The sequence below is a fragment of the Triplophysa dalaica genome, chromosome 11 (assembly GCF_015846415.1).
Source record: "Triplophysa dalaica isolate WHDGS20190420 chromosome 11, ASM1584641v1, whole genome shotgun sequence".
NCBI lineage: Eukaryota > Metazoa > Chordata > Actinopteri > Cypriniformes > Nemacheilidae > Triplophysa > Triplophysa dalaica.
This window is the reverse complement of record NC_079552.1, coordinates 1,226,239-1,501,508: the sequence shown is the minus strand read 5'-3', so window position 1 is coordinate 1,501,508 and position 275,270 is coordinate 1,226,239. Positions and strand designations below refer to the sequence as shown.

At 38.3% G+C, this 275,270-nt stretch overlaps 12 protein-coding genes and 2 long non-coding RNA genes across 25 annotated transcripts; 7 read left to right on the top strand and 7 right to left on the bottom strand.

Moving 5' to 3' along the window:
- Nucleotides 1-988: 988 nt before the first annotated feature.
- On the top strand, nt 989-32,559 carry LOC130431165 (uncharacterized). Its single transcript, XR_008908150.1, has 2 exons — nt 989-1,642; nt 30,567-32,559. It is a non-coding gene; the product is annotated as an uncharacterized LOC130431165 (long non-coding RNA).
- A 19,044-nt stretch (nt 32,560-51,603) lies between these two features.
- On the bottom strand, nt 51,604-69,939 carry bcl2l11 (BCL2 like 11). 3 transcript variants are annotated; one of them, XM_056760250.1, is made up of 4 exons: nt 69,067-69,939; nt 67,215-67,492; nt 64,321-64,454; nt 51,604-55,676 (listed from the first exon to the last, which is right to left on the bottom strand). In XM_056760250.1, exons 1-4 carry the CDS (start codon nt 69,081-69,083, stop codon nt 55,554-55,556), a joined length of 552 nt encoding a protein of 183 aa, XP_056616228.1. In that variant the 5' UTR covers nt 69,084-69,939; the 3' UTR covers nt 51,604-55,553. The 3 variants fall into 3 exon arrangements, with proteins under 3 accessions (XP_056616228.1, XP_056616230.1, XP_056616229.1); XM_056760252.1 differs by having other exon boundaries at nt 51,604-54,862; XM_056760251.1 differs by having other exon boundaries at nt 64,321-64,451.
- lhcgr (luteinizing hormone/choriogonadotropin receptor) lies at nt 55,683-117,011 on the top strand. 2 transcript variants are annotated; one of them, XM_056760246.1, is made up of 11 exons: nt 55,683-56,328; nt 108,718-108,789; nt 109,330-109,418; nt 109,579-109,653; nt 111,141-111,215; nt 111,494-111,571; nt 112,553-112,621; nt 112,706-112,780; nt 112,852-113,037; nt 113,343-113,411; nt 115,009-117,011. In XM_056760246.1, the coding sequence occupies exons 1-11, from the start codon at nt 56,083-56,085 to the stop codon at nt 116,219-116,221; spliced, it is 2,247 nt and encodes a 748-aa protein (XP_056616224.1). In that variant the 5' UTR covers nt 55,683-56,082; the 3' UTR covers nt 116,222-117,011. The 2 variants fall into 2 exon arrangements, with proteins under 2 accessions (XP_056616224.1, XP_056616225.1); XM_056760247.1 differs by lacking the exon at nt 55,683-56,328 and adding an exon at nt 103,100-103,758 and having other exon boundaries at nt 109,344-109,418.
- acoxl (acyl-CoA oxidase-like) lies at nt 70,048-102,420 on the bottom strand. Of its 2 annotated transcripts, none has more exons than XM_056760248.1 (19): nt 102,214-102,420; nt 101,911-102,007; nt 101,381-101,467; nt 101,079-101,165; nt 100,560-100,658; nt 100,265-100,379; nt 98,783-98,869; nt 98,624-98,696; nt 98,412-98,544; nt 97,676-97,710; nt 94,499-94,615; nt 92,959-93,112; nt 90,762-90,851; nt 86,704-86,813; nt 86,191-86,302; nt 85,648-85,738; nt 82,334-82,404; nt 79,004-79,105; nt 70,048-71,059 (listed from the first exon to the last, which is right to left on the bottom strand). In XM_056760248.1, the coding sequence occupies exons 1-19, from the start codon at nt 102,351-102,353 to the stop codon at nt 70,883-70,885; spliced, it is 1,977 nt and encodes a 658-aa protein (XP_056616226.1). In that variant the 5' UTR covers nt 102,354-102,420; the 3' UTR covers nt 70,048-70,882. The 2 variants fall into 2 exon arrangements, with proteins under 2 accessions (XP_056616226.1, XP_056616227.1); XM_056760249.1 differs by having other exon boundaries at nt 85,648-85,735; nt 102,214-102,418.
- Nucleotides 117,012-117,573: 562 nt separating the features above from the next.
- mertka (c-mer proto-oncogene tyrosine kinase a) lies at nt 117,574-142,283 on the top strand. Its single transcript, XM_056761149.1, has 19 exons — nt 117,574-117,848; nt 119,804-120,128; nt 121,317-121,417; nt 121,503-121,673; nt 127,713-127,799; nt 127,931-128,046; nt 128,207-128,384; nt 128,964-129,109; nt 134,152-134,287; nt 135,685-135,826; nt 138,097-138,185; nt 138,282-138,377; nt 138,456-138,536; nt 138,753-138,845; nt 139,548-139,666; nt 139,785-139,894; nt 140,773-140,932; nt 141,115-141,251; nt 141,346-142,283. Exons 1-19 carry the CDS (start codon nt 117,758-117,760, stop codon nt 141,791-141,793), a joined length of 2,826 nt encoding a protein of 941 aa, XP_056617127.1. The 5' UTR covers nt 117,574-117,757; the 3' UTR covers nt 141,794-142,283.
- A 359-nt stretch (nt 142,284-142,642) lies between these two features.
- Nucleotides 142,643-151,331, top strand: tmem87b (transmembrane protein 87B). Of its 2 annotated transcripts, none has more exons than XM_056761369.1 (20): nt 142,643-142,801; nt 143,659-143,719; nt 143,797-143,888; nt 143,974-144,108; nt 144,204-144,260; nt 144,347-144,400; nt 144,486-144,579; nt 144,685-144,746; nt 145,770-145,953; nt 146,046-146,145; nt 146,226-146,319; nt 146,932-147,007; nt 147,686-147,790; nt 147,870-147,928; nt 148,010-148,113; nt 148,204-148,277; nt 148,376-148,446; nt 148,524-148,576; nt 148,682-148,712; nt 149,788-151,331. In XM_056761369.1, exons 1-20 carry the CDS (start codon nt 142,661-142,663, stop codon nt 149,827-149,829), a joined length of 1,689 nt encoding a protein of 562 aa, XP_056617347.1. In that variant the 5' UTR covers nt 142,643-142,660; the 3' UTR covers nt 149,830-151,331. The 2 variants fall into 2 exon arrangements, with proteins under 2 accessions (XP_056617347.1, XP_056617346.1); XM_056761368.1 differs by having other exon boundaries at nt 148,007-148,113.
- A 2,727-nt stretch (nt 151,332-154,058) lies between these two features.
- On the bottom strand, nt 154,059-169,433 carry LOC130431912 (fibulin-7). The gene is made up of 8 exons (XM_056761132.1): nt 169,137-169,433; nt 167,876-168,038; nt 165,563-165,739; nt 160,506-160,631; nt 159,055-159,192; nt 158,753-158,890; nt 157,842-157,980; nt 154,059-156,024 (listed from the first exon to the last, which is right to left on the bottom strand). The coding sequence occupies exons 1-8, from the start codon at nt 169,254-169,256 to the stop codon at nt 155,649-155,651; spliced, it is 1,377 nt and encodes a 458-aa protein (XP_056617110.1). The 5' UTR covers nt 169,257-169,433; the 3' UTR covers nt 154,059-155,648.
- Nucleotides 169,434-169,898: 465 nt separating this feature from the next.
- zmp:0000001138 (uncharacterized protein LOC100002901 homolog) lies at nt 169,899-173,799 on the bottom strand. Its single transcript, XM_056761014.1, has 6 exons — nt 173,663-173,799; nt 172,755-172,819; nt 171,505-171,620; nt 170,607-170,882; nt 170,241-170,516; nt 169,899-170,144 (listed from the first exon to the last, which is right to left on the bottom strand). The coding sequence occupies exons 3-6, from the start codon at nt 171,575-171,577 to the stop codon at nt 170,029-170,031; spliced, it is 741 nt and encodes a 246-aa protein (XP_056616992.1). The 5' UTR covers nt 171,578-171,620; nt 172,755-172,819; nt 173,663-173,799; the 3' UTR covers nt 169,899-170,028.
- Nucleotides 171,604-173,605, top strand: zmp:0000001006 (uncharacterized protein LOC100002840 homolog). The gene is made up of 4 exons (XM_056761013.1): nt 171,604-171,837; nt 172,138-172,407; nt 172,597-172,869; nt 172,947-173,605. Exons 1-4 carry the CDS (start codon nt 171,786-171,788, stop codon nt 173,168-173,170), a joined length of 819 nt encoding a protein of 272 aa, XP_056616991.1. The 5' UTR covers nt 171,604-171,785; the 3' UTR covers nt 173,171-173,605.
- A 327-nt stretch (nt 173,800-174,126) lies between the features above and the next one.
- On the top strand, nt 174,127-182,981 carry LOC130431812 (zinc finger CCCH domain-containing protein 6). The gene is given in 13 exon segments (XM_056761012.1): nt 174,127-174,261; nt 176,338-176,548; nt 176,921-177,043; nt 177,124-177,361; nt 177,501-177,634; nt 177,708-177,836; nt 177,950-178,064; nt 178,177-178,286; nt 178,770-178,987; nt 179,992-180,431; nt 180,522-180,692; nt 180,778-181,970; nt 181,973-182,981. Coding segments are annotated over 13 exon segments (3,423 nt in total). The 5' UTR covers nt 174,127-174,175; the 3' UTR covers nt 182,228-182,981.
- A 15,356-nt stretch (nt 182,982-198,337) lies between these two features.
- Nucleotides 198,338-211,563, top strand: egln1a (egl-9 family hypoxia-inducible factor 1a). Its single transcript, XM_056761315.1, has 5 exons — nt 198,338-199,189; nt 208,769-208,888; nt 210,424-210,560; nt 210,656-210,723; nt 210,878-211,563. The coding sequence occupies exons 1-5, from the start codon at nt 198,587-198,589 to the stop codon at nt 210,931-210,933; spliced, it is 984 nt and encodes a 327-aa protein (XP_056617293.1). The 5' UTR covers nt 198,338-198,586; the 3' UTR covers nt 210,934-211,563.
- A 1,765-nt stretch (nt 211,564-213,328) lies between these two features.
- On the bottom strand, nt 213,329-219,859 carry LOC130431180 (tripartite motif-containing protein 16-like). Of its 4 annotated transcripts, none has more exons than XM_056760044.1 (7): nt 219,835-219,859; nt 216,108-216,987; nt 215,547-215,642; nt 215,237-215,470; nt 214,924-215,077; nt 214,175-214,234; nt 213,329-214,036 (listed from the first exon to the last, which is right to left on the bottom strand). In XM_056760044.1, exons 2-7 carry the CDS (start codon nt 216,669-216,671, stop codon nt 213,501-213,503), a joined length of 1,644 nt encoding a protein of 547 aa, XP_056616022.1. In that variant the 5' UTR covers nt 216,672-216,987; nt 219,835-219,859; the 3' UTR covers nt 213,329-213,500. The 4 variants fall into 4 exon arrangements, with proteins under 4 accessions (XP_056616022.1, XP_056616024.1, XP_056616023.1 ...); XM_056760046.1 differs by lacking the exon at nt 219,835-219,859 and adding an exon at nt 218,855-218,881; XM_056760045.1 differs by lacking the exon at nt 219,835-219,859 and adding an exon at nt 218,811-218,873.
- A 1,744-nt stretch (nt 219,860-221,603) lies between these two features.
- Nucleotides 221,604-225,266, bottom strand: LOC130431720 (tripartite motif-containing protein 16-like protein). Its single transcript, XM_056760883.1, has 6 exons — nt 224,254-225,266; nt 224,079-224,174; nt 223,196-223,429; nt 222,880-223,036; nt 222,728-222,784; nt 221,604-222,425 (listed from the first exon to the last, which is right to left on the bottom strand). The coding sequence occupies exons 1-6, from the start codon at nt 224,734-224,736 to the stop codon at nt 221,875-221,877; spliced, it is 1,578 nt and encodes a 525-aa protein (XP_056616861.1). The 5' UTR covers nt 224,737-225,266; the 3' UTR covers nt 221,604-221,874.
- Nucleotides 225,267-244,664: 19,398 nt separating this feature from the next.
- LOC130431161 (uncharacterized) lies at nt 244,665-251,538 on the bottom strand. 4 transcript variants are annotated; one of them, XR_008908148.1, is made up of 5 exons: nt 251,274-251,538; nt 248,495-248,562; nt 247,373-248,237; nt 247,154-247,218; nt 244,665-246,894 (listed from the first exon to the last, which is right to left on the bottom strand). It is a non-coding gene; the product is annotated as an uncharacterized LOC130431161 (long non-coding RNA). The 4 variants fall into 4 exon arrangements; XR_008908146.1 differs by having other exon boundaries at nt 247,154-248,237; XR_008908147.1 differs by having other exon boundaries at nt 244,665-247,218.
- Nucleotides 251,539-275,270: the final 23,732 nt, after the last annotated feature.

Sequence of the window (275,270 nt, the reverse complement as noted above, 5' to 3'; positions counted from 1 at the left end):
AGATCAAGTCATTGTAGATGATCAGACCGGTCACTATTTCTTATAAAGAGCATTTAAGTCCAGCTGCATGCCCGAATGTGTATCCCACAAATCTCAAAATGTTTTGAATTGAGTTGTCAATGTTTCACCCATCTGGGGCCCGTTTCAGAAAGCAGGGTAAGTGCAAACCCAGAGTAAGTCAAACCCAGAAAACGGAATACTCTGGGTTTTTGGTTTCAGAACTCGAGGTATGTCAATCCCGTAAGTCAAGCCCATTTCAGAAACCGAGGTATTTTAACCAGAGTAACATACTCCATGAACCTAACCTGGTCCGGAGCAGGTTTTATTCCGCAAATCCAGAGTTTGTTACAACCTCCACCACTTTTCGAAGCATGTTCCGTGTTGAAACTGCATAAGCCATTTGCTTATTGATTCGTGTTCCTTATCGCGCTCAATTTAGTCACACAGACCTTAAAATGACATGTCCGTTAATTCAGGAACCCGTAGATGAGGAAGCTGCATTAATTCGCAGAGAGTTACATTTATGTCGACAGAGAATTGTGAAGCACGGTTTGTACGTTTTATCTTAACTTTAAAGTCCAGTTTAAGTAGTATACTTAACATTTCCCAATCAGGCATCCTACTAGCAAGAGTATTTTATTTCTTTCAACTTTCCTGAATGAATGATGTTATTGTATTTCATATTCAGCTGCTGCCAAGATCTTTTTATTGCAGAAGGATTGCACCTACATGAGAGACAGAGAGTTAAATATAATTCCCATTTTCACAGTTTCAACAAAATATAAAAGTGATTTACATATAAACTTGCGCATTAACACGTGAAGCACTTTTCTCCCTCGCCAACTCTCTTTCTTCTGCTGCTGCGGCTGTGTTGCTCTTTTATATGAATATGTGTCATATTCACCGTATACTTGTAACAGTTCATCTAATTCGATTGGCGAGAAATGAACAGAGCGCTTTTTGTCACGTGGCGTTGCCATGGTGAATCGTGCTATCTTCACTCAATTGATGATGGCTTTTCATAGCCACGGTGCACGCGCGTGACCTATAGGGTGAACTTACTCAAATAAGATGAAAACTCAGAGTAGCGATTTTCTGAGTAAATCAACTCAGAGTTCAGATTTAAACTCGGTGTTGGTTGAACTTCCTTATTGAAACGGGCCCTGGTGTTGACTTAACCACTGCTGGTGTGCATTTCCTCTTGTTTATATTTGAAAAGTCTTTGAAAGTTTAATGCCGGGACACTTAACCCCGAAACTGCGCACTGTCCGGCGCACATCACCATGCGCTCATTGACTTCAAATGCGCCATGGAGTTTTCAAAGCGATGATTGGAGTCGGGAAACAGAAGTCACTGTTGTCAAGGCGTTGACTGCGACCGTTCATTCACAATCTACAGAGAGCATTTGAATCGTGTGTCGGATGAAGTGGGCGTCACCAAGAGAGCTCAAGAGAAAGTCTGTCTGCGGACCTGCGATTCCACATGAATGAGTCAAGTGAAGAACGTGCGTGATTTCAGACGAGGGAAAACGATAAAGAAGGGTGCTTTTTGAATATTCACAGAGGAACTTGCCCGTGCGCATTTGCGCAGACTCTCCAAAGTCCCTTGGTAACTTGCGCACAAGCGCAGCTCGAGTCTCTGGGTAAGTCAGACTAAAACTCCACTTGAAATGCACTGTTGTCAACATGAAGCATTTATTTTTTTAAAATGTCATAAATAGCTTGCTTGGGCATCATTTTGCATTCTATTTAATGTCTGAAACTCTTACTGTTAGGCGCACACATCTGCTCTCGTACAGAAATGAGTCAGAATTTGAACGGACACCTGAAGCACGAGACCTCAGCATTAGATCTGTACTCTGCGGATTTACTCTCTGCATATTACGCGAAATAACACACTGTCATTCACTGAAAAGCAAAGAAACGCGTTAGATGAGTTCTTACGGGTCATTTTTAGTCGTATTGGGCGCTCGGTGAAGATAAGAGGAAGCCTGCGGTGGAAGCATGAGATAGTGCTTCTCACTTCCTGTTCCTCTTCAGAAAAAGACACTTAATTGGAATATATGTGTGCGCGCGGGTGCGTCGAGATCTGCATATGGCAACGCACGAGCGTACTGCGTGATATGCGCCGTGTGGAGCAAAGCAGACGAAATAATATAAACTCTTCAGATCAAAGCGCATTCTTGTTCCCTGTTTAAAAATAAAGTGCATTTGCCATCCGAGCATTCGCGTTTGACCCGTTATGAGAGGCCCGTCCTGCGGTTACTGGCGTCTGTGTAGAGTCACGTAGTAAGTAGGTGTGTTCGACAACTGCGCGCGGCGCTGCAATGCGCAGACACCATCGGATTGTGACGTCGAAGACCATCGATCTCGCGATGTTTTGATTGCAGACGCAGATCCCGTCAGCGCGGCGCCTCGCGAAGTCGAAACGTGACGCAAAACGCGTCCTGCGTGAACGCCCACTTGGTTTTTACGAACTGGATATCAACTATGTTTCTAACTGTAAAGTTTTTTTTCGTTTTCATGCACGTGAACAGTTAAAAGCTACATAAGTGTATGACTATAGAGGGGATTTTATGCACTTTATTTTACAGTATGTGTGCACTTTTAAGTGTACTTAGGCTGCACAATCTGTCAGCCACACGGGCTTGGTAGGCTGTTGGTCTGAGAAGTACACACCGGTGTAAAACAGGACTGTAAAATAAAGTCCTAGCTGTTGATTTCTATTGTTTTAAACGCACATGACCCCAAATATCAAAGTGTACTACAGTATAGACTACAGTTGATCAATTCACTGTAGTTAACAGTGTGACTACCAGGAAAGACAGAGTTTGAATGACAAATAATGAGTGGATTACTATTAAACACTACCATGTTGGTAGTTTTAGGATGTATTTTTGGAAACATGATCTATTTAGACAACCATGTTAGTTTAGGCAAGTTAAAATTCAGGAACGTGGAATATACAGCATGAATGTGCCTCCATTTCCACGTAGGCCACAGAGTTGACTCTGTGTTTTTGTTATTGTGCTTATTGTCTGAAGTAAAGAAAACCCAGTTATTCATGGAGACGAAACGCACCATGTTCACATTTGTCATTTTACACTGCCCCGACCTCCACTTTTAGTTAGGCAACTTTGGTTTCCAGTAAAACCTGTTACTGGTGGCCGTAGAGAGACGGAAGTGGTGAGATTGAAACTTACATTCATAAAAAGTCTGTGTCTACTCTATTGTTCTGCTTTAGATGGGTTTGAAATGACTGTATCGGAGACATTTTGCAGTATTCTGGTGGTTACATGGATTCACATAACGCCTAGTAATTCAAACTTTGATGAGATTCATCTTTAGCTCCATGTTTGACTGTGTGAGAGCGAAACCACAAAATCACTAGGCATGATTTGTCTTTATGATCTGTAAGACTCGGAAAGATAAGAAAATACTATAAAACAATACTTAGCAATGTATAAATAAGAGAAACCTATATGGTGATTAAAATACCAGCCGTGTGCTGTGAACTTGGCCACGTGTTACTCTTAGCCTAGTGTGCCATCTAGTGGACATTTTAAAAACACTGATTCATACTTTATCTGAGGGGGGAATGAATAAATTTACACCATTTACTGTCAAAATCGCAGGACGCTTACATTATTTCAAAACAAAATCAGTGGAGTTAAACCACTATCTTTTTGACAGATTCGCCAAATCTGAGTAACTTGATCAAAAAATGTAATTAAAAAAACACAGTATCCTACGTACATTAGAAAATGGATTAGAAATTGGAGTTCTATATTAAATGCAACAATGCATTTTTCTGCATTATTTTTTTATTTTTCATCTAATCTTGTTAGTTCCGTTTCTAGACGTTTTTATACATACATCTAGCTGTTTTGTTAAAAATGGTGTTTTAAATGAATACCCAAACAACAATGGGTATATATTTATATATTTTGTCTAGTGATTTACATCAGTGTTGAGAGAATAAGTCCTACAGAATCTATCTGGTAATTCTTCTTTGATCCACAAGGTGGCAGCATTTGCAACATTTCTGATGTACGGCACTCAGGATGATAGTGACCTTTAACCCGCCTGACCTGCGAGTCAAATTGCGTCATTAGAAACGAGTGGTTCCGTTCTCAAAAGGGTTCATTCTTTAGTTCATAATTCACTTCTTGATCACAGTGTTCGCAGTGAGGGTTCATTTCATGAATTTTTAAACTGCCTGTGATGTGTATTTATATTGTATTTATATTGAGGAATACGCATCAGCTACCCTTAAGTGTTTATTGTTATTGTAGAAACATAAAAAAATACAGAATTCCTTTAAATAAGCGCCTAACAAAGGTATCGTACAGAATTATTGTGTTAATGTGAGACTTAAATGACAAGTAATAAATGAGCTAAACTTGTATGTTTGTTCGTTGAAAATAAATGTCTGCGACGTGTCAAGCAAGTGCGCCGCCATATTGGACCGGGCAGGACTGCTAGAAACACAAAGGTAAACGGCCAGCTGCGTTATTTTCTTGGGTAAACAGTGAAAGTTTTTCGTTTTTTCTATCAATTTCAGTGGTCTAGCGTCTACGTTTAGTACTAAAACTTTCGTCTAGTTATTTGTATTCTCAATAGTTCCCATCCTATTCATTTTTATTAAGAATAGTAGGCTAAACACGATGCAAATTAGTTTAAGGTTAACAGTTGTGGAGACACATATTTAAAGTATGTGAAATGTTTGTTTTGATTCATTATATCTCTTCTTGTGTGTTGTCTTCTTAACCTTTGAAGTATACAGTAGACATTATTGTGCTGGCTACATTGTTGTTGCTGAATATCATTTTTATTTAAAGTGACAGTTCACCCAAAAATGAGAATTCGGTCATCATTTACTCATCCTCTTTTTAAACCTGTATGACTTTCTTTCTTCTGCAGAACAAAACAGAAGATATTTTGAAGGACGTCAATAACCAAACAGGGCTGTCACCCATCGACTTCTATTGTATGGACACAAAACGAATGCAAGTGAATGGCTGCCATCGCTGTTCGGTCGACAACATTTTTCAAAATATCTTCTTTTGTGTTCTGTGGAAGAAAGAAACTCATACAGGTTTGACATGACAAGAGGTTCCCAGATGTTATAGTGTTTTTATACCTTATCGTATTAAAGATTAAAGTAGCCTATACAAGTATTTACTACACTGTAAAACTTTAGCATACTGTAGTGTAGATTTAAAGCACACTACAATTTCTGTAGTTATTACTTTATAGTAAATACTAAAGTAAACTAAATTTTTTAACCTACGTTTAAATTAATCTTTATTATTTCTCGTTAAAATATATTAAGCACATGGTCTTAGCAACCTGTCTGCCAAGAACCTTTTACGATCAAACTTTTACTATTTTCTTAACAGGCCAGAGTACAAACTCCAGGAATCATCATCTTGGCGTGTCAAACAATAGCCACAAGCCTTTCTTTCAGTCTATAGAAATGCGCAGGATTAAACGCACCGGTCGTGTGAGCTTTCTCAAATGATTATTGAACGTCTTTAAGGCTCTTTTGTGTTTGACAGACTGCTCTCAGGCGTTGATGGGATGCCGTGTCCCCAGGGAGCGTGTAACAGGAGAATATTGATCAGGTGTTTTGTGAGGGTGACGGATCACATCCAGTGAGAATGCGAGCGGAGAGAGTTCTCACAGAGACGCAGCTGCACGCGGAACACGGGGGCGTGGCTTTCAATAAAAATTGAAGTTAGTTTACCAAGCATTTTTCTGCATGCAAATGATTTGCGTGCTGGAGGCAGGTGACGTTGTCTCGGGCCGAGCAGATAGACGAGGAGGAACAGTAAAATTCACTCTCACCTCTTCACCCTGTTTTGTGATGCAAATGGTGTTGGGTTCCTGCTGCTCTCTATATTCACCACAGAACGTTCCAGTTTCATTTTTCTAACTTTTAAAACCATTTAGCAGCTAAGATGTGAGATGTCGGTTTTTGGGTGTTTAAGCGCAGGTGTGACGTCTGAAGTGTGAAATGCTAAACACTTTCTGGAAAGATGCCGTCCTCCTGTAGTATGTGTTTCGTGAAGGGGAAGTGTGTCATTTGTTATTCTAGTGCCTCAGAAACGACTCACTTTTATCGACTCGATTTATCGGCTCATCTTCTTTTCATTGAGCTGTGTCTGTTAACCACTAGAGGGCCTCGACAAAAACGTTCAGAGGGCCTCAAGGTGACTTAAAGGAGTAGTTCACTTTCACAATAAATGTTTATGATAATTTACTCAACCTCATGTCATCCAAGATGTTTATGTTTTTGTTTCTTTAGTGGAAAAGAAATGAAGGTTTTTGATGAAAACATTCCAGGATTTTACTGCATTTAGTGGACTTCAATTGGCTGGAAATAGTGTGCCGTGTATTCACCATCGTGTCATTCGAACCCTGTATATTAACTCTTTGTTCAGTGGAACACAAAAGAAGGTATTTTGAGAAATGTCTTGGTGGTTTTGTGTTCATACAATGTAAGTCAATGGGGTCAATGTTGTTCGCGTTCTTCAAGATATCTTTACTTGTATTCTGCAGAAGAAGGGTTTGAAATGACATGAAGACATTTTCTCTTTAATGATCTGCCCTTCAGAACACTGACAGGTTGTTAAATCTAGTTTGTATTCTTATGGCATGATGGAGTGATGCACATGTGTTCTGTAAAAGTTCACATATGACCCTAAATGACTTTGGCGTGTCACTGGGTGATGATGTAAAACTGAAACAGAGATGATCTACTCATCGAGGGGGCGAAGTATCCACATCATAATGAGTCATACAGTATTCGCTATTGCAAAGCTCAAAATGTGCATGTTCATATATAGCAGACCTTAATCCGGACTAGTTTTCTTTTCTCTGACATTGTTAACTTCAGCTGCAGATTTCACTTCAGAAGAAATGTTTTTACTTGTGTCGGTTTGGTTTATAAAGTAACTTTGTATTGAATTAGGCCGAAATACTGTGTATCCAGTGCCAAATCAGAAGTACTGTAGAAGTTGCATATTCCATCACACAAAAATACTTGGGTGCTTTTCTAACATTTGTTGTGATGCATAAAATATATTTGCAATACCTGCATTACAAAGAACTGTGGTATATTAGGCAAAACGTTGCTGTAATTTCGGTTTGCCAGTAGCTTACTGTTTATAATTTAGTTTTAAGCATAAACTTACCTAGTTCATATATTTTCTTTCATAAAACAAGACTAAATATCTTAAGTCATTTTTCTTGTTATGTAAATGAATCATAATTTAAAACGTTTTAAATATTTTTATTAGAAAACAAGAAAAAAATGTGTAGGAAGAATATCATTTTTTGCAGTGTTGCTGTGCTAATGCCAGTGTCTTCTTGCTCATTTTGAATCTCACAAAAGTGTTTTAATTTTGATTCATTAACCAGTAATAATAGTTGTAATACTGCATTTTACCATAGTAAAAAGGATCATATATACCCTACAGTATTTTTTGATGTTAGTAGACATATGTAGGTTATCTTCAGGGCTCAAATGGTTAAATATGAGTTTAGAATAGATTAGTACTCGTCTGTGCAAAAGTCGCTGGAGCGATACTGCATTGTTTTGCCGGTTGCCAGGAAGCTGCTAAACGGTTGCTAAGGTGTAGCTAGTATGTTTCCACTTTAGACAGTGGCACAGGTGATGTGAAAGATTGTTCTGGGGGGACACAGCAGCACATCCCTTTGAAAAGCAACATAATTTCTAGTCATTGGTTTGTGTTTGGCTAATGTCTAATAATATAGCTATTTATACTATAGTAATTTATGCAACGGTTTCCAAAACCATACATGTAAAAGCTAATTTAAAAAATTGAATATCGGAACAATGGGGTTAAGGAGCCGTGTTAAAAGTTTAAACTTTGAGTATAAGTGAAGACGCTTTTGATTGATGATTTCATGATGTCCCTCAAGGTTATTTTGGTTTACTAAAATTAAAACTTTTAAAACGTTCCTGCATCGAACTCAAATAAAATATTGACCTAATTTTTGGGGGGAAATACTTAAAATGTTGCATCAAAAATAAACTGAATTGAGTTTAAAGAAGTAAAATTATAACTATAAACTAAAATACAAATAAATTAATCTTATTTTGCAACATTAAAAATCAACAAACGAATTATATATATATAATGACAAAATCATATACCCAGATTGCAAAAACTTTAACTATAATTAACACAAATACAAAAAATCTCAAAATAAAAGCTAATTTAAAATATTAACATAACTAAAATCAAAAGTGTACTTGACTTTAAAATGGAACTAGATCATAAAAACCCTTCAAAAGTGATTTGTGCAGGCATTTTTTTGAAGGATGACATGCTTTAATTATACTAATGCTATAGTATACAATACTAAAATGTATGACACTGAAGTTTGCTGTAGAGAATGCTAAAGTATACTGTAGGATGTCTTCATGGGGATCATTCGTGTTCAGCATGTTTTCTGGGGTATTTTAGATAGGGAAACCTTATTTTTCAAATGCAATGAGATAGTTTGTACTTATCGGTTTAGCTGCTAATCGGTCAGTTTCAACTGCTTTGACTTATCTAAGAAAGGTTAAAGGACAACATTGTGTAGAACACTCAACATGGCATTGAAGTAGAGACCCTCACCATCCAACAGACCCACAACCTTAAAATAAGCCCTAACAATTTCTTTATGTAAAATTGAAGCATCTGTGACACAAATTGGTTTCATTTCGTTTTTATCTCTCCCACACACACACATTCTGGGCTATCTCTCTGGGGTCAGCGTGCGTCCCCCTCTCCCCCCCCCGTGCAGCTCTATGGGAACTTGACCAGTCATCTGAGCAGCCATGAGAGGCATGCGGGGGAGAGGAAATTGTGGTTTGGTGACTCAGCGTCATGAAATGTTCCGTACCGTTGGCCTTTGGTTCTCCTCGGCTCTTTGAGTCATCTGCATCCCTGTGAGCCTGTGAGACGGGTGTGTTTGTGAGGGGGAGGAAAGTTTTGCTTTCCTTTCTTTCTGCTGTTCTGGTATTGTTCAGTGCTGAGCGTGCGGCTGTCAGGAGAGCCGGTGAATGGTAAGTCAATATCTGATCAATATTTACGGCGTGCCGGTGGGCTTTGAATGGGAGAAGCAGATGACGTACAGCTGCGCGTGTGGTGCAGAAGAATGTTGGGTCAGGTGATGGGCTCTGCGTGACATCACTTTTAGTGTGTTCTGCATCTTGTTTGATCTCTTACCTGATACGTTGTGTCTGAAAGATTGACGAACGATTATGACTTTTAACCAGGAGGATATCTACCCAAATGGATACTTCAGATGGATAAATATTTTTGAATTCAGACATCAAAATACTTTCGTGTACTAAAATACTTTTTGCTGATATGAACACATATGTTCTAGTATTTGCTTTCAATACGGGCCAAATCAGACCGACACTTCTAGTTGTGTCATCGAAACAATGATTTCATTACGGTAGTTTATGGTCAAGAATTACAGTGTGTTTATGATATTCGCTTCTGGTTAACGTCACAACTTCTAATCTGATTTTGCTTCAATCATTTATCGACAGCATTTTATTTTTCGGCGCCCTGTTCTGATTGAAGTCATTGCGCTGCAAATAAAATGACATTTTAGTTCAACAGCATTTTCCTTTTCCGACTCATCCCTTAGAAAAATGAACCATGGTTTTACTATAGTAAAAAAATATGTTATATGTTTGAAACCACAAATGTACCATCGCCTCACCACAGTAGCTGAATTTGAACAATTGTACAAATGATAATCGGCCCAAAATCTGGGATGCTGTGGAGTATTATTAATACTTCACTTCATTTTATAAGTGTGAACTTGGTGGTGTAAAACAGTGTACGTGTATCATCCTGCTAGCTTTGATGAGTCAGTGTTGTACATCCTGGAGTTAATTGTCTCCGGGATGAAAAAGGAAATCAATGTGACCTCCTGTTTTTCCCAGAGACCCTTCAGATTTTTCCCAATCCAGCGTGGGAATAAACAGCCCCTTCTGCTCTATGTTTAGCTTGACTGTAGGCAGGAGCGCATGCTCACGCTGGCCACATACCAGTTCACACGCTGTCTGTTCTAAACCATCCACAGGATTAGAGTCAATGCATCACAAAGTGTGCCAGATGTGCTCATGCGGAGTATTCGTCTCAGCTGGATTTTAAAGGGACAGTTCACCCAAAAATTCTCTCATCATTTACACACCCTCATGTCATCTCATGATTTATTTTAGAAAATATTTGGAAGAATGTAAGTTTTCAGTTCTGTGACATAATCAACTGCTGTAGGTGGAAAAATGAAATGGTAGTCAAAGGTGCCCCAGAACTGTCTGTTCCCCAAATTCTTCAAATTATCTCATTTTGTGATCAACAGAACCAACTTTGGTAGTGTATGATGTTCGAGAACTGAAAACGGAACATTTCTCCAAATATCTTTCTTTATGTCCGTCAGAATAAAAGTAATTTATACAGATTTGAAAATCATGACCTCATTTTAATTGTTGGGTAAACTATACTTTAACAGTATGCGTTCTTTCATCCTTTTTGGTATTGTTACCCAACCTTGTGCAATGCAGAATATTTTTATTTTATTTCTATTTTTGTCATTCGCATTCAAAGGAATGGAAGTGCCAATGCCTTCACACCAATGTATGAACATTAAAGAAAAGCAAAATCCTTTAGCTGGGAGCTAACGCTAACATGCAAACTGTTTGTTTGACAACCTGCTGTATATAAAAACCCCTGTTGAAAAACCAGCATATACTATGTTGGGTATGTTTTGGACCAGCACATCACCCGCTAAGGACCAGCTTAAACCAGCACAGACCAGCAAACCAGCATCAAAACGAACCAAACCAGCATATGTTGTTTTTTTCAACAGGGACAGTATTAATTATATCCAAATAATTCCCTTATAATAATTAACCATGGTTTTACTTCTGTAACCCTAGTTTAACCGTAGTGTTTGAAGTAAAACCACAATTGTGACCCTGGACAACAAAATCTGTCTTATGGGTCTTTTTTTATTTAGATTTTACATCATCTGAAGGCTGAATATGCAAGATATCTATCGATGTATGGGTTGTAAGGATACAATAATATCTGACGGAGATACAACTGTTTAAAACTCTGGAATCTGAGGGAGCGGAAGAATCAAAATAACGAGAAAATTGCCTTTAAAGTTGTTAATCAGAGGCACTGTAGAAAGCCATCGACTCTTTTAAAAAAAGAAAGTTTTCATATATTTAAAGTACGAAATTTACAAAATATCTTCATTGACCATGTTCTTTACTTAATATCCAAATGATTTTTGACTGTAAATCTTCCAGTTAAAATGAGCTTCACTGAAGATGTCTAAGAACGTTTGCATCACAAAGAGAGTCCAGAACTGTCCGTCACTCGCACACAAAGAGTCGTGAGCAGTGTTGGGTAAGTTACTCTAAAGAAGTATTAAATTACTAATGACATATTCAATAGTGTAATGAGATTAGTGTACAAATGACTCTCTCCAAAAAAGTATTTAATTACTAATTACTTTCTATATCTTATCAACCTAGATTAGTTAATTTAACCAAGCATAGACACCAAACGGCCCATTTAATTCATTCAAATAAATTGTATAAAACACTAGTCTTATTAACTGACCAAAGTATTACAAATGTGAGGATTATACATTAAAGCACAGATTTAAAAGTCAGACTTAAAATTTTAATTGCAATTCCACTATTGACACACATGTATTACACAAAGTATTAAGTTGAATTACATCAAAAGTAATTGTAATTAAACTACAGAAAAAATGAGGATAATCCCTCACTTTACTTTTTCAAGGGAAAAGTACAGTAACTAATTACTTAGTAGCTAGTTCCACCCAAAACTAGTCGTGTTGCAGACATGCAAGAAGGTTTTGTTTTCATATCAGCGTGCAGCATGGTAAAATAAGCCCTTTATGAAGGCATGTACCACACACTAGTGAACCATTTACAGTAAGTGCAGAACGTCAGATGTGATGGCGTAAACCGCCGGCTCCAGGGACCATGATGCAGCGAGGCATTGCGTGGGGGTGTGTGGGCTGCTATGACAGATATGACTCAGCAATCTTACCCAGCAAAAAAAAAAAGAAACTAGAAAAATGTAATTAGTCGTTTAATCTTGATCTAGAGCGCGGTAACTTTCTCAAAGCCTGACAGTGTTAAACAATAGAGTTTCAACTGTGTAGTGAGAAGGAGCTTTTGTTGAGTGCATTTTTTGTTTTTCTGACCGAACGGCCGAGGGGTAAGATATATATTTTGATGTATGCATTGACATGTATGCAGGGTTGTCTTCAAATCTTTATGAGATGATGTAGGAATGTTGTTGTTTCTCAGTGGTGGTGGAGGTGTTAATGCAGGTGTACTTTCTGAAATTAATGCTTAATGTTTGTCATGAAAACAGATACGCGCCATTTTTCGTTCTCTGCGGCGCATCTTGCATTTTCGGAAAGTAGTGCTGTATGTGTGACTTGAACTTATTTTCTTTTATGTTGTCATGTTTGCTGATGTAAATACTGAAGAAGAAATGATAGATAAAGATGACTTTAGTATAAATGTTAGGGTGTAAGTGTATTTATGTTTTCACTTGAGATAAAGGACCACGTAATTTTTTTCATCAACCTCACATTCTAGATGTTGCACACGTCATTTGGTGACCATAATTGAGTAACTTTTGATATTATAGAATGACGATTTCTCTTCAATATCACACAAAATAAGGACTCAATTATTCAAATTAAATGTAAGATTATCTCTAAATGTCCCAGTGAAATTAAAATTTGCAATGCCTATTTGTTCATGAAATATTTCAGTGTTTATTGTTAGTAGTTTATCAATGTGGGTCATTCTAGTTTTAAAAATCGTGTCCTTTCATAATCTTTAATTACATTTTTAAAATACAGCTCCGCCCTGTAATGATTATCCATCTCAAATGACATATGTAAGACGGCTTGGGCGGAGCATCTGTCAACTCCTCCCCTTCAAACTCATTTCAAAATGCAAGATCTGTTTTTAAACAACCAATCAAATCACAGAGAAAGACGAAAGTCACACCCACTATTTTTCTTATTCGAAATTCCATTTCATTCGAAAATGTGTCAAAATACGGAAGTAAAAACGATCGCAACTTCTAATTCACGGGGACTTTAACACACTGTACAGCATCAGTCTTTAAGGGATAGTTCATCCAACAATGAAAATTCTGTCATCATTTACTCGCCCTCAAGTTCTGACGAACACAAATAAAGATATTTGGATGAATGTTAGCAACTGATATTTCTGGGACATCATTGTCTATTTTTTTGTTCCGTTTAGATATTTTGAGGAATGTAAGAAAGCAAACAGTTCTGGGGCACCTTTGACTTCCATTTTGATTTGTCTACTATGGGCGTCAATGGGGTCCATGAAATGTTAGCTGCTACATTCTTCCAAATTTCTTTCTTGTGTTCACCAGAACTTGACACAATTTTCGTGTTTGGGTGGATTATCCTTTAAAAATATATATTTGATAGACACTGTTGACATTTATTTTCTTATGTAATCATTTTTTCTTACACATAATGTCATTGTCAGAATCTGCTGAGGTTTTATTATAAGGTGACGTTTTAAACTTTTTTTTATATAGTTTTCGAGTTGTTTTGATTTCTGGTAAAGGTGACGTTGAGCTGGCGTTAATGTCACAGGAAAAGGACGAGTATCAGTTGTTTGAGTAGAATCAGGTGTCAAATGACTCTCAAATTGCCTATTTGATCATCCGAGCTTGGTTTCGCTTCGATTTACCGTCATACCCAACTAACCGAATTACGAATCGTGCAGTGTTTGTGAAATGGTTTAGTCATTTTAACAGGTGTCTCTTTTTAGTAGTAAGATTCAGCACATTTTTTTCAAGGGCCGCGTGATGTCAGATGCTCAGTAGAGATGTGCACGGTCCTCTGACTTTACTGCTTTTAGTCAGCTCGGCACATTTACAAGATTGCAGATTATAAATGCATATCACTCTATCATCTTATAGGTTTGCGGCTTATTAGCTTTCACTAGAAAAAGACTACAGAGAAACGAACAAAACCATGTTGTTTATTCTCATCATGGTTAAAGAGAAGTTCATCCAAAAAATGAAAGTCATTTACTTGCCAAAACTCTGTATGATTTAGTTTCTTTTATTAAACACAAATGGAGTTGTTTAGGACAGAACCTTGAACATGTTTTGTTTCCTAATGAAGTGTGAATGCTCACAAACTAGGATTTTTAGGCCTCATCTTCAAATTCAAAACTATTTCACAATGTGGAAAATTCATATAAATTCCTACATGTGAATCTTACAACAATAAACTTATGATTGATAGAAATAAAGCAATATTAATTTAATATTATTATATTAACTATTAATATTAATTATGGTTTTAGTTCGTTTTTAGTTTGGTTTAGTGATTTGACCTTCATTTGGTGTCCTAAGTATGCCATTTATATAGCACTTTATACATTTATATATTTTTTTCAAAGCAGCTTCACGGTAATAAACAGAAGATGTGATACAATTAGAAAATTATAAAAAATAATTTAACAGCGTCCTTATTTGCCTGATCAATTAAGTTTTGTGTCCAATACAGTGTCAGTGCAGTCAAATCTGTAATATTATAAATTATTAAGTGTCTGTTGAATGTCACATGGAAAGCAGACAGATTGTGTGGATAACTTTTGTCATTTTTGTAGATTTGCATCCCCTCCAGCTCTGATGTTCTGCAATATTTGTTCTATCGTGGAAGAAATTAAGTTATACAGGGTTGGCATTAGATTGAATAAATGATGACAGAATGTGAAAAATCCCTTAAAATAATCATGATGAGAAACAGACCTTTCTCAAAAGATTACAAAGAGCGTTTAGACATTTAGTCTTTTTTCTTTGCATTATTTATTGCATATTATATATTAACCCATGCTCCTGTTTGTCACGATGATATTTGTATTTGCATGTGTTTATATGTGAGGAATCGATCAGTGATTAGTAAGTGATATCCTGTCGTTTGACTGAGGTTGTCATGGCAATATTAGGTCGGTCGTAAACTGTGAGTCTGGCAGATGTGCTCTAAAAGTGCTTAAATTATTTTGTAGTATTTGTTATTATTGTACATTACAGAGATGAATGTCTATCTCGACTCACTCGGGGGGGGGGGCTGTCTTGCTCAGAGTGAAATGTGCTTCTTTGATTGGCCGATCGGTTTGACTCAAACAGTGACCACCACACACACTTACCAAAGTCTTAAAATCAGACGTGACTAAAACATGAAAGTAATGACAGATGCTGCTCACTCAGAATACAAGACTTTTTATGAGAACAAATGAACCGTCACATTTACTCTTCAAATCAGTGTTCTCTTGAACTAATTCATTTATGTTGACATTCTAATAAACTAAAGATGTTTAGGGGTATTTAGCTGGGTAAATATAGAGAATAATGTATATATGTGTGTGGAGGCAGAGAAATGGATGAACAGAGGAGATGATGAAAGACGAATTTGAATGGAATATTAATTTAGAATTAGTTTGTACAATTCTGTTTACTTTCATGAAAGGCAGATTGGCTTAGTTTTGATAACACAAGTCTGTAAAGGCAGTAGTAATACCACTTTGCCGACAGGGGGCGGCAAACGCACGCTGAAGCAGCTGCTCTGTTTTAAAGTTCGCTCTCCGCATTGACACAGATGAGTCATTTCTCGTCATTTTGAAACAAAGAAAACTCTCTTAATATTATAGTTTCATTTGCAAAAGTCCAACCTTAACCACTTCAAAAAATCTCTGAAATTGCGATGTGATAATGGTCATAAACACACGGAGCTGTGCGGTGAATAAACGCAATGTTTCCATAACTCATGACTTTCATTGTAAATTACTCATAAAAGCCGAATAGTGCGATGCTTTCTGTGGGATTTCAATGAGGTCGATGAGAATTAAGAAGTAATTTGGCAATGATAAGGGCTGTTGCTTCATAAGAACTACAATAAATTGTACTGTAAGTTAAGCTTCTCATCTCATTTTAGAAATGAAGGATATTTGCATCTCATTGGCTTTTAATATTTTGTAATAAAATTAGGCCTGTGTTTTATATGCAATCCACTTCAAATTATTGGGCTATTTTTAAATACGAACACCATGCAATTGTTTGGCATAGATTTAGGCAACTTGTGTGAATAAATAACACAACAATTGTGGTGTATTTTCACGAGTTGTTATTTGAACTTTTTTACAGCCAAATATCATAAATAAAATTAGAATAAATTCTAATATAGAGATTCATTTTTTATTTAAAGAAGTTTTTAAACAAAATGACAGATCTTTAGTTGCTTTGTAAAAAGATGTGAAAATATGCCTTTTTTACATTTAGCACTTTAGTTCCTGATCTGACATAATGTTATATAATATAATTAAAGACTTATACTGTATATGATTTATTTTCATGATCAGTGTTTGTTTTCTCATTCAAATCCTCTTAAATTCACCTCCATGTCTGTAATGTGTCTGCCACAGACTGGAGACCTTAATAAAAGATTCAATGTTTGATGCAAAATAAATACTGTTTAAAAATAAAGACGGACAATTTTATACGTTTGTGAAAATGTTAAATACGTGATGATTCATAAATATGATTTATTAACAGACAGATTTGTCTGCGTCAGGTGCTGAATAAATCATATTTACTTCTGAAAATGTTCCTAAAGTAGTGTAAAGAGATAACAAATACAGATTATAAATTCTGTCATTTGAGAAAGTTATAAATGGTCTAAACATTTGTGCATGAGCCTAACTTATAAAAACAAACATTTTAAAAGCACCGGCTGATGTTATTTTATGACATTTTTAACTTTCACACACATTGGGCATCGGAAACGGTTTCAAGATCCTTAATCATTTCACCATAAACACGCATGCATGCACACACACACACACACACACACACACACACACACACACACACACACACACACGTGTAAAACAGTTACCAAATCAGATCAAATACAGTCACATCAGAAATGAGTGTACTTGCATTTCCATCATAATATGTATGTTGATGTAATGGACTGCATTTTGCAATCTGCTATTTTGTCTTAAAAAATCTGATTTGATGTACATGTGAAATCAGAAGTAATATTAAATGAGATAAATGGACCTTTCTTTGTTCACGCACGTGTGCCGTGTTCTGTTTTCATGTTTGTCATCACACCCGAGGAAGTGTGTTCTTTTTTCTCATTTGATCTTCGCTCATTATTTACTTGAAATCATGGGATTGTGAAAGGTTTCTGTTTTCAAGTGCATGTTGTGCGTGTAGGCTGTAGCCTTTGAAAAGGGAATTCTAGTTCACACACTGTGGGTAGACAAAGATAATATTGTGTAATGTGCCATTGCAGACATCAAGGGCGTAGTGTCCCGTTCAAGAAGGGCTGTATAAATATTTCAATATGTGAGCGAGATTTAGAAAACACCATAGTTTGATAAGAGATGAGTATCAGATTGACTATTTCAGTTTTACTCAGTGGAAACGGAGGCCGGGTTTGTAAGTCTGTCTGCTTCTCATTCTGTCCGTCTGTCTTATGGAAGATTTGAAGACACTGTCTGGTGCATGTGTTGTGTGTGGTGTTTTCACATTTGTATCTATAGCTGGTGAGTTGTTTGCGTTTCTGAATTTCACTCAATTTAGGGATGCTGAGAGGAAAGTTGAGTTTGGAAAGGCGTGTGTTGAGATTTGTGTGTGTTGAGTGTTTATGTTAGGGCGTGTGGACACACATGATTTGTGTGCGTGTTGAGTTTAAAGGAAGCACTTTTACAGACGTTCTCTTTGCTCTGATTTATTTCCAAAACATGGATTTGACTCATTCTGGTTTGTAGTCTGTAAAGCTAGGTATATAAGTAAAGTTGAATATTGTATTGTATAAGACATGACTGCGTATTTGAACCAAGTACCAAATAATGTTCTTTGATTGTCTTCATTTTGTCATGAACACTCTCTTAAAAATAAAGGTGCTTCGAAATGTTCTTCGATGCCATGGAAGACATCTTGTCTAAAAGGTTCCATAAAGAACCTTTCACATCCGAAGAATCTTTCTGTCTCACAAAAGGTTCTTTGTGGTGAATAAAGGTTCTCCAGATTATACAAAAGTAAGAAAGAGATGGTTCTTTGTGGAAGCAAAAATGGTTCTTCTGTGGCATCGTTGTCAAGAACCTTTAAAGCACTTTTATTAAGAAGAGGGCAGGCCAACAATATTCATGCTTATTGACATAGAAAGATTGGTTTTGTTTTTTAAACGACCAACACAAATTGTATACCAATCCGTGTTTGTCCGCACTCAAACAATTGGGAGTAAACCCGTATTTAATATTGTCTGGGTCGTATTTATTTTTGCCTCACATGGTTTTGTTCACGGTTTCTGGGAATGAGGGCATGTCATGCAACTTTTCCATGTTGTCATGTCTTTGATGTCTACGTCGAAAGATACGGGAAGTAATTTCTCTACCTTTATTAAAGTTGATTTATTTCGTGATCTTACGATTACATGATCAGTTGCGTTTTATTATTGGCATTCGACCTTGGTTTTCATCTCTTTGAGGAGAGACACCTGACGCACTGCTGTACAGGTTAGAATGAGTCACCAGCAAGACGTCATGGCCTTTCTTTCTTTAAACCAGTTCATCTCATGCACACATTGTCCTTTATTCACGTTTTTATGTACCGCTGCAATGTTTGTAGTGATATAGACACTTAAAGGGACAGTTCAACCAAAAATGAAAATTAAGTAATCATTTACTCGCCTTCGAGCTGTACCAAATCTGTATAAATGTCTTTGTTCTGATAAACACAGAGAGAGTTTTTGCCCCCCGTTGACTCCCATAGTAGGAAAAAACACAATGAGTGCCCCAAGAACGGTATGCTGTCCTACATTCCAAATGTCTTATTTGTCTTAATATGTGGTATTTTTCCTACTGTGGGAGTCAACTTAATATGTTTGGTTATTAACATTCGTCCAAATATCTCTCTCTGTGTTCATCAAAATCAAGAAATGTATACAGATCTGAAACAACTCGAAGTTGAGTAAATGATGACAGAATCCCTTTTAAAGAAAAGAATGTAGATCAAATTTAAAACACGTGACACAGAAAGAAAAGATACAAATCTCCTAGTATTTACTTGATTATCATTTTCTATCCTATACTGTTGACCTTTCCAAACCTGCCATCCATCATATAAGGAAACCCGCTCTATCATGTACGTGCGTTTCAATATGGCTTGCCAGCTTTGTGAAATGGATGCCATTGATTCAGGCCTTCCAGCCTTATACCAGACAGACGTGACCGTCTCCACCTTCTACAAAATCCAAATTGCCATGGGCTCCCAAAAGTTTGAATGTGACAGCAAGAGAAAACAAAGATGACACAGCAGCAGATAAGAGCCGATTTCAGCGTCCGTAAGGTGAGACGCTGTAAAAGGACCATTGTCAAATCGCACACGGCCGAGACAAAGAGAAACTGGAGCGGACTTCCACATTAGTTATTTGAAAGCAGCCTGATGGGACAATTGTTCTGCTTAGACCGAGGAAAATGAGCAAGGCCACTGATTTAATACAGCGTCAGTGAAATACGTAATGTTTCTCTGAGCAGTCTGTGAAAGTCACACCGACTGCTGATGTCTTGATCGTGTGAACTGTACACGTTTATTTCGCTGTCTACAATAAACAGTAAACCAACTGAAGTCATTTTTGTGATTTACTGTAAATATTCCATCAAAATATGTCTTGATATCATGCTTGAGATATATAGATTTGGAGCCTGGTTATCACAGGCAGGGTCACAGACTGTATATTCAAAAATGACGTCTGTTACATCCTGTTCATTGAATGTATTGCTTATAGCATTTTATTTTAAAATTCAGTTTTATCTCTCAGTGACACATCCGTTTCATTTTTTTTCTAAACACTTTTCCTTTTCTGTTCGACAAAAAAGTGTATTTGAAAACTGTCCCCTGATGAAAAACAAACTATAGAAACCCAACAGAAACCATTACAGAAATTCCAATGGTTTCCATTAAAGTACTATTATGAACCATTAGTTTTTTCATTAAAACCATTACAAAATAGTTTTTTGAAGTGTGTTTTGGTTAATATTACAATAGGACTTAACATCCCACCAATAGAAATCATCACATACCAGTAGAACCATAGCATTTTCCATTACAGGCAGTACAAATCTTCCTATAACCATTATAACATCTTTAATAGTTTCCCTGCTAAAAAAAAACCAAAAGAAACCATTAAAGCAGTTGTACTGGTTTTGATGGTTCCAAAGGGATTTGTATTGGTTTTAATGAAAGATGTGATGGTTCTACTGGTATGTGATGAATTCTATTGGTGGGATGTTAAATCCATACTGGAATAATTCCAAAAACACACTACAAAAAAGAATTCGTAGCTATTGGGTTGTAATGGTATTCTAATGGAAAAATGGTGTTCGATATCATGCTGTGAACTCAATATAGTGCATCTCATCGTGAGTTGTGTAGTTACACGCGTTCATTGTTGTGTCGGCATCTGTTTGTGTGTTTCTGTTTGCTGTTGATGGTCTCTTAATTCCCTCACTGTAAACTGTTGGGAAGTACGACCTGTTTCACCCACGACCTTTAACCTATGATTCGTTTCCTCCGAAGAGCAGCTGCAGTAGTCTTGCCGTCGCGCTGCGCAGGAATATTGCCGTCGTATTTTGCGCAGAACCGCCCGTTCTTCGTGTTTGCACAAAGCTGCAGTGCCATTTTATTGATTCACACGATATTAACACGTGCCTTCTGGAATCGACTAGAAGAGAAGAAATCACGGGCTGTTGTAATGCACGTACACTCTGTTCTGAAATCGACTCAAGAGTGAGGAAGTAGAGAGAGAGAGAGAGAGAGAGAGAGAGAGAGATGGAGAGAGGGAGAGAGAGAGAAAGCGAGTTGGGCTGCGTGGGTTGGTTTTGAATGCACAGATGGCACCAAGCAAAAGCATAGGATGTTTAAATGTCAGCCTAAAATACCATATCCTCCACAAAATATTGTGTGCCGGCCTAAATAAATCGTGACATTTTCTTTTCTCTCTCTATCTCTCTCTCTCTTTTTTGGATGAAAACCACAAGCCTTTTCAGTTTTGTTTTTCAGGCGTAATTTGGTTTATCGTTAAGTTTATCATCTTCGTGTTAAGACAAACATTCCAGGAACCTCCACCGAACGTTCGCAGCATTCTTCAGAAAGCCCGTCCCCAGTCCCGGCTTTGTGTTGGGTTCTGTAACACGCGTCCAACGTTACGTCACGGCTATCAGTTTAGAGGCCATTCTTCTGTTTCATTCCTTTTATTGTTCGTGGTTTCAATGTTGTGCGAGTATTGTTATACAAATAACATTACATTGCAAACACATTTCTGCTTATATCACATTTCATTTTATTTGTGAACTTTAGGTTTTGGTTCTTGAACACTCGTCAGACATTTGTATGATTTTAAGCTTGCAATGCTTTTAATTCAAAATGTGCTTATTTTGTATGTTCCCTATTTCAATTTGAGTCGAGTTATCTAAATTGCACACAGTGTTGTGTAACTATTAGATTGTGATTATAACTGAATTCATGAGATTTAGATAGAACTTACCAATGACCCAGAATTAGTGGTGTTGACAACAGAAAGGCATATTTAATGTGTAATATTTTTACAATACAATTATTATCTTTGGATAAATCATAATGCAGTTTGTTTATATTGTTTTGGGACTATTTTATTTATTTCTGGAGACTATGATTTTTGCAAAGAGTCTGTTGATAAAGCTATAAATGTGACGGCCATCTCTGATGCAAAAACAGGTCACAGCCTCGAAAACAGTTTGTTTGGAGATTAAGTCGTGTGTGTGTGTGTGTGTGTGTGTGTATATGAATATCACAGCATTTATACCGTCTGACATGTTTGTCATCAATTCATCCGACATCATCTACAAACTTCAAAAATCACCCTGGAGGTTTTGTTTATGCGAGTGTGTCGTGTTGAGTGTGTGATCTGTGCGTGTGTATTGTTTAATGTGTGTGTGTGTGTGTGTGTTTACTCCCACCTGTGGTTGTGTGTGCTTTTTGCTCAGACAGTAGGAGGTCTGCAGACGTTTTAACGGCTCATATATGCTCCCACGAAAAAGCAAAAAAGCAGAAAAAATACCCAGCTGCACAAGATGGACACTTGGGTGCTTTCTTGCATTTCCTTGAATTTGTATGTTCGTGTTAATGCACTTTTTTATCGGTGTCACAGTTGAGACTCTGTGTTTTGCTAAAGGACATGTGCAGATGTGAAGACATCAAAAGTTTCCATGTTTACACAATCACCATTCTTTCACCTGATGACCTTTATACAGTTAAATAAATTGTTATGAAACACAGAAAACATTATTTTTTGCTATTTGAAGCACACATGATTATATCATGGAAATGATGCGTCGCCAAGTTCGTTCGAGGGGTTATGATGCAGGTATTTCAGTCGACCTTTCAGACGGGTCAGACGTGAGTAATATTCAAGAATAATTCTGGATTTATTTCAGAAGTGCAGTGGGCACACGAGATGTGTCGAGGGCTCGACTCTGTTGACTGTGAAAGTTTCAGTATTAATTGTCAGCGTGTGTAGGTGTAACTTGTTATCAGAAGTCGAAAAACACACCGTTTGTTTTTACTCAAACTATACTTATTAGAATTGTCATCGTTTGCCTTTCATTTCAAGCGTTCGCCGCGACGCGTTTTTTAACCGGTGTTTTAGTAAAAACTGTAGCTGTTTTGTCACATGTGGATGTAAACATGTGTCTCAAAAGAATAGCATCCAAGCGCTTGTGTGTGCATGAGATGTTTTTGTGCTGAATTAAAGCATTAAATTGTTTGATTCATTCCATGATAAAAAAAACTAAAGATTGGAAAGATTGAAAAGAATGGCCAAGATTGTGTTTATCTAAATGAGGAAGATTTGCCCACACATTTACATTTGCATGCACAGCAGTTAAATGTGATTTTCTGACAGCAGTCGGTCACATTCTGTTAGTCTGTTATATTTTTGTAATCATATTTTTTCTTTGTGCGATGGAGGACAGGAAAGACAGGGAGCCCACGGCTGTCTGTTCTTAACCACGGAGGCTCATTGAACACATCTCTGCTCTCTTCCACGTCTCAAATGACTAATTCTTATCGAGTCAGAAATGCGACGTAAAGCGTGCGTTCGAGTCATCTTTACACCGTTGTCAGGTGTTTGTTTGAAATGTGTAATTTGACATTATGTGGAAATTGAGAACCGGTTGAAAGATTCGAGGATTGAAGGTTTTGGATGGTTTGGTTTGTCTTGCACATTTTAAACACACTGATATCCAGTTCAATTGTTTCTCAATTATTATTTCATCGGCTGTTGTTTAAAAATAATCTGAAGATGGTTTTTAGTAAGGTGTGGCATGTAACATTTAAACAACTAAACTTTAGACATTCTCTGGACATTTGCAAGCTTGCTTGCATTCACATCGAAGTGATTGTTTTAGAATTAATGCGCAGACACATATTTGACATATTTGTCTTGTAGTTGTTTTTATATAAATAAATCTTCTAGTCATTTTGAAACTGATGGTTTGGGTGATATTATAAAGGCAGGGGAATTTGCCTGTTGAACATGTTCTTTTCACTACCCACTCAAGTTTCGAAGGAAAAATCTTTAACCTTTTCAGCGACAACAAATGCCTGTCAGAAAACAGTGAGACATCGAACTGTTTTTGAGGCCATGTATCATTTGCGATATTCATTTGTGTTATGACTCAGTTTTCAGTCTGAAACCCTGAAATAATTATTTGGTGAAAAATCACTTCATGTAAGAACTGTGAGACGAGTCAATTCAATGCTCACAATTCCGACCTGGATCGAGGAAAAAGATTTGAAAGGATTGAGTTTGGATTTGTGGTGTAGATTTGGAAGTCCTTTGTCTGTTTATTTGCTTGTTTGTAAGTCGCTGTGTGATTTAATTGAGCACTTTTGATGTTTTTGTTTTTGAGGATATTATTTATTTTTTGTTGCTGTGGTGCAGCTGAATCAATACAACACATCAGTTCTTTGTGATCTGGTTTATCTCGTGCTGTATGCATTACTGAAAGAAGTATATTTAATTTGGAATAACTTGCAAAATGTTTTTCTTGTCTGACCTTTAATGTAAGAAATCAATTTTATTCTACTAACAGTGACACAGAGTTCCTTTTTCACTTCATGTGTGTTATAAATAAGTTTGATTTTCTCATTTCACAGCTAAATATTTCTCAGGCTCTGGTGGGCCGTGACCTTTCCGTGGCTGTAAGGTCACCACCGTTTTCAGAGTGAAATGACTGGCAAAGTGAATAAATGACATTCGTGCATTGTGTGTTTTGATGGTGAAGTGGCTGTAAACAACACGCAGATATTAGTCTGTCACTTCCTGTTCAAAGTTTTGTTTACCATTGGAAGGTGCTATTTTTAACCCCGACACCATCGGCCCTTCAAGTGCTTTCTTGCGTCCTATTTCTCTCCCTGTTCATATATTTGTTCCTTTGAATTAAACAAGTCATTTCACAATCTGACTGATAAGCTTTGATCTCAGTTTTGACACACACCGGCTGACATGAAATGTCACAGGTTCCCCGCTAACTCTAAAGCTGTCTACATAATAATTATGTTGTATTGGCCCGTACGCTGCGACGAAAGACAATAGTTTGGCTGAATTTGGCTCTGCGAAACCGCGCAAGAACTCTCTCTGTTTGTCTGACTAACTCCTGTACTGTTTTGTGGTGACTTAATTCAAATATTTTAAGTTTAGTGTAAACTGACAAACGTCCTTCATGAGAAACGCGCGTCATAACCTCCAGGCGTCTGAATTATCCAAATGAGTAAGTGCAGATTGTGATCGATATCTCACTGGAACCTTTGCACATGAAGAAATTGATCGCCCACTAGCCACCTACAGGACTGGCACTTCTGTTAAAACAGCTGTTTGAACAAATGGAGCAGTCACCTTGTGCCACCTTTTGCTCAACTGATGCTGATTAATTAAAAGAACATTTTTCATAAAAAATCATAATTTCTTATCCTTATAGTTTCCTTTTTATTCAAACTTAAAATGTACAAGCACATTATTAAAGTGATGCAAACATTTGTTTTATATGCGTTCTGTTGCAACCTACATGGAAAAATGCAGTTATATATTTACTTTAGTGTTTTTAAAGCTTACCATAGTACATGCACCACATTATTTACTACAGCCTATTAATTCACTAAAGTTAATATTACTGATAACTATAGTATACATAAAAATGTAGTTATATACGACAGTATATACTTCCACAGGGTATTGTAAATACTGAAGTATACTACAGTATTTTTATGTGGTCAGATGCTGATCAGTTCACTGTGTTCATACAGAATACACTAGTATGCATTAATAAAGTGTGGTAATCGCTGTAAGAATACTATGATATATCAAAACTTACTATAGTAAATGTATTTTTAAAGTATGTTACAGTGTCACTAGTTAGAATACTGTTGTATACATTAATATGTAGTAATGAACTACAGTAAAATCTACTACAGTTTACTGTAGTAAACACTCAAACGTACACTACAGTATTTTTCAGGTGGTTGGATGCTGATCAATTCTATTTTGTCAATACTCAGCAGTATGCATTAACAAAGTGTGGTAATCACTATAATTTACTACAGTATACTAGGATTTACCATATCTTACTGTAGTAAATATTGCCGTTTGCTAAAGTGTTTACCACTGTTGATCAGTTCACTAGTTAGAATACGGAAATAAACATTAAACCAAATGTGGTGATGTACTATAGTATAATTTACTACAGTTCACTATAGTATACAGCAGTATTTTCTTCATCACTATGTTCCAGCTGTGCTAAAATACACCATATTACCAAAAGTGGAACAAAACAGGTTACTTTACAGCCTTGAATTTCATTAAAGTGGTTTACACCACAGTAAAGTGCAGTATTAACACGATGCAAACGCGTCCCACAACAAACCCATCAGGATAGGAGAGAACTCCTCACGCCTCTCTTTCTTCATGAAATATTCACCAGTGTCGGCCTGTCACTGGCCGGAGAGGTTTGTTAATTGATAAGAGAGATGAATGTCACAGTTATTCTTTAAAGATCTTTAAAGTGTGTCAGACTGTAAGCGGAGACGTTTGAAGAAGCACTCAGTGAGTCTCTTTTTGTCACGTACATTGACTCGCCCTTTCAATCATGAATCATTAACTCTGTCTGCGTGGAGGATCCTGAGATGACCTGATGTATACGTGTTGTGTAGGAGAGACGGCGCGCTGCAAAGCCCTTTGCTTCTGAAAGCACAAGTCTTCTTTATTTGCTCATTTACCAATCAACAGTGACAGTGACGTGTCTTTATTATTTGGATTTTTCGTGTAGCAAATGTGAAGACTCTTTCATCATTTATTCATGTCTTTCCAAACCTGTATGACTTTCTCTCTTCTGCAGAACACAAAAGGAGATATTTTGAAGAATGGCGGTTACCAAACAACATCGAACCCCATTGACTTCCTCCTTATGAACACAAAACCACTGAGACATTTCTCGAAATATCTTCTTTTGTGTTCCACAAAAGAAAGCATCACATACAGGTTTTGAACCACTTGAGGGTGAATGAATGATGACAGGATGTTTAACGTCCTCTGAAATTTGCTTGATATAATGTCTGTGGTAAGGCACTATACGTGCTGTGTTGCCCTATTTATAATTTATAGTTGTCTCTATTATTTTGATGTGAATGTTATGTTAAATGAACTAAAAATAGAAAAGGCATATTTTGACTAAAGTGCACTCTCAAATTTGTATTGTGATATTAATTCAATAAGCACATTTAAGCATCATAATAGATTTTTGAATGTTTAGTCCATTGCGCCATGAGAAATTAAATTTATATTTTATACGAATAATACTTTTCAAATCATTCCAACAGGTCTGACTGTTGTGCTTTTGTTTTACGCCAACCGTCAGTTAAACGGTAAATGATATAAAACTCTTTTATATAAGTTTTGTTTCCACCCACATAAAAAAACACTATTGTAAGGTTGGATCTTGTTACTTAGTTGAAGTCTATTTTGCGATTAAAACTTGTTCCCGGCTGCATGGAGTTTTTTGACTGCAGATCCTATAGGCCTAGTTAATACTATAGTATACTACACTATTTTTATGGACTAGTTAATACTATTGTATAGTAAAAAATGGACAACACATTAAAAAAAAAAATGTGTAAACTAAAAATTGTTTGGCCTTTATTAAATCCATTTGTATATAACAGTAATGTTCTTTGTTCTTAAGGAGTCTATTTATTTGATGATCTGCATTTGTGTTTTATAGAGATGATAACAGACGTTTTATAACAGATATACTACAGTATATAACTTACTTATACAGGCTGCTGCTGTAAATAGTTTCTAACTGCTGATCAATTCATTATTGTTAATACTACAGAATACAGTATTATTAGAGATGTAACAATATCAAAATCTTTCTGTACTATTACACCTCGGTGTGTTGTCCATGATACGGTATTTAATGGAATATTTCAAATGGTGACTTGGAAACGTCCTCTTTTCTTTATTCTCTCATCATAACTGTTGCTTAGAGGTTGAGATGAGTCAAGTTACCTAAAAATACCTTTTATTAAATAAAATAATTGGATCAAATGGACCTTGACAAAGGTAAAATCTATAATTTTTTCTAACATTCTCTATGTAAGGCACGGAAAACAATTTTGCTTTTGCGATAACACGATATTGAAAATATTGTTACATTCCTAAGTGTAACAATATTTAATGAAGAAAGAAAATGTATGTATTATATAAACAATCGTTTTTGAAGTTCTGAATATTGTGTTTTTTGTTTTCGGTCTGGTTTGACGTGTACATTGTCTTTATGTGGGCTCACAAACTTGTGTGTTTGTGTAGTGTTAGGTTTCACATCAGACCCCTGAGAGCCTCTCTCTCTCTCTCTCTCTTTCGCTCTCTCTTATCTCTTCAGTCACGAGCATCGCCGCCCCTCCAGCCCTGTCAAAGACACTCGACATAAATCCAACAACACACTCGCACACTCGTCTTATTCGTCACTCATTCTACAAAAATCTATTATTGAATTAAAGTCTGTATCTAATGGTTATGAATCTGCATAATATCTAGTTTGTATTGATTTTTTATAGATATTGTTATTTTCCAAGTTTTGCGGTACGATACCATTAACATATCATAAGATATTGTACCTTATGAAATATCACAATAACAAGTAGTATTGTGGTGCTGTGTCATGTTCATAATTATAATCTACAAAATACACCAAAATTCCTTAATACAAAGATCTAAACAATACGTTGTATTTAGTAAACTGTGTAATACTGCACACCTTCAATATTTGCAGTATTAACTGTAATAATTTGATACGTTGTAGCAAATACTGTAGTATACTCTTATATTTACTGTGGTAAGATTTAAAAACATGTGTGTCTAGTAGTTCTACGTAACTACTAAATACATTTTTTTTTAACATTGGAACAAATTCAATGAATGTGCCGAAATTACATTTATAGCATAAATTGAAGGTTTGGTTGAGGTTTACTTTAAAGGCCTTTTTTTGTGTCAGTGAATCAATCAACCATCTCGTTCAAAACCGCTGATTCGTTCAAGAAAGAACATGTGTCTTGATGATTGACTCACTGAATCATTATCTCAAGCGAATCGTTTAAAACACTGATTCATATAGGACAGAAACACAGCAAAAAGACAGATGCGTGTTCAATTGAACGTTAATGCGCATGTGCAGCATTAGTATCGCAGTGGTGTGACTAATGCTGCGCATGCGCTTAAAAAAAAACGAGCGGCATTGTGGGAATTTTTAAGCTTTAGCATCGCGATGCTACCGTATCATCGGTACACCGTACAACTCTAGATTGCGGTTCTGCCTTAAAGTTTTTCTATACATGTCCTTATGTTTAGAGAAAAGTAAATTAAAGAAATGCAACGAAAACATTTTTGACAATTCAGTATGAAATGTTTAAAATCAATATCTAGATCAATTGGTTTTGGAAAACATAAATTAGAAATGTTGTAATCAAGTCGATATATAGCAAGTTTCAGGTCTGAGCACAGTTTGAGACAGTTGAGATAATCTTCTGTCAAACGAGTGTTTTTCAAAGTAGAATAATCTGATAATGTAATCTCATTGCTGTCTAAGAGACACAAAACGATCTGTTTTTCTTTTTCAGATGGCTTACATTTGAATGTTTAATTATTTGCACAGCATGTACTGTCGATGTCCTCAACTCTTTTCCTGTGAAATCTGTCATGGAGGATGTGGGCTGATACACGTTTCTCAACCATTAGACTATAAAGCGTTCTGGTATCAATGAGGGGGGATTGACAGAAGACCCTGTGGTTTAGGTTGAGAGGTAGACAACTGACATGTAGCCATGCAGAATGCAAATTTAGGAATGTGTGGGTATATATGTATTTGTTTTCACATCATTTTCTAGCACAGGTCGCACCGCTGATTTTCATTTGAATGGCGCTGAACACCGCAACACTCCGTTTGTTTTCGCCTTATTGCAAAATGTCTGATGTGATTTTTGAATAACGGTTTAATGCAAATGTGATCAGACTGCGTTTGTGATCTATTTGTAAGAAAAAAGAGAGACAACTTTAACATCTCGGTTCTTCTGGAAAGCAGTGAGATAAAATGGAAATCAAACATTTTAATGTTGACTTTGGTTTTCGGTTTCTCAGATAAAGACTGAGATGAAATAATAAAGTCTTTGATAAAAATGAGTGGTCGCAATACTAACTTATTTATTTCGATATCATTGAGAATTTTGGGAGGTACACATACCGGCAACTAAACTTCTGAACAACTTTTTTTTCACCTCATCGCTTGAAAACACAATGAATGTTTTGTTCATTGAATTTTATTCTATTTTATTTGATGTAAATTGTTTGTCGGTGTTTCTGTCCATGCTATCATGAAGCACTATGTTTAGGCATATCGTGTAGCTTCAACTGAGCATGCACACATCTAAATCGATCTCAATGCATTTGTAAAATCCTCAGTCAAGTTATTAAACCTTCAAAGCAAACAAGAGCGAATCTAAAACAAGAAAACTTTCGTCGGCTGTGGTGTAATGAAGTCGGGCCGTCTCGTTCTGGAAACAAAGAGATTTGTCTCTGGCTGTATAGATGAGGGTGGAGGGCGTGAAAAGGAAAAGACAAGAGAAGCAGAAGAGCGGGCTGTTGAGGGCACGGCCTCGAGCTCTGAAACCTCAGACCTGCTATTAGTTACGAGTGCGCAGAGCGCTGCGTAACGCATACAGGTGCCACGGGCCCCGGGTCTCTCTCCTCTTAATACCTGCCGTTCTGAAAGCCTCTTGAGCCCCATTAACTAAAGTTTGTGTCCCTTGTGTGCAGGTCACCCTGGAGAAGACCGTAAACGATGACTCCCGTTCCTGCAACTGTGACATCTGACATGGAGAGTGATGCGCGCGTGATGTCCGTGAGCTGAAAGTTTTTATGCTGCCTTCAAATCCTCATGAGAAGTGACAAAATTATATTGTGGGTGGAAAAATATGGACAAGGACTTTTGAGAAGTAGTGAAAGATGTGTTGTTGTGAAGTGTTTAAATGCTTTGTATCGAAAGTTGACTTTGTATCGAAAGTAGACTTGAACGAGCTGATGGAGACTCACCTGTCATGTAGGGCTGGATGTACACGTTCAATTTGATATCTCGATTTTTTTTTAAATTAAAACTTTTGAAAATGAATTATATATGTGTAGAGTTTGTTTACAAAATGAGATAACTCTGTTCAAACATCATTTTTATTTAGTCATTATGGCTTAAATCAAAACAATCCAACTCTTGTTTATTAAACTCTTGATATTCATTGGAATGCACAATAAAAAACAGGATTTTTGAAAACTCTTAAAAGCAGAGTTATCTCTTTTTGGGAAAAAATCATCATGTGACGCAGTTTGTGAAAACAAGGACACTAGTTTTGAGATTAAGAGGATCAATTTGTGATTTCAAGCATTCATTTCTCAATGTTTTTTCCATTTTTAAACAAGACCTTACTCGGTCAAAAGGCTGATAAACATATATAGATTATAGATGGTTTCATTGGAGGCACGTGCTTGGTTGAAGTGAAAGGAATACTTCACCCAAAAATAAAAATCTATAGATAAAAATCTAACTATAGTTTAATATTAATTTATATCAATGCTTTGTTTTATAATAATTATATTGCATGAACTCTTTGTTGAATTTAATCGTATATTAATTTGATTAAATAAACAATTTGTTGAATTGGACTAGACTGTCTAGACATGTTTTTATCTTGCTAGCTAATGTCATTTACCTTGCAGAAATAAGCAACAAATATTCTTTGCGGGTGTGTATACCAGAAGTTAAGTTTGGGCCACTGAAGCGAACATGCGCAGTAACATTTGTTCACGTTGTTTCTTTGAAACCGTCTTTATTTTCTCCAAATGTTCTTTACAGGATGATTTTATGTAGGAAACAGTAGATCACAAACAAAAAATGACTTGAGCTGGGTTTTCCTAGGCAGGGTCATAAATATCTCAATGTTAAAACATTTAGTGACAAAACAAAGGACGATGCAAAAGCCTCTTAGTGGATCTGACTTTTCTACCTTTCTTCTTAAATGATTGTTTTCATCAGGCTCTTGTGTTTATATCAAACTTTAGTTCACTTTAATGGCAAAGAGGACATATTCTTTCCTATTACATTGAAATCACTTAATCTAAACACAAGGAGTCTAATAAAAACACTCAAAAAACACTTTTGCATCTGCAGTCTTCAAATGTTCATATGTGATCATGTTATTTTGTTGTAATTGTAAATAAGTGAAATTGCTTTTTTGTGTTTTTTTTGGCCACTTTATCTTAATTTTAAACAGTATTCAGTTTTATATTTTCCGCACAATTCTTAATAATATTTAATATTCACTAGATATCACCCAGCCCTTCTGTTGGAGCACTTTTCATGCAGCGTGATTGTGTCTATAGTTGCCACATTGCTATTGTAAAAATGCAACAGTTTCCTATTATTACTATGAATGCTTTTCATTGTTTATTGAATATTCATTTATGAATTCAATGATTCACTTGAAGCTGTGCATTGCCATTGATTTTACTGTGGTAAAGTAGATATCGGGTGCTTTTTGTTTTAGTGCCAAAGAAAACCACCTGACACCCCCAATGGAAACGCACAGCGCCAATGTGGTGCTCAAATAGTCATTACTGAAGTCACATCATCGTTTGATTGTAATTTTGTTTATTGTCTAAATATCTTTGGGTTTGTAAAGGCAAACAGCAGGCCAGCTGTACCTGAGCATCACTATTGCTGAATGCTTATCATTGGCAATAAATGTTTCCCTGAAAAACATCATCCGTTTGACATTTGTCTGTTTCTGTGGTCAGACTTGTGACTGTTTGTTTTAACGGCGTGTTTACGTTGATCTGCCTGTCGTGAACAGAGTGTTTCATCTGTGGTTAACATGTTAGTACTTCATTCCCAGTGTGTGTGTGTGTGTGTGTGTGTGGGGACACGTGAGGTTTTTAAATGTCACTCACAAACGACATGAGATGTGTTGACATCGAACATTTAGATAGCATCATGTATCAAATTAGATGGAGTGTACTTCCATTTCTTGGTGTCTGCATGTACATCAAATCTTTATGATAAAGGCTTTCGTTTATAGTAATTTTGTTTTGTTCTTTATTATTTATAAATCTAATTCAAGTATTATTTATCTATGCAGAATGCATTGAATTTATTAAAAAATAATTGTGCAATGAATCTTAAATAATTGTTGGCACATTATATAACAATCACTGAAATCCCCGTAAGTGTAAGTGCAAAATGTTTCAGGTTCATTTTTTAATTAATTTACATGTTCGTTCATATGTTATGTATAAGTTAAGTATGTACATTTATTTCTTAAGCAGACACATTGATCCAAAGTAATAATCTCATTGCACGTCTCTCCTGTAAATGCGAGTGTTGAGTTTGGAGAATGCAGATTTGCAGAGATGTTGCATTCACATATTCCATTAATAACACTCACGGGCGTGGGTTAAACTGAGCGGTTGAATCGTGCGTTTCACATGTCTGTTTAAAGTCAGAAACTGAGTGTTGGGTCATTTAAGTTCACCTGAATATTTGTGATGACAAGTAACGATTTCAAAGTGAGTCACTGTTGGTTAAATAAGTCAACTTGCGTAAGATTGAGTTACTTTCATTGTGTCTTTATCAATGGTTTTTGAAGAAAAATATAATTATATTCATCTGTGCAGGTGTAGAAAAAAAGCTAATGTAGATGATCTCTTTCTTAATAGTTTTTAAATCCGTGAAGTGCCGGAAGTCTTGTTCAGTTCAGTTTTCATGCATTTTTTATGAATATATAAAAACTATAATGGGAATGATGTTTAGTTTAAAACCTAAAACTTTCTCTCTTGCAAAGATTTTAAGGTGTCATAAATTATAATAATGTTTTCCCCAAGTTTTTTTGTGATTTGTGAGGAATTTAATTAAAAAAGCAAATAAGACTTAGCCTATTGAAAATTATAACATTACTTTTTTGGTTGCTTCATGTTGTCATAATGTCTCAGTATCCTACAATATAGCTGATGTTGACATTTCAAATAAATGTCAAAGCACTGATGTTGTTAAATGATAAGAAGTTCGTTGGTCGGCCAGAACAGATGTGCAGAAAGCTGAGGGGTTTAGCTCGGGTCACTTTAAGGGTCATTTCAGGTCAAAGGTTTGGGTCGGTGCCAGGATCATGACCTACTTACTTGATTGGAGTCACATGATGCTGTGGATACGTGACTGTTTATCTAAAGCTAAGAGTGCTTCAGGTGCCACTCAACATCAGCAAACACACAACTCATCCGTCAATAACATGTCATTTAAAGTGTTATGATAATAATTTGACACAAATGAGGCCTTCATGTTTAATTCTTCTTCATCAGCAAATGATTTTAAAAGATAAATCCTTCTAATAAAAAATAGGCCCCTAAATATACATTAGTTGCCTTAAGTGAGGTTCAGAAGGCATTTTTGCATAACATCTGCATAGTATTTGCATTTGCATAATATATTGCATTATCTATGCCCCTCAGGCATTCCGTTAAACCATCAAAATATGAGGTGTATGGCACAAAATGGAGAACAACTAAACTTGGTTATGGTATTTATTTGACAACATTTTAAACCACAGCAAATTGGGGATTATGGGTTTTATGTTACCTTTTACTTTATACTATTTTAATAAATTTATAATCTGTTATTCTAAAAAAAGCATGCAATATGTTTGCCAAAACTTAGCTAAACTTGGATTTACACTCCAAACAACACTACACAACAACCACACAGTATTATAATACAAATGCACAACTAAAATAATATGTTTAATCAAATATTTGTGTATATTCTTTTTTCAGCGTGCATGTGCTTTTATCCAAAGCGATTTGTAATTGAAGCAATCCTTTTCACATCATGTGAGTTGGTATGTGATTCGAACCCACAACCTTTGCATTTGTCACGCTCGGCTTTATCAGTAAGGTACAGAAATGAGTCTGAGAGGATTTTGTAGATTGCTATCAGCGCTGTCTTCAGCATGATATTGATGCGTTTCACACAAATAAGTCATGTTTAAAACGCACAAACAGTGTGGTAGTGGATACGAGGGAGAGATGATGATTATTTGAGTCGTACGAGGAAATGAGTGAATGTGTAAGACACAAACATCCTGTGGGCAGCCCTGCGTCTGCACTTTATTTCTGCCGGTGTTTTGTTGAGACGCTCTTAATATCCTCACGTCCAGGTGCACGACGGATTTTAACATCGAGTGGCAGAAATCACACAGCTGTGACATTATTCCTGAAGGCCGAGTCTTTTCTAGGATGCCAATTCTTTACTGTTAGGTCAAAGATGAATGACACACAGCTAAAAAAATACACCGTTTATTGTTGTCTTTTCTACTGGCTAACATTTATAGTGCTTTTATTTAACTCAGGTGCATGTGAAATTTGTTATGAAACTTGAATAAAATGATGAAATGAGGAAGCTGCTCTTGTTTTAGACGCGTGGGTAAAAGGGATCTCTCAGTGGGCAAAATTTGCAACGTATGAGAAAATTCCAACGAACCCCCTGAAAAAGACTGTCATGTGTTAACAAAAGCTATATTTAAGATGATGAATCTTTTCTCTATGACGCTGTTAACAGGAAGTTGACGTTTACATCAGTTACAGTGCTGTATTTTAAAAAAGTTTAAAAATGATATAACCTAAAATTAGTTGAGAAATAATAAGTTATGCTTCTACCAAAAATCACAGACGAGATCTCTTTATTTGTTTTTGTTTTTATTTCCCCTGAATCAGTTTAAGAAGACACACATAATACTAAGTTGATACTTACTGTAACTCATAAACAACGGAGAACTTTATCAAATCTCCTGAGCTTTAAAAACAGCAACATATGAGCCAGAACATTTTCCCCTGGATAGCCTGAATCCGTGTTTGAAATTAAACAACGGTTTTAAATATTTCTGTTTTTATAGTGGAATCTGATGATCCAATAAAATCGTTTATTTGTTATGGATAAGGGCTGTCAAATGATTCATCACGATTAATCGAATCCATAATAGTTTGTGTTTACATAATATATGTCTGTATACCGTGCATATTAATTTTGTACTTATAAACACAAAAACATACATGCATGTATACATATTAAGAAAATATTTAGATGTATATATTTATATTTAAAAACAAATTTCACAGTACACAGACATATATTATGTAAATGCAAACTTTGGTAACACTTTCCTTGAAGCGTGTATGTATAATGCATTATAAAGAGTTATTAAAGGGCCAAATGCATTATAATTCATCATAATGTGTGTTGTAATGCATTCTATGTAGTTGTACAGAATTATAACCTATTTAAAATGTGTATTGTAACTATGAATTGCTGTCAGTGTGATAATGTATTAACTGTAATAAAAATTATTTATAAGCCATTACAATGCATTAAAAGGTGCATCACAATGCTTTAAAACTGCTTTTATAATGCATTATACATACATGCTTCAAGGAAAGTGTTACCCAAACTTTTATTATGGATGCGATTAATCTTTATTAATCATCTACCAGCCTTAAATGGCTTTATAAAAAGAAGGAAAACAAATCTTTAAGCTCCTGTTGAGTTTTGTCCTGTTGACCACGGCCACACCCTAATGTGACTCAGCTCAAAATACGGGAAGTTGACACATTATATGAGGTTTGCTTGCTAACTCTTCCTCTTTTTTTAAACACGCTACAGTAAATCTTTTCAGAAACACCTCTGCTTAAATATTCTCATCCCACAAACGCAAGTCAAGCAAACACAATGTCAGTGAGATGACCTTCATTTTCTTCCTCCTCTCCAGAGACGAGAGGTCCAGAAGAAGAGAAGACGAGACTCATGACAGGGCTTGACAGAGATGTGAGAGCCACAGCGCCCGTGATACAGATATGATGGATATCTGTTTACAGACACAAAGGATTGAGGTGACTCAGGGCAGTCCGGGACGGATCTTTCTCCCTTTTGACAGGCGCTGTAAGTCACCCAATGGCGCCTGTAGCTGTCGGAACAACCAGCGGCCGTGTTTAAACGCCTTTCTGTCTTCCCAGAGGAAGATTTTAGTGCTCAGAAGTTGAGCTTTCATTGCTCAGGAGCTCTCCGTTGTGTTTCGTTTCATCCGTTTAGTGTCAGAAAACAGAAACAAATGAGAGTGTATTTGTTGAAACGTGTGAAGAGTCTGGAGGTGTTGAAATGAATGTAGATTGATGATATTGAGATCTTCAATAATATTGAGTTTCAATTGCAGATTTGACAAATCTGAGCTCAGTTTCACACGTTGTTGACATCTCTCCTCAAAATCTAATGACATTTGTGAGAAATATGAAGAGAGACTTAATGGAGTAGTTCACTTTCAAAATAAATGTTGATGATCATTTACTCACCCTCATGTCATCAAAGATATCTATGTATTTGTTTCTTTAGTGGAAGAGAAATGAACGTTTTTGATGAAAACATTCCAGGATTTTTCTCCATATAGTGGACTTCAATGGACTCAAACGGTTGAAAGTCAAAATGACAGTTTCTGTGCAGCTTCAAAGGACTTTAAACCCCACCAGACCATGAATAAAGGTCTTATCTAGTGAAAACATCGCTCATTAAGAAAAAAGTATATGCTTTATAAACACAAATGCTCACCTTGCTCTGTTCTGCGATGTGTGTTCATGACTTCACAAAATTCGTAATTACATAAATTCATCACAAAAACTAAACATTCGCAATGATTTTTGTTTCTTATGTTTTTACATGCCACTGAAAGTGATTAAATACACACAGACAAACAATACACACACACAAATATTTGTAAATATTTGAAAATGGCCAAAGTTGTTCAGATTTCGAATTTTTATAAAAAATGTCTTAAATTAGAAATTCTTTCACAGTTGTTATGAACACTTTAAATTATACAATCTGATTTTACAGGAATTCGTACAAAAACGTACGATCACTAAAAAAGCAACGGTGAAGCCCCGCCCCTAAACCTCACACCACTGATGCAGATCGTACGAATGAATTCGAATTATTCAACCATCGTAAATAGTTAAATTTTGGGGTGAGTGAAGAAAACATAATGTCCTGAAAATAAATTTCTGATATAAAAATATATAATCGACAAATATTGTTTTATAAAAAACATTTTCTGACACTCGTCCTATAGTATCACTCCTATTCCCATGTGAAGTAGAACACAAACAGAGGGGTATTTTTGTGCTATCTGTCGGTTTAAAACTTCATTCACGTGTCAGGTTTGATGTTGTGGCTCAGGTGGACTGTGTGTTTGTGTTTCTTAATCCTCCACTTAAATGGTCTGTTACGGATTGTACCTGACAAAGGGATATTAGCATTGGCACATACGGTTATAATCACCCAGAACACAATGACATCTCTTTACGAGTCTGAGGTGCGCTCATTATCTCCAGACGGCAGTCTGTCTTTTGTTTATTGGTGTGTAGTTATGACACTGACTGAGACGTTTGTGTGTCTGGGTCCTGCTGAGCTGTATGTGTGTTTGTGCGCCCTCGCAGGGACCAGCCCTGACACGTCCATCTCCGGCACCCTCGTATACCCCGCTGTTCTTTGTCCGGCAGTGTGTAAACAAAAATTGTGAATCAGATGCTGAGATCAGACCGAACGGCGTCAAATGAGTGCAGGAGCATAACCCTGCTGATATTAGGGATTGTTTAACTTCTTACCAAGTGTTATCCTTTGTCCAAACGTTTGATTTCGGGGGGGCTTTTAATATAAACATCAAGACTTAATATAGAGTACTGCAATATAAAACAATGCATTTAGAAGATTAAACCATTTTAAACGTTTATCAAGTCATTCTGGACTTTAGCTTTTCATCAGACTCCAGACTGAAGTAAACTGAACACTATTGGCTGTTTGAAAGGGGGAGGAGTCATTCATTATGTCCTGTTCCTGTTCGTTCCAGTGGGAATTACACATCAAACAAAGATTTTCTTTTCAAGTTACTTCAGCCGGTCTTTCATTTTTTCTATAGGTGACGGATGGGATTTAATGGAGAGCACATGTAGAGATTTGTAATCTCATGTTTTTTCTAAAGATTTTCAACTGCGCTGTTGTAAATATGTTTTTTTCTTCAATAAAACAGTTTTTAATAGTTTTAATCTCAAACATCCACATTTTCCAAGACCAAATCATCTACGCATTGAATCTATAGTCTTTCCCTCTGGATTGTTTTCAGGACACAGATAAATGTATAACACCAGTATTGGTAAACTCCATTTGGTCTCTGGAATTAGAAATCAATCCTTCATTTTTTCGGTCCTTTTCAAACATCTAGGCACTTATATTGTGTGTTTACAGACCTGGTAAACACCCTTAAATCCAGAGGAGAGTCCCTAACATTCAGCATATGACTTTCATCTGACTGCCTGATTCTCAGTAAAGTTCCTTGACCAGTGACGGTGTTGATCCGCGATCATGTAAACTGAGGTCAAACTCCTCTGGCATTAGATGTGATCTTGTGGATGTTTTGTAAAGCTTCGTTCAGGCTCAGAACGTGAGGCCGCTGTGAGACGTGAGGACTCGGGGAAGCCTGAGAGTCACAAGTGAGCGGCTGGTCGTGGATGAAGAGGTTTGTGATGCAGGTTATTCTGTTGTTTTGATGGTGGTTTAGACAGACAGTGTGTGATGTCTGTTTTTTTCCTGGACTGGTTTTGATGCAGGTTTGTGGGTCTTATCAGACACTTTGACTCGTTCTTGAGAAGCAAATGGTCAGCGGAGCTGAAAAACAACCACAATAGTATCAGGGATTTAGTTCTGATGAAGCTGAATGACAGATTTATTTACACTCTTTTTGATGGTATCTATCTGATGATAGAAAATGATTCTCTTTTTTGTTGCATTGTTGAACGTGACTTTGTGATTTCCGGAAAATATAAATCAGGTCAGCTTTTCAATTTATTAATTAATTGATTTAATCCTGCTGGATTTTTGTAAGGGTTTATAAAATATATATATATATATATTTACAGTATATACATCGTAAAATCGGCAGTGTTAAAAGAGGTCAAATGAACTCTCACAGTGTATATATAATCTACACTTGGATAGTGTGTATTATATTATACAAACATTTGACCTTTTGTTAACACTCGCAATATATTATCATTTTCTATATGAATACAGTTTTATATATCAAAAATAATCTATCAAAAGTTTAGAGTTATTCAACCATCATCTATTCTGAGCTCTGAGTTTTCCTCCAACAATTTTGTATCAATCTTTTTGTAATGAAAAACATTTAAATGCTGGCACGGTTATATTTTACTTCACTAATTCCAAACATTCAAACATCCGCCATCGCCAAATGTTTTAAAAATCATTCAGTACAGTGACTCTTAACATATATTTTTTTAAAACTTGGCACAGCTGGTCTGAAGAAAGCTCTATGTTTTTTAAAAGAGAAGAGAAATGTCAGAGTGTTGAAACATGGCGGCTCCTCTGAAATCAGACTGTTAACAGAATGTGATGACTCATGCCCGAGGCTTCATACTGTACCAACGGCCCAACAACAATTATCTACTAAAATCACTCTCCTCGTATTATTAAGACTAAATTGTAGCTCTTTACATAAAGAATATTAATCTCATGGCCTGTTTAAGATGAAAGAGAAAACACATCTATCATACATATGGATGTGTTTATTATTCAGTGGCCTCAAAACAGATCCAGACACTTTATAATGTATGAATGTCATTACATTAGACTACAACTTATTCAACTTTAAAGACACTTTTAAAGCAAAACAAATGGAATATTGTGAAATAAAACAGAAGAGACTGTTAGATATATGTTTTTTCAGTATAATGCCTGTTTACTCCTATTGGCTGATCTATCAACATGTGACCTTCATCTATAGTAATAATCATTATTGCTTTAAAAGTTCTCGTATAGGGTATAGAGAAGATGTTTATATCAGTTTTATTCCTAATAAGTGAAAAGTTCAATTTTAGACATATCGAATTTTTTAAATTTTGTGTGGGTATAGATGACAGATAAATATGTAGATGTGTCCTTGTGGTGTGACGGCAAACATTGAGAAAAATACGTAAGAGAGATTTATATTCATTGTTATTTTATATAATACATATTAATAATATAAAATATGTTTTGTTTTGTACATTTTTGCTATGTCACACAAGGAGATGGTATATAAAAAATAGTTAAAAAAGTTAGAGAAAGTTAGTTTTAAATAGTTCTATTTTATTACATTGAACCCTGTATCATGTATTTTATCGAATTGTGAGCTTTGTGTATCATTACACCCCTTATACTGTTGATTTTGTGTATTTTAAATTCTATGCTTTGATATTCAGTACAACAATATTTCTAACTCATTTTAAGTGTGACTTAAAGGAAGAAGTCAGTAAAAAGGAATAAGGTTAGTGTTTAAGTGGATGTGGGTCAGTGGGGTTACAGGGTTCTCTCTCTCTCTCTCACTCTCTCTGAGTAAGTGGCATGTGATATACTCGACAGAGCAGCTTCATCTCTCTCAGTTGTATAGTTTCACCTGCACTTTACTTTATACCTGCTGAAAATAACTCTGCCCAGCTCTCCGGGCCACACCTCATGACTCACACCCGCGTGAGACAGATACACACACACACAGGGTCACGCTCGACACTTCTTTCCCACTTCAAACACAGTTTGCATTATTTAAAACTGTGATGTAGAAAAGTAAAGCATGCAGCAATAAACACTAACAAGACACTGAAACTATTATAACACTGCAGAGAAATATTTTGGATTTCATTTATTTATTTATTTTCTTAAAATATTTATTTTCCACATTCATCTATTGCCTTCAACGTTATAAGCATTGCTAACTTTATATCATTGCAAAAGTTATAAAATAGTATAAAACAGAAATATACTACATTGAAAAGAAATAAGGGATAATAACCAACAAAACAATGTTCATGTAACCTTCATGTATAGTAATTTAATGATACATATTTAGAAATAGTTCTAACTTTCATCAATTTGAGGTATTTCTATGCAGAAAAACTGTTCTTTAAAACAAAAGGCGATGGCTTTGAGGAGAGTCTAGTTAAATGAGGGAGAAACTTCCGCGCTATAATAAACTGTATGTCACCCTCCTGTAAATGTTGTTGTGTCTGAACCGCCCTCGAGCGCACTATTCATGTTTATACTTCCTGAGGGGGAATTCTTCAGTGAAAAGGCCTGTGAGATGAGTAACTCCCCCTGGAAAGTACACAGATCTTCTGGGGGGGAACGCGGGTGTGGCAGGAATCTCGGCTTGGAAGTATCCATACCGGGGAAGAGGAGCGGGTTTTGGGTGTTTACCGAGGAGGTTACAGCTGGAAATTTGGGAAATATATTTGCACAAGAAAATCTGCATATGGCACATGTGGATGCCTTTGGACGGCTACCTGAACTTTTAAGAGGTTTCACAGTCAGTGTTTGGTCAGCACATACTGCTAAGAAACGCCCAAAATGATGTCATTTACTCATCATGTGATTCCAATCCTGCATGTTTACATTTCTGCTGTGGAACACACAAGTCTTTAATGTGCAATAAAACAATGTATGGGATTGACTACATAAATGTCTACTATTTCTATTTCATTCTTTAAACATTTTCTTGGCTTCTGTTTGAATGTTTAAAATTAATGAAGAGAAATACAATTTTTGGAAACATTTATATTTTTTCATTACAAAAGATCAATGTTTTGTATTCCTGCTGCTCAACTTCGACCAAACCAATATTACATTTTAGACATTTGGCAGATGCTTTTATCCAAAGCGACTTACATTGCTTTATCCTATACATTTTACATAGGTATTTGCAATCCCCTGGGATCGGACCCACAACCTTGTGTTGTTAACACAATGCTCTTACCACTGAGCTACAGAAAGCTGTTATTTATGTGCTCAGTGTAGGTATCAACCAAAGCATCTGACAACAAAACAAAGTCAGGTGTGTTCCTCACAAGACCGAATATGTTGCGCTAGAACTATTTCTATCTTGCTTTTGTGTTGCATAAAAGAAAGAACGTCATAGGAGTTTAAAAGGAAATGACAGTGAGCACATTGGACCAAACTATTGTTTTTATTATTTGGATATTGCAAGACAGCTCTTTAGAGGGATGCTTCACCAAAAAATGAAAATTCTGTCATCATTGACTGACCTTCGAGTTCAAATGTGCATAAATGTCTTTGTTCTGATGACCACAGATAAAGATATTTAGAAGAATGAGTGTACCCAAACGGATATTGCCCCCCATTGACTCCCATAGTAGGGAAAGTTCTGTCGAACATAAAAGAAGACATTTTGAAGAATGTTGGACAACAATCAGTTCTGGGACACTCAATGTATTTTTTCCTACTATGGGAGTCAACGGGGGGCAAAATCTGTCTGGTTATAAGCATTCTTTCAAATATCTGCGTTAATCAGAAGAAAGAAATGTATACAGACTCGGAGGTGAATAAACAATCACAGAACTTTCCTTTTTGCGTAAACTAAAAGCCCTTTAACATTCTAGCAGGTGGCATCTTCCAAAGCAGGCAGATTTACCGCAGCCACACGGGAAATAGAGATGTTTCCAATCAGGCCGTCCAATAACGCTGGTGATCAAAGCTGTGTGTTTATTCTTCTGGAGGATTTGGGTGACACACTTTTTCCATGACTCTGAGGTCCAGCTCATGTGCTCGTCCTGTAGAGAGAGAAGCTGAGCTCGGTCTCCACTGCCCCTGCCCCCTTCCTGGAAACAGCTGCGATGAGAGAGAAAGGCACAGAGAAGAGAAGGAAGGCTATAAAGTTTAGGGCTGGATGTGTGGTTTTGGTCTAGATTACCAGCAGCGCAAAGTTTCTCTTCCCACTTTACTGTGAGAAGTCCCCTGTGGGACAGAGGCCAACACATCGCTGTTTAGACACTGTATCCACACACTAATGTTGTGTCTGTGTTGGGTGTTTTTCATTTTTACAAGGAAGTGCGGGAGATAATAACAACAGCAATTATGTGCTTCTGCTTGTCTTTGTCTTGTTTTTTTTCCCCAACAGCGGACACATTGGACTTTGCTTTGTCTGTTATACAACCTATTGAATCTCAGAGCAGATCTGAGCTGGTTTTTTGTTTTCATGTGCGAGGAAAGATCGATCAGAAAAGACAAAGAACCGCAACGTTTGACATTTTGGGGGTTTGACATTTGCAAAAGATAACATCATATGTGGTCCCAACAGTATTTGGACTCTTACGAATGTTTGAACATCACTGCATTAGAGAACAAAATATTACAGCAGGTGACTTCTGCAAACAAGTGATTTTCTCAGAACTGACTGCGAGTCGTTTTAAGGTTTACTGGTGTGGATGTGAGATTTACTGGATGTATGAAGTCAGTTCCTCTCATGTGCCATTGCAGCGTAACCACAGGTGTCTACTGTGAACTATGAACGCGTTTGACAACAACAAAATCTCCCAGAACTTTTCAGTGTAATTTTGGATATTTCAGGTGTTGCTAAGGTTTGAGTTGATACGTTTATTGTGTCTACAGTGACGCACGAACATTGACCTTGAACATCATCCCATCTCGAGAAGAAAAATCACAGATGAGATCTCTTGAATATCTTAATTATTTCATCAATGACATGAAATCGAGAGCAAAAGGAATCTCATCTAGATATTTCTCCTGAGAAAAGTGTCAGAAATCTGACAAATGTGTCTGTCGTGAGAGTTTGAGAAGAGATGTCAAAAAATGTGTCAAACTGAGCTCAGATTTGTCAAGTCTGCAATCAAAAGTCAATATGATTGAAGATCTCAATATGAACTCAAACATTATTCATCGAAAGATTATTTGACCTCTACAAACAACAATCATTTTATTTGGTTGATACTTGCAAAATTAGTCAATAATTAATACTTCATTTTTGCTTTTAAACACCGAGCAAAATAATCCAGATTTATGCACAGATGCTGATGTAGTGTTTGTGAGCCCGTGCGTGCTTTCAGGTAACTGTTATATTTAATTATTGTAGTTTCGTTTTTGTCTTGTAAACAGTTGTCGTGACTCATGAATGCAGGTGTCAGTAACTGTAAAATTGATCTTTATGTCCCACATTTAATCACGCAAGCTGAGCCATCAGTCCATCAACACCCTGAATAAAGAACATCGTAAATCTCCAAAAACTCGTACGGCAGCATTTTTGCGTGCTGACTTTCTCTGTCACACTTTCCTTGTCTGCACAATTACTTGCCGTGTCTTTAATTTTATGGCGATCTCTTCCAGTGTTTTGATCAGGCCAGAGCTCAAACCTGCCGGTCAGATCGATGCAGTAAAGTCTGGATGACGTGCAGGGCTCATGTGAGGGGCTTTCATGTGTTCATGTAAATAACAACACTTCTGGTGAACGGCGACCTACTTTATTTGTTTGTTTGTTTGTTCAGAAAAATGTGCAAAACACATAATGCACGATAACATGAGAGATGTGTGACATGGATAAATGGAATGTGCTCAAGAACAATTGCGTTCAAGTCAATATTTAGATCTGTTATACGTAAGCACGCGTCAGGAAAATCTTGTTATTGTAGTCTTCATGTACTGGGTCATTCCTGTACTGCGGGATATTTTGCCAAAAATACCAACGGAAGGAAAAACTTTCAATTAGTTTTTTAATTTCTCAGTTTTCCTTAACATAGAATATCTTCTAGGGTACTCAACTTTCCAGCTTGTTTTTTTGTGATATACCCTCATAACATCCTTCAGGAAGTGACATCATTCTGGTGGCAAAACAACAACAAAAACAATGACAATGATAATTTCTTTAATGTTTGTCATATCGGTTTGTTTGTTGCACTCTTAAATGCTCCATTTAGTTTGAATAAGTAACGTCATGTCATAGTAGAAAAAAAGGTCAGAAGTGCCCCATAACTGTTTGCTGACGTACATTCTTCAAAATATCTTCTTTTGTGTTCAACAGAACAAAGTATTTTTTCCTGCTTTTTGGAGTCAAATGGGGGGCAAGATCTGTCTGGTTATAAGCATTCTTCCAAATATCTTTCTCTGCGTTCATAAGAACAAAGACATTTATACACATTTGGAACAACTGGAAGGTGAGGAAATGATGACAGAATTTTCATTTTTAGGTGAGGTTTAAACGACGGCAACAGGTCAATAGAAACTCTTCTTAAGAGCTCATAATCTCTCAGTGTTAACTAGCTCAGCATGCTCCCATAGTTTATCACCTGTACAATAGTGTGGAATAATACAACACGTGCACGACAAGTAAAGATGTATGTGAAAGAACAGACTAAACCCATAAGATTAGTCTCAGAAACATCAGCTGGGAGCTTGAGTCCTGCTGCCATTAGATGTCCGTCTCACAACTGTGTTTTTCACATTAGAAACCTGAGAGATGCTGGACTGCTAGGAGGTTCTGACAGCGTTCGAAACAGAAACACTCCCGAGCTAAAACCGTTGCCTGAAATTAGCTGTCTGGCTTGTGGTTTAAAAGATGGGTCACCAAAAACTGTATTCTTTCAATGAACACTTCACTCCAAAATGAAAAAGCTGGAAGCCATTTCTCACCCTCATGTTGTTGCAAAGTCTTTCTGTGTTATGTGGCTGTTTACCTTTAGAGAGGACAGCAAAACACTAGAAAAGTATCGTAATGGTTCCAAGACTCTTCTGGAACCGTACCATCGCTCCGTCAGAGATTTTATTCACTCTACATCTTGCTCTCTACATGTCTTTCAAATGTGAAGGTTTGAAGTAACATTAAGACGACTGAAAGAATGCATTATAATTTTAAGATGAACATCTCTGAATCTTTGAGGCAGACACTTTTTGACTCACAGAAAATACGACACTGACCAGATTCAAACCTATAAGCAAAAATCCTCTTTATTCCTTATTATCTCATGCTCTTTATTATTAGACATATTTATACAGTATTGCTTTATAATCAATGTTTTCCTACATGTCATGATACATTTATTCACACATTCTGTCTGTATGTCTGACTGTAAAGTGCTTTTTTCACCCATCAATACGTTTACACGGCAGCTGAATGTGGATTTATCTCTTTCAGTGACATGAAGACTGAGAAACAGGCTTCCACTTCAAACACGAGGAGATAAAAGATCTGCGAGAAGAGCGTCAGTGTGTTCTTATATCTCATATAGAACTATTGCAAAACCCTTATACTGCCCCTCACACACACACACACACACACACACACACTCATATCTACAAACAACACTCATTCACACCTACACCACACTATAAAGTATAAATGTAAGTGTATTTCAATACTGAATGAAGTTTAAATGTACTACTACGTTTCTCAATTTTTCTGCAAATTCTAAAAGTGAACTTATAAAGTAAACTAAAAAGCACACTTTGACACTTTCATAAACTAAAAAGCTAACTTTTTAGTTTATGAAAGTAGAATTTGACATGACAAAATGTTCATTCGTATTGCCAAAGCCTTTGCAGCCAAGCTGCTTACAAATGTGTACAGAAAGTCTGTAAACAAACGAAACGAAAGATTATAACAGTAGTAAAATAAAATAATCTTGATCAAAAGTTTGCATTTATATATACTAGTCAAGTATACTTACAGTATGTGTAATTTGAAGAGTATTTCTGAATTTTTGTTTAAAAGAAGTATACTAAAAGCACTGTTAAACAAACGTCTGTAAACATAAAGGACAGTTCACTCAAAAAAGGAACGCTGTCATCAGCTGCTACTGTCAGGTCATTGCAAACTCATAATCGCTCATGATTTTCTCTTTCAGGGAACAGAAAAGCAACAAATTGAAATAAGACTGACACAGTTAAATGGTGAGTAAGAAGTCTAGATAGACATTTAAACCTAACTTCATGCATTTGGTTGATAATCTTTTCCAAAGTGACGTACAATACAGTGTGCACCTGCGGATTGGAACGCGATGCCTTTGCTAATGTCTAATATCTACTTCAGGTTTAGAACGCGGTAGGGTGAATAAATATTGAGGCTGTACAGCTGTGGGGGGGGGGGGACTTGCAATCGTTATGATTCATAATGACACATGCACAGTAGAGACCACAAGACCACTCGTATAAATCAAGTGTGTCATTTGGGACAAAACCATAATTGCATTTTGTCTATTTATGTTGGATAGTCAAAGAAAACACAGGATACTTTTGGCTGAGATTGTGCTGTATCATGAAGAATAAATCATCTGCGATTTACGGGCACACATACTGAAAACGGTATAGCACTGTAAATCACTTTGGATAAAAGCATCTGCCATATGCATAAATACACTTTATTTTGTATTTATAGGGTGGTTTGTGCTTGTGGCTGAAGATCTGTGATCATAACATAAGGTTCAGTGTAAAACTTTGCTCTGGTTTTGCAGCGGGTTTTGCCAGTAACTTACTGTAGATTCATTTTTACAATTTAAAACCAATCGTAATTTAAGAAGTTTCAAATATTTTGACTATAAAACGAGATGAAAACGCTTAGGAAGAATGTCACTTTTTTAAGGTGTTACCGTGTTAATGCCAGAAATGAGACCGGTCTCTTCTTGTTCATTTTGAATCTCAAAAGTCAAAGTGTTTTTTTGATTAAAGTAAAGTTAAATACAGTATTCATAGGAAAATATGGAGTTGTAGTCAAATCCACGGTAAGTTACTGGCAAACCTGCCGCAAAACTACAGCAACGTTTTGCAGTGTTGTATGTGTAGGTGATTCATGAACATCTGCAGAATGTTGTTATTGTATCTGTCTGCAGTGTTCTCTATCACAGTGGGTTTCACAAAGCCCAGAGAGAGAAGAAAATGGCATTGCTCAGGTCAGGTTGACCACATGACACTCGGCGTACTGGTGCCAAAGCGTACTCCCAGGTGAGCTGATAAGCACATGTCGAGATGTTGCCTTACTGGAAATTCTCAGTGTGAATGAACTCAATAGAGGAAGACATTTTTCTGGGGTCTTAACCACAATATCCTGAGCATACAGCCTCTCTTGTGCGCAAGGGTTAGCTGTGTACAGTCAAACACCTGTGTGTGTGTGTGTGCTCTTCTAATGAAGGCTGCTAATTTCCTGAATGATGTGGCTTTACGCATCTAGACATAGCTGGCTGTTTGGAAACCACGATGATGTACTGAGTTTAAAATTGGGATGGATTTCAAAGAAAAGAGCATTTGCATCCTTCCCTTTAAACACACTTGAGGGCTCAGAAGCCTTTTAACAATCATAAAGAGATCAAGTGAAATGAAGCGTCTGACGTATTGTGAGTTTAAGGGGAATTTTACTGTAATCCTCACAAGTACTTCCTCATACCGGCAGTATTCACAAAAACAAAACAAGAAAAAGATTTTTACTTTGATAGAAGATTTAAGATAAGAGACATAACAGTTTGGGTTTGACAATTAATTATGCAGTTCAGTGAAAACGAGTAAGTAAATGAAGAGATTATTATAATTTGAAATGTCATAAATCATGTTTTTATGATGTTATCATATTTTTGTTGTGTTTTATTGTGTTAGTTGGCTTGACATGCTAACTGCAGTTTGGCTGATAATTGGAATACACAACAAAAAAACACGATTTTGAATTTTTCTTAAAACTGAGTTATCTTTTTTTGGAAATAAATTCAAATGTTCCCCCAACAAGTTAATTTGGACTGGATGTAAACCAATGAGAAAGAAAATTCTGCAACGCAACGACTCCCATCTCATCTATTGGTCAGATGGGATGGTACGACATAAATCATACGATGACATAATGAGTGTTTTCATTTCCCCAGACCTCTCCAGTTCATGCCCCAGCATGGCTGACTGAGTCATGTAAACACATGGCTGTAAAAACCTCCCTTCAAAGTATAAATGCGGTCACGTGAGCACACGCTGAATGGCTGAATGCAAAGATATGGAATTATGACGGCGTACTTTGCCAGGCTGTGAAAGGTACCGTACTTTCAATCTACAGATGAGCCGTCATTTGGAGGAAGAGAAAGTTTCCAGTTCTCATGCGAAACAAGTTCATTTGTTGTTTTCAATGTCTCAATGTGTCTCAATGTTGACTTAGAGGATTGTGTGCTGGGTGTAAGTGACTGTGCAGTTGTTGGATGTATTTTGCTGTTCAAATTACTTTTACTGATTTAATTCAACATATTGATTGTTTCTTTTCACCTGTTAATTTTGGTGACACCACATAAAATAAAATTAATGAAAACATTTTCGCCTGCAACTGTTGCAAAACAATGAGACACAACAAGAGCTTTTCATGATACACTGCAGTAATGTCACTTTGAACTGGAATGGTAATACGTATTTTAATTTTAAGTGCATTATATTTATCAAGAGAATATTTAGAGTTTTTACGGTAACATGTTTTTTAAAGTGTGGTTATATTAACTCATATTCTTTTTATATATCCACTGTAGAAGCTTTCCTGTAACTCTGTGGTAAGAGCATGGCGCTAACAATGCCAAGTCGTGGGATCGATCGCAGGGAATTGCACATGCTTAGAAACAAATGTATAGGAAAATGCAATGTAAGTCGCTTTGGAAAAAGCGTCTACAAAATGCATAAATGTAAATATCAAAAATCCAGCTTGCAAAATGTTCTCCCTACAAAGATAAACAAAGTAACTTGAACATAGAATGTTTAGTTAAAGGAGTCAAATTATTGTTTTCCATATACTGAACAAAATTAGCCACAACACGTTTCTAATAAAGATTATTTTGTTGACCAGACTTAGATTCTCAAGTTTTTGACCAAAATTCATCAGATAATTTGCCAAAAACAGTGTATTCTGAACAAACAATATTGCAAGAGATGCATTGCAGCATGTTCAATTCTGTTTCTTATTTGTTTTTCGTAAAGATAAGTGTTTTACTCAATTTATTCTTGAATATTGTTGTTAATGTTTTTTTTATGAATTATGGTTTTTGATTGTTACCAGGGTTGAGATTTGTGTTCAATGTTGAGGTGTAAGTACATGACACAACAGCAAAGATGGTATAAATGCACTCTGTTACACAGTTATTTTATCAAAGTTTTGGTCTGTTTGAGCAGAAAACATGTCCAATTGTAGTAAAAGACAAATACATTTGTTCATTTTTAAATAAACAACCTATATTCCCTTATTTATGTTCAGCCAACAAAAAATATTTTGTTCTGTTGGTCTTTAGGTAAACTTGACTATGTTGTGACAACTAATGACTTCAACATACTTTTTTAAGTTGGGTGAACTTCAGTCTCTGTTATTGATTTAACTCAAAAAATGCTTGTGATAGGTTGCCTTATTATTTTATGTTGACTCAACTATTTTTACAGTGTTCATATAGCACACAATGTAATTTATACCATGGTCTGTTTGAATATTAGATTCTGATTGGCTGGAAGGTGTGCATTAAAATCCTTTAAGGCACGGGTAGCTCCAGTCAGTTCGATTACATTTAAAATTAACTGACAAAATAACCATCATTTTCATCGGTTTGATCTAAAATGACACTGTAAACATCAATAAAAGCTTTAACTTGGCAAAAAAACGTTGTATAAACAGAATAATCCATGGCTAGCTGTGCATTGAAGGATTATCCCTTACTTATAGCACACTTAGTGTTTCATAGTTTTAATACACATATCATTTTTTGTTACATAAAGGGTCTGTTCTGACCGTTACTGTGATTGATGTTTGAAGTATTCATTTTCTTTCAGGGAATTAATAAAAGTTGATCTCATTTCTTCAAGTTTCATTTAATTCCGATATGGGAATTGCTTATTAACAGAGACGAGTCCACATTTAGAAAGTTGAAAAAAGCGTCTTTATTTACAGCAGTATTGCACAAATTAGCACAGAAATATTTCAGTGCAAAATACAAAAAGATGCATTGAACGTAAAACAAACAAACAAACAACAAACAAACAAACAAAAATTGTCAATTTGCTACAAATGTACTGGGTCCTGGGTGGCGTCAGGTCGGGTAAAGCGGACGTTCAGTGCAACTAAACTGAAGAGATTCAGTCAAAGGTCCAGTGAGAGATACACAGGTTGGCCTGAAATTCATGGTTTCCCTCAGAAAAAAAGGTTTGTTCGGGAATCACAGGGATACAGAATGAGAACGCTGTTGGAAAGCGTCCGGACACATGGGAGATGAGATCAATGCATGTACGATACCAACAGTATTGAAACATGAGGTCTTTGGTGGTGTCAAGTGGTAAACTTGCAACGCTAAAACTAACCAAAACAACCATCATTTTGGCAAACTGAAACATTGTAACTGATATACATATAAAAACACACACTATTATAACACAGGGCCTTTCGTCAAACTGACGAATCCTTACACACACCGTTTTATCTAAATTTAGATTTTCTTAATATTCAGCAATACCGTTCAAGGTAGATGGTCAATACATCAGTCTTTACTTACTTGAGTATTCGCTAATAATAAACGTGACATTTCTAACCAACATACTGTGCATTGAGAAATGAAATACTGAGTTTAACGGTAATATAAACAGGAAAAGTCACAAATTGAGATGCTATGAGCTGAAGTACATTTGGAAGACGGGTTTGTTCAAGAAATCTCCACAGGTATATTTCCTACGGACCCTGAGACCTGTTGAAGGAAACTTCTGCAAGGTCAGTTTTTGAGATTTGGGTACGGCTGGTGTTAAACAGTGGTTATAACATGTGCTAATGGTCCTTAACACCACCTACACAAGTGAATATGGGCAAGGGGGTTGAATTCATCGTCATAAAAAAGTCCAAACCAGAGTTTCTGAATATAAAATCCTGATTTTCCTTTGGGCCCTTGGGCAAGGCACTTAAAACCATTTGGAATTTCCTTCTGAGCTATTCTGGAAAAAAACTGTCTACAACAATAACTAAATTATAAAGTGTAATTAATCTTGAGGAACAAACCTGGGCCAAAGAACATGCAATTGGAACATCAATGGAATTATGAATCGTATGCCCAAAATGTCACTTTTGATCTTATTTCTCATCCCTAATAAGGAAACAAACCAAATAAAACATTTCAACAAACCAAAAGATCTAATCTGGAACGTTTACAATGTCCAAAGTAACAAAATTTCAACAGTGATTACATGAACTTACTACCTTTGCCTGTCCCATTTCATTTGATTAATTGTTCTCTGTGTAAAATAATGTTTTCACATTGAATTCTTAAGTTGTTGTTGTTCCTCAAGACCTTTCTGAAGACCTTTCACACGACAAGATGCAGGTTTCAACATGGCCCTCAGCAGGCCTCAAGTGCATGTAGATATAGTGTCACAATAAAGGGTGATTTTACAATATAATTAAAGCAGATGTACAAAGTTAATGTATCTAAAAACAGATAAAATGTCTTGCTATTATTATGACACAGCTCACACAGAATCATACCCTTATGAAAAGTAGCCATGGCTTTACTACAGTAAATATGGTTTAACCATAGTATTTATGGTAAAACCATAGTTAATTACAACTAATTTACCATTGCTTTAGTACAGTGACCTTTTAAACATGGGATCTGTAGTAAAACAATGGTCATAATAATTAAAATGGTGACAAATCTGCCAAAAAAATTTACTATAATAAAAACATGGTTGATAAAGTTTGAGACATGTCAAAGGTAGAAACTTTAAAACTCGGAATGTTTATGCAAAATATGAATTCTATTTTCCGACTTTCAATTCGCTTGGCTGCATTAACACGCAAATATTTGAAGACGGTGACGTATATGCCGGCTTTAAGACCCAGCGGAAGCCTCCGCCCACGGACCTCACGTAGCGCTGGGCATACTGAAACCAAAGAATCGCGAGACAAAAGAGCAGCTATTCAAACACTCTCGCGAGACTTTGGGATCATACACCGAACGGTTTCAGCAGCAGCGCATTTAGTCGAACACAGCTAAACTCCAGCGCCTGGTAAACGATTTGCGCTTGTTTGTGGTAAGGGAGATAAAATGGACAGATGTTACATGTCATTTATATTCAAGAGCAAAGCCTCACGTTGTATGTTGCGCTCATTGCGCTGAGGTGATACTGGTGAGTTAAGCAGTTCACGGTTGTTACTAGAAGAGCTACCTCTACTGAGCATGCGCACTTCAATCCCGCATAATTCATCTCACGCTGATAAACAGTTAATTACTATTTTTTATTATTGTAAAGTTAGGTTAAGGGGTGGGGTAGGTGTAAGCGTTAGCTAGTGTAATTTATTGTAATTTTATGGCGAGATTTTGCATCACTTCCTGCTGTCGTTGATCGTTTCAAGCCACAACCGCAGTTCACCTGTTCGTCGAGTCGTGTGAAAGGATGTTCCTTCAGTTGCCTTCAAACCAAGAAAATACACGAATCCAGTGCAGATCTGTTTCTAGTTTGACGCAAATCGTTTGTGTTTAAATTCCAACACATGTTTTCATCTATCAACTGCAACTGGTTATGTCTGACCTCTGTAATGGGATGATTTGTATTATTTCATATGATGTGTAAAGGCTACACAAGTGCAAACTGGGACAGGCAGAACTAATAACTTCACCGCTCGACCGACTAAGGTCCACGATCATAAAAAAAGTACACAAAACTTACAACTTAAATACAGTGAAAATAAATATAAAGTCAAGCGAGCGAAGAAACGCACAGATGGGAAACGATAAAAGACAAAAACGAAAGACGTGACGGGGCGAACAGACAATGAAGGCACGTTTTCCACTCTTCAGGGTTCATCGATAAGAGCCGACGTCAGTCATGCGAACACAGCATCTAATGGCTCAGCTTTCCACACGAACGCAGGAAACTCGCTGTGAGTTGACCTAGGGAGGGTCGACAGGTCCAAACCGTGGGACACCCGGAGAGGTTTTGGAAGAGCAGCACTGCTGTTTTCCCTTATTATGTACATATATACAGTCAGGAGGGGAGGGGGGGGTTGGTTTGTTGCTACATGTCTACTGGGTGTTGAATGTGTCAATCATCTTCTTCGCAGGAAAATCTGCATTAGCTGTCCGATGAACTCGTTCATCCAGACGATGATGGCATGCTCGTTCCGAGCAGCGTTGTTGTTGCCCGCACCGGCCTGTTGTAAGAGAGAGAGAGAGAGAGGAACAGTGTTTGAATCAGAGATGTCAGAAATGAACATGCTTTCATCATTTACTTTCACTCATGTCATACGACTTTCTTCTGAGGAACACAAAAGAAGGTATTTTGAAGAATGTTGGTTAACCAAACACGTTAACTTCCATCGTATGAACACAAAACCACCAAGACATTTCTCAAAATATCTTCTTTTGTGTTCCTCAGAACAAAGAGTCATATTCAAGTTTTAAATATCATGAGTGCAATGTAAAAAAATGTTCCCTATCCAATCTCAGTTGTTCGGTGACATGTTTGTCGTCCCTAGATAGACAGACAAACTCAAATCTTTACAGTTAAGAGCCGCCCACATAATCTAACAAAGGCGTTCGGCTTATACTGTGACGCTGCACCATGTTGACACATGAGATACCACGCTGAGACCTTGATGCTTTGAGGGACTTGCGGTATATTTAAGCGAGTCTGAACTACAACAGACACAATACAGGAACTGGCAGCTGCCTGGTCATCCGGTGAGCTCTGAGTCGCAGAGACTTGGCATGAGTTGACCTGAGCCAGGTGGCCTCTTTTTGGCCCGCAGCTCTGGGCTGCATTCACCCGGCGTGCTGAGTGACTGCGATAAGCAGCGGGGGCATTTCCCCCAGGAGACTGGCAGGAACTCGCAAGGAAACACTCTAGAAGTCAGAAAAAAGAGGAGAGAAAAAACCTTTCCTGTAGAGAATGAAGGGAGGGTGAAAAACGCCAGGCCTGGGCGTCCACCTCGCCTCACCGTCAGGATAACAATCTGTTACTTCCATCTAGAAGACAATCAAGTGGCTACACATAATCCTCCTGAAAACATAATTCGCCCCAACAGTAAAAAAGAAAATCTATTTTGCAGGACTATAACGTTGTTTGGCATTGTGGAACAATTAAGTGCATGTTCCTCCCAAGTCTAGAGGATGTTTTGTCTGGATCTCATTACATTTCAAAATGCAAAATATGATTTCTTTTAATTTTGGGGTGAATTGTGGCAATACAATTTCCCAAAACTCATGCTGTATTTGAAAAAAAGGGCCTTTGAAATAAAGCAGGTGTGCATGCGGGAATCAAATTAAAGCTGTGAGGGAAACGCATGGTTCCGTCGGTGAGCAGCATGCGGTCTCAATTAGCCTCAGTTATAAAACAATTTCGTTATAAACAAATGCAGAAGGTGAAGAAAAAATGAGTTTTGATTCAGTAAAAGTGGTGCCAAAAATCACAAAGTGCCCAAGGAGGGATTGTGTTTTCAGTCAGAGGAAACAGGTGAGCAGGAAGTGGAGTCCAATAGAGGGAAGATTTCACTCTGTGTGTGTGTTTGTGTGTGCAGGAGAGAAACAGCCAGTTTGTAGGACTGCAGCGCTCAAACTGAACACGCTACAAAGAAGAGCCATCTCAGGCGCCACATGCATGCAGATGACGTCTGGGAGCGTGAGTCAGTGTTAAATCATGCCTTCACAACAAAACAACTCCTGAGGTCAGTGGGTTCAGGTGAACCCTATTCATGGGTGTCTACACAAGAAAGCTGTGCCAAATGACAAAATGTGGAGGAAGAGATTGATTTGAAGTGCTACATATACATTAGTCCTCGTAAGGGATATTTTAATATACAGTATCTAATACGCTAACACATTGACACAAATCCCAGCTAACATTAAATATTTCTAAAGTTTCTCTCAAAGTTATCAAAAAAACTTACTTGGAGGAAGCATTTCATCAACTATACGTCATTCCAAAGAATTCTAAATAAGTTAGTATTAAAACGTTATTCTTAATTGGTTGGTGGATAAAACATTCAGATATAATGTTTTCATAACTTAATGAAATGTTAGCAAAGTATATTTTTGTTTGCTGTGGTAGTTTATTAACTTCAGGATGTTTATCGTTGCCACATTGATAATCCAAAAAGGGCCAAATAGAGGCTGATTTATTACATGCAGTTACTAAAGACAAACGTGCAGTTGCACCCGTGACCAAGATGGATCAATAAAAGGCTCATTGTTATGATGTGGTGAGCGCATGTTTAAAAGCAGCACGAAACTGCAGATAGCAGTGCAATAACAGAGGCGCATCCCTCCAATCGAATGTCTTTAACTTGAGTCCAGACAAACACTGACTTATTTACGATTACTGCCCTGGTTTGACTCGATGCACTCTTACGCTCGTCTCCTGCATCTGGGATCAATTCATCACCGCTAGCTTTAAAAACGTTGCAATCTAAGGTCCTATCTGAACCGCAACTGGGAGAAATCGGAGAGACAGAAAAGAGAGGGGCATCCTTGACTCGTCGCGCAAGGACAATGGGGTCTGGCGTGGCAGAGACGCGAGCAAAACCACATGCAAGAAAAACAGAGCAGCCACAGCTGAACAAAGCCAAAGCATAGCAAAACAATCCTTGTAGACCGGGCGCACGTACCGAGCTGCTAATGCATTCACAGATGGCCGCTACGCTGCTGCCAGAGCTGGTAAAAATAAATGTAATACAACACAAGTGCATGTGCTTTCAGTTTACGTGGAAGAATAGCATGTGACAGACTCGCAGGCAATGCACCCACACGAAATAGAAAAACACCCTCTGCATGAAGGAACCAAAAATCAAGCATATTAGCGGCACGTCAGCCTGCTGTTACACTGGAAAGTAGGGATGCACAGATACCATTTTTTAAAGAGCGAGTACGAGTACTGATACTTTTTTTCCTGGTACTCGCCGATATCGATAACTATAACTGTATAATGTACAATTATATTAATAAACCAGTATCTTGCTGGTAGATTTTTTTCTTTTTTTTTTAGGTCTACTTAAATTTACTTAAAGTACTATTTTTAAATTAAGTAAAAAAAAATTATGATAAGTAGCACAATTTTACTAGCACATTTACTTCAGTTTGCTAAAGTAAACAATATACTCTGTGGTCGAATTATAAAAAAATTCAAGGGGAGCGGTGTGGTAAAATGTGAGTGTATTATAACTTGCTTAAGTCAATCGGACTTTTATTTTGACGGGAGGCCACAAAGAGCGTTTAAGTTAACCTGACTTTTATTTTGACGGGATGCAGCAAAGAGCATTTGTTTAAATTAACCAGACTTTTATTTTGACGGATTGCCACAAATGGTGTTTGTTCATGTGTTCGTGTCCTCGTAAAGCTTAATGTGTTCAGGGTCAGTACACGCAACCGCACCGCACTTTCACACACAGTCACGCAAAACAAGGAGAATACATATTTAAACAGCATCTGAATATTTTGTTAGCTGTTATGTTAGCGGTTCAGCGCTAGTTTCTTGTTAGGAAATAATTCCGTGCCATTCCGTGTTGAACAGCAAAATCTGTTTTTATGCCTGGATTCCTCGATTCCGTCCGCGTTTTCCACATTGCGGAAATCATAGGGCTCTACGTATGTCACATGAGGTATCGGTGTGTCATTAGAAGTACATGTACATGAGTGTGGTGTTGTGCCGATACCGATACTGGTATCGGTGCATCCCTACTGGAAAGTAGTGTGACGGGACATCAATCGTTTAGAGAATGAGTGCATGCAATAAAAATTGGGAAAAATGACACAGGAATTAGAAGTATTAGATCTCAGTCACACAAATGATCAAAGAAGCTAATTCACTTCTAAAGCACTTTTGTGTATTGCTGCTAGAAAATGAGCCAAAATCTTCTTCAGAGTCAAATAGCTGTTCAAGACATCGCTTTAGCAACCTCATATTCAGACAGTTTTAGAATCTAATAAACAGCTGTTTTGCTATCAGCAAAATAAACGTGTGTGTCACGAGGTGTCCAACAATGTATTTCAGCGTTACCAGCCGCACAGTCAGGGTTCTGAGCCCGGTCGTCAATCATGAAGCACAAACCCTCAGGGAGACAGTAAGTTTGCAACATGTCAGGACAGAAACGCATGCAGTCGTCTCCTGAGAGGTAGCCGCATGACTCAATAGAAACTTCATCGGCTACAATGGTCCAGACTGTTCCATTTCTCCGGGGAAAATGCACGCAACAAAAGCGCATTGATGCACGGGGCTGACAAAAGTCCATCATGTGCGATTTTGCAGGCGAGATGCAGATATTAGCAGGGCTGGAACAACAAGCGCGCTCTGTGGCCAGACATCTGCTCTTTATTAGCGCGCTGCTTACTAACAGAGTGATAGCATGTCGCAGCAGCACTTCTCAATCGCCGATGGTGTAGCCTGAGCCAACGGTGGAGAAGTGCTGAGGAGAGGAAAACTACTTTACAAACCTCACATCTAGGACAATTACACGGTCTCCACCAAATCAATCTTTTTCTGAATTCTTTAAGAGAATCTGAAATAGAAAGGTGATCACAAGGTTTTCCCCTAAACAATGCTGACAGGTCTCTCATTTATTCTTTATTAGTGGCTAAAGAGATTTCAACGCACCCCCAACCCCTTCAATTTTGGGCACATTCCTTTTGTGCGCTAAAAACATACGATACCTCAATTCATGTGGTGTTCAAAGAATGGTGATGATATTCAGCTGTTGGATGATAAAACGTAAGGCAGAAAAATCTCTAGCAACCACCTAAGACCACCCTGCAAACCCTAGTGACCACATGGTAACCTGCCAAAGACTATAGAGAATAACTCATAAACCACATGGCAACGTCTTGGTAACCACCTACAACACCTTAGCATTATGTTGATATCATTTATGAGATGTTCTGGAATAAAATTTCATGACACAATAAACCTGTTGAGATCACTGATCTACATAAACCACTGGATTGCTCATCACGTCATTTCACCGAAGCTACCGGTATGCCCATGATGATAAAACAGTCACTAACCCTTCCCTGTTTTTATATCTAAACTCTCATAGTACATTCTTACAACGCACATGTCTTAAGCATGTAAATGGTTGATTATTTAAAGTCAGGATTTTCCATCTTGGAGTAAGTTATGTTCTTTTTCATTACAGAAGCGCACATATCAGATCAGCAGACTAACAGACTAAATACAGCCTGTTTATGTTCTTAAAGTCATGAAGCTTTATTTCTAAACATTTACACAGTGTGCAATACACACTCACCTTCTGTACATTTATTTCTATATGTTGCTATTCTGCCCAAAATAAACATAAACATTGGAAAAACATCAGAAGTAACAATTTATTTAAACACATGTGAACTCAAACTTATCGTGAGTCTAATAAGCTAAAAACAGGTTAATTTAGATCGTCATTTTGACTATTAGTCAATGACGCTCTCTGTCAGTTGGGCATACCAAGATGGCGGCGCGATCGCTTCCGGTGGTTTCACCTCCTGCCGTTGGTTTAGAAATGTAGGTGCAATTCAGTCATTTATCTAGATCAGTGGTTGAGATACAGCAACGAAAGTCATTCGTAAGGGTTCACTTCTCAATATGCAGACGTATCGTTTCGTAATGAGTGCTCTTTGTGCTGCATTCAGTTACTTCAAATTCACTGCACACAAGCCAAAGAAACGAGATGAAAATACACACACACGCGTGTCCACCGTGCAAAACAAACCACTGAAATGACACCACGCACATGTGAGAAGAGAAATAAAGAAAGCAAGGAGCCGATGGCCTTCATTTGTAGTGTTGGCCAGCTAGCTCCTCTGACCCTCACCGAGACCCTGACAGGGTTCGAGAGCGTCTCCATGGCGCTGAAGAGAAGGACCCAGTGCATAATTAGAGCTCAGAGTCTAACCGCAGGGTAAATATCATAAAACTGAGCTGTCCCAGACACACAGCTCATGCAACCCTTCCTTTATTCCCCTTTTCTCGGTTTTAAAATGACCCCTCTGCCTATTAGTATCTCCACCAGGGCTGTTAAAGAGAAGTGGGCGGTTTTGGGATGAATCTTGTTCTTTTTGAATGTTCTTATAAACTAAAGGCCCACATTTACAACTAGCAGATGCTTTTATCCAAAGCGACTGCATTCAAGTCATTTCTTCCCTTCCTATTGAGAAAATAGCTGCAGCGGGACATACCCAAAAGATAATTGCTTTGTTAGAGAACCGTAGCCTACTTGTTTAACGGACTCGAAATCTGATTGGCTACTTGCTTTTGATAGTTATATAAATGTGGGTGTTACATCGCACATGTGTCCTATGGTTTGACAAAATTGTAGAAGAAGCTTTCGGTAGTTTTTAAATATTACGAATATAAAATAGCATAAAAGAGATTTATATTTCTAGGAAACATTTACGGTATATTTGTCAACTAAACATGTCATATAACGGCAGAGTAACATATTTATTTTGAAATGGTTATCAATATTGTTTTTACATAAGAAACAATATTATATATATCTTTATATCTCTTTATATATAATATGAAAAAGAAACACGACCGCTTGCTCTCTTCCCTACGTCAACATGAGCGGACACGCCCCTTAATGCTAATTGGCTACTAGTTTGTTTTGGTACTCGGCCCGACTCTGTGTTCTAAAGCGCTTTTGAAAAAACACTAACCCCACCCTTCAATGTGTTACATGTACACCTTTGTATGAATAATATGTATTTTTTAAAGAAGCAGTGTGACATTAAGTTCTGTTTCTCATGTTTCTTGCGGTTTCTAAAATACATTTGCATGGTTAGCGTGAAGACCCCTTAAGCCTATTAAAATAAATCACATATCCTCTTTTAAACATTGCTCCAAGACGGAACAGTTGTTATTTCCATTGACATGTAAAAGAGTTGATATCATATAGCTGTTGTACATGAGATCTGACAACTGAATATCCCCCTGTCGGACTGTTAAGGTGCTCAGGGCGTGTCTGGAGAACCAGTCAAACACGAGACATCCAGCAACAATGAATCATTCCGGCACACATCGGGTTCACTCGTTCACTGTTAGTGAGTCATCTGGCACTCAATAACAATGCTCCTTATATCTGACAACACACTTATCTGCTTTTAAGGAGCTGTTCTAGAAAGATACTACGTCACCAACCAGAGATAACCAGTTAAACAAATATTTGTACACGTATTTAATATCATTAGTTCCTTACAAAAATGGCTAATATGTTTTTTTTTCACCCATAATATCATGGACTGAAATACACGTGAAATGTCATTCATGTCCATCGGCAGAGGGATAACGTTAAACATCCCGCACGGCACACCTGCGTGAGAGTGATATTACCAACATTGCTCGCCTCAGAAAGAGCAAATACGTTTGTGAGCATGTCTTGACTCTTGCCTGCAGGTATATCTTTCAAGAGCTTTCAGGCCTTGTTCATTTAAACAATGACTCAGGTAATTTTACGTAGCAATAAAATCAAACAACGATAGCCTGCTAGATAAGGTGCTATTTGCATGCTGAGCACACAGACACCGTCTCTGTTAAACCTGCGTCTGTATACACCCCCACACAGAGAATGACGAGAAGAAAACATTCTCCCAAAGTCATAATGACTAAATATCCGCAAAGAGGCAACAAATTGCCGGTTTCTAAATATAAACCGAGCCAATTAAAAAGCTGGAGTCAAGGCAAACCTCTGACTCACCATAATAAAAACAAATACTACAAGACAAATACTGCCAGAACCTCGTCCAGTTGGACTGGAGCCCGAGGAGGAAGCACAGCTCTGTACTGGAGTCAGTGAGGCGAGAGGCACGTAATTCACCTCGAATGAGTATTAACTACAACAGATTGAGCCAATACAGTAACAGAATCTTGTCAGGACACACAACGTCACCAAACAGATGGAGCGTTCACGAAAAAACGTGTCCGTACACTCGAGTCAATAAGCAAAGGTTGACATACCGTGCTATTATACTGTAAACATAAGACAAAAGCAACTGATAAATATGGTAACATGAGTCATTAAGCTCTTTAACTATGCAGACGTTGTTTCTTTCATATGTAGGCCACGGTTGATATTGTCATTACAGCATATCTTTATTACCCATTACTAGCTTAATGTGTCCTTTAACTAAACACTGATTCTGCCGTTAAGCAAAAAATGAACCACTGTTTAACTATAGACTTTTTCATCGGACGCGCGTGCCTGTTCCCCAGTTAACTTCCGTTTTTTTTAGCTAGTGTCTAAGAATACAAATTTTCATTATTATTTTATTTTATTAATATTATTGTATTCAATAAATGGTTTGTTGAATTTTTTCGTTTGTATATTTTATTATGTAACAATTTGTGGTATGGGTCGAATTTAAAGAAACCGTATGGTGTTTTGATAGATGGTTATCAATAGATGGTTTCAAAGTAAAAACATAAAAAAAACGTTTCTGTTCGTGGATTGCCCTTAATTTATAGTACACATTCGCAAACAATAGAGTGCCTGTAGATTATTTCTGATATGAAAACGAGAAGAATCGTTATTTGGCTAAACTCGTCTCTCCAATATTTTGACTTTAGACTGCGATACCAAGCTCAACTTATATGACGATGCCTATTTTTTCACGAAATATTGCAGCATTCATTGTAAATAGCTTAACAATGTGGATCATTCTCTTTAAAATTTGTGTGCCGTCATAATCTTTAGTTAAAATCTTAAAATGCACTTCCGTCCTGTAATGACTATCCATATTGCATGACATGACCTATGTTAGATGGCTTGGGCGGGGCATCCGTTAACTCCTCCCCTTTAACTATCAGTCTGCTCCCAGTTCCATTTCAAAATGCAACAGCAGTTTTATACATCAAATCGCAGAGAAAAACAGGCCACGCCCACTATTTTTTCTCGGAAGTAAAAACAACCGCAGATTACGGTTCACGGGGACTTTAATAAAATTAACATGCGACAATTCAACAAAATTCATTCTTTTATTCAATACAATTATTATAAATAAAAGAAATAATATTAATGAATATTAACATAAGAAGAACATATAGAAATAGCTATATTATTAGACAGTAGCCAAACAAAACGGAAGTTAACTGCAGTCCCAGCGTGTGTTCCATGAAATGGTCTATAGTAAATAAAGTTTAGTTTTTTAGGAAATCCATAGTAACCAGAAATTTACTTTGATATCACTATTGTAACCATCGTTTACCTTTGATATAAATATGGTAAAACATATTATCATCAATCTACAAGTATATGGTTACTTAACGTTTACTGTAATAAAACCATTTGTTTTCCTAAAACTGTATTAGTCCTATCATCCTTTATAAAGAACCTTTTTTTTGACTCCTGCAGGACTGATACAACTTAAGAAACACAAGTTATGTAAATCAAGTCCTTTCATCGCATTCAACACCTCCCTCATTAAAGCCCTGATCTGCAGAGACCCATGAACATTGTGCGCAACACCTGATATACACGCTGATATGAGAAGGACTGGCATCTAAAGGCAAATTCAAGGCGACTACCTCAGTCAGACAAAAAAGCCGTTGTTCTACGGAGTAAAATATTTTATCATGGTAGATCTTCTGAGCTGGAACATTTGGTCTGACAAGCATACACACACAACTCACCTCATGAAAGTAGAGGCGGTTGAAATCGTCCCCGATGCGTCGCAGCTCCCGAGCGACCAGTATCTCTTCGTGTCGCATGGCTACAGGTGCTGCCATCTGCCCGTGCTGGTGGCTAATGTCGGCAAACCATACTTCTTTGAAAGATCAAATAAAAGTTGTAAAAGTGAAGGCAAAACAAGTACATATTTTTTTTATACATATCAAATAATGCAAAAGTGCTTATCAATGCTATCATTTAATGAAAGGTTTGTTTGATTTGAAACACATTTTTTGAAACACATTTGCTTTGCATAGAAATAGAAAAACATTATATTTAAAGTCACCATGAAACGGAAGTTGCGATTGACTTCTTATCCGTATCGTGACGTATATCCGAGTGAAACGGCTTCTGAAATGAGAAAAAAATGTAGGGTGGGGCTATATTGTGCTCTTCCCTTTTCGATTGGTTTGCTGTAAGTTGGGCCTGGAGGGGAGGGCTAACAATGCGTGGCTATTGGACAGTCCGTATAGTCCAAGCTCTCTTTTGTTGCTTACGTCATGTGGTGAAGAGTTTTTGTTGAGAGGGTGAGAGGAGCTTCATGTTTTCGATTAAAGACCCCAAACTGTGAAGTGCAAATTAATTAAAAAAAGAATAAAGGTGTGCACGGATCAATCATTTATAATAATCAGTGCAACTAGAATGTTCCTGTTTGATTTCATGGTGACTTTAACAAAAGCTTTGGGTTTATCGACAGAAGTGACCGGAATGTGAAAAGAAAAACCCTGAATAGCAGCAAAAGTGTTGGAGAGGTGAAATACTTGTGATATCTCACATCAAGTAAGATAGAAGTTAGTACATTTGGATGAAAATGTAATTTTATTTGAAACACATGCAGCGTTAAATTGTACTGCACGTTCCTTTTATTATTATTAACAAAGCAAACATTGCACATTTGATTTTGCAGAAGAAAATACTACTCCACATCACCAACTACGCTCTCATGTTGGAACAAACACAATAGAAACAAAAGTGTCAAACCACTAAAAGTGTGCATTTAGAGCCGAGGGCTGATAAGAGACACATCAACACACTTTGAAATGAGCAGTGGATTTTTTATTTGCTATCAAAACCAAACATACTTGAGGTTAGTTCTCTGAAGTAAAAAACACCTCTGCAAAGTTTTGGTTTGGTTTTCCACGGCCATTGGCGTGCAAAAACATTTGTCAACAGTCTTGAAACGAGGCTCTTTGTCAGCAATAATACGGCAGTCGATCGACTAAGGTTATTCTGGGACTTAGTGCTAATATCACCCAAATTCAAGCTGAACTCAGATTGGTCTCGTGCTATGACTCAAGTGAGAAACTGTTTTACTGTTATTTCTCATGCTCAATCATATTTTGACGATTGGATATTCATCTCCTTTCACAACTGCGCTTGAACCGTTCGATTTAAACCAGACGATATCGCAAATATCACTCTGCGTTTTAGTCAACACTTTCACCTCGACTCGTACCGTGACAAGCCTCAATAATTTTTTTGATGTTGTCGAGATTTTTATATTGTCAATATTGCAGTGGCCTCATGAACGTCTATTGTGTCCAGGTTTGGTTAAGCCTCATTTGTCCAAATGCTAAACACAGCACAGTCTGCTTCACAAACACTGAAACAAACTTTAGTGCATGCAGAGGGGCACAAAGTTCATGCGTGTAAATCCAAGAGCTAATGTCAACACAATGCAGCAGCTAAAAAGGTATAAATAAGCGTCCGCTGGCGCAGCAGCGAGGAAGCAACAGATGAGGGCCCTGAAAAGATATTGTTGTTTCTCTTTGCCATTAAGAGCAGGTTTTCAGAGACGCTGCGATTGTGAGGCGCTACAGGAAGACAATTATCGCCATCTCATATCTCCTGCCTCTCAATAGGGAAAACAGAGATGGTTGGATCTCGTGTCTAGCCTTTACAAAAGAAGGGCCGGTCTATTTTGACTGGGTGCACTGAGGCTGCCCGACTGCTTTCTGGAGGCCGAGCACAGTGCAAGTAAACAACAAGACAACAAGCAAATCAGCCCGCTCCATCAGAGGCATTATGAGAAGATGGGTCACACATTTGTGTTTGGTTTGTGAATGGAGTAAATCAAATCATGCTCCGGATACACGTCAAAACACGCATGGACTCGTAAGGAAGTGAACGATTTGATGTGGACAGTAAAGAAATACGGGATATTCCTTTAAGAGTAGCTGACACAAAGACAAATGAGTCGATTTGGCTTCGGTCTGCCTCTAAATGAAAAGACCATGCGCTCTGGAAGAGATTACCGAGGAGGGCGCGCTGCCAAGCATCAAAACACTACACTTGTCACGCTGCTAATGTTAAAAACCGAAGGCCAAGCAAAACATTCAGAGCACTTACACGGTCGACAGGCATATAAGCGAGTTGTAATTACGTTCATATTTTCATGCAAATCTTGATCTGTTTTGTCTCATTGTGTATGCCCAAAACAAAATCATGTCAATGGGGATTCATGATGTGCGTTTTGAAGTTTAACTAACACGACCGCGTTAAAGGATGCGTAAAGCATGCAATGTTTTTGTGATGTGAAATATGGGAAGCAAAGGATTATGCTTATCGAATCGGGTCAAGACCGCGTTCTTTAAAATAAAGGTTCCTAAAAGTTTCCTTATCGGTTAGTAAAGTTCTATTAAATTGCATGAATAGTACTTCAGACTATAAAGGTAAATAATGAAGTGCTGGCAAGAACCTTTATTTTTAAGAGTGTACTATACTGTCGGAACGGTGCAGCTCTGTCTTGGTCATCTGATTTAAAACAATACATTATTAAACTACCCCCCTTCCCGTTCCTCGCGCTGCTCTTACACACCACAACAATTGTGCCGATTCGCTTTCCGGGGGCTCTTACCATCATTTTGGCTGCCTTGCGCTTCGGAAATATTGGGCATTAGAGGGGAACTTGGCACAGAATCGCTGTCGACGGAAAAATAGCCACTAGACGACCTGGAGAATGTTCGGGACATCGGTGACCTCAACTGGTAACCAAGAGGACTAACCCTTAACGGGTCCCCATCGCTCGGCTGCGGGAAGGGAAAGTGCTCGGAGCGCGAGTCTCCGCCGGGTGCGCTCTCTCCGCGTCCCTGCGTCTCCGATAAGGAGGCCGAGTCGATGGCCGGCGTTTGCTCTCTGCGGGACACATAAAACACTCATTACTGTCTTGCCAAACGCTTCGATGAGGAATTGTGTGTTTTTCGTGCTCTGTGGTCTTTCGTTCACGGCGATTTATATGGTGCGCTAGAGCGGCTCGGTGAAGTGCGTCACAAATGAGCAACACTTCAACTTCCTATTTCTCCCTGAGCGCAAAACACTTAGGAGTTAAGTGCACAATCCGGGATAAAAACGATCGTGCGGCGTTGTGCTTCGAGGTCATCGCAGTCATTCCTGTGGTTTATCGTGATCGGCTGAATAAAATGAAAACACATGCAGAGTTCTCGCCGGTCACGGGTAGAAATATAAACCGCGTCACAACGATGACATAACACGACGTCGAACGTATAAATAAAACCCCAAAGTGTGAATTTAACGTACAGTAATGTTCCTGTAGCTCAGTTGGCAGCGAAAGTTCGTTTATTCGAATCCCAGGAAACGCACATATTGACCAAATGTATAGCTTGAGCACTGTCAGTCGCTTTTGATGGAAGCGTAACGCGCAAACGCAATAAAATAGCAGAAACGTCTTACCGTCATGCCGTCGTAGTGTCACGTACCACTAATTTTGTTGCGCCTGCACTTGTCAGCAAATATTACGGTCCAAAACGCGAAGTACTGGCGTCAGCGCGCACTATTATACCGGTGCGCGGAGTTTGACACGAACAGATCGCGACTCGTTTCTTCGGTGTTCCTTATTCAAACTTTACCGTCGGTACTAAGTACCAGCGCAACAATCGAGTTTGGCGAATTCTTTTGACCGAGAGCGCAGCGGCCAAAGAACAACACAGACACCAAAACAAAGTTGCCTATTAATAGGAGCGCGGTGACGCATCCTGACGGCAAACGCACATCAGACAATAGAAGAAAGTTAAGCGAGTCTCAGACACGACAGTTCAACAAAAAGCGCATCGTCAAATCGTGCAATGTCTTTGCGAACCTTTAGAGTTGTGTTTTTTTTAAAGAAAACGCAAATGAATGCAAAGCAACTATCGATTTCGTTCGTCGTAGCTGGGGTGCACACCTATAGGACTTAAACAACAACAACAACAAACGCGGATTTGATCGTAATTCTCTATCAAAACAAAGCAAAAGGCAGGTGCCTGCGTTTATCCAGTTCAGAACGCGGTTAAATGATTCAGACTTTTTTAATATCATAGCTTTTAGGGAACTCAGGGGGGTGGTGGACACCTAGTATATATCAACTTTTGTTGTCTTTTTGAGATACTGTTTGGCTGCACGCGATCAGAGACGCACGACGCGCATTCAAAGTTTTTCACTCGCCGCGTAACTTTGTCTTCTGCGCGTATCGCCAGAATAAAGTATCAACGCAAGTGCAACTCGACACAGACATCTTTTAACACTAAACTCACCTCGGCTAAGATTTCTTTCTTTTGTGTTTTAGATCGCAGAGATCACATTAGACAAAGGCACGCGCGCTATTATAACGCAGTCCTGTAAATATATGATACTTCACAAGTGGACTGGTTGACCTTTGTAAAAAAGCCGTAAAGTCCGAGAGAAAGCCGGTGCATACTCCCGTATAAACTCACCTGAACGGATCACACATATTCCCAGCGGCACGTACGCTTTAAAGCATCATGGTAGCGATAAAACGCACAAAGAATGGGGAAATTAAAATATCCAAAAGATAAAAAAGTTAAAAGATTCGCTTGTAAAAAGGACAATTCCAATGTAAGAAAATCGATGTCTTTAAATTTCTTGATGCATGTCGTTGCCGTGCAGCACCCCACGCTAAGATCCCGTTTAGAGATGTCCACAGGATTGTTTTGGAGTTTGTCTTTTGTCTCGATCGCTCCTACAATGTACTTCCTCGCATGGGCTCACTCAATAGCTTCTGCTAGTATACATAGTTGCTCTTCTGAACTCTTCACTGAAGCAAATACTAAGAGCAGCAGCTGGATAAGTCCCGTCCCGCCCCCCCCCCCCGATTAGTCTCCGCCCTTCAGGGATGGGCAATGTTAAATAAGATGTACTGAACACTTAAACGTTATGTATTTCGTTTGCATTTTGCAATACGTCTTATTAAGGTCCTTTCTCTGTATATGTCGTGACATGCTACATGTAATAGAATGCCACTATAACAGTTCTGTCTGCATTTCAATCTCTATATGTAGTAATTAAATGTCTGTACAGCCACATTTTGTTTATTAGCTGCCTGCAATGAAAGTGTTAAAAATCTAATCTCGGTAACCTGAGGGATTTAACACCAGTGGGCTTACATTGGGCAACAGTGTTTGCTTAACCCTAACAAGCCTCGTGCAATGCCTTTTAAAATATATTAATGTCGAAATGCAATAACTTATTTATTGTAAAGTAACCAATGTGTTGTCAATCCCAATGGCTGGAGTCTGTGACAAAAACCTCAATCTCAATCAACAGGAATATGGTTAAACTACTCCAGTTCATTAACAACTTGATTTTTTTTGTAGAATTGAACCTGAACGAATTAATGATGTTTGTGCAAAGTGAATGGATATAAACAGGCTGAACAAAAACAGTGAGAGAAACATAAATAACGCAGTTCCTTGTTTTATAATTGCATTATTCAAGTTAAATCAAAAGGAAAATTCTTAAATATGTAATACACAAATACACAATTAATAAGAGTAAACATTTGGTCCATACCAAGGTCTGTTAAGGGAAGTCGTGACACTCGGCGGCCATCTTTGCAACGCGACTCCGGGCATTTAGGGTAAATTCAGTTATTCAAAAAAGACATGAAAATACAGATTTTTCTACAATCGCCGGTTAAAATCCTAATTAAATGGAATATTTAAAAATGACATAAATCATCAAATAGTGCTTAAAAACATGATTTTTCATATCGCTTTAGATACTACGCATGTGCAATGCTTCGCTTGGGCGGCCATATTAGGCTTTGTGTTCCTCCCCATTCATTTCAATGGCAGTGACTTATCTCGTTAATATTAATATCTTGGTCCATACTAAATACATTGAACATGTCATTTGTGACCGTGTCCTTCAGAGCTTTTAGATAGTTTGGATCATTCAGGTTTGGGTAGTGTAATCGCTGTATCCCATTCTTCATTTACAATACATTTCAGAAACATACATTAATCATGAAGGCAAAATATAAAGTTCTTGATTCACATTCCCTTTCTCATGCACAACAATTTATTTTCTCAATTACCAGCACCGTAGTAACATTCCTCTTGGCACAAAGCGTGATAATTCATCACGTAACATCAGGGAAACAAGAAGGAGTATTTCTATCCTGACTTTCAATTAATTCTGACCGGATAAGGCCAGCAACTACCTGAAATCACTCAATTGTTTTTCATATTCCTGTAAGACCAGAGTCAACGGGGGCGATGACACAAAGGCTCAGAGTTTAGACTGAGGTTGGGTGCCGCCGGGGTACAGTGGCTGTGCGTAGAAGGCCCATTCTGCCCTTGGGTTGGCGACCCCTGCGATAGGGGCCTGTATGCAGCAGGGTGGGATGTTGAAATCAGCGACCACCTTCAATGCATCATCTTTCACTGACCTGCACAGCTCCAGAAGCTTCGAAACAACAGACCACATTCACATGAGGGTTAATCCAGCACGAACATTACACAACCAGAAGAATTAAGCAACATCAAACAGAGCGGCACTGAATATCAGCATCGTTGTAATCCAGCTGCTGTTAATCACAGTTATGCTGATATTCAGTATTCAACACCACTGCTTTTGTACAACATTTACATAAAAAAAAAACATATTAATAGAATAACCAAACTCTTTGCTTTTTAACAATAATATTTTTTAACAACCGAAAATGGTGTAGTATCAATATTCTACTGCATATAGCAAACAAATCTGAACTGCAGTGAAAAGTTGCAATTTAGTCCTGGATTGCTGCTCGTCCAATCAAACAAGTGTGCCAAAACGGACTTGTTGACATTACTGTAAACAAGATTCGGTAAATTCACAAACATAGTGTACCACATATATTTATAAACATACATTTGTTGAACATACTCTTGTTACTTGTTTTTTGGTACCCCCTCTGGTGGACATAAATGGATAATGCACTTTATGTATTTATATATTTTTATCCCTTAATATCCCTTAGATAATTATAAGATTAATATTTATTATACTTTACATGGTGGTTTCCCGGACTAGGTCTTAGTTACATTAGAACATTTAATCAGTTTTTACAAACATGACTTACAATAAACATTTCTTCTGTGCATTTTAAGAGGAAACAATTGCACTGATGTATTTTAAGATGTGTTTGTGCAAGCTGTTTTCAGTTTAACATTTATTTTTGTGTAGAACTGTTTACCCAAATGAAAATTCTATTTTTTTACGCTCAAATCTGTATGAATTTCTTTGTTCTGATGAACACGGAGAAAGATATTTGGAAGAATGCTTGTATCCAAACAGTGCTTGGTACCCCTTGACTACCGTAATAGAAAAATTAAATGTAGCTCAATAAAATGTATTTGTTATGTTGAACACAAAAGAAGATATTTTGAAGAATGTAAGCAAGCAAACCGTTTTGGGGCACTTTTGACTTCCATTGTTTCGTTTTTCCTACAATGGTGGCCAAAAACTGTAGTATAATTTTTTTTTATACAGATTTGAAACAACTTGAAGGCGAGTAAATGATGAAACAATTTACATTTTTGCCTGAACTATCCCTTTAAGCCCTCTACAGGAGATGCATACAACTTTTATAGCGAACTGCAAAACTGTTTACTCGCTACCATAGTTTTCCAAACTAGTGCCATCACATTATCAGCCTTTTACTGAAAGGTTAATGTGGTTAGAATAATGTTATCTCAACGATGCAATCAAATTCATCTTTAATTTCTTTCAAAACATGTATACGACTCCTGTGTAACACAAAAGAAGATATTTTGAGAAATGTGTCTGTGGTTTTGTTTTCAAACAATGGAAGTCAATGGGGTTCGATGTTGTTTGGTTATTAACGTTTTTCATAAAATCTTATTGTGTTCTGCAGAAGAAAGAAACATTATACAGGTTTAAAATGACAATATTTATTAATGGGTAAACTATTCCTAAAAATGCAGAAATCTTAGTGAGGCGTTAAGATCTAAATAAAAAAATGATTTCCCTAAACGTATTTAAACTTTAACCTGTTATATCAACTTCCCTTGTGCGGATTGAGAATCATTCATCTCCTGCGATCGCTTCATTTGTCACAGAGACATCCTGCGTGACTCACTAAACCCCCAATCGCCTTTCACATCACCTGACAAAAAGTTAATTTATCGACCTGACACCTCAGATCCTCCTGGAGTATTTCACAGCGCAGATGAAAGACGTGATCTTGCGTATGATGACTTTAATAACCTCGCACAGTGAAACCCCCTCATTGTTCTGTTTGAGAAACACTCGCTTATCTGTTCAGCGTTTACGCTTGAAATGTGTTTGGACTTGTCTTGCTCAATAGCCTTCTGTCCAACGAAGAGCCTGAGGTATGTCTGACCTCTCTTTCTCCTGTCTGTCTGTCTGTCTGTCTCTTCAGCTAAGATCAAATAAAGTAAATATGTGTAACAAAGACTTTGATTGATCCAAAAAAAAAACATAGATAAGGAAAGTGTATAAGAAAGAGAGAGGCAGCCTTGGAGAGAGAGAGAGAGAGAGAGAGAGAGGGAGGAGGGGGAGAAGAGGAGAAGTAGGAGAGATCGACGTAGTAAAAAAACGAAAAACTTTAACAGCATTGGGATACTCATGATTATGCAGATAAAGAAATGAAATAAAACCTAAATTAAAAGTGTTGTATTGTGCCATTAATGACACCAAACAGAACTGTAAAACTAATGAGAGGGTATTGTGGGTGGATGCAAGGGTGTTCAGAGATGTTTTAGCAGGTTGCTGTGACGCTGCCAGGGTGTGGTTATTGTTTTTCTGTGTAGTTGTGTTAATAGGTTTACTGGCCCACATATAAAGAGCCCATCCCCAAATCTGACACATCCCAGATCCCTCCACAGCATCTCACATCAATGAGATTAAATGGAGAGCAAATTTAATCTTAAAATATATCTCCTGAGAAAAAGAGACACAAATGTCATGAGAGTTTGAGAAGAGATGTCAACTATGTGTCAAACTGAGCTCAGATTTGTCAAGTCTGCAATCAAAAGTCAATTTTACTAAAGATCTCAACAAGAAACCCAAACCTTGCTCATCAAATTGACCCAAATCCAAATTATTTTAACCTACATTCACTTTACACCTACATCTTCGAATAAACATATTTACGTATTATGTGCAATTTTTGAAAAAAACATCCGAGACTAAATTGATAAGTGAAACCCATTCTGAGATCTCCATGAAATGTTGAGCAATGAATGAGCAACATCTGAGCAATACCAACATCTTCTGGTATAGCAAATGAATCATAAATGATGCTTTCCTTGGTAAACACCATAAAACAAACTCTGACGGAAGGGTGAAGAAGATCAACAAGGGCTGTTAAGACATGCTGAAACACTACACACAGGTTATAGCACCAGCACACAGATATTGAAACGCTCCTTCACAGAACCTGAGAGAAGTTGTGTGTGGGGCACGAGGGTATTTACAGAGGAAATAAACTCAGACGTAGCCAGAGGCAAAAAGCAAATGTGTTATTTAAATTGTTATTAATGAAAAGGGCTCACCTTGAGAATAAATCTGTGTGTTAAGTAAAATTACAACAGTGTGATTTATTGATGATAATATATCGGAATTAAAGAACAATACAATTTGTTGTATTACTGCGCTTCGATAGCAATGAGCTCAAATGAAAAGTTTATTTCCAAAATCAAAACTCATGTTTTTTATGTTATCATGTTCTAATTGTGTTTTATTGTGTACGTTAGCTGTATTTTTTTAATTTATGGCTTAAATCAAAACAAACCAACACTATTAATAATTCCAATATTAATTGAAACGCACAATAAAAACTGTAACACTTTCCTTGAAGCATGTAAGTATAATGCACTATAAAAGTTATGAATGTATAAAATACATTATAATACTTCATAATGTGTGTTGTAATGCATTATATGTAGTTGTAAAGAATTATAACCAATTTAAAATGTGTATGTTATAATGTATTGTAATAACTGTACACTGTGATAACAATTATTTATAAGACATTACAATGCATTAAAAGGTGCGTTACAACGCTTTAAAACGTCTTTTATAACGCATTATAAATACATGCTTCATGAAAAGAGTTACCCAAAAAAACTTACTGAAAATAAACATATCAAAGTCTCAGATTTCCTTCCTTTGCCAACAACCAACTCATTTGCTTTTATTTTTGTGCACTTTTAAAGAATAAATATCTGAAACAAAGCTCATAAAAATCTGGGAAGTCCTTAAGATCACCTGAGGTTTAAAGAAATGAAAGAGCAACCACTGGGCAACTTACAAACGTTCTTTGCAATGACTCATTACTCATATTACACAATGCTCACATTTAAAAAAGCTGCGCACCGCACCGCACCGACTGTCTGTGTTTGTGTGTTTTTAGTCAATGAAGCATGCGGATCTGTTAACAAATGTAATGACAGGAGTGTGTTTACAATAGAAGTCATTCTAAAGAGCTGGAGCCACACACAGAGAAATCACACCTATATTCTAGTACACCATCCACAGATCCTGTCCTCACAGACCACACACACACACACACACACACACACACAGCGTTATGGGTTAGACACACTGAACACACTGCTTTCAAGCTGCACTTTAGTCGCTTTGGATAAAAAAATTGACTGTGTGCCGGGGCTTCACCATCATCTACAGATGATCTTATCCGATTTTCCTGTGCACAAGAATTGATTGTAAAGTGGAACAAAACGATATCCAATCAGAAAGCCAGCTTACAGAAGCATAACAACCGTAGTTATCACACTTCAACAAACCCTTTTCTTTATTCGATACATTTTTGGTATAAAGCATTACAAATACTTTCATCACAATTAAGAATAATTTCAATAAAAACCAGCCTGTGTGTAAGTGACGGTTGTCTGAGTGTGCGGATTCTTTAAGGTTGAACAGAAAAAATAGGTCCAGTGGAGCCAGTAGACTCTTTCGGGTGATGAATGCAGCTATTTATTTCAAAAACAGTTTAATATTATTTTTAAATTACTGTGAAGACATAAATACAACAATATTTGAGTTGCAATAAAATGATATCTAGTGCTGTGCCACCTTAAATGCTTTAGACGACGCTGCTTGAGCAATTTGTCATTTGAAAATCTGTTGGTGTGTGGTGTGCTGTCTTCGTCACATCACGGTGCATCACACATTAAAGGAGAAAGACGAATAAATCTAGGAGTTTTTGTCCTCATGTTTGAGGTCTCTCACAGTTCGAAACTCTTATATGATTTAAAAAATCTTTTGGTGAGGCCCCGGCATTAAGTAGGTTGTCCTGCATGTTTTGTGTCATCACAGCACAGATCTTCCATGTAGGTCTGAGATTTTCTAGAGTCAAAAACTTCATGCCAATCACAGACCGGCGAGCGCATGACATTATTTGCATGGATTATTTTGCGGCCTGGAAAAATGCAACGATAGGCAAAGACGGTCCTACTTATCTTTCCAAAACATGTTTTCATTTTGTCCTAGGCTTGTATCCTTAACTCAACTACTCCCACCCAACCAAATATACTAACTAAACTAATGAAAAATATACTCTCAATATAACTTCAGTTAAGTGTTTATTGTCAGAAGTTGCTCTGTCATCACTTAGAAAGCAGATGGAGATGTGAAAAAGAAATGGTAAACCTTTGCAACAAGGTGGTATTTGTTAACAATAGTAAATGCATTAGACAACATTTGCTAACAATTTACAATATAGTTTTTCAGCATTTATAAATCCTTGATAAAGCTCATTTTTACTTCCGTATTTTGACGCGTTTCCAAGTGAAATAGAATTTCTTTCGAGACATTTCGAGACATTCTTTGGTCTTTCCCTGTGATTTGATTGGATTTATAGAAACAGCCGTTGCATTTCGAAATGGGTTTGAAGGGGAGGAGTTAACAGATGCTCCACCCAAGCCGTCTAACATGCGTCTTTTAAGATGGATAATCATTACAGGACGGAAGTGCATTTTCAGATTTTATCTGAAGACTATGATGGCACACACATTTTAAAAAGAGAATTATCCACATTGATCAACTATTTATAATAACTGCTTCAATATTTCATGAAAAAATAAGAATTGTTATTTTTTATTTCTCTGGGACTTAGTTCATGTCAATACAGTTATTTATGTTAGTCAATATTAACTGAGATAAAATAAATGCTGTAGAAGAATTGATAATTGTTAGATCATGCTAGCTAAACCACTAAGAATCCAGTCCACCAGGGCGCTTTTACGCGGCTAAATTGCGGAGTTGTGTTGGTTACTATGATATGCAGAGTGTGAAAAAAAGAGCCTGCGGAAAAGAACGGCAACTGCTGGTGTTTTTAAAGAATGTGTTGTTTCCTTAGAAAACAATTGAAAAACAATGAAAAAACCCGCCGGGAGCAACGCCTTGGTGGACACAGCCCCTCACTAACTGCTAACTAACTAACAAGTAGCACCTTATTGTAAAGTGTTACCACAAAAAGATGAGTATTAACTTGTCTCAGAAGTCCCATAGAGAATTCAAAATCGAGTCCACTGCTAACATACAACATGAGTATGGAGCTACAAAATGAATTCTGAAGTCTTAACTCAAGTAATACGGCCTTGCTGATGAAATAATGAACTCTGACTTCATATAAAAACGTTTTGAATGCATACTTTGAAACACTTCTATTCTGAGTACCTAGAAAAGATTACTGGGGCTTTTTTGTCAGGAAACACTGAGTAGCAAAGCGATTTGCAAAGTTTCCATTGCTCTGCATTTTACCTCACTGCTGTCTATTGAAAAACAAGACATACATGCGTACTTCTGATGCTTATGGTCACTGAAATGGTTTCATGATTTGAAAACCCTTTGATGTTAGGGCGTGTGTCTCAAAGTTTAAAATGAGAAGAACAAATGTGTTTTTTACATTACAAAGCATTAAATGCTTTTGAAAGGAATTCGACTTAATGAAATATAGAAAAAGCAGAAGAGGTCAGAAAATATATGAACTCCTTTACACGTATAAAAAGGCAGAACGTCAAGAAATGATTGATAAAACGACAAGAACACATTTCTTTAAATTCTAGCCAAACGTCTAACAGTTTCGATGTTCATGTCTGAACGTTGGATAAAAATAAAAAGAATGAGTTAGTGACCCTAAACCTTTAAACACTAGGGTATATATCGAGATACTTTTAAAGATCATCAGCGTTTTTTCTTTCCCATGGGTGTCTTTAAAACAACTAGACAGCAGCTAAATATAAACATATGCGACTGGGTTATTTCTGTGTGATGTTTTGCAGCCTGTCACATGATAAATGATCTTCAATTAGCTATTGAAAGCGTATAACAATAGTTCATATGAGCGCGCTGAAAGGAACCGTAAGCGCATGTCTTCAGTCACGTGTGGCGGGCGCTGTAGTCGGTCCGGGGCTGATGGGAGCACAGAGGGGTTTGTTTGTTCGGAGTGAATGGCTGTGTTGGGTTTGTTAAAGTGGTAAACACGCAGTAAAGCACCTGCTGACTGCATACTGACAGACTGGTGTCGACTCGGCTGTCTTCTCGGTTTCTGTGTGGGAGAACCCTACCGAGGCCGCCTGGCTGTTTAATCGCAGCTAATTGTGAACAACTGGACACTTTATGAGTGTGTGTCCGAGGTGAACGGCAGGGTGGTCAGTCAATAGCACCCCTCGGTAGTGTGCACATTCTGACGCTCTCCGGCTAATGAGCAAAGAGGTTAATAAAGAGATCTACTGTAATCTGAAACAGTCTCGGATGGGCGACAGACCTTGAAGACTGACTGGCAGCGTGTAAAAAATGTTTGAGTAAAACATGGACTAACCCGACTATGGGTTGAAACATCCCAGCATAGGTTAACTTAAAGGGATACTTCACCCAAAAATGAAAATTCTGTCATTTCCTCACCTTCTAGTTGTTCCAAATATGTAATAATGTCTTTGCTCTGATGAAAACAGAGAAAGATATTTTGAAGAATGCTTATAACCAGACAGATCTTGGCCCCCGTTGACTCCCATAGTAGGAAAAATCACTTTATCATTTTTTTTTATTTGTTGAACACAAAAGAAGATATTTTGAACAATGTAGAAAAGCAAACGCTTCTGGGGCACTTTTCACTTCATTGTTTTTTTCCTACTATGGGAGTCAATGGGGGGCAAGACATGTCTGGTTATAATCATTCTTCTAAATATCATTCTCGGTGTTCATCAGAACAAAGAAATTTATACAGATTTGAAACAACTATTCGTGGGTGAGGTATTCCTTTAAACCCAGCGGTCATGTTTGTCCACATTATATCCCAAAAATGGTTGAAACCAATCCAGCATTTTCAAAGTCTGATGTGTCCGATGGGTTCCTGGTTACCTGACTGCGGATCTGTCTGCTGGCGTTGGCGGTCAGGTAGTTGTGCTCCAGGTACCACCCTCTCTCCTGATACACCAAACTAGTGCCGTGAAGAAGACAAAACTGAAAGACAAATGAGAACTTGTGACACAGAGCATCACAGAAACTCACAAATCCTGTAGTCCTGTGTAGATGAAATGGTAGAGAATTATGTTAGCAACACTAAAGTTGTGGGTTTAATCCTAGTAAACTCGCATACCAGTTATTATATTTCACTAAAATGAAAGTAGATCACTTGAATATTGGTGTAAATATTATTTGAAAAATCAAACTGAAAATGGGAAAAGTTGCATTGGCAATAAACTGTAGTAAGTTTATGTTGAGGCAGCAAAATTGAAGCAAGACCTTAAATAAAAATAAACCAAACCTATAAAGCAATATTACAAATAGATAAATGAATAATAAATAACAAAAGCACATAAGAAAATGACTGAAAATTAAACTAAAATGAACATACAGTATTATACCTTCAGTGAAACTAAAATAACTTGTTTGGGGTAAATCTGAAAAACAGCAGAGCCCGTGCAAAAAGAAACCATCACTAGGTCTCTCTGCCAAAAGTGAATGGAAATATTTATTTTCCATACGTAAAGTACCCTACACAGGCTCTAGGTTGCTTGTCGAGTATGCAGCTTGAGAGAGTACAGGAAGTTGTAGTGAAGATGAAGGGAATGGAAAAACTGTAGCGGTACGAGCTAATATCTTCTCCACAGAGGTGAGGCAAAAAGCAAACCACCCCTGTACATCAAAGCTCTGGACAGGAAACAACACAACGTGCAGAACGTTCAGCTTTAAAGATTGGACACTGAGAGGAAATATTTGGCTGCAGTCTTAGCGAACAGCAGACCAGTTGATCATTTTTCATGGTAAATGTGAAAATGAAGAGTTTATTTCCAAAAAGAGATAACTCCGTTTTTATGAGGTTGTGATGTTTTTATTGTGTTAGAAAGCTGTATTAAAGCTTAAATAAAAACCATACAACTGCAGTTTGATTGATATTAATTGGAATGCACAATAAAAAAATTAAACGCAGTTTATCTCTTTTTGGAAAGAAACTCTTCATATAGCAATGGCCAACAATTGTGCTCGTTCTCTTTGTGTTTCGCTTTCTTCCTCATATGCAAACTAGGGAATTGATGGCTCATCGCAGACTCTTATCGGTCCGGTGGATGAGGGTTTGCCTGACATAGAACTGATTTGCTCATAATTTTTTTCACCCTCATGTTGTTGTAAATCTGTATGTGACTCTTTCTTCTGTGAACACAAGGGAAGATATTTGGAGAAATGTCTTGGTGGTTTTGTGTCTGTGCAATAAACTTCAAAGTGGTTCAATGTTGTTAGATTACCAACATTCTTCTAAATATCTTATTTTGTGTTATTTTCTGCAGAAAATAGGTACAGGTTTGGATGGAATGACATGAGGGTAAGCAAACGATGAAATTGTGTTTTATGGGAAACTTTACCTAAAATAATTGTGCAACACATCTTTTAAGCTGCAGTCCATAACTTTTGCCTGTCTTTTCCATCTCTGTTTGAAAGTCTGATGATGTTAAACTGAGATTTTCTGCAAAAGTGTACCCGACAGCTTAATTTATGCTATGTAGGAAGTAGCATAACAGGGCAACAGTTTGGCAAAAAAACGGTACCACGGTATTTTGTGGATTGGAATGGTTTCCCGGTTAATTGTAATATTGCATTAAACATTTTCGAATAGGCACCATTTCCATCCAACTAGTCAACCGTAACTTTCTTCTAAACTGACTATCAGTAAGAAAAGCCAGTGAATACAATAATTTTCATATATAATAATAATAATCTTTTCTGATGCGAAACTTCAAAATGTGAATAAAGCCTGAGTGATCGAAACCTTCTTAATGAGCTCTTCGTGTGAATTTATCGCTTGAGTTGAAATTTTTCAACTTGCGCAAAAGAAACGATTGACTTGTGTTCACCGCCATCAGACCGCCCAATTCTCGTCATTCGCATCGCCTACGGCAAGTTTGCATCTATTTGCATGCTTGCATTGACTTTATACATAATTTACTAATTGAGCAAATCACTCTTTATTACTCGTGGGGAAGAATTATTTATTTTCGCGCAAGTAACGCAATCTGACAAATATTTTCAACTTGCAGCAATAGCGCCGCCTGATTTGCTTCATTCGCATCGCCTGCTGCGAGTTCACGTCTATTCGCATCGTCGCTTAATTGGCGTTTAGTGTGAACCGCCCATTACGCTTCCTTATTGCTTATTTTTAAGTAAAAAAAGGTTACGGATTGCATGCTAAATATGAAAACAATTAAAGTGAAAGTTGGATTGAACATCTACTTCCCTCAGTGTCATGACACTTCTGTCTGTGGCACCTCTGATAAAACACTACACAATGGCACCTTTCAAGTATTTCTGCAGCATTTACGTCAAACAACCACTAAACACCACTTAAAACATTCATCCATGCGTTCAGTCAGTTTAACATGTGAGAATGTGAAGAGATCACATGTCTGTCGGTCGTTCAACAATCATGATCCTCAGCTCCAAAACAGCGGCACTAGTTCGAAGAAACAGGTGGAAGTGAGGTTTTCCTGTTCCTCACCGGTGCGCTCTCTCGATCACACGACTGGCGTGACAGCACACCTCATGACCTGCCCGAAACCAGGCCTTTTTCTGTGATTTATTCACGTTATCCTCTCTCCAGGGGCCCTGACAGCAGCTGTCGGCCGGTCTCAGATCAGTGCGGTTTTGCTCCGCTGCTCAGATGCTCATATGACTGAAGCGCACATGCTGAGGAGTTGTGTTGCTGTGTCATACCTGTGCCATTGAAAGTTAATGTATAAAACCGCTTGTAAGACACAACGACTGACTTGCCTGTTCACACCAAGGACGATAGCTATAAAACAGAAAGGCAATCTTTGCCTTTATGGTGAATCCTTTGAAACCTGTGTTATTTGATCATGCACAACGCCTGCGATTAAAAAACACTCTAGCAACCATTTAGCAACGCTCTGACCACCATTGCAGAACAAGAGGAAGCACAAGTCATTTTTTGTTGAACTCATTAAGACAATATTGACGAAAAGGCATGATGTAGTAGAAAGATGTTCAGCATTTTTGCAAACACGTGGTCAAAAGTGGCATCCTTTAAAATCTCCCTGTGAAGTTTTTTGAGTGGGCACGAGGCCGGTGTTGCTGCTTCTGAGAACTTTCCACTGCAACCGTCTGATGAGTCAAAATACGCCGTGTGTGTCATACTGCGGCCAACAGGAGCGGAGAGGTCACGCTTCACACACGTACCTTATTGAGCAGGGCACGGTCATCTCCGACGGGACATTCTTGAACAGCCAGGGCAAACTGCTCCAAGGTCACTTGTGAAAGAAAAACAGAAACTCACAGCATCAAAACAAAGTTAAAACAGATGGGCTTTATTAAGTTGTCATAGTTTTTATCATCAAAACCAAAAAGTTATGCAAAAACTACATTAGCTTTCCTGTAGCTCAGTAGCAAGAGCATGGGTTAACAACACCAAGGTCGTGGGTTTGATCCCAGGGGATTGCACATACTGTATAAGATAATGCAATGTAAGTCACTTTGGATAAAAGCATCTGCCAAATGCATCAATGTAAATGTAAATGCATTTCACGGTGACAGATTCATAAAATAATCTGATATGATTTAGGGAGAGATAAGATCAAGACAGACTGAAGTGTTTAGAATGCATGAGACATCAAAACATTGAAAGAGTCATTCATGCATTGCATGTTCAGAAACGCTTTTGAGCACTGGAGAGTATTGTGTGTGTGTTATCTCGAGAGATCAATGAGAGTTTGATTCTTCATTATATCAGCCCTTTAACACAGACCTTGCTTGTTTAAGAGCGATGACAACAACTTATTTGTGGTAGCATCATAGACCCTATAAAACATGGACGTAGTGTCCGTGACGTCACCTTGTAAAGTGCTTTTTTGAAGCTTAAAGTGGGCGGAGCCGGTAGTCGCCATCTTGGCAGCCCGTCACTATAAAATAAAATATATTTATTAATTAATAAAAAAAGGGCAAAAAGGGGGGCCGTGGGTGGAGCTGAGGTCTCTCAAGTGGCCACACCCTTAATTATTAGGCTTAATGTAATTTAAACGCATGAGTTATAAAATAATTCACCCCCCACAGTTATCATGAAGGGCAATATAGACCAAAAAAGATTTTGGTAGCAGGCTGTAAACATGTTTTTCTTCGCTATAAAGTTGGCCCTTTTAACAATGAGACCTGCTCTGTTTTGGAGCCAGTCAATGAATTGCAGTTTAAGTCACTTCTGTGTTGGTTTCACGAGAGCCCGGGAGGTTGCCGCTCGGTTAGCATGGAATATTTTAATGCCTCCAATGGAGTTTCCAATGGAAGATCTTTATCTTCATCATGATTCCCTTCCATGCCTAATAATAAAGGGCAACTTAAATATTCATTTGTGTTTTTGTTATTATTTTATGCGACCAACACATCACCTCTGTCGATCTGATGCACTGACTCAATAAACATTTGAAGAGTTTGTTTCCATTCTCAAAATGTTTCAAAAATCATGTGTTTATTCTGATAGTATGCTGTATTTTTTGAGTCAGTATGGCTTTAATCAAAACGATTTTGTTTGATTTGATTGATATGAATTGGAATGAACAAAAAACAATATGATTTTTGAGTCATCTCATTTTGGAAATAAACTCTGTCATGTTTTACAATAGTACGTGTTAAGAGTGAATATCAGAATTTGAGCTCAGAATGGAAGTCTTGTTTTGATGTGTGAATAAAGGCTCAATTGTTATCAGCTTCATCTAAAAGAAAATGAGTGCATGGTCTCTGTGTGTGTGGGCGAGGAGTGTGAGAGAATGGAAATTTGCTATCAGGGGAGGAAAATACATCTACACACACTCAAAACCATACAGACATAGAGACAAACATGTGCGTATGGAAATACTCTCCACAAACACTGTAGCACATGAGAGGTTGTGTGTGTGCGCGACACTTTTCTTTTGATTTCACCCGCTATAAAGCAAACCTGAAACTGAAATAAATGCAACATTATCTTGATCAAAGATGGACTGTAGCATTCATGAGCTTATGAATGATGTACTGTAGATCTAACCCAACAAAAAGAATTACCCGTACACAGACAATGTTAATGTTTGAACCTTGGGTCTGTTTTCTTAATGGACTTGTAATGTCATTTTTGGTCAAATGGCTTCTGTACTGATCTGCACACATGTACAAATTCATTCTAGTGCGTCAACATTTGGTTAAAGCAGCTTTTGATGAATGTCTACTGTAAGTTACCCATTTTGATTTTTGTAAAATTTGTGTTTCGTATTAACGCTTATTACACGGCTCCTTGGAATGCTTGATTCTGATTGGCCAGTCGTGACATTTGCAGGTTCGTTATTCCTAAATAAGAACTTTTCAAAACTAATAGGACACGTTCTCATGTGGCAAGTAGCCGTGTAATAATCAAAACTGTCTGAGCATATGTCTGCGATAACAACCAGCTGCCTGTACGTTATCCCTTACTAATAACACATATGAACCTTTAAGTTTTAAATTAAAAATATCATTGCACTACATTACAAAGCATCAGACATTTTTTTATCAAATGATGCTATGAGCTTTTCTCACAACTCACTGTTACAAGTCATTATGTCAATGAATTTTAATGATGTTTTGGTGTTAGTTGAATGTGTTTCTGGGAAATAATTGTGACCATTTCTGTGAAAACCAGGCTAAAGTCTCATTTTTGACATGGCCTCACTCACTCACACGATACGAAAGATGTCAAGGTTATATTTTCATAGATAGCAGCGTAACCGAGATCCGAAGTGCACATTTGTGATTTACTGATTCTTACATAAACTCATCCTACATTCAATATCCCACCATTTTATTTTGAAATTGACTTTATTTTATCTCATCAGATGCATGCAGATGTTTAAATGATCAGGGCCTGGTAGTTCTGCTGCATAATCTCATAGTTATCTGTGCTAGTATTTGTCAATAATACAGTTTCTGTTCTGGTAAGTTGAAAAACCTGGTGAGTTTGATGATGGAAAACCTGACCATTCACATTGATTGACACTGACAATCAGTCACATGATTTTGGAGTGATTTGGGTCATAGGGCTGCCTAATGGTTAGTCACGACTGATCATTTGCAGAATAAAAGCTTTTGTTTGCATAATATAAGTGGGTGCACTGTGTATGATAACAATGTTTATATAAATACACACACATGCATGTATAATTTAAATAAAAAATATATTTATATATTAAATATTTATAAATTATATGAATTATAGAAACATTAAAATGTATATACACATGCATGTATAATTTTAAGAAAACATATATTTATATATTAAATATTTAGGAATTATATAAATATTAAAATGTATATACACATGCAAATATTTCTTTAATATGTACATGCATGTGAGTATATTTATATATACACAATGTCATACACAGTTCACCCACATATATCATGCAACCACAAACTCTTATTCTGCAACGGAATAGTTGCAAATAACAAATAACATTAATAATGTGTGAGAGTAAGACCAACTTCCCTAATCTCACCTCTATGTATGTGCGCCGTAGCCAAAGTGGTCACATGATGCAGACAAGAGTTCCAAGCCATGAAAAACTCTTCTTTGTTTTTCTCCACCTGCTTGATAAAATATGAAAACTGATGAGTAGGTTAATAAAATGTGTGTGTCATTAGAGTTCCAGAAGAGATGTCGACAATGTCAAAGTCTGCAATCAAAAGTCAAGATTATTGAAGATCTCATTATGAACTCAAACATCAGTCCAGATGATTTGACCTCTATAATCTATGTTCATTTTGTTCCTCCATACTCTTCATGCTTTTCAATGATTACACCTTAATTGTTTTCCGTTTTAATTTCAAATTAAGGAGAAACATCTGAGACTAAGTTGAAACTACTTAAGCTCTCATAAAACCTTTAGAGTAAACAAATGGTCCTAAATCACACGGTTAACAGTTTCTTTGTCACCCTTTTGGCCCCTCAACACGCTAAAATAAATGATGGTAAAAAGCTAAAAGGGGAAACCGTTTTTGTTTCCAGCAGTGTTTTTTGTGGGGCCCGTAGACCAACTGACCTTACTGTGAAGTCGACTTGCTAAACTGCGTTGCAACACCCTTTCTCTGTACCTCACCGCCTTCAGGAGAAACGTTAGGTCTCCTACTTTGTCCACGCTGAAGCTGAGAAAGCTAAAACAACACAGAGACAGCCAAAGAAAACACAAATGAACTCCGTTAGACAAAGAGATACTGTATACTGTCACAACCTACTATCAGACTCACATCAAGAAAAATAAAGGCTGGATTTTATTCCACCTATGACGAATCACTGAAGATCTCAGTTGTGGTTAATATGTTATGAATAGAACGCCGGAAAACAATTACACCCATCAAATTTTCCTCTTAGTCAAAATTGCTTAATTGGTGACCTATAAAGAAGACTGAGAGTAGGCAGGTTCCTCGGGGTAAATGTTCTGTGTGTGGCGGTCACAGGCTACACAAAGAGGACACACAACTGTTAAAACCACCAGGCTCGAGTCCATGCTCCAGGACGATATAGAGATGCACTCTGTTTATGGTCCGGTTTGTACCTGGTTCTCAGGCTGTCCGAGGCTGAGCTGCTCCAGTTTCTTAACAATCCCATCACCAAGTTGTTTCCCATCTGTTTGGTGTATTGAGTCAAGAGCTCTCGTACCACGACCTGCACACAACAACCGAATCAGACACGCACAAAACTGAAACTAAACTGGACTTCGAGAAATACTTTCACTCAGATAGGCCTGTATACGGTAGATGGGGTGTTTAAAAGTAGAAGGGAATGCAGTAATACACTTTTAAAATGCAGCTTTTGAAGTCCATTTTTAAAGTGAAAATTTTAAAGGGGTCATATGGCACAAATATGTGTTCTTTGTGTCTTTGGTGTGTTATAAGTTGTGTTAAATAACACATATAGTTGCAGAAATTAAAGTGTGGGAACAAAAGAGTCATTCTATCTTAAAGCGAATGCTCACCCAGACCTGCCTGAAACGCCTTGTGTAACCACACCCCCACAAATCTACATCAGTTGGTGGTCTGATTTGACTAAGACCGCCCAATTGTATACGCAAGTAAGGTGGTGTACCTGTCTGTACAATTGAAGAGGAACCTGATGTTCCAAATATGGTCAGAGGTGTTACATTTCCATCACACGCTTGCACTATTCCGCCAATCACTACACACTGGTGAACTGGCCAATCAGAGCACAGCTCACTTTTCAGAGACATGAGCTTTTTTAAGAAATCTGCGTGTTTCAGAGAGGCGGAGAAAAGAGAAGATACAAAAATGCACGTTATGTGGAAAATACAGCGTTTTTGTATTTTAAATCGTGTAAACACATGACATTACATCTAAAACAAACCATAATATTTGTTTAACCGTGTCATATGACCCCATTAATATAATCAAAATGGTTTTCCTACTTAAAGGATCAATTTGTAACTTGTTTTGCTGTAAAATATCCAATAAGCACTAGGCCAGTGTTATATATTTTGTTTAGTTGAGTACTTGAAATATCTCAAATGTTCCCAAATATTTGTAAATCGTGAGAAAATTTCCATTTTACTCAGTGACACGGACCGCCTCCGGCAATCACCTGTCAATGGCGTCATTTCAAGGTTACCTAAGACACTAGATGGAAAGCTTGAAACCTTCAGCGGAATGTAGGAAAGCAGACTAGAGTTTGAAATATGATTGGCTGTTGTTTAGAACATATCTGTTTTGAATGTGTCCCCTCTAGCGGCAGATTTTACAAACTGCGCCTTTAAAACTAGTCTTGAGCATCATAAGAAATGTTCTGTTTCCGGGTTCCATTTAAATGAAATATTATAATTGTTTTACTATTTTACATTAATCGAATGTAGCATTACTTGACTGTAAGGTAGTAATGGGTGTTGAGTAATGCTATTCCATCAATCACATGTGCTTTAAAGATGTTTTTACACTATCAATAACATCCGGATAGTCTGATGTGGGCAGAGACACTTGCTCATTTCCCTAAATGAATACAATTTTGTTTTTAAATGTTAACTGTCATACACATTCCATGTTTGCACACATTCCATTAAGTCTCTATTTTACAGATAATAATGCAGCCAGGAGGGGGTGAGATTTTCCATCACTTCATTGATCAGTCTTGAAATGACAAAAATGTCCAACCCTGCTACGTATACATCGAAAACAGATGTTTCAGCGATTAAAGAAGCGGCGCCACGTTTCTGATTGGTTTGTGAGATCCTTTATGGGAAATGGTAGCGCAAGGTTGCTCACAGCGCTTGGCCACGTGTCGCACCAGAACCGTTTTTGGAACTGAAACGTATAAATTGCTCACGCTTTGAGTTCTTTAAAAAAAAAAAGACCCGGTTCTGGATAAGAACTGGTTCTCGGTTCCCAACCCTACTTAAAAGATTTTAAAAAATCTAGATCCAATTTCAAATTCAAGTTATACAAAACTAGATTTTTAATTGCGTTTAAAATAATTTAATTTGACTTATCTTAGGGTCAAAAGATGGCAAGATTTTTAAGTCAAAATGGGTGAAATTGTTTACAGTGTTGATACTATAATCAACATTAGCAATAATATTATTCATTAACACACACACTGCAGTATTCACTCTGTATGTCTTACAATCGCGTCTCTCAAAACCTAAAATAACCTCTGCATGTCTGCACAGCATGAGCAGCACTACTATTAAACAATTACCCTAAAGTAACTAAATCGGGTACAGTCCTTCAGAGTAAGCAGCCCAAAGATAGAGTGTGCCGGTCATGTGTATGTAATTTGGAGTTTATGTTCCTCATGATAGGTGATGCAGTATTATCTCTTAATAGCTGTGTATTTTCGAAAAATCCCCACAAATAATCCAAGAGGGGCTGGCAGACCATTTCACTAGTCTTGTGACTTTAGTTTAATCTTCAGTACAGGACTGAAAAAACTTTAAGTGAGGGTTTCCCTGAGGGGGGATCTCTAATGGGAAGCGATTAAAAAAAAAAGTGGTGCAGGGTTTTCATGCAGTCAAATCAAGACCCTCAATCCCAGCAGCCTCCTTGTTCACATGCCCTATAATGACCTTCAGCATTGATTTGCTATTAGTCAATAGCTTTCACCTAATCTTTAAAATCTTTCTTTACAATGAATCAGCTAGGCCTCACCACAATAACCCTGCTGTACCATGGTATTTGTAGTAAAATTATGGTATTACAAATGGCAATCAATCTGCCTAAAAACATTTTCAAATAAATACCATGGTTAATTTTTCAAAGTGTTATGTCATTCACTCACCCGCACGTCAATCCAAACCTCTCTCTCTCTTCTGCAGATCACAAAAGAAGATATTTTGATGAACGTTGGTAGCCAAACAACACTGAACCCCATTGAAATCCACAAAACCACCCAGACATTTCTCAAAGTAGCTTCTTTTGTGTTCCACTAAAGAAAGAGTGACATACATTGAATACAGTGCATACATGTTCATTTTTTTATGGTAGAAATAATCTGATACCTTCATATTAACCATTGTTCAGAATATTAGTACGGCCCACTCAGTTGTGTGCATTGTGTTTACAGCCCTGTTTCAACTCTTCAGTGTTAAAGTCCCCATGAACCGGATGGTTTTTACTTCCTTGTTTTGACGCATTTCCGAGTGAAATGGAATTCAAAATGAGAAAAATAGTTGGTGTGGCTTTCATCTTTCTCTGCGATTTGATTGGATGTATAAAAACAGCTGTTGCATTTTGACGTGGAACTGGCAGCAGACTGACAGTCGAAGGGGAGGAGTTAACAGATGCCCCGCCCAAGCCGTCTAACATACGTCATCTAAGATAGATAGTCACTTCAGGGCAGAAGTGCATTTTCAGATTTTAACTAACGATTATGAGGGCACACGATTTTAAAAAGAGAATCATCCACATTGATCAACTTTTTACAATAAACGCTGCAATATTTCAAGAAAAAACCGTCATCGTGATTTTTTATTTCAATGTGACTTTAATACAGCAACACTATGGGTCTATTTCCCAGGATGTAACTATGACTTTATTTTGGTCCTGAAGGAACTAATCTAATTTCAGCAGAAAATCCATGTCTTTAGGCCTCTGGACAGGCTGTGAATGCAGACCTTGTGTGTGACTTTATGTGTGTGTTATTTGTTGATGTGTGTCGTCTAGTGTTGTTCTATCACTGGCGTCCAACACTTATTGATGTGATACCAATCAGACACAGTGTAAAGCAGAAAGATTACCGCAACAACCCGTAACTGTGCTCCAAACGCATTATTGACAACTCAATGGTGTCATCGAGAATCAAAATCTTTTCCATAATCCACTTCATTTAATTTAGCTTGTGACAGGCACAGTTTATATTATTAAAATAAGTCCTGTTTGCGTTGTTTGCCCTCTGAGCGGTCATCTCCTAGTGTTTTCTGTTTAAACGCTATTGTTTGTCACAGCATGGGAATTTAAATGTGATATTGGACTATATAAAGCCAACGTCTCCAAAATAAGCAAGAAAACAACCTTAAGGAATAAACATGACCCTTGTGACCAGCTATTTTTTTGGTCTTGATTTGTTGCCCGTTTTTCAGAAGCATGTGATGTATGTTGAGTTTGTCAATACCTGCAGCATGACCATGTTGTCCCCTTCAAATGTGACAAAGACGTCTGAATCGCACTTTAGAGACGGGATTCGGTTTTCCATCATGAAACCCTGGAGGAGATCAAGAACAGCACGTGTGTAATTGATTGTTCACCCAAAATGAAAATTCTTTCGCTGTTTATAGGTCTCTTCTACGTTTAGAGAAATGTTGGAAACCCAACAACAATGACCCTCATTGGCATCCATTGTATGAACACAGAACCACTGAAACACTTAGCAAAATATCATCATCTGTTTCACAGTAAGAAGAGTCACATGAAGTGTAAATAAATGATGACAGAATTTTTTTTGCGGTGAACCAACCCTTTTTAAAGCCAAAAGGAAGTGGAGCGTCAAAATATTCACAGTTTTCTGTATCAAGCTTACATTACTTTAAAGCATCTCAACATCAATGCGCACACACTGCTTTCTCTCTTCATGACTTATGTTGGGTTAGATCAAAATATATAAACAAACAGTATGGAATACAAGGAGGCGAGACTCAAAAGAACGTTCCATTGCAACACGTGCCCAGTAGCAGCCCTGCATTTACGCCATTTTGGGGTGAAAGGGACTGGGCAGTCCAATAGGTTTTTGCTGTCGCGATGGCACTATCAGCTGCTTTTGTTCTTTAAATAAAAATATTTAAGCTGCAATCCAACCTGAATGATGAAGAACATGATGACAAAACCTTTGCTCTCTAGATATCATGCGAATTATCAAGTATTAGCATAACAAACACTTTATTAATACCAACATATTAAGGACATGCATCAGAAATGTTGGCAATGTTGAGCAATAACTGGGTAGTTGACAAATAAATTGTGTCACAGAGCCCAATTTAGAAAACAAACTGTTATTTTGAAAATTTTTAATATTATTATTATTAATGTCTATAATTAGGCGCAGGCTCCGTAGTTCGGATAAGCGGTAGAAGATGGATGGATGGATGGAATGTCTATAATATAAAACAGTATAAGAGAGATTTTTCTTCATTGTTTTTTACTCAATTTGTTCAATCAATCCGTCAAATAACCACGTTTTAATGGACAAAGCGAGTGGTTCATAATGGTATTTTAATGGAAACCATTAGAATTGCTTCTCAATTTTTTTTCAGCATTAATGCATCCTTGCTAAAAAATATAAACCCAATGTAAACCATCACAGAAATCTGTGTTTACCATTATGAACTGTTTTCCGAAAATTCTTTTTGTAGTGTGTTTTTGGTATTAATCTAAAAGGATTTAACATTATAACAACTAAATCCATTAAATTATTGTTTTTTGCAGCATTGTTCACACAATATATATTTGAAGCGTTAGTGGTTGAAATAGTAATTTATACTATTCTGTATGTCTGTGCTATTGTCCAGCTGGCAGTTTAACCCCAAGATGGCGGCCGCACTACCGGAGCGCCACCTAGTGGCTGTTTCCCAACAAGCACCAAAGTTTCGCCTCTTGGTATCTGAATGAATTTCTTACTTAGTTTGTTTGTCTTGCTTTCAAGTTCAAATGTGAAACAATTCTTGAATCAAGATGCATTTTCTTGATGAGCAAAATGATCCAAGAAATAACTCTTGTTTATAGACCAAAAATATGAAATTTCAGTGAATTTGCACTTGCCAATGGGGAAGTACAATCTGCCAATGGAGTAAGAAAAAGGATCATCCTCGTCAACCTTAATTCAAGATGGCATTATCCATTGGCTTTTTTTTGGTCTAAAAACAAGACTTATTTTGTGAGGTCGTTATGCTCATCAAGAAAATGCATCTTGATTCAAGAATTTGTAGGCATTTGTACTGTAAACCAAGACAAAAATACTCAGTTACCATCATTTTTGTCAGATGTCTGAAAAACAACTTTCTGAAGTCCGTCTTCACACTTCTGTTCACACATTCAAGTTCAATTAGTTCACCCAAAAATACAAAATTCAAACCAAAACAATAACCAAGCGCTATTTTCAATTTGCATAACAACACTATCATGAACAGGAGTTACAAAAATGATAAATAGTTGTCTACGTGTTTAACATGCCACCCCACAGGACACTTCAAATATGACCAAGTATTTCATTTTTTCATATTTCATGGCAATGATTTTGGCATGTTTGCATGTGACACCTTTAACACAGGACATTAGGTGTTTGTTTATATATTGTGTGTAAAGCAACACACACTCACCATGCCACCGGTACACTCACGGCAGTCTTGCAGACACGCGAGGTTCTGCCACGTGCTGTACGCTTTCAGTCCTGCGACCAGCGCCTGTAGAGAACGATTGCTTTGAAGATCTCGCCCATGATACAGCGCATCATCCATCAGATCAGCGGCATACCTGCGATCAAACCACATAAACGCTTTCTAATCTTTACATCACGTATGTTATTACTGTGTTTGCTGTAAATATTAATATCATTGATGTTTGCACACGTAGACACTTGCCATTAGAGATTTCAATAAGTGATATCTCAAATTGTATATAAATTTGATAAGACGTAAATGCGCCAACAAAACCAAAACAGATTTATGTAACAGCACAGAATGCATTAAATAACAAAAGTCTACAAGTCCACTCACACCTCTTCAGATGAACGCTAGATCAACAATGGTCCAGAAGGACCTCCAGTTTCAGTTTTTTAACACTACACAAATGTTTGAACAAAATTCAACAAACAGAACATTTGTAACCCAATAAAAATGTTAAACGATTATAAATAAGATTGAATTATGTGTGCTAGAGTTTAAAATAAAAGAAATAAAAATGAAACCAGAAGTGGCTCTGAACTAGTGTTTACATCTGGGGCTTAAAGTCAATTACATTAAAAGTGTAGATTGGTTTTATTGAAGACAGATTAGTCCTACGTTATAAAAGTTGTTAAGACACGGTCTTAACTTAGCGGCTATGTTTATGCAACTGTTCCCTGTGTGTGAAGTGGTCTATAAGATTTAAATACTCGTGATTCTTCTGCGCAAATGATCTTTCACTGTGCAGATTTTGAAGAAGTGTTTTCTGTTTTGTGGAATGAAACTACAGTTGTTTGAGATGCAATTGCAGATAAATCGCCTTGAAGACTGAGGTGGTTTTTTTGAAGGATCTCATCTGCTGTGGTATTTCTGAGAAAGTGTCACGGTCTGAATGTTCTGCTTTGTGCCATTGGCCTGATTTACATAAAAACAGAGACCTCAAGTGGAGACGAGTGAAAATGCCCAACCACAACAAATATAATCGTGTGAAATATGCGTTTTATATTGAAGCTTCACTCCATGATAATCATTTGCACGCAACATCACGGCATAAATCTGATGCAAGATCTACTGTTGAACGATGTCAGATCAATCCAACATGCAGTACATCTCATGTCAAATTAGCAGATGTCTCTAAATATATTAAATGTCTGTAACATTGTGAGCCTTGCTACCACATGACTTACCTCTTCTTGAACACACAATAGACTGTTTCAGCGGCAACAACATAAACAAACTTAACTTCCTGCAGACCTTGGAAAAGAATGCCTGTTTTTATGACAATTAACATACACTATTTAAAATATGATCTGATTATTATAAATATAAGTTTAATATAAAATGAATTCTCATATTATAACCTAACACAGACCCGAAGTTAACTTCAGGCCAGGCTTGTTCATCTGATTAAAGCGTCTATAAATAAAAGAAAATAAACTCTTTCTTATTCATTTAAAGTCATCACGAGAGTTGTTACCTGGTGGTGAAGGTGAGCGCGAGGGCAGCAGCCAGGTGCGGCATCAGTCTTAGATTCTGCGTCTGATGCTCGATGATCTTCACCTCATCCTGGTCCTTTGGACCGAACTGCCTGCGACTGTTAAAATGAAGTTTTTCCTTTGTGAAAGGCCAACAATGCTACCATACAATACATTCGCTGTCAAAGATTAAAACAAACTTTATCCCAAAATAAAACATCCATTTATTCACTCTCATGTGGTTTAAAACCTGTATGTGACTTTATCTAAAAGAAGATACTTTGAGAAACGTCTCCGTGTTTTTGTGTTCATACATGGGCACAATGTTGTTAGGTTACCAACATTGTTCAAAATCTCTTCTTTTGTTTTCTGGAGAAGAAAGAAAGCCGTACAAGTTTGAAATAAGAAAAGTGAGTAAATGATGAATTATTTGAATTGTTCTGTTTTTAAGTGAACTGTCCCTTTAACACCTTCACGCCGTTTCAAATCCAAGGTGCAATCCAAAAGCAAGGTGTGCACTATTTATTCCAATTTAATTGTTTATTATTCAAGTGATTAGACTTATATGATAACAACTCCATTAAAGAAGTTTAGAAATCAGAAATCATAGATATTTAGCGGTGGAGCTATTTTGATATTATCCAATAAGCAACCACGTACAACCCAAACCGACTTTTCAGAAGACCTTCAAAACGCTGCAGTCTAGCGCTGTGAACGTGAGCTTTCTAGGCACAACCGACTCTTAAATCTGAGTTTAACTCGCTGTTCAACAGAAGGATTTTGCAGACACAAACATTAAAGGGAAAATTTCAATATTAACACACATGATAAGATATCAACCGGATGACACACGGCGGGGTCAAACATGCCACAACACACCTGGACGTCGTACCGTGGAAATAAGCCAATAAACCTTCCAGGTAACCCATTTTTCTAACCACACGTCTGCTGTGTTGTGTGTTTACCAGGGTAGAGGAAGATTTGCTGTGGTGGACGTCTGGTCCTGTGCGTGTGTGTGTGTTTGTATGTTTCTGCCGAAGTCAGTTCTGAAGTCAAGGTACACCTGTTACCCTCACCACAAACTGTATCTCTACATCTAACAAACTGCAGGTGGCTTCCCCACAGAACAGAAGACACACGGGGAGGGCTAAGGAGTGTGCGTCTGTGTGGTTTTAAAGGTGAGAAGCCCACACAGTAATCCTATTGCAACTTGCATCGTCTACACTCTAAATGTGTCCTCTTGTAGATTTGTTTTTTTTTGGGTCAAATCAAGCAGAAGGCTTTCTGGTACGTGACCGTACGTGACGATATATACAGTAGTATAGCCGATGCACAGAGCAAATTCGATCCAAAGCCGGATGTTATTTCTGCATGAATTTTGCAAGACCGGAAGTTGCGATCATTTTTACTTCCGCGTTTGCGAGTGAAATGGAATTTCGAAATAGTGGGCGTGGCTTTCGTCTTTCTCTGCGATTTGATAGGATGCATAAAAACAGCCGTGGCATTTTGAAATGGAACTGGCAGCAGACTGACAGATGAAGGGGAGGAGTTAACAGATGCTCCGCCCGAGTCGTCTAACTTGCCTCATCTAAGATAGATAGTTATTTCAGGACGGGAGTGCATTTTCAGATTTCAACTGAAGACCATGAGGGCACACGATTTTAAGAAAAAAAAAGGCATTGTGATTTCACTGGGACTTTAAGCAGGTTTTATAGACATTCCTCTATTTACCATTGATCAAAAACATTAGTCGTACCCCAAAATTACAGCAGTCGACCACTGATTGACATGATTAGCCAACGAACAAAGCAATGTTCCGAAAGAGCCAAAGACAGCATTGACACACTCAAAGAAGTCAAGTTACGAATCCGCCATGTGGAGTTGTCTTGATTTGTTAGTTTGGTATTCATATCAGCGTTAACGTTTCTGAAGGCGAAGCTTACAGCTGCATTTTATGCAAAGTCATATTCAGTTAGGATGCCTTGAGGCCGAGGAAAAGTGTTGTTTCTTGTGTGAAATATCCCTTTAACTCGACTCCCTTCTCTTGATAGTTTGATTGTTGTTGAGTTTTATCTCAAAGCCTCTCTTTCACAAAGACTAAATTGAAATGGCTTTGTGGTGCATGCTGTTAAAGATAAACTCAACCCAAGATGAGGTGTGATGGGGTGAAGCTTATAGGCTGATACGCGTGCGGTTTCTCCATCAGTCATCGCACCTGCCGGGCTCGAGCGCTCAGACATGTTTTGGTACCAAACCTGCAGTGATGGAAGTGCGTGGGCGCACGGAGGTGTTTTGCAAATGGAAAACCTGCAAGTATAGAAAGCAAACATTTCCTCTTTTCTTCACTTTTTCATTCGGGGGATACCACGGTAAGAGACAACCCTGCAGCCGCCCACGCACAAACACACACAAAGACACACACACAAGCCACACGCCAGTAACAGCAAATGAGACCTTTTGAGTCTTCTGTACGGGATGTTCGATGCGGCGAGAAGAAAATCCAAACGTCACAACATTCTTTTTTGTGTTTTTTAGATGTTGTTGTTTATAGTCTCATTAAAAGAAACTTCACGACATATGTACATCTGATGTCAGCTGTTTCGTTTGAAGACGCATGGTATGTGACGGCACATCGCATTTTGAGATCTGGAGAGTCACAACATTTACACACACACACACACACACACATGTATGTTTAATCATCTCCGTGGGGTCGGTCCATAGGCGTAATGACCTAAAGATCGTAGAAAACATTTAGCATTTTTTGATTTTCAAAAATTATTGTTGAGTACAATTTATAAGAATTGTGCCCTTGGGGACCTCAATTTTGGTCCCCACAGTAACAGAAGTCCCCATGAGTAGGTGTGCATTCAGGTTTAGGTCCCCGCTAACATATAAAAACCAAATCCACACACACACAAGTCTAGTTTATTATCTCCATCGGGACGGTCCATAGGCGTAATGTTTTTTTATACTGTACAAACTGTACATTTTATCCCCTTAACCTAAAGATCATAGAAAACTTTGTGCCTTTTAAGATAAAAAAATATTGTTCTGTACAATTGATCAGCTTTTTGCCCATGGGGACCTCAAGTACCCATGAGTGGTTGTGCATTCAGGTTTAGGTCCCCGCCGGGATATAAAAACAAGTCCACACACACAGTTTTGTCATGTCTTACCTGTGACTGTAGCGTACGGCTATGATGAGCCCCAGCTAAGAGAAGAAAACACACACAGACACAGATTTAATATGTGGTGCAATGTAGATTCTCATCAAACAAGAAAAACTCATTTCTCTGCAGGTTTCTGTTCCTAAAAACACTTTATTGGTGCATGAATACTTATATTCATGTCATGCACCAACAGATACAGTTATAACTGTTTTATGTGTTTATTCACTCTCTTGTATGACTTTATTTTTTTTGCAGAATACAAAAGAAGATATTTGGAAGAAAGTCGAACACCAAACAACACTGAACTCGGCTGACGCAAAACCATTTCTCGAAATAAATTGTTTCTCATAAGAGTCATAATCAGGTTTTGAATGACATGACATTGAATAAATCATGTTAGCATGCTACAACATTGACAAAACCTCTAAACACTGGCCTAACATTTGACTCTCTCGTCACAAAGTGACAAATTTCGATACCGGTATCAGACCTACATAAATACATTTGTTTACGCATTATATTCTTTATACAGACACATGATTACACAGAACTTTCTGAAGCTCAACAGGTAAATATCCGGTATTGAATGTGGCACAAAACACAGTTAACAGACCTATGTCTCCCTCTTGTGGTGATCACTAAGTTTCCCATTTTCAATGACGTTATCGTCTAATTAAATACCATTTGTGTTAAATGTGAGTTGATCATGAACAGGTGTGTTTAGTGTCAGTGTTTCTCTGACCTTCATGGCGGCCATGGCCTGTACAGTAAGACAGAGACGGGTGGGCGTCAGTGCTGCCAGCATAGCATTAAAGCGACTCTGTTTACTGGGGATCGGCGATGAGTACCGACCATCAGCGGCAACAAAACCAAACCTGCAACATACACGCAAACACTGACATACACACATACTTCGACGTTATTTCATAACTCAAGTTCTCACGGCTAACTCACTTGCTTAGCAGATTTTCCCGGGGTATCCGTACGTGATCAAATATCAGAATGCCATTGTCAACCCCGTGCAGTCCTGCATTCAATCACATATAAAGCAGAATTAATCTTCATACATCGTTATATTCAGAATGACTCTAATACAAACATCTGTCATATTACCTTCCTTGTGCTTCATGTCAATCACACTCACTCCTGGCCACATGACTCCATTCTGATCACGGATGGGTACGATGAAACAGTGAGGGCCTGACACAGATAGATAAACACATTAATAGATTAATGTACAAACGCAGAAGAATAATCAAAATGTTTGGCTAGATCCCTATGCAAACAAGCTATGCAATACAATGACATCATACACAGTTTGGGGAGGGGGTTTATGACAGGATGATGCCCCCGTGCACAAAGTTAAGATGTGTTAGCAGCTCAAAGATCACAGGTTCGATATCAAGAGGACACGTATACTGATAAAATGCGAACTTTGAGTGAGCTGTAAATCGCTTTGGATAAAAGCATCTGCCATATGTCAAGGTAGTTCATATAGAAATGGTTTGCTGAGGTGTGCAAGAACTTGACCGGCATTAACATGTTACACAGACATTTTCTTTCTATTATCTCTATAATGATCGCTTGTGCAAAAATGTATTTTCCTATTTTAATTTTAATCATGGAATACTGTATATGAAGAGTTTGGTTCCAAATTATTATGATTATGTTGTCATGTTTTATTGTGTTTTAATATGTTCGTTAGCTTTTTTTTAGTTATAATGGCTTAAATCAAAACAGCTGAGTTTGATTGACATTAATTGGAATGTACAACAAAAAATATGATAAAAAAATCAACAGTTATCTCATTTTGGAACCAAACTCTTCATATATTTATATAAATATATATATATATACATTACAATATTTTGAGCAATACATAAAGCATGGCTGCTTCATTTGCAAAAACTGATTTTTGTATTGTATTGTGTATTTCAATTAATTTTTCAAATTAGTTTTATGATTAAACATTTTTAATTACGTTATTATAACTAAAATAAACACATCTGACTAACACCGTGTCTACACCGGACGCGTCACGCCTCGCCACAACCAGTGTGAACAAAAATAAAAATTATAATGTGTTCTACTGTCTCCTGTCGCATTGCGCTGCGTCTGCTGAAGACACGGTGTTAGTTAGCCGTGTTTATTTTAGTTATAATAACGTGATTAAAAATGTATAAACAAAAAAAACATCTTGTAGTTTGAAATTAATCGGAATTATCTGTTTTTGCAAATAAACTTATCGTATATCATTTAATATTCTGCATTATACTTTCTATTAGAATCACAATTTTAGTTTCGCATTGGAATGTAAGCATTTGTTGGGTTGGTTGCTTTAATTCTGGCCCAAGTTAAAAAAGGCCATGCTCAAGCTAACCCAAATCTTTATGATATTCTGATCTTTAGATTTTCTTGTCGTAAATCTGATCGTTTGGGAAATCAACAAACTTTACTGTTGTTTACTGCTAATGTCTATAGATAAAAAAATCTAATGAAACACAAGCCAAGTTCATCAGGGGTTGTTCAGATCACTGACTGTGATGATTAAGTGCCAGTGCTTGATAATAAAGTTCACTGTTGGGTCACTCTTACCCCGCGACTCTCCGTTTATAATGAGCTGAGCGAATACAGCAGCGACGTTTCCTTTCATCGCGTTTCCAATGTACATTTTCTGAGCATCTTTAGAGGGCGTGTGGATTATAAACTCCTGCAGAAGAACGGTCAAAACATTCATCAATCATGCATGAGACATATTTTGTAAACGACCTCTGATGACATTAGTTTCATGTAGTGTCCTTACATTGGGAATCATTATCACACTATAAAGATTGTATCAGAATCAGATTTTGAGAACGTCCCGTAGAGGAGTGAGGGGTAAGAGAGTTACCTGTGTGGATGGATTGTATCGGGCTTCAGTAAGAATTCCCCGTACGTTGCTACCGTGACCTCTCTCGGTCATGGCAAACATGCCTGTGAATTCTAACTCCTGCAAATCAACACAGAATCAATGCGTCACATGAACGTGAGAGGAACTGGTATTTCATTGTTCAATTGATTGTGTCAAAATAAAGATAAATCACAGAGAAGTGATTATTATTGGTAATAAATTAAGTTGCTCCAAATATTTCCGTGACACAAAAATGAGATGTTTGACAAAATGAAATGAGAGTGAATACCGATTTATGTGGCCGAAATCCAAACAGACAAAAAACGAATGTGTGATTCAAAGAAAAGAGAAACAAAGGTTTGTGAAACCAAGAGTATGTTCGAAATCAAAAGTTTGCAGATGTGAGATTTTAATTAACAAACAAGACATATGACCACATGAGCTCCTAACCTAAACCAGAAATGAGCAGGACTTTGATTTGCAAACATGTTTGTGCAGAGACGCGTGTTAAAGACTCACTGAAACCGGGAGATACCATTTTTCCTTCTGCTCTGAACTTCCTAGATTGCTAACAGCACCTCCGTACAACGCACACACAACACCGACCTGTGGATCACAGCAGCGCTTCAGCGTGACTATTCAAATAAATGATACCCATGTGGAATAAATGCAAATGTGTTGTCTCATGCGTGCCAACGCCACATGCAAATGCTCTTGAGAACAGTTCAAATTCAGTTATAACCAACTGCGGCTGAGAACAGTGTGTTCGGTCTATAACTAGACGCTGTTGGAATATAAAAATGGAGTAAAAAATGGAAAACCTTGACTCCTGTAGCCATGTCCGCTGAGCAGATGAGTTCAGTTATACTCAAACTCTTGGCTATGAAACCTTTCTGTTTCTCCTTCACCTAAACAAACGCAATGTAAAGAAAGCACTTTAATCATAATGGACAGAGCAAACTAACAGATGTGATTTATTTTCATAAAGCAGTGGCGTGCTACAGTGGCATGCTTCAAAGTATGCAAATATATCATGAACTAGATTATTTATTAGTGAAGTACTATAGTATGCAGAGGTCCCAAATTATAGGGTCATCTTAGTTAAAAAAAAGACATTGCATTAATAAAAATATCATATATAGCATGAAATTCGCATCGCCATGTGCCAATTTAGAAAAAAAACATTTGTGCCAGAACTTTTAACCAGCTGGTGTCATTGTGACTTTTAGTATGAAGTATCACACTAGAAAGTGTCCAATTTTGTTACTTTTATTTTGAAAACTAGGCCTGTGTCTAGACCCAAAAAAACATATTGTGAAAAAGAGAAGAGGAAATGTTGCGTTTTAAATACTTGATCTTTAAGATGTCCTTTCATTAGCGGCAGTCTGAGGATATGATGAAATCTGTCCGCAGTCAGGTCTCTATTCTGATCCAGGGTCAGCTCATAACTGCGTGAGAAAAAACGGGTTTTGCTTTAGAAAAAAGGGTTCGGTTACATCAAACGAGGCTTTTCGATTCATGAGTCATGTTCGGAGTTGGATTCAAATAACACGCATCACAAATGTAAAAGAATTATAAAGCAGTTACGCAACATCTGTCTCTACAGAAGATCTTTCATTGAATGAAGTTCACTGTCATGTTGACTTCAACATACCTGCTGGACTGAAAGAGCTCACACTTGGAAATCTCTTCCCGCAGCGCATCTTTAATCTCCCAGAGTTCTCCATCCAGATATCTGAGCAGACTGCTCGCAGACTGTATTTGGTCCATGGATGAAGATGATGATAGAAGCATACGTTTCCTGTGCTTTCACGAGCCTGCTTCTTCGCATGCACTAAAATGTAGCGTTCCGCTTCCGGGTTTGGAAAACGTCACCGCGTTGCGTGGCAACAAGGCAATACATTATTTATTTATCGAAGAGAATAACGTACGGAACATATGACCTGAGAATATGAGGGAAACAAGCTAAATTAACAACTAAATAAAGATATTTGAATGAAATAATGAAATAAACCACAATGTTAAAACGAAGCACATATGCACACAGTATCTTACACTCGTTATATATTCTAGTAATAAATAAGTATGTAATTTTAAAAAACATTGGGAAAGCTGAAATCTCATAGATATCAAGTAAATATTACAAAAACAAATAGGCCTAATATCTTTTTGTAACGTGTCCGGGGCGTTTTTCCAATAGTATTTAATGGTGTTCTATCGGTACCCATAACGTCCACCAATAGAATCCATCAAAGACACAATTATAGTTTTCATTAAATAGTTTTCAAGCAATTCATTTCTCATTATAACCAGCAGGGATATTAATGGGAAAGAATGAAGAACCCATAATCTGTCCGAATATGCATGCGCGCGCGCGCTTGAGCGCGTACGTGTGTGAAAGGAAGATTATATCACGTAGCAGCCAATAATGGAATCATTTCATTCAGTGGGAGAAATGGGAAGTTTTTTTAAGAATTCATTTCTTCAAGGTTAGATTGGCCCTCCCCTGCTCATCCATGGCACAACCAGGCGCCGGAGCAGACGCAAATTACTTATTGCGGTTAAACTCAGGTCACCATGGCCTCAGAAAAACATAACAGACATTGCATGCTTTTGACATTAAATAAACAACATCTAAAATAAATTCAAAATTGTCCATCCATCTATTTTGTGACATAACACGATGTTTGTTGTTTTGAAGCGTGTTGTTTTGAAGCGTAAACACTCTGTGCCGCGTGTGTGCGCGTGCGCGCACTCTGTCTCCATTGGTTAAGGGAGAAGCGCATTCGTTGTAATTTCTCGTAGATGTAGATGCGCAGTCAACCCTCTGCTCTCCACCCCAACACTCCATCCTCACTCTCTCATAGCAAGTACTTTGAAACGCTAAGCGGCTACATTAACCTTTAAATCAAACGGTGTGTAACTCATAAAATGTGAAACACGTTTATCTTCCAACATCCCGAAGTCTCCAGCGCGCGCTCTCCAGACAAGTGGAGAGAGAAGAATTGAGAGTTTAAAGAACGTGCCACTGTCCAACTTCGACAATGTGGAGATCTCTTGTGCTGCTCATTTCTCCTCTGTTAATGCCCTTCTGCGGCGGGGTTTGTTTCGTGTGTCCGGAGATCTGCCGCTGTTCGCAGAAGAGCATCACCTGCAACAGTGCCACAGAGATCATGAAGACCAAGACTCACAGCAGACTGTAAGTACTGATAAAGAGAAACACGTTCATCTTACTTTATATATCAGCTATATCGGATTCAACAAAGTGTTGTACAGTGTCCAAACGCGCACTGCGTAATTGCGCACAATTCTAGCTGATGCGATTATCAAGTGTCAACATTAGTGTTATCAGAAGAGTTTTGTGTGTTGCATTTGAGAGTCGAACTCGTAATGAGTTCATAATAACAAAACTGTTTACTGACCAGGGACTTATTTTTACATAAGTGTCATGTGAAGCAAGGTAACTATTTGATTTTCATATTACTCTTTGCATTTCATATTTTCAAAAAATGGGGCTTGTATATCGTGACAACATGAGTCTGTGTGTTTGATTAACTGTATTTGTTTCTTAAGCAATAGTGGTTTGGAAGCCGAGACGAAATATCCCAATAAAGATTCACAGACATCATAATGTCAAAAACAGCCTGGGTCTCTATAGCTATGTGAAATAACACGCAGCCTCACAATTATAGCTTATTAAAGATAAAGTACATTACGTTCATTAGTATTAGTACTCGCCTGTTTAATTACCTATAATCCAACCTGAACTGTGATTCACAGGCCCATGAGAAATTCTGATCTTAAATATACTGTATCCACATGAAGACCATGATGTGTCTTTACAGGTTTGACATGAGAGTGAGTAAATAATGAAGAATTAACATTTTTAGGTGTACTTATGAGGTGCTCTGAACCCAACGCAGTGTGGTTTATTTCTACACCGTTCCGCTGATTATTTATGAACTGTATGAATTTTGCTGCCAATGATTCACAATGAAATCCCATCTCCTGAATATCATGTCCGTGAACACGTAAATCACACACCGCAGCTAGTACACCCAAATCTAAGGAGTTGTCAAGTCAGCTCAGTTCCTTCCTGAGACTGTTTCGTAGCACAATGTGATCGAAATGAAAACGGACAGTTCTGGTCTTTGATGGTGAATGGTCCATTTGGTGAAGGTTTTCTCTTTTCGCAGTGAAGCAAATCTATTATTTGAGTTCTGATTATGTGCTATTTGTACAAGCGTGTGAGGTGTGTGGAAAGTTATGTCCCCTTCTCTTGTAGGACAGACAGAATTGATTCCTAAATACTGTATTGTGTATCTGTGTTGTTCTTCATGTTTGCCTCTTCCTTGAGGAACAATACAACAAAATCACAAAAGCAATCCAAAAGAGATAACAGATTTGCTTATCTGTGACTGTGTTTCATAAATAATCACACTCCATGCCTAAACACATTTCATGGTTTAATGTGTTCGGATGTATACAAACGTTGTCCACAAATGTGTAAATATTGTTAAATGAACTCTGTTCCAGGTGTTTAACGGGATCAGAAGTTTGTCTGTTTAACACAGTGCTCTTTTCACGGTGGCACCGTTTCTCTTTTGATATAAAAAATGTTCAATTTGATTCTGTTTGTTATGAGAGAAACCGTATATTTTAGTTTATTATCAATAGTTTGGTTTGTGCGGTGGTTCAGAACCTTGAAACTCAGTCACAGTTGGAATGTGACCAACACTTAATGCTTCATCAACTCACCAAATTTGGATCTTAATAAAACACAATTAATTAGTTCGAGTGGAAAAAGCAACAGCATTAGGGAAGGTTTTCTTATCACAATATATACAGTGTATAGTTTTATCACCACAAGCTGGTACTTCTCTTTGGCTCGGCACTGAAGCTCTCTGTCCTGCCGAGGAACAGTCCTGATGTTTCTCATTACACGCTTACGCATGACACCTCTGCCGTTTCTAAAAAAGCAGTAGAGGAGTTGTTGACATGTGACGAGCTTGTGAAAAGTATCTGTAATAGACAGGTCAAGCAGTCTTTGCTGAAAATGAACGTCTGACTGACTCTTGATTCAGCCACACCGCCTGCTGTGTCGAGCGTTAAGAGCGCCTGTGTGTCGTGTCCTTGAGCTCCTAAAATCATCTCCTTACTCGTGAAACCTTGAATCCTGATAAGAGTTCAGTGCAATCAAGGTCATCAGATAAATGAGCGACGTCCTTAAAATATGAAAACCCATCCTGAATGTAATCACCCACTCCTTCTTCTTTGTGTTTAATGTCTCGTAAGTTGATTTTCATTTTGGGGGTGCCAAAATATCTGACTCCAAATAACATTTAGCAGATTTGAAGGAGCAATTTGGTAAAGCGAGCAACGATTTGGTCGCGATCCGCAGGTTTTGTTGGCGACAGCAAAATCAAGCCAAAATCACGTATTGTGAGCTTGCCATTACTCATCAAGCCTGCGATGTCAGATATCTTCCATTTAGCCTTAACATACGACATTCTGTGTAGAATTGAAACGGGTCAGATACTTTAAGTTTTCTCAGCAGCTTTGCGCGTATGATCGGCGCATATGATCAGCTCTGTGCTATTGTGTCTCTCAACCAGATGACACTCACGTGCAACCACACGCGGGACACTAACGCGAAAAATTAAGACTTTATGTTAAAGTCCCCGTGAACCAGAAGTTGCGATTGTTTTACTTCCGTATTCTGACGCATTTCCGAGTGAAAAGGAATTTCAAAATAGAAAATTAGTGGGCGTGGCATGCGTTTTTCTACAGCCAATTGATTGGATGTATAAAACAGCTGTTGCATTTTGAAATGAAACAAGCAGCAGACTGACATTTATAGTGGAGGAGTTAAAGGATGCTTCGCCCAAGCCGTCAGATTCATGTGATTTGAGATGGATAGTCATTTCAGGACAAAAGTTCAATATTTAGATTTTAACTGAAGATTATGAGAGTAGATGAATTTTAAAAAGAAAATGACCCACATTGATAAACAATTTACTATAAAAGTAGTTTTTTTATTTCACTGGGACTAATGTCAACACTGTCTGGATCATCCCCTATCTCCCATCCAGTGCATTATGCAACATTCACCATATGGGACTTGATAAATGTGCGAACAAGTGGCTGATCAAAGTGAAGCGGGTGGGACTCTTCAGGTTCTAAAGCGGATTTGATTGGACGAGAACTTTGACGAGAGGGTGAAGCAAAGCTTTTTTGAGCGCACGTGCCAGACTGTCAGTTTTGAACACTTCTATGTTCTAAATAGGAATTTTGTCAGTGCGTAGCTGCATATCAGTTTATTGAAGCCTTAAGCCTAACGGATTTTGAATAAAAGAGAAAAACTTCATTAATTTCACTGGGCCTTTAAAGCTTGATGCTAAGTTCACTTGAAGAACTCTTCTTAAAACTATTACTCTAATATTTTTCTGTGAGCATACTTCAGTGTACGTTTATAAATTAAAATATTGTACTAGTTAACTTTCATTAACCTATTAGTTCAATTGTTGTATATAGTTGCAAACAAAAAAGTGGGCCAGTTTAGTCCGAAGTAGTACTGACATACATGTAGTACACATTCAAGCGTACTGCTAGTGCTGACATTAGCATACACAAAGCACAATTAAAAATCTTCTTGAAATTAGGGTTAAACTGTATTTGGACACACTGGTATGTGAAGTGCGCGTTTGTTTATTTTTGGTTTAAATATCCAAACATGTTTAGGGTCACTGTATGCGTGTTTGTTCAGAAGACGCGTTTATATAATGTGCGTGAGCTCAGCACAGCGGAGGGCTGCAATTTTGACAGCTTCTTCTCCAACCTGCTAACAAGAGTCTATTCTCACATCATCAGAGCTGCAACGCCGGAGATGAATCAAACAGCGCTTCACAATTACAAACCCCGAGAACATGGTGACCCTCTCTCCACATCAAACTGAGGGACAATTAACTGAATGCAAAGGTTTCTAACTGTTAGATGAAGCAGGGCTGAGACGCGTGACACATAATGTGATGTAATTACTGCGCCCTAAAAATATGACGTCATTAAAAATTCAAGGTGGTTTATTTTAAGTCACAACGTCTTTAAACTCTCAACCATTTCTGATACTCAACGATGAGATTAAATGGAGAGCGAATGGAATTTTTAAGTCTCAGATATTTCTCCTGAGAAAAAGAGTCGTAAGTCTCACAAATGTCTCAGAAGAGATTTCAACGATGTCTGAGCTCAGATTTGTCTCGTCTGCAATCAAAAGTCAATATTATTGAAAATCTCAAACATTGCTCATCAAATGAACCCGAATCCAGATGATTTGACCTTTGATTCATTTTACACCTTCATGGATTTGCAAAATCGTCTTATTTGTTTTATTTTCTCCTAAACAATTTTTATAAAAGCATCTGAGACTGATGCTTCATTGAAACGCAACAAAAAACATTCTCCCCTGTGATTCTGGTGAAACGTTCACTTGAATATAGACATCTTGAAAAGTCTCATATGGATTTCATGAACAGCAGTGGAATGGAGGTCATTGTCTGGCTGTTTGATTTTTTGGACCTTGCTGGATGAGCTTTTATCTCTTCTGTCTCCGGGTGGAAATGATTTGTTGACGTAAACCTCCTTGAGGCTTATCAGACATTTAAGCTACACACTTTGTGCAGAACAAAACCTCACGAACCAAATATCGACTTACTTTCTGTATAATCCTTTTCAATTGTTGGCTATGTATTGTCAAAATCTGTGATGTCCCTGTAGAGAGAACATTGCGCTAGCAACGCCAAGGTCAAGGGTTCAAGTGTCCAGCAAATACTTGCATCAGATAAAAGCGTCCGTCAAACACATAAATGTAAATGATGTTATCTCGATTCCATTTATTGCGTGTATTTCTCAGTTGTTTGATGTGGCTGTAAATTCTCTTCCGTTCAAACGTACGTCTGACTTCTGCAGTAATAAAGTGTGTGTGGTTTGATGGTGAAAGACCTCACATGTGCAGCTTATTAAAAAGAGGTTTGTCATCGTGGTTTTAATCGAGATTCTGCTCAAATAAAGCGTTATTTGCATCAACCAAAAACAGCATTCAACTGCAGAAGTGAGTTTTGCACAGTTATACATTGAATTCAATTTGTGCATCTTCTCATTTCAGAGTTCTGAACTACATCTCACTGAGAACCATCAGCAGTCGCAGCTTCGACGGCCTGAAAGGAGTCAAACGCATGTGAGTATTTTTTATTTCTGCATGACGGGAGACGCCATCCATCTCTACATCACAAGATCGCTGGAGTAAATCTTTTGATGTTGACTCCCTTTTCAAAAATGCGCCCCATGCCAAATTTTCCACGAATCCTCTTTGATAAGTGCCAGGACATGTGAGTTAGGACGAACAGTCTGAACGCTCGCACAGAATAGATTATTCTTTGGCATAAATAGCTCGCAGTATATCGTCAGTGACACTCTTAATATCACACTTAGAAGAATGTACTTCACTTAGGGGTGAATCTTTTTCTCTCGAGCTGTATTTCGGTTGTCAATGGTCCAATGAAATATCATATTTTTTTCCTCAAAATATGACATTAAATATATTGGCTGACATATGCTTTTAATATACAGTATATTGACTTTATGCTCTAAGGTCCATATTGAGAGTCACCACTTTCAATCCTTTTTCATGATGTGACCACAATATAAACAAACAAACCAAAATCCAGTAAGACGATGAATATAATGCAGTTTGAGTTTTCCAATTTCTTACATTCAGGTTTTTTGTTCCAGTGAAATCGCCCAGAGCACCTCGTTGGAATCCATAGAGACAGAAGCCTTCAACAACCTTCTGAATGTCTCTGAAATGTAAGAACCCACTCGAGGATCAAACTAACACTTCAGGGTTATTTGGTTTGATTTCAATTCGTGTCGCGATGACGGCAGTCATTATAAGAGACAGAACAGACTCTTTTCATAGTTATGTACCACTTGTTTGCAATTTCTCATACAAGAATTTGTGTCACAGCTCAATCCAGAACACACGGAGCCTGATTCACATCCATCAGATGGCGTTCAATCACCTGCCCAAGCTAAGATATCTGTGAGCACCTGTTATGTCATTCTACTTATTTTGCAATTTCTCTTCAAAGTCACAAATCTGAAACTGATCCTCTCTAGACAATTTGAGTGTTCATATTTTAATATTATCATATTATTTTTTTCACCTTTTGTTGCTTGCCTAGTCTTATTTTGTGCTCCTCTTGTTTATGTCACTTACTCTTCCTGTCGTAGTTCTGTTCCCGTGACGTAGTTCTTGTGCCACCTGTGTCTTGTTAGCCCTGATGGACTTCTTGCACGTAGTCTTCCGCATTCTCCTCGATGCGGCTCGGTCATTTCCGGTAACAGTGTTAAGCGTATCTACATGCGGAGATCATGATAGATTATTTCTATTTTTAGGGCTTTCACTTAATTAAATACTAAAAATCCTGTTTGTGATGTTAACATGCGTCAATGTGGGTCTTTATGACAGATCTTAAATGAGCAGAAGTTCTCCTCTTAATATGTTTTATAAACGTATACTCATCTGCTGGATAATAAAACCGTTGTATGCAGTCCATCACTTTCCTAAACGTGTTTCCTGATGGTTTATTCTTATTAATAGACTATATTTCAGACACTTTAACGACAATAAAATGACTCTACAATGATGTGTGTTTTAATTAATTAGACGTTTATTCACATTGCAAAGCATTTATAAATATGAGTATCTAAAGAATAGCAAATTCCTTATTTAAAAATGTGGATTAGACTTAAATTTTACAATGACTGATGTGTTATGTTATATCTCCCATTGTTATTGTAATTTGTAGTATGTAGGGAAGTTTTTTTGGCCAAATATTTTATTTATATTTGCAAATGTTTTTTAATTATTCCCAAATTAAATATTTTTTATGTGACTTTAAATACTTTTTTTTGGTTGTTAATTTTGATTTCATCCGATGTTCATTATACTTAAAGGATTTGTTCTAATAAAAAGGATGACAAATTATTATATTAACGGTTTCAAAGTGGCAACATAAACAATCGCTGCTGCTCATGCGTGCGTTTTGCCCTTAACTTCCGGTTCACATTCGCAAACAAAAGAGTACTTTTAGATTATTATTGATAACAAGAAAAAACAAAAAGGATAAAAGTCACTTGGTTAAACTTTCTCTCCAATATTTTGAATTTACAATGTACCATAATGATACCATGCAGAGAAATGTTGATAGCATCCAGTGGACCCATAAAAATGGTTTTATGACTTTGATGGGGAATGTTTGAATTAATGTTAGTAGTGAATGAGATGCAATAATTCATTTGGTGCAGTTTTCCTGAGCCGAATTTCCTCTGGCCACTATTTAGAGGTAATCAAGTATGAAATAATTTTCTGACCAAAGCCAGAGACACTTCAAAGTCCTACCAGTATACATTTTTTGGGCCCGGATAAAAGCAATAAAAAAGAATCCCTGATGAAGCCTCTTTTTTGTGAGTTATGTTTTAGTCTCGGGCTCCAGACTCAAGTTAGATTGCTTTTCTATTTCACAGGAGCATTTCCAACACGGGCATCACTGTTTTTCCTGATCTGACCTCCATCTTCTCTCTGGAGTCTCATTTCATACTGTGAGTTTACCCTGCGGCTGCTATTTCATTGATCTGGTTGAAAGATGTGGTGAGTGAGATTGAATGATAGAAAATAATAGTATATTTGAGCATGTGCTGTTTTTAGGTGCTATATAATAGATGTTATGACGTATACATAAACACACTTTCATAGACATGTACGTTAGAATACCGGCTGTGGAGAGTAAGACAGACAAAGTAATTGTCGAGTTGTGTGTTTCATGTAAGACGAAAAGGTTTTACAGTTTAAAGGACTGGAGTGATTTTGTCTTTTTCAGGGATATTTGTGATAATCTCCACCTCCGTTCAATCCCAGCAAACGCTTTCATCGGAATGACAAGTGAATACACAACAATGTAAGTACAGTATCTAATAAATCAGATGTGTATGAATCAGAGTTGTTACATCTGTTAATATTGAGGAACACACAGTTACCCCCCAAATACTCAGAATACTACCAATATTGTTTTGCAACCCTGTCTCGAGACAGTTATTGGCATTTGCACGAAATTTAGAATCTATTTATTCCTGTTTATGGACACAAATTCCCACCTTTCAGCACGGTTTTGAATATAAAGACTGTGAGTGTGTGTTAATTTGTATTTCTATAACAAAATTTCAAAAAAGTCGTACATGTTTTAGGTCGTGGCTAACCCAAAACCCATAAATCACAGCTGCAAAGGCTAATTTAGCTAAAAAAGTGAGTTATACGAGGTGGCAAAGCAACGATAAATGGCTGCCCTAACCCCGCCCCTAAACCTAACATCACAGGGGCAAAGTCAAGTCATAACAAAACGTATCTTAGGAAAATCACACGAATGAGCCACCTGTAAAATAGGAATGAATTCCCATCAGATTGCGTAGATATACTGTATATTTATACATATGAAAGATACCGCGTGTTAAAATACATTAGATTGTCCTGACTGACATGAAGAAAGGGGGAAATTCGTGTCCATGAATACAAAATAATAGATTACAGTGATAATGTCATAAGACTGTGTTGTGTTTTGGTCGGAAATAAGCAAAAATTATGGAAAATGTTCAGCCCTCTCCTATTCAATGAGGTTACGCTTCTGTTATGGTCGTTGTTTCTTAATGATAAAGCTGTCAATCAAAATGTTTTGCTTTGTCTACATAAATAAAGACATAAAGACCTTCAATCTCTGTATCTGTATGTAAACAAGATTGTCCAGTCTGTAATCACAAACAGCTTTTCTTTGGTGTGTGTGTGTTATCGTTGCTGTGTTAGGTCAACGATTTTAACCCAAACAATTCTGGATATATTTTAGTTTAATGCAAAGTGATAACCAGCTCGTGAAATTTTCCTTTTACAGGAATCTCTTTAACAATGGATTTAGGGAAATTGAGAGCCATGCCTTCAACGGAACCAGCATAGATAAGCTGTAAATACTAGTGATACTTTAAATACTATTTTAAATATTTCAACCATTTCACAAATAATCACAACAAAAATGTTTGTTACACAGGGTATTAAAAAACAACAAAGATCTTCGTGTCATCCACGAGGACGCTTTCAAAATAGCGTTTGGTCCTACTGTACTGTAAGTAGTGTTTTACCAACTATTTCTACAGAACAGTAGGCAGTATACGCTGACTCTCTGTTGTCCATCAGTGACGTGTCCTTCACGCCGTTGGAGACGCTGCCCTCTTATGGTCTAGAAGACGTGCTGATGCTGGTGGCCCGTTCAGCGCTCGCCCTGAAGAGGTTGCCTCCGCTGAAGGGGTTAAAGAGCTTGAGAGAAGCGCACCTGACGTATCCCAGTCACTGCTGCGCGCTGCTCAGCTGGGACTCCAACAGGTGACGCTACATTTCAATTTATATAACACTTCATCAAGTCTTCTTCCAGGTCCGTTTGGACCTGGAAGAAGTGTCGTTTCCAGTAACGACACTTGACGTTTATTTTTGACGTTTATCTCCCCGAGCGGACATCATCGAAAGATTTAATGTAATGAGACCATCAGCGGGGTTCCAGTAACGACACTTGACGTTTATTTTTGATTGCTGAAGTCAAAGCAGAGGAACATCAGTATAAGTGGCTTCATGCTTTTTTTTTTAAACACTCTCTTTGAACCATGACATTTGTGTGTCTCATCCCCTCACAGGGAGGGGTCTGTTATTGCTGGATCGAGAAATGGATCTTCAAACTGTGGTGACCACAATCCATCAGCTAGGTAAGAGCTTTAAAAATCAAAAAAAAAAGCTTTTTAAAAACCAATTTGGGATCTATTTGACAACGCTGCGACTTGCTGGAGATTAATTGAGATTTATTTTCCAACTCAAGTTATAAGTGACGAGTCTATTTTTTAACATAAATTATTTAAAAAAAAGTTACTTTAACTTATCAAAATAGGTGTTTAATTTTGTTTTAATTAGTTGTAAGAATCAGCTACGCACCCCTGCCAAAATTTAAAATAAGTAGACTTTTTTATTATACTTGAAAATTAAAGACGGCAGAAAGAATGAAATAAGTGGAATTATAGTTCAAATGTTCAAATATTTTTAAATCATATTATTATTATCACCATTTGCATTAATTTTGCTCATTTCATTGAGTCTAATAATTAATACATTCATAAATGTAATCTTATTGGAGCTGAGATAATGAATACTTTTAAAATGAAAAAACATCAGTATCAGCAGTGAAAATCTTAACAGAATTGGGAAAATGAACTCAAATTCCGCATAAACATTTAATTATTATGTCTGTTCAGCTCGATGTTTGAAATACAGTAGATCCTATTATGTCAGTATCTTGATAAAAATATGAGACGAATGCATTGACCATTTTGTGGTTTTGTTTGGCATAGGTCAAATTTGTGATCGTTCTTACTGTCAATCTCCAGATATACACAGCACACCCAATTTAAATTCCTAGCTCAATTAAAAAAGATAGAAAGCTAATTCTGAATTTGATGTGACCTCTCTCGACTTGCGCAAATTAATTGCACTATTTGTTCGTAGTTGGGCACTTGTACATTTTGAGTTTACTCGCTTCATTCGGGCGTAAAATTTGCTTCAATCACTCGTTAAATTCACTTCACAACAGACGCGAATTCGCGCCATGACTTTTTTTTTTTTTGTCATTTGGCAGACGCTTTTATCCAAAGCGACTAACAGTGCACTTATTACAGGGGCAATCCCCTTTGAGCAAAATGGAGTAAAGTGTTTTGCTCAAGGACACACTGGTGGTGGCTGCTGGGCCATGGGAGGAGCTTATACCAGGTGGCTCCAGTCTCATGTCTATATATATATCTCAAATTGAGTGAAGAGCGTTTTTTACTATTTACCAGATTGTGCGACCTCCTCACTCACTTTCATCCAAGCAAGATGCTTCTTATTCCTGTTTCGATAAAAGTAAGAAGATGTTTCGTACAGCTCCAGGTATCCACATATAGCAACAATGATTTTGTCCTCCATTGTTGTTTCGGATTTCTGCCTCCGCTAGCTATGTCATAATCTCGTCACTACTAGAGCAATCTCCTGATTGGTTAACGTGGAGCGAATTTCGTCTAAATTCAGATTTCACAACTCACGCAATAATCACGAATAACGTGTTACGCGCGTCAAACGCAGAAACGCTCAATTCGTGCCGCGTCATTCGCACCACCTCATTTGCGTGAATTTTGCTGCAGGATGTCCTATCGTGTCATTGCATTGACTTAACATGTAAATCACTCGCTCTTAACGCTAGATTTGCGATGGTGGGAACACACAGTTAGAATCATCCGAGAGATCCTCGACACTTCACACGTCTCTGTTGTTTTTCAGGAGTTCGTCTGACACCGTGTCTGATGGCTTCGTAATGGTGGACGATCCGCTTCCATCTGACGTGGCTGGATCCGTATCGGCTGAGGAGACTTTTGGAAGCGTGGACTTTCATTACCCAGAACTAGACTTGTGTCAGCGCAGACCGCCCCTCCAGTGCAGCCCCGAGGCGGACGCCTTCAACCCCTGCGAGGACATCGCTGGTTTCGGGTTCTTGAGGGTGGCCATTTGGTTCATCAATGTCTTGGCCATTGCGGGCAACCTGACAGTGTTGCTCGTGATTTTTACGAGTCGCTGCAAGCTGACCGTCCCGAGGTTCCTCATGTGTCACCTGGCCTTCGCTGACCTCTGCATCGGCGTGTATCTCCTCATGATCGCCGCCGTGGACCTCAGCACCCGCGGGCACTACAGTCAACATGCCATCGAGTGGCAGACGGGAATGGGGTGTGGCATCGCCGGGTTCCTGTCGGTGTTCGGTGCCGAGCTGTCCGTGTACACGCTGTCCTCCATTACCGTGGAGCGCTGGCACACCATAACTCACGCTCTGAGGCTGGAGAGACGCTTGGGCCTGAGTCACGCTTCGGTTATCATGGTGGTCGGATGGCTGCTCTGTCTCGTTATGGCGCTGCTTCCCCTGATGGGTGTAAGCAGCTACAAGAAAGTCAGCATGTGTTTGCCGATGGACATCGAGACACCTTTATCCCAGGCCTACGTCATACTCCTGCTACTCTTCAATGTGGGAGCTTTCCTGGTGATTTGCAGCTGCTACGTGTGCATTTACTCCGCCGTGCGCAACCCGGAGTTCCCCGGTCGTGCCGCCGACGCCAAGATCGCCAAACGCATGGCAGTGCTCATCTTCACTGACTTTCTGTGCATGGCGCCAATCTCATTTTTCGCCATCTCAGCCGCCTTCAAGCTCCCTCTCATCACCGTGACCAACTCCAAGATCCTCCTGGTGCTCTTCTACCCCATCAACTCCTGCGCCAACCCATTCCTCTATGCCATTTTCACCAGGGCGTTCAGGAAAGACGCCTGTATTCTCCTGAGTTCCATGGGCTGCTGTGAGAGCAAAGCTAGCTTGTACCGGATGAAGGCGTACTGCTCGGAGAACATTAACAGAAGCAAAAGCAGTTCTGGATCCAACACCAAAGCCCCTCGAGCTGTCGTGTGGATGTCCACGTTCCCTCATCTGGCACCGCGATCCCAGCTGCAATGAGTCTAGAACAAACGGTATACAAACATTTCTTGCGACCAACGCAAGGTCATGACTCATAATTTACAGTTGCATTATATCTTTATGGGGCATTTTAAGAGCCGAGTTTTTCTGGCTCTTCCCTTGAGACTGTGAAAGAGCAAGATGATGGTTTCAGAGGACAATCTAGCTCATTTTCTCTCATATCTCACAAGGGATTGACTTGTAATTCAGAAGATGAGCAGGTGTTCTGAGAGAGAAGCCGGTGGCATCAGCCTATTGAAGATGCACAAAATGGCTTTTGTTAATGGGTAAAATGCATCAAAAGCAGATGATGTCTACATTATGTCACAGTTTTACAAGGTCTTACATTGTTGCTCATAATACCTGTAAAAGTGGAAGCATCATTCTGGTTTTAAATCAATATTTGGTCAAGCTAAAATGTGCTTTTTACAATCTACAACGTGCATTTTGGTCTAAAATAATATATTGTGGCTGAATACTGTGTCATTCCATGTTGAACCTAATACCATGTGTTCATTGTGAAAATAATGGTTATCTCTACTTTAAAGATTGTTGTTTTTTGAATGTTTGTTATTTGCGAGGCAACTTTTGTAAATCTTCTAAAAGGGATAACTTATAAATTTTGTAACTTAAATTGTTATCGCTGATGTTTACAGATATGATTCCGGTCTGTTTTATAATATAAAAGTGCGCCACACTGTGGTCAGTATTCAGTATGTGCACCATCAGCTCCAGGTCAACATCTTTTTTATTCCTCATTCATGAGTCTTGTACAGTCACTTAAAGTCAAATAAAAGATCAGAACAAATCGAATCGCAGCCTGTTTACTCTTTGAATGGATGAATCAAAGTAAAACAAACTTTTTGTGGCTTTTTTATATCAGTAGCTTCATACACACAAAATTGTGGAGAAAACAACGAGACCAGAAAAAAGCCACGATCCTTTTCATTCCAAGGCTGAAATAGGAATGAAACTTTTGTTTATATGTTTTAAATAATTACAAAATCAACCAGCAGGTATTTTGAATAAGCTAGATACATAAGTAAATAAATAAATATTTTTCATGAGTTTATATTAATTTTTAAGATATAATCCTGGATTAACAATCCTGGATTTATAACATGTATTTATTTACTAAATTTAAAACAATACTTCTTATGATAACACAAAAACAATTAAGTCATATATAAATATTACGTTTTTTTTAAACGTTTAAAGTCGTAGTGAAACCAATGATCTTAATGAGTGAAACGCGCGCGTCCCATAACACCCGTGACGTCACCGGCATTCTTACATGGAGAGCGCGAGGGAAGCGCGCAGCATTTTTTCTTCCATCGGGAGCGCGCGTCATTCGTCACAGCGGAGGAAGAGAAACACATTCCTACGAGTTTTAAACGAGTCCGTAAACAGAGAAGAGCAAACATGTTATTTCATCTGGACTCGGTCTACTGTAGGATTCTATTCATCTGACTGAATTTACACGACACGAGTCTCGAAAGAAGAGAAGAATAAAGAAAGAAAAGAAATAAAGCGGTTATGGGGATTATTCTGGGCTTCTCAGCAATGTTGCGGTTTTTAACTCCGCTTCTCCTCGGAATGTTTTCACAGTCAGTGAGCATGACATCTGGTAAGTTGTGTGAACTCTTTTAAACAGTTGTTAGAACTTTTGTGCAGGTTCTTAAACTATTTAATTAATTTTTCAGACTGTTGAGCACGAGATTTATCATGAGTCGTCATGACTTTTACCGCACTCAGAGTAGTCAGTAAAGTCAACTGTATAGTTCTACACACTACAGTGTTTTAATCTTATACTATAATATCTTCAAAAGTATTTTTTCATGTTTTATGAATAATCTGCGTTTACGTGCAGTTAAATTTCAGGACAAAACATTTTTTTTGCGATTCTGGTTGTTGGATTAGATCTTTAACAGAAAGTGGTTACTAGTTAAACATACTCAACTTGATTGATTTCTAACACAGGATAACGTTTCTATTATGCGCTGTGTTTGCATGTGTTTATAAAGGGAATATTGTCAACAAACTTAAGTCTAAAGGATTGCGTGATTGTTATGATTGTCCACGATGTGAACTTTTAAGTATATATATACACACGTATATAAGTTTAAAAATATAAATGACAAAACAAAAAATAGCCTTGAGTTGATCGGACTTGATCAATAGACACAGATTAATCATTTAGAAAATGCTGTTAACCCAACAAATTGTGTGGGTGAAGATGATCAGTGAGAGCAAAAATATATCACAGAGGTTTAACTTCAAAACCTGAAATAGCTAAGCACACCCTTTATTAAAAAGAGTTTAGTTTACACATTACACTTATACTTTCTACATGAAAGCCTGTTTGTCCTGGAATAAAGCACTCGAAGTGTTTAGTGTTAAAGATGTCGTATGGCGTGAAAACCTGTTTTTCTGTGTCTTTGGTGTGTTATAAGTTACCCATATTTGTACTAGGCATTTAAAATTGCTAAATTTGTGCAACAAAAGATGCATTCTATCTAAAAGCGAATGCTCACCCAGACCAAATCTATGTCAATTGGTGGTCTGATCTGACTAAGACCGCCCGAATGTATACGCAAGTAAGGTGGTCTACCTGTCAGTACAATTGAAGAGGAACCTTATGTTCCAAATATGGTCAGAGGCGTTACATTTCCCTCACACGCTTGCAGTATTCCACCAATCACTACACAGTGGTTCACTGGCCAATCAGAGGACACCTCGCTTTTCAGAGACATGAGCTTTGTCAAAAATCTGTGCGTTTCAGAGAGGCGGAGTAAAGAGGAGACTCAAACATGCACTTATGTGGAAAATACAGCGTTTCGGAACCTAAAATCATGTAAACACGTTGTATTACATCTAAAACAAACCATAATATTTGTTTTAGCCGTGTCATATGACCCCTTTAATATGTTATTATTGCTGCGTTGAGACTTGGTTGCTTGTTGGGTTCTCACAAATTTTGCGTGACGTTAATCTTTTTTTCTGCATACTCTGTGTTTAAATGTCTATAGCACAAGATGTTTGTGTACAACTGAGGTTTTTTATTTACATCCACGCAGAAATACTCTAAATTCACAATGAAGGGGCTGATCACTCTTTCAATATGAGAACACCTCATCTGCTTCCCTTGATAACAGATTCAATCTGAGAAAGAATTTCCTTTCGCTCCTAGAGAACAGGATATTGATTTTCCAGTGTTTCTGAAGTTACGCCAAAGCTGAGTGACTCAGTAGAATATCTCTATTATATCTATCCTAGATTTCCCTTCCAAAAAAAAAGCTTTTGTGGAACTACAGAACACTACACTCTTAAAATCAAAAGTGCTTAAAAGATTCCTCAAAGAACCATTTAATTTTCGCCCTTTTATGAAATAGAAAGGTTCTTCAGATGTTAAATGTTCTCAATGGAACCAAAATGTTCTCCTATGGCATCGAAGAACTTTTTGAAGCACCTGTTTTTTAAGAGTGTGTCAGGTGCTAATACGGTAATACTAGCAGGGTTGGTTTTCACCCAAAAAGTTACAGCTTTAAACGTCTTTTACAAAAACTTTTGATTTCCTCACAGCTGTCGTCCAGGGAGGTTCATTTCATTGGGGTAGACACGGACGTTCTTACTGGCCGATGCAGGGAACAGAACCGCTGTTGGTGCCGGTTCGAGCCCCAAGTGTACATCTCAGCCAGGAGGAGATCCAGATGCTTCGCTTCAAACCGACCACAGGCTCTATCCAGCTTTCAGAGGGGAAAGAAGTCAAATTTAACTGCTCCATTGACATCAAAGTTGGCAGGCGGGAGCTGTATATTCTGTGGTTTAAGAACGGCAAGGAAATCCCTGATGGCATGCAGACGGCAGTGTACACGCAGCACACCGTCACACTGTTGTCAACCATAAGGTAAAAGATTTCTGCTACACCACAACAAACTAGACTTTTCAGCTTTGGTCTGTAATATTGCTCGGTCTGCAGATGTTCTTGTGTAGTCTTCAAACAGGCACATTCAGTTGTGTTTAGAGACATTTTAAGCTTAAATTGTCTAGACCAGTGGTTCTCAAACGGGGGTACTGCAGGGGGTACGTGAGAGAAACTGACATTTAGGAATAAATAATGAAAATCAATAAATTATGATAAAGTATTTATATATGAAATGAGGACTACACAAAGATGCATTAAATTAATAAATTTAGATAAAATAAAGGTTTGACTCTCAATTCACTGTAATTTAAAGTAAAATGCTGTTGTCTGGTCACGGGGTACTTTGCTTGAAAAAATCATAAAAAGGGGTACTTAAGCCAAAACATTTTTTGAGAACCACTGGTCTAGACATATGAATTAAAAAACACTTCAAGTTTTATTTTATGAAATGTAATTTAAAATGCATTCCGCTTCTGCAATATCGCTTCTGTTGCTTTGTTGTTATTCTGGTTTGCTGAAATTTGCTGTGACTGCATTGCTCATAGATATACAAAACTAGATGCCTCACTTTAGCGCTCCAGGCATTTTGCTAGAATGCCACAACCCTGTCCATTTTAATTCCCTAATAATTGTATACCCTTTCGTCGTTGTCATGAGTTCTTGTAGCAAATATAATGTTTGTGTTTTTACGCAAGCACAACTTTGTTTTCATAATCATATACAGTCTCCCGGCTTGGCTTGGTTGCCAGATCTGTGAAACAAAATCCTCCAAATAAAAGAATTTAAGATTGACAAAATCATCCCACTTCTAAACCCGTGGATAAAACAAACCGGAACAACAGTTACAAAGTGACCCAATACCACGGGACAGCCGCAGACTTGGCAACACAGACCGCCTCGCACCGTTCCAATATGGCAATATTTGACAGCCCACAGAAACAGATGCGAGTGCGCATCTAGTGATTTATATCTATGGCATTGTTGATATCACTTGTTTTGAACTTGTTTAATGGTACAAGTGTTCATTTCTTCTGCATTTTCTTGCATTAAGAAATGCTATGACTCAAACTGCATTGATATAATGAGTTGTCTCTGTTCTCTAGACATTAACATTATTAACTAGAACATCTCTCGGACCATAAACTGAAATGTTTCCCCTTTTTCTTTCAGCCTTAAAAATGTCCAGAGAGATGACGCCGGAGAATATCACTGCAGGCTCAGTGTCAGTAACAAGATCATCGAGTCGAATCCCATCATTCTTGAGATACAAGGTATGTGCAACCAGACGAATCTTTCAACATTTAAGACGGCCCTCGTGTGCTTGTAAGACGTTTGCCTGTTCGTTCTCAAATCCAGGTCTGCCGACTTTCACGATACAGCCGAGTAATGTGAACGCCACGAGAAACACTTCCTTCACGCTCACCTGTGAGGCGGTCGGTCCTCCGAACCCTGTGATCATCAAGTGGCTTAAAAACGGCAAGACATACGCAGAATTCAACGAATCATTCAGCACCATCACTATTGAAGGTGAGAATAGATTTCTGTGCTACATGTCAGCATTTTTGTTCCATTGTATGTTTCTTGACGTTTATTATTCTCTAGAGGAGTATCAAAAGCTCTTCAAAATGTTTATGTTAATGTGCAAAATGAAACAGTGAACCATAAAGCCTGTGGCGTTCTTTTCTTTAAGTGGACACGAGCGTATGCGTACAGCCAGACGCACTACCTTGCAAAGTATACCGCTTTCGTCACGTACACATACACACAGATATTGACGGATTTTGCTCTCGAGGGGCCTACTGGGGTCAGGTTTTCTTCTACCACCTTGAATCGATGCTCCTAGGACACGGTTGCCACCTGGTGGTTAAAATAATTACTGCATGAAATGGAACGTGCGACCTGTGCATACTTTGTACGCGAGATAACTGGAGCCATTTCTCAATTCCAAGAACGCAAAGAATGGACTAGTGTTCTTGTGGAGACCGGTCTTGCGAGGCAGCCTTGGAGGAATGAACTTGGATGGACGCGCTGCAGTGAATTCTGCGACTTCAAGCGGGTTCCGTACACGTACGATGCATCCTTGATATCTAGAACACATCTGGGTACTTCCATGCGTTCTTGTGTAGTTGTGTTCTTGAGTATTGGAACCAGACTTTAATGGTTATGGATGACGTAGAGCAAGAACATGAGGACACAAGATGGGTGAAGAACACATGTTGAAGAACGGGCAAAATTACGCCGGTGTCGGAGTATTCTGATGACGGAATTTGCGTCACCTGTGCTGTACGCTTTCCCTTGCGTTTGTGTAAAAAGGGAACTATGCTTTAGCCTTAAGGGTCTCTCTAAAAATGCAGGCTTACTTTCTATTCCATGCTTGAGTTGTTCGTTTTGTGTGACAATTCTGATCTATTCAAGTCGGAAACCTTCCACGTAGCCACAAAAATCAGGTCGTGGCTAATCTGCTGTGTAAAAAAAGGACTTTGAGCTATAGAGAGACAAAATGCAAAGTAAAAAAATTTGATTCAACATTTGATAACTGGACACCGTTTACTCTGGTAATTGTTTCTGATAACACTGATTGCATCGAGCACTTTTCCTCTTTAATCATGTTAAGTGGTTATTGAGTCACTTTCATGACATTAAAGTGATACTTCACCCAAAAATAAAAGTTCTGTCATCATTTACTGACCTTCGAGTTGTTCCAAATCTGTATCGATTTCTTTGTTCTGATGAACACAGAGAGAGTTATTGTATTTAGAAGAATTGTTATAACCAAACAGATCTTGCCCCCCCTTTGACTCCCATGGTCCCGTTTTCTGGGGTTTTTCTTAGAGTGTACCAGAAGAACAGAGACTTGGGGGTTGATCTGATGTGATCCGGCCCAGTAATAAAATTCCAAGCAGCCCAAAGTAGAAACATGCTAAATACCATGCAGATCACCTTAGCAACCACATAGCAATGCTCTAGAAACCCATAACACACCAACATCATGGCAGTGAGTTTTCCACTGCAAAACAAAACTCAATGTACTGTAGACACGTGATCTTGAAAATCTCTTAAAAATAATCTCTTGGTTATTTTTTCACTTCAGCTCTAGATTTTTGGTTACGCTCCTCCATATTTTCGAGGTTAAGCTCCATGTTCCTTGGCAACTAAGCCCGAGCTGTTGTAAAAACAGGAGTTTTTGTTAACGTTGTAACATTTTATTCTGTAAAGTTCATTGTTTACACCTGGTTCTATAGGAGGAGAGAGACAGAGAGAAATGATTTAAACACAAAAGCTTCATTCAGGGGCCCAGTCTCCCATACTGACAGACAGAGAGAGAGAGAGAGAGAGAGAGAGAGAGAGCTGTGTCAGAGAGAGAGAATCAATCTCCGGTTCACCGGAGCCGAGACCTTACACCACTTAATGCTTCTGTGTAGCACCCAGCCAAGAATCTCTGCTTATCAGGAACCATTTGTGTGTTTGTCTCAGAGATGAAATTAATGTTAATGGTCCATCATGGGCTCTTCAGGTCAGTGTGATGGTTTCATGTATCATCCACTTATCCCTTCAGAGATGGTCTGAAGAACTGCAGAACTTATATGGCTCATCTGTTTTTAATCATATTACTTCCCCATTTGTTACATAACGCTTTTTTTCCATAATCATTTTCCAACCTCTCTGGCCTTCAGAATGAGGTTACAGAATTAACGCTCGAACCAAATGTGAAGTCTAAACTGTCTTTACTTGGAAGCCAGTCAGAGGAGACACTAACACACTTTCAGAAAGCTTTAGATGTTTGTTTGTGAATCACTCTGACACAGAGCTTAACTTAAAGCAATAGATAAAGATTTTGTCAGTTAGACTTTGTTCGTGAGCGATAAAAAGCCCCCGTTTCATCTTATCTTATCCTCTTCTGTCTCCTTTTGGGCTCTCTTATTTAGTTTTTAACAGAATTGTTATCAAACAATATGAACACACAGGAACACGCAGAAGACACAGCTTCAGATTTTCCCTGTTTGCCTCTGCCTCTCTGTTCTTTTCTGGACAATGGATGCATTATGTAATGCACACATACAAACGCTTTCTTTCTCTCTCTGGATGCTGTGATGTGTGTTTCCATTCAGGAGGAACTGGCTGGAGCTGGCAATGACGGTTTCTCATGTGGGCACTCGCCAGTGTGTTGCAAAATATGGTTAGAAATGCTGACTTTGAAAACGTTCAGATCAGTTCAGTAACCATATGACTGGCTCTATACAGTCTTGAGCAAGACTTTATAAGTTGCAGAACCAAGAATCAACAAAAATTGTTTTGAATTACATTGCATGAAAATAATTAAATATTTTAGTGTACTAGGGATGCAACGATACCATTTTTTAAAGTCTGAGTATGAGTGCCAACATTTTTAATTCCAATGTTTAGCTTCATTACAAACAACTCCACCTTAAACATGTTAGTCTTTAAGTGGGGAGCGGATTAGTAAATCATTTTAACATACGTATGATGTCTCATGAAGCCGTACAAGAACCGTTTTTGGCTGAACGGTTCTATAAAGAACTTTTTTGTTTTACGAAAAGTGGTCCTAAAAAGGTCTTATAGACCAGGGGTTATCCAAACTTTTCAGCCCGCGACCCCCAAAATAACAGCGTCAGTGTGTCGAGACCCCTAAATGCTGATGGCTTTTTACCTTCATGGTTTTCTTTTTAACGTATCTAATATTTGTATATTTTGTTACACTTATTGATTAAATATGCTATTTCTAAGAATAAAAAAAATATGATTTCTGCGAGCCCCCTTGTGACCTCTCAGAGGGTCGCCACCCCTTCTTTTGGAACCCCTGATATGGAGTATAAAAAGTAAGAAAAAATGGTTCTTCAGTGGCTTCGCTGTGAAGAGATATATTAATAGACAAAGTAATACAATTTAGGGAAAAGTAGTTGAGGGAAAGATTTAAAGGAATAGCCCCATTTACTTTCCATAGTAGGAATGAATTTTTTATTGTTTTTTTACAGAGGTTGCTAGAATGTTGTTGTATGGTTGTTTTAGATGATACTTAAATGTAAATACTAGTGTAGATCATTTCCATGCATGGTCATTCAAAACAAAAAATGCCTCTAAATTCACCAAATTACCATGCTAACTTATCTAGGCATCATGATAAAACCCTGACTCTTGTTAGTGCTGTTGTAGACTCTGCTAGTTGTGTATTCAGAAGTATGAATGTCCTCCAAACCCAAAATTAACAGGCTAGCTTCAGAAATGTAGTGCAGTTGTTTATCTATCCAACTCTGGCATCCACACAGCCTTCCCATCTGTCCAAGCCTTCCATTTCTAACCAAAATTACTTTAATTTGCCTTGAAAATCACCCGTTTAGTTTTATGACGTACTCAAATGAAGTGACTTTGTTCGGGGTCCTGTGGAGACTTCATTCTGGATACGAGTTCATATCTGGGCTTCTATCTGCCTGAAATAGGCGTCCAGAAAACGTTTGCTTTCCAAGTCTTGAGCCAAATGGAAATTCTCCCAGAAACCTTCATACTAACTTCTAATTACCTACAGATGGTGGGGTTTCTTTAAAATGAAGCTTACTTAAATATTAAGGATGGTTCATAAAAAATGACCAATTGAATCAATCGTTCTCCTTTCAAACACAAGAAAAGGGCTTTGTAGTCTTTTGTCGTCTCAAGGATATTTTTGTGTTAAACATGCCCGGAAAGTTGGTTTCACCAAATGCAGTGACATTTACTGGTTTTTCCTCAACCTTCCAGTTCCAGATGTTGAATAATGGCGTATATCATTGAAAATGATCTGATCATCCATTTCATTGGGAAGGTTCTGTCACACTGATTTAAAATATGGGTGCAATCTCTCCCGCTGACAGTCACCGATGGACACATTTGACACCCGCAAACATCTAAACAACCAGACAAACAGCTTCCTGTCCGCTTTGTTGAAGGAAGCAATGTGTTTCTTTGTGAGTTTGAGCAGACGAGGGCAGAAATGCGATTACACAAAAGAGATATTATGTCTGGACTTGTGTCAGAGTGGGACTGGTGATGTTGGCATCGAGTGGCACTGAAAGACTTTGTGCTGTGTGACATACCGAAGGTGACATCGCTGCATGTGATTGGACTAGAGAAGTGATGCAAAGCTTTTCTTTCTTTATATTAAACAGAGATGACGATATAGATCACTTTCATATCAAAGGTTTTTAAACTCATGAGAAATTTTGTGCGTTTTTGTCTGCTACTTTTCAATGTCGTCTCTCCGTCTGAAACTGGAAAACAAAGATTTTTTTTCAGTCTTTTCAAAATCAGACTTAAACAGCTTCACACAAATATTAAATCAAAGCTAATAAGCTCTCCTCACTAATCAGAAAATGGGGCTGTCAAATGATATCCAGAATAAAGGTGTGTGTTTACATAATATATATCTGTGTACACATATAATTTTTATATTTATAGACACAAAACATACACATACTTGTCTATTTATTCAGGAAATATTTAAATGTATTAATTTATATTTAACAATAATTGCAATTAGGGATGCACGATAAATGATCAGCCACATCGGTTTTGGCCGATAAATGGTCATTTTTAGTGTTATGGGTTTTGGCCGATAATAAAATTTATTCCGATATATTAACAGCCGATAAATCTTAAATCATTTCCTCTGGTTAAACGACTTCATTTGCACGCTGCTTGCAGTTAAAATCCGGTACAGTACTGTCTCTCTGTCGTGATCATTCACTTACTGCTATTATAAAAACATTTCTGATGTAGGTACAGTTTGTAGATGCAGTATTTATGAATGTGTAAATTATAGGAGACCTGTTAGACATGTAGCTATCAAAGACATTTTTCTGGAAGAACATCTATAATTTGTTTATTAAAAATACCAAAAAAGTTTGAAGAATCGTTAACTAGTGTATGGTAGGCTTGATACATGATTTTCGTGTGAAAAAAGAGAACTAATGGTGACCGTGTTTTCCTTAGGTAATGTTTTCAAATAAAGCAGTTGTGCACTATTTGCCTTTTGTTTCAGTCTAGGGGTATTAGGTGCTTTATATGCCAATATATATATATCGGTTATCTGCTTCAAATGTTAAAGAATTATCGGTTATCGGACAAAATTTACATACCGTTGCATCCCTAATTAAAATTCTAAATAAACGTTTATTAATTGTTATATTTTTCGTAAATATATGCATTTATGTGTATGTGCTCATAAATTCAAAATTAATAGACATATATTACATAAACACAAACTTTTGTTCTGGCTGCGATTAATCACGATTTTTTCTCAATTTCTTCATCATTGGAGTTTTGGTTCCTCACCACAGGTCCTTGTTGACTTGCTCACCAGGAGACTTCTGGTATTAGATTAGCTCAGGGTTCAGTAATTATCATTATCATTGCTTTATCAGAATGATCCGACTCTTTGTATACCATGGATTCTACCTTTTTCTGTGTCTTCGTTTTGTTTTGTTTCCATCCTGTAAAGCTGCTTTGAAACAATGCAACGTTGTAAAAAGAGCAATATAAGTAAAATTGAACTTGAACTTTGCGTTTTTTCTGCAGGTGTCGATGCTCCCACGCAGTACAGCTGTGAAGCTCATAATGAAAAAGGTCTGACGGTTTCCAGAGAGGCTCACGTCAATATCAAAGGTAAAGCAATATCGCCTCGGCATACAGTAAAACATAAATAAACTCAGATGGGTGTGGAATCTGAGAGTGAATGTTTCCTCAGAGTTCTGAAAGCCAAGTGTAGTTTCACATCCACGATTAATGTTTTTCAGTCCTTCCTGACAGAGTGTCAAAGGTCACCGTAGTAAAACGTGAGGCAAACAAACTCTTGTTGAGCTGGACGCCGGGACATGATGGCTTCTCTCCGCTCAGCACCTGCAGCATCACGGTAAAATGATGAAACGCTCCTATTACCTTTAAAAGATGCACGTCTTACTTCATTGCGTGATGACTTAAGTGTTTAATTGTGCATAATTTGATTTGTTTATGAAAGTAATGATCATTGCTATGATGTATTCTCAGTAATTTACATCCATCTTGTGTTTCAGGTTCGAGAGCTCGAGTTGGGAAACCCCACTGGCGCTCACAGCATTGCCGTTCCTCCGTTCCAGTATGAAGTCAACAAACTCAAGGCCATGACCTGGTACAACATGAGCGTGTCCTGCACCAACGAGATCGGATCCTCCCCGCCCAGCGCCTGGGTCCAAAGCAACACCACAGAGGGGTGTGAGTGTCCTCGCAGATCTCACCATGAAAAAACTATTGTTTGTGTTCCACATTCATATACAAGGTTTCAATGTATTGGATTTTTATTTTGGGGGTGATCTATCACTGGAAGCTGAACTAGAGGAATTCCCGCAGCATGTTATTATGCGTTTCATGTCCAGATGCCAAATGGGGATGGGAGTGACCTGGTAGTTAGAAAATGCTTTCCTTCTGGGTGTGTCTTCAAAGGATTTCCTCAGTATTCCTTAAAGAATTGTTGAAGATTTTTCAGTGTCTGATAAGCCGTATAGTTTATGTTATTATGAACTGAAGGCTGCGGTTTAAATTCAGTAGTTCTTGGGTGATGATCCAAATATGGCGTCGCTAAAAATGTTACTTCCTACTGATGAAAGGTTTAGATCAAGTATAGACGGTTTCATCTTAAAAACGTTTCTGACTTTTGTGACCCCATCTTAACTTCCGGTACACATTTACAAACAATAGAGTGCCTGTAGGTTATCTCCTTCAAGTGAGAATTTAATGGGACTTCTCAGATAATACACACATCATCTAACAATGACACGTTCTGCTTGTTTTCAGTCCCGTCAGAGGCCCCACAAAATTTGACTGTTCAAGTGAACAATTCCATGTTGATGATTCGATGGGAAGCTCCGCCCCCAGAAAAGCTGAATGGCGTCTTGCAGGGATATGACATCACCATCAAACACGGGACGCAAACCAATAAGGTTAGTGTTGAGTTATTAATGGTTGGTTATTCAATGAAACATCAATGATAAACCTTTGATCGAGGTGAAAATCATCTTGTATTTAAGGATATACTGAAAATCCCAACATCGTCTATGATGTTTAAAGTATCAACATATGAGTTGTGAATACGAGTAGAAATTGATGACAGCATAGCTGAAAGGATTTGATCTTGGAAGAATTTGAGGAGAAATGTTTTCATTTGTATTGGGATTTCTGCTGTCCTGGCAAATCTGAGAACAGTTTGAGATCTCTGACGTCTCTATGGCAGATGGTTTTTTTTGTGTGTGCATATGAGAAAGCTTTTTCTGACCTGTTGTAACTTTCATTGATGTGTAAATCACATGGAAGTCCCGCAAGGTTACGCTGGTTTGGAGCTGCATGTTTACCCGTTAATTCCAAAGAATTCACTAAAACATTGGGCCATGATCTGACCGTCATGACTTTCAGCCCAAACCCTCTTCATTCAAACGTTTTTAAAAAGACTCAGGGCTGGTTTGCAGCCACGTTTTAAAACATTAAAAACAGCTATTAACACCCACAGGAAGCAGCTGGCATGTTTGGCGAGTCTCTTGTTTTCAAGTGTTCATGAAGCACAGTTTGCATTTAGTTAAGAATTGACGTAACGCAAAGACCAGAGTCTCCTTGATAGGAAAGAATGAATTGAAAAGATGAGAACACAACAACATTGTGCTAATGGAACAGCTGTTCTTCACTATATCATCTCTGAAGAGCCTGTGAGAAGAAGACCGTATGAGAGCTAAACTACACTTCAGATTGTCATATCTAAGAGGATGAAGTGTTGTACTGTAATGCAAAAAATATGAATTATTATAATTATACTGTAAGCCTCAAGTTAAATTACGTAATGATAGATCATTTGCAAATAAAATGTATCGGAATAAAAAATAATAGTAATAATAAGGTGCTATTTGTTAAGTAAGATAATAATAAGCCCAGACAGTGTGATCAATCTTGTATCTCACTGAAGGGAGTTATTTCGCAATAACAGACAGCTGCTTATGCCTTATCCCACTTATTACACGGCTACTTGCCACATGAGAAATAAACTGGACATGAAATCTTTTTTAGCACATTTTAAAGGGGTCACATGAAACGAACACGTGTTTTTTGTGTCTTTGGTGTGTTATAAGTTGCTCATGCATGTATTAGACACATAAAATTGCAGAAATGAAAGTGTGGGAACAAAAGAAGCATTCTATGTCGAAGCAAATGCTCACCCAGACCTGCCAGAAACGTCTCGTGTAACCACACCCCCACAAAACTACATCAGTTGGTGGTCTGATTTGACTAAGACCGCCGAAATCTAAACTCAAGTAAGGTGGTGTACCTTTCAGTACAATTGAAGAGGAACCTGATGTTCCAAATATGGTCAGAGGCGTTACATTTCCGTCACATTCTTGAGGTATTCCACCAATCACTACACACTGGTGAACTGGCCAATCAGAGAATTACATCCGGGTTTCTGTCTGTCATTAGTTTTGAGTGGTATGGGAATAACGTGCCTGTAAACGTCATGATTGGCCAATCATAATCAAGCATTCCAACGACGCATGTAATAACAATTAGTAAATGCATTAGCTAACATGGACTAACTACAATCAATACTTCTACAGCATTTATTCATGTGAATTCATGTTCATTTCAGCCTTTACTAATACATTATTAAAATCAAACATTGTCACCGTTAACCTTAGCTAATGCACCATGAATTAAAATGAATAACTATCTTGACATTGTCAAGGATTAATAAATGCTGGAAATGAAAATTATTCATTGTTAGCTAATACTGTTAATGCATTTACTAATGTTATCTAATAGCTTTAAGCTAATACTATACCTTATACCTTACACGAGCAATCATGACCAATTAAACCATCTATTCCCTGTGGCACAAACACAATGACACACTTCCCGTTTGTGTCCCAGTAGCAGGAAGTTGGCAGTAAAAGAGAAATGGTTTGTTTTTGTCCGTCTCTCATGACTCACCGCCGAGTGACCTTTCGTGATGACACTCTAGCCGTGACTGGATTCATGATCTCACGCTGTGATCCCGCTCGAAAACAAGAGTTACTGGAAATGAGTCTGATCACAGCTGGTCCAGTCTGATCGCACCTGTCGGGCTCCTTCAAACCAGTTCGGCTCCTGAGTAACCTGCCTCGACAACATCTGTTCATTCCACGAATGCAAAAATACTTTTCTCATAACATGAAGATTTGTGGTAATGATCATTTGGGGGAAATGAGATTCGTCGAAGTACAATGAAATGAAGATGGAATGATTTTCAAACGACCTGTGTGGATATCGCTGTTTTTTATGTGAACAAGTGGTTTTTGCAGGCAAATAAAAGTGTTGAGCCGGATCTTGCAAGTAAAACTCAGGAGTTTGCTTCAGTGGTTGAAGAGATTGACAGATTTCAGAACCTGGAGAAACAGGAAGTCACTATGTGAGCTGTAGAGAACTAGAAGTGACTTATCGTTATAGATGAGCTGGAGTTTAGTTTTCTGTTTTGTTTTCTTTGCATGACCCTTGTCACAATACATATTGTTCCGAAGGGACTTGAGAAGAAGCATACAAAGAAAAACTGAAGGTTCTTAAGTGAGAAGCGATTAAACATATCAAGAATAAAAGTTTGTCTTCACATAATAAATGTCTGTGTACTGTGCATATAAGATTTTTTTTAATGAAAATTAATACACATTCACATAGCACTTATTTGTGAATATAAATAAATACACATGTTTGCATGTTTGTGTGTTTGGGTCTAAGACGAAAAAGGGTTTAAGCATAAAAACCATAAATGTAATTCCCTTTTAAATCATTGTTGTTCAAAAATATATATATATTTTTCTGTTTCATTTAATTTAATTGCATTTTAATTTTTTATTTTGAGCACAAATAAATATCATACATTTTCCCCTGATTTACAGAAGACGCCCACTGAAATGTCATTCAGTGTAACAATCTGGTCAGGCATATTTACAACAAAAATCACTTTATGACATATAAAAAGACTTTAGATTTTTTAAGATTTTTATGTATTTGCCACCATCCTAGGTTTTGCCCATTTTTCAATAAGAATTTTTGGTCACACTTTATTTTAAGGTCCAGTTCTCGATATTAATAAACCATTAACTATGACTTTTGCCTCAGTAAACTCTTAATTTGTTGCTTATTAATAGTTAGTAAGGTAGTTGTTAGGTTTAGGTATTAGGTAGGATTAGGAAAGTATAACATAGTCATGTTGAATATGTGCTTTATAAGTACTAATAAACAGCCAATATGCTAAAATTAGGTATCTAATAAGCACCAAGTTAATAGTGAGAATTGGTCCCTATACTTAAGTGTTACCAAAGTTTTTACTTGTTTAAAGTACAATAAACTGTCATACGCTCCCTTATTCTCTTATATATTTTAATATGTACAAGTCAGAATAAGCATGTTGTTTGAATTTGTGCATAATTTTTTTGTTACACTGAATGAATCATTTCAACCACATTTTGACATTTTATTCTCCAAAACATACTTTAATTGAAACCATAAAGTAAACATTACTTGATTTACATTAAATGTGCTTTTTATGGACAAAAAATACTTTTGTAATTTCTTTTGATGGGGACATCTTAACTTCTTTGACCCGTTTACAAATGCACAGTACACAAAAATATATTATGTAAACACAAACTTTTATTCTGGTTACGATAATCGCTATTTGACACCCCTCGCAAAGTTTGTGAAACAATAAGAAGTTTAAAGTCTACCTTTTTGTAGATAATTCCAATTTTTTGTATGCTATACATTTTCTTCATTTGTAAATGGGTTATTGATTCTTTTTTACACATTGAAGGTTAGCGTTTGAAAACTTATGCTTGATCTAGATTTTGTACTTGGCAGCTTGCGAAGCCTGGCAAGCATTACAACTTTGTTTAAATAAACATGAGTATTTAAAGAACCAACACATAACTTCTGCCAAACGTACAATTGCTGGTTTATTTTATGCACTTCTATTGGAACCCTCAGAAAGTGACCCGACAACTTGACTAAATTATCATTATAAGATTGCGAGTCAGGACGAGATTGAGAGAGAGGCAGATTCTTTAAAACAGATTTTACACGGAACGTTATGGAGCTTTAAATATGTTAAAATCTCTTCATTATAGCAAGAAATGTTTATTGTAAACATTTTATCTTCTTTTGATAATGTTCATACAGCTGGAGGAATAGAGTTTAATGTGCTCGTAAAGGATGCTAATTGGGTTCAGGCCACAGCCATCACTCCAGGCCTGGAAAATCTATTAAATTCAACAGATTTTAGTTTTTGTCCGGTGATAATACCTGAACTGAGGCACTGGAGCAGTTAAGATGAGCTGCAGGAGATGTAATGCACTAAACTGTGCACTTCTGAGGGGCTCTTGAAAGGGTCACTCTTGTTTTAGGATGTACAGATGAAACGGTCTATTGTCGATGAAGCGGATGTGTCTCAATCTGAGACCGTCAGCATGTCTGAGAGACAACAGATGTGTTGATGACAGCGTTACACAACCATGAGCAGCGGCGTTGTCACATGTGTTTGTGTTGACCTCCTCTGGCCGGCGTGTCACCCAAGGCTGTATGAAGAAAAATAATAGCCTCGGTTCCTCTTTCTCTTCAGTTTTGTTTTTACAATAATGCAGTTTTGCTCTCAGCGTGATTTAACACATTTTATTAAACTGTATTGCCATATTATAACATCATATTTTTACCACAAGATCTATAATTGAAAAGAGAGAAGTTGAACATTTATAGCTTTGTTTCATTTAAGTGTATACGATTTTTATCTTCCACATGTTTAATTCTAATGTAGATTTATTTTGAAGTCAAATTGACACCGTTATTGGCATTAAAAGAGAACAAAGCTGAATTGAATAGGGTATGGAAGCAGTTCCAGACTTTCACTCTTCGTGAAGATATTGTTCTGAGGTTTGTATCAGTTTACTGTACTTGTTTATGTGTGTGTGTTCAGATCCACAGCATGAGTACAGAAGCCACAGTTGCTCTGCAGGTGTTTAACAGCACATACAGTGTGGAGGTCGTGGCTTGCACTCAGACCGGCTGCGGGACAAAAAAGTCACGCTTCTGGCTCTTCATACCAGAATTAGGTGAGAACATATTATAAGATCCTCCTACTCTTGAGTTTGTACGTTGATGAGATACACTTAAATGTTTTGCATCATAGCGTTAACCAGTGACAAGTCCGTCGCCAAGGGGGGCATTGTGAAGGGGTCCCCCCAGTCACACCCGTTGAACAAACTTTGGTGTGGATTTTAAGGTTTATATACCTAAACGTAACCGACTGTATTAATCTTAGAGAAACAATCATTTATTTATGCAACGGTAACTTTAAATATACAGTAATAAACGTCAACAAACGAAATCAACATTTGGCGGATGGGGTGGCGAGGGTGTGTTTGATTGAATCGACCCTCCACTGATTCTGTGAAAAGGAAGGTGGGGGAGATAAGATGTTGTATGTAACATGTCCATTGCGTTATATGCATACGTGTCCGTCTCGCTTGCATGCATTCGAGTTTATATACGTCCGCCAGTCTGCCCCTGATCACGGCCGTAGGGTAGGCCGTCGGTGCGACGGCCGTTCTGGACTTTGACAAATTCATTACCGATGTATCACCTCTCACGTAATAGCCTAACCAATGTTTTAACCGCAAATCTCCAGCTCTTGGTTCTTTCAAATACTATACGCGTTGTTATTTTGGTGAATATCTGTTTATAAGAACATAAAAAGCCCCCCCTATGAAAACGAAAGCCCAGTTTTAAATCAGTTTTAATGAAATGCTGATGCTGAAACGAACTGCAGGAAAACCGAATCTCTTCTCTCCGGAAGCCGTCATGTTGAATGATTGTTGTTTTGGAAACTAAATTGAATTACATCCCCTGGGAAACATACTCGCATTATTAGATTAAAGTTAGTTATATTTAATCTACATTCATCAGAAATAATAGAAATATGTAAGGGTGGCTCCTCTAGGCTATAGGGATGCTGAAATGACTAAAGTTATGTTAACAGCAAGATGGTATAAACCTGTGTATTTCTTGTCAATTTCCACCCTTCTGCCACGTATACCAACGACGGATATAAGCAGAGTAATTATAGCTAAATATATATTAAAATATATCAATTCTTGTTCTTTTTTCCAACCCTACAAATATAACAAAAAAGTTAATGCTTAAACAGCAGAAGTGACATTTATCATGTGTGTGTCATGTTCTAAACACACATCATCACCTTTTTGATGAATCAGCTAACGGAGAAAAATGATTTAACAAGAGTGCACAATATAGTTGTTAGTACTAATATTAATCCATAAGGATTTTACATTTATGACATTGTTTATTATCAGCTCGGGTTAAAAGAACGCACATGTGTTTTTCATTAAAGTCATTTAGTGAAACGTGATGTGTATGTGCGACAGTTAAAGGATAAAAATGTAATTCGCAGTCAATGGAAAATATGTGTAATGATGTGTGTGTTTTTCAGAATCTCCTAATTCTCCGTCTTCCACTCCGGTTCCTAATCGTCCAGACTCAGCGTACATGGTTCTTGGAGTTGTGTGTGCCGTGTGTCTTCTGATCATCGTGATGCTTGGGGTCCTGTGTTTACGTAATGGATCTTATTTGAAGTAAGTTCTTCGGTATTTCTTGTTCTTACAGGAAACAAGACGTTTCCCTTTTCCATCTTGATACACGTTGCAGCTTCTCCTCTGAATCATAACTTTTCCGCTGACATCATGATGTTTAGTCAACTAGATCTTTAGGCATTGTTTCAACAAACTGGCATTCAGGTCAGGCTTGGTTTAACAAACACTATTCATTCTTCTTTCAGTTCCCCAAAAATGCCTCTTTTTTGACCATAATCCATTTAATCACATTCCTGTGAGCGATTTGTAGACGTCGTTTTATTCCAAGATCAGATCTGAGGAGCACAGTCTTATTTATTTATATTTTATCTCGGCGCACTTGGTACAGGAAGTTGAAGGTTTGTGGATGGAGAAGTGAAGCAGAAGTTGTGGTGCTCGCTCTGTGAAAACAGCGTGACTTCTAGTCAAACACAATTACGATGGCATTTGGCCGGAGGAGTGTTGAGCGAAGAGCTTCACATTACCTCCAGTTGTTTGTGAGAGAGATTAACATCAACATCCCCCCGATTCCTTTCTCTTCAGAAACCTTTTACGGCCTCCAGCTGACATGTGTAGAATGAAGTGGGGTGATGGGAGCTTTATTAGACTCTTTGGTGGACTCAGGCCCACTTCCAGAACCAAATCACCCAGGGTGCTTTTTAATATAGTGAGGGTTCTCAGTAATAAGTAATTGAAGAGTTTGGTTCCAAAATGAGAACTCAAAAATCATGTTTTTTTATTATGTTATTATGTTTTTATTGTGTTAGTTAGATGTATTATTTGTGAGTTATTATGTCTTTAATCTAAACAAACCCATTGATGTTAATCGGAATGCATAATAAAAAACATAAATTCTCTTTTGGGAACCAAAATCTTCAAATATATTATGCTGGAAATAGGTTGTAACCATAAATAATCTGAAAACATTACCACCAAACATGGCATTATCCATATATTACCATATATCACCTTGATTTAGTAAAAATAAGAACAAAATCTGTTAAATTTGTTAAAAATGTGAACAATGGCACATCACCAAGGAATATATCATCTCCCTAAGGCCCGATTCACATTTTGCGTCTTTTCCACACAGATATTCGTTATTTAAAAAATTCTTAACTTTTCAGAAAGCCGCATCCTCATGGTCATGTGCCCAGAAACAACCAGCCAATATAGACAAGCTCAGTGAAGATGGTGACACAGATGATCACAGCATAAATAAATCTAGAAGCAGAGTAAGGGATTTTTACAGTGCATATAGTCCATATATCCTTTGTTTATACCTCCTCATCTCAATGGCTATTGTGGCCCATGGTTGCTTAGACGACGGACGGCAGGAGAGCGCAAAGTCCAGGCGCTTTGGAAAAAAGGAGAAAGCAGTGCAGCCCGTGGTTTTAGACATGAAATGTGAATCGGGCCTTACAAACATTAACCATTTAATAAAAAAACATAGTTAAACGACAGTTACCGTAGTAAAACCATGGATTTGTAATAAGAAAGTAAGGAAGTAATTTTCGTACAAAAATCATTTAAATTTATTTAAAAACAAATAAACAATGTGTGTATAACTCACTCACAGCGGAAACTCCACCTAAATGGAAGAGAAATACAAATTGAAGAGCTACAAAATGAATGAGCATGTATGCTGTTAATAATTTCAAGCAACCTCGTAAAACCGGTCCATGATTCTTCAAAAATGGCTTAGAAGAAAAAAACACAAGACAGTTGGTTAAACCCATGTAGAGTCTGGAGGTGTAAATGAGTGTAGCCTGTAGAGGTCAAATCATCTGGATTTGGGTCAATTTGATGAGTGTTCGAGTTGATATCGAAATCTTCAATAATATTGACTTTTGATTGCAGACTTGATAAATCTGATCTCAGTTTGACACATTGTTGAGATTTTCTCAGAGAGAAACAGACACAAATGAGTCTTAATAAACTCTTCTTTTATGGTGCCTTCATGTGCTCTCGGAAGTTCTATAATTCCCACTTCAACCCGGAAATGATTTATGGAACAATGTTAGCTGATATTTGTAATGTTTTAATGTTCCTAAATGCTTTTAATGTTACTAAATCCAGAAGTTTTATCACATTTCCGAGTCCATGTGAAGGCAGCATAGATCTCATTGATGTCTATGAGAAATAACTGAGAAATTCAAGAAATTAACATCTGTGATTTTTCTTTATAGGTCATTTATAAGTCGAATGATTAAAAAAATTGCCTTTCTACTGTCTGTCTGTGTTTAAACTATAGTCATTGGTGCCCTCTACAGGTCTTTGTTTGGAATCGACGACAAACTTACTCCAGTTGTTGAGTACAGACCACAGAGAACCTATAACCGCTCGGCCATCGAAATCACTCGTACGTTAAGAAATATTTTTTAAAAGCCTTATTTATCAATATTATAAAACAGGGATTTAGTGTACTACAGACCTGAGATGATATTTTCTCTCTTAGTGGCCAGTTTGGGCATCAGCAGTGAACTTCAAGCCAAACTCCAGGATGTGATGATCGTGGGGAATCTGCTGTCCATCGGAAAAGTCCTTGGAGAAGGTGAGGAGACGGTCTGGTCCGTTTATATGTCTCAGCTCTTTTCAGATTCATATATTCACCTGATATCTTCTCTCACAGGTGAGTTTGGATCTGTGGTGGAGGGTCATCTGAGACAGCCGTGTGGTACCTCTGAAAAAGTTGCAGTGAAGACCATGAAATGTGAGTCTTTGGTGTCAATGTGCTTTTAATTAATTATCAACTTTAGATTCATACAAAGTTCATACTGTACAGTATGTTATGTTCACATTATACTGTTAATCTCAAAGACAATATAACATCATAAATCATAAGTCAAATTTAAGGTTTGTCTAAGAGTACCAGTTAATATTTGAGTGTGCCGGAGAAATGTTTAACCAAAACAGTTGAATATTTTAGTGGATAACTTCTCTCAGAGAGAGATCGAAGAGTTTCTGAACGAAGCCGCTTGTATGAAGGATTTCAACCATCCTAATGTCATCAGACTCTTGGGTAAGAAAATTGTTGCACATCATTCACATGACTATTATATCATTGGTTGATGACAATGTAAAGAGTGACACTGATAATAAGGGCAAAACTTGGAAATTAACTAGTCATTTGGACAGTTCAGTAACTGAATACAGCAAAAATACAATGTGATATCAAATACAGGACAATGTTGTTGAGAAAATAATAATAAAAGATGCCCGATAGAGTCAGTAACATGATGCTTAAACATGTAAGGTAAGAAGCTATATTGCGTTCACATTGTAATGCAGCACTTATAAAATGTCCTGAATTTGTTCATTATTATTTGTATTAAAGTCACTAAATGATATTGTATCAATAAAGAATTTAATTTAAACATTACAGAGCAATGCTAAAAATGACAGCCAGCATCATTATGCTTGAAATAGAAAATAAAACAAAATTATTTAAAATAAAAAAGAGAAAATGAAATAAAATAAATTCTAATAAAAAAAGATCACATAAAATTAATGACATAAAATAAATTCTAATAAAAAAGAGAAAATACAATTAATGAAATAAACAAAATTCTAATAAAAAGAGAAAATAAAATAAATTCTAATAAAAAGAGAAATTAAAATAAATGAAATAAAATTAATTCTAATAAAAATAAAATATAATTAAATGTAATAAAATTATTTCTTATAAAAAATGAGAAAATAAAATGTTGATTTATTTTCCTAGGTGTTTGTTTGGAGGTTGGATCAGGACACTTTCCTAAACCGATGGTTGTGCTTCCCTTTATGGAGCATGGAGATCTGCACAGCTTCATGCTGCGGTCTCGCCTCGGAGAAAACGCTGTGGTAAGATGCCAATAAATAATAACAATAGAGAATTTAAAGGTACAGATTTAGTCTGACGGATGATTTATACATGCATGAATCAAATGTGACAGACTCTGAGAGGATGTCGTTTTTCCAGTATCTCCCCACACAGGTGCTGCTGAAGTTTATGATCGACATCGCTTCGGGAATGGAGTATCTCAGCAACAGAAGCTTTCTGCACCGGGACCTAGCGGCACGCAACTGCATGTACGCACTCCTCTGCGCTTCTATTTTCTACTTAAAGTGGCCGTCATTCAGACTGCACATTTCATGTTAATCTTGAGTACTTACAGAACAGTATCACACCCTTCAAATATCCGTGAGGAACTACAGCACGTGCGCACCCATTGCCAACCAAACACAGACATATGACTCAGTTTCACTTACTGTGTGCGGTTCATGTCTTGCATCTTTTAGCGCCGGGACCGCGCAATCTATCGGTTTCAAACGATCTCCAAATCCATCATTATATCCACCATTTATATAATATTCATCACACAAATGCAGTGAACAAACAAACACAGCTGAACTTCGCGAACGCAGTGCTCTCTCGCTCTATCTCCTGCTGATTGACGTGTGGGCATCCTCCTTCTCCGCTCTCCTCGGTTGAAGCGTGGGCGTGCTCTTTCTTCTCGCTCTGGTTGGTTGTCGCGTGGGCGTGCTTTTCCTGGAGAATTGTCCGATAAGGGACTAAAAAAAGTTGTTAGGAAACCGATTTTCATGTTCGAAAAAACGGTCCGAAACCTATACGACCCCTGTGGGAGTGTATCGGGCACAGAAATACTACATCATACGTCCAACTCGTTTTTTGACACGTTGACCACGGAAAGCATGAGAAGACGTTTAACAGTGTAAAGAAGTCCGAATGCATGAAACACCGTTGCACATCCCCTTTAATAAACCTAGCAAATGTCAAAACAGCGCTAACTAGCATGCACAATAATGCAGGTCTTTTTTAGAAGTCACAACTGAGATTCAAGTTTATTGAGTTTTGGATGTGCTTGATTGAAGACTTCAATCTTTTAAATCCCTATTGATAATCTACAATATGTCCACTGTTAAGCCGTTTATATTTTTTCCTACAGGCTGCGTGACGACATGAGCGTGTGTGTCGCAGACTTTGGCTTGTCAAAGAAAATCTACAGCGGTGACTATTACAGGCAGGGCCGGATAGCAAAGATGCCTGTCAAATGGATAGCGGTGGAAAGTCTGGCAGATAGAGTCTTCACGGTCAAGAGCGATGTGGTAAGAAGTGTTTTACAGTTGTGTTTTATCCTCAGCACCTGCTCGTCAAACACAACTTTGATCTGTACAGGAAATATCTGCTCAAACTTCTCAGCCTCAAAAGCACAGTCAGGCGTTACGCTGGTGCGTTTGCAGAAGTCAGATGACTTTTTGACGTTTAATATCATCTTATGTACTTTCAGTGGGCGTTTGGAGTGACTATGTGGGAAATATCTACTCGAGGCATGACCCCGTACCCGGGAGTACAAAACCACGAGATTTACGATTATCTCCTCGAAGGCAACCGACTGAAACAGCCAAACGACTGTCTCGATGAACTGTGAGTTTGTTTTGCCTTCTAAATTACAGAGAAAAATACTGAAAATAAATTGGAAGAAAAAACGACTGAACTGATAAGTGCTACTGTGTTACAGGTATGACATCATGTCCAGCTGCTGGAGCCCTGAGCCGGTGGACCGGCCCGACTTCACACAGGTCAGAGAGAGGCTGAAGAATCTAGCGGGGAAGCTTCCAGCCGTATCAAACAGTCGAGACATCATCTACATCAACACCAGTTTCACTGAAGATGAATCGACGGAAATGGTTGCGGAAGTTCCTTTGCTCTCTTCCTCTCCTTCCTGCAGCCGTCAAATCACGGACACGTCAGTCGTGACGGCGGATGTTCATGAAAGCACGGGCGCTGAGGAAGACGACCGGTACGTTGTCGTCATATCCTCGGGAGAACACGCGGGAGCAGGTGCGGGCAGCTCTGTTGATGCTCCTCAGTTGAATCACGGACGCTCCGAGCGAGACAGTGGAGAAACAGTCAGAGACGTGACGGAGACGCAGCAAACATCTAATGACACAACACATCTGCTTTGAAGAACCGTTTGGAACATTTTGTGGATTTGAAATCCATCGGGAAGTACCGTTTTTTTGGAGGATCAAGTCAAAATGATGCGCTTGTGCAATGGATGCTTATTCAATGCATGTAAACGGAGTCCAAAAGCTGTGATACTGTGATAATATCAGACCTGTGTTTTTAAGCAATGAAATTTGTCGTTTTTATAATATAATTTTCTTTTAAATGTTTTAGAAGGAATTTTATTGTGATTTTTAGCAGTTTGTTGTCAAAAAAAACGTACATGCATAGAATACAATTTGTATATTAGAAGTGCCTTTTGTAAATATTAAGGATAGATTTTTTGTATATTTTTTACATTCGATTGAACTGACATGGTAACTCGGAATCAGATGAAGTATTTTAAAATACTGTACAAGAGCGATGTTTTCATTCATGTGTGATTATATTCTATGCTTTCGTGTAAAGCTATTACGAAGAAAGTGATTAAATACTGCTAACAAAATGGTATTTGCTTTGAGGTGCTTCCTTTCCTACTTGCACATTTTTTTGCATAGACATGATTGATTTAATCGATGGTTGTACTTTAATGAATATTATTAGGTCCCTCTGTTATTAAATATTTACATGTAATTAAATGGTATTTTAGTGTTTTGCAAGGAAAGAATTGTTCACAAATAATGCATACAGAAGCAAATTGGTTCATATAGAAAATAAAACCTAATTAAACTTAATAGCATTAATTTATTAACTAATTATAGTAATAAAAACTTAGACAAAGCTGATATTACTGGACAGTCAAAAAACTGTCTCGTGATGAAGGAATGACGCGTCGCAGGTTGGCACGTTACGTGGTTGTGGGCGCGCGTGCGTCTTCGACAGTAAACATGGCGGCGGCAGCTAGTCACCGGTGTACACACCGTACGAGTCGTTTACTCTGTTTTCTACCTTTTCTTTTTATCACTTTAGAATTAAATGGAGCTAATGCTGCTCCAGAGACGGGTCTGTGGACAATACCAGTGCTGAATGTGAGTGTGAAGCGTGTTTTTCATTAGAAATGACCGAGGAGGCTAAAGCTAGCGGTACATGACAGCACATCTGGGGTTTGTGATTGCTGTGACAATTTACAGCTTTACAAACAATCTCTAAGACACCAGCGATGCAATAAGAGTTATTCGGCCCATGAACTGCGGAAACATGACATTTATTGAGCTGATGTGTTTCTATGGGGAATCACAGGTTAGCCGGTTAGCTCGGTGCTTCTGCTCTGTACAACACTAACATTTCATCATTTCCGCTGTTTTTAAAGCCACGTAATGATCAGTTATGATTACTGTAAAGAGATTATGTTTGAGATAATGCATGCATAGACAAATAAGGCAAATGTATAGGTGGACAAATAAGATGTATGCATGTTAAGTATACGTGTATATTTAAAAAGACAGCTGCATTTTAAAACATATGGATGTAACGTTATCCAAGATGATATATTTCCTGCAAGTAGTGAAACAATCTGTAAATGATGACATTATATTTGTTAATTGACCCATTATTCACAATACAGAAATATGTCATTTCTACCTGACCTGTCTTATTGACATCTGTTCTGCCAAATTTGAATTGCGTAAGAATATGTGATGAGGTCTTATCAAATATTTAAAGACTTGTCGATTCCACAGAGGTTTCCAGTAGCACATTGACATCTTATACCTGTTTATTTCACCAGCGAGAACTCTTCCGAAAGAGGAAAAGTTTTGACACGTCTTGTGTTTGTGTAGTGTTATGTCATTTCAGCGAGTTATCTTCTGTAAAGCTGATTTAAAGTGGCATGTGTTTTGATAAGAGCCGAACAGAAAAATAATTGAATTGTTTTCTCGATTTCCAGACCTCGAGACCTTTACTGTTACGAAAGTCCATGTACAAGGACACAGACATTGAACTGAAAGGTATCTATTGAAGACAATGCTTTATAACCCCAAAAGAGTTCATTTAAGGAATATTTAGTGTTCATATCTCTTTGCAGTGTCATCCTTTGGATGTCCAGAAGAAGTGACATTTACAATTCAATGGTATTTGAAGTATTACCCGTGTCACAATCAATACAACAATATAGAGGTGAGAGACCTTTCTGAACGTGTTTATATAGCAGCTGTGATGTGATTTGTTTGTTGATCGTTTGTTTGTTTTTATGTCCGTCCAGGAACTGTATGAAAAGACTCCGCTCAGTCGAGGTGGGAGTTTGGATCCCGTGCCTTTCGGACAGGGAGAATATATTCAGCACACATATAAAGCACTGTCCTGTAACAGCGACTTGCACTTCTTTCCTGTGCTCAATGTATGACAGTCAAACACACTGTATCATGTACATTTCATATTACCATTACATCGAGTGTCCAGATTATAATTTTTATGTGACCTGTTTGTCGGCAGAAATCCAAAGCGGAGCCGAAACAAGTGAAGCCACCTGCGATGGACGGAGAGCTACAGGTACAAATGTTGTTTGGCAAACATGTTACGAAAGCCTGTCCCCGATCCAAACATTAAACAAAACTATATTTGGTTTGTTATTTAAGGCTGATAGTTTTACAAGTTCTCCGGATGCTGAGGCTGGCACATATAGAACAAAGGTGAGATTGAACAAACAATCTTTTTATATGGGACTATATATACTTAATATACACGAATGTCCTGTATTTTCATTCCCGGTGAAAGGATAATGTGATTGCAACGACATGGAGAGACGGACCCTACCTGCTCGTGGTGGAGTTACATCCAAGCAAACAAGACGTCAACTGGAATTTAACCTGTATGACTCATGGCATTCCTCTTATCATGAATGTGTTTGATTTGTAAACATCTGTTATATGATCTGTGTGCATGTGTGTTATTGTGGGAATTGTGTATATTTCAGTCAGCGTGGTGATGAAGGGAACTCACGGTTTTCTCTCTGTCACTGAATGGCCTCTCATGATCGTGAGTATTGTTCATCTGCTTTCTATTATGATTGAGATGTTTATTTGGCGTTATAATCTCTGTTTAACCCTTATGAGTTCTTCGTTTGGGGTGTACACTCATGGTCTTTGAGTTCTCTAGAGACCACAAAGTGTGATTTTGTAACAAATAATAGTTTCTTTTGTAAAACAAATGTAAATTGACTGTTTATGAATGTTTTTACTCCACATTTTTTTAGGATTAGTGATAAAAAAAAAAAAGTATATATTTGTAATAGGTTTTTATACAAAAATGTTTTTTATGTAAAACTCACTTCATAAAAGACCCACATTTCTTACTTTCATACATGGGTCATTTGACATGGTTAAGTGTAAGATTTTTGCCCATCTTTTGGAAAATGCCATTTAAAAAAATCCCATTTACCATTAGATTGCTGAAGAGCTCCACTGTGTGCTACTAGACCAACTGAAAGATATCTTTTAAAAGTTCTTACTGTTGGATGCATTGCATATTAAGGATTGGATTCATATCGTTCATACATATTATAACCAACAATATTACTTTTTTATGATAAGAATCAAACCTGGACAAGATGTTACAAAGAGAAAAGTTGCCGTCTTTAGAGTTTATAATTTATTTCAATCATCTGTTTTCAAATAATTTAACAAATTGAATCTAAACATCAGTTACTAACTGTAAGAGAACTGTGTCTCATCCTTTCATCTCTCTTTTGTCATGCCATTTGGACAAAGCGTTTTTTTATTTTTTATTTTAGTGAACCTCATTTGCGGGTCAAAAAGACCCTGAAGAGCGCATAAGGGTTTAACAAGATACAACAGAGAATAAATATCTACAAAAACACTTCACTACTTTTATTTACAACTTGAATTGTTAAACCATCATAGACCGTTTGTTCGTGGATGTAAATTCATCTCAACTCATGAATGTCTTTAAATTGTGTGTCTTGTTGACTTAAAAGGGACAGTTCACAGAAAATGATCATTGTTTTAATTTGATGTTCGTTTCTTGCTCTTTTCTCTTCAGTTCTATATGGTCATGTGTGTGGTGTACATCTTGTATGCTCTGCTGTGGTTTGTCTGGTCGTCCTGTTACTGGAAAGACCTCTTGAGGATTCAGTTCTGGATCGCAGGTGTCATCTTCTTAGGCATGATAGAGAAGGCCTTTTTCTATGCTGAATATCAGAACACCAACACCGTGGGCTCAGCGTGTCAGTACAAATAAACCTTTGCTTTCTTTGGCTGGCGTTGATTGAAATTGAATGTAGTTTAATAATGGTTGATTTTACTGATGTCCATTCAGCTCAGGGCCTGTTGATCTTCGCCGAGCTCATCTCCGCTCTGAAGAGAACTCTCGCCCGTCTGCTGGTCATTATTGTCAGTCTGGGTTATGGAATTGTCAAGTGAGTGATGAACATGTAGACTGTCAGCTCCGAAGATCATCTGAGATCCAGGTTGTAGTGACAGTGTTTGTTTTCCTCAGACCCCGTCTGGGAACGGTCATGCACAGGGTGGTTGGACTGGGTGTGCTTTACTTTGCTTTTGCTGCCATCGAGGGCGTTTTAAGGATCACAGGGGTGAGTCATTCGGTTTTAGAATGTTATTTGTTTGAGTTTTAAAGACTTCCAAAGAGTGGAAATGGAGCTTACTCACTCGTATGGCATTACAGGGATTTAAAATAAATATGTTCAAAACATCGTAAATACATGCTTAGAGATAAAAAGATAAAGATTTTGAGAAACTACTATGCATAATGTCTCTGTGACAAAAAATTGAGAAGAAAAAAAATGTGAAAATATTAAAAATGTTATTTTCTGATCATGATTAATAATTATGCTGATTATCATTTGATAATTCTAACTTATGAATCACAGCAACAGCACAAGCGTGAACAGGTTACTCGTGTGATATTGTTTCATCAATTCACAGAACAATAAACTATTACTAAAACAATTATTCAAAATAATATACTTTTAATTTAATTGCAAATGTTTCTATGGCAGTGAGTTTATTCTGAACTGGTCAACAACTATGGCCAGAAAAATCTGAGCACACTAACAGTTTTACTACTTTACCAACGTTCTGGAGACGTTTATGCTCATTTGACGTCAAAACTGGAGAGAAATATGAATTTATGTTTTGTGCATTGTGTTGCATGTAAACACACTTGTTTTTTGTTTCTGACTCAGGCCAAAGACTCTGATCTGGCCCTGCTGGCCAACATTCCCCTGGCTCTGCTCGACTCCTCTCTGTGTTGGTGGATATCCTTTTGGAAGTCCTTAAAGTCCAAGTGAAGTTAAAAATGATGATGCTTACTTTTTCATTAAATATTGCAGCGTTTCTTGTAAATAGTTGATCAATGTGGGTCATTCTCTATTTAAAAATCGTGTGCCCTCATAATCTTTAGTTAAAGTCTGAAAACACACTTCCGCCCTGACATGACTATCCATCTGAAATGATGTATGTTAGACGCTTTGGCGGAGCATCTGTTAACTCCTCCCCTTCAACTGTTAGTCCGCTACCAGTTCCATTTCAAAATGCGACGGCTGTTTAATACATCCAATCAAATCGCAGAGAAAGACGAAAGCCACACCCACTATTTTTCTCATTCGACATTCCCTTTTGCTCGGAAATGTGTCAGAATACAGAAGTAAAAACAATCCTAACGTTCTGGTTCACGGGACTTTAAGAATCTGTCTAATGTGATGTGATGGTAGCATTTATTTCTGCCTGATACATATGGAAAGGTACTTAACTTACTACTTTGCATTTCAGGGTAAAATAAAAGTGTGGGTCATTTTCAATAAAATGCGTCCAAAAAAAGCGTCAATCTGACACACTTGTCTGCTAAGCTTGTTTTATAAAGTATCTAGAGTAAATGTGTGATTTTGTATTGTTATAAACCAAACCAGTCTCTTGCTTCCTTGACTTCATCTCACATATTTGTCAGTCTAGCACAAACCATTAAAACTCTAAAGCTCAGAAGAAATCCAGTGAAGTTGTCTTTGTACAGGCACTTCACCAACACGCTCATCTTCGCAGTTCTTGGTGAGTATAAAGCGTCTGATCCTATTAAAAATATTTGAAAACCTGTGACCGATGTTAACCTACATGTGCTGTATTTCAGCATCCATCATTTTCATGGTCTGGACGACAAAGAAGTTCCGGTTAGCCGACTGTCAGGCGGTAAGTACATGAACTCTCTGATGTAGATTCCTGACCAGTTTGAACTCTATGATCGAAAGAAGGATTTGTATATATCAGCAGGACTGGATGGAGTTATGGGTAGATGATGCTTTCTGGAGGTTTCTCTTCTCCATCATTCTGCTGGTCATCATGTTTCTGTGGAGGCCATCGGCTAACAATCAAAGGCAAGTGGATGAGAGACCTGAGCAATGCTCAGAGATGAATGTGAACGCTCAAAGGTATGATTCTCTAATCTCTGTATGTGTCGTGTGTAGATATGCGTTCATGCCTCTCATCGATGACTCTGATGATGAAGAGATTGAAGAGTTCTTGGTGTCTGCAAATATAGGTCAGTGAACCAGCACTATTATATTGTATGAACATTGTAATATAATAGATTTTATAATATTATATCATGTCATATATTATATTATATATTCTTTCCAGCTGATGGGATAAAATTGAGAGCAGCTAAGACTGAAAGCAATGGAACAGCAAAACCTACAACTACCAATCCGGTCAGTTCCTATAAATTATATAAATTATTATTAATAATAAAATTGAGGATAAAAGTGTCACATGTTTTTATGTAAAGGATGAAGACTTGAAATGGGTGGAGGAGAACATTCCTGCCTCTCTGACTGACGTGTATGTTTCTTTATGTTTAAAACAACATCTCCCCTCTTCTGTGCTGCTAAAACATTTAACTTCAGTATAAATGTGTAATTATTCTCCTCACTTGTTTTATTTCAGAGCTCTTCCTGTTCTTCTGGACTCTGATGAGGTATGTCCTGTAAATCACAAAAAATGTGAAATAAATTAAGATGACATACAAAGTCAATGCAAAGATGCAAACTTGCAGCAGGCGATGCGAATGAAGTGAATCGCGTGTCAATCTCGTCTTCCGTGTTAATTGAAACGATTTGTTAACTCGCCTCACTTTCAAGAGTAATTAAGAACGTTGAACGTGATTGTTGGGGTTTGGTGTGAACCCAGCACTAGTCTCTTTGAGACACCACAGCAAAAAAGCGAAATGGAAACAATTCAGATTTATTTAGTGCGACAGTATAGAAAGCATGGAATTAATGCAAACTGAAATGTATATAATTTATAAAATAATGATATCATTTTATCACGAGAGCTTCATAAATGAACAATCCAGGGGTATGTTTCCATTACAACGACATAACTCGCTGGTTAACCACCATTGTATGATACATCGTTTGAGAAACTGACTAGCTACTCACGACTGTTTCCCCAAAACTTAGTTGATGACATCACATAGGTGGTGGAGTCAAACCGTCATCTAATGAATCCGTTTAGATCGATTAAATGTCATATTGCTGTAAATAATATACACTGCATCTGAAAATATTTTGCTCTCTATACTGTTTTATTTCAAGATATTTAACTTATTCATAAGTTTCCTCCTACTTAACTGCGCCCATGGATTCCCCAGTGTCCTAGAGCACTCATTTTTTTTAAAAAACAGTGCTTCTATTTTCTTGACAAACTAAAATATATAAAATTGACTTTGTTTATATTTAGAATGATGGATATAGAATGCACTGCATGTTGGTTGCTTACTTTGATCAAAATCTTGATGCGTGTGAGAGTCTACATTTCATAAAAATAAGGAGCTCTAGACCTGTAGTTCCAACCACGCAACTTTGTGATGGATCATTGGAACGATAGTTTTGGGAAACACTTAAATCGTCGAACTATTTCGGAACGATGGAACTTGCGACCATAGTTGGGACACGATGCTTTTGGGAAACGCACCCCAGTTTGGAGACTTAAGTTGTTTGTCTGACAATGCATATTGTCACCTGTTGAATGAATATATTGTATTTGTTTAGGAGATCATGACTACAAAGTATGAGATGAATAAGATGGAGTGAGTTTGAGAAAGCAAGCCTTCAGCGATGAACCAAAGCGCTGTTCCTGTAGCTCGGATCAGAGAGCGAGCGATGGACTCGCAGACTGTTTTTCTGCCTTTGCTCTGGTCGCTCGGTGAGCTTTGGATGTTGAAGGAATCATGCTGAAGGGGAGGAAGTCTTCTGTATGTTCTCAACGCCGTACTACCTGAACTACACGTGAGGTGTTACCTCTTTTTTTCGTAACTTAAAAAATGTCCAGCAGACAAAGTCATCATTGATATACAGTATATATATGAAGAGAGTAAAAAATATGTTTTCAAACTCTGTTAAAAACTGTGATCGACTGATACAAATGCAGTGTCTAAATGACTGAAGCAATCGAAGCACAATATTTTGTTGGTCAGTTTGTTTATTTTGACTAAAAGTTAGCAAAACAAATAAACAGTGATATGAAACTTAAGTTGACTGACCAAAGCGTCTTCTACATTTCCTTGAGTTAGAATCTGTTTTTTTTGCTGTATATAAAGTTTTATTTATGAGTTTCACAGGTCCGTCAATTTGTCTATAATTGAACACATAAAGTGACATAAATGAATGACTTTATGTGTGTTGGATTTGTGTGTTTGTCCACGGAGTAATTTAAATGAGCAGAGTAATCGTATTATTATTATTTATTTTATTTGTCTGTAGGGAGTCCAGATATGAGAAATGTTTGTCTTTCATGAAAATCAATTGCAGCAAATGTTTCAAAATAATAATGGCAGGCATACCTGTCCTTCTCTTAATCTTATTTCTTTCTCTTTAAAGAAAAGCGTAATTTACATTCATTTTTATGTATTTAAATCTTAGAAAAAACGTTCACAATCTCCTCCTGGATATTTTGCTGAAACCTTTTCTAATGAAAGGCTTATTTTCTTTATGCAAAATATAATTTCATGTGATTTTTTAATTTTGGGTATGACAGCGAGGTTCACTAATATAGGTGCGTACAGAAGCCTTACAACACTTTTATTTTTGAGTTTTGTTTTGTGTCCGGCTGTATCACAGTCTGTGGTTCTGTTTGTCACTTTTCCTTTTTGCTCTAGTGACTAGTCGATTTGTGAGATGTCTATTTAACAAAACACATGCTTTACCACGAACCCCGGTAAACGGGATGAATGTTAAAATTGAGATGTTTTTTCTTATATGTCCATGAGAAAAAACGCATTGTCAAAACAGATAGTAATTTATTTTTATCAACTGCACTTTAGGATTTCGTTTGGTCATGGGATGTAGTAAATAACTTGTTTTATCTCTAGGATTCTGGCCTTGTCAGTCAATCGTCATAAATATACAGTATTTATTTTCTTTGTTTTTGATTACAATCACGTGATCTATTTGAATGTAAAGTCTCTGTTCAGTCACAGAACACCCCTGAAGTCCTGCAGACCTCAGATTCTATCTCTTATCTGTCCGCCTGCATGTTCGTTCATGTTTTATATGCATTAATAATGTGGATTGCAATAAAGACTTGTGTTATTATATGAGAGATGTCATTTGTTGTGGCCGTTCATCATGTTCTGAGGGTGAAAGTGTACTCGAGATGAACTGTGTGTAATTTCATTGTGTCTCACCACAGATCATTCTTTGGATGATGGTTATGATTTTCAGAAAGTCCAAAGTCAAGAGCAGACAGAAAACACATGAGTCACAATTTAAATAGTTTTTCTTAATTGTAAAATGCGCACTAAACATGTTTTGATAACCTTTTGTATAACCATGGTTTTAGTACAAATGCCATTACGGTAGAGGAACCGTTCTGAAAGATTGCATAAGATACTCAGTTTCTGTCAATCTCATATTAATCTTGAGTGCCTATACAGTAGTATTACATGGGTTGTATTTTAGAAGAGTATTTGGTTTGAACACATTTATAAAAGAGAGATAGGCTGTACGATTATTTCCGGAAAAACACGAGCTGTTAGAGGTGGGACTTCTGGGGAGAGTGTGACGGAACTACACACATCATCACATTAATCCCTTCATGTTTTCTACATTATGCACATTATGAATTGTTGTTTAAGATTTTTTTTATAATTTCAGTGTTTAACTTTAGTCACTGTGGCCGCTGCAGTGTTCTAACCGCTGGTTTCGAAAAGTAAAACTAGTACCCAGCAGTCTATGCGTCAGTACGTCACCCAAGAGCGTAAAAGAGCACGGAGCAGCGGTCTGACGGCGTTCATGTGTTATAAATAAGAAACTTGAATGCACACACAACAAACCTAAATCACATTAATCACTTTATTTAGTGACGTATAAAAAATTATTGATAATATCTAAATATAAATGTGAGTAAAGTTTGATACAATAATTATTTTGGGAGAAAGCACATCCAAGATGGAGCAACCGCGTTCGGTCCAGGTCGCGATTGTCCTTTTACTTACTTTTTTTCACGTTTAACGTCTGCACTGATTTATAACGATAAAGTAACACTTTTGTAGAAGAAAGGTGTTTACCTACATTTCACTGCTGGTTGTATATTTTCTATACAACTGTGTGACAAATTAAATCTTTAATCTGGAGTTTGAAATTGTCGTGACATTTCTCGTGCATTTTCAAAGTGAGGCCACAAGGAGGCGTAAGGCGCACGTGGTAAGTAGACTCATCATTCGAGTCATTCCATACAAATGTTGTGCTCTTAGATGTTTTTAGAAGAATATGTTCATCCTAACTCATTGCTGTATTAAATAAGACTACTTTTGCTAGTTCATTGTACTATATTGTTATCTTTCAACTTAGTAAACATAATTTTTGCAAACGTGGTTGTTTTGTGGGGAAAATAATACAAGTCCAGTTGAAAAAACAGCAGAAAATGTGATGATTACATTTGGGAATTTAACTAGTTTTAATGGAAGCTATAATGGACCTGCTGCTGTGTGATGGATTCTATTGGTGTGGTGTATTCTCCCTGCTGAAAAAACAATAGAAACCTTTAAAGAAGTTGTAATGGTGTTGATGGATATAAAGGGCTTGTTTTTAATGGAAGGTGTGATGGTGTCTACTGGTATATGATGAATTCTATTGGTGGGATGTTAAATCCCCAAAACACACTACAAAAAGGAATTTTATAATGGAAAAAGCTACTGGGTTGTAATGGTTTTCTAATTCTTTGATGTTTTCCTATCGAGTTTATATGTTTTTTTTTTTATTCAGCAGGACTGATTCCTATCACCATTAAATCCTTAAACTAGAATAATGCCCAAAGTAATTTTGTGATGGTTTTAATAAAATACCTAATGATTCATAGTGGTGTTTTTAGGGAAACCATTAGAATATCTGTGATGGTTTCTATGGCATTCCTGTTGTTATTTTTAGCGGGGGGAACTTTTAAGTTTAATTCAAGGATGACTTATAAACAATTAGTTGACCAAATCTTATTTGTCCAGACATTACGTAGCTTTCACATCAAAACAGAAATCCAGAGGTGCATTAACCCAAACTCACCTGTTTCACCTTCCCTCAATTTGAGTTTATCATCGTGCTATTTCACTACTAGACCCTATAAAAACACACAGAGTATGCAGATGTTTCTTTATTTCTTAATGTTTGTGTTCTTTGAAGCTTGTGGGTCTTAAAAGAATGTGGATTTCATACTTTCATCTTTGTGTTCCTCAAAGGAAAAGAAACCACAGAGATTTGGAGTGAAATCAGTGATGGTGTCTTTCATTTAAAGCCTAATATCTGCTTTCCTCTTCACCTCGTCCATCAAACTGAATGTTCATTGCGTGTATGTTTCCGGGCTCATCACCTGTTTGGCCAACATTACTGCATTTAAGAACTCTCATATTGGGCCAGAGAACATAGATATTACACAAACTTTTGATCATTGAGAACATGTGCTTCTGGAAACTTGTGCTTCTTTGATTGTATCACAAGTTAAATCCACTGAGACACTGAGAGGTGGAGTGTACATGTGTTACTTTTGTAAGTTCAAATTGAAAAACACATTGAGAAATATTCTGTTTCTGGCACTCCTCTCATTTCCACGGTCACGCTGTTGTTCAGATGTGATGAGAACTTTGGAAAGAATAACAAATGACACAAATGTTTGTGGTGCTTTTAAAACATTAGACATTCTCATCCCGAATAATATGCAAATCGCCTGATTAGAACAATTACTGAAAAACTTCAACAAGTGTCTGTTCCACTAACTGTTTATTCATTTTGATGAGTTGATTGATAATGTTTCTTTCTTTGTGAAGATTGTTTTATGCAAGAACAACAAACAGTGTTAAAATACAAAGGAAAACGAAGTTCAAGGTGTTTGGGACAGAGAAATAAAATTCATGTAGTTGATTTCATTGTCCGATACAAATCCTGATATACATGAACACGACCAGGCAAACATGAACAGTAATATATCTGTTAAGAAAATGTTGAGATATTGTCATTCTTAATACAAAACATCCCACATACATAAACGTAGATTCAAACTATGCAATAATTCATGTAGATGCTAAAATGTGCTGTTGTTGAGGTCTGTTTGACAGCGGTGCACATTTACAAGCGGAAATAAACTTTAAACATTCATTCAAGCTGAAGAAGTTTGTCTGTTTAACAAAGATCATAAAAACAAGCGATTTCTTACAATATGTTTCTCAGGTTTATTCGATTTTTGTGTCTTCGTGTATTAATTCTTGAGCGCTTATTCACTGTAGCCATTGTTTATTTTTATCATGTTGTTTGCATTAGTGGACCCAACGAATGGTAAAGCTTGTTGTCCTGCAGCGTATGCACTTAAAAAAGTCACCTTTTGGAATTGTTCCACATAAAAATACTGTGGTATACCTTAGTATTTACTAAAGTTAACTGTAGCATATAATAGTCATTTTGTTAATGTTTGTTATTGTGTAGTTTTAACTTTAGTTTGTTAGTGAGTTGTTGTTTGTTTAGTGAGTTATTTAACTAGAAGGTAATGTACTATTTACTATAGTAAAATATTGAATCCATTTTGTTATGCAGGGTTCACACCAAACGCAAACAATCACGTTCCACTCTCTTTATAACTCGCAGACATAGTTCGTTATTTTTACGTGAGTGACGAGTTCGAGTGTTTGCATTGACTTTGTATGTACTTTACTCGCCCAAAATGCTTAATTCGCATTTGTTGTGATCCCAGTGTTAGCTTTTATTTTTTAGCATTAGCTGTACTGAATTGATGCACTGGAGAACACTTTAATATTTACCATAGGAAGGTTTGAAAAGACTTTGGTAGCTTTTCACACTCTACTGTAGTACGTAAATATTGAAGTATTCTAAAGTCTTTTTTATGTGGAATGCAACCCATAAACGTTTGTTTTAATATCATTGCAAATCCAAGAAGGCGTAATATTGACCATAACTAATGGAATCTGCTGTAAATTGTCAGTTTAAAGTTTGATAAGGTGTCATTTTCAGGATTGTTTCTTCTATTGTTTTGACAGCCATATGGTAAATATTGGAGCTCAAACAAACAGAGCAATACTATAGAGTCACAGTGTTTACCCTCTTCAGATATCCAGGTAATAAGTCTATTCATCACTGTCTTTAAAAATGAAAACTGGGATGGAAAATGACACGCTTTACCTTTAACCAGAAATGTACCAGCAAGTAAAAAGCATTTTTGTGTGAGTACATTAAAGTTGGAAAATCAGCGTTACTTTACACTGCCGTCCACGTCTTTCATCTCTTAGACACGTCAACATCAAAACCAGAGCTGAGTCTATGAACAAATCTATCATTCAGACCCTCCAAATGAAAACATTCATCCCTCTGAACCGTTTCCTTCAAGATCAGACATGCGACCGTACCCCTCCATCTCTTCAGAACTCATAGGACGAAACCAGAAGATGGACTCGAGCCAGATGTTTTGCTTGGAAGGTGCGGTCAGCGTATTCAGACATCTCTACCTCCACGCTGAGCTCCTGAGGTCCACGTAACGGCTGAACCAGGATCAGCTCACCGGTTTGACGGTCTGAGCGCTGCATGACGAATAAGCTCCTGGCATCACCTCCTCCGGCGATGCCGAAGCGGAGGCTGTCCGGTCCTGGCCGTCCCGGGGGGGTCGCAGTGGCCATGCTAAACAGGGTGGCGGGGGTGCGCAGATTGGTGGGCAGGGATAGGTAATGGTAAGAGATGGTCTTTGCGGCGAACAGACATGAGTGGCTATCCATGGGACAGGGGTTTCTTTCGCACTGGCTGTGGTAAAACGAAGAGAATATGTTTGTGATTTTTTACAGTTAAAAACAAACAATTCCTTAATCAAGCAAATATATCAAAAGAATGATTTCTAAGTGAAATGTAAATTTGACGTTTAATAATAAATGTAAAAAAGCGAGTCAAGTAACCTGCAATTTTATGTTTCTAACAGAGATGGCGATAGAGAGGCACATTGCCATTTTAACATTTGCCATTGTTTACCGAAAGCCACCGGTGCCTGAAAGCTTTAAGGTTGTGTGACTCACAGCTTCTCACATTGAGCCGGACACAAAGGGGCCATTCAGCGCTCAGGTCGGCTTAACAAACTGCTTACTTAAAAAACAAGAATAAAAGTGTCATGCGAGAAAAAACAAACGGTCGCAGCCTGCTTCAATGATACTGTAAGCAAGTGGCAAGTGATTTACTGAGACGTTAGTGGGCCCCAGTGCTGCTTAAAACACTCCGAGACGGACATGTGTTTGCTATGGAAACCAGAAAACACACTTTACACGCTTTGGTCATGATGAGTCAGTGAGACGTTTTGTTATAATGTCTGTTGTTCATTTAGCTGTACTCCAAACCAAGCGAGCTGCCTACATAGACAGTATTTAAAATGAAAAAAAAAGAATAGAAATGACAACTGAAACACATGAGAGAGTATGGAGGTGTGAAATTATTTTAGATTGAAGAGCTAAAATATTCTGGATTCGATGAGAAACATTTGAGTTCATATTGAGATCTTCTATAATATTGACTTTTGATCACAGACTTGACAAATCTCCCTGTTGAAAAAAACAGCATGTGTTGGGTTAGGTATGTTTTGATGCTGGTTTGACCAGTTTAAACCAGCTAAGGACCAGCTTAAACCAGCACAAACCAGCATCAAAACCTACCAAACAAGCATATGTTGGTTAAGGTATGTTTTGATCCTGGTTTGACCAGTTTAAACCAGCTATGGACCAGCTAAGGACCAGCTCCTACCATCTTAAACCAGCACAAACCAGCATCAAAACCTACCAAACCAGCATATGTTGGGTAAGGTATGTTTTGATCCTGGTTTGACCAGTTTAAACCAGCTATGGACCAGCTAAGGACCAGCTCAAACCATCTTAAACCAGCACAAACCAGCATCAAAACCTACCAAACCAGCATATGTTGGGTAAGGTATGTTTTGATCCTGGTTTGACCAGTTTAAACCAGCTATGGACCAGCACATGACCACCTAAGGACCAGCTTAAACCAGCACAAACCAGCATAAAAACCTACCAAACAAGCATATTTTGGGTAAGGTATGTTTTGATCCTGGCTCGACCAGTTTAAACCAGATAAGGACCAGCTCAAACAATCTTAAACAAGCACAAACCAGCATAAAAACCTACCAAACAAGCATATTTTGGGTAAGTTATGTTTTGATCCTGGCTCGACCAGTTTAAACCAGATAAGGACCAGCTCAAACCATCTTAAACCAGCACAAACCAGCATCATAACCTACCAAACCAGTATATGTTGGTAAGGTATGTTTTGATGCTGGTTTGACCAGTTTAAACCAGCTATGGACCAGATAAGGACCAGTTTAAACCAGCAAAAACCAGCAAACCATTACCAAAACATACCAAAGCAGCATATCTCTTCTCAAAGTTTAATGACAGACACATTTGTCAGATTTCTGACTCTTTTTCTCAAGAGAAATGCCTGAGACGCAGATGAGACTTCAGCAAAAGTTTCCACTCGCTCTCCATTTAATCTCTAGGAGAAATAATTGACATTTGTGATTCTCATGGGGTGGGCTTTTGTGTGTTTGTGTGTTTCTCACTCACAAAGGTGATGTCTTGACATAGCTGGCGTTGGCGTGCGAGCGCGGGCACTCGGGGTTGGCGCATTGGAAACCTCCTCCGGTGTTGACACAGGTGGTGCCGCGGCTGCAGTTGTGCTGTTGCGTAAGACATTCGTCCACATCTGGAGAGCCCAGAGGGAAGAGAAAGCGAGTCAGAGAGGAAAAGACTGAGCTACCTGAGGAGAGAGGTGGGATTGTTTATTTGGCCCTTAAATTTGATTTGCCTACTGATCTGAAGTGGTCTCCTGCTGGGGTCCCTGACTGAGATCATCCCTCCGTGAAGAAAGCTGATTTTAAACGGACAACTCAAGATAGAATATTTCACTTTCAGAAGCTCTAGTTTTTCTTTTGCAATCAAACCAAATATAAAACACCCTCAAGAAATCCTCTGAAAGTACAGACGCAGGAGCCGAAGGAGCCACACACTGAAGAACACACCAAAATATCCCAGCCAAACCTGACTCAAGCCATTCCCTTCAACACTCCAACTATTCGTCTTCATTTACTCGCTTCATTTACCCCTGAAGGTCTTTGTGAGGTGTCCAAATGTCTTTCACAGAGGGTGTCTGTTGCTTCTTTGCATCTGGATCCAAACGGCAAAGAAAGTTTCTTCAGTGGTTCTTTCCAGCGGTTCAGGTTCCACAGAGAGCTCTTCTTATAAAGAAGGACATTTTGCCTTCGTTCCCTTTTGCTTTTATCCAAAGTGACTTTAAAATCATTATGAATAACTTTATAATGGCCGTAAGATTGGAGGTTAAATGGTTAAATGATTCGATTACTGGTTTTGGGGTTGTTTAAAGCACCAGTGCATCGACGTTCAAAGACATAATGTAAATAAAAAACTTTCTTTTTGAGAATTAAGAATCACAAAAGTCACAAATGTTTGTCTCTCACCCTCACAGCTCCTTCCATCAGCGAGCAGTTTGTAACCGGTGGGACAGGAACAGTGATAAGATCCTGGGACGTTTACGCAGACATGAGCGCACAGAGGTCCTCCACGCTCGTTCTTGAACACCTCACATTCATTCACATCTGTACACGCAAACGCACATAATATCTCGGCATCGGATTCAGAATTACGCATTAAATGAAATGGATGTTATCAGGTTTCAAATCCATCTTTGAAGATTAATCAAATAATGAATTATCATTTATAAATATATCATTTATCAACCCTTTATGAGTGTGAGACTGACCCTGACAGATGCTGTTGTCTGAGGTTCCGCTCATGTGAAAGCCGGCGTCACAGCTGCAGTGCTGGGCACGGTCCACTTTTGCGCAGCGAGGTTTGCGGCTGAAGGCCGGATCATTCACAACGCTCCATTCTGGAGGAGCTGCAGGTATGAGGAAATGTGAATTAAAAATGTACCCTAAAAAAACGAATGATGTACCGGCGGAAAATAACCAGTACATTTGACTTTATTTTACGGACGTTTCCGTTAATGCTAAAATGCAACTTAATGCAGTGCAAAATGTAAGATACAGGTAAAACAGGTGTAAAGATGCAGTATATTGAGTCCTTTTTTACGGTTTTGTTTTTAGACAAAAGATGCTTCACATCTGAATACATTTCTTTATTCTGATGAACGCAGAGAAAGATATTTACATTAAGTCATTTAGCAGACACTTTTATCCAAAGCGACTTACAAAGATTTTAGGGAGCAATAAGCAACATGTCATACAGGAGCAATAATACAGTAGGTGCCAGTAGAAGTTACTGGTTTCAACACAAGCTAGACCACTACCTGTGTTTATATATATGTTTTGTCTGTCAAGCATTCGCAGAAGAAATGTGTTTAAAGTTATTTAACAAGTAAACTATCAGTGTACCTATTACATGTAGTTCGCTTGTACAGTCGCAGTGCAAACAAACAAAAAATTAAAACTAAATTGTAAACTAGTTGTTTGTACAAGAATACTTTTACAACGTAAAAAGTGTGCCAATTTAGTCCCAAGTGTAGTTTTGAAGTAAACTTATGAGTAGACAACTAGTAAACATTGACGTTATTATGCTTCGAGTATATAAGCATTTACAAAAATGTCAAAAATCATGTTTTTTATTGTGCATTTAAATGTATATCAATTAGACTTCAGTTGGTTTGTTTTGATTTCAACAATAATAACTTAAAAATACAGCCCAACTAACAGAATAAAACCTAATAAAAACATGAATTATGAATAAAGTGCATTCTTAGGATAGAGAGGATTAACGGAGTAATCTCACTTTGAAAATGAACTCTTCATATTTAGAATACTACTATATATATATACTTGATTTTTAAGTATACATAATAGAATTAAATTAAAGTATACTTATTTTTTGTCTATATGGTGTTTCAAATTCTCAATGAATCACCACATCCTGTGTGTACAAAATGTAAAATGATGATGGGTTCTAAATGGTTTCTTATGTCTTTTGTCATGACGTGTCCGGTGTAGACATGGTGTAAGGGTTAAATGTAACTTTGTGGTTGTTGTCTTACAGTTTGAGGAATATAGTGTTGATAGTTTGAAAGAAACCCAGAATTGGCTAGTAAGACCTATGAGATCTTTCTAGTTTATGGACATGTATTTGAGGCAGCATTAAAAAACTTCATCTTTAAGACACGCGCAGGTAGGACACACGTATGTTATGGTGAGCACATACCTGTTTGAGTCTGATACTGGCAGTGGTTTCCGCTCCAGTTGTGTGGACAGGTGCACTTGTACTGGTTGAGGGTCTCCACACAGGTGGCACCGTTCTTACACGGGTTACTGCTGCAGACGCTCACATCTGTGTACAGACAGACCCATCACTACAGATGTGAAGATGTTGTTGAAACATGCTTTGGTAATCTCTAAAGCATTTCACATTTAGGCCCGATTACCATTTCGTGTCTTTTCCGCATTGTTTAAAATTTAGACGAGCGGCAGGCACACGCATATAGGGGCGACACGGTTGCGACGTTGCGCACATTTTTCTAGACGCGTTGGTGCAGCATCGCGATGGGAAAAGTGAAACTTTTCAGAGTACCGCGCGGGTCACTTTAAGAGAGAAAGCGCCGCAGCTTGCGTTTTCCGCAGGGTTTTAGACGTGAAATGTGAATCGGGCCTTATCCTTTTTTTTACATTTTTGCATTTTGCAGACATCTACCTGTGAGAGATTTTGGAGATTTAAACCCATGGGCTATTGTTTAAAAATTTACAATAAAACCCAGTGTTATATTTTACAATCTGCTCTTTTTCTCTGTTGTCTGTACTAATATCAATTGACTGTAACGCTGCTTTGAAGAAATGCACAATTGTAACAAGAGAAAAAAAAATTGTTTAATCAAAGGTGACATATGTATAATCCAGATGTGAACTCTCGACACATTCTTGTCATCCTTGGGAATATAAAGTGTTGTGTTTGTTCAGCATCTATCGTTGACCCACAATCCTATTGAGGTCAGAAATACTTTACGTATATTTTGTGCCCATGGAAACACCTGAATTGTTGATGGAGTTGAACATGCTCACATTCTTATGTATGCTGTACAAATGAAAGCCATCTCGTGGAATGTTGACAATGGAATGAAGAAGCTGAGGAATGTCGACAGGGAATGTTGAGCAGCCTCTTAAATCACAGTTCAACTAAACCGAGCTTCTCCTGTCCGCTCACGTTCACTGAACCCGGCGGTAAGAGCCGTGTGCATCTGTGATGGGGAACGGATGAGGATGGTTAGCGTACACGACTGATGCGCACGACAAACTTTCGTCCGTCTTCGAAATGTGAATTTATTGCTGTTGCTGTGAATATCTGTGAAATGCTTGTTTTGAAAAGATCTGTTGGCTCTTGTGTACCAAACTATAGTTGATTTGTGGTCATTTCTAGAGTCAAAGAAGGTCTGCTTTAACTAGGGATGGTCTGGATACAATACGATTCGATTTCAGTTTTTTACCAAACAATGCAATGCATCAAGGCAACTGAGATTTGGTTTAATTCATTGATATGATTCACAAATATGACACAAAATAAAAATGTCACAACATTATAACCTTTGATTCAAAGCCAGAAAAGTATTAACAATAATGAAGATCTGTATACTATAGTATTTACTACAGCAAACTGTGTTTGAACTTTACTATAATAACTGCTATGGTGCCACAACACCCTTAGCTGTTATAAAATGCACTGTAACCCACTGCTTCACATGGCTTATTGCTTTTATAAAACGGTTATTCCATATGCGTAGCAAGGTTTCATAAAATAAAGTGATATTTAGGCTAATGCAGCAGCCGATATAAATCTGGGTATTTTATAACAGCATAGAACTCTGCTCAGCCAATCAGAATCAAGGCACAGAACCGTTTTATAATAGTAAATAAATACTATAATGAACAATATTGACCACAAAACTAATGGTTGATTGAAAATACGAAACATCATATATTTGAAGTCTATTTTAAAGCATTCCGATATATACAAATACAAGTTTGATCCCTTTTGCTGTTTCTAAGTTTACAAAGACTCATCTGATTGGTGGAGAGGGTTATGGATGGTGTTTGCGCTTCACGCCGGGATTTCATCTAACAACCAATTCATCACTGTGGATAAGACTTGAGGAAATTCAAGAAGGAGGTTTGGAGTGTAAAGTTTGGGCCAAGGAATGTTTTATGACTACAGTGCTCACGATCCTTAACGTGTTTATTTTCTTTCCCGGGAACCTTAAGCGCGAGAATTTGCGGATCTAAATGGCTCGCTTGAGTCCCTGAGATATTTCTGAACTGACCATGAACGTATTGATGTTTTCACTCGCTCTCAAAGGTGCTTTCGGAAGTGAGACGCCCGAAAATAGACGGGCAGAGAACACACGTGCAGAAATACAGACATCACACTGTCTGTGGCGTCACATTAAACTCATACCTTCCTCTGAAACACACATGCTCTCATTCAGACACGCGCCGTCCCACTGTACCACCTGGAATGTCACGAATGCAGCCTGCGGCGATATTAAAGGAAGTCATCAATCGCATGCTTAGCATAGTTGCGTGCTATCGGACCGTGGAGCGGATTTAATGAGCTTAACCTCTGTCCACTGTGAGTTTATACAAAAAACAAATAGTGCCAGTCAGACGGCTACACACATCAGTCTTTAGTGTGGCTGTTTTCCACATGTTATAGGGAAAATAAAATAGTAAAGCCAACGCAACTATGAAATAATTCTCTGAATTCAAGCGTTTTAAGCGCTCAGACTAGAGTTGTTTGTTTTATCGTTTAATTCATGTTTTGATTATATATATATATATTCATGTTAATTTTAGTTTAAGTTTTAACAAATTGGTTGTAGTTTTCTTTTTATGTTGCTATGTAGGTTTAATTCATTTGTATTATAGATCAAGTTTTAGTTTAGTTCTTATTTAGTTCCCATGAAAACATCTCTGTGCCTCAACTTACTTGAGTTCATAAGCTAACAATTCTCATGTTTTGTTTTTCGAATCATATTTAGTGGTATATGGGTACATACAAAATAAAATATCAATATTAAAATACAAATAAATAATAATATCTATTTCAGTTATTCAAACATTAAGAATGTGGTGCACACATACATGCAGAATAAAATGTTAAATTAAGTGATTTTAGTGTTTTTTTATGTATAAATTGGCCATAGTCTTAAACAGTGTCATGTGGTGCAACCGTGATTTATTTTAAAATCAGTTAATTTCTTTACAAATCTTTAGTATTTAAAGTGTCTAGAAACAAAGTATTTTAATTTTTCACGATAAATAGTCTCAAATTTTGTTCTATCATTCTGTCATTCACTTAAGCATACGGCATCAGAGATTCATATTTCAGCCACAAAAAGTGATATATTTTATTTCTAATTTAATACCATTATTAATATTATTTGTCGCACCGCATGATAGGTGGTTGTTATATGTCATTGACACATATTTTATTTGATTTGAGTGGACAAAAATGTCTTAAAGGGATACTTGACCCAAAAATGAAAATTCTGACATCATTTACTCACCCTTAGATTGTCCCAAACCTGTAAAAATGTCTTTGTTTTGCTGAACACAAATTTACTGCCATAGTAGGGAAAATAATGGGGGGGTGAGATTTGATCATCCTTCAGATATCTTCCTGTGTGTTCAGCAGAAGATAGAAATTCATACAGGTTTGGAACAATCTGGGGGTCAGAAAATGATTCAACCAACGGCTCACTTCACCCCTCACTTTTGAAGCATTACGGAGGCTGAGACAGGACAAAGACGTTGTCACGTTTTCGCTTCTTTTCTGAATGAGATAACATTTTTATGAAACGTGTTCTGTAGAGCAGTTTATCCTTTTATGGCTTCTGTAGAAACAACATGGCCAATTCCATGGAGGGGGACCCGCGGTGTATGCAGACAGAAATTGCCCGTTCTAAGGGTGGGTTCACACCAGACGTGAACCATCGCGTTCAACGCTCTTTATTTCTCACTTGAAAAGTGCGTTATTTTCACGTCACGCAGAACACAAGATTAACGCGTGCCCGCGGCTATTACGTCACCTGATTCTTTCATATTCATGTCTTTGAATTGACTTTGCATGTATTTACTCCCGCAAATCGCTTTATTCGATTTTGGTGTGATACCCCATAAGATAATAAAAACATAACGCATCATTATGTAAGGTCTTTATACACCTCTGAATACAAAGTAATGTACATTATACTGCATTTCTGTCAATAGATTAGAGATGCGCGGATGAGCTAAAACATCAACAGCATCCGCTGTTCAAATAAATGATCCGCCCGCACGTATAATTTTCTCTGATATTGACATTCCCACTCGACCCGCACCCGATCTTCACTTGAATTACTCTATTTCTTTGTTTTATCAGATTCAGTGACGTTAGAACTAATCTCTAATAGTAAAATAATATGATATCATCCACCCGCGACCCACCACAATTAGTCAAAATGTATTTTTTATTACCTGACCCACCCGACCCGTGGACCTTCAGCAGCACCCGTGGATTTAACCGTCATCCGTGTATCACTACATTAGACCATCCAAAAAATGACACACAGCACCTTTAATAGTCTTAGTTTTGGTTAATGGTAATATCCCTGCTTCAGGCACAGGTTTTAAATCTCATGAGAAACAGAAATGCAGTGAAGTATATCCACATTTCTTTTACTAGTACAAAGCTGAGTTACAAGGTTGGATCTTTTTACAGTAGGTCAGCTCAAGTGGACGAGAAGCATGAAGCGCGATGACAAGACGGCTAAGAATGCAAGCACAGGTGTTTTCTAGGATTTCAGGACATTTAATGCGGTCTCATTCAGTGCAGCTCAAAAGGGATGAATGACCCTCTTTCTTTACTTGCTCTTTATCTCTCTCTCCCTCTGTGTGTGTGTGTGTGTGTAGTGTACGCATGCTTTCTGGACTCTTCACAGGTATGATTCACATGTGCAGGTATTAAGTCTTTATCTCAATAATGAGATTTCTCATCACTCTTCATCTTTGCCCGGACATTCCACAGACTCCGTAACATAGATACAGTTACATTGTGCAGATTAAATACATACCTTAGAATCTGTTGGAGCAGGTAATAGTGCGTTACATACTGTTTAATGGGACTTTCTAATGCACCCATAAAGAGATCTTTAAAACAACACGATAAATAAGACATGGTGATAAAGGCGCTGTAAGTCATAAAAACAATAATTGCATTGAAACCTTCTAACAGACCTTTACAGATGACGGCGACTCCGCTCCAGGTGCCGTTTTCCTGGCACACGCGTGTCCCCGACCCCACCAAGCGAAAACCCTGAGAACATGTGAAATGGACCTCATGGCCAACCAGGTATTTCGAGCCGAACTTCCTCCCGTGGGCCGGAGCCATCAGAGGTGGACACGAGAGCTGAGCTAGAGATGACACCACAGAGAGAAAGAGAAATGAAGAATGGGGTTAAGGACTCATGTCAGAGATGAACTTGGGGGACAGAAATCCCTGTATTACGGAACCGTTTGGGATATTTCGCCAGAAGGCAGACACATGTTGCTGAATGTGGGAGCCGTCATGGGAAAAAATGGGAAATGCCTCATTTCAAACAGACGTTTTGCAAACGGGAAAAATAACATATGAGGCACGAAAGGGGCGGTGTTTGCATGTTTGTTTGTTTTTGTAATCTTTATTTGGAAATAATTTCCCGTTTGGCTAACAAATGTTTTTATTTTCCAGCAACGTGCTCCAAACCATCTTTTAATGAAGATACCGATTACACCATCCATGTGATGTGCCACATTATGGAGGTAAAATTCACGTTGAGTTGAAACATTTCTTTATGTTAGGAATGTTCAATACAATGTTAAAATTCAAAGATTCTTTGCTGGTTCAGAAATGAATAAACACTTGTACATTGTACATATGTAAAACAAAATCGGACAAAAAATGAAATTTTCTGTAGACTGGAAAAACAGAAATATACTTTACAATATATCTCCATCTGTAAAATTATAGCATATAAGTATATAATTGAATTGTTTTCCCCATTTTGTTGTAAATTTGTTGTATTTTATTGTAATTTGGAAGAAAAAAATAAATATTGGAAAAAACAGGAAAATATTTTTTTTTGCTGTAAAGATTACATTTCCCTGTTTTCCTGTAAAAATGTGGTCATTTATGTATCACCTTAAGTTTTCCTTGTTGACCTCATTAAGTAAAATCTGTATCACATTAAACTGGGCAATTGATAAATGACATCACTACACATTTCCTTTGACTGCAGTTTTAAAGTGTACTCTTAGTCTTCTTTCCAATAGTGAAGTTCTTGGATTCCTATTTTAAAGGAAGGAAGTCATTTCATGCTAATAAAACACAAATAAGTCAGAGAGGTTCTCGGTTTGAGCTGTTCCAGCTTGTATATTGAAAATAAAACCGCCGTATACCGAAATAACTTTCCAAAAACATCTTAACTGAACGAACGTTTCTAAATGTACTCCAAACCAACAAAAATCATTATCATCAAGCACAATTCATTGTGTTTTTAAAGGAACAGTTCACAAAAAAATGAAATAATGTACTCAACCCCATGCCATGTACAAATGCTTTTATGTTTAAATGTTGTCATGTTATAAACATGGTAAAGCGCCAAAATGCACAAGCATCCAACTTTAAAGTGATCAAGATGACTCCTGTCTGTTAAATATTCTGAACTGAAACGATTATTTGGGAGAGAAAACCAATCATATTTTGATCTTATTTAGCCGACTTATTTAAAACTGTCAAATACATCAGGGATGGGTGACAAACAACGTTTTAAGATGTTTCACTGAACTGCTCTTTTAAGGCCACGTCTTTTTTGAATTCTTTTAGTTTCAATCTTCTCTCTTGTATTTATGGCAGTGCTCAACCTCTCGCATTGGTTTGAGTTCTGAATGGTTTTCTATGAGCATAAAGAGCATTTGTGAGATGAATCTGCGCTGGCTGAATGTGAACCAGTCTGCAGGTTCTTTCATACACAGCTTTGAAGTGTTTTATAATCCTCAGGAGCTGGAGTGTATGAAGCCAGCGGCTCCGGATGCCAGAACGACACACCTTCTCTGAATGAACATGAAGGTTATGAGGGATTACTTTCATAAACTTTCCTGATACGTCCGGGGAAGCAAAAACCCCAAACCTCATTTTTAACATGGTCCAAGGAGATAAAATGAATGTTTCTCATCTTTGGGTGGGGTATTTTACTAATCCTGGTTTTGCTCCAGATACTATAGTTTAACCGTGGTATTTGTAGTAAAGCTGTGGATGATGTTTTGCCATGGTCACCACACTTCTACTTTAATTAAACTATATGGTTTTAAAAATAAATGTGCTTTTAAAGGTCCTTCAGAAGAACCATCTCTTTCTTACTTTTTATGATCGGAAGAAGCTTTTTTCGCCACAAAGAACCATTTGTGAAACCGAAAGGTTCTTCAGATGTTAAAGGTTCTTTATGGCATCAAAGAACCTTTCAAAAGCACCTTTTCTTCAGGGCGTAGAGTAGAAATATATGGAGTACTCACACAAGGACTGGTCTGATTGTGGAAACTTGGACACAGAGTTTTGAAGACTGGCGAGTTTGGACTTCATAATTCGAAGCCCTTCTGTAAACCGGACCTCCTGTGCTTTGAGGAACTTCTCCATCTGACGCAGCACGCCCATCGCTCTGCTCTTATCCATGCAACCCTGAGAAACAAAGCCCACACGTCCAGTTCAGCAACCGACCGAGCACCTGGTTACAGTTTGATGGCATGCGGTTATCGCCTAATGATGGACTTACTCGACTCAAAGAACACAACCTCACGGAGGAGATCTTTGACATCATAAACAGGGTGAGGAAACATTACCGCAAAACATTATATGAAAATGAAAACATGGCATGGATGAATGATCAAAGCCAGATGTGGGTGATGTCATGTGTTAGGACACAGGGACTCCTGCGGGGCATAACATGAAAGCTGAGGTCTTTCTGCTCAGGCCAATATTTAGGAAGTGATCGGCGTGCCAGCGCACCAGAAGCCAACCGGGTTCCCTTAGAAACACAAATATTACTCCCGTTTTACAGAACAATTTGTTAGAAGTGATGCTGTCCCGCGTTCGGTCAGAGGGCAACCTCTCTCCAAGAACCACATGTAAGAGTCTAAATTTTGGTCTCTTTTTCCTCAGCAGCTTCGTGGCAGTTTCACAAAAAGCTGTTAGGCAGATGTCTGTAGGACCTCGGTCCAAAGAGCCCGTCTCCTGTATATGTTTTTCATGGCAGATACATGCAGTCTTGTTAGAGGAAAGAGAAAACACACAAGTCTTAAATTTCTCCAGGATATTGCCATTATAAATAAAGGCGGTGCTAATCTGAGAAAAAAAATGCATCAAACACATATTTAATGACTTGTCTCTCATGGGCTGTTGCAGTGGTCACAAACTGTAATGAGTTGCATAATAAAACAAGTAACTATTAAATAAAATCAGCAAACATTTATTGACAAATGTAAGGAGTTGTGGTTAACTTGACACCAAAATCTGCTTAAAATCACACTGACAGCCAAATTTAGTTCTGGAAAAAGCTTTGACATCCTTTGTTTGCATATCATGTCACTTTATTATTTCATGTTTTGTTATCTAGTGCCATTAAATGTTTACATTTTATTTGTGATTTCACAAATATCGGATAAAATATCGGGCAATAGGCTAATTATTCAGTCAAATGTTTACTTTTTTACCTGTTTTATTGCAAATAATATGCACATGTTCACGTAGGTCGTATAAAATATAAACGTTCAGACTCACCTGTGCCGAATCATTACAGTCATGCAAGGATGAAACTGACAGCAAGAGGAAAATCGTGCGTAAACATGATATATTCATTCTTCTACATCCACTTTTCGCTTCCTTGTTATTAATCCTCATATGTGTTAACTTTATTCTGTTTATTGGTAGTTGCTGAATAAACCCTGATAGAAAATGTTTGTTAAACTGGTGCAAGAACTGCTATTGATGCTCGTGCGTTCCTCATGAAGACTCGCCGAGTGCCTGATGATGTCCAACTTCCGAGCGAATCATTCTGGGTGAACCGAGTCCAGCGATTCATTTGAATCGACTCGCAAAACCTGTTGCGGATGATCGGTAAATTGCACGCGAGAAATTCCTGACTCGGCTGGAGTCGATTCATTGAATCAGTTCATTTCGACGAACTGTTCGAACGTAAATTTTTCGGACATATCAACGCTTTATAGAGTTTCACTAGAATGCCGTAACCACTATGTGTAGTCGTTTTTATATTTATTTTCAGATCACAGTATATCAAGGCACACAACTGTAGAGAAAGGTGACTTTAGAGCAAGGCACTTTCAAACCGTATCAATAAAACATAAATACATTTAAAGCATAAGACACACATGAAGCACACATTTCTTTCAATGCTTTCAAACGTTTCATAGACTTTCACAAGTTTGTGTGATTCTGCTGCCGCCACGTGTTCAATGTGGGTAGTGCACTGAAAAGATGTGTAGTATATAAAAAGGTCAATGACAAAAAGAAACAAGACATGTCTCAGTAACAAGCACATCTTTAAGGAACCTGAAAAAAAGTAAAAAATAAATCACAAAAAAATCACCACAAATGTTAAAATCATAATAGGTGTATATTTGTGGAGACACGAAATGTGTTTTTCTAAAATTCCTCATGGTTGGAAGGGCCTTTGTCTTCTTAAAATGTAGACACACACAGTGATTCCCAGAAGAATGCTGAGAAATAGTGTATAAACCCAGTAGAGATGTGATTCTGAGAATTCAGGGACTATAGAGAAAACACAAGACCATCAGATCAGCTGACACGTCATTTTCGTTCACAATTTTTTGAACCATTTTATGTGATTGATCACAGATAACTCACCCCACACGGTCACTTTGGGTTCTGGGATACTGCTATGTTTTACTTCACATTTATATTTGTCTCCGGGCTCTGGGGCGATGGTTACATGCTTGTATATTCTGTAAGTCCAGTCTTGCCCATACATTAAATCAGAGGTCTCTCCCTTCACATTAACACCATTAACAAAAAGATCCATTTCTATGTCTCCGGGGTAGAACCCAGTTGCGTAGCAGTAAAGGGTATTCACTTTTCCCTGTTCCTCAGGAAACTCAGTATACACTTCAACAGAAGGACGTGCTGTTCAGAAATAGTGGGATTTGATTATACAGTGCAAAATCGGAATGTATAGAAGACACTTTCACAACATCTGAATCATAATGACATTACCTAAAAGTGGCTCTGATGACTGTGCATCATCTTGAAACTTCTCCAGATATTTAGCCTGTCTAAGGAATCCCTTGAAGACCTCGGTCAGGCAGAAGGTGCCGGAGCGTTTCTCCAGGACAGAGAAGCCTGCGCTCGAACTAGGACGTAGAATAAAAGTTTGTTTTTTCTGGTCAAAGTATGCGAAAATGGCATCGTTGACCAAAACAACCACTCCTTGGTCCATGGAACCATTTCCCTTCTTCCGAGTATAGGCCAGGACGTTTACGGCATGGTAGTCTGTAAGTTAGTCCAAACAAACAAGCTGGACTTTAACTAAACAGTCGAAAACATCCATGTGCAAATGGACAATTTCAAATGTTGGGTTGATGGTGCGAGCCAAGTTATTCATAAATTTAGGTTCATTTGCCAGATGCTTTTATCAAATAAGGGAGCATTTAACGTTTTGTTAAATGTACTTGGTGGTACATTGTTTTAAGATGCTCATCGTAGCTAATACAATAAATTGAAATAGCTATTTTAGCTATAGTATAAAATAAAAAGCAGCTCCCCGCATGCATACAATAGATTTAGCACAATTTCTAGATACTACAATGATTTTTAACATTACTTTGGTACATTTATTACAGTTTACTACAGGAACTACTATACTTTTTTTTTCCGTGGGTATATTTTTGTATTTTTGCTGCATTTCACTTCCTGTAACCGAAACCCTGCTGATGAAATTGTTTATAGTTTGTTGAGACAAAAAATGCATAACACAAAAAGTCATACCAAGTTAAGGAATATTCTCACATTTTTGCTTGCAAATGTGTCTGTTCTATTGAAACATTGATGTTTGTATTCTAGAATAATAAAGTGAAGAATAATAAAACTTAACACAACGACACGGTCATTTTACCTGTCCACGTTATGATGGTCTGTGGAAACAGCAGATTTAACACGAGTGCTCTTAACATTTTTATGGACATCATGATCTTCTTTAAATCTCTTTAAAAGCGAGGCTGAATCCAGCTTCTGAAGAATAAGAAAAAAAGAATTGTCCTCTGTGATCATGATCATGTTTCCCTCACAACACTTTCATTTTCAGTTTGACTGTCAGCCTCGACACCATGTAACATTAAAATACGCATCACTTTCTCGTTCAATTATCAGTTTTAGAAGGTCCTGTGTTAGAACAAAATGCGGGCTTTTATGCTAATCGTTGCTTTTTCTGAAATCATCCTTGGTGCAGGTAGGATTACAATTTTACAATATTTTTTCCAAGTATGTAAAACACAACCTGCTTGAAGATTTTACTTGTAGACTTTGGTTGTCTCTTCCAAAAGAGTAGGAGTTTTCTTTTTAATTGAGATATAATTTAAAATACGAATTCCTTGACGCCTGTGGCCCTCTGGTGGCCAGTTGTTTTATTGCATATAGCAGCAGTCTACTTGGGAGGCCCCATGCTGCACATGTTTCTATTATGTTATGTGTGTACATTTTATTTCATGATAAATAAGGTCACAACATTATTGTTGCTGTTTCATTTTAGACGAACATGCATTTCAGCAGTTCATCGAGTGCTCCTTTAACAATGAAGGTCAAGTTGATCGTTTATGGAAATATGGGTATGATGGCAAAGACATGATGCATATTGATTTGGTAAACCAGGCTGTTGTTGCTACCAGTGAACCTGGTGAACGTTTAGCAGAGGAGAGACAAAGCAAAGAATACATAAAGAGAAAAGAAGATAAACTAAAGATGGTGTGCTCTGCTGTGAAAACCGTTTTCCTGCTGTCCAACAACTCTCTGGCCAAGGCAGGTGAGTAAATATCATTTTTATATTTCTTTGCAAAAAGAACAATTGGAAATTATATTATTTATTCAAGTAAAGCCTTTCTAAGATGTTTGATTTGTTATCTTATCAAAGATTTAAACCTTTCTAATCCAAATTACCATCATTACATATTCAAATGGATATCATTGTTTTTCATTATTGTTTTCAACGTAGTAAAACCAGCCGTGTTTCTGTCTTCTGGTGGAAAGAAAGAAGAAGAATATCTTAAATGTGCTGCGCATGGCTTCTATCCAAATGTCATTCGAGTGCGTTGGAGCCAGACAGGAAGACCGATTTATTATGGTGTATCAACAACCGGAATACTCCCTCACAGAGATGGCAGATTCCAGATAACCTCCTATCTCAGCCTCGGTAACATTAGTGCCAATGGAGTTACCTGTGAGATTGAACACATAAGCATCAATGAGAAACTGAGGAGAACTTATGGTAAGTCACTCTGATTAAAAAATTGTTCATGTGAATAAAATAATAAATGATGTGAAACCTCCTGACTCTTGTTTCAGAGAAGAAATCATGGTTTCTGTCAGCATTCACAGAACCTGTATTTTTGGCAGCGGTTGTCTTTTTGCTCGGATTTGTATTATCAGCATGTCTAACTCTATTAGTTAGTTGGATATGGGAACGCAAAAGAAAACCACATCAAGATGACTCCCATAACACAAGTTCTGATTCAGATACATCTCTGAATTTGATGAATGTCTCACAGGAAACAGGAAGGCCAGTCTGAGTTTGAGTGTGGACCAAATATTATTTAACTTAACTTTATTTAACTTGTAAAATCTCTTTTAAAAGTATACACATAATGTTGTAGTCTGTATAATTCTAATATTCTAATAAGCATAACATTGTTATGGGATAATAATTGAGATCCTGAGCTAATGTCTTCTAAATTTCCAAATTGTAATAATTTACTCAAAATAAACTGTTTATAACACGGACTGTAGTGAACTGTAATTCATTTTTTCTTGTTTTTACATTTTCTGAATGTATTGCAAATAGGTTTATAATTTATTTAACACCGCAGTCACAGCTGTGCCATATAATATAAGTCTATGTGATTAGAATAAAAGTTAATTTTGGCAACTCTTAAATACCTCAAGTTAAGCTATCAACCTTAACTATTAATTAAATATAAAATGATTAAATGAAAAATGCAGTTACGCTCAACTCAGAACAATTCAAATACACATCATCCATATCTAAACAGTGCGTCACGTACGGTCTGAAAATGACTGACATCTTGTCCAACTAATAGATGAGCTGAAAAATTCTCCCCGCACTTAGGCGCCAGCGCGTCGACCAATAGAATTGCGAGTCATTGTACCTCGCGCCCAGACGGACAAGCAGCGATTGGCCACAACGACAAAGTAGGCGGGACACCTGGCTTTTGCAAGATCCTCGCAGCCATTTTCACGAAATGTTGCGTGCGCCATGTCCGCGGAAGATCCCGAAAAAAGCGTCGAAAACAAACGCAATACTCTCCGTCTGCAGTGTCGCACCAGGGCGTCTGTGAAACCGCCGGGGACGTAAACAAAGCTGCGGTATCAAAGCTGTGTTGAGACAGCGTTAAACATGACTGAGGATATCATGTCTGTTGTTAAGCGTCTCATGTGTTGTTGAGACGCGTAAACCGTGAGTTTTTTCTCCAGACTGTCAATACATCCAAACTTTCAGCCAACGAGTGACTGATGCATCTCACACTGGTTGCGGAGCAGTTGTGTTTCCAACCATCATGGCTTTTGTGAGCCTCTTCTCCAGTCCCCCAAGCCCCGTACTTGACAAAAACATGACAGACTGTGAGCTGGCAGGGGAAGAAAGGTCGAGTAAACATGTTCTTATCTGCAAATGCTTCATGTGTGCGACTATGTCTTTTCACTTCTCTTCGGTTCTTTTTCAAGGACGCATTTCTTTTGGGTTCATTCTGTCAGGCCTTTCCCCCAGTTCACGAAGTAGTGCTCATATTTGACTGCATGCAGTTTCATTTTAACGCTCTGTTGCAGAGGAAAGAGCTCGTGTCACACTGCTCATCTTCGTCCATTTTAGCGCTTTTCCCGCGTATTCACTCTCTATTTAACGCTTCAGTTTATTTAAAGAAAACGCATTTTATGTTTTCTGGGAGGTCGTCGCGAGTTTCGTTATGTTATCATAGTAATACGTCTTATTTTATTTTTTAACAATACGTCGTTTCAGGACTGTTTAAGTACGTAAATAGTCATGAGGCGTATTGTGCCCCGCCCACTCACGGATCTTAGGAAAGCCCCGCCCACTGGGAAGGAAACATGTCTGCTTGGGATTCATGGCAGGAATCTTGTACTGGTGAAAGAGACATATGTTGTCGGACAGGGATTGGTGGAAAGGCTTTGTGGGCTGTGCTCAGATGGCAGGAATGCATTTGTCAATGGTTGTCTACAAGAATAGTTTAAAAGAATAATGTTTGTCTTATGTAGTTATATTCCGTTCTAGCTAAAATCACCAATATAAATCACTTTCTGATGGTGAAAAGTTAAATCTGGGCAATGAATGTCTTGTTAAGCTTAAAAATGTCATGTGTGTATATATATATATATATATATATAGCAAATAAGCGATGACAATTTAGTGTTGACTTTAAGCAAGTAAACACACATATATCCCGTAGATAATCTCTGGGTTTATGTGCTGTTCTGCTATGTCTGTATGTGACAGTTTATGATCGGACATCATCATTTTTGTAGTGATAACATATAACGAATCCTCAGATCTCGGCCGGCCTTGACAATGTCCGGATCCAAAAAAGTCTCATTAAACCATAACAGTTGCTTCCTGATCATTTCCCCTTTGACCCCCTTTAATGTGTGTGCTTAGGTGTTGGTCGTGTTTGTAAAATGTGCTTCAGATATTGTAAGCCTTGATCAGCTTCCCACCTTTTGCGTACGAAGTTAAACTTTGAAGACATCGTCATTAAGCCGACCACTAATCTCAATATACATTATAGTGAATACATCACACTCATTTCAATCATTTGAGTGTGTAAGCCTTTTCTATTTGTTTTATGTGTTTTTTTAAGCACATTTAAGTGACCCAAATTCTCTATTTAAAGGCTGTTTGTTTGGGTTTGGAAACCAGTGTTAAATCTCATCGAATCTTCGCAATGAATGGTGTCATGGTTTACTCAACTCAAAGCCGAATATTAAGATCTCTTTAGACATTCAATTTCCATACTGGACTTTTGCTCTTGACAAAACACAGACAATAATGTTGGTTTAAACTTAATATGGTGTGTAACCATTTGATGAAAGTAAACATCCCAGTAATACGTTAGACATGAACATCAGTCCAAACATTTCCTTGGAGTTTCCGTGTTCTCAAAAAGAAACTGTTTTTGCTTATTCCGAAATAAACAAAAGAATTAAATCAAATCAAATTTCATTACGAACAAAAATCAAGGATTAAAACAGTCTAACAAATCTGCTGTGTTCCAGGTGCTATACGTTTCCTTTTTCTTTGCCAAATACATTCATGTATTTAAAATGCTTGGTGCACATTTGAATTTAATGGGTTAATAAGAAATAAATATTCAAACGTATGTCATTCCAACATTTTATGGATCTCTTTCTGAGTAAATACTGACAGAATTAATCTTTTTTGTTTGAACAATCTGTCTTTTTTTAGTTTATATTCTACTAATGACTTGTCATGATAAACGATTTGTCGCAGTGGTAAGAGCATAGCGCTAGCAATGCCAAGAACATAGGTTCGATCCCAGGGGATTGCACATAATCAGAAATAAATGTATAGTAGGATGCAATGTAAGTGTCTGCCAAATGCATACATGTTAATGTCTTTTCCTCTGGTTAAATCGTTGTGTGGCTGGTTTTGTTTATGTAATATTTTTTTTTGTTTGTTTTTCTACAGAGAGGATGGAGAACTGGAGGATGGAGAAATAGATGATGAAGGAATAAGCATCGAAGAGGTGAAAGAAAACAAGGAAGATTCTGAAGAGGGCGAGAAAGACAAAGAGAAAGGAAATGACAAAGATGAGAAGACACATCGTCACTCAAGAAAGAGACACAGAAAAATTCGAGAGAAGCGACGGTCAAAGAAGAGGAGACGGGATCGACAGAAGGTGTGTGTTTGGTTTTGGATATTTATTTTAATCAATTCTATGATGTTACTTCTCCAGATTAGAAACAAAAGTTAAAGAAAAACATGTGAATAATGTGTCTAAAAGATTTTTTGGTTCAGTATTCAGAAATTATTCACAGATGTGATTGCATTATTATTTAGCAAACAGATCTAAAATATTTTTTTATAAATGATTTGGTCACATCCTGCCTTGGTCTTGGTCTTAAAACCCCTTATGTATTTGGTGTTGTCTTGGTACACACACAACCGCCGCAGCTCACGTCCTCTCAGATCAACGTCAACTCGATTTCAAATGATTTAATTTCTGCAGATTAAACATCCCTTCATGATCGTTCTATTGTTTCTGTTTCAGCATCACTCTCCATCCAGCGGCTCCAGCTCGGACAGCTACGACTCAGAGCATGAGCGTCAAGACCGGCCCAAGAGTAAAAAGAACAAAGTAACGTACCGAGATCATGATGGGGAGTTGGCGCAAGTGAGTAAAGGCTCAGGTACTGGAATATAAAATCTCTTATGATGTCATTCTACTCGATTCATGTCAACCAATGTCTCTAGCGAGAAAATGAGCCTGGAAAACCACCGAGGTCGGCACAGAACAAGAACGAGATGGACAAGTACAGTGAAGATAAGTACGACTACGATGAAGAGGAGGATGATTTCTCTGAGGAACTGTCTAAATACAAACACGCTAAAGAGTCGTCTGGTCACGGAAAAGGGGGCCCACCTAAAGACAAGGCCAAGCGACCAGTCATGAAGGGACAACAAAAACAACAACAACAACACCAACACCAGTGTATGTTTGTTTCTTCCACTTGTGTGTATTTACCTGAACAAGGCACTTCTTATCTCCCTATAGTAAAAACCTGTCCAGCTCTGTACAAATTGTGAATTCAATAGTAGTATTTGGAATCTGATGGTCTTTCCTCTCACAGTTGGAGGTCAGCGTGGTAAAGGGCGTGGTGCCATGGGCAGGGGACGCGGAATGCCCAACAAAAACAAGAAACAGAAGGGGAAGAACTGGGGCCGGGGACGTGGTCGAGGAGGAGATCAGTGCGGAGGAGACGGGGTGAGATTTTGACGTTGTTAAACGGAACATCAGCTGTTAATTCTGCAGTGCTGTAATGTTGTCGTCTCTTCAGGAATCTAAAGGTCCGCCCAGTTTTCAGAAGAAGCGTCCAATCATGAGCCAGGAATTCATTAATCAACACACGGTTGAACACAACGGGAGGCACATTTGTAAATATTTCATTGAGGGGAGGTGCATCAAAGTACGTTTACTGTTGAGTTTCTGAAATATAAATACACAATTACTCAAACTATTGATGCGCGTAATGTGTGCTTAAAGATAAACCCCATTAATCTTTCTCTCAATGTTTCACAGGGGGACCAGTGCAAGTTTGAACATGACAATGTTGTTCCAGAGAAAAAGAAGGAACTGTGCAAATTTTATGTCCAGGGATACTGTACCAAAGGAGACGCCTGTATATACATGCACAATATCCTTTAAACACCCTTTCTCATCCAGTTGAATGATTGTGATGTATTGTGCACATGTATCTGTTTTATGAGCATTTGTTCAATGTTTTGGACCTTGACCCTGAGGTGTACGTGAGTATCCCTGCAAGTTCTTTCACACCGGTGCAAAGTGTTATCAAGGCGACAACTGCAAGTTTTCTCACGAGCCTTTGACCGACATAACTAAAGAACTTTTGGACAAGGTAAAGACTGAAATAACATTTAATAAACAAGCCTTTTGGTAAGTTGAGGTCAAATGTCTTGGCTTACATTCTTAAAAAGAAAGGTGCCTCAAAAGGTTCTTTGATGCCATAGAAGAACCATTTTTGTCTAATTGGTTCCATAAAGAACCTTTAAGATCCGCAGAACAAAACTTTCTTTATGCCGAAAAAAGTAAAATAATCTTCAGAATATGAAAAGGTAAGAAAGAGATCGTTCTTTACAGAATCTTGGACTGAATGGTTCTTTGTGGAGCCAAAAATGGTCCTTTTCTGGCATCACTGAGAAGAACCTTTTAAGCGCCTTCATATGCACAATGTGTTGGAGTAAATTTCTAATATGCAGGGGTAAATGTCACTGGTCAGTTTTATAGTCACACTTACATTTACTTCTTACAACTGTTTAAATATGACATTTGTTGGACTAAGCATGATTTGGAAATCTGATTTTATTATTGCACATTTTAGATTCTTAACACAGAAGAGGAGCATGTAAATGAGGATGAGATGGAAGTGGAAGATCTGAGGAAACATGGAATTGCCCCACTACCTAAACCGCCTCCAGGGGTAGGACTTTTGCCCACCCCTGGGCCTGGAAGCCCACCAGATGGAGGCAAGAAGATCCCCTCTCTGTTTGAAATCAAAGTTCAGCCTACTGTGGACCTGGCACAGAAGATCGCTTTAAGGTACTATTGGTTATTGAGTCCTTTATTCTGCATTATTGAGCTTTGATTGATGTATTGATCTGAGGAAATTTAATGATCTCAAACAGGTATTACTTGAAGGATTAAGATAAATTCAAGATTCTCATAAACACAGTGTGAATTGAAAAGTCAATGTCCATTTTAAATTGACCGTCACGACCAGTGGGGGGGAGGGGTTGTGCGGAACTAAAGCATGTCTGCAACTATTGCCAACAAAACGCAGACATATCACTCAGTTTCACTTACCTCGTGCGGCATCTTTTTGCGCTTAATGCCGCTCCATCTATCAGTTTCAAACAATCTCCAAATCCAGCGTTATATCCAACGTTTACATAATATTCCTCACCGAAATTCAGTTAACAAACAAACACAGCTGAACTTGGCGAATGCAGTGCTCTCTCTCTTGCTCCTACTTGTTGACATATTCGCATGCTCCTTCTCCCGCTCTCCTTGGTTGACGTGAGGGCATGCTCTTTCTTCTCGCTCTGGCGGGTTGACTCGTGGGCCTGCTTTTCTGGGAGAATTGTCCAATAAGGGACCAAGAAATGTTGTTACCAAACATATTTTCATGTTCGAAAGAAACTTTCAGAAATCTTTAGGATCGCTGGGGGGAGTAATTAGAGCATAAAAATACTGTGTCAAACTTCCAACTCGTTTTTTTGACAAGTGGACCATGTCAAGCATTTGAAGACTGCATGTTTAAAGTTGAAAATAAGTCATAATGCATAAAACACTGTATATAAATAGTTTTTTTGGAAAAGGAGATCACCATTGTTTTTTATTTTGTTATCATGTATTTTTGTGTGTGTTTCATGGTGCAAGTTAGCTGTATTATTTTTGCTTAATCAATACTACCCAGTTGCAGTTTGATTGATTTGAATTGGAACGCACAATAAAAAAACATGTTTTTTTTTAAATGTAAAAAATGAACTTATTTATATAAAATCATTATGATTAATAAAATATATTTCATTCATTCATTGCAGGCCCAATTTCTACAACAGTACATCACCCCCTGCTGGACAGTTTCAGGGAAGTGCAGGTCCAATGGCTTTCGCTGGCGGTCCTGAGGATATGCAGTCTGGCAATATGATGTCTTCTCCCCCAAATCCTTCCCTCCCACCACCTCCATGCTCAATGGGAAGCCCTCCGCCACCATTCACAGGTCCAGGAATGCCACAGAGTCCTACAGGTCAACCACCCTCCCAGGGCTTTGGTCAGTGCCCACCTATGCCTGGACACCAAGGGCAGCCCCCTCCGTTCCATGGCATCATGCAGCACATGAACCGCCCACCCATGAACCAACAGGGGGCACCATTCCAACCCAGGCCTGACATGCAGATGAATATGCGTTTTCAAAACATGGGCCAGATGCCATCAGAGTTCTTTAAGAATCTGTTTACCAGCCAGTCTTTGACCCAAGGAGGTAGGGCTTATATTTGTGTTAAATGTTTGAAATCTGTAAAATGTAGAGCTTAACTTATCTCTATTCTACCTTCTATTCTCTGTGCTTTAGATGATGGACCCATGCAAGACTCTCAGATGCAGGGTAACATCGAGTCTGGGATGCAGGACTTTCTTCCAGCTGTCCAGAAGGCTTTGCTTTTACACCTGAATCAGAGCAATCAAGACTCTGACAATCGCAGAGAAGAGGTTCAGAGCTGTGCACCTTCCAGCAGAGAGAAAGGTTGGAACAAAAAACAAGCATATCTTAACTCTTGATTTTAATCATTTATTTTAATCAACTATCATGATCTGTGCTTCTTACACAGATGAAACACCTAACTGGTACTCCAGTGATGAGGAAGAGGGCAGCAGCGTTAAGGCCATTCTGAATACTCTAAAGAAACAGAACAATATGTTGAAAAACCAGCAACATAGCACTGCACCAGCTGTCCACATGGATCCCAGAATGCAGAAGGAGCGAGCTCTGCCCAGCGACCCTAGAATTAAAGCTGGTCCACCAGACCCAAGAAAGGACCACGGAGACGGTCTTGGGGACCCCAGGCTTGCCAGGGACCCCCGCAAATTGAAACCTCTTGATCCAAGCTCCTCCAAGCCTGAATCTCATCGCCATCCAAACCCCTCCATGTCCCACAAACCTTCCGCCGGAGATGACGATGAGGACGGTGAGCAAGAGCTGAGAGAGAGGGCAGCCTTGATCCCGTTGGATCCGAGCCCTGGGGCCATTCTGCGAGATCCCAGATGCCAGATCAAGCAGTTCAGTCACATCCGGGTGGATATCCTCCTCCAGCGTCCTGTCTTCGCTCAGACTGTGGTGTGGGGCCCTGAGGATCTCATCCCTTCATTGATCCCCAAACAGGAGCCGTCCATAAATCTGCCACTTCCACCTTTAATTGCTGACGCCCAACTGAACCGTAGTTTCTCCTCCCCACCGGACCACCCTCCCTCAGGCACTCTGAGCCCTCCTGATCCTCGTCTGGCAGCCGCACGCCTCAAAGAGGGAGTCGGGAGGTTTGGTAGCCCTCCGGGTAGGACGCTAGATTCTCGCCATCACACTGATCCCCGTAGTCCCAAAACTCTTGATCCAAGAGTTAGCCGCTCTGGCAGTCTGGAGTCCAAGCTACCGGGTATGAGAGAAAAGGGGGGTGGGTCCATTGACCCCCGACTGCAACGTGTAGGAAGCTCAAACCAACCCACCGCTGCATCCTCCAAACCCGAGTCGGAGAAACTACCCCCGTATGCACCCCGTCTGGCATCCTCCATGGGTGCAGGTCTCGAGAGCCCCACCACGCTGTTAGGAGGCATCAGTTTATACGATCCACGCAATCACTCTTTACTCTCTCCAAAACGCGAGAATGAAGATCTCCCTAAAAATCCCAGTATCCCGAAGCCCTCTCTCAAGCTCCAAAACTCTCCGCCTCATGCATCTCCATCATGGGCGACAGGAGTTGAAAAGGAAGAGAAGAGCCCAGTTGAGGACTCAAACACCAACACCGGTGGCTGTCGATCAGTCCTCCTGTGCCTGCGATGATGCCGGTGTCTCCTTGTTTGCCAGTCCGTGCTGCGGCGCCTGCGGTGCACAACTTGCCCATTCAGGCGCTAGCAGGACTGATAAGACCCGCTTACGTAGACCCGCGACAGAACAAACCCGCTCCTACTCCACAAGAGGATGAGGAGGACAAAGATAACAAGAAGGACCGGCCCTTGAGGGACGTCTTTAAAACATTTGATCCTACAGCCTCACCGTTTTGTCAGTAGACACACCTGTACTGAATCTAGCTCACACATAGGTTGAATCCGTACACCAAAACACTTTGTATTCACCGCATGTATATGAAGCTTTTTTATTTATTTATATTTCTTTGTACATATTTTCTCCACTTATACATAATCATCTTAACATCTTTCTTTCTTTTGGATCATCGTTCAGGCACTTATGAAAGGACTGTATTTACTCGCAATGCAAATGCAAGAAATATTTTAAATAAATTTGTATCTTATATTTAGGGACTTCAGTCTCTGTGATGTTACACCGATCAAACAATGGTTGTTTTATCATTGACGGCTCAAACAGATACGTGTCTTGAGTCGTTCATATTTATAGAACTGTGTGTAAATCTCAAGACATGATATTTTGGAAAGTTCATACAATATTTATCCCATGACTACATACAGCATATATATAAGCACTGTAATATATCAGGAGTATATCTCTTTTCTCTCATTAGTTCTTTGGGGATTTCTGGTGATGAGAAAGTTGTGGGTTCTGAGAAACTCTATTGTAAATGTTTTTTTTTAACACGAGGCATTATCTCACTTTTTATGGTTGCTTTTTTGTGACCATAACAATTTTATTGTATTTGTTTCATGTTTGTTCACAGAAAATGCTGATTTGTTTTGTGCTCTTTTACCATGCTGACAGAAACACCAGAGAGGGATTGAAACCGTACTTTCTTTCTCATTTTTTTATTCAGTGTCTAAAACAAAATAAAATTTAATCAAGTTGTTATGATACCAGTGTTTATGTAGATGATTTTCAAGGAAACATAAGATAAATAAGCCTTAAAAACTTCATGGTTTTGGCTGCCAGGGTAGTCAGTTGACTTTGGATTTATTCGAATTAGATTTGTAATTATGTTTTAGCATGTATTAAAACGTTAAAATGTTTTCTATGACATTTGATATATTTTTCTTGGTTGAGTTATATAGGTATAAAAGGCACTGATAAATATTTTGTATTATGCAGATGTTCTTTTTAGGTAGGAATCAGGGGTCTCGCTTATGAAAAGATTTGATCATAAAGCGTGCGTACGCAAAAAACACGATTTCACATCTGATAGAGTACACGAGTTGTCTGTCAGTACGTTCGTTTTATGAATCACACATACGCACTTTGAGAAATGATCGTAAAATCTAATTTAGGTACGTTTTTTTATGCAACATACTATAAATGAAGCCCTTGAATACTTGTTCCACAGAAAGCAGGACAGGTAAAATGTCTTTCTCTCTATAGATACGTTTGACTGAAAGAACATGAAAATTGCCGTTGTTAGACGCCTAAAATGAAATTGTTTTTAAACTATTTTACATTTAATGCTTAATATTGTAAAAGGAATCAAAGAAAGGTTTGTGCTTATTTGAAATTGTCTAAGACATTGATGGGTGGAGCAAGGCTGGGCACACTGGAATTCTGGGGGGTTCTTCGTAGACCCAAGTCATCAGTTTCAGGGTTTAGCTGCTCCTGAGCTCGATGGATGAGAAGACTCTTTTTCCACTGGAAACAAAAAGCTGCTGCCTTTGACGCTTCAGAGTTTGGTTCCGGTTGTTTCAAGCCCTGTAAAAACCACAAAGACAATTCAGATCATCATTGGCAATTGTTTCAAAGTAAACGATGAGATTAAATTTGCCCACTTTATAGTTTGTAAAAGGATACTTTTATCAAAAGAGCAAACACAACTACAAGTCAAGTATGACAGGTTTTTACATTCCTCTTACCCTGATACAAGCAGTTTCCGCAGCTCGGACGCCTTGGATGACCGTCTGTAGTAGATTCTGTGCGTTCTTCACCAGGATCTCATCCGATGACTTACATCCAGGGGTCACTGCATTAACACTGGAGAAACACCATGCACCCCTTGGGTCACAAGAGAGTATTGCATGTTTAATAGTTGTATTGTTATTGAGCATGATGTGTCAGAAATGTAGGGAGAAAGGTAAGAAAGTCCATCAACTGTGAATAAGATCTGAGAGTCAGTGTAACTTTGAACGTTTCTCACCTAGATATGATGGTGAGTTGGTTGGAAATGGTAACAATCTGCTCCGCAATGACACAGAGCTCCTCTGTGCAATGTTTGTCCAAACAATGGTCTGCTATGACACGCACAAACTGGGTGATGGACTGGCCGCTCGAAACAAGATCCTTTGCAGATGTCACGAAAGCATCTTTACTCTGTTGGGGAAACATGGAATTAAGGTCTCTGTCGTGGAAGAGTACAACATCTTTGTCAGAGTTGCTCACCTGTATGGGTCCTTTACGCTTTAAATATTGGGCCATGTGAAAGAGTTTATCAGCCATTTCCTTCGTCACCTTGACGACCTGGTTACCCTTGTGATCCCACTTCTCTGTCTCTCGTTTGAGAAAAAGGGACGTGCACGAGAGAGTCATGTCCACCGAGGTGAATGTGGGCACTCTTGTGCTCCTTTGTGATGTCACTTCCTAAAGATAAAATGGAACAAATGATGTTTTCCTATGTGTGCATTATGTTGTGTTATTTTGCAATGAACTCATTCATGAACAGTTGTTACCTTATTTGGGTCCTGACTGGACACGTCTCGGATGTTTGGTTTGCTTGCGGTATAATCTTGATTCTTTTTGGGGTTGAGATTTGATTCTTTGCGTATAGGATGTAGGGTTTCCCTTTTTTGCGTGAATGTTATTGATATTTGAGGCTTCAGACATCCACCGGACTCTCTGCCCTTCAACCCACCCTTGATCTTTTCTTTGGTAATGTCAAGAATTCCATCCAATTTACAGATTTCCTCAACAAGATAGTGAGCCTTTGCTGACCAGCACTGTGTCTGTATGTCAAGAGTAAGAGTCTCGCCCACAGTTTGAGTCTCTGCAATCATTCTGGCTCTACACAATATGTCTGACATCTGAAATGACAAGTGGTCATTGAAAAAACGTAGATTTGATCTCTCCTTTGGGTCTCTGATAAAATTGAAAGAGTCTTCAATGGACTCTGTTGCATTTTTAACACTCTTCATTAACAAATCTGCTTCGCTTTCAAACTGTGCCAAAGCATCTTCAGTTTCCATGCTGCCATCTTTACTTTTCACTGAGCATGCCAAAGCAATAATGTTTTGAATTGCTATCACGTAATCTTGGTTAATTTTACTCAAGAGACAAGTGAGTGCTGTCATTTTAATCTGAAGCTGTCTTTGTAGAAGCTCTGACTTCGCCAATGTCAAGACACTTGAGAGAGACACGGTACCAAAATCTTCTGCAACCTGTAGGTATGAGTCCGTAAGCATCTTCAACTCTTCTTGTAGTTCTTCTAACTGTTTAACCTTATAGCTGTCTTGACAGTTCAAAGAAGACAGTCTTGCAGCTTCTTGGATACGAAGTGAGTTCTCTGACATCGCTGCTAGCCATTTCTTGGGTGTCATTTGATGTTTCATTTGCTTGCCATCAGACGTTCCTAAAATTCTATCCAATGAATTCAGCAGGACTTGAATGGACAAAGCCCAAAGCATGCAGTGTCCATCGAGCTCATCAGTTAGAGTTAACCTTGAACCCACAAGGTCTGTAAGATTCTTGGTGTTGGTTTGAGCTTTTTGGAGTTTGCTTTGCAAGGTCATAATACTCTCATGAGACTCACCCAACATCTTGATGTCCACCAATGTCACAAGTTGCACAGCATCCGCACATAAACACATGACCCCTGTGAGCTCCTGTGTGATAGACTCCAATATGCTTGGTACATAGTTTTGGAACATGGAGTAAACAGCATGGTACCACATCCCTGCCACCGGCATCAATATCTTCTGGGCACTTTTGATGAGGTCTGAGAATTGTGTGCTGTGTTTATAAATATTGTCTGTACTCATAGCTGAACTCATGGCTGTTTCCTGTGCTGTCTGGACGAGCAAGGGCGTCAGGGACACTAGTTCAGATCGCAGACTTTCCATTTCCAGATTGTCAACTGTGTTTATGATGCTGGTGGCCTCTCTTGCAGCTTGGACGTAGCTGTTTGAAAGCCCCAGAACTCCAGTGCAAGCCATGTTGAGAGCTTCTACATCTTTTCCTTTGGTCATGCTGACAACTTCACACAACAGAGGCAATAAATCAACATTATAAAGCTGTACAACAGGTTTTGATTCAACGACAGGTACAATCCACTCTTCTTCTGTGTTTGGCACATTCTGCTCCATGATTGGTTGAACAGTCTCCAAATCACCTTTAAGCTGAATATCTTCAATAGCGGAGCTTTGCACTGACATCTCGGATTCAGTTTTATCATCATCACTTCGAGCTTCTGAAATAGGGACAGCACACAGTGCTGTACTGTCAAACTGTCGAGCTCCCTCCCGCAGGGGACTTAGCAAATGTGGATGCTGCAAGCCATCAAGACCTTCACGTAGAATGTCAAAGTGTCTTAAAGCTACAGAGACGCTGTCGGAAAGCAATGAGAATTGCTCACTGCTAAGGCTTGTATTAGAGTAGATATCAGTGAGACAGTTTGTCACCTCGGCCGCCCAGGACTCAGCTTGCTTTATCAAAACCAGAAGCCCATTACGGTAGATTGGATTGTCACTCTTATCAACGTGTCTTCTCACAAACTGTATAACTTGGCTCATGTGCCCGATGAGCAAACCTGCCTGTTTGGTGAATCTCTGCACATTCTGATCTTTATGTGCATCAACACATGCCCCCCAGTCTTGTCCCATTTCCACAAGAGCGAGACAGACGAAGTCCTTAACGTTCATGATGCCGCTACAAACATGCAGGAGTTGCTCCATCTCTTCTGTCCATCTCTGAGTTATCTCTTTCAGCTTTTGCAGAACCACTGTGCAGAGCACGCCTTCTTCCCCAATATCCGAAACGAGTGCTTCAATTGTGTCTTTTAGTTGCAAAATGAATGCTCTTGAGTTATCTACACCCTCAAGACTTGTTTCATCACATGCTAAAGAAGAGATGAAGCCTGCCACCTCTGCTATCTTATCAGCGTGAGCTTCAAAGTCTTCACATTGCGCCTTAAGTGTTTTCACATCCAACTCTTCATCATCAAGCTTTTCCTGGGAGATACGGCTAACAGCGTGCACCAGCTGCTCCAAGGGAGCTACACTTGACACAAATATGTCCATTATCTGGAACATGGTGGCTTTCGCAACAGCATCATTTACTTTACGGATCTGCTGTGATAAAGAAGCACATGAGTTCCTGAGTTCTTGATTATCATAATGTTTGATTTGTTGTGAAATCCCTGACCAGCTTTGTAGGACCAGCTTGCAGTTTGCAGCCACTTCCAACTGGATTTCCCTCTTGGAGGCGTTTGCTACCATCATACTGTGGAGCACCAGGTCACGAAGCATAAAATCAAATCCAGCATCTTTAACAGACGTTGGGGCAGACAGCATCCTCTGTAAACTGTTTTGTATTTCGGTGTAGTATCCACACGAACCCGTAACACCCGGTTCACACTTACTCTTGAGTGTGCTAACAATGTCATTCACAGTCGATTCCACTTGGTTTAAGATGTAATGCTTTGCACTCTGAGCCTCCTCGCTGTTCGGGTGTTTGATGGTTGTGTACATGGCAGTGTGCAGCATGGAGACACATTTTCTCAGGGTGTCTAGAGATGCTTTTAAACGCTTCTGCTGTGTGTTATCACGCAGTTCCTGTATTCGTTCCAACACGGAGCTGTGAAGAAGCAGAATTGCCTTGGAGTAGACTTGAAACGCTTTCAATAAGGATGAAATGTCTTCTGCAGCTCCTATTTGAGAGAGACAATGCAAGAGCCAATCAGCAGCCGCTGTGATCTTCCTTACAGTCGCATCATCCTCTACCAAAAGAATCTATGGAACAACAAAAACAAATTTAGAAGTATTGCAGTCAGGCACAAACATTTTCAGAGTTCACTCTTTTTCTATCATTTCTGCGTGCAGACAAATTACCTTTACCACACTCAACATCACATTCTGAGTCGCTTCAATGAGTTCTTCTCTGTGTTCCATGACCTCTGGTTGTATGCTGAGCTTTTGGGTGGCCAGGAGCACATGCTGACCCGACACAGTCAGAGATTCCACAAGGTGATCCATCTCAATTTTGAGTATGTTATCTTCTGTATTTTCCATTAGCCTGATTGTAAGAATAAGAGATGTAACCTATCGTTATGCATCTTCAACCACTTACAAAAGTATGATTATATATGCTGCCATGTTTTTTTTTTCCTTTTACATGGTAACATAGTAAAACCATGTTAAACATTTCTACGACGGAAAGACATTTTCAACATTTTCATGCCTTTTAGCACTTTAACATGTACTATGTTTTAATTGAGGAACTATGTTAACAACATGCTATGTTAATATAATGTAATATAGTATACAAAAAATTATACAAGAATGTTTAAACTACTATGGTAGTGGATGATGTCCCATAACTGAAAATTGCTAAAACTCTTCCAAATATCTTTCTTTGTGTTCATCAGAATAAAGACACAGGTTTTAAAATAACTGAGAGTAAGTCAAGATGGCAGATACACCATTTAAAATGAATTTGACTTACCTCCCATCCTGCCAAGAAAGTAATAAATGTAACTGACCTTGTTGTCATAGTCGCCATATTTTTAGAAGCTTTGCTCACAGCTGTAGCAGCCGCTTCCAGTTGAGTGAACTGGTCCAGTTCTGTATCACTTCCACAGAGCAGGATGAGCTGACACAGGTGAGTGGACAGAGGAGCCATCACCTGCTCGATTGAGCCTGTTTTTATCAAGCCGTCTTCTAGAAGAGACGTCATTGCCCTTGCACAAGAAATGAACGCACACATTGCATGTTCTGTAATCTCATCTTTTAAAGTCAATTGTATACACTGCTATTCACTAAACAAAGTTATAATTGTTGACTTAAGCAGGTTAGTTTATTTGCTAGGAGATATATAGAAATGAGAGCATTACCTGGTGGTGCTGCAGGTTCATGAAACAGCCTGTTACACTGTAGCACCACATAAATAATGCACAACATTGACTGTGAGGCAGAACGGATCTCATGTGTCCATACATGGCAGCCAGAGAAATTATTCCCAAACACGAATGAATGCTGTCAATATACATAGTATTATACTGTTAAACTTAACCACGTTTTAAATATAAAACTATACACTGTTAGTGGCTTTTAATGTGTAGTAAACATGTATATATAAATAACTTTGATAAAGCGTTTAATGTGCACCACTACATCTGAAAAATCTGTTTTTTTTACATTTTAGAAATATGAATAAAGAAATGGTTAGCCCTCTCTTGAATGGATTTAACATTCTGCTGAAGATGCGCTAGATCAGTGGTCGGGAACCACGCATGACACATGTGGCTCTTTTAAGTAATCATGTGGTTTCACCAAAGGAAGAATCCACCATAGAACCTTTCATGGACATCCATCATCAATTGTGCTAACTAAAGGGCCTGAGCTGGTGAAATCCTTATAAACCTCTGCCACTTGCAGGACTGAGAGGTCAGTCATCTCACTAGTAACAACTTTATACAAGCCACTCCTGAAATAAAGTATTGGGAAACTAAGTTGCACATTTGACCTCATAACCAGTAGGATTCGTTTACAGCAACAAATAATGTCATCATTTACTCATCCTTGTGTTGTTTAGACCTGTAAGAGACTTACATGTTAGGCAGAAAGACAGGCCCAGTCACAATTAATGTTGCTGTATAGAAAAGAGATGTAATGAAAGTAAATGTTGACCAAATCGTCATTCTGCTGAAGATCTCTTTTTTGTGTGTTTCACAAAATAATGTCATGGGTTCAGAATGTCCAACGAGTGAGTAAATGCCATTATTTTTGTGAAGTGCTCATATGTTAAGATGGTGAATTAACAAAAATGTTAATTCTCTTAAACTCAATTGATTATTAATAGATGCAGTATAACCCTTAGAGGACCATTGTGTCATTTTTAGCGGTATCTAGTGGTGAGGTTCTCTTTGAATCTCTTTGAATCTCTTTTGAAGCACTACGGAGGCTGAGAGAGGATTAAGTCCTGAATGAGATAAGATACTTATGAAACACGATCTGTGTAGACCAGTTCGTCTGTTTAGGGCTACTCAGAGCCGTTGAAAAACAGAATTGCGACACACTCTGATCTCGCCGCCGCGTGGTCACGTGATTCACGGAGATCTCAATAGTTCCAAATTGTCGGTCTGTTTGAATGGATTTAGATGCGAGAGACAGTGGAAACAGCTGTATGTACTACATATTTCAATATATTTCACTTTCTATCTATACACTGTATATAATATCCAACCACCTGTAAACCGTAATCCAGTAATGATAAAAGGCGTTCCATTTGCGTCACATGATGAACGCCTTTGACCAATCACAACAGACTACACCATCTGACCAATCACATGACTCTAGGCTGGCGGATAGGAGGGGATTAGATGGATGAATCACGGAATGAATAATTTGAGAGTCAGTAAAGAAGTAGTGTAAGAATTCAATTCAAGTTTGGGGATGTAGTGGTCTGAGCTGGGATGGTCTGATGGTCATATTTCTCTTGGCTGGTGGTGGAATTGCCTTAGATGGAGCTGGGATGGTCAGTCAGTCTGCAGCTGTAGCTGGCGTAATCTCAAATTGGGGATGGGCATCTGTCGGTCGTCTGGACACGGTGGAACTTCTTCCTACCTCGGGATGGGCATCCCGAGGCAGAGGCGGAAAGAGAATAAAGAGAATAATTAGCGTAGCTGCTGTTCATTAACTATGCACTAAGTGAAAGCTTGGCTGAAAAGATGTGTCTTTAATCTAGATTTAAATTGGGAGAGTGTGTCTGACCCTCGAATAGTATCAGGAAGGCTATTCCAGAGTTTAGGTGCTACGTATGAGAATGCTCGTCCCCCTTTGGTGGATTTTGTTATTCTAGGTATTGTCAAAAGTCCTAAGTTTTGAGATCTTAGAGAGCGTGATGGGTTGTAACGTGATAAAAGCTCTGTTAAGTAAGTAGGTGCTAAACCGTTCAGGGCTTTGTAAGTAATTAAAAGAATTTTAAAATCAATGCGATACTTAATGGGTAGCCAGTGAAGCGATGATAAAACTGGGGTTATGTGATCGTATTTTCTTGACCTGGTAAGAACTCTGGCAGCTGCATTCTGAACTAACTGTAGTTTGTTTATCGATGATACAGGACAACCACTAAGTAGAGCATTACAATAGTCAAGCCGTGAGGTCACAAATGCATGAATAAGCTTTTCTGCGTCTGGAACACACAAACTATTTCGTAATTTGGCAACATTTCTAAGGTGGAAGAAGGCTGTTTTTGTGATATTTGAGATGTGATTTTTAAATGACAGTTTGTCGTCTAATATAACGCCTAGGTCTTTAACTGTATTTGTTGGAGTAACAGTGCAGCTTTCAATTTGCAGGCTGTAATCGGAGATATTCTGTTTACTTGATTTTGGTGCTATAAGTAATATTTCTGTTTTGCTAGAGTTTAAAAGGAGGAAACTAGTCATCCAATGTTTTATGTCCTCGATGCACTCTGCCAGTTTGGATAGCTTAAAGGAATCATCTGGTCTTGATGAGATATATAGCTGAGTATCATCTGCATAACAGTGGAAGCTAATTCCATGTTTTCTAATAATATTGCCGAGGGGCAGCATGTATATGGAGAAAAGCAAGGGTCCTAGAACCCATCCCTGAGGTGATCCATAATTTACTTGCGTAAGATTTGACGATTTCCCATTTAAATGGACGTATTGATATCTGTCTGTTAAGTAAGTGCCCGATCTGAACCATTGCAGTGCCCGTCCCTGAATACCGATATAATTGTGTAAATGATCTAATAGTATTTTATGGTCTACAGTATAGAAAGCAGCACTAAGGTCAAGCAGGACTAAGAGTGAGATGTTACCTTTATCTGATGCAATAAGAAGGTCATTTTTAATTCTAACGAGCGCAGTTTCAGTGCTGTGATGCGGTCTAAAGCCATACTGAAACTTCTTTCATGTCATTATTTTGTAGGAAGGTACACAGTTGAGTTGACACTACTTTTTCTAGTATTTTAGACAAGTACGGGAGATTTGAAATCGGTCTATAGCTTCCAAGTTCATTGGGGTCTAAGTTTGGTTTTTTGATAAGAGGCTTAATTACAGCCAGCTTAAAGGGTCCTGGGACATGTCCTAGATTAATAGACGAGTTGATTACGTTACAAATGGGCTCAATTACAACAGGTAGTAACTCTTTTAATAAAGTAGTCGGAATGGGGTCGAATAAGCATGTTGTCGGTTTGGATGTTGCAATAATTTTAATTAAATCTTCCTGATTTATAGGAGAAAAACACTGTAGCTTTTCTTTTTGGGTGACGGTTGAAACTAATTCTTCAGATACACTTGGAGGTTTGGTTTTAGCTATGTTGTCTCGTATTATTTCGATTTTCTCAGTAAAAAACTTCATGAATTCATTGCTACCAGGGTGCGGCGGAATACCCAGGTCAGGTGGAGTCTGTTTGTTTGTTAGTTTAGCAATTGTACTAAATAAAAACCTTGGATTGTTTTTGTTATTTTCTATGAGGTTACGGAAGTGCTCGGCTTTTGCTGCTTTTAGTGCCTTTTTGTAACAGCTTGCACTCTCTTTCCATGCAATTTTAAAGACGTCTAATTGGGTTTGTTTCCATTTTCGCTCCAGTTTACAGTTTAGGGCGCAAGTGGTGTTATTATACCATGGTGCTATGATCTTTCCATTAATCCTTTATGACTTCATAGGTGCGACCGCTTCTAATGCTGTTAGAGAAAATAGTGCCCATGTTGCTGGTCATGTCATCGAGCGATTCTATATTAGTTGGAAAGGTTATTAGAGGAGTCAGATCTGTCAAGTTCTTTACGAAACTATCTTTAGTAGTTGAGGTGATTGTTCTACCCTGTCGATAACGAGATATACAACTGATTTCTGCAGTGCGCAGTGTACATGTTATAAGATGGTGATCAGAAACATCGTCGCTTTGAGGTATAATATCGATATTGGTTAGATCAGCTCCATGAGATATAATCAAGTCTAGTGTATGATTAAGGCGATGAGTAGGTCTATTGATGTATTGTGTTACACCACAAGAGTCTAGTAGTTCTTTAAACGCCACAGCTAATGGATCGTTAGCAATATCTACGTGGATATTAAAATCTCCAACAATCAGTACTTTATCGACGTTAACCAATAGATCCGATAAGAAGTCTGCAAACTCTATTAGAAAATTAAAGAATAACTGCCTATTATTACAACATAATAGTGTTTTTACACCTTCTATGTACATAAACTTTTTGTTTCACACTCCATAAACCGAAGTTGGACCTTATATATTCGATGTTACTTACTCTTTAAGACATTCACATAAAATGCACTGGTAATTTATCAATAAACAATCAACGATTGCAAGTAAATTCAAGACAAACAATTTCAGTCAGTAAGAGATTTTTATTATATAATTTATACAGGGAGAGGGAAGATAACACTTTATTTAAAGAACCGTCTTTACACAGTGAAATGAATGGGCGTGAAAGCAATATTTGGAACTATAGAGCCCTTTATGACACGAGTTACTTCTGCATTCCATTCTTCCAACGTACATCTATCCGAGTGTCGCAACTCTGTTTTTAAACGGCTCTGCCGGGCTACTGTCGAAACAATATGGCGCAATGGCAACAACATTCCGCGCAAAGGGACCCACGCAGTATGTAGATAGAAATAGCTCATTCAAGGTTTGAAAAACATAACGCTTCATTATGTAAGGTCTTTATGCGCCTCTGAATACATCGTTATGTATATTATAGCGCATTGCATTTATGTCAATAGATCCTCCAAAAAATTACACATGGGACCTTTGTGATAAACATCCATCCATCCATCCATTTTCTACCGCTTATCCGGGGCCGGGTCGCGGGGGCAGCAGTCTAAGCAGGGATGCCCAGACTTCCCTCTCCCTAGCCACTTCCTCCAGCTCTTCCGGGGGGACACCGAGGCGTTCCCAGGCCAGCCGGGAGACATAGTCCCTCCAGCGTGTCCTAGGTCTTCCCCGGGGTCTTCTCCCGGTGGGACATGCCCGGAACACCTTACCGGGAAGGCGTCCAGGGGGCATCCGGAAAAGATGCCCGAGCCACCTCAGCTGGCCCCTCTCGATGTGGAGGAGTAGCGGATCTACTCTGAGCTCCTCCCGAGTGACCGAGCTTCTCACCCTATCTCTAAGGGATCGCCCGGCCACCCTGCGGAGAAAGCTCATTTCGGCCGCCTGTATCCGGGATCTTGTTCTTTCGGTCATGACCCACAGCTCATGACCATAGGTGAGAGTAGGAACGTAGATTGACCGGTAAATCGAGAGCTTCGCTTTGCGGCTCAGCTCCTTCTTCACCACGACAGACCGGTACAGCGACTGCATTACTGCAGAAGCTGCACCAATCCGTCTGTCAATCTCCCGCTCCATCCTTCCCTCACTCGTGAACAAGACCCCCAGATACTTGAACTCCTCCACTTGAGACAGGAACTCTCCACCTACCTGAAGTGAGCAAGCCACCCTTTTCCGGCTGAGAACCATGGCCTCAGATTTGGAGGTGCTGATTCTCATCCCCGCCGCTTCACACTCGGCTGCAAACCGTCCCAGTGCATGCTGAAGGTCCTTGTCTGATGGGGCCAGCACGATGACATCATCCGCAAAGAGCAGAGATGTGATCGTGTGGTCACCAAACCCGACGCCCTCCGGCCCCTGGCTGCGCCTAGAAATTCTGTCCATAAAAATTATGAACAGAACCGGCGACAAAGGGCAGCCCTGCCGGAGTCCAACATGCACCGGAAACAAGTCTGACTTACTGCCGGCAATGCGAACCAAGCTCCTGCTCCGGTCGTAGAGGGACCGGATGGCCCTTAGCAAAGGGTCCCGAATCCCATACTCCCGGAGCACCCTCCACAAGATGCCGCGCGGGACACAGTCGAATGCCTTCTCCAGATCCACAAAACACATGTGGATTGGTTGGGCAAACTCCCATGAACCCTCCAGCACCCTGAAGAGGGTATAGAGCTGGTCCAGTGTTCCACGACCGGGACGGAAACCACACTGTTCCTCCTGGATCCGAGGTTCTACTATCGGCCGGATTCTCCTCTCCAGTACCCTGGCATAGACTTTCCCGGGGAGGCTGAGAAGTGTGATCCCCCGGTAGTTGGAGCACACCCTCCGGTCCCCCTTCTTAAAAAGAGGGACCACCACCCCGGTCTGCCAGTCCAAGGGCACTGTCCCCGACCGCCACGCGATGCTGCAGAGGCGTGTCAGCCAAGACAGCCCCACAACATCCAGAGACTTGAGGTACTCAGGACGGATCTCATCCACCCCGGTGCCCTGCCACCGAGGAGTTTCTTGACTACCTCGGTGACTTCATCCCGGGTGATGGGCGAGTCCGCCTCTGAGCCCTCGGCCTCTACTTCCTCAATGGAAGACGTGACGGCGGGATTGAGGAGATCCTCGAAGTATTCCTTCCACCGCCCGATGATATCCCCGGTCGAGGTCAACAGCTGCCCCCCTCCACTGTAAACAGCGTTGGTGGGGCATTGCTTCCCCCTCCTGAGGCGTCGGACGGTTTGCCAGAATCTCTTCGAGGCCGACCGATAGTCTTTCTCCATGGCCTCGCCGAACTCCTCCCAGGCCCGAGTTTTTGCCTCCCCAACCACCCGGGCTGCAGTCCGCTTGGCCTGTCGGTACCTGTCAGCTGCCTCGGGAGTCCCACAAGCCAGCCAGGCCCGATAGGACTCCTTCTTCAGCTTGACGGCATCCCTTACTTCCGGTGTCCACCACCGGGTTCGGGGATTGCCGCCTCGACAGGCACCGGAGACCTTACGGCCACAGCTCCGAGTGGCTGCATTGACAATGGAGGTGGAGAACATGGTCCACTCGGACTCAATATCTCCAGACTCCCTCGGGATCTGGTCGAAGCTCTGCCGGAGGTGGAAGTTGAAGATCTCTCTGACAGGCGATTCGGCCAAACGTTCCCAACAGACCCTCACAGTACGTTTGGGTCTGCCGAGTCTGTCCAGCTTCCTCCCCCGCCATCGGATCCAACTCACCACCAGGTGGTGATCGGTTGACAGCTCCGCCCCTCTCTTCACCCGAGTGTCCAAGACATACGGCCGTAGGTCAGATGAAACAACAACAAAGTCGATCATTGACCTCCGGCCAAGGGTGTCCTGGTGCCATGTGCACTGATGGACACCCTTATGCTTGAACATGGTGTTCGTTATGGCCAAACTGTTACTAGCACAGAAGTCCAATAACAGAACACCACTCGGGTTCAGATCAGGGGGGCCGTTCCTCCCAATCACGCCCCTCCAGGTGTCACTGTCGCTGCCCACGTGGGCGTTGAAGTCACCCAGCAGAACGACGGAGTCCCCAGTCGGGGCGCTTTCCAGCACCCCTCCCAGAGACTCCAAGAAGGCCGGGTACTCTACACTGCCATTTGGCCCATAGGCGCAAACGACAGTGAGAGACCTATCCCCGACCCGGAGGCGCAGGGACGCGACCCTCTCGTTCACCGGGGTAAACTCCAACACATGGCGGCTGAGCTGGGGGGCTATAAGCAAACCCACACCAGCCCGCCGCCTCTCACCCTTGGCAACTCCAGAGTGGTAAAGAGTCCATCCTCCCTCGAGGAGTGTGGTTCCAGAGCCCAAGCTGTGCGTAGAGGTGATCCCGACTATCTCTAGTCGGAATCTCTGAACCTCACGCACAAGCTCCGGCTCCTTCCCCGTCAGAGAGGTGACGTTCCATGTCCCTAGAGCTAGATTCCGCGTCCAGGGATCGGGTTGTCGAGGCCCCCGCCTTCGACTACCACCCGTTCCACTTTGCACCGGCCCCTTACGGTCCCTCCTGTAGGTGGTGAATCCACGGGAGGGTGGTCCCACGTCGCTCCTTCGGGCTGAGCCCGGCCGGACCCCATGGGGGAAGGTCCGACCACCAGGCGCTCGCATACGAGCCCCAACCCCGGGCCTGGCTCCAGGGTGGGGCCCCGGCTGCGCCATACCGGGCGACGTCACGGTCCTCGAAATTGTAGTCATCATATGGGTTTTTGAACCGCTCTTGGTCTGACCCGTCGCCTAGGACCTGTTTGCCTTGGGAGACCCTACCAGGGGCATATAGCCCCGGACAACATAGCTCCTAGGGTCTTTCGGGTACTCAAACCCCTCCACCACGGTAAGGTGGCAGTTCAAGGAGAGGTTGTGATAAACATGATTTATGAAAATGAATTCTGGAGTTATCCTGTTTTGCAAATATGCTCTTCGTATATAACTAAACCTCAAAAACAACTTTTCTGATATCATGCGCTTTAAGTGGTGTGTGTGTGTGTATGTTTGTGTGTGTGTGTATGGTAACCAAAGTTGGCTGGAACTAGTTACTGAGTAATTAGTTACTGTAATTTAATTACATTTCCCTTGAAAAAGTAAAAGTAAGGGATTACTATTTTTTCTGTAATTTGGTTACAGTTACTTCTGAACTTACTACTTAAACTAAATAAAATAAATACTAAATACTTTGTGTAATATATGTGTGTGCAACAGGGAAATTGACATCAAAATTCAAAGTCTAACTTTTAAATCCGAACGTAAATGTAAAATTCTCACATTTGTAATACTTTTGTCAGTTAATAATACTACTTAATGTAGTTATATATTAGTTATTTGAATAAATTAAAAGAGCAGTTTCATGTCTATCCTTGAATCACTTAACTTATCAAGGCTATAGGATATACAGTAGAAAGTAATAATAAAAGTATTATTTAAATACTTTTTGGAGAGAGTAGGCCTATTTGTAAACTAATTACAGTATTGAATATTTCATTCGTAACTAGTAATTCAATTACTTTTTTAGAGTAACTTTCCCAACACTTATTTACTCATTTAGCACTTAGCTTATGGTAACATGTTCAATTTAAATTAAGGTAACGTTACTTAATTAAATTCCGTGGCACATAATGAGGCCATCTACGACATCAAAAATCCCTCTGAATGGGAAGCAGAATAAAGAACTCGTGCAGAGTGTGTGAAACGGGGCGGGGTAGCTGTATTTATAACGACAGATTGGCCACGCCCCCTGACGCTGACGTCAGAGGTATGAGTTGTACTGGCGGCTTGTAGAACTCTCACCAGTCCAGCAGCACAACCGCGCTCGAGGAGGAGCGACACGGCGGCATGGAGACCGTGCGGCACGAACCGTACCGTGTCTTTAACGGGGAGAAGAGAAACGTCCCCGTGTGATGAAACGGACGCGGCTCTTCGTTCGCATTTCGTCGCATTTGTTGAAGCCGAGGCGTCTGAACCGCAGCATCGCGCGCGGACGATCGGATTTAAAGGGCCAGCATCGACCGATGCGCCATGGCTCTGGACCCGGAACGGGAAAGACAGTCCTGCGAGCTGTGTGGCAAAATGGAAAACCTTTTAAAATGCGGCAGATGCAGGATTTCCTTCTACTGCAGCAAGGAACACCAAAAACAACACTGGAAGGAACACAAACGCACCTGCGCACAGGCTGACAGGAGCGAGACTCAACAAACTCCGCAGACACCCGTTGAAAACCAGACCGATCTCCACAAAAGAGAGCCGAACACCGGAACCGAGAACTCAAAAACCGACAACCATAAACCCAAAGCCCATCCTCTAAAACTGGCCACCGAGGACATAGTGCCGTGCATGAACAAACACGGCATTTGTGTGGTAGATAACTTGATGGGTGAGGAGATCGGACTGTCCATACTGGAGGATGTCAAAGCGCTCCATCAGACCGGCAAGTTCACTGACGGACAGCTGGTCAGTCAGAAAAGTGACTCTTCGAAGGACATCAGGGGGGATAAAATCACCTGGATCGAGGGGAAGGAGCCGGGCTGCGAGAAGATCCGATGCCTGATGAGTCGTATGGATGACTTGATCAGGAGTTGCAATGGAAAAATGGGAAACTACACCATAAATGGAAGAACGAAAGTAAGTGTGTGTGTGAGAGAGAGAGAGAGAGAGAGAGAAAATAGTGTGAATGTGAATTACACCTGCTCATACGTCACAGGCAGCGTGTGACGTATGACATACCTTTGACATACAGACCCCATATTGCTCTTTAGTTGAAACTAATACATTCACAATTGCTTTTTCGTTATGCTGTATTGTTTAAGTCATTCGAGTCTTTTAATGTTTATAATTATAACAATACATGTACAGATATTGAAGGAGTGAATTTATTCAAAGTCTTTTATTTTCTTCTGGAGATATTTACAAAATTGACTAAAACACATAAAATAGCAATAAAATTGTATTTCGTTAATCGACTGAACGAGCACAACTACATGGCCTCTAAATGCCTATGCAGAAGTCAGTCTGTTTTATAGAGTAATATAAGAAATGAAAAGTTTGGTTCCAAAATGAGTTACTCCATTTTTATGAAATTTCAAAATGTTTTTATCATGCTATCATGTTTTTGTTGTGTTTTATTGTGTTAGTTAGCTGTACTTTTTTAGTTACTGTGTCTTAAATCAAAACCAACTCACGGCAGATTGATCGATTTTAATTGGTGTTTCTCAATATTCACATCTTGCAAAATGCAGTAATGCGGCAATTAAGTGCACAGCTACGAAGGGGTTAAAGGGACAGTTCACCTAAAAATGTCTTCAAAAATCTTTCTTCTCGTCCTCAGTTTGTTCCAAACCCTCATAGATGTCATTGTTCTGCTTAACACAAGGGAAGATATCTGTAATAATGTCAGTAACAAAACAGATCTCATCCCCCATTGACTCCCACAGTATTTATTTTCCCTACTATGGCAGCAAAAGGGATTCAGATCTGTTTTGTTACTAACATTTTAGCATCTTCCTTTGTGTTCAGCACAACAAAACATCGTGCAGGTTCGGAACAACCTGAGCGTGAGTAGATGATGACAGAATTTTCATTTTTGGGTGAACTGTTTCTTTAAGGGTTCCTTTGTGAACTGACTATAAACACATTTGAGGTTCACCACCTCAAAAGTTTCCTGCTTTGAATTGTTTATTTGCATCATAGAGTTACTGTCTTGTCAACTGTGGACATATCAGTTTTGGAGACATAAGATCCATCTATTAGCATTTTTTTATCAAAACATAACTCAAATAATCCCATTTGCATTTTTCTTTTAATTTTAAAAACTGTACTTAAATTATATAATGTGAAGTATGATAATAATAATAAGGAGTGGGTGTGTCCAAATATTTGATCTGTAGTATTTATTAGAATAGAAGACACTTTTGCATTTGTAATTAGTTTGTTCTCTGAGCTTCAGTCAAGTCTTGGCTTGCGTGTGACCTCAAAACTCACGAGCTGGCCTCGCTTCCACTGTCCCAGAGTGTATCAGAGCGCACTGACCCCCGGTTCCACCCCCGAGACCCTCACATCAACAGGAGGATGGACTCATTCAGCCTCCTCTCGATCAAATAATCTTAATGAAGCACAAACACAGATCACCTTGACATCTACACTCTTAAAGAGGAGCTGAAGAAGCGTTCACTCAAAGGTCCTTAAAAGAGCCGTTTCTTTATTTTCTTATTTATAACACAAAAGAACATTTTCCATGACAAAGAACCTGTTGTGAAACAGAAAGGATGTTAAAGGTTCTTTGTAAAGCACCTTGTTTTTAAGAGTGTATCTGTCTCTCTGCACACAACTGATATTGTGAAGAGCAGAATTAAATTGAATCTATCTACGCCATAAGGGCTTGTCCACATCAGGACGATAATCGTGTGTTAATCGTCAATGGTTAACGCCTCGTGACTAAACAAATGGCCGCAAATGTGAGTGTGCACACCGACATGCAAAACGGCAGGCACGCCTCGGGCTCATTTTTTTTTGATGCGCCGCGTTAAAAACTAGCCGACCAATGAGATTGGCGCCTTTGTTTACGTGATTGGAGCTGCTGAAGTTACAGTAAAACTCGACTTGGTGGCGCTCAAGCACGAAACAGTCTTGCCGAGCACACATTGAAGAAGAGGAAGCAAGATGAAGTCCTTTTTCTGTGTGACAAGTGAGTGTCATGAGCATAGGGTGCGTCCGAAATCGCCCACTTCCATACTATATAGTAGGCGAAAATGAGTCATGAATAGTATGTCCGAAACCTCAGTATGCAAAAAACAGTAGGCGAGAAATACCCGGATGATCTACGACTTCCGCCGAGATTCGTGAGAGAGGATCAGATGGACATTTATCTATCCCAGGATGCCACGGGAGCTGAGCAACGGTCAAATTTCAAAATCAAATAAATATAGGTTAAAACTTTAAGCTGGACGTCTGTTTTTAATGTAAGAGCCAATAAATGAATTTCTCGTAACTAAATGATGTTTTTATCAACGCTCATGTGTAGGCTGTTGTTAATACGTCATAGGTCAAAGAGCACATGGGTCACATGACCAAAAAACATGGCGGTCGCAGTATGTCCAAAATGTACTCATACTGCTCCCTTTTCTGTTTTTCATTCAGCGCCATCTATGTCAGGGAGTGAATTTGCACGTTACTTTGGCTCATCGTGAGTGAAATCGTTTGGGTATGAACGACTAAAAACGTCTCGAAAAACACTGCGATTATTGCCCAGTGTGTTCAAGTCTTAAAACCATAATCAATCACATTTCAGCAATTGTGAGAACAAAACTGAATTCTCTCACAGATCTGTTTAAAGAGCGTTTTCTCTTCATTTCATTCAGAAGTCTGGCCTTCACTGTCTCTCTTGTCTAAAGCTTTGACTATAGGGGAGGAAATATTTTGAGTTAAAGAGATTAAAACCAATCTGTCAAACTTTATTCTTTCTATAGAGATGGCCTGTAGCTTTCCCAAACCAAAACATTTTCCAAGCATCTTCATCGTTCACATTTTCTATCTTCTATTCTTATGGATTACTAATAGGGTCATATTATGAGAAATGGCTTTTTGTTCTTTTGAAATAAAAGAGTTTCTAAAAACATAAATGCATATCTTCTCTTGTTGATTTGCTTTTTTTGGCTTTTATTTGGTTTGTTTTATGTATGACAGAAAGTGACAGTAACATAAACACATAAAGACAGTATAGCCTTAATAATCTAGAATGATAAATATACACATATACTATCTATATATATTTATATAACAAGAACCATACATTAATTAGATTAAGAAAAAAAAGAAACACCAGTCTAGCATAATTTTTTAAATTTAGATATAAATCAGATTTTTTATGGATATAAATAATAATAATGTGTGGGGGTGTGGATGATTCCTTAAAACAGAAAAAACTTCTTAAAAACTCCAGAAATGGGCGGCAGACTTTCAGAAAAAATTCTGACTTTTGTTTTATCTTTCCATCTTGAGAGCGTATAAAAGGTAATAAATGGCGTATACATTTGTTTACATGCATTCGGTTTAATTAAACTTTACAATACACTGTTTGTTTACATTAGTAAATGCATTAGCTAAGATAAACTAACGATTATATTTTAAAATATATTCGTAAATGCTGGTATTAAGTTGAACTAAGATGAATAATTTGCTGTATATGTATTATTCATTGTAAGTTCATGTTAGCTAATGTAAAAAAGTTGTATTTGTAAATATGTGTAATGTGAATATTGTGTTTTAAACTATATTGTGAAGGGTTAACTCTTCAAATTTTGCTGTAAACTGTGAGTTGTTATTATGGTATGCAGCTTTACAATACCCTCTTTGTCTTTGCACTACGTAGCTTCTGTCAATGGATCTATGCAAACAATGCGTACAGCAAGACTTTTGCTTTACTGACATTTCACCTCATTTGGGGGTTTGTGAAAAGGGTCATGTGAACCTGTCTGAAGAGGATTTGCTCTGCGTTTGAACTTTCTAGATTGAAGTATTTTGAACAATGTAGTCTATTCATTTATTGTATCTGGACTGAATCTAATGTAATTGAGAGGTATGGACAGTTGACAACTTTGCTCTTTGGTTGTGATTTAACATGAGATAAATAAAAAAAACAAATCGCTCATCCAAAAGTAAATCGGAAGCCGAACTGGATTTGTGGTCTTAAGCTTGTTGTGATCATTCGTCTGATGCGGTAGATTACGTTTTACGCATGTTGAATTGGTGTGTTTTCTCAGCCTGAGAACAGGAACGGATCCAAGATCTGTTCTTGTTTTGTAAGTTCGCAGCTGTAGGACGATTAGAGAGAAAACATGCAGGGGGTAGTGCTGGTGTCATGGGAATAGCAAGCATGTTAAAGCATGATCACTCAATATCTCTCTTCATTAATACACTGTAAGGTAGAGGTGAGTCCCGCTGACCTCATGTCTAGACTGATGTTTACGTGCTGATCGTATCAAATTGGCTTCAACAGAACTCCAGCGCTGTGCACTGTTTTTTTTTATAGAATCGATGAACTGAAGCAACTGATAGACATCTGTTTTAATGGATGTTACTGTCTGTGATCATCGTTGTGTTTGCTTTCATAGAGCCCAGCAGAAATCAATGTGTCAGTATATAATTATGTAAAATAACGCTTGCAGACAGTAATGGCGCTTTTCCACTGCATAGTACCGCACGGCACAACTCCCTTTTGGGGGGTTTTCCACCGGGCACCTAGTTCCTGATACCATTTTAGTACTACCTCGGTTGAGGTTCCAAGTGTACTGTACCGATGCCAAAATGTGACGCGTTTACACACAGATAGAATCATTTCCGGCGTCATTGGTTTTGCAACACATGAACCCGCACATGTTATATTGGCATTTCGTTATATGCTTTGTTACAGTAATGTAGAGATTGAGACCCTTAAAGCAATGCTTAATGCTACATGAGTTTACCCTTGTGCGCTGTCCAGCAAACCAAATGATCGTTGTCTGGTCTTTGCTGGAAGATTTCCCAAACTCTCTGGTATTTTTAGCAGTATTTTGTTTTGCTGCCATCCGCTATCGATATGCTCTATCAATTCTGTGTTGTGCGTGTGTTTGTCGCGTTCACAATGATGTTACGGCAGTAGAGGCGGCGCAACTAAGGTGAGTTTATACTTTAGCGTCAGACCTCAGTCGGTAGAAATAAACTTGTGAGTGTTTGGTTATGTTTTTTAGTTATAAAGTAGAATGCTGATCTTTATACGGATCAATAGCTGGTTGTTATTTATTTTTAGCCCAAAGTTTGCAGATTGCAGCTGTAAAATGTTACGTACAGTAGATGTTACAAGTGTAAAGTATAAAATGATGAAATCTTGAAAGATTTGTAAGAGTTTTATCAGGGGCAGTTATTGACCCAACGAGATATTCACAACTGTATGTTGAGGCTTTCTTTGCCTGGTTATGTAAATAAAACGGCTCTTATTATGTTAGATGTACAAACTGCATTTTTTCAGTCTTCAGAATTAGAGATCATTAGAGAGAGAGAGAGAGAAAGTAGGTCATTACATGAAGAATGACTTCCTTCTGGGGCTGCACCCTCTTTGACTGATAAAGCACTGTGTTATTCTGGATCATCTCTCCACCATCACGTTTCACGACTGCAAGTCCAGTCAACATAATAATGTCAGTCATAGATATCAGATTCATGAGCTTGGCTTGAAAACATGGATATCAATCTATCATCTGATTTCAAGCGTAGATGAGGTGTGGGGTTATGGTTTGAGCGATGACTTTAGTAATGTTCTGCTTGAGTAAATCACGTCATGCTTTACTGTGAGATTGTTGATTGTTTACTGTGTGATTTACTTTCAATGAGTTTTTTCATTCAGTTGGCTATTGTGGGCTGAAAAGTTAGTTGAAAATGATAGAAAAGCTTTATTTGATTAAAACTCAATAGTTTTATATAACTTAATTATTGTCATTTTCATCTCATTTTATTAGAACATTTAATATGTCAAAGTCAATTTGGTTGAGCCATTTAAAGGTACGTGTGTATGTACAAGATCAGGATGGCAACACCTCCGACTCATTTTGGAAAAACCCAGAGTTAACAAAAACTTGCTTAAAAATGGGTGTGAATAAACTAAGGAATTGTTCATCGGTAGGAATAAATGAGATTTTATTGAAGGGTTTGAACCTTTGACACTTGATGGACATCAAATAGAGACGCTCTGATGTTTTGACGGCATGCTTTACTGTGTGTTCTGTTTGTCTACAACTGTATTCACTGACGTTTCTGAGCCTAACTTGTATTTATTTAAATTGACCGGATTTATTTTTGGAGTTTCTTGAAGTTTGTGGAGAGCGTGACTTAAATCAAACACATAAACAAACAGTGGCACGAGGCGAGCTCTCTCTTGAGCTTCTCTTATCAAACAATCAAAGCAAATATTATTGTTTCAATACTCTGTTGTGTTGGAAGAGCCGAAACATTTTGATTGTCCATGAATGGTTTGTCCTAGGAAAACTAAAATTGTTTTTCAACTTAATAGTAGCTAACACCAACATCCATATATCAGATTCATGAAGATTGATACGATGAAATATTTATTATTTTTCTTTGATGTTAATAGGTCAAGCTGGTCGATGATCAGCAACTGAGGACCGTCACTTTTACTTCCACTATGAAGTTTTTGATATTTTCTTAATGCACATTTAACATTTCAAGTAGAAAAGAGACTATTGCACTGATTTTATGTTGAGTTTGTTATGTGATGTGTTTTAATACAGTATTTGTATCGTTCTTCATTAGAGGCACTTTGTTGTATTTCACAGTATGATGTCATTATATCATGATCATCTCTGTCTTTTGACTCCATATGCTGTAAACCACAGGAGTTAGATGCTGTGTGTGTTTCTATTGGTGCAGAAGGCAGGACTATGCAGACGTGGGTTTGATCTGGTTCATGGAATGTAAACAAAGGTTCAGGTCGGTTTGTTAATGAGGCTGTAAGAGAATGCGGAAGAATGACTCTGCCCGTCTCTATGCACACACACACACACACACAAACACACACATCCGGGACAGAAATGTCTTTATACACAGCAGCTATTGTAAAGTCTAGTTTGGAACTAGACCACATTCCTTCATCATTTAAGTTGTATCAGATTTGATCTTTTTGTATTTATGAGTTTTATTAATTAAAGTGATTCCAGACTTGATGCATCTACACAGCAAAACGACACCATCCTCATATCTCAGTTTTTTCTGTTAAGGTCACTCTATAGGGATGATAATAATAAGAAACATTCTGCTAATGGGGTAAGAAAAATCATCTCGAACTAAGGTTTACCTTTTTCTTGGTCATTCAATTCAAGATTATTTTTCTTACTCTATTAGCAGATTTTTGTTGCTTGTATTATGTACAAATTCACTCAAATTTCATATTTTTTTGTCTTTTTGACATTTTGGGATTTAGAGCAAGACTATTTTTTTTAGGTCCTTTTGCTCATCAAGAAAATGCATCTTGAATCAAGAGGTTTTTTTTACATTTGTACTGGAAAACAAGAAAAAAATACTGAGTAAGAAAGTCATTTTTTGCCGAGCATGGACTACTGTCAGTTTAAGAAAAGCAAAATCTGTGCTGAGTAGTTAAAATCGCAAGTGCAATTGTTGGATAACCACAAAGACAACTGAATGAAATCTGTCAAACAAAAAGCACGGGTTATCATTGAAGATTGTGTTACTCATCGTCATTTAAGTGATCTGTATGATGATGTTGAATGTATTGATGTGGTGAAGCCAAAGATAAATTTAATCTTATGGACAATAAAGTGACATAATATAGTTAAAGATTTTACAGTCTGGCCTTGGATATTAAAGTTGAGAGGATGTGTGTCATTTGTCAGGGATGTGTTAGTAAGGGATTTTATGGAACGTATATACGTTCCACATTTTTGTTTCTAAACCTCTGTTAAAAGTTGGAATAAACCAATAAATCAGTTGAGCGGTTGGATATGATTTTCCTGAAAACTTCGCAGAAATGTATGTAAACATGCGGTTTGATTTTAAGCAAAAATGAAAGCAGAAATATTATCACATTGGCGTGTGACCGTATCAGAATAGTTCATTGAATAGTTTAATGACTTCTTTGTGTGTTCAGAGTTGAAAGTGAAGCGTACAGCTGTTAACACTATCTTCTGTGACGCTCCTCTTTTTTTTCAAAGCTTTTTTACGGGAAACTGGAGCGAGCGAAGGGGGTGTTGGTGTGTTTTTGTTTAGTCACCGGGTTTCGAAGACAATCCCCTCACACGGCCATGTTCTGTTCTACTAAAAGTTACCCGTGCTAAGAAGAAAAGATTTCGACAACAGCGAGCGATAACCGTGATTTATTCCGCTGTCTTTCTCTCATGTCGTAGGACAGTCTTTTGTGCGCAGGACCTCACACTTTTATAGGCAGTGACAAATATGTTTACCCATCTCGAGCCATCTCCCGGAGCCCTGGCCTCCCTCACGCACGGCACGTAGCAGGATCATTAAAATACTGCTTCCTCTGGCAGGAGGCCAGACGTCCGGAGTTCACATCAGTTCATCTCTCTCCACCGCTCACACATGGAGGTGGAGGCTTGGCAGTCACAGATAGAGTCTTCTGTGAGATGAGAGGAAGTGTTAAAGCATCAAATATTGGGACAGTCAGGAAAACATTGCGAGTCGCCAGCCCGGTCCTGCCTTAAGACCTCTGGAGCGCGTGGCACCATGTTTCCACTTGATGTTGTTTTGGAGAAATCAGATCCCTCCTGGGTTGAGCTTGTCCTGGTTTTATAGTGCATGATTCATAAATGCACGTTGCTCCAAACATTTCTTTTTTTGCAAATTGAAGGAACAAATATGGTGGTAAATGTATACTTTTAACCAAAAAAGTTAAATTCAAGTGCACTGCAAAATGTTACCAAGTGTTTTTTTTCCCAAATATCTAAACAGTCCTAAATCAAGATGCACTTTTTGAAAAGAAAGTGACCCAAGATATTTAGTCTCTTTTTAAGGAGAAAATATACGAATTAAGTAAATTTAAAAACAAGCAAAATAATATGTTAAAGGGGCGAGAAAGATAAACTTGAATTTGGTACTTGAGAAAAAGAAGTTTGAGATATCTTTTGCTTTGAAAAAAGACAAAAAATGCTTAATAAGAATGTGATGTTGGATAAGACACAAGTAAATGTGATGGAAACTGTATGTATTTCCATTCCTGGGCAGCCGTGTTTTACTAAACATCATTATGATTGACACAAGTCCCCTTGTAGGACTTAAGTTGATTGGCGTTTGTAATAATATTGTTATGAGTCTGTGTTGTTCTGAGAGTAAAAAGAGAAAAAATAATTTTGATGGAAACTTAGACAATGCATTATTGCTTCATTGTTGCTCTTTTATTATTGTTTTTTTGTTTGTTATCGTGGAATTCGCAAGCTCATGAAATTGCTGTGAGATCAGGCTAAATAATCTGAGTAGGGATAAAGTTTGTCACAAATAAACTTTCCTCATTTTAGGAGTTCAACTAAAATCATTTTATATGAACTGTTTAGTCATCAAAACATCACATAAGACATAAATGCATTAGAATCCCATGCTCTGTTTTTATTTTAAACTCTGGCGTTGTGAATCTGTTTTTATAGTATTTTATTTTTGAATAGATTCTTAACCATCTTCTCACTTTGACAGGCAATGGTGGCGTGTTATCCGGGTAAAGGCACGCGTTACGTGCGTCACGTGGACAACCCGAACGGCGATGGGAGATGTGTCACATGCATATATTACCTTAATAAGAATTGGGATGCCAAGGTCAGTAAATCACCTCTAAGTCGGATCTAAATACACATGAATTTAATACTTTCACACTTTCTAAACTAAAGCACAAAGCCTTGAGCAATATCCAGAAAACGGCCACGTATACGTGCAACTAAAGCCGCTTCATTTCATTCTAATCACATTAACCTCAGAGATTGTGATCTCCAGAGAAACCAGAAGTGTTCCTCAAGCCCTCACTGACAAACACAATAAGAGTCATACAAAAGGAAAAGAAATGAGGATCAGATCTATAGATGGCAGACATTTCCTGTGTATAATTCATGGACTCTTTCCTTATGGTGTCCTCGCATCATTGAAAATAATAGATGACAATAGTCAATTTATGTATTTGTCAGGCACCAAAATGAATCTGAACATTTATAATATTTACTATGGTTATCTTGTATTTACTTGGTTACCTGGCCTTTTTGAAGAACCAACAATACATTAAACTGAGCCTTTTTTTTATAAAAAATGTTCCACACTTCTTGTTTTTCATAATAAAGAGCTTGTTTCTGTTCATAGACATGAATATTATGTATTACTTTTGCACTTATCGAATGTGCACTTAATGAAATCCGATGTGTGAATCAAAAAAAATGAATACATACTAAAATATGCATCGTTTTTAGTGTTCATCAGTTTATCAGAGTAACTGCAGAAAGTGTTGTGTGCGCGTTTATGAGACGTGTGGTGTGAAAGGTCAATTCGGTGATGTGTTTCCCTGCACTCGGCATTCGTCTGGTTCTCCAGCATGTGGCCTTTCCTCTCATCCCTCTTCAGGAAGGTCGCGCTCCGCTGACGCTTCCTATCGTAGCCTTCTCCAGACCTGGCCTCTCATTGTTTGTGTGGCTCTGTTGTTTCTGCTAATGGAATTCATCTTTATCACTAATAAAACCTCTAGTCACGCACGACCGAGTCCACCGTATTGTCACTAGTCACGTTAACTTGACATCACATTCATTTTAATGTGAATAATAGCAATATTTACATTAACATTTATGCATTTGGCAGACACTTTTATCCAAAGCGACTTACATTGTTTTATCCTATACATTTATACATAGGTATTTGCAATCCCCTGGGATCAAACCCACAACCTTGCGTTGTTAACGCAATGCTCTTACCACTGAGCTACAGGAAAGCTAGATACTGATGAATCACCTACAAATGAAGGGGGCAATGTACAGATTCAATATTTTGGTTAAAGATTTTTTTATACATTCTTTAAAGAAAATATTGAATCTGTACATTTCCCCCAATTGACTTGTTGGATTTGTTTGTTTCCTCTCTGTGGCTTTAATAAAATCTTAATTTTGAGCACTGCATTCATAAATTGCCAAAACAAATTAGAAAGTGTTTTATTTTGGTCACAAGTATACAAACCCGAAAAGACTTCCAAATCACATGAGCCAATATTTGATTCACAATAGAACATAGAAAACATGACAAATGTTTAAACTGAGGAATTTAAAAATGTTTTGCACAAAATGAGCTCATTTCAACTTTCATGTTGTTTGTGTTTTTAGGAACATGGAGGTTTGCTGCGAATATTTCCAGAGGGTAAAGCTCAGTTTGCAGACATCGAGCCCAAGTTTGACCGCCTGCTTTTATTCTGGTCCGATAGACGAAACCCTCATGAAGTTCAACCGGCATATTCTACAAGGTCATAACCTCTAAAGCCCGTAAACATTACACTGTCATACTGAATCACTTCATTTTGTTTTGATTTTTACATTTTTCTCATTCTTCTCATTGTAGATATGCCATAACCGTGTGGTATTTTGATGCTGCCGAGCGGGCGAGGGCAAAAGAAAAGTATTTAACAGGTAATTTCGGTTCATTAATGTTGAAGGAACATTTCAGCAAAAAGTGAGAATTATTTACTTAAGCCTTTCAACATGCAAGAGCTCAAATAGGCAAGAAATTCATCTTTAATCTGAGAGTAATGATTTGCTTTTTGATTCTTTTGGATGTTTTGAGGAGCTGGAGAGAAAGGAGTAAAGGTGGAACTAAACAAGCCGTCTGATCCGAGCTAATCAAATGATCATTAATCTGGATTTTTCCCGGTGACCTGCTGTGTGGTAAAAGAGATTAGTGCACGCCAAAGTCCGAGACGAAGCCAGACCAGTGAAGTATTGAAGTGATTGACATACAAACTTTTGCTGTATTTTTCGGCATACTGTATTTCCACAAGGCCAGTTTACTCTGGATATGACGCTGTTGTTTAGATTTAGTTTTAGAAAGGTACAGTAATCTGTATTGAATTGACCCGAACGCCTCTCATGTGACTGCAGTCGCACTGTTTCTAAAGAACTTTTATCTCAAATGCCAAAAAGAGAAATAAGGTGAGTTTATGCATTTTGCGAATAAAGCTGGTCATGTATGGATGTTTATTTTTCATGACCGCATTTCTGCTGGTTTGATTTTATTTCGGTTTAAACGGACACTCATGAATGTTTGGCATGTTCAGCGGGCAGATGCATGATGGGATGCTGTTTGTTATAATTCTGCTCATCATTCTTTTCTGACACACATGCCCGTATTGTCTGAAATCAACAATTTTTTTTTTGCATTTTAGAAAATATTGCATTTGTAAATCTTCCGATTCAAGGTGAAAATCTTTGCTGCAATATTAAAATGCAAATAAAAACAATGAATGTATTGTATTGTGACTTTATCCATTTTATTAAATATGCACACACTTATATTTTTTTATGCATGTTTTTATGCCGCAGTTTAGTACAATAGTAGTAAATAAAGCTTTTCTGTAGCTCAGTGGTAAGAGCATTGCATCAACAACGCAAGGTCGCTGGTTCAATTCTCAGTGCCACAAGGAAATGACTGAAGTGCCCTTGAGCAAGGCACCTTACCCGTGTTTGCTCTGCAGTGATAGCTGCCCACTGCACCCTACTTATAAATCGCTTTGGATAAAAGCGTCTGCCAAATGAGTAAATGTAAAGGTTACGTAAAATACTTTTACTTTCTATAGACATTGTAAAATGAAGTATATGAAAGATTAATACACGAGTGAACAGTTTTAAGCTACAGCAGTTGAAGATTTTTTAACTCATTCAAACTAATTTATTGAAGGGCTGTTTGATTTGTACATTTCATTGCTAAATATCGCCTCTATGTGGTTGCAATTGTGTATTGCATCCTGTGAAGTGAACAAAAAACTGATTTAGTGGATGGATTTTTTCGAATTTACATCTCCTTTCCAGCTATAAATATAGTGGTTATAATAATAAATAGTAAGCAATTGTGTCCTCATCATACTTTGATGAACATCGTATCAGCTCTGCTCAAATGAGCACTACAATAATACAATGATGTTAGAATGTATTGTGTGGTTTTTATAAAAAATATATATGGTAAAAGTAAAAAAAGTTTTTTTTGGTGCTACAAATATTGTTAAACAACTAGAAAACTGATTTCAGATCTGCATCAGCGCTCTTCAAATGTCAAAATAATTGTTGTGTCCAATCAATTGTAAGAATGCTGGTGTAACTGGCCAATCGAATGAAGAGAGCAAGAGTTACTGGCCAATCAAAAAAAAGAAGGCGGGAGTTACCGTCTACATACGCAAGGCCAGTCGTCAGCGCTTCAGTTGTTACGTGAAATATGTAACTAAACATTTAATACTTACGATTAAAATGTGAAATGACTGACAGTCATATCAAAATTATGCAAACTAAAAAACCTTTATATTTGAGTATATATTGATACGAAAGGTAAGTTTGACGAGAGAAATAATAGCTTTTGGCGTTTTATGTATAGAGATTAAATATGAGAAATACAATGAATTGAATTAACTGTACTTTAATTTCAGTAAATTAACTTGTGTACGAAAACGATCTATGAAACTCAAATAAATCTTCACTCTTTTATTCGTCAGTGCTCGTCTTTCTCCACCAGGTGTCACTGTCTCATTGTATTTCATCAAAACTTCACAAGCTGAAGATGCGCACGAGACCTGGATGTTCTATAATGGTCTCAATAAAAGGAAAATAACGTAACTTTTAAAAAAGTAAAGCTAGTATTACGAATTTACCCTGATGATCAGTATGTTGAAGACAATGTTTTGTTAATGCAGTTGAACTGAGTTTGACTACAGTTGGCATCACAATATGTTTTCTTTCCACTGCGTCACATGGTGATGATCTAAAGCTTTTTGATTGGTTTTGTGTGAAGTTCTCTCAAAGTCAGTAAAAATAATGCTTAAAATCTGTTCTGGTTGCAGTTGTTAAGACTTTTATCTGTGAAAATCAAATATCCTGAATATCACCGGAATAATTTGCAAGAAATGTAGGAGGAAAAGAGTGCCCTGCTCTACTGAACTAATAGCAAAGATCACTTGGAAAATTAAGATCTTGTTTTAAACAAATGTGACGGTTGAGTCAATGCAAATCAAGGTTTAAGTTGTCTTGTAGGGAAAATAAACAAAACATTTTATTTATTCATTTTCATAATACAACATAAGATACAGAACAACATCAATATTTAAATCACAGGCGGTAACATTTTTTAAATTTTCAGCTGCAAGATTTACTTTGAGACAAGAATAAAAACATTAAAGAGCCATTATTTGCAGTATCTGTATATTTTAATTTCTTAATGGACACAGTTTGACTTTTGAGTTCATGCCTAACCCAAATCCTAGATGGAGAGGTTTAGTGAATGTGGTCTGGATTCTGTGGATGAGGGTCATCGTGTCCGAGACGCCGTAGAAAGACAAAACTCCTGCTTTGTGATCCACATACACACCTATTCTAGAGCAGTTAGGCAGCACTGTGAGATTAGTCTCTTTTTTATTATGACAGAATGAGAATCTGGAGGGCGAGCAGAAAAAACTCCAGGACTGATCGTTATATCCAAATCTGCACTCATCACCCATTCCCTTTCGACTGATGCTCTTATAGGACAATGAAACAGACGCTCCATAACTCCCCGTCAGTTCAATCTCACAGTAAGAGTGATCTCTCACAATCTCTTTACACAACACCTGCTTCCAACCGTGAAATCTGTCCGGATGTTCAGGGTATTGATGAGTGGTGCCCGTGTCCGTCACAACCTTGTTCCCTTCGGACAGACGCAGGTTTTTATTCACAGTGTTCAGATCCACAGTGAAGTGACGGAAATCTGATGAGGAAAAACATCAACGTGAGGTTCTGGGGAGAATTTAACATTTTTGAGATCGATGACATGGTTGTTCTTAATCCTCTAGTCATTTATGTGACAAATTATAAGTAATATATAAATAGTAAATACTGAACTTACAACTGAGATATTCCTCCCGGTTTTCATTTATAGGACCGACAACAATCTGAATAGTTTTCACTATGAAAACCAAAAAACATCTGCAGGTAAATATCCATGTCAAGAAAAGTTTTATATTAAATGAATAAATTATTGTTGAGCTGTACGACATTGAAGAAAAAAAATTAAATATGATAACACTGTTTTAACATCTTTATAAAAGGAAAATATTTGACAATATACAAGTTTTACATTCTTTCTTATCGTTGATCATCTTCCACACAAACATGCCAGTCTCTCTGCTATCTGAGTTCATCATAAATGGTGACGATAAGAGTGGTTCCAATTGAAGATACTATCGTATATCGACGATCCTCAGACCTCAATGACACATTTGGACGAATGATGGACTTATAGCAATAGTTTACTTTCTCTCGTTTAAATGGTTGCGGTGGTACTGTAAGTAACAATTTTGCCAACTGCACTGAACTTAAAGTGATAGAATGCTAATTTCAGCTACAGATGAGCATTTTCTAGACAGGTAAGCTTCTGTCTTTATCAACAAATACAACTTGTCATGAGTAAATGCTAAATTGCTCCGTCGCTCGATACTATCATGTATCAGCGATGCACAGGCTGGCGATAGAACGAACTATAGAGAATATCGCCCAACACTACTGACTATACATAGCTTTTTGAGTTTGCAAACCCTTGCGATGTGCACACTGTCATATGCACATTTGCTTTTAAATGATGGTCTATGGATTTACCTGTTCTAGATATCACCTGAATTTCCTCACTGCAGAATTTCCGTAGTTGGTCTCTGAGTTTATCAAGAGATTTCAGAACGTCATCAAAAGACAAAAGAGAACTGACGGTAATTCTGGGCGATTCAGATCCAGAGACAGAAATAGATCTGCAATTCTATACACACAAATAAAAGATGCAATTAAGATTACAATGTGTGTGTTATTTCCCTGCCAATGCCTGAGTAATTTAAGTGGTTTCTAAGGGCGTGATTGTGCGGCTCTTCTGTATCACGAGCAAAAGAGCACAAAATCTAAACACAAGCAGCATTGTTACCTGGAGGAGCTGAATGTGATCACGAGTTTGTGAAAGTTGCTGGAGGTCAGCGTCTCTCCTCCTCAGATCTTCAATCTCCTGGTTCAGTCGCTCGGAGAGTTCTTCAGCTCGACTCACTGCAGCCGTCTGCTGATCTCTGATCATCTGTGTCACTTGAGAGCGGCGTCTCTCGAAGAATGACATCAGCTCAGTAAAGATCCTCTCGTTCTTCTCCATTGCCGTCTGTGCAGAGCGCTGTCACCATACAGAAAAATCACCATTATCATCCATTCACGACGGAGGAAAGTCTCAGGCGTTCTTCTTTTCTCACCTCGTGAGATGTCTGAGCATCTTTAAGCTTGTGAAGTTCCTGCTCTCTCTGCTGGATCTTCTGCTTGCACTTCTTTTGCAGCTCTGCCAAATGACCCTGTTGAGAACAAAACAGAGCTTTTGAAAGAATAAATATTTAGAAAAATAAATTATAATATCATCACTGAACTTATTGTATGCAGTCAGTAATTTTTTTATAGCTGGTTAATTGCGTAGCATTTACGAATACAGAAAAATATATAATGAAACGTGCAAGGAAAGTCTTGTTGTGTGAAGACCAACCAAATCTAGACCTACTCGATACCAAGACCATCAAATTCATAGAATTATTCAACAAATCTTAAAAAACACTCATTTTTGACACATTAGTGAACTTGCACAAAGGCAACCTCCAAAGTCGAATTAGAAACAAGTGATTGATTGTATTTGAAGCAAGAAAAACGACAGCCAGAAACATTATTGATGTCAACAAATAATTCAGACGGTACCCCGCAAATAGTTGTGATCAAGAAATGTAAAAAAGTTCAAGAATTAAGTACTACAACACAGGTTCACTTCATACCTGCATCTTGGTCATTTCTGCCGCGACTGGTACGGTGTCATGGTTTCTGTGTTTGTCTGAGACACACAATATACAGATACACTGCTTGTCAGTGCGACAGAAAACATCCAGCAACTTCTTGTGTTGTTGGCAGATCATCTCCTGAAGTCGTCCAGTGGCATCGATCATTTTGTGCCCCTTTCCTTTAAAGAGATCCTCATGTTGTTCGAGGTGATTTTCGCAGTAGGAACTCACACACGCCAGACAAGACTTCACAGCGGTTTGTTTATTTAAAGCGCAGACGTCACACTCCACATCTCCGTCATCTTGACTCACAACCCTCTTCAACTTCTGCACCATTTCGTCGAACACCACATTCTTCGATAAAGCGGGTCGATGTTTGAAGGTCTTTCTGCACTGCGGGCATCTGTAAGCTCCTCTCTGTTCATCCTGATCCCAGTAGCATGAAACGCATCTCATACAGTAACTGTGTCCACAGGGAATGGTCACGGGATTCTTCAGCAGATCCAGACAGATCGAACAGCTGAACTGCTCCTGAGCCCACGAAATACTGCCTTCCGCCATTTCACGAAGAACATCCAACGAGATCGAGAGGACGTGCGCCGTGCAGAAAACAGAACATTTGTTTTCTTTATATCAGTGTGAAGGGGTTGTTTATCTCACTACCGGACTGTTTGTGAAACAGGTTTTTCAGGTCTGCGTTTTCGTGTGACACAAGTTGTTTTCTAATGGGTCATTTGATGCTAATCGCATGAAGGAATCAAAAACATTTGACAAATGATCTGACAAGGTTTGAAGCCAAAGGAATGCAGCTACATACATAATAGCCACAGTTTTCTCAGTTCACACGCGTCTTCATTCTTTGCCATCCCATCAGACTCTGCAGAAAAAGTGAAAATGAAGTTGCAAGTAGGGCTGGGCCAATAAACAATATCATATCAAATCGCAATAAGATCTTTGTTGATAACGATGATAAACTCCTGCCATTTTAACTCGATTTGGATTCATTTTGCAGCCAATCAGACAGTAGAAATTAACACGACACAGACAGAAGTAGCTTTTAACATGCGCATCAAAGTCCATTTCATACTGCACTTGACAAATAAAACACGACACAAGGAGGAAATTGTGAGAGGAAGCAGCAACGACAAAAGTCAAAGTAACCTTGAGTCGTCATCGTGTGTTTTATAAAAAGCGTCTTATTTTCTGTGCAATCGCTGGTAAAACACGACAAACTGCAAAGGAGTTACCCCGAAACCAGGGCCGCTCAATTATGACAAAAATCATGATCACAATTACTCATTACTTTTAAAACAATATAGAAAGTAAATAACTTTGTTAGAGAGGGAAGAGAGGACCTTGCAAATGGGAATGCGGCACAATAATAGTTTTGCCTCAATTATTTTGTTTTTGTAATTGTTGAAGGCCAAAATTGAGGATTACGATTAATTTTCGATTAATTGCACAGCCCTACCCGAAACTCAGTGTATAGAAAGCACAAAGTTTTTATATCCGCTCATGTGAGAGGGTGCATATGAAACATACCAGCGCTGCCCTGTACAGATTAGAGAAGTGATGACGTGAGTTAGTTTACACATTAAAAGAAGAATCACGCAAGCATGTTAAATACACTGTTCAAAGAAATGGACAACAATTTATGTGAGATGTCTGTAAGGTTCTCTGAATGCGTTGAATCCCATCAATCGAGACATTGCAGCCCTATGTTTGTGCACAGGCGCTGCAGAGCCTTTTCATTGGTTGAATGTACCGAATGAATACTCCCTTTACTAAACGATTCAATAGAGTCAAATGAAATTGAATGAACTGGTACATGTTGTTCATGGCCTAATATCCTCTGTGTTGCGACACTGCATGTCCAATTCGGTCAAATCAGTGACTTGGTTAAATTTTATTTGAACTGTATTGAATGTTAACATTTGTTAGGCTGTTTTGATAATACATTTTATTTGAAATATAATTGATATTCTTCGGCTTCGGTCATTGTTGGGATACTCTCAAAGCAGGCAGCATTAACAAATTATACTGTATATCGAAATAAATATTGTTATCGATCAATATAGAAAAAAATGTATCTAGTTAACATTTTTGAAAAGTCGCCCAGCCCTAGTTGCATTAATAATCTATTTCCAACAAATTAATTAATTCCATATCTAGTGATCTGTTAACACTGACGTCACAAACATAAGCAAGTGGCGTGCCAACTAAAATTACATAAATGCAAGTTTGAACAACATTTTAATCTATACTTGCACCGAACATCAAAACAGTATGACTTAAAAACAGCATGATATATCATTATTATATGCATTTATTATATTTTAAACAGAGTTAACACTGACAAGTATGAAGCAAGATGCCACGATAGTATGCGGACTAACCTCAGTATGCAAGGGTGTGAACGATTTACCTCTGTGCCAATAAACTAACAGAGTTGATATGTGAAGAAAGTACGCATCAACAAATCACGTTACGGTCTTGGCGATATGTATCGCGATTCACACGAATTATTTATGTCTAAATCGATTCCGTGTTTTCTGCACAGCTCTTCCGTAAACTACGTCACTTTGATCAGTAGGAGGTCCACCTCGACATAAAATCACTACGAGATTGAGTCATTTATAATGTGTATTTGAAAAAGCAACACTCGGCAAATATAAATATACTTTATTATCATAAAAATACCTGAAGTTTGAGGAACAGTGACAGAACGTGACCACTGGAATTACCTGGAACTGCGTGTTCTTCTTCAGTTGTCCCATATACAGAGTTTCTGCTCGAGAGCGCCCTCTGGCTTTCGGATGTTGCGGCATTTAACAGTAATTCATTAGAGACGGGTATTTTTTATTTAAATTTAGACTTTTGACTGAATCGATTGTACGTATTGTGCAAACGTCTTGTAATTTACAAAAACATATTGTGTTTTGTAATTAATTTTATAAAAAAAATGAAAATCACCACATCAGATTACCTAAACCACATGAATCTAAAACGAAAACGAAGGTACAGGGGATTACTGATATTTAAGGGTCATATTATCTGTGTCACAATCAAAAGCGTATATCAATTATTATTAGAAGGGGGTAAAAATGACTCTAAAATAACACTTACAACTGCATGAGCTTTCTAAATTGATTTTTTTTTTCTTGGTTCATGATAGCAACAACATAGCTGTCATACAGTAAAAGCATTTTTCAGCGTTTAAGTACAACTATAAACAATTAAGTATATGTCAAAAAAACACGCAGAAAGAGTGAAAAACTCGAAAAACATAACGACATATACTTCTAGATGAGTAAGAGCTGTTTAATAACCTTCTGCGATTTATTATTGAGCAATTTAGCAAAAGCACAGACTTATCTAAAATTGCATTTAGATTTTAAAGGCTAATGTTCACAAATTCACCAGTATGCATTAAAACACCTGAGCTTTTGCGACGCCAGGTTTGGCAAACTAACTTCCGGTCGTGTACCCAAACACTATGGAGTTGTTTTGGCTTAACAATGTAAATAGTATGTCATATCGCTGATATGTTACTTCTTACTTTTTTTAAATCTAAAAAACACCCATATTTGCCAGCCAAAATCCTTCTTTTCCCATACAGCATTGTAGGACCGGAAATTTAGTCCGACTCTTGTGTCCCAAAAGCTCTCTGGCGCCATCTTGTTCAACTAGCGAATTAAACCAATGTAAAGAATAGGTAAAATACTTGCAAGCACTGTGAAAAAACTCCAAAAAATTCGACGTAACCTTGATGTGGTTCAAGGACTTCGTCGGCTAAAATGTGGAAAGTCGAGTCACGTCACGTAACCAAATTCATGAAATTCATTCACCATCCTAAAAACAGATATTTTGATCCTTTTGCCTTGTCAGACTGACAACATTGCATTGCATTGCATTCCATTACATGAGCACGTAAACATAACTCGCTTAAACACCTCTATGAGTTTGTCAAATATCCCAAGTTTCTGTCCTTCTTTGTCTTTTTTAACGTTTCTTGGCGGTGGTCAAGCCAACTTTTGGTGCATTACCGCCACCAACTAAACTGGAGTGTGAAGTGACAATGGGAAATAAAAAAAAACTAATTTTCTCAAGACATGTCCTGTGTCTATAAGACTACTTAATGTAGTTCTTCAGATTTTTTGTTACCTAATATTATAGCTCCAAAGACATATTATCTGTGCCTTCTGTCTGTAACCTTGTTTTCAGAATGGGTCTCACTTTACAGCTCTACACCGTAATAAAATTGGCTCCACTGTTTCAAGTTCACCACACAATATACATGATCCAGAATGATGTTTCCTGATTTTATTTAAATTTCTATTGAAACAGATGAATGTGCGTTTCTGTCCTAAAAGAGTTCACAAAAATCAAGTTTGGGCACTCTTGACTGAGAAAACTTAAAGTGTTGATTGGCTTGTGTTAACTTTAATTCCCACTTTTTTTATTTGATTGGCCAGTAGCTCCCGCCTTCTTTCATCTGACTGGTCACCCAGAAAATTATTTTTGACGAGCGATGTTCAATCGCTGAAGCAGGTTAAAACTCAACAAAGCAGTTTTAAACATATCAAGAACATTCAACATATCAAAAATATTATTCATTCCAATTCTAGTGAGCAGTCAACCATTTTAATCTGAGCAGCTCTCTTTGTCTGTGCTGCAGGTCGACCCGTTTTTCAAGTCTCGCGACCTATGAAAAACACATAACAGATGAAACACATAAACAAATAAAAGTTACCTCACAGTCCATTCATCATGTCAATGTATAGGCTAGATTATTATAATTTGGCATTAATTAAAAGTTAAGTGTCTTATCCACAAATCCACTCTCCCTTTTTCTAATGGCTGTTAATGCCTCTCTTGTTTATTAAATATTTTATACGTTTTTTTATTAGTATCATTTAGTTACCCTATATGTATGTAAACATGTATCACAACTAAACATAATCCCTACTGCGAAAAACTGGAGAATTTCTGTGCATTTCAATGACATTTTTAGTCATTTTTAGTCTTTTACTTCTAAAATCATCTATTTTGTGTCAAGCACATTAATTAAAAGTTCTTTTTTGTCTTTCTCCACCAGGTGCCACCAGGTGTTAAATCAGTGTTTGTTGACGTATTTTTTGTTTCCAACTCGAGATAAGCAACAGAACAGCAAACAGCCATACAAACGGGATTTAAAGGTTTTACAATGGTGAAAATAAAATAAAAATTAATAAATATAAGTACAATTGGTTAGTTATGTTACTAGTCTCAGACTATGATCCGAAAATAGTTAATGACAAAACTCCTTCTGGTTGAATTTTGAATTAAGGTTAAATGCAGATCTGGGATTTAATTGTGGGACACTTTGTTCTGGCACAGCTGTGAAGTGAAGTAGAAAGAAGGAATGCAAAAAAGCAAGTTTTTTTAATCACCTTCATTAAACTTGTTGCACAGCAGTGATGTAGATGTAGGTTAAAAAATTCCACTGTCACCCATGCGGGCAAATGTTGTGCATATAGGACTTGGATCCTATTTTAAAACCAAAAAGTTGTACTTGTGTGTAAAATGTGCCTATAACACAACACTGTTTTCTGCATTTAAGTGCATTTATTTACAAAAAAAGGAAGGTCCATTAAAAAATACATTCAAATGTACAAATATTAACAACTTCAGCATTCATTTCCACACGACGATGACGACTAACACTGAACACTGTAACGTATTTGTAAATATGAAAAGACTTGATTCATAGTGTCAAAATGATTCACAGTATCTCTGAATGTTTCGTTAAAGGACACAGTTTGACTTTTGAGTTCATGCCTAACCCAAATCCTAGATGGAGAGGTTTAGTGAATGTGGTCTGGATTCTGTGGATGAGGGTCATCGTGTCCGAGACGCCGTAGAAAGACAAAACTCCTGCTTTGTGATCCACATACACACCTATTCTAGAGCAGTTAGGCAGCACTGTGAGATTAGTCTCTTTTTTATTATGACAGAATGAGAATCTGGAGGGCGAGCAGAACAATCTCCAGGACTGATCGTTATATCCAAATCTGCACTCATCACCCATTCCCTTTCGACTGATGCTCTTATAGGACAATGAAACAGACGCTCCATAACTCCCCGTCAGTTCAATCTCACAGTAAGAGTGATCTCTCACAATCTCTTTACACAACACCTGCTTCCAACCGTGAAATCTGTCCGGATGTTCAGGGTATTGATGAGTGGTGCCCGTGTCCGTCACCGCCTTGTTCCCTTCGGACAGACGCAGGTTTTTATTCACAGTGTTCAGATCCACAGTGAAGTGACGGAAATCTGATGAGGAAAAACATGATCTGGCATGAGGATTGTTGTTTGTGTCTTAAATTTACGTTTTATCTGAAGGGATTGCATATGAGATTTAACATTTTGTCAATAAGTGTAGTTTACCAAGCCGTGTTTACAAGTAGGGTTAAAGCAAGGGAAAATGAACAAAATGGAGGATAGAAGATCTGGAAGTGTTCCTTAAGACGATTGAATCTTAGACGAGGAATGCAAAACAGGTTTGTTTTCGCTTTTACGTAAATATAACCTTTACTAAAACTTAAGTTTCCATTCCGAGGGGAGGAACTACTTACATTTGCAACACTCCTCTTGGCGTTCCTTGACCGGAACAACTATCTGAATATCTTTCACTATAAAAACCCAAAAAACATTGACAAATTACTTCATAGGTCATGAGGAAATTAACACCTTTGATATTGAATGGATGAGTAAATGATCAATTTACCTGTTCCAGATATCACTTCAATTTCCTCATTGCAGAAATTCTGCAGTTTGTCTCTGAGTTTATCAACAGATTTCACAACGTCATCAAAAGACAAAAGAGAACTGACGGTAATTCTGGGCGATTCGGAAGATCCGGAGACAGAAATAGATCTGCAATTCTATACACACAAATAAAAGATGCAATAACAATTACAATGTGTGTGTTATTTCCCTGTCAATGCCTGAGTAATTTAAGTGGTTTCTAAGGGCGTGATTGTGCGGCTCTTCTGTATCACGAGCAAAAGAGCACAAAATCTAAACACAAGCAGCATTGTTACCTGGAGGAGCTGAATGTGATCACGAGTTTGTGAAAGTTGCTGGAGGTCAGCGTCTCTCCTCCTCAGATCTTCAATCTCCTGGTTCAGTCGCTCGGAGAGTTCTTCAGCTCGACTCACTGCAGCCGTCTGCTGATCTCTGATCATCTGTGTCACTTGAGAGCGGCGTCTCTCGAAGAATGACATCAGCTCAGTAAAGATCCTCTCGTTCTTCTCCAGTGCCGTCTGTGCAGAGCGCTGTCACCATACAGAAAAAACAACCATCAAAATATAAGTGGTCTTCAAATTGTTTAACTAAAGTACATTTCAAGTGTATGATAAAATATTGTTGTACATTCTAAGTAATCTCAATCAAACTGCAGTTTTGATTAAATAATAATAAAGAAAGAAACCTAAATAACATGACAAAAATAGGATAATATAATAAAAACATAATTTTTGAACATTTTTGAGTTCTCTGTTTTTGCAAATAAACCCTTCATAATTAAGTACGCTTTATAGTGTACATAGTGTACAAGTGTGCTACTTGGGAGTAAATTGAGACACTTTTTATTTGATAAAATATACTTTTAGATGTGCAGCAGAAGTAATCTTGAAGTACACAAACTATGTTTTTCCTTCATCTTTAAATGAGTATATGCTGTTAGTTTACTACTATAAACTGCTAGTTTTTATAGTATTGCATTATATTATATTTTTGTGCATATTTGCATTTCTTTTCAACTATAGCTTTCTTTAAGTGCACTCAATATCATACCAATAGCTTACAATCTTAATGTCTATTAAGTGTCCTCAAGGTATATTAGAAATACATTTTGATTATTTTTAATGAAGCAGACTCAAATACATTTTTTGGAGGAAAGTATCAGGCGCTCTTCTTTCTCACCTCGTGGGACTCCACGGCTTCTTTAAGCTTCTGAAGCTCCTGCTCTCTCTGTTGGATCTTTTGCATACATTTCTTTCTCATCTCTGCCAAATGACCCTGTTGAGAACAAAACCACCTTTAAAACCCAAATTTTAATCTCACTTATCATAAAAGTTTGCAGAAACCTCTTTTCTACCTGCATCTTTGTTGTTTTTGCGGTCTCATAGTTTTTGTCCAGATGGTTACCAGTGGCTTCGATCATTTTGTGCCCCTTTCCTTTAAAGAGATTCTCATGTTGTTTAAGATGATTTTCGCAGTAGGAACTCACACACGCCAGACAAGACCTAACGGCTCTTTCTTTAATTTCAGTGCAGACGTCACACTCCACATCTCGATCTGTGCAGCGGCCAGAATCGTCAACTTGCCTCATGATCTTTCTCAACTTCTGCACCATTTCGTCGAACACCACATTCTTCGATAAAGCGGGTCTTTGTTTGAAGCTCTTTCTGCACTGCGGGCACCTGTAAGCTCCTCTCTGTTCATCCTGATCCCAGGAGCATGAAACGCATCTCATACAGTAACTGTGTCCACAGGGAATGGTCACGGGATTCTTCAGCAGATCCAGACAGATCGAACAGCTGAACTGCTCCAGAGCCCACGAAATACTGCCTTCCGCCATTTCACGAAGAACATCCAACGAGATCGAGAGGACGTGCGCCGTGCAGAAAACAGAACATTTGTTTAATCCATCTCAGTACTGCAAGAGGTTTATATATCTCTCCACATACTTGTGAAACAGGTTCTTCTAGTGTTGACAGGAATTTATTTTCTAAGGCAAATGCAGCACGGCTTGATGACGGTGTCAAGGAAGAACCACACGCATTCAATGCTCTGCCGATCTCAGTTTTTCACGTAAGATTGACATTGAGTATATTGTGAGCCCTGTGCAGAACGGTAAAACCCCAACACAGTGTACTTACTGTAGCAACAAAAAAACGTAAAACAGCGCAGGTGGCATTCCGCATACAGCCTTCAGCCTTTCCAACAGACGCAGGTTTTTATTCACAGGATTTGCTTAAGTCTTTACAAACCTTAATGAAATTACAGATCAAGAAACAGAAGAGATTTTTTTAGATGCATGGTAAAGTTAGGACTTTGTCAGATTAATGCGGAACCGTTGTGCTTTAAGTTTCACTTAAACATTAACGAAAACAAGTTTCATTTCCATCAACAGACACCTACAACATTCCTCCTAAAGTTTTCATTCACTGAAACAAATATATAAATATATTTCGCAATAGACCATGACAGGTTGAACAACTCCCTGATTTACTAAACAAACATTTGAAAAATATAGCAAAATACAACCAACAGAACACGTACAGACGATTAAAATAGTTTACCAAACATCTTAAAGATTTCATGATATAAATAAGATTTAAAGGAATAAATCAATTACAACTGTAACCAGACATGCTTCTGGACCAGTGTTGACATCTTGCAAAGTGGTCTTTAAAAACCAAAAGACATCTGCAGTTTATTTTCATGTTGTGAAGAACATAAAAAGACGCAATCTTTAAAAAAGTACACAAGGGCAGTTCATCAGTTACATATCCATTGAGATTATTTGACGTTGCAAGAAGGACGTCTGCAGGAACATGCTCTTGCATAACAGTGTGTCTCGCTCAAGGACAATCTTATTTTAAAATAATGAGCATAAGGAAGTTTGAATTAAATAGTATTTTAATGATGCACTGTCACTTTAATTACACTGCAAAAAATGACACCCTTACTTAGTATGTTTGTCTTGTTTTCCAGTACAAATGTCAAACATTCTTGAATCAAGATGCATTTTCTTCATGAGCAAAACTACCCAAGAAAATAAGTTTTGTGTGGAATGAAAATATGAAATTTTGGTGAATTTGTACTTAAAAAAACAAGTAAAAAATTCTGCCAATGGGGTAAGAAATATAATCATGAATTGAGTGACTGAGAAAACGTACATTTTCAAGTACATTTTATGTTGAAAATAAATTCCATCAAACCTTATTTTTATGCTGTTTAGGTTGGAAGAAAACACTTTCACACGCTGTCAATCTTTGCTTTTTGCCCAGCGTGGGACTTGAGTCTGACCTCTCATCTTCAGATAGCCGAGATCATCTTACCTGTATAGCCTATAGGCCTCTCTCACGCTAAACTGAAAGAAAAGTTTTCACACAGCCATGTGAACAGGTGTCAGTGCATGCGCATGTACACACAAGCACGTACACGTTGGACGAACTCTAACCAGCAGTGATCATCCCTATTTTGGAAGAGCAAGTTATTGGGAAGACTCTGAAAGGAAAAGAGTAAACCATATCACCATATGATATACACTTTGGCAAGGGAGCGATGAAAAACCACACCATTCTCAATGGAAAGACTTCTTTTACATGTATGTTCTGTCCGCTATACAAAAATCAAATCCTGTCGGAAAACTGTCAGCATTTTTACTTTTGAAAGTTTTTATTTTATTCACAGCGACATCCAAACGGTGTGAACCACCAGTGTCAAAATTCCAAGAAATAGAAAATAAAAAAGATGATTATTTTTTCATGAAATATTGCAGCGTTTATTGTAAAAAGTTTATCAATGTGGGCCATTCTCTTTATAAAAATAGTGTGCCGCAGTAATCTTCAGTTAAAATCTAAAAAAGCGCTTTCTCTAAGATGACGTATATGAGACGGCTTGAGCGGAGCATCCGTTAACTCCTCCCCTTCAACTGTCAGTCTGCTACCAGTTCCGTTTTAAAATGCAACACGTTTTATGTATCCAATCAAATCGCAGAGATAAACGAAAGCCACGCCCAAAATTTCTCTCAATCTAAACTCCATTTCACTCGGAAATGCGTCAAAATACAAAATCGATGAATGTAAATAATGAGTCTGGTTGTGTCTCATCAACTCCCTTGTTCAGTAGTCAGGGCACTGATCAGGGAGTCGGCCATTTCAATGGTGTGTCAAACACAAAATCCTTCCAGTGCACTGAAAAAAGTATCTGCCAAATGAATAAATGTATCTAAATGTCGCAAGAGTTGAACTACGGAAGCTGTGAAGGCCATTCCCTTTGTACTTTTTGAAGAATTTTCGGAGCCTGATGAAATCGGTGTATAGTGTATATACGATAAATACTGCAAAATACATGTCATCTAATATCTGCAATTGTTGCGTATACACATAGCTATCACTTTAATAACGCGTGGGTTATATAGATGTTACTTCTGATTGGGCTGACATTCTTTGCACACCCACCAAACGAAAGAAAACGTATCTCAAACGCTGTTGCGCACCGTTTCTAATGTGAAATGAGCCAGTGTCCTTACCAGTGCACCAGATATAACGATTAACGACTGGAGCAACGGAGCTGATCGAGACACTCACCGTCACACTATACCTTTAGTGGTCGCTGCTGCACGACAAAAGGGGCTTTTAGACCTCGTTACAAACTAATTTCTCCTTCATCATTGAAATGTGTGGAGTCTGTCTGAATCTAATAAAAGAAACTGTAATAAAAAATGTAATCCGTGGGACACATGATAGACTTTCCAGGATCAGATTCGTTTAAATGTGTCACACTCACAAAATCAGGGTGTGACGTCAATGTCTCAGCAGTGTCAGATTATTTCCGTAATCACAAGCATCTGCAGTCACACACTGTACCTGCATGTTTATGAACTAAACAATAACAGAATGTTCTGATCTTATTTTTTCAGTGAGTCATGACAAAAGCTTTGATATAACAGACACGCTGATATACTCTTAAAGCAGTGACGTATAAAAACGGAGATATTCACACATCGTATTTAACAGCTCAAACTGGAGTTCAGTTTCAGACGGCACAATTGATTTTCATTGTCCACACGGAGAGACAACAGGAGCGCTGCTCTTTTAAATGCATACGTTCCCCTGAACCTTTGCATGAGATAAATTGCATACGTCTCCAAACACATACTTTGATTCATACACATCAGCACATCTACAACAACATGTCACACTTTGTGTGCAAACCTGCCTGACTTAATCTCTTAAATATACTTCATAAAAATGAACTCGAACTAAACACAGTGCTTTTGACACATAAAACTGATTTACAGTGCCTCCAGGTGCTGGAGCTGTCAGCTGATGCATCCGGAAGTAAAGATTCAAATAAATCTGGAAACCTGACATCTATCTCTCCCTGAGATTCTGGCTAAAGAAATAAGCGAGAAACGACTGATCCTGTAACGCTGAGGATAACAAGCAGAACGATGTGGAAAACACAATTTTTCAAGACAGAAAGATGCGTTTAACCTTTAGTGCAGCTGTTGTGTTGGGGAAAACCTCAGGAGTTGTAAAGTTGTTTCTGGATACAAAAATGCAAAACATTTAAAAGGATACTCTACCCAAAAATAAAGAATTCATTGGTGAACAGCTGATCCATGGCCTGTCCAGGATTGACCGATGCCAGCTCCCAGAAAAACTCAAGCCTGGCTTTACCGTACCACACCCGCTCAAATTGTGTGAGATTCCAGTAACTCTGTTAAGCAAACTGGATGGAAAAGCCAACCTGTCATCCGAAAGTGGCCGGGCTTGTCACCATGCCTGTTTGCCTAGGGTTATAAACAGGAGAAATCCAGGCTTGTGTTGGAGTTGAGTGAGTCTGCTGAGTCAGTGAGGGATCTCCAGGGGCTGGTTGCATAAAGCACCTTAAGTGTAATTTTCCTTTAAGTGTGCCCTTAAATATACCTTAAGCTTTACTTAAGTTATTCTCCTATTGTCTTTGGTAAAGCGAAATCACCGCTTAGGCGTAACACTTTAGGCAAAAAACTTAAGGCGCTTTATGCAACCGGGATCAGATCCGATGGAAAGCACACAACGAGGTTGACCTGGCGATAAGCAGGTTTCAGTAAAAAGAAATCACCGGCTGAGTCCAAGTAGGAAGGGCAGGCCTCGGATATGGAGAAGTCTGAAAGTTCTGGTCCTGGGCCAGCAGGAAAGAGAGGAAGGAGATGGTCGTTGCAGAGGTGACGAGTGTGGAGAATGAGCGCCAAAGGGTCAAGGCCGTAACTCTGGGGCGCCAGGGAAACTGGACAACATGGGAGAGCGTAGTTGCCAGAAGGCTCAGTTTGCTGATTAGGTGATGTACAACACACTCCCAAGGAACATGAGCCCTTGGCTTGGCAGGGAGGACTGCTGCTCTCAGAGGGAGGCTGCGGAGGCGAAAGGGAGACGTCTCTTTCACTGCCCCGCGGGGCGGAACGCCAAAGAATGGTGGTACGACCCTTCAGAATGCCAATTCATAGGCACCGGAGGAGGTTTGTCAGGCAGCAACGTCATAATCCCTTTCAGGTTAACATTCATGTTTCGGTGTTGCATAAGTGTGTATGTTAAAGTTTTGTACAATTGTTATGACAATTTTTCCAATACCTTTAACACATTTTCTAAGCTCTTAACACCGTTATCACAACATTTGACTGCAGGCAATACAATAAACACATTTCTTTTTGCTTTGACACAAAATACATACGTTTAACAAAAATGTAAAATGCTTGAACTTCTTTAACACACAATCTCAACCGTGACCCAACTATGTATTTTAACTGTCAAATGTACAAAAGCTTTCACACTGTTCGTCAAGACAGATAACATCACATCCTTAACATAACTTCTACGCAAACGTCAAAGTGAACAGCTGAACACAAATAAATCATCTGTATTTTATTCCATTTCCAATGAGAAAACGCAAATTGATGTTGTGCAAATATATATTTATCTTTATTCACGTCTTCTGTCATAAACATGTGAGGGACAGAACATCACCGTAAGATCAACCTGGGATCCCCTTCCAAATGAAAAATACATATCCATATCATTTTATATGTGTAAAGAAACATGTACATTTTATTAAATACACTTTTTTTACAATTGCTATGACAATTTTTTCAATACTTTTTAACAGTTTTTCTAAACTCTTAACACAGTTATCACAACATCTGGCTGTAGGCAATACAATTGACACATTTCTTTTTGCTTGGACACAAAATACATATTTTTTACTTTAACTTCTTTAACACACCAGCTCAACCAAGACCAAAACAAAGTATTTTGCCATTACAGTATAAAGACAAGATATTGTTTCCAAACTTACAAATATTGTTGGCTGTACAGTATATAACCCTGAAGAGACATTTCAATAAGTAGTTGTATTGTAATACATAACTTTCACTTTGAGTGCGAAAAAAATGAAATATTTACGAGAAATATACAAATATAAACAATTCTGAAAAATGTGTACAAAGCAAAAACAGCAGGTAAACAGTTAACCTTCTGGAGGCCCCAGTTTGAAAATCCCAGAGAGGCTGGTGAACGAACACAAATCTCAGCTTATTGTCCAGATTTTTCGAGAAACCATCAGGTAGGATATTGTATAAGGCCAGACACGACGCATATAAAACAATGCATTTTCTGTTATTCCATCTGATGTGAGTGTTTTTGTGATATGATTGACTGAATGTTCCTGTCACTTGACAACAAGATACAATGGTAGACACAATGTGTTGTATTAGTGTATTTTTGCATGGAGTTAAGTTTGCAATGTGCGATTTGATTGAGCATGAAATTAACAGTTTTGCCAATTATGTGTTTTAGGTGTGTTGCTGTGTTAAGAGTTTAGGAAACTTGTCAGGTGAACTCAAAACATGGTCATAGCAATTGTAATAAAGTGTAAATCCAGATCTTTGCAGATGTCTTAAAGAATATCTGTTACTCTACAATTCAATGATGATGGCATAAACAACAGCACTACCTGCAGGCACATGCCGTTCTGACAGGTCACATACAAACAAATGCTAACAATGCAAAAAAAGAAAAACCTAAAGTAAGCTTAATTTTAAAAGTTAATTAAGCTTACTTAATGCTTCATATTTTGCATTGTTATTTGGTATTGGTATTCCTATGCTTCTTATAAACAAAACCAAAAATATATAGGTATATTATATTATATATACTTTATATATTTATATATATATATATAGTGTGGGTTATACAGATTTAATCCCCTGCTGGTTTGCCTGCTTACAAAGAAATGAAGTGTCTACAGTTTTTATAGTAGGTTTATTCTAACTGATAGAGACAGAATATCAAGCAAAAAATCAGGGGGGGGGGAATTATATAAAGGTTATACGTTTATTTGCATTTCAGTCAGTGCAACCAAGAATTCTGCCTAACAGATTGATTATGTGCCTATATGGACCACAGATTAGTCCTGTCACTTTAAGAAAGTGCTCCTAAATCCGATTGTTATGTGCATGAAAGATGCCCGCCAACAGAATCTGTATCTTCCATTTCAACCTCTCCACCACCATAGTCCAGACCAAATAGGTCTCAAAGGATGTCAGGGACAAGATTGTAGACCTGCACAAACCTTGAATAGTCAACAGACAGAAGCATGGTGAGACCACTGTTGGTGCGATTATTTAGAAATAGAAGAAATACAAAATACTATCAAATGCCCTTGTTCTGGAGCTCCCTGAGAGTTTCCCCAACGGAGTAAAGATGATCATGAGAAAGGTTAAAGATCAGCCCAGAACTACACGGAAGAAGCTTGTTCTTGATTCCAAGACAGTTTGGACCACAGTTGGCAAGCAAACCATTGCCACAATAGACCCAAATCCTGTTTTCCTGTGGCTCAGTGGTTAGAGTGTGACGTGAGCAACGTTAAGGTCATGGGTACAAGCCCAGGGATCGCACAGGCAGAAACAATTGTATAGTATAATGCAATGTAAGTCTCTTTAGATAGTGTCTGCCAAATGCATAAATGTATATGAAATGTAATCAAGCACCCGCAAGGTCCTCGTGCCCAGGAAGGCCCGTCTGAAGTTTGACATGAACATGAAAATGATTCAGAGAAAGTGCTATGAGACCAATATTGACTTCTGACTTTGGAGGGAGAGAAATGCTGACAATGACCCCAAGAACACCATCCCTACAGAGAAGCTGCTTTTTCTCTGCTACGGGCATAGGAAGACTTCACCACATCGAGGGGCTGAGGGACGGGCCAGTGTACCGTAAAATCTTGGATGAGAACCTTCTCCCCTTAACTAGATCACTGAAGATGGGTCATGGATGTGCCTTTAACATGACAAAGACCCAAAACATATTGCAGAGACAACCGAAGAGTGGCTTAAGGTGACATTAAATGTCCTAGCCAGTCTCTAGACCAGAAAAAACTTGATTCATTATAAAAGTGGCCAAATCATAACAAATATATATATTTTTTAGATTTAAAAAAATGCATTTTATTGCTCATTTTTTCTCATTTTTATAATCTTGAGGTCCCCTTAGAAGTCAGCTGGGTTCCCCTTATGGGAACTACTGCTATAGAGTATTTGTGATGAAGGGTAAAACTCCAATTTGCTGAGCGACAGCCAAGAAATCACCAAGATGTTCTCAGGTTTAATGTTGAATTTAGAAATGCGCCAGTATAAACATTTTTAAATGTGCTAAATGTTTTAAATGTGTCACTTTACAAAGATAAGCCTTTAATTTAAGCATAAAATGTTTAATTTAGTTGAGATGTTACTTATGGTGGTATTATGCTATATTAATTTACCTACTGAAAAAGTTTTGTGGACTTGAATAAAGAGACAAATGTTACACTTAATCTTTTCATGGACATTTTGTTTTCATAGCTAGGTAGATATCATGATATATCGCCATATAATCGGCAACCGCATATTGAACGGCGCCGGATCGTGATATAACCGATGATGCGTATCGTATCGTGAGGGCCCCTGTGATTCCCGCCCCTAGTTCTTATAAATCTACTGTCAGAAATGAAAATAATTTTTAGTTGCAAACTCAGCTGTTTAACTTTGAAGACCTTTCAATGGCCGCGGTTTTCCTCAAGGGGGCACTGTTGATCCAGGACAGAAAATCGTTTTCAGGAAACAAAGCCTCTGTCCATAATAGTCAGATGAGGAACAAAATATTAGGGTTGATCTTCACTCACAGATAACTAAAGGTTTGAAGGATCTAACTCTGCTTCAGATGTCCTCTAAAACAAAACAATGATAAAATAAGTGGGTCAAAGTTTGTTTCAATCTCATCTTACTTTATAATGTTTGCAGCATCTTAGCAACAATGAATCAACTGGAATAAGAACATACACAATCAATCAATCTTTATGACTTTAGCATCGTAATATTGCTTCTTATCTTTAAAACAGTCTTCTGTGTATCTTCAGCGGCTCACTGGATTTTTGGACACAGAGCCTCGCTCTGTTTAAGTCCACAGAGACGAACATGAAGAAAAAGCACCAGTGCAAATATTTAACAAGTTCCTCAGAGGTCTCTGTGCTTTTATTCCGAGCGCCTTGAGTTTCTTACATTGCCAAGAGTGACACACATTTAGGTGATCATGAACCCTTCCTCTGGAAACACAACGCTATAGTCAGACCTTTTCTTCCCTGAGTTCAGCGGCATCCATCATTCTTCCCGGGGCATCATCACGTCTCCTCCGTGTTAACAATGACTTTTCTAAAAATACCCTCTCGGCTGACAGAGATAATGTTTCAAGCATGTTAAACCGGGCTGCTTCTCAACAGGTGGGCTGTGACCTAAAAATGGGTTCGGAGAGGCTCGAGGAGAGCAGGAAAAACATCGATTAAGTATGTAATACTTCATTCGTTTGTGTAATATAAATGGTTTCAAAATACGATTTAATTCTGCGTAGGAAAATATTTGCTGTCGTTTATGTTTTCATGCATTTTATCATCTTTCAATTTATCCTTGTTAATCATTTTGCATAGTAGACTGAGGCCAAATTGACCTTCCTGTATCTGCTCCATTTTCCCGCATATTCACAGATGAGATCTCTCTAATATCTCAGTTATTTCCCAAAGACATCAGTGAGATTTAACTTCTAAGAATGCATCTCAGATATTTCTCCTAAGAAAAAGTGTTTCAAACTGAGCAACAGATCTGTCCAGTCTGCAATGAAAAGTCAATATCGTTAAAGATCTTAACATGATCTCAGACTCATCAAACTGACTCAAATTCAGATTATTTTACCTGTACAATCTCCAAACCCTTCATGTATTCTCACAATTACTCTCTCATTTGATTCCGTCTTCATTTCTCTTATCGATTTTGAGAGAAACATCTGAGACTAATTGATATTTAAATGAAACACAAAAAAACATTTTCCTCCTGCTTGAAATAAATGTAACTGTGGCTTGAATGCACGTGTCTGAAGCCGGTGATATTTCACAGGAGGGTCTGGTTGTGCCAGGTGGGCTTCGGTTTTAACAGAGGTCTTTGTGCGTGGGAATGTTCTCTGGTTTGACTGATGAAAGGCGGATCCCATAGTGAAACCTCAAAGGTGATGTATCCTGGTCTTTCAGCAGCCTTCTATAATTACCTCCATAACCTCCCACAGACTTCACAATGAGCTCTCACATATTGATTTCTTGAAACAAATGGAACAAACCCCCCCGCTCGCTTCTGCGGATGCTTGTGGAGCTGGCGTGTGTATTTATCGTTCGCTTTAAAACTGGAGCGCAAGAAATCCTGCAGGAATATCAGTGTAATTCCAAAATGTTTTCTTTAGACGCAATTCTGCCTTAAAAATGTAAATTCTGAAAATGATCCGATCCCTGCAGGATTATTTCTAAATTATATTTAAAATAGAGCATCATTATATATCTATATTTAAGTTAAAAAGGGATTGGTTCACTTACTAAGGCTGGTGAGGAGACGTCTCATTTTCAGAAAGCTTTGCATCACGTCCATAAAATGATGTTTGGTCCATTTTCCTCTATGAAATAATGCTGTCAAAAGTACATTTGAACATGTTTAAGTGCAAGCATGATCTCAAACATGACATCAAAATGAGAGATTGTAATTTCATGGGTTCTAAAGGAAGAGTTTGGTTCCAAAATGAAATTACACCGTTTTTAAATCTTGTTTTTTATAATGTTATCATGTTTTATTGTGTTAGCTTTGGAGTCGTTATGGCTTAAATCAAAACAAACCAAGTTGGATTTATATTAATTGGAATAAATCAATCAATCCAAGTTTCATTTATATAGCAACTTTAAAGTCACAGAGTGTACCAAAGTTCTCTACAGTTTCATACAATAATACAGAATAAAATATAATAAAAAGATTACAAGCAAAATAGCACTATAGATTAAGTAAAACAGAAAAAATGAATATAATAATAGAAAATAAATGAATGCACAATAATAACATGCTTTTTGAAAAGTTTAAAAAGGATCTCTTGCAACAAAAGTCTTCAAATATATTTCTATATCTTTATAAATACAGAGCAGAAGTAATGTAATGCTTTCATTGGAGAACTATGAAGTCATGATGATATTCAGCTGATGAGGTGAAGGTGAGAAGAGAAGTGAAAACACATAACTGTGTGAAAGTGATAATGAGCCACAGAATGATTTCATTAACCTCTTCTCACGTTGTTTTCTTCCCGGCCTTCCGCTCCCCGACAGACACTGTCTGCAATCACAAACCAAGATGGCCGCCGGTGACTCATCAGTTTTGTTTTGGTCTTTCTGAAAGCTGGTTGGCTCTGGGTGACTTCATGGGATTTTATTGGTCACGTGCAGAGAAGCTCTTAGAATTCAAACCTTGTTGGTATAATAATGTTACTTTGTGTTGGGAATCTTCTTTTACAATCCTCAAATAAGTGGAAAAGATACAAATTATGCTTATGACTCTTTAAAATGAAATATAATGATGTTGAATATGTGAATAATATATGATTTTTTTTCTTTTTCTTTCCAAGATTTCAACTATTCCATAAATTAATTTACTTTTAAGATTCTTAGACTGACATTTTGCCCATTTCGTTTTCCTTCCAAAAGGCTCTCATGTGTCTTAAAGACGGAAGATCTTTGAGCAGGTTTGTTTTCTGCATTCTTCCTCTGGGATCTTAAACAAAACTCCAGCATCTCCTGCACGACCCCAGGGCATTGGCTCTAATGTGGACAAGCTGTGTCTCCACCGCTTTATTTACTCTATTTACATGTCCAGAGACATCCGGTGAAGTACAATGGAGCCGAGCGTTTCCTCGATACATCACACATAACCAAACCCTCACTGTGTTATCATATCCTTCAGAATCTTCCTATATGGGCAATTCCAGTGTTATGGATGTCACATTCTGCGTTATGGATTTGACATAAAAACGCTCAGAGAATGTATTAGTTAGTAATATACGGAACCATTTGTTTTTATCTTACTGAACCCTTGTTGATCATCAGAACTTCAGAAAAATATCAGTCTACGCACTAGTTTTCTAGTTAAAAATTGAAATAATCGTGCGTTATGGATGTGACAAATAAAGACACGTTTTTTGGGAGACGACAAACTTTGTAGGATTTCTGTGAATTAAAATGCACAAACTTGAAGGCATGATACCCTTGGAGAAGGGATAACTCTTCCATTTTCATGTGCCAATTTATGAGGAATATGTAGCATTATGGAAGTGACAATCTGGAAAATGGCACCGATCGATCAGACTATGAAAAACTGCACTAAAAGTCAAACAAATGCCTTAAAAACTTGGGGAGAGACCTGACAGGGGTATTTGAACCTCCAAATGTTGATATCTGTGCTGTAAGTACTGCAAAAACCTTTAGTAAAAACTTCATTTTTACTGAAATGAAAATGGTTTCACAGAATTGCCCAAATGTGGTGTTTTAAAATAATATTTGATTGTGTATTGCATAATTGCAATAATTCTATAAAATAATAGAACATTTACCTAAATTATGATGTTTTCATAGTTTTATTGTATTATTTTGACTTCTGTGTTTGGTTTCTCAAGCTATTTACTGAAATACTAGTCAAACATAATTTTTATGGACAGAATTTCTAGGCGCAGCCAGGGGCCGGACGGCAGTCGGGTTTGGGGACCACACGATTTCATCTCTGCTCTTTGCGGATGATGTCGTCGTGCTGGCCCCATCAGACCAGGACCTTCCACATGCACTGGGACGGTTTGCAGCCGAGTGCGAAGCGGCTGGGATGAGAATCAGCACCTCCAAATCTGAGGCCATGGTTCTCAGTCAGAAAAGGGTGGCTTGCTCACTTCAGGTAGGTGGAGAGTTCCTGCCTCAAGTGGAGGAGTTCAAGTATCTGGGGGTCTTGTTCACGAGTGAGGGAAGGATGGAACAGGAGATTGACAGACGGATCGGTGCAGCTTCTGCAGTAATGCGGTCGCTGTACCGGTCTGTCGTGGTGAAGAAGGAGCTGAGCCACAAGGCGAAGCTCTCGATTTACCAGTCAATCTACGTTCCTACTCTCACCTATGGTCATGAGCTGTGGGTCATGACCGAAAGGACAAGATCCCGGATACAGGCGGCCGAAATGAACTTTCTCCACAGGGTGGCTGGACGATCCCTTAGAGCTAGGGTGAGAAGCTCGGTCACTCGGGAGGTGCTCAGAGTAGATCCGCTGCTCCTCCACGTCGAGAGGGGCCAGCTGGGGTGGCTCGGGCATCTTTTCCGGATGCCCCCTGGACGCCTTCCCGGGAAGGTGTTCCGGGCATGTCCCACCAGGAGGAGACCCCGGGGAAGACCTAGGACACGCTGGAGGGACTATGTCTCCCGGCTGGCCTGGGAACGCCTCGGTGTCCCCCCGGAAGAGCTGGAGGAAATGTCTAGGGAGAGGGAAGTCTGGGCATCCCTGCTTAGACTGCTGCCCCCGCGAGCCGGCCCCGGATAAGCGGTAGAAAATGGATGGATGGATGGACTAGTCAAACACAAACACCAAACCCAACTTGTTAACATTTACTAGTTAACTTTTAACTCAATGTGATTCGTTTAAACATCCTTCAATAGATACATTGCTACTAAGACAGAAATAAAATATATATTAATATTAAAGGGGTAAAGCGGTCTAAAAATATTTTTACCATGAATGTAGCAAAAATCCCTCTTTGAGACTTCACTGATGACGTGGCGCGACCTTTTCCACACGTGGAGTCACATGTTTGGTATTGACAGACATAACCAGAGCTCTTTTAAAAACAAAAATCCCTCATGAATTCATTTTCTACTTTCTATTGTGGTTTCATAAGTTCTGCAAATTTTTAAGTGATTAGAAGGAACGTTTGCTATTAGTCTTACTTCATCGAAATGAGTATACTTTATTGAAATGTCTTAACGTTTTTTTAACCTTAACGTATTACAGCTTAAAACCGTGTATGAAACACAAACGTAAAGACGCTGGAATAGTTTATAAAGATCACGTAATACCTCCATAGCTGCTAACAATTTATAACTTTTGCCACTCGGAGCTTCTGTTTGTCAAGCACATCTATGTAGCAACATTTCATTTATCTATTTTTAAAGCACGCTTGCTGTTGTGAACCACTAATGGCTTCATGGGTGCGATGCCAAACCAGAATTGAAAACTTCACTTGAATTGACAGATATATTCTGAGATGCTCTTGAGTTAAGTCACCGTATAAACATCAGGGTTTCGAGTTATGAATGCAGCTCTTTCACTGGGACTCATATAAGACGTCTTTATTAACCCCACGTGTGCCTTGGCTGTTTTTTAAACATTCGTGGGGTAATCCCCCCGATGGCCCATTTTAGCTTTCCATCGCTCAACACTAGGTCTCTTTCAGACAGTTTAACAGTATATCATGTTGTCTTTAAATGTGACATCTACAGCCCATGGAAAACAAAAGGCTTTACAAGCTTCGCCAAACGGGCAGAACATCAACCTGTTTGGCAAAAGATCACAGAGACGTTCGTGTCAAAACAACACTTTAGAGGTGGCGCGCTGTGTGCTTTCTAACACAGAAGTTGCAATATAAACCCCATGTGTTCCCAAGAATTCCTGGAAAGACTTTCTCTGCTTCAGAGTTGTAAATTATTGTGGTGACACTTTACGTCACGGTTCCCTTTATAAAGCATTTGTAAATGTGTTCATTAAGAATTAATAAGTCATTTACAAATGGATTATAGAACAGTTATAACAGCACAAATAAAAAGGGATTCCAACGTGCAAAATAATGAGCCATTTTTAACTCACATGTTATAAATGCTTAATAAATGTATTTAATCATTATTTATTTGCAAGAATCAGAGTGAAGACTTTTTTATGTGGGTGTTATGTTGTTTTTCTTATTAATGTACATTTCATAAATGGTTTGCGTGAATCCACTATATTAAGGCACACTGTCAAGGTTTTCTAACATTTATAACTCTTTTATAACTTTTTATTTTTAAGTTATGAATGAATACTTTTAAACATCGACAGCCGTTTCTCCTAAAATTCATGAGAAATGTTTTGAGATCTTCTATAGTATTGACTTTTGACAATGGCTTAAACCAGGCACAGGTCTGTCAAGTCTGCAGGACTAATCTGAGCTCACTTTGAGACATTGTTGAGACCTCTACTGAAACTCTATCCGAGACATTTGTGAGATATTGGACTCGTTTTCTAAGGAAAAATATCTGAGACACATATCAGACGTCTAGGGAAAATATTTGAGATTATAATGAGATCTCATCTGTGGTGTTACTGGAGGGAAATAGTTGTAAACCAATGAAAAAATGTCAATTACATATTAACCAAAATGAAATGAGTTCTCTAATAGATCGAGACCGAAGTAAGATAAAAATATATCTTTGCAACGAATTGTGTTGAATATGAACTGAACCTCATGTCATACATCGGCTCCGTGACAAACACTTTCATCTTGTCCTGAGGTTGCAGAAATGTTATCTCTGATGCCTTCAGGATGTTTCATAACACCGCCTTTCCAATTTTAGAAGAACTCCAAACTAATCAAATCTGTCCAAGGGGGTCAGAAACCACAAAGCAAAGACCCGTGAGCCTTCAGGGTACAAAATGATGACAAAATAGATAGAATTACTCGCTGTACAGATAAACACTCAAGTACAATTGGAAAGTACTCGAGAACGAAATGAGAGTCGATATAATGCTGACTTGCTGTACCGGGTGACCTAAGTAAGCTGAAACGATCCGCTGCCAAAACGCTCGCTGATAATCACACCAATTTACTCCGAAAAACCTAAAAGATTAGAAGCACTGGAGGGATCGAGACCAGAGAAAAGCCAATGGATGCTGGTCATTAAAGAACGCTGGAGGTTTGAAACATGTCAAGCTTAATCTACAGCATTCAGGACACAATAATGACTAGCACAAAAAACCTACATCCTTGAAATCGCTTAACTCTCAAACTATGGTACGACAATTACAACTTAGCAAGATGCTCAGTTTATGTCACCAAATGTTCAGTTTTAAACAGTACGCAAACTGCTATGGGATTTGCTTACTGACCTTGTCTGTGTTAAAATACGACCAATCTTTCAGCGTTGTCGTAATGATGACGTATCAACGTAACTTTCACACAGAGACATGACAAAGCACTGTTTACATGGATCAAACTCAACCCATATGAATGATGATTATGATGATGATAGATCTTCATATGACTAGGACTTTCAAACGTGCAACTTCAGAAAGAAAGATTTACAGTTCAAATAAGAAACTTTTGACTCTACATTTCTGCTTTGAAAAGCTTGAGAGCACTGGCCCTGTTTGTTTCCATGACCTTACAGTAACTATTTTGCTTTTCATGAAACGGAGCGCTGGGTTTAGTTTTGTTTAGTGTTAATCAACGTTATTACACAAATGCTGTTGATAGATCTGAACTTGCATTGAACTCAGAACATTTTTTTTTTAAACGGACGTTCTTCCAAGTAAAAGCAACGCGGCTGTACAATGGAGGGGCGCTGACAGATGGATTTCTGGCAAGGACACGAGTCGTTTGAATGAGCTTTCAAACAAAAGTATGTATTTTCTTGGCTGGGACTGCAGGAGCTCAGAATATGTGACTTATGAGCTTTTATCATGAACAAAACTCACACACAGAGAACAAAGCTCATTCACTTCAATCCCGTTTCCAAGAAAGTGGAAGTTCTGGGCACAAATTGAATTCGTCTCGTGGGTCACATGACTGCTTCCATCTCATTGAGGGCATGTCAGAATGTTCAGGCTGAAGCGTAATTCACAGCTCATTGTGACCCTGTGGCATCTCCTCGTGACCTCCTCTGCCTGTCAGACTGATCTGAGAACAGCATCAGACAGCAGCGGGATAATCAGCTTTGTCCCTCACTCACTGTGGCTTTAATAAGACTATTGATTTTAGAAGCCATCGACCGACAGGAGAGACTGCAGGGGACGACAGGCATGCTCACAGGATTTCCTTTGTCTGAAAATTGTCGTTGTTATTAAGAACTGAAGCAGCAGCAAAGCCTGCCTAGACACACGGTACATCACAGTAAACGGAGTAAAACACAAAACCACCATCACATAACACGTGATAATACCATCTGTATGTTGATATACGATAACCATATTTTGCATACCATAATATTTACATCCTTTCCAATTTAATTCAAACAATAACAATATATTACTACACTACAAGAAACATGGTCTCACCATGATACATGGAAAAAATCATGATTTTGCTTTAGTGCGCGTCCCAAAAAACATGTTTCACCACGATACTTAGCCAAAAACATGATATTACTAAAATGCATATGAAAACGATGGACATAAACACATGATACAACTTTATAAAAAAACATGGTATTATCACGGTGCAAAAATACCATGTTATTACAAATGCACGGCCAAGGACATGGTATCATCGCAATACATTACCAAAAACCATGATATTTTTACAATGCATGTAAAAAACCATGGCATCACCATGGTGCACATCCCCCTAAAAATCATATCACTGTGATAGATGTAAAAAACATGATTTTACTGTTGCACACATGCGACAAAACACTGTATCACCACAATACACATAAAAAACACAATATTACTATAGTCCCTCTCTAAAAAAACATGGTGACACCACGGTACATATCTTAAAAATCATGATTTTCTACGGTGCATGTCCACAAAACAAAACCAACTTTGAGGAGATTGCCAACTTAGTAAAAATACTGGCTGGTCATATCAGCACCGATGGTGGTTCAGGCAAACAGACTCAATGAGAAAGTGTTTTTAGCATTTGATTTTCAGGTGAACATGTGTTTAAATGAAAAATAAAAAAAGAATAGTTTAAAAACAAACATTTATTCCCAAACACAAACAGATGTCTGTGTCCTGTGCAAGGCATCACATTCAGAAGAATTCAGGGCACTGTTACATAACCGCTGATGCGATGAGTAGTTTTCCTCTAAAAACTAAACTCACCCATCTGCTTCATAACACCCGCTGACAGAGAGAGAGAGAGAGAGAGAGAGAGAGAGAGAAAAAGAGAGAGAGAGCGAGAGAGAGAGAGAGAGAGAGAGAAAAAGAGAGAGAGACTGAACCTCACGGTGAGTCAAACACATCCGACTCAACCAGGAGTTCAGATCCAAATCACGCTGCATGGCTTTCTGAGATTCTACTGCTGCAAGAGTCATGATCGGCCTTTGATGTAATGCTCATAAGTTATATAAATCTATAACAAATCAAATCGAGGGTCAGATGGGTCTTTTCTTTCTAAATGGGCGATTCTTGGCTGGAAGAAACACCAATATGGCTGATAGTCAAAAGTCTGCCTCTGCAAGATGAGTTCAAGGCAAACAGCCAGGAACAAAAAGCAACTTCTGTCACGCCACCAAAATCCCATGTCACTAACACAAGACAACAAATGATCGCGTATCCAAGACAACAAATACTTTTTGTTTCCATCCAGGAACCAGCACGGACACAAATCATTTCCAGAGTCTTCCCAAACTAAAGCTGCTCCAATGGACGCTGTCCATTAAACATGTGATGAAAGAGTCAAAACAGTTGCTCGGTATATCTCCCAAAGAGAAAAACATAAATTATATCGCTTTCATATATCAAGAATGTCGATAGCTCACATTTAAGTTTTGAATCATTGAGGATTAGCAAATACAGACAGCGGCACAGTTTCAGTCCAGTCCCAAACTAATATAATGTCCGAGCCGACTTCACCGAAAACATCTTCATAACTAAAAAATAAATCAATGCCATTATTTTGTCTCATCAGGAACACTTTTTGTCATGTTTATAAAAGTTATACATGTCTTAACTAGCATCTTATATTGGTGACCCGCCTTCAATCCTGAAGTTTTTAGCAGGATGCTTCACGATCTGACACAGACAACATGAAACGCTTCAGAACATTAAAAGCAGTGTTGTTCAGTCTTGTTATATAACTGTGATGTTTACTGGCACTTGCATCTGTTATGGGAGAATGAAATCCCAAAATGAAAACATGATGTTGTGCAGTTAGTGTGAAGAAATCATTTCAGCCAATCACATCCCATCATCTGAGCTTCACAAATCTTCATTTATATACACCTAATCTCTAATTTTATTGTCAAAACATCAAACATTGATTTCTTACCAAAGATGTCATATTACCGAAGCATAACATGCTGGATTTACTAGACATTAAGTAAGGTTAAGGTTTCTCTTTTAGAAATGTTAGAGATTGTGCGTTTTCAAAACAATCAAGAAAAGCATCAACAGAAACAATTTCTACATATTTATTTGTTAAATATGCAATCTAAAAATATATGCAATGGAGAAAAAAATGGGACGGCTGCCGAATCAACACATTTTATTTTATTGTAAATGTTATTCTATGTTACTTCTCTATCGTAATGTACTGCTAACAGTCAGCGAGCGTTGAGACAGTATTAATAATGTCAGGTGCGCTGGAGTGTTGAAGACCATTCGCAAGCGTTTACGACTTTCACAATAACACACAATCATCTTATATCGCCTGGGTTTACAGAGGCCACGCGGTGACCGGCTAAACCAGCTCAGAGCACACGTTCACCTCCAACTTCATCAATCAATCATCTGTTACCGGCCTTCAGAAACCAAAATAAACAACATGTCGACAGAGAGAAACTGGTGTGTATCACCAACCTATTTGGGTTGGGGGGTTGGATGGTGGAAAGAAAGTCTCTTTTTACATCTGGAACACAGTGCAGATTGAGCAGGAATGATGAAAAATGTGTTTGACTGATTTTGCACTTGCTTTTAGTGCTTAACGGATACATTGAATAGTTTCATTATAATCTAGTCAACATTTCAGCCAGACAGTCAGTCAGACATTGAGAACTACATTCTGCAATCTACTAAATTTTATAATCCTTTCTGAAAATGAACCATGATTTTACCACAAATAACTGCTCATTTGTGTAAGTATTAAACTTGTGAGTGTACTAGTTGGGGCTAATCTGGCCCGCTTTTTAGTTGATAAAAATGTAAGTATAACAATAGTAAACTTGAGCACACAAGTAGTTCACAACTTTGTTTTTTGTTAGTACTGCAACTACACTATAATACAAGTGAACTAAAAGATATATTGATAGCTTACTAGTTTAATACTTATTATAGTTTATAAAAGTACACTTTGAAGTATACTATCATTAAACGACTAGTTCAATCAACATCAAACTTAAAAACAAAAGTATATTTATGCGAAGTACATAGGCCTACTGCAAAAAGTTTATTTTTTTGTAAGGGATGAGAAATTAAAGGATGCTCAGAAATCTTGTTGCTGATTAAAAAACAAGAGAAAAATATATTTTTTACCAAAAAAAAGATTTTACAGGAAGCATGAAAGTTGAACGCAGACTCGGGTCTACACTCCAGTGTGAAAACAGTTTAGGAAACCACCGAGACAAAATGGAGCAGAACGAGAGAGGGAGGGGAACGTTGCCGGCTAGCTGAATTGAAAAGCGCCTCCGAGTGAATTCCTAACCTCAAGCATCCCGGCGGGGCAGCAGCCACACAGTAATCTTTTCAAAAGCCTGGGTTTGAGCGCTCGCCAGGAAAAAAAGCCAAGTATTTTTTCATTTGGACCTGGCCCGCCGATGACCCTCCCGTCAGAAAGAGACAGAGCTCTGAAAAAAAAGTGCTGCCACGACACAGAACGAGTGGGCTGGGACGAACCGCAAGCGTAGTGTGACAAACATCTGCGTCGGCTTCCTGCGGAGCACAAACAACAATGAACGGCTGATATTGTTTAAAAGAACAGTCAACGCCGTGCGTGGGCCTGCAGTATAAACACACGATCTGTCCGAATTTATGTCCTTCCTCTTTCTTTACAACACGTCTCCAAAGTTGACTTTCTTTGAGTCGCGGCCAAACTGACAATAAAGTTTTTTTTGCGAAATAAAGAGAGAGGGGGAGAGAGCAGGACACGTGCACGGGCGTTCGAGTCTGCCATGGTTCCGTTGATCCTACCAAAACACACAAAATTCAACAAGCAGGGGCCAGATATCATGTGTCCGTGTGATGTTTAGTATAGAGGCCCCACTTGGCTGTGGAATGACTCAGTAGATTCAGTGACGGGGAGGAGTCCACAAAGAAACCCTCTGAAAAGTGTGTTTTACGCTCCCCAAAAAGGTCCAGATATCCGCCGGCGCCTCAGACGTCTGCCCTCAATTATCCTCCCACAAAGCTGCTAGAATCTTGTTGAGAAGAAAAAAGTCCGAGCGGACGGGACGTTTGATGTTTGCCAGAGAACAGGAGGGGTTTGAGAAGAAAGGTCTGTGTGAACTTGCCTGCCCCCGTTCAGCATTTGGAAACAAGGCTCCAGGAAACAAACGCCACTGGATTAAACGCAGCTGTTCAGCTGAAGAAACATGATTTTAAATGGGGCCGTGTGTGCCAAAAGAGTCTTACCGTGTCACATCCGACAATCCTCATTTCACTACATTCAGGATTTAGACATTTTTGGGGATATTACGTATAATACAGAGGATTCAAAACACTCACATTCACCAAATTACACTATGGCAATGGTTTTCAAACTGTGAACGGTTCCATGACATGGTTAACTGCATTTCAAAACAGCAGTTTGTGTTAAATCCCATGAGAGCCGTGCAAGAATCTGCGAGTCAAATAATGAGCTATTGTTTGCTTCAATGCTACACGCTTCATCTTAAATGAAACTTCTGTGTAAACGTATTGAGCAATGTTGATGACGAAGCGCTGTGTGCTACAGAGGAGGTGAAATTCAGAAACAGGAAGAAACACTCTGGGAACATTCTGGACTTTCCCTTTTTTCATGTTGGCTTACAGTGTGTACTCAAAAGACCTCTTCTGTAATGTTGAACAACAGCTTCTGAGAGTTTGAGCACGCTACTGTGAACCCGAGCTCAAAGCAGGTTTAAATGTAAGAGGGTTGCTGCAGCGTTGTGGGAACGTTGTGAGAGCGTTGTGAGAGCGTCCGATTTGTGACTTCAAAGGGATTGTCAGTGATTCTGGTCTTCTCAACGGCTGTTCATTCACACATAATAAACTGTATTGTCCGGCTTCTGTGGCACACATGTGGGTCTGTGGACCACTTTGATGTAACTTCCGCCATTCGACAGGTGTAACCGTTACCATAGAAACAGCTAGGCTCAAGGAATGTTGACGTCTGGCTTTCCAAACACTATGAAAGGAAAACTTATGGCACGTTAGTTTTATTGAAAAGGAAATACAATGTGTCTCTTGTATATTTATGTTTCATAATCCTTCCTACACACAATAATTTGGCCTCACAACGACCCATTACAAGGCCAAAACATTATCAGCCAGCCTCAGCCAGCCTTCAACAGAGATTAGACGATACTCATTTATTTTATGGCTTTTTTTAAACCTTGTGCATGAGATTTGAATTAAATATAACATCAGATCCAACATATTGAAGATCGAACTTGAAACAGCTGCCAAACTCGTCCTTGTTTGGTTCAAACGTGTGCAGTATTTCTTCTGTGAAACATATAAAGAGTTGAATGTCTGAGTCAGTGTTTGCTTCACAATGACAGCAGATGGTTAGTTTTACAGCCAAGACGCTAAAATGACACACTCGGAAAAAAACACTCCATACTTTGCGAGAATCAGACATAAATGCAGTCAGTTATTATTTACTGAAAAAAAACACATTCTAGTTTTCACAAAATTAACCGAAAATGAAAAAGATCATTGTACAGAAGTACACAGATAGTGATGACGGAATCCTCATATTCACCCTGATGAGAGACTGTAGTCAACAGCACCTGTTTGTCCAGGGCACCTGCACTCAATCCCTCACACCTGGATGAGCAGCAGTAAACGTGGCCGGATGAATGTGAGGGGTTAGGGTGAACACAGAGAACAAATGAATCAAATTGTATGAAGCCGTTTGCGTTTGAAGCCATTGCTCACAAACGCACATTCTGTACACACATCAGCAGGTAAATATGATCACCTGTGTTCAGTATCAGGTGACAGATGAAGAAAGAAAGACATGTTTGTGTGCCACATACATACACACATGTTGTCGGTCAGGTAAGACCGCTGTACCCGGCCAACCACAGCATCTGAAACACTGACGCACAGATTGCATTCACGTTAACATCATTTATTCTAAATATGAGTCCAAACAGGTCATCCTTTTTTAACCAATCATGACAATGAAAAAGCGATTGCTGCATCTTCGTCTGGCTCCATTTAAAAGCACAGATTCAAACGATGCCATCGTCCTCGTGACGTGTCTTCAACTCAAACGGTCTGTTATTCAGAGCAGCTTGTGGAGACAGTCGCATGTGTCGCCTGCAATCTGTTGAGATGAGCAGACACAACACATGCATGTGACATGAATGAGTAATGTTATTACGCAGAACATGCACTGATCAGTCTGATGACATGAAGATCAAAGAGATCTGCGAGACCCCTAGGGACCCTTTATGTCAACATACAGACACTTTATACATGTGTTACGGGAGGAGATTACTGCTGAAACATTACAAGATAAATATCCCTGTCATATTTCGCACCAAAATCTGGCAGAATGCAAATTCCCCTGAAAATCATTTCGTAACATTTTGTTATTATGATAAATATGCAACATTTTTTACAATCATGTATGCATTACTATATCAAGAAATCTACATAAGAAAACCCTTCACTTCCATCTGGTTGAAACATCCACGTTTACCAAATAAAGCGATCAAGTGCAGCTGCATGCTTTCTGCTGCTGAATGGTTGTCATGGAAACCACACAGATCTCATGTTTATCCATTGAACAGATGCTCCAGTGATGTTGTGCATGTTGATATAGAGTTAGTCTTCACCTGAAAACACATCATGACAGGTGAAGATTCACTCCGTTGAGCTTTCACACAAATGCAGTGCATGCTAAGACTCAAATCATTGAAGAAAATGTTGATAAGCAAATTATACAAATACTTACAAATAAAATTAAAATTGCATAACACGCACGATTAGTTATTTGGTGTGTTCTCAGAAAGGTTACGCTTTGTCAGCATTGGAGTATTCAATGAATTATGTTTATAATGTTTTTGTTTATATTTCTCTTTTTTCACCACACCTGTCACAATGCATTATGGGATTGCCTTCTTCGTGACGGATGCACTCTGGGCTGGTTTACACTTACATCTAAACAAAATGAATAAGCAGAATAGTTTTGTTTTACATCAAACTGCTTCTTTAATCACTTGCAGAGTCATTAAAACGAATTAAATAACACAATATCTCTTTCATTTATTAACTTACGCTGCAGAGTTTACATACACAACTATAATAATACTCGTGGATGGACTGTAATTTGTACTTGAGGCAGTATTTTCCCTTCATTAAGACATTGTGAAGCAAACACACCCTCAGACACCTCATTTAATTCCATCGCTTCTGAATTATGTAGATGAATCGGTGTATAAATAAAGGCATTCGGTTTCCATTGAAGTTCAACCACAAAATGACTCACGCCAGAATAAAAGGAAATCAATTTGCCTGAAGCTACAAAAAGCTTAAGCTGCACTTAACAGTTTCTCAGCTCTGAAAGCAAACGTCTTTATTAAACTCCCATCGTTCTTTTAACATCACACCCACATCATTCGGCTTTAAGGTAGGAGAGGGCCGCGGCTCTTAACAAATTAATGCCTTTAGTTTTTTTAACTGTATAAAACAAACCGATCAGTGTTATTCATCTGATGTGTAAAAACATGTTTGGCACCGATAACTGATAGATTGTCAATGGATCAATGGATCAGATAATATTCAGGTCGAGTAGAAAGATTAACAAAAGCATTAACAAATCTTTACCTTCAAAATCGACATCCTATTTTGATGTATTTCAGATAATATTGTAAGTAAAACATTGTGAAGATTTTTGCAATTAATAAATTGTCAGTTTAGGGCCAAAAATCTCAGAACTCTTCACTGTATATGTTTAGATATACCCAGTGTTTCATTCTCAAGGTTTCATGTCCATCCTTTGCTGACTGTTGCTATGGTGACAGTAAAGTGAGGCAGCCTTTCCTGTGTGCCTCCAATAAACGCAACACAAAGAGAATGTAGATACTGCCAGTGTGTCGTTCTACAGCACACAACACACTACACACATCAAAATAATACGGTTTAACATCGGAGAGTTCTTAGAAACAGACCTTGGGTCTTTTCTTTCATATCTTGAACTCAAGTTAAACTCTTATAATATTTTAATATTAATACTTTTTTGGAGACATTTACAGACCATTTCACCTAAAACCCTGTTGCTATTTACTCTCCTGTGTCTCTCCAAATGAAGTCGATGTTGTCTGAAGAATTTCTTACACAGATAAAACTACCGTTGAATTAGAAGACAATGAATGAATGATGACAGAATGTTATTTTGGGGTAAATTATTCTTCTGAGACAACTTTGTGGTGTAAAGCCGAATAAAAATGTGTAATTCATCAGTTGAGATGAGGTAAGCACAACAAAGGCTTTGATGTGCGCGGTGAATTTCTAACAAGGCCTCTTGTTTCAGGGTTAATGAGAATTCAGTTGATTCTCACTTGAACAATACTTTCACTTTGAAATGTAAAACAGCCACATGTTCTTTATCTGTGACATGACTTTAAATGAGCAAACTCATGCAGGTGCTTCTTCATCATCATCCCCGACTCATTATTGCTATGAAAGTCTTTTTCTTCTCAATTATTTCATTTTCTGTGGTCTTCACCTGTAGAACAATTTATACAAATGGTAGAAACTATAAAGCGACGAGTTATATTTATATTTCTGGCCTTGCTTATTCTATCATTTCATGTTGTTTGGATTCCCAGTGGTAAATACTGTAAACTCGGTTGGCAATAAGTTGGCAATCCTCAAATATTATTGAGTTTTAGAGGATCTTGGTTTAAGTAACCAGAACCTTCAAGTTTCAATTACTGTTGAGTTAAAGTTCTCACCAAATCTTAGTAAGTGCGACTTAAATATTTAATTTATCCATTTTGTGAAATTAAGTAGACAGAACTTGAACAAATAAGTACACCAAAAATTGCATTTTTAAGTTATCTAAACTAAATTCTTTCAGTTTTTTGCATATTCTTTGCATATTCCTCAGCCTTAATATGCATAAATCAAACACATTAATTTATGCAACCCAAAATGAGCAAGAAAAGACTGATCTCAGAACTGGCATTAGCACAGTTTCTGCTCACTGATAACATCACACATGTTACAGGTGAAATGTAGCTTCACAGAGCCTAAGCACATGCACCAATCTTCTAAACAATGGTAACCACAAAACTGAAAAATATGTCAAACTCTTCTAAATATAAGAGAAGTAAACATTTAACACTAAAAAGTATTTCACTTTACTAAAAATATACAAAATAATCTTTTTTTATTAACTCTCCTAATGCAGTCTGACGCAAAGCGTACTGAGAATTCCTTCTTGACCAATTGTGTTGAATTACCATGTTTAAATTAAGTAAATTGAACAAGGAGCAAATCAATTTTTAGTAAAATCAAAAGTTAATAAAAAATAATCATTATACTTTACTCACAAGTAAAAAAGTGTTTCAGGAACTTAAAATATTTAAGTTAATAGAAGTTTACATTACTTAATCTGTTTGATTGTTTTGAACATTTGGGTTTACAGTGAACAAAAACACCCCCGAGGATGCTGAACCCAATTATAAAGAGAAAAATCCAGACGCTATAGATCTTTACTGGAAATGGTGTAAACAAAGTTATACTTGTGCATTGATGCAGAAACAATTAATGTGCATACACCTGTGGAACGGAACTAAAGACTGTCTCTTTTTTGACTAATATTTGAGATGTGATATATTTGAATGCATGTGTGTGTTTCTACGCACCTGAAGACAGGTTGGCCTCTTTGCTTCACGGCCACATGGTGTCAAAAACACAATCTTGAGCTGTAAATGTGACCGATCGCTCGGAAACACTGATGTCATCACTAGAAAACCAGATCATTAGATTAAGAAATTGAACGTGACACAAACAGAGCACAAATGATCAAACCAACGTTTTCTGTTGGCTTGTCTGCTAAAAGCCCAAGTGATGCGGTCCTCTGGGATCCTCGTGTGGGTTGAATCACTATAATGGTAACATGTTTTTCAGTCCGTGTGTGTTCAGAGAAAGAACATTACACAGAGAGACACGTGACCGTCAGTGGCTTCAGACCCGCTGTATATGTCAACAACAACAAGCCGTGCTAGAGAAAGTGGATCTCCTGTGGCGTTTGGCCTTCTGAGTGTTTAATGTTTGGATGAGTAATACGTAAACAGAGCTGAAGAGTGAAAAACAAAAATTTTGACTAAGAGCTACGACAGCAGAAAGGAAAGCCGACACAACCTCACGGCAATACATTTGTGTTTTAGTATGAGCAGGGGTCTAATTTATAAAAAGTGTGTAGGCTCAGATTTGATCGTAACATTTTTCTCATCTACCAGTTTAAATCTTCTTCTTTTTTTTACATTTTTTATGGAGTAACTCTCATTGACTTCTCATTGGTGTGTGATTCTGTAACGTACTAGATTCAGCATCATCATACGAAGGTGTTTGTGTGAGGCAGATGTGAAATCTTCCAGCTACACTTTACATCTGTATCTGCCGCGGCGGGTTGGACAGAAGAATTGATTTCAGCGTGTGGAGATGGTGGACACTGGCGCAAATAAATGAGATGTCACTTGTGTTTACGACACAACCCGTCCACCAGATTGGAAGACAATGGTGGAGCAATACTGTGTCTGCAGAAAGACGACAGAGAATGAGTGAAGAACCTTTATTCTTAATTTATGACTTTCCCTAATTTCAAACAGCTTTGTCCGTGTTAAAGAAATTTCACGAGTTACACACTGAAGCTTAATATTTAGGCGCTTCTAACAATGTGAACCCTTATCCACAACTCCACACATCACCCTCTATTGTTTTCCTCCCTTCAGAGGGAACAGGAGATGAGTTGCCACGGCGACAGCACGCTCTGATCCTCATCAATGCCTCAGGCTGGAGGATGCGGGGACTCCTCAAAGGCTATCGCACAGGTGACCTCCACCCAAAGCCATTCAGAACATCTCCACGTGTTGTTTTTCACTCCTCCTGCTTCTTTCCGGTCCTTTTCTGCTCTTGGCCTTTGATCAAACACAAGCACGGCTCTTGTGACACACAGGGAAGTGCTCGAGGGCAGTACGAGTGCGTGGCGCTTCCTCAGGGTTCTAAAGTGGAGCTGAATGACCTGACAGAACAGAGCTTCACAATAACCACAGAGAGAGAATCCAGTAAATTTGATACTATGGTTGTACAATGATCAGTACAAAGTTTTCACAGAGAGAAACCCGAGCATGTGGTCACGTGATTGTGACTTCTCTATAAGGTCATCTGAACGTCTCCGAGGAGTAGAAAATAAGAGCAACCTGTATCGGTCCATGTAAGGGCCGACATGCATGAGATTCAGTCTGCAGGCCAAATAATCCCCTGTTAAAGTGAACCAGGAGCCGCCAATGAGTCCAAACAAAACATCTCCGGTCGGGCTTCAGGATAAGTGCACTACATTCTCACAACAGCGACGACATGACCAGATATTGAACCCAAATCATCTTAGGCATTCCATTGCGAAACATTTGTGCAATAAATAATCACGTGATTAGCCACAAGAAAGAAAAATCACAGAGAACAGAACTTGCGTCTCAGATATTTCTCCTGCAAGCAGCTTTGAGACTTGGTCAATAGGCTACTCAAATGAAACAAACGTTTGAATTCTTTACCCCAGCTATGAAAGATTAATAGCTTCAAGCGATAACATTATCTGTCAATGTTTATTTGATATTCCATTCCATATTTCCTTATTTACCTTTTTTCGGAAAAATCACCAAAATACACCTGAAACCAGGCCACAAAGGGTGGGCTAGCAGATATCCTGGGTGGGCATTTATCACACACAGTGTAGGCTATAGATGCAAACAAATTAAGAGACTATTTTCAAAAGTTTTTATCTGATAAGAATGTGTTTTGGTAAAATTATCATTTTTGATTATTGCTGTGAAATTCTGACAACATTTATTCTTGCAGAAAATGAACTGGAGAAAAAACGGGTCAAATCAACAGAGGACAATCTGCGTTTTTACAACAGAAACATCATAAAAAAAACTTAACACGCACATATTTAGTTTTAAGCAACACAAAACTAAGGTTTGTAAATGTTAGAAAAACTAAAAAAACGATGTTTTATGAAAAAATTCATAATAACAGCTTTTTATTAGTTTACTTACATATTGTTGACTGTTTGCTTTTGGTGGAATTCAACAAACACCGAAATGTGACTGCAATTCAATTAAATGGATTTAAATGATTAAAAAATATAAAAAACACACATTCATTGGAAAAGATTGAGAAATTAAAACAAAAATTATTAATAAACCATAGCCGCGATGTGAGTGAAGAATTTGCTTGGCAGCCAGTGTTCTTTTTTAATTCTCATTTATAAGATATGTTCAAGAAACTATTTTTTACGTCTCACATCTGCCAGTTTAAATATGTAACTGAGAATGAGATTTAAAAGCTGAAGCGTTGAATGAGTGCATTGCATTGAGTGAACTTAAATATGCGTTGTTAAAGACTACTTAATTTCCATTGCTTGTTTTGTTTTTAACATTTTTATTCTGAACAAACTTTTGGCTTTTCGAATGAGATATTTGTTAAAAGACGAATCCTGTCCATTTAGCATATTGTTATATTTTAATGTCAAATTCCTGATTAAATTAGTAAAGTGACACGATAAAATGTAAGATGACCTCATTGAGATGCTTGTTGTGATGTTATTTTGTCGGCCAGCTCGTCCTCGTGAGGGGTCAAGCGGGCTCATTTCCTCTCCATCTCTATCTGAACAAACAAACGGGTGGCCTGACAGTGCACACCGGGTGAAGGCGAAAGGAGGGGGGGGGGGCGTTCGTGACAGGAATGAGAAAGAGAGGACACCCATGTGACCATGACAAAGCTGAAGCGTACAGACGGTCAGAGACGGGCAGGGTGGACGGACCCCTGAAGAGAAATGAAGTCCGGCTGACAGAACACAAGACCTTCATCATCACGTGACCTTCGGGGTGTATTACTACACTTTTACATAATGATTTATTTCTGCAGTATTGCAGCATGCAAGATAGTGTGCGCTAATACATTTGCATAATTCCTCAGACAGCATGTGTGAAGAAAGGTCACATCAGCACCTGTTTTTAACGAATTACCTCCAGGAGTTTGACAGAGACGTAAATGGTACGAGTAGTAATGATGGTAATTCAGACATGACGTGAATGCACCATTACCACATGCTGAATATAGCCGCTCTATTATCATCTCAATTCATCACTTCAGACCAACGCTTTCGTTAAATTACATTACAGCGTAACCACCGACTATCCTTCATCTCATTCTCCACCTGAGACAGGAGAGAGAAAGTGATGAACATGAAAGTCACAGAGACACACAGACGGTAAAAATAGATCAGAAATCCAAAAAACGTGATATTAAAATGACCTGCACATCTTATGCTTCTGTGTCCACCAAACGCTCCATCACATCTGAAGATTCAAAACAACACGTAGTTCAAAATCAGCATTATTTTCCTATAGACCTAGAATCTAAAAATGTTTCATAAAACACTTTTCACACATCACAAACACAGATGTTTTTTCTTCAGAGGCGCCTCTTCATGTCCGCTTCACACGATTTTATTCAAAGCCGGCTCCACGTGACGTGAACTACTTTCAATGGCTCTTTAATTTTTTCCCATCAAAGCCGATCTCTGCTGCCGTTCTGCCCTAGATTGCTTCAAAGGACTTCTCTGGTTATCTGGGACAGACCGCATCCAACAACAGTCACACAGAGAGAGAGAGAAAAACACTCTGCTATTGATACGAGCGGACCAGAAAAACACAGCGCTCATTCTAACCAAACCCAAAGATATTCTCGAAAGATACAACTGCCATTGAGCAGTTTTCTATTTGTGACAGAGAGACATGGAACTGAATGTCACTGTGGGATTTAAAAGGTTATTATTCAGCTGTAGAAGCAGACGTTTTTTATTGGAAGCGCAGAGGTCATTAAAGGGGTCATATGACAAGGCTCAAACAAATATTATGGTTTGTTTTAGATGTAATGTAATGTTTTACATGATTTAAAGTTAAAAACGCTGTATTTACGACATACGTGCATGTTTGTATTTCCTCTTTGCTCCACCTCTCTTTAACGTGAAGATTTTTGACAAAGCTCATGTCTCTGAAAGTGAGGTGTGCTCTGATTGGCCAGTTCACCAGTGTGTAGTGATTGGTGGAATACTGCAAGCGTGTGAGGGAAATGTTACGCCTCTGACCATATTTGGAACATCAGGTACCTCTTCAATTGTACTGACAGGTACTCCACCTTACTTGTGTATACATTTGGGCGGTATTAGTCAAATCAGACCACCAACTGATGTAGATTTGTGGGGGTGTGGTCACACGAGATGTTTCAGGCAGGTCTGGGTGAGCATTCGCTTTTGGATAGAATGCATCTTTTGTTCCCACACTTTAATTTCTGCAATTATATGTGTCTAATACAAGTATGGGTAACTGATAACACACTGGAGACACCAAAAACACATTTTCACGCCATAAGACCCCTTTAAAGTGTCTTGAATGGACACGGTTTGAAATTCAATGATGTGAGAAATGTAGCTTTCGTTTACATCTCCTAAGACACACTTTCAGGAAATCTGTTTAAATGACCAACAGCAGACAAGCGGAACGTTCTATAAATTAAGGATCTGCACAGCAATACCATTTTAAAACGAAGAACCATTTTTGTTTCTCAAAAAATAAAAGCATGTTGCGACCGGCGCGACATGACACACAGCTTGATCTGATGGGATTGTCGCGTTGTGACATTAAATAAAAATTTTAATGGGTTCTTAGGCCCGATTCACATTACACGTCAAAATCCGAGGTCACACATGACTTTTCCAAGCAATAAATCTGCCAATGGAGTAAGAAAAATGATGTTTAATTAAAGTTTACCTTTTCTTAGTCACTAAATTCAAGATAATTCTTCTCACCCCAGTAGCAGATTTTTTTGCTTGTTTTAAATACAAATTCACTGAAATCTTTGTTTTAAAACAAGACTTAGTTTCTTAGGTCATTTTGCTCATCAAGAAAATTCATCTTGATTCAAGAATAAAAATAAAAATAAATACTAAGAAAGAAAGTCATTTTTTGCAGTCCATTTTCGCACCACCGTCTGAACGATCTTCGCATGCTCAAAGTCAAGTCTAACCGGGGCTTAGAACCGCACAGAAAACGTGAGACGCACCGCTTTCTCTTTTCAAATGACCTGCCGTATGCACGCAGCATTATTTTCAGCTCGATGCGGCGCCCTATTTGTGCACGCCTCTACATTTAAAATAACGAATATGTGCGTGGAAGAAATGCGAAATGTCAATCTGGCCTATGCTTTCTATTGTTGCACTGCCTCCAGTGTAGACACGGTGTAACATGTAACCTGTTTCTGCTACAAAGAATCAACAAAACGGTTCTTAGCACCTTTGATTTTTAAAAACGTGTTTGGCTGAACAATGGCAGATGAGCGGAGAGTTCAGGAAATCAGTTCAGGCACATTTGCACATGTTCAGTATTATATCTAAGTATTTTAGCTAGAAGAAAACCAGGAAAGTGTTACATCATACAGGGTGAGCTCTGAGTTTCATCATACAGGCCTCAACATGTGTGCGCTTCTGCTGTTCTTCTCTCTAGATGTTTTCCTCCCTCGGCTGACTGACTCCAGTGAACGTCAGAAGAGAAGCACCTGCTCCTCCACGACCCATTACAGCACATCTATGACACACTAAAGAAAGAAGCCTGCGAAGAGTCGCACACACTCCTTTGTTTCCGCTTCACTTTCATATTCTTTCTCTGCGGTGCATTTACCGTTTCTCCCCCAGGGCTTGTTAAGACATCGCCCAGGTCCGAGGCGAAGGTGGAGCAGAGGGTACGGATTGTTTGGAGCGGTTGTGGGGACACAGAAACGAAGCCTCAGGCTTTTTCTCAACGGATATTGTAAACCTTCACAGGAGGGATTATGAAGAAGAAAGACGTTGAATGGAGGAGACGAGCCTCTCACAGGAAAACGCAAACAGTATTTGTGTCGCTTGTCATCGTTTTGGTGGTTATAATGTGTTTGTACTTTTACTTGCTTTTGTCCGGTCTGTGGGATGGTTACGCCTCGCTCCCTCTACTGTAACTTATGCTTTTATCAACATTGCGTCCACATGTTTGTTATTGTCGAGTAACCTTACACACGTTTAACTGCCATGTTTCTGAAAAACACGTCTGTGATTTGTAATGCAATAACATAACTTGACTGATCATACTTGAACAGGTTTGTAAATAATCTTTAGCAATAAAAACAGTTTCAAGCAGTTTGATGAGAAATGTTTGAGTTAATATTGAGATCTTCACTAATATTGACTTTTAATTGCAGACTTGACTAATCTAAGCTCAGTTTGACACATTGCTGACATCTCTTCTCAAACTCTCATGAAAGAATCATTTCTGACTCTCAGGAGAAATATCTGAGACGCACATGAGACTTGAGTCTCCGTTTGCCATCTATTGAATCTCATTTATGAGAAACAAATGAGATATTAAAGAGATTTCATTCTACACTGCTCATTCTCACCCGTCTAAGCATCACACACTTCACATGGTTGTTGAGTTTTTGTGTAGTCAGGGTCAAACAGACGGATCGGGCAGAAGGATCCACAGGGCCGCTGCTGGGGGTGACCAGATTGTTTTCACTGTATCGTAGCGACGCGGCTCTCTGCTGAGGAATCAAGATGAATGTCAAACAGCCAAAGAGACGTTTATCCAGTCTGCAGATCCCACGCAACCACAGCGACATGACAAACCGTCTGGAGAGAATATGCTGATTTTTGCCAAAACAACACAGAGATGTTAAAACATTGAAGAAGTAATGACTGTATGACTGTTCAATATTTACCTTTCTACCTTTGATTTACCTTCAAATCTAACAAACACTCTGGTTAGATTAACAACCTTTTTGTTTAAAGTCCTAATGAAATAAAATTGACAAAGCTTATTCTTTATGAAATATTGCAGCGTTTATTGTCAATAGCTTTTCAGTGTGGGTCATTCTCTTTTTTAAATTAGTTTTCCCTCATAATCTTAAATTAAAATCTTAAATGACGTGTGTTAGACAGCTTGGGAGGAGCATCTGTTAACTCCTCCCCTTCAACTGTGAGTCTGCTGCAAGTTCAACTTCACCATGCAACGGCTGTATTTATACATCCATTCAAAGCACAAAGATGAAAGCCACGCCCACCTTTTTCCTAATTCAAATTGCCATTTCACTCGGAAATGCATCAAAACACGGATGTAAAATCGCAACTTCCGGTTCTGAGATTTTCACCAAATCATTTTGCGCTCCAGCAATGCTATAGATGAGCTTCTAAGGAACCATTCATTAAAATAAAAAATAACATAATTTTGCAATCTAAAGAATTGTTCCGCTACAAAGAACCTTTTTAGCCAAAAACGGTCATTCTGTAGCATCGTGAAGCAACGTTTTGTATACCATCTTATCACCACTTTTTTTTAAATTCCTGCACTGTAAAAAACGTTAATTTACAGAATTTTACTGTAATTTCTTTGACAGATTTTTCACATGTAATGTAAAAATTTTTAATTTTATGTAGTCATATTTTTCATGCTGCGATGGGTTGGCACTCCATCCAGGGTGTATCCTGCCTTGATGCCCGATGACTCCTGAGATAGGCGCAGGCTCCCCGTGACCCGAGGTAGTTCGGATAAGCGGTAGAAAATGGAATGGAATGGAATATTTTTCATGTATTTTCACAGAAAAATAAAAACATGGAAAACATGGAATTTTACAGGAAAAAGTATTTTACTGTATATTTCTGGTGCTCCAGCTGGCCAATTTTTTGTCGTTTTTACGGTAATTTTAGCTTTTATTTATTTATATATTGTGTTTTTTATGCCTTTACCGGACACATGTGAATTCTGTCAGGTTGCAATTTGCACAATGCCAAATTGCTTTAAATAATAAATGTAAATTTAAATGTACAGCATGGTATAATTTTTTATCAAGGTAAACCTGATGTTATTCATAAATATTGAACTAAATTGACTGAGCTAATGTTTTCTTAGTTTAAAGATTTGTGTTAAAAAGAAGTGTCGTGTACATTGAAACTGACGTCTTATTTTAACCAGTCGATGTAGGCAGAGGATTGTTCTTGCATAAGTCACGAGTAAGTATTAATAGTAGAAAGACAGAAAAAGCTTTTTTTGTATAGCTTGTCTTCTGGCTATAAGGGAACATGGAAAATGTGTAAGTCTCTGAAGAAACGGCCCTCGCGATACAATTACAGTCTGTCATGTCGAGAGAATTCGACTCTGTTTCCAAGCCAGGCCTCTCAAATCACTTCCATGTGTGAGGGTTGAACAGAGAGGCAGATCTCGGCGGGTTGGCTCTGTCTGAGCGCTCCTGGCAGCCTGGTGAAGATTCCTGAAAGCCGGTGCAAGATGGCGTCACCCCAACGGCTCCCTGACTCAGAAGCCCAAGGGCGGCCTGGCCCAGCCTCCGCTTGGAAGAAAAAGCATTAGATGAAGGGTTTCTCCGGCCAGGAAATGAGTCACACTTTATTCAGCCATCCATCTGCAGACGGGACCCGCCTCCTCCTCCCGCTCCCCAGGAGCCTCGTGACTACAACTCAACTTTCATTTCTCCACTCAATTATTTAGTAAAGGAGTGTCCGCTCTTCAAACGCCGGCGCCTCTGGAATGAGGCCAGTCTTCTCTCGTTCCGCCACGCTCGCTGCGTCTCAAAAGCTTTTGAGATTTCCAAAGCCAACCCGTCTTCATGATGTAACCTGACAGAACAGAGAACATCATCACACCTCTCGTTTCACAATACATGCCTTTACAAAGCCAATTGCACAAGATGATCAATGTGATCTTAACATAAATAAAGAAATGATTTACAATTGTTGATCTTTGCGAGGCTGTGAGATGTGCTTTGCTCTACTTCCAACTGGGATTCAGATAAAACAGAGATGGAAAGGGTTGTTTTGGAAGTGCTGAAGTACAGTCGATGTCTCAAGATCGCCGTCAGTGATGAATATATGAATCATGAACAGTCCACAGCTCATACATACTGCTACACATCTTTAACATTTTACACTTTGAGGGTTTAGTAGTCAAAGGCTGCCTGCACAGAAAAGTAAATGAGCGTAGATGTTGTTATCTGACCATTTTCTCCATCTGAAATCAAAAGTACATATTTGACGACCAAAAACAAAAGTAAAATCTACACGGTGTGTTTGTGGACATCAAGTCTGATCTTGAAAGACTTCACAACTATTTAACGGCAACAATTGTTCGAGCAAAAGCAGATACCATAACCTGAAGAAATCTGATGTCAATCATTTGCGATTATTTATTTTATAAACCGTTGGTAAACATGGCTGAAACGGATGTTTACATGCTGTCTAGGGCGTTAAAGGGGTGGTATGACATGATTAAAAACCTCATTAACTTTTGTTTTTGGTGCAATTCGTTGTATTTAAATGTTTACATTTTTCATGACCGGTCGCTCTGGAAAGCTCTTCGGCTCTGATTGGCCGAATACCTAAAGCGTATGATTTATATAAAGCACTAAATCAAAAGCGAAACATGAAATCATGTCCAATCATCCCTTTAAATGCAGGCCAGTTCTAGTCTGAAGCGACATCAAACGGTTCCCAAACATCACCTCATCATTGCCTGGCATCAGACTCGCAGAACAGATGTTTTTTCCACCACATTAAATCAAAATGTATTCAATAAACCAACACTGACACGCTTGCATGCTCAACTGTTAGAAGTTCTCTTTTTTCATTCAATCTAGGAGTTTTCCATGGGTTTAGTGTGCTCATTTCCCTCATCCGTCAGAAGATCCATCGCAACAACATGCCGTCCTCACTCAGCAATCCCTGCTATCAAACGAGAAAGAAAAGGGAAAAAATGGCTACCAAGGGAACGGTGGCTATTCTGAGACTGCCGTGTGACAAGGGTTCACATTGACACGGTTTCCTAAATTAAGCTCGGCAGCCGCTCGAAGGGGGAAGTTTGTCTCGCTCTCTATTCTTCTGCGCTCCGGTGTCATTGTTCAGACGGGAAACGCTTCAGAGACGTATTAGTTGACACACTATTTAAAGTAGGTTAAGGGCACACGGCACCCTGCGGACTAAACCGGCCCGTCCTCTTCAGCCGTCCACTGAGAAACAATCAAATCCTTTGGCTAAATTCACACATGTGATCTCTGTAAGCACGTTGGCAAGCAGTCGCTGTGTTAGCGGATTCTGTCGTTAAAAAACACAATAAATCTTCACATGATGTCACACAACGACTATTTGAGATTAAACAATCCCTTTGACCTCGAACGGAAAACGTTTGTTTCTTTAAAAGCTTTGAATACATAATTAGAGTTTTGTTTTTTAAATGTAAACATTGTCTCAGATTTATAAGTACTGTAAAGCAAGAATATAATTTTAATTAAATTTCAGTGATTTTTTATTCCTATACAATAGATTGAGATATTTAAAGGTGACCCCATACATATATATACTAGTTAATTCAATGATACACAGATCTATATTTAACAAAGAATTGACATCAATCAACTATAAATGCATAAATGGAGAGCTAATAGAAACTTTCGCTGAAGTCTCATCTGCGTCTCAGATGTTTCTCCTGAGAATCAGAAATGTCAGAAATGTCATGAGAGTTTGAGAAGAGACGTCAACAATATGTCAAACTGAGCTCAGATTTGTCAAGTCAGCAATCAAAAGTCAATATTACTAAAGATCTCAATATGAACTCAAACATTTCTCATCAAATCCAGATTATTTGACCTCTACATTCATTTACACCTTCAGTCTCTTCGTGTGTTTCAACATTCACTGTTTGCTTATTTCTCCTGAGCAATTATACAGTAACAGAAACATCTGAGACTTAAGGTTGTAACACACTACAAGACTTTTGCTCAGATTTTGCCAAGATTTTCAGTCTGTGCTAGTCTGCGGATTTTATCAGTTAGTGTGTTTCTATCTGAAATTTTCTAAAAGTCTGTAAGTGTATGATGTCTTGTTTAAACATGTGCGCTTGTAGTGTGTTCCAGCCATTAAATGAACTATGAGCTATGAAAGAGCAACGTGTGAGCACTAATATTTTCCTCAAGGCTGAACAAATTCATTGAATGAATGTTTTTAGTGTTCAATGTGTTTTCTGAATATTACAACTGTACGAGAAAAATATTTGAGTTAAGAGATGTTGCCAGTTTTCTTCCCTACGGGGAAATATGCAATTCATGTTTGGATCTGACTTGGATCATTGTGAGCACAACTGACACCATTAAAGAAAAGAGGAAAAGTCAAATCCTGTTTCCTCCAGCTAACAGCTTCAGTCAGTCATTCTCTCTCTCTCATTCTCTCTCTCGCTCTCTCTCTCTCTCATTCTCTCTCTCTCTCTCTTTCTCTCTCTCATTCTCTCTCTGTATCTCTCTCTCTCTGTATCTCTCTCTCTCTCTCTCTCTCTCATTCTCTCTCTGTATCTCTCTCTCTCTCTCTCTCTCTCTCTGCTGGTTTTCATGTGAGTCAAAAGAGCGGTTGCACAAGCTTTCACACGCACACACACACACACACACACACACACACACCCCACAGCATTAATTCCAGGAAGCAGCTGGAGCGCATGATGATGATGGCTTCTATCTCCACTGTGAATCACACCTCTGTTTTGACTCCTGCGTTTTTTCTGGCCTCAGATCGGGGCACGGCTGCCTCTCCAGAGGGCGGGAGGACGGAGATAAGCACTGACAGGATGGTGACGGTTTATTACACGGCTGTGGGGGATCATTTGAGCCCCGGACGTGTCCAGACGCAACACCATCGCATGCTTATTGTACTGCAGCTGCGCTTTAACACAGATGGGAGAGAAAGAGAATTACAAACAGCACATGAAGTATGAGACATCGCTGCATGAGATTTCAACAGCAACACACTCATGATGGGTTGGGCGGGGAGGAGAAATTATTACATGAGCAAATAACTCAAAGTGTTACAATCAAAGCAGAACATGTTAACAGTTTAATCGTCACTCTGGAAATGAAAGGTCATGTCAAACACAATGCATTGTGGGTTCTCCGTTTGAGAAATGTGGCGTTATTTCATGCATATGAAAAGTTAACATACTGTGCACAGCTTACAATATATTTTTTCAAATCTTTTTTATTTTTATTTTACAGGGACATTGTTAACATTACAGTAAATTTACCAGAATTAGCAGAAGATATTTTTCATCTGTAGTCCCTGGACAGAATGTTACATGTCATCCTAAAAGATAACAAAACAAAAAAGTCATAAAGCATTTTAAGAAACAATTATAAAATGTATCAATACAACATAAGACAAGATAAGAAATCAATACTCTTTAACTTTTGATGTTTACTTTAATAGTCCTGCAGAGTGATCTTTTGTTTGTTTTTAAGGTAAACTATAGACAATTAACATATGGAGTGACTGTAAATTCAAGTCAAATACACTGTACACAAACTATTTGGAGAAAACAAAAGAAAATAATACATAGATAAAGAGGTAACAATAGTACACTGTAAAAAAAATCAAGAGTTATTTCAATTAACTATTTCTTTGTAACTTTAGTAATTTTACATTCTCTCAATTTCTGTCTCCAAAGTTTTTTCTTGAATTGTTATTTTTTAGTTGACACAAACTTGATTAAAAAGGACATTTGCTCAACTAGTTTTTTTAGTTCATTGAACTTAAATGTTTTTTAACTACAGCAAATTCAGTTTAAGTTTTTGCAAAAATTCTATGTGTTTTATGCTATTTAAACTGATATTTATAATTTGATTATCATAACTTCACATCAAATAAAAATAGAAGACAATCGAACACATAACACCTTTTTATAATCTACATAAAGTCAAGTATGCGCAGAGACAATGTAGATGAAAAGGAACAGTACAGATACATGTTTTTATTAAGAATATTCAATTTCAAAGATTCAAGCCAATGAGTTTAAGAGTTGAATATAGGATATATTACAACCAGGACGTCAGGTCTCTAACACGCACACGTCGACTCATATAGAATGCACACTCGGCGGGCAGCTTTGATTTTGATCGCTGGGGAGGGGGTGAGAGGGGATTTCTCTTTGGGGTGGCTACCGCAGGGGAAATGTAATAGGTCGAGGTCCTTGCAATGGAATGGCGGAAATCCTGCTGTGATTGTGTTGTGTTTGCTCATGCACGGAAAGCTTTTAGCTGAGGAATGTGACCTACATTCTCTCCTTCAGTTGGGTTCTCTTTCTGTGGCCCAACACTGAAAACACACAAGAGGTCATCACTTCAAGAACTTCAGACACCGTGTTAAATCATTCAGAGGGTTGTGAATGGTTTACTCTTATCCTAGACTTAATATTTAAACGTTTTTCTGAAAGTATTGTAACGTTATTGTCATGCCTACACCACGAGACACAACCAACCGCATTCGGGGAAGCGGCTGCACGCATTGTCCAACATTGCAGGTGAATGTGTGGAATAGAAAAAAAAAAGGTTGCATCTGAATTGTGACGGTAATGAGTATGCAGAGGTAGGAAAGAGTTAAGAGAGAAAGAGGGTGGGACGTGTGCTGACTCACACCATTCAGAGCCCCCATCATCCTATTCTGTGGGCAGGGTTGAGAGAGAGCATGTGGCAGCCGGCCTGCTTTTACAGGAACAACACCAGAACAAAAATACTCTCGAGTTCAGTGAACCCTGAACATCCCGCACACACACACACACACACACAAAAAGATACAAACGCACAAGCCAACACACCCTAAGATGACTGTTTAAATAAGAGTTTTGAGGAATGCAGGAATTGTGAATCATTTTGAAAAGAATTAGCACATCACTTCCACAAAAAACACATTGTTGGTCCTGGAACAGCATTTCAACCAATCAGAGTGTAGGATTAGGTTTAGGGTTAATGTTGGATTTAGGACGTGGTTTAAGGCATGTACATCAATCATTTATTTCTCCTTCTCTCCTCCATCTCTTTCTTAATCCTGTTTCTTGACGTGTGGGTCAGGACTACTACCTCGACCCGTTCTCATCGATCTGCGTATAAGTAACACGCTGTTGCAATGTTGTTTAATATGCACGCCAAAGTTAAATTTGCATGCATATGATACGCCAATATTAGCTTGCACCTTAACGGGGAGCAGCCATTTTGAAAGTACATGGAAAGAAAACAGAAAAAAATGGCGTTTTGAATAATAGGCATGCAAAATAGGCGTATTGCATGCACGCAAAGTCGAACTTAATAGTAATGTGAGAAGTTTATGGTATTTCATTGCATTGTATTTGTGCGAGTTTTTCTATAAATGTGCGATTTTGTGGGATGCAAAACTATTTTTAAAAGAAATTATAAAAAAAAGTGTAACTCAATCTGTCCACCAGTCAACAACCGCTGGCATACATTTATTGAATAAAATCTACACTTTCAATGAATGCATATAAGAACAGCGTAAACTCGTGTTTGAGAGTGAACTTCACCTCGATCGCACTGCTGAATCTGTCCAGAAAGTTCCAGCATGTTTCAAATGTGACAGCGTGTTCATTACTGTCATGTCTGAGCTTCTCCACGTGTCATATCACACACCCAACACATGATGTAAGCGCCAAACAGTGACAAAATCATACATTCAATCACAATGACAAAATCACGTGTCATCAATCATTTTTGATGTAATGAAGCAACACTGTGACACGTTACATGCTGTTATAGAAGTGTAGAGAATTTGGAAATGAAGGAATGAATAACAATATAGCGGTGCAAATATAAACTAAATGGGGAAATTTTTAAAAAGTATTTGGAAAATGTATTTGTTATTTGGTAGAAGCTCGACAAATTACAACATGGACGGGTGTGTGACATCATGCCCACATTCTTAAACACAATAAACACAATCTACACAGCCTAACAGAGAATATGATCCAGACAACAACCGTGTCCTCAATTCTGTGCAAAACTGCCATTCGTTTTGCAGGAGAAACTCATTTACCGTGTGCCACATAGAGTGAAGTGAACTGAGCTCTATCCTCAATCACATCTGCTCCTCCAGCGAGTCAGTCCACACACCCCGCAGACTCGCCGAGCCCGTAATCTCATCTGCTAGCAAACCGGCCTCTGAAGAAACAGTAAATAGACGTCAATTATCCGGCTCAACGGTGGAAACTCCCCGACCTGTTTATCATCTTCACTTTTGAAAGTGCAATGATGTGTTTTTGATCTGCTTACATGCTGAAGCAATGAGCCACATCAAACAGCAGTGATAACACAACATCACAACACACACCAATGCATGCAGTTTGTGCACAAAGTTTAAAAAAAGACACAAATTTCCGAATAAGTAATAAGATTCGATGGAGAGCAAAGTATCAGTTTTTCGATTTTTAAAAGAAATTGGGTGCAATGAACACCCGAATATTTCAGTACGATCTCTGTCAATAAAATCACATTGCATCTAGACTGTAGCTCTCTTTTCATTCACAAAGTCTCAACTGTCTCTATTTTTGTTTGGGAGAAACAACCGAGACGCGGCTAACACTCACATATTTGAAGAAAATAATAGTTGCATTAAAAATACAGTAAAATGAAGAGACAAATACATGATATTCATCAGTAATGTCTTTGACACTTAACTAAAAGTTAAATGAACTGAAGTCTGTGTTTAAGGAACAAGACATTTTCGTCTATCAGATAAATGACAGAAACTGACAGAAGAAAGTGAGATGCTAAAGATGATTTCACATTATCGCGTAACCTTTCATCATTTTATCATTCAAGCAAAAACTCCCTGCGAGGACTTTCTGAAGGATGTCTGTCGTTGACAGAGCTGATGAGATGTGAAAGGTCACAACATTAACATTAGTCATCTCAAGAATAAACGCGGTGAGACATTAAAACAGAAACCTAATAAAGACAAAAAAAAGTAACTTAGTGATATTTGTCCAATCAGACATCATCAAGAGGCAGTGCACAGTGTGCAAAAGATTTGAACCTACTTTCATTGACTTTAATGTAATTCTACTTAAATGAGTTGGAATTGAAGTTCAAAAAATGAAAACATGTTAAGACTGATGAAAGTACTCATATAACAAGACATATCATGTGCATCAGTAAAGCAGTAAAGAGCAGCTTCTGCGTTTTAAAAATGAAACTCGTCGAACTTCCCCTGGGTGGAATACAAAGCTCTTGAATCAATCTCTCCGAGCGAAGCCCGTTATATAAAGCTGTGGACGTGCCGCGTCTTGTGACCCACTTACACTCTCTGAGCTTCCAAATTTCCCCTTGCAATGAAAGAAGAGAGCTGTCCTCCAAAACAAAATCGCATCAAACACATTTAATGCATGCTTCAGATGTGATGATGAGGAGAACATGAGATGAAGATGTGTGACTGAGCTATGACTCATGGGGGATTACCCGTCTCATTGCTTTTATGTCCATCAGGGCTGTTTTCCGCCGCACTGAACCCAACACAGTACTTCATGAGAAATGCATCAAAATTTGACATGAATTTTTTAAAATTTCACTGTAGCCAATGAAATAAAAGAGATGTTTTGTCTGCTGTTGCCATAGCACAGATATAGACATAGACACACACACACACAGATTCTCCATTTGCAGCTGTTTCAATAGGCCATTTTTTGTAAGCCGTCCGCCATATTGGAACAGTCAAACACCCTGTCCACACCAGACGCAAACGCAATGATGGACAAAATTGTAAATAATAATGGGTTCTAATGTGTTCTGTTGTCATTTGTCGTGTCGCGGTGTAGACACGGTAAGGGCATCGTGAGAGTTTACTGTGCATCTACAATTGTATTTAGTGGAGATGGTGGTCTAGTGGGTTAAACCACTGAACTGGTAATCAAAAGGTTGCTGGTTCGATCCCAGCAGCCACCACCAGTGTGTCCTTGAGCAAGACACTTTACTCCATGTTGCTCCAGGGGGATTGTCCCTGTAATAAGTGCACTGTTAGTCGCTTTGGATAAAAGCGTCTGCTAAATGTAAATGTAAATGTAAAATGTAGTTATATACAACATGTGTAATTATCAATTTGAAGTTGTGCAGACCAAAAGATTATAATCGCTAAACTAACACAAAATGAGGCGTTTGCTAACTCAACGTTAAAAAGTTAGTGTAGTTCAAACACCTGTGATTTTGAGGCAATGCGTGTCAAACACAAAACAACACATTCTCACATATCTTAAGGAAAATTCTCACTTTAAAAGGAAATAAAAGCAGAGTTGTTATGTTTAAACAATGTTTTTTCGTATTTCATTAGATTTGTCAACAATAAGCTTACTAGAAAACAACATTTTTATCTCAGGTATAGACAGTTTTATCTTAACAACATAAACAAACTTTATTAGCATGCACAACTTGTGACCCCAACTTAACTACCTGGTTCATATTCACAAGCAATAGAGTGCCTGGAGATTATTTCTGATAACAAGCAAATGAAACCGAGAAGAACCGTTACCAATATTTTGACTGCGATACCAAGCTCAACCGCTAGATGTCAATGTACGATACCGTTTCTTTAAACGCAACCAAACTACAGGACTCATACAACAAATTGTTTTTTAATGAATTAAGAAAATGGGGGCTTGGCTTATGTCTTTCGCTGCGATTTGATTGGATGTCTTAAAACAGCCCTTGCATTTTGAAATGGAGCTGGTAGCAGACTGACTGTTGAAGGGGAGGAGTTAACGGATGCTCCGCCCAAGCCGTCTAACATACGTCATAGTTTGTCATTACAGGACGGAAGTGCATTTTCAGACTTTAACTGAAGATTATGAGGGCACATGATTTTAAAAAGGAAAATGACCCAGATTGATGAACTATTTACAATAAACGCTGCAATATTTCATGAAAAAATAAACATTGTAATTTTTTATCTCAATGGGACTTTAATGAAATGAACAAAATTCATCAAATCGTTTTTTTAATACCATTATTACACAGTTAAAACGATACAAAATAATAAATTAAATGAAAAATAAATAGTTATATTATTAGACATTAGCCAAACACAATCAGGAAGTTAACTGGGTTAACTATAGAGCACAAGCAGTCGATATCTTCTTTCAGTCAGGAATTGGGCCCCTGTAACAGTTGCACATTGGCAGGAAGTTACACAACACAAAACTGACTTCCAAAAGCCACAAACCGCTCAGTGCTGATGCAGGGAGATTAAATGACGGATGCTTCCGTGTGTACTGTATGAACAGCCTGTCGCTGTTGTGTCAGGAGGGGGATATACAGCCCTCCAGGCAAAAACCTGTCAAAGGAACACAACATCACACGAGACGCCGCCAACCAAACATCTACTTTTAGAGATCTGAAGAGAGAAAACAACGCAACAGTGACGGAAAGAGTGATTAAAATGTTCAGCAGCGGCCTTCGAATGCTTTAAACAGAGTTTCAACACAGAACCGAAAGGGTTTATGATATAGAAGCAAAAAATGTCTTTAAAATCAAACATTAAACTACGCAGATTGAAAAACAACATGTCTGTTGCACATCAGTAATGATGGAAACACACAGTGCTCAATACAAACTATACAGTGTGCTTATTGTGGATGAGATCAGTTTGCATCTCAGTGTAGATTGTTGTTTATTTGATTTGGATTTTAACTATGTACAAATATACGGTTAGCTGCAATTATGACATGCATTAGTGTTTTTCCCTCTGTGCATCTGCAACCCCTCAGTTAAAAAGTAATAAATGACATTACTGCATATTGCACTGTCAATAGATAATGCTTTTGGCATTTAGCGTCAGTCCTTCAACTGCAGATACAAGATAACCTTCAGAAAAATAACAACCATACATTTTTGGGCCGTTACCTGATTCACATAAATAATTAAGTCAGTATGTGAAAATAACAATTACAGCGAACATAATTCGTCTTTGCTCCTACGTGGAGTTTACCAGAAATAATCCATCCCAGCATACGAATGCACTGTAAATCAGCGCAAAGCAAGTAAATGTGGGAGTGTTGTCACTCAGTTCAACGCCCGGAGCTGTAGATTTCTCCTACGTAACCCACTTTCACAAGATCCTGACACATGAAAGATGTGCTGCCCGTACAAAGCGTGCCATCTCTGAAGAGCAAAATCAAAAGGATGCTGCTCCGATTCCCTCGGTTGCCATGGAAACAGCTCACTTCAGCAAGGCCGTGGGAGGCGGGCATGTGCTTCTGTGCAGCCGGTCGTCATGGAGACAGATACGGCAACTTACATAAGTATTCACTGCGCGGTTTGAGGCCATGATGAATTCAACGCCAGCTATGTCTCCTCGGCTGGAATGAAAATAATGTCATTGAGTGAGGACGCCCGTGCGCCGCCCATGTTAGTCGGTCGAGCTAGTTTACATTTACATTTACATTTTACATTTAGTCATTTGGCAGACGCTTTTATCTAAAGCGACTTACAGTGCACTTATTACAGGGACAATCCCCCTGGAGCAACATGGAGTAAAGTGTCTTGCTCAAGGACTTGTTTCTCTGGCAGGTGCAGCAGAGGACCACCAAAAGAGCCGAGGTGATATTAAGCGAAGAGCAAATGGAAACCCTCGCTCAAGTATTGTCTGCGTCTCAGATGGTTATCCTGAGAAAAAGAAATCTCACAAATGTCTCCAAATGTCAGCTGAATGTAATTTATTATTTGGCAAATTTCCAAGCAAAACTATTGCATTACTATAGCTTTATGTAATCATGTTTGCTAACTCAAATTTTAACTTATTAATCCAAGTACGTTTACTATCTTTACGAATGTAACTTCTTCAATGTAACAAAAATAAATTTGTTTATGAATATATTATATTTTTTAAGAACAAAAATGAGCAATTTATGGTCATCTAATGATTGCAATGGGGTTTATGGCATAAACTCAAATTGTATTTATTAATCCATGGAATCCTTCTCTCAACATTTCTACAAATTGAACAATTTGACATTTCTTCAATGAAGCAAAAACACATCTGTTTAAAAGTAGTTATTCTATTCCTTTATCTAAAATAAACTACTTGTGTTCCTCCACAGAATGTCTGTTTTTGGAGTTTCAGAAGGATTCGTCATGTGTGAAGTCAGAAGTCAAAAGATCTCAATATGAACTCATCAGATTGACCCAAATCCACATTATTTTTACATCTTTTAGCCTCTTCATTCATTTTACACCTCCATACTCTTCGTGTCTCATTTGTTTCATTTCTCTTAAGCCTTTTAAGCAGGAAAATCTGACACCCAAGTTGATACTAAATGAAACACAACTTAGAACTCCAACAAATCTGATGAGTTGAAGAGAAAAGAAGCAATAGTTTTTTTTAGAGAAGCTTAAGGCTACACAATCACAACAGAGGTTGTGTAACACTATAGTCAGATTGACAAACACAGAGGAACTGTTTCTCAACTGTATGAGCACTTATTAACATTACAAAATGACATAATACTGTAAGTAATCAACAGACATGTGAGCGACACACTAAACAAACAGGGGGTTAAATAATGTATTTGTATTTTTCCATGGTCACGCTTGACTTTTCATTCCATTGATCTCCATTCACGCATCCCAAGATATTTCCAAAGCCCTGTTAAAAGGAAAGTCTGCAATCATTAGGCAAAAAAGCGTAACGGCTAATGCTAACGCCCTGGCTTCAGCGAGACCGGATGCTAGTTTTTTGAACGGATGTCAATGGGATTTTTTGGCCGTTACAAGTTCTCCAACCAGAAGTATTACAGACCCTCCCATCTCTATAATAGGAGTATAGCTGCGGTCACGCTTGACTTTCCCTCCATTGACTCCCATTCATACGCATGCGCTAGACGGGAAATGCAACCCCGTCCAACGATATTTCGCATTTTGCTGCGTAGCAAAGTTCGGTGAACTCTGACCTGCACCACGTGAGTGGGTGAGACCAACAGAAGATTAAAACGTCACAACGTGACCTCTCGGTGCAGAAATGTGAAAGATGGAGGAATCGCTCCCGTCCATTTTCGCAGCACCGTCTGAACGAATTTCGCACGCTTAAAGTCTAGCATGAGCCGTACGGGTTCGCAGTTATTTCAAATCTGACATCCAAACTCAAGTCCAACAGGACCGCAAAGCGCTTTCTTTACACTTCAACGTCTAAGTATGCAGAAGTCAATTGCATTCTATTTGTTGAAGTAATTTCTCTCTGTTCGTTATGACAACAGACCTGTTAGACTTCTCTGGCCATGATTTCAAAAGCACAGCGTTCGGTGATTGAATGAGGCGGACCATGTGCTTCATATGTTGGTTTCACTGCAACCTCTGAAACTTCGAGGGAGAAAATAAACAAGTCAGTTAGTAAACCACAGCGTGACCAACGTTCTGTTAACGTCTGTGTCATATGACACGGAGGGAAGTGGAGGTTTGTGCTCAGCATGGCCAGCGGCCTCTCCACTCAGACTTCCTTCTGTGCGTGTTTCCTTGAGCGCGTCACGCTTCAACGCTCCGGCCGAAGAATACACGCCGATCTGCTGTCAAGCAGGAATGAGAAAGCATTACTGTACACGGATGATGAAGCGAGCAGGAATGAACCAAAACAAAAGCAGACGCTGGGTGTGACCCGACACAAACGCAAGTGCTTCTGAGAATGTGACGTTTGTGTGAATGCGCTCATGTGCTGGTTCTCATAACACTCTCCTTTAACCGCCTGTCACCCTCACCTACGTAAACTCCCAAACAACAAACTGCTCTCGGCGGTACCAGGAAGTCAACCTGACGTTGTTTTGTTTCAAACAAAGGAAGAGTTGTGAAACCAAACAAACACTGGCAACGAGTCAAGACAATTTGTGGAAGCGAGGTTAAAAAGTTGCGTGTCGGTTTGACTTTATCGAGCTATATTGTAAAGAGTAACACGGCCGTGAAGCAAAAGAAGACTTGAGATTGAAAAGAAGGGTTCGTAAATGCTCCAAGTGATACTTTAAGCGTTCTGCACATTATCTGAGCGGCTATGACGTGACCGTGTCATAGCATTGCCCTAGAGTTACGCAACAACGACAACGTGACTCCAACTAAATGGGGCGAGCCCCAAACTGTCATGACAGGGGAGACACAGAGACAGTGTAGATGTTTATCTGGACGGTGCCCGGGGGCGTACGCGGCAAGTACTGGCAGGAGGATCATCGTGTCAACAAATGCCGACAAACCCGTTTAACAGTTCGACTCTTAATTGGCTCCACATTTATCGGAAAAATGTAGGTTAGGTGTCATGTGCATGTTGCAATAACAGAGCGTGGGTCAGAGCCATACAGTACAGTAGTAAAAGAGACAAAGTGTACAGTTCCCTCACAAAGGCGTTCATGATGCTGAATCTGAAAAACAAACCTCGTGCTCGTGAAGTTCAATGTTATTGCTCGCTAAGACTCCTTTAATTTGTCGCTCTGTCATGACCTAAAGAGAGGGAGATGAAAGCAAAGGGTTAAATAGGCCTTAAAGGCTGTCAGGACACACACACACAATGTATTTTATACATTTTTTTAAAATAATCTCATTTATTGAGCAGGATTAAAGTTGACTTTAATTCAAAATGTTAGACAAGAATGAATCAAATCTGCTTTGAACACGTCAATCATCTCTCGTTCACACATTTTATTTGCTCTGGATGTACTGTGGTTGACAAATATGACAAGGGGAAAATTAAAACTATTAAAGGATTTCTGTTTATTGAAATCAATTCAACTATACATTTCGTACATTTTCATTGATTTGAAATACTTTAAGCAAAAATTTGACCTTGCCAGTAAATTGAAATAAATGGAGGCAACACAACACTTGACTATACGAATACATAAAATATGCTATAACTGATATAAAAATACTGTAAATCTATGTAACAATATTTTAAAATATAATACAATAGCAAAAAACATGAAAACCAACAATTTAAGAATAAATTCTAAATCAAAATATGAATAAACCTAAAACCCTGGGCACGAAAAAAGTTTATCCACATACGAATGTCTGACTGGATTGAATTTAAGCTCCTTAAACTTTCTGTTATGTGTAGGGAATGTAAATAAATGCAGGAAGATTATCATGTATACTTCATTAAGCTCTTGAACATTTAAAAAAATGAATGGATTTTTTGTTAATGGTAAAAAGGGCTTGCGTAAATACGTTCCGAGTCTGTTTGAGTACAAACTTTATTAATGTACACCAAAAATATTGAAACCATATAATGTAATATTATTTTCCTAACATCTTCCTCATCGTAGATGTTGTGGTTTATGTTAGGCCATCGGGTCCAGTTGACACAAAGCAGATGGATGTTCCATGTTTCGCTGTTCTCTTTAACCCCAGTTTTCCCACGCTGCTTTGCGTATGTAATGTGAGTTTCTTCTCCGCAGGACTTCAGTCATATCTCATTCTCTATTACAGATAAACATGCCCGGCGGAAAAAGAAAACAGCTCTGTGGAAACGGTTTCATCATAACACTGAAGTGTCCCATTGAGAGGCAAGCTCACATTCACGTGCTTTCACAACTGTACGTGTGGAATACATGAGAGACTATCTACTGTAATATCTTCATTCTAGACTATCATAAAAACATATTTTACAGCTGAACAGTGTCATCATACACACACACACTATACTGCGGACATGTTGACACAATGGTGTCAAGCTTAAAGATTCTGGATGTTTTTTTAAT

Excerpts from the sequence above, each read along its gene's own strand:
- acoxl (XM_056760248.1), bottom strand. The coding sequence starts at position 102,353 with ATGCTTCTATCATCATCTTCATCCATGGACCAAATACAGTCTGCGAGC. Across the intron at positions 101,468-101,910 it reads AAGGACATCTTAAAGATCAA|GTGAAGGAGAAACAGAAAGG; the intron begins GTATTTAAAACG and ends GCGTTTGTTTAG. Across the intron at positions 97,711-98,411 it reads AGGCCATGGCCGCCATGAAG|CTGGGGCTCATCATAGCCGT; the intron begins GTCAGAGAAACA and ends TTCTTCTCTTAG.
- LOC130431912 (XM_056761132.1), bottom strand. The coding sequence starts at position 169,256 with ATGAGGATTAATAACAAGGAAGCGAAAAGTGGATGTAGAAGAATGAAT. Across the intron at positions 168,039-169,136 it reads ACTGTAATGATTCGGCACAG|GGTTGCATGGATAAGAGCAG; the intron begins GTGAGTCTGAAC and ends TTTGTTTCTCAG. Across the intron at positions 157,981-158,752 it reads TGATGGAAGGAGCTGTGAGG|ATGTGGACGAATGTCTTACG; the intron begins GTGAGAGACAAA and ends TGGGCTCTCCAG.
- egln1a (XM_056761315.1), top strand. The coding sequence starts at position 198,587 with ATGGCTCTGGACCCGGAACGGGAAAGACAGTCCTGCGAGCTGTGTGGC. Across the intron at positions 199,190-208,768 it reads CCATAAATGGAAGAACGAAA|GCAATGGTGGCGTGTTATCC; the intron begins GTAAGTGTGTGT and ends TCACTTTGACAG. Across the intron at positions 210,724-210,877 it reads AAAAGAAAAGTATTTAACAG|GAGCTGGAGAGAAAGGAGTA; the intron begins GTAATTTCGGTT and ends GGATGTTTTGAG.
- LOC130431180 (XM_056760044.1), bottom strand. The coding sequence starts at position 216,671 with ATGGCGGAAGGCAGTATTTCGTGGGCTCAGGAGCAGTTCAGCTGTTCG. Across the intron at positions 215,471-215,546 it reads ATGCTCAGACATCTCACGAG|CGCTCTGCACAGACGGCAAT; the intron begins GTGAGAAAAGAA and ends GTATGGTGACAG. Across the intron at positions 214,235-214,923 it reads TCAGGTGATATCTAGAACAG|TGAAAACTATTCAGATTGTT; the intron begins GTAAATCCATAG and ends TGGTTTTCATAG.
- zmp:0000001138 (XM_056761014.1), bottom strand. The coding sequence starts at position 171,577 with ATGATGTCCATAAAAATGTTAAGAGCACTCGTGTTAAATCTGCTGTTT. Across the intron at positions 170,883-171,504 it reads GACCATCATAACGTGGACAG|ACTACCATGCCGTAAACGTC; the intron begins GTAAAATGACCG and ends ACTAACTTACAG. Across the intron at positions 170,145-170,240 it reads ACCCAAAGTGACCGTGTGGG|TCCCTGAATTCTCAGAATCA; the intron begins GTGAGTTATCTG and ends TTTTCTCTATAG.
- lhcgr (XM_056760246.1), top strand. The coding sequence starts at position 56,083 with ATGAGTTTTGATTCAGTAAAAGTGGTGCCAAAAATCACAAAGTGCCCA. Across the intron at positions 109,419-109,578 it reads CTTCTGAATGTCTCTGAAAT|CTCAATCCAGAACACACGGA; the intron begins GTAAGAACCCAC and ends TTTGTGTCACAG. Across the intron at positions 112,781-112,851 it reads GCGTTTGGTCCTACTGTACT|TGACGTGTCCTTCACGCCGT; the intron begins GTAAGTAGTGTT and ends GTTGTCCATCAG.
- bcl2l11 (XM_056760250.1), bottom strand. Across the intron at positions 64,455-67,214 it reads GCAAGGCAGCCAAAATGATG|AAGTATGGTTTGCCGACATT; the intron begins GTAAGAGCCCCC and ends GATCTTTCAAAG. Across the intron at positions 55,677-64,320 it reads ACCGCCTCTACTTTCATGAG|ATGGAAGTAACAGATTGTTA; the intron begins GTGAGTTGTGTG and ends ATTGTCTTCTAG.
- tmem87b (XM_056761368.1), top strand. The coding sequence starts at position 142,661 with ATGGCGGCGGCAGCTAGTCACCGGTGTACACACCGTACGAGTCGTTTA. Across the intron at positions 144,401-144,485 it reads CTGGCACATATAGAACAAAG|GATAATGTGATTGCAACGAC; the intron begins GTGAGATTGAAC and ends TCCCGGTGAAAG. Across the intron at positions 148,114-148,203 it reads CCATCGGCTAACAATCAAAG|ATATGCGTTCATGCCTCTCA; the intron begins GCAAGTGGATGA and ends TGTCGTGTGTAG.
- zmp:0000001006 (XM_056761013.1), top strand. The coding sequence starts at position 171,786 with ATGCGGGCTTTTATGCTAATCGTTGCTTTTTCTGAAATCATCCTTGGT. Across the intron at positions 172,408-172,596 it reads CAACTCTCTGGCCAAGGCAG|TAAAACCAGCCGTGTTTCTG; the intron begins GTGAGTAAATAT and ends TTTTCAACGTAG. Across the intron at positions 172,870-172,946 it reads GAAACTGAGGAGAACTTATG|AGAAGAAATCATGGTTTCTG; the intron begins GTAAGTCACTCT and ends CTCTTGTTTCAG.
- LOC130431720 (XM_056760883.1), bottom strand. The coding sequence starts at position 224,736 with ATGGCGGAAGGCAGTATTTCGTGGGCTCTGGAGCAGTTCAGCTGTTCG. Across the intron at positions 224,175-224,253 it reads CAAAAACAACAAAGATGCAG|GGTCATTTGGCAGAGATGAG; the intron begins GTAGAAAAGAGG and ends TGTTCTCAACAG. Across the intron at positions 222,426-222,727 it reads CCAAGAGGAGTGTTGCAAAT|ATTTCCGTCACTTCACTGTG; the intron begins GTAAGTAGTTCC and ends TTTCCTCATCAG.
- mertka (XM_056761149.1), top strand. The coding sequence starts at position 117,758 with ATGGGGATTATTCTGGGCTTCTCAGCAATGTTGCGGTTTTTAACTCCG. Across the intron at positions 128,047-128,206 it reads TCAGCACCTGCAGCATCACG|GTTCGAGAGCTCGAGTTGGG; the intron begins GTAAAATGATGA and ends CTTGTGTTTCAG. Across the intron at positions 138,378-138,455 it reads CGGAAAAGTCCTTGGAGAAG|GTGAGTTTGGATCTGTGGTG; the intron begins GTGAGGAGACGG and ends CTTCTCTCACAG.